The sequence below is a fragment of the Heterodontus francisci genome, chromosome 1, assembly GCF_036365525.1.
Source record: "Heterodontus francisci isolate sHetFra1 chromosome 1, sHetFra1.hap1, whole genome shotgun sequence".
In the NCBI taxonomy this organism is placed as follows: domain Eukaryota; kingdom Metazoa; phylum Chordata; class Chondrichthyes; order Heterodontiformes; family Heterodontidae; genus Heterodontus; species Heterodontus francisci.
The window spans coordinates 151,963,797-152,252,154 of NC_090371.1; the positions used below are offsets into that span (position 1 = coordinate 151,963,797).

General features: G+C 43.5%; 3 protein-coding genes across 6 annotated transcripts; 2 read left to right on the forward strand and 1 right to left on the reverse strand.

Moving 5' to 3' along the window:
• Window positions 1-15,401: 15,401 nt before the first annotated feature.
• On the forward strand, window positions 15,402-33,583 carry LOC137346444 (suppressor of tumorigenicity 14 protein homolog). Of its 2 annotated transcripts, none has more exons than XM_068009927.1 (6): window positions 15,402-15,621; window positions 16,870-16,935; window positions 17,541-17,709; window positions 29,834-30,096; window positions 31,548-31,684; window positions 32,869-33,583. In XM_068009927.1, exons 1-6 carry the CDS (start codon window positions 15,480-15,482, stop codon window positions 33,031-33,033), a joined length of 942 nt encoding a protein of 313 aa, XP_067866028.1. In that variant the 5' UTR covers window positions 15,402-15,479; the 3' UTR covers window positions 33,034-33,583. The 2 variants fall into 2 exon arrangements, with proteins under 2 accessions (XP_067866028.1, XP_067866105.1); XM_068010004.1 differs by having other exon boundaries at window positions 31,551-31,684.
• Window positions 33,584-44,860: 11,277 nt separating this feature from the next.
• On the reverse strand, window positions 44,861-94,959 carry pi4k2b (phosphatidylinositol 4-kinase type 2 beta). 2 transcript variants are annotated; one of them, XM_068037292.1, is made up of 9 exons: window positions 94,434-94,957; window positions 72,276-72,476; window positions 70,603-70,734; window positions 69,554-69,707; window positions 64,212-64,279; window positions 61,109-61,208; window positions 57,619-57,752; window positions 46,043-46,102; window positions 44,861-45,557 (listed from the first exon to the last, which is right to left on the reverse strand). In XM_068037292.1, the coding sequence occupies exons 1-9, from the start codon at window positions 94,887-94,889 to the stop codon at window positions 45,384-45,386; spliced, it is 1,479 nt and encodes a 492-aa protein (XP_067893393.1). In that variant the 5' UTR covers window positions 94,890-94,957; the 3' UTR covers window positions 44,861-45,383. The 2 variants fall into 2 exon arrangements, 1 of the variants encoding a protein (XP_067893393.1); XR_010975521.1 differs by having other exon boundaries at window positions 45,540-45,557; window positions 57,645-57,752; window positions 94,434-94,959.
• A 14,218-nt stretch (window positions 94,960-109,177) lies between these two features.
• On the forward strand, window positions 109,178-241,740 carry sepsecs (Sep (O-phosphoserine) tRNA:Sec (selenocysteine) tRNA synthase). 2 transcript variants are annotated; one of them, XM_068037315.1, is made up of 12 exons: window positions 109,178-109,279; window positions 130,996-131,114; window positions 146,566-146,720; window positions 151,242-151,360; window positions 173,583-173,741; window positions 178,539-178,692; window positions 194,227-194,329; window positions 202,295-202,424; window positions 204,998-205,089; window positions 226,223-226,316; window positions 240,492-240,582; window positions 240,922-241,740. In XM_068037315.1, the coding sequence occupies exons 2-12, from the start codon at window positions 131,001-131,003 to the stop codon at window positions 241,238-241,240; spliced, it is 1,530 nt and encodes a 509-aa protein (XP_067893416.1). In that variant the 5' UTR covers window positions 109,178-109,279; window positions 130,996-131,000; the 3' UTR covers window positions 241,241-241,740. The 2 variants fall into 2 exon arrangements, with proteins under 2 accessions (XP_067893416.1, XP_067893410.1); XM_068037309.1 differs by lacking the exon at window positions 109,178-109,279 and adding an exon at window positions 109,286-109,693.
• The last annotated feature ends 46,618 nt before the right edge of the window (window positions 241,741-288,358 follow it).

Genomic DNA, 288,358 nt, shown 5'->3' on the forward strand with positions numbered 1-288,358 from the left:
AGATGTTATATACATGGACTTCAGTGAGGCGTTTGATAAGGTTCCCCATGGTAGGCTGGTGGAGAAAGTGAAGTCGCATGGGGTCCAGGGTGTACTAGCTAGATGGATAAAGAACTGGCTGGGCAACAGGAGACAGAGAGTAGCAGTGGAAGGGAGTTTCTCAAAATGGAGACGGGGATCCGTGCTGGGACCACTGTTGTTTGTGATATACATAAATGATTTGGAGGAAAGTATAGGTGGTCTGATTAGCAAGTTTGCAGACGACACTAAGATTGGTGGAGTAGCAGATAGTGAAGGGGACTGTCAGAGAATACAGCAGAATATAGATAGATTGGAGAGTTGGGCAGAGAAATGGCAGATGGAGTTCAATCAGGGCAAATGCGAGGTGATGCATTTTGGAAGATCCAATTCAAGAGTGAACTATACAGTAAATGGAAAAGTCCTGGGGAAAATTGATGTACAGAGAGATTTGGGTGTTCAGGTCCATTGTTCCCTGAAGGTGGCAACGCAGGTCAATAGAGTGGTCAAGAAGGCATACGGCATGCTTTCCTTCATCGGACGGGGTATTGAGTACAAGGGTTGGCAGGTCATGTTACAGTTGTATAAGGCTTTGGCTCGGCCACATTTGGAATACTGCGTGCAGTTCTGGTCGCCACATTACCAAAAGGATGTAGATGCTTTGGAGAGGGTGCAGAGGAGGTTCACCAGGATGTTGCCTGGTATGGAGGGCGCTAGCTATGACGAGAGGTTGAGTAGATTAGGATTATTTTCATTAGAAAGACGGAGGTTGAGGGGGGACCTGATTGAGGTGTACAAAATCATGAGAGGTATAGATAGGGTGGATAGCAAGAAGCTTTTTCCCAGAGTGGGGGATTCAATTACTAGGGGTCACGAGTTCAAAGTGAGAGGGGAAAAGTTTAGGGGGGATATGCGTGGAAAGTTCTTTACGCAGAGGGTGGTGGGTGCCTGGAATGCGTTGCCAGCGGAGGCTGTAGACGCGGGCACGATAGAGTCTTTTAAGATGTATCTAGACAGATACATGAATGGGCAGGAAGCAAAGAGATACAGACCCTTAGAAAATAGGCGACATGTTTACATAGAGGATCTGGATCGGCGCAGGCTTGGAGGGCCGAAGGGCCTGTTCCTGTGCTGTAATTTTCTTTGTTCTTTGTTCTATATTGCCATTAGTTCACTGTCGTTAGGTCAAAATTCTGGAACTCCCTTCCTAACAGCACTGTGGGTGTACTTACCTCACATGGACTGCAGCAGTTCAAGAAGGCAGTGCACCACCACCTTCACGAGAGCAATAAGGGATGGGCAATAAATGATGGCCTTGAAAGTGACGACCACATTCTGTGAAAGAATAACAAAAAGAGCTGGTGCTGTTTGTCCCTGGGGTAGACACCACCTCTTACAAAAGGTAGTGCAGGGAATTTAGGGCTAGAGTGACTAGTTTCGATTGGCTGGATGGGTGGGAGAGATTTTTTCCCCCCTAAATTGGTCTGGGTTTTATCTGGGTTTTTTTGCCTCAGGAGATCACATGGTTTTGGGTGGGGCACAGAATTTATAGATCGTGATACACAAAATATCACAAATATGTGGGACAGCTGGATGGACCAGAGGGCCTTTACCTCTTTGTCATTGTTCATAAATATTCTATCCTGTGGCCTCTGCTGAAAGTGAACGTTTGTGGCCAGGATGGGGCTCAGCTGTAATTTTCCCCATGCTTAAATAACCTCCTGATACTCACCGCCAAAGCTTACACAAAGTAATGGCCACTTACTTGAAGCTATGGATGCCTGGCACCCATGAACTCTTACCTAGCAAGGGGTCAAAATCTTCTGAGGGATGGGGTTAAAAATAAGTTAATTTAAAAATTACTGCCATTATCAGAGAGCTGACAGTCCTATCAGGCCCTTGATAACATTAAAAATGTTAGCAATGCTCCCATAATGGCTCCAAGGATAAAGACGTTGGGCTGGGTGTGGGCCTGGCACCGCCATGCTGCCACGATCTAGCACACGGCAGCTCATTATAACATGCAGGATGGCTGCTCCCCACCCCCGCCCCCATCACGTGGTGGGGGCGGCCTCGACGACACTGTCTACGGCGTCAGCTGTTTCTGCGCAGGCGCTGCACCATATGTAAAGGGCTGCCAGGCCCTGCATTGACAGATGAAGGTTGAACACCCCTGCACCTGCAACAAAAAATAAAGTTTGACCCATCCTGCCCAACTACACCAGAAAAGCCCTGATTATGCCTTTTCCATCCCAAGTGCAGATTTGACCCCTTTCACCAGCAACCCCCCCTCGCCCAGTTCACTACAAATGCTGAGTTCCTCCCTTCCCCACCTCGGTGGCACCAGCTTTGCCCGGACAGGAAATTGAATTCGCGGGAGTGCTGCACGTCGCTCGGAAGATCCGGAACTGCCGATAAGATTGTTCCAGCTTCCATTTAAATGTATTTAAATAGGTGATTTTAATATTCAAATCCAGGTCCCCCCGCAGAATGGCGGATGTGCTGCCATGGAGCTTCCCTGCCGCTTGGAAGATCGGGCCTGGCATTCCCGACATCATGCTCCATGGCAGGCCGCAGCCGCTCCAATTTTCTGCCCCTTCCACCACCACGGAAACTCAACAAAATCCAGCCTTTTATCTTAAATGGTCCTAAGCAGATAGAGCAGGGGGTCCCTTGTTCAATTCCCTTTCTGCAATGAGTTAACTGATTTCAGCTGGAGCAGCGGTTCTGGCGCTACAATCAGCCTCTGTGATCTGGGCTGGGGAGCAGAAAAATTGGGCAAGGTTCCCATTTCTTTTTTTTCCAAAAATGTACGTTATTCATATCATTTATAAAAAATACATTACATAAAAATTCAAAGTGGACATGACATAAAATGAAATAGAGAGCAGTTTCTTTCAATAGAGTACATGAGGTGCCTCACTACACTTGCCATTTCAGGTTATATTTACAAAGTACATTTGCATTACATACCAAAAGCATTCCGTGGTGCAAATAGCCTGAGGGGTTTTACACGGTTTCCAGCCCCTCGATATACTATGGTGGGAGGGCCTTACACAGTGGCCTTTTGCCATTGAGCCTTTGTGGCAGCTGCCCCCAGGTTTTAGTACATTCCTCAGCAGGTAGTCCTGGACCTTGGAAAGTGCCAGTCCATAACACTTGGTCGTGGACAGCTGTTTTTACTGGAAGGCCAGCAAGTTTTGTGTGGACCAAAGTGCATCTTTCACCGAATTCACCAGCAACAGTTGATGTTTATCTCCCTGTGCGTCCCTGGGAACAGCCCGTAGAAGATTGAGTCCTGCGTTATGGAGCTGCTTCGGATGAACCTTGACAAAAAGCACTGCATCTCTTTCCAAAGTTCCCATTTCTTTTTTCCCCCCCAAAATATACTTTATTCATAAAAATCTGCAAAAGATACATTACAAAACAGTTCAAATCAGCACCAAGTTGACATTCCAAAAAGTGCAAATGAAATCAGTTTTCTTCAATATAGGAGTGAGTTTCCTCACAACCCTTCCATTCCATTTTACATTCCATGTACATTTTACAGCTAAACCATATTTGATGTATACAGCCCGAGGGGTTAACCATGGATCCAGCCCCTCAGTTCACTATGGCGGGAGGACCTTACACAGTGGTCTTTCCCCATTGGGCCTTTGCTGCGGCTGCCCCAAGCTTTAGTGCGTCCCTCAGCACGTAGTCCTGGACCTTGGAATGTGCCAGTCTGCAACACTCGGTGGTGGACAACTCTTTGCGCTGGAAGACCAGCAAGTTTCAGGCAGACCAAAGGGCATCTTTCACCGAATTGATAGTCCTCCAGCAGCAGTTGATGTTTATCTCGGTATGCGTCCCTGGGAACAGCCCGTAGAGCACAGACTCCTGTGTTACAGAGCTGCTTGGGATGAACCTCGACAAAAACCACTGCATCTCTTTCCACACTTGTTTTGCAAAGACACATTCCAGAAAGAGGTGGGCAACTGTCTCTTCTCCACTGCAGCCACCTCGAGGGCATTGAGTGGAGGGGGTGAGACTCCAGGCGTGCAGGAGCACAACTTTTTTTTTATTTCCAAAATATACTTTATTCATAAAAATCTGTAAAAAATACAAAGAACAAAGAACAGTACAGCACAGGAACAGGCCATTCGGCCCTCCAAGCCTGCGCTGATCTTGTTGCCTGTCGAAACTGAAACCTTCTGCACTTCCGGGGACCGCATCGCTCTATTCCCATCCTATTCATGTATTTGTCAAGATGCCTCTTAAACGTCGCTATCGTACCTGCTTCCACCACCTCTCCCGGCAGCAAGTTCCAGGCACTCACCACCCTCTGTGTAAAGAACTTGCCTCACGCATCCCCTCTAAACTTTGCCCCTCGCACCTTAAACCTATGTCCCCTAGTAACTGACTCTTCCATCCTGGGAAAAAGCTTCTGACTATCCACTCTGTCCATGCCACTCATAACTTTGTAAACCTCGATCATGTTGCCCCTCCACCTCCGTCGTTCCAGTGAAAACAATCAGAGTTTATCCAACCTCTCCTCATAGCTAATGCCCTCCAGACCAGGCAACATCCTGGTAAACCTCTTCTGTACCCTCTCCAAAGCCTCCACGTCCTGCTGGTAGTGTGGCAACCAGAATTGCACGCAATATTCTAAGTGTGGCCTAACTAAGGTTCTGTACAGCTGCAGCATGACTTGCCAATTTTTATACTCTATGCCCCGACCGATGAAGGCAAGCATGCCGTATGCCTTCTTGACTACCTTATCCACCTGCGTTGCCACTTTCAGTGACCTGTGGACCTGTACGCCCAGTTCTCTCTGCCTGTCAATACTCCTAAGGGTTCTGCCATTTACTGTATACTTCCCACCTGTATTAGATCTTCCAAAATGCATTACCTCACATTTGTCCGGATTAAACTCCATCTGCCATTTCTCCGCCCAAGTCTCCAACCGATCTATATCCTGCTGTATCCTCTGACAATCCTCATCACTATCCGCAACTCCACCAACCTTTGTGTCGTCCGCAAACTTACTAATCAGACCAGCTACATTTTCCTCCAAATCATTTATATATATCACAAACAGCAAAGGTCCCAGCACTGATCCCTGCGGAACACCACTAGTCATAGCCCTCCATTCAGAAAAGCACCCTTCCACTGCTACCCTCTGGCTTCTATGACCGAGCCGGTTCTGTATCCATCTTGCTAGCTCACCTCTGATCCCATGTGACTTCACCTTTTGTACCAGTCTGCCATGACGGACCTTGCCAAAGGCTTTACTGAAGTCCATATAGAAAACATCCACTGCCCTTCCTTCATCAATCATCTTCGTCACTTCCTCAAAAAACTCAATCAAGTTAGTGAGACACGACCTCCCCTTCACAAAACCATGCTGCCTCTCGCTAATAAGTTCATTTGTTTTCAAATGGGAGTAAATCCTGTCCCAAAGAATCCCCTCAAATAATTTCCCTACCACTGACGTAAGGCTCACCGGCCTATAATTTCCTGGATTATCCTTGCTCCCCTTCTTAAACAAAGGAACAACATTGGCTATTCTCCAGTCCTCTGGGATCTCACCTGTAGCCAATGAGGATACAAAGATTTCTGTCAAGGCCCCAGCAATTTCTTTCCTTGCCTCCCTCAGTATTCTGGGGTAGATCCCATCAGGCCCTGGGGACTTATCTACCTTAATGCTTTGCAAGACGTCGAACACCTCCTTCTTTTTGATAACAACATGACCCAGACTATCTACACTCCCTTCCCTGGACTCATCATCCGCCAAGTCCTTCTCTTTGGTGAATACTGTTGCAAAGTACTCATTTAGTACCTCGTCCATTTCCTCTGGCTCCACACATAGATTCCCTCCTCTCTCCTTGAGTGGGCCAACCCTTTCCCTGGTTACCCTCTTGCTCTTTATATACGAATAAAAAGCCTTAAGGCATAAAATACATACATTAATAATATACTTTACAAAACAGTTCCAAACAGCACCAAGTCAAAAAATACAAACAGTGCAAAGGAGGTCAGTTTCCTTCAATACAAGAGTGAGTTGCCTCACAACCCTTCCATTTCATTTTTCATGCCATATACATTTTACAGCACACGAAAATTTTCCAAATACAGTTCGAGGGGTTTCCCATGGATCCAGCCCCTCAGTTCAGCTTAGTGGGGGGACCTTACACAGTGGTCTTTCCCCATTGAGCCTTTGCTGCGGCTGCCCCAAGCTTTAGTGCGTCCCTCAGCACATAGTCCTGGACCTTGGAATGTGCCAGTCTGCAACATTCGGTCGTGGACAACTCTTTGCGCTGGAAGACCAGCACGTTTCGGGCAGACCAAAGGGCGTCTTTCACCGAATTGATAGTCCTCCAGCAGCAGTTGATGTTTATCTCGGTATGCGTCCCTGGGAACAGCCCATCGAGCACAGACTCCTGTGTTACAGAGCTGCTTGGGATGAACCTCGACAAAAACCACTGCATCTCTTTCCACACCTGCTTTGCAAAGGCACATTCCAGAAGGAGGTGGGCAACCGTCTCTTCTCCACCACAGCCACCTCGAGGGCAGCATGCGGAGGGGGTGAGACTCCGGGCATGCAGGAAGGATCTGACAGGGAGGGCCGTTCTCACCACCAGCCAAGCTACGTCTTGATGCTTGTTTGAAAGTTCTGGTGATGAGGCATTCTGCCAAATGACTTAGGCAGTCTGCTCGGGGAACCATCCGACAGGATCCACCATCTCCTTTTCCCGTAGGGCCTTGAGGGCATTCCGTGCAGATCGCTGCCTGATGGATTGGTGGTCAAAGGTGTTTTTCCGCAGAAACTGTTCTATGAAGAATAGGTGGTACGGCACAGTCCAACTGGATGGAGCGTTCCGCGGCAATGTGACCAGGCCCATCCTTCGCAACAACAGGGACAGATAGAACCTCAGCACATAGTGATATTTGGAGTTTGCGTACTGGAGGTCTACACACAGCTTGATGCGGCAGCACATGAAGGTAGTCATCAGGATGAGGGCGATGTTGGGTACATTTTTGCCGCCATTATCCAGAGGTTTGAACATCGTGTCCTTCCGGACCCGGTCCATTTTGGATCCCCAGATGAAGCGGAAAATGGCTCGGGTGACTGTCACAGCGCAGGAGTGGGGTAGGAGCCAGACCTGCGCCACGTACAGCAACAACGTGAGCACCTTGTACCTGATGACCAGGTTCTTACCCACAATGGAGAGAGATCGCTGCTCCCACACGCTCAGCTTGTGTTGTACCCTGGCTACTCGCTCCTCCCAAGTTTTGGTGCACACCCCGGCCCTTCCGAACCATATCCCCAGCACCTTCAGGTAGTCTGACCTGACGGTGAAGGGGACAAAGGATCGGTCAGCCCAGTTCCCAAAGAACATGGCCTCACTCTTGCTGTCGTTAACTTTGGCTCCCAAGGCCAGTTCGAACTGGTCGCAGATGCTCATCAGTCTGAGCACAGACAGCGGGTCTGAGCAGAAGACAGCGACGTCATCCATGTACAGGGAGGCTTTAACCTGAGTGCATCCACTGCCTGGGATTGTCACCCCTCTTATGTTCGCATCCTTCCTAATAGACGCAACAAAGGGTTCAATACAGCAAACAAACAAGACAGGGGAGAGAGGACAGCCCTGTCTGACTCCAGATTGGATCGGGAAACTTTCTGATTCCCACCCATTGATTGAGACTGCGCTACTGACTGCCCCATTTTTTTTTTATTTCCAAAATGTACTTTATTCATAACAATTTGCAAAATATACATGACAAAACAGTTCCAAACAACACCAAGTCAAAAAATACGCAGTGCAAAGGAGGTGAGTTTCCTTCAATACAGGAGTGAGTTGCCTCACAACCCTTCCATTTCATTTTTCATGCCATATACATTTTACAACAAACGAAAATTTCCCAATACAGTTCAAGGGGTTTTCCATGGATCCAGCCCCTCCGTTCAGCTTGGTGGGTGGACCTTACACAGTGGTCTTTCCCCATTGAGCCTTTGCTGCGGCTGTCCCAAGCTTTAGTGTGTCTCTCAGCACGTAGTCCTGGACTGACTGACTTTTCTTTTATTTCCAAAATATACTTTATTCATAAAAATCTGTAAAAATTACATTGCCAAACAGTTTCCAAACAGCACCAAAAATACAAACATTGCAAGGGAGATCAGTTTCTTTCAATACTGTCATGAGTTTCTTCCCAACCCTTCCGTTTCACAATTGTCATGTCAATTACAGTTTTACATTTACAGCAATTCAGAATATTAATGATACAGTTCGAGGGGTTTCCCATGGATCCAGCCCCTCAGTCTAGCTTGGTGGGGGAACCTTACACTGTGGTCTTTCCCCATTGAGCCTTTGCTGCGGCTGCCCCAAGCTTTAGTGCGTCCCTCAGCACGTAGTCCTGGACCTTGGAATGTGCCAGTCTGCAACATTCGTTGGTGGACAACTCTTTGCGCTGGAAGACCAGCAGGTTTCGGGCAGACCAAAGGGCGTCTTTCACCGAACTGATAGTCCTCCAGCAGCAGTTGATGTTTGTCTCGGTGTGCGTCCCTGGGAACAGCCCGTAGAGCACAGACTCCTGTGTTACAGAGCTGCTTGGGATGAACCTTGACAAAAACCACTGCATCTCTTTCCACACCTGCTTTGCAAAGGCACATTCCAGGAGGAGGTGTGCGACCGTCTCTTCCCCACCACAGCCAACGCGGGGGCACTGTGCGGAGGGGGCGAGACTTCGGGTGTGCATGAAGGATCTGACGGGAAGGGCCCTTCTCACCACCAGCCAAGCTACGTCTTGGTGCTTGTTTGAAAGTTCTAGTGATGAGGCATTCCGCCAAATGACTTTGACGGTCTGCTCGGGGAACCATCCGACAGGATCCACCGTTTCCTTTTCCCATAGGGCCTTGAGGACATTCCGTGCAGACCACTGTCTGATGGACCGGTGGTCGAAGGTGTTTTCCCGCAGAAACTGCTCCACGAGGGATAGGTGGTACGGCACGGCCCAACTGCATGGAGCGTTCCACGGCAATGTGACCAGGCCCATCCTTCGCAACACCGGGGACAGATAGAACCTCAGCACGTAGTGACACTTGGAGTTTGCGTACTGGGGATCTACACACAGCTTGATGCAGCCGCACACGAAGGTGGTCATCAGGATGAGGGCCACATTGGGTACATTTTTCCCGCCCTTGTCCAGAGATTTGAACATCGTATCCCTCCGGACCCGGTCCATTTTAGATCCCCAGACGAAGCGGAAAATGGCTCGGGTGACTGCCACGGCGCAGGAGTGGGGTATGGGCCAGACCTGCGCCACGTAGAGCAACAACGTGAGCGCCTCGCACCTGATGACCAGGTTCTTACCCACAATGGAGAGAGATCGCTGCCCCCACATGCCCAACTTTTGTCGTACCTTGGCTACTCGCTCCTCCCATGTTTTGGTGCACGCCCCGGCACTTCCGAACCATATCCCCAGCACCTTCAGGTAATCTGACCTGACGGTGAAGGGGACAAAGGATCGGTCAGCCCAGTTCCCAAAGAACATGGCCTCGCTCTTGCCGTGGTTAACTTTGGCTCCCGAGGCCAGTTCGAACTGGTCGCAGATGCTCATCAGTCTGCGCACGGACAGCGGATCCGAGCAGAAAACGGCGACGTCATCCATGTACAGGGAGGTTTTGACCTGAGTGCCTCCGCTGCCTGGGATTGTCACCCCTCTTATGCTCGCATCCTTCCTAATAGACTCAGCAAAGGGTTCAATACAGCAAACAAACAAGACCGGGGAGAGAGGACAGCCCTGTCTGACTCCAGATTTGATCGGGAAACTTTCAGAATCCCACCCGTTGATTGAGACTGCGCTACTGATGTTTGTGTAGAGCAGTTGGATCCAATTGCAGATTCCCTCCCCAAACCCCATTTTGGAAAGCACGTCCATCATGTAGGTGTGCGATATCCTGTCAAAAGCCTTCTCCTGGTCCAGGCTGATGAGGCAGGTGTCCACCCTTCTGTCCCGTACGTAGGCGATCGTATCCCTGAGTAGCGCGAGACTATCAGAGATCTTCCTGCCGGGTACAGTACAGGTCTGATCGGGGTGAATCACCAACTCCAGAGCAGACTTGACTCGTTTGGCTATGACTTTGGACAGAATCTTGTAATCAACATTAAGCAGTGAGATGGGCCGCCAATTTCTGATTTCTGCCCTCTCCCCCTTCTGCTTGTAAATGAGGGTGATGATGCCTTTTCTCATGGATTCTGACATGCTGCCGGCCAGGAGCATACTCTCGTATACTGACTGACTGACTGACTGACTGCCCCATCTCTGATCCCTACTGGAAATGCACTTGTGGTGACTGGGTGACAACAGACTGGGATTCCTCTTAATGCACTCCACAGTTAAACTGCTTGCTGCTACTCACTATCTAGGGTCTGTCATGCAGAGCCCCACCTGCCAAGAATGAGGCACATTCATTTTGCCACACAAACATTGATTTTAAAAACTGTTACTGGAGTAAAGAAAGAACTTGTTTTTTCAAAAAAACCAGACCCTTGACTGGAAAGATATTTGCATAGTAACAGATAGTACTTGGAAAGGACAAAAGGGCCACTCCCTGCTCCAATTTAATCCACAATGGGCTTTTGATTACCAGATGTTAAAGGTGGAGAAGCTTGACTGCTAAGATGCTCTCGATACAGAAGAGACCTGGTCAAACCAGTCAGTCACGTGACCACCTGCTGACCAACTAGGGGAGTTTTAAATTCGAGAAACAGTGTTTGAAGACAGAAAGCTATTAGCTCCTGGGCTCAGAAGACCTCTCTTCTGCCTGCTCCAATCTCTTTCTCATGGAACTGAAAACCACAGAAGACATATGAGCCCAAAGAGAGAAAAGTCTCCTACAGTGAACAAGGGTTTAAGAAGAATACTAGGCCCCAACGAAAACCAAGACTGCCTATAATCAAGGACTCTACAACGAGCTCGAAGCACAGTAACAATGCCCCTTCAGAGATTGCTTCAAACTTTTTCACTTTATTTTTCTTCTGTTCTTTTTTGCCCCTATTTGCATGTGTGTATTGCGTGTGCATGCTAGCGTGGGCACGTCGTGTATACATAGGCATTAACCGAATTTGAGTTTAAGTTTAATAACATTTCACTTTTCTTCTTTAATCCTGAGAAAACCTGGTGTGCTGGTTTCTTTGCCTTATAATTGGAAAGCAGTGATTCACCAAGGGGGAGCTAAAAACACAGTGTATTTAAAATTAAATCCTTTGTAGTAAGACCAAGTATAGAAAGGGACCCGTAGACACCTTTCTCATCTGGTCCTAACAGGTCACATTGTATTATTTAGGAATATCTAAAATATCCTATAAGTATAAGCTGGCCCACCTCAATAACTTCTGAGCTCGGCACAATGCCGAGCTCTTCTTCCGTCGCCTTCGCTCAGTACCCCTTCTTTGGCCAGGAGTCCTCCCGCACACAGTGAACCCTTTTACCCATCTCCAGTATTGCGCTTCCACCTAGATCTCTCCTTCTGGCCTCTTACTTTCTCTTTATCTTTTCATTAAGAACTACCAGTGTGACATAGGCTGTCTCAATTTCTCTGCTCCTTTCACTCACTCTAACCTGTCTCCCTCTGAAAATGCAGCACGCTGTTCCCTCAGTTCCAGCCCTAACATTACCATCGTACCTGCTGATTTCTTCCTATCACAACTCTATTTTTCCTCCCCTTGTCCAGTCTCTTCCCACCTACATCCACGACTCTCCTGATGACCTCCATCACTTTAACAGTTTTCAATTTCTCTGCCCTAACCATCTCCACTTCACCATGGACATCCTATCTCTCTACACCTCCAAAACCCACCATGACAGTCTAAGAGCTCTCCACTTCTTCCTTGAATGCAGGCCCATCCAGTCTCCATCCACCAACACCTACATCCACCTGGCTGAACTAGTTCTTGCATAAAACAACTTCTCCTTTAACACAACTCATTTCCTCCAATTAAAAGTTGTTGTTATGGGCACCTGTGTGGATCCTGGCTATGCGAGCCTTTTTGTGGGATATGTGGAACATTCCTTGTTTCAGTCCTACTCATGCCCCTCCCTCAACTTTTTTTCCGGTGCACTGATGACTGTATTGGTGCCATTTCCTGCTCTTGCCCTGAACTGGTAAATGTCATCAACTTTGTTTCCAATTTCCACCCTTCTCTCAGCTTCGCATGACCCATCTCCGACTCCCCCCTTCCTCAACTTCTGTCTCCATTTCTGGGGTTAAGCTATCAACCAATATTCATTGTAAGCCCACTGACTCCCACAGCTCCCTCAGCTACACTTCCTCACATCCGTTTCCATTCCATTCTCCAATTTCTCCGTCTCCGTCGCATCTGTTCTGATGATGCAATCTTCCAGCACTTCTGATATGTCTTCCTTTTTCCTCAACCGAGGATTCCCCCACTGTGGTTGACTGGGCCCTTGACCGTATCCATCCCATTCCCACACTTCTGCGCTCACCCCTTCCCCTCCCCTCCAGAACCACAATAGGGTTCCCCTTGTCCTCACCTTCCATCCCATTCGCCGCTGTCTTCAACAGATCATCCTCTGCAATTTCCACCACCTTCAGTGTAATGTCACCACCAAACACATCTTCCCCTCCCCTCCCACCATTCCGAAGGGACTATTCCCTCCGCAATACTCTGGTCCACTCTTCAGTCACTCCCAACATCCTGTCCCCTTCCCACAGCACATTACCATGCATGTGCAGGAGATGCAGCACCTGAAATGTTAACTCTGTATCTCTCTTCACAGATGCTGCCTGATCTGCTGAGTATTTCCAGAAAAATTATAGCTGTTGGATTTTTATAAAAACCCAGTAATTCACCAATGTCAAGGAAAGCAAGCCACTCAATTATTTGAATCAACTGGGATTTGGAAATAAATGCAGACTTGCCAGTGTGGCCACCTCCTGAGAACCAGCAAAGTTGAGAGGATGTGAAACGGCAGAAAAATACAGCCCTGCCACCAATTGCCTTTCAGGAAAGGAGCGTCAGCAGGTCAGAAAGAGAACCAGAAAAGTAAATGAGAGAGAAGCAAAACAGAAAGAGAGAAACAATATGAAGACAGAAACTTTTACTTCCCAAATGCAATGCCACAGGAAATCCGATAGTTCATATATTCATCAGAGGGATCCAGTTATGAATAATCCCTTGGATGGGATATAGGTGATCAGCATGTTAGAATAGATACAGTGCTCTTATGAAAGGGATAGTTTATCTTCAGTTTTATTCTGAAACAAGTTCTGCACACAAGCAGGACCACTGGGAGAAGTACAAAACTTTTGCTTGCACTTGGATCAGGCATAATTGAGCCCTACCCATTAGTAATTTTGTCATTGTATGGTCCTCTCTTTAGTTAAGGCACATGAAGCCAGCCCTTACTCCAGAAGTTGAACACTACTGCTTTCAGGTATTTTTGGAGGACCTTGTTTATACCATATATATTAAATTATATGCTGCAAATGAGGTCTGACTTAACTGCCTTCTTTTTACATTGTAGAACTTGGTCTTGTCTAATATTTCCTTATAGCTCATCTCCAGGATGCTCAAGATCAATCTTGTCTGCAGCCTGTTTAACATATGTAAATGGGCTTTATGGCATATTGACTAGAACCCCAAGGTTGATCTGTCAGTGCACCCTAATGCTTTCACATAACTCCTGTAGACTTGTGCTCTTCAGTTTATGTTATATATCCCAAAATTCTGAGCTTTTTAAAATTGTTTAACCCCATTGCCAAGATATTCAAAGTGATGAATCTACCACCATTCACACTCTCCTCAATAAATTCAATTCCAGGTGACATATTTCCAATCAAAATGCAAAAGTTGAAATTAATCAGTATTACATTTAATTTGCCAGTTCAATTCCATAGAACAAAGAACAAAGAAAATTACAGCACAGGAACAGGCCCTTCGGCCCTCCAAGCCTGCGCCGATCCAGATCCTCTATCTAAACATGTCGCCTATTTTCTTAGGGTCTGTATCTCTTTGCTTCCTGCCCATTCATGTATCTGTCTAGATACATCTTAAAAGACGCTATCGTGCCCGCGTCTACCACCTCCACTGGCAACGCGTTCCAGGCACCCACCACCCTCTGCGTAAAGAACTTTCCACGCATATCCCCCCTAAACTTTTCCCCTCTCACTTTGAACTCGTGACCTCTAGTAATTGAATCTCCCACTCTGGGAAAACGTTTCTTGCTATCCACCCTGTCTATACCTCTCATGATTTTGTACACCTCAATCAGGTCCCCCCTCAACCTCCGTCTTTCTAATGAAAATAATCCTAATCTACTCAACCTCTCTTCATAGCTAGCGCCCTCCATACCAGGCAACATCCTGGTGAACCTCCTCTGTACCCTCTCCAAAGCATCTACATCCTTTTGGTAATGTGGCGACCAGAACTGCACGCAGTATTCCAAATGTGGCCGAGCCAAAGTCTTATACAATTGGAACATGACCTGCCAACCCTTGTACTCAATACCCCGTCCGATGAAGGAAAGCATGCCGTATGCCTTCTTGACCACTCTATTGACCTGCGTTGCCACCTTCAGGGAACAATGGACTTGAACACCCAAATCTCTCTGTACATCAATTTTCCCCAGGACTTTTCCATTTACTGTATAGTTCACTCTTGAATTGGATCTTCCAAAATGCATCACCTCGCATTTGCCCTGATTGAACTCCATCTGCCATTTCTCTGTCCAACTCTCCAATCTATCTATATTCTGCTGTATTCTCTGACAGTCCCCTTCACTATCTGCTACTCCACCAATCTTAGTGTCCTCTGCAAACTTGCTAATCAGACCACCTATACTTTCCTCCAAATCATTTATGTATAGCACAAACAACAGTGGTCCCAGCACGGATCCCTGTGGAACACCACTGGTCACATGTCTCCAAGCTAATACAAATTCTATTAATTTTTTTACTAAAATCCTCTTCACTGATCTCCAAAAATGGATTTGTTTTTCATATCCAGTTCTTTAATGTCGAATAACAAATCCAGTGCAACTTTTCATTTTCGTATTATGCACTTATATAATGTCGTTTTAAAGTATTATTACCTTGCAAAATACTGGCTCTACGAGTTCTTGTGCAGATACTTTAAAAAAAAGTCATCCAACTTGTTCTACCTGCCTTTATTTCTTTCTATAAAACCTGTTAATGCCACAATGCTCAGGTCGAAAGTTAATGCAATAATACAAGTCCGCACCGGAAACCAGGCTCAACACGTGGAAATTTACAAAGTGAGCCTATAACCAGAGGCAAACTATATTACACACGCGTTTTTTTAAAATAAGGTGTACTCAGTCTTCAGCTGGACCGTTTCCAGTTGAGAGTAGTGTGATAAAGCGGAAGATCAGATCAAGCAGGGCCACATACTTAAATTTGTACTAGGTTTCGGTCAGACTTTGTTCCCACAGTTAAAATGATCATTACGAATATAGAAGCGCCACGGGTTGAGGAAGTCAATACCTTGATACCAAGTACTAGAGCTTTAAAGATATTTGCAATAATTTCAGTCTTGCTGTTTGTTATCATAGCGACGGCACTGATTGCTACTGTATTGAGTGAGTATGATTTTATCTGTATGTGGGATTATATTTAGTGGTGTAATAGATTAAAGTTTTATTGAAAGAATTGTTAATTCAAATGTCTAGATAAATGCTATAGTTTTCACAACCCTCCATTTGGTCTTTTCAGGAAGACTAAATTGAGAATGCACTGAATTAGTTATCCCTGTGCAGCAAAAGTTAAATAATCAAACTTAAGACTTTCTTAAACTGGATTTAAAAAGTGGGAACTGTGAATGTTGGAAATATAGTTTGTAAATGAAACAAAAACAGAAAATGCTGGATATACTCAACAGGTCGGGCAGCGTCTGTGGAGAGAAAAAGTTAATGATTCAGGTCTGTGACCTTTCATCAAAACTTTTTTTTGAGATGTTGAATGCAAGGAAATTGGAAACTGTTGAGGTGATGGAGGGCATTGGAAGAGTCACAGATGTAGGTGGGAAGAGACTGGACAAGGTGAAATGTTAACTTTTTTTCTCTCCACAGATGCTACCTGAGTATTCCAAGCATTTTCTGTTTTCAGATTTCCTAAAGGCCATTGTTAAAATATTTGCAAACTGTGCTTGACTCCATTTGAATGTTCAGTAATGTTGAAGGTAACTCTTGTTTGTTTTATCTGTGGTGATTTCAAATTAGTGAAAATATACTATTCTTAAACTCATTTTGCCAAATATCACTTTATGAAGATAGTGGACTAACTTTTGACTGCAGCTGAATGTTCATTATAACTTTTTCCCCTTCTTGGGATGTACATAAGATAGCTTTTATTGTCTATCCTGAATTAACCCGAGAAGGCGGTGAACCTTTTCTCTGACATGCTGCAGCCCTGTGGGGTGGGAACTTTTCCAAAAGTTCATCTGCTAATCTCAATCTTCTGATTTTGTGCTTTTGAAGGAATTTTATAAATGGTTTAATGTGTGAATAACAATAGTTTGGATTGCAGGGGAAGGAGGAAACAAAACCAGCTTCTCCTGTGTCTGGGATAATCCAACATATTGCTAATTGGATTAGAACAATTCAAGTGTCAATATCTAATTCTTGTCATCCATCTTTGATTTTTGCTGTATACTCAGAAATCCAAAACCCTGTAAAGAAATAGATTCAGTTGTGTCCTGATCGAAATTGGTTCTCCGAATACATCAGTGTGGTTTACTGGAGGATTTGCATGAAGGAGTGTGTTTAAAACTAATCGGCGTATGGACCTGTAGCCTGCCTTCTAATACAAATGTTAATTTTGCTTTGCAGTCCTTTACTTCCAAGTTCAGTGTATGGATAACGATGCGTGCAAAAGATCTAATCATGCAGTCTGTGGTAAGTGACAACTGTATTTCTATTTAAGTTAATATATTAAAAGGAACATTTTAAATTGTGTTTTTATCTACAATACAAGGCAGTGAATTTGAGCTTGTAGAAGCTGTTAGTTGGACTGAAACTCCAGGCGCTTTCATTAAAGGAAGGATATTAGAGTTCTGGAATGGGTGCAGTGAAGATTTACCAAAATGAAATCTGAAATAGGAGGTTATAGATAACATCAAAAGTTAATGTTTTTTGGAAGATTTCTAAAATATGAAAGGGTAAAGAAACACCATTTCCACTATTTGGTTAATTGGTCACTAGGGGGTGCAAACTCCAAATTCCGAGGTAAGTAATTGGAGGTGCATTTGGAATATTTGTCCCAAGTGTTTGTGCTTTACCACTGGTTTTGAGTCAGCACCTGTAACATGGCTTCAGTGAGTTTGCACTAGTGTGATGGTCTGAATGGACTGCCTTTTAATGCTTTATTTTCTGATTCTATAGATACAGAGACATCAAAATTCTAATATTTTCTCATATTCTTGACCACTGAAAATCACAAGAAGCGTATTCTTTGTGTGGCACATTAACACATTCTAATAAAATTGATTCTTTTGTTAAAGGTTGTGGACGCCAAAAAACAGTAACTGGCAGGATTATAGGTGGATCGGGTACAAGGGATGGCGACTGGCCTTTTCAAGTGAGTTTGCAGATTAATGGAAATCACATTTGTGGAGCAACCCTTGTGGCCTGTAGATGGATTCTGTCTGCTGCACATTGCTTCAGGAGCAGGTACATGTTAAATGCCCACTGTTTAAAAATTCAGGTCTGTCATAGATACAATCTTGGTTCAGTGGTGTCTTGTCACATCCTTAAGAAGTGATCTGAACATTTTGCTATTAAAGATCGCATAACCCAGATTTGTAATCATAGTATCCCCTGGTGCTTTGAATTGGATACCTATTTTACATGTATACTTTGATCTCTCGAAAGGCAAACCAAAATAAATGCTTAAATGCAAATAAATGAGATGAGGCTTGATAATCATCTGCTTTAATTTACAGTAAGATAACAGAGAATTGTAGAACATAGAACAATGCAGCGCAGTACAGGCCCTTCAGCCCTCGATGTTGCGCCGACCTGTGAAACCATCTGACCTACACTATTCCATTTTCATCCATATGTCTATCCAATGACCACTTAAATGCCCTTAAAGTTGGCGAGTCTACTACTGTTGCAGGCAGGACGTTCCACGCCCCTACTACTCTCTGTGTAAAGAAACTACCTCTGACATCTGTCCTATCTCTCTCACCCCTCAACTTAAAGCTATGTCCCCTCGTGTTTGCCATCACCATCCGAGGAAAAAGGCTCTCACTATCCACCCTGTCCAACCCTCTGATTATCTTATATGTCTCTATTAAGTCACCTCTTCTCCTTCTCTCCAACGAAAACAACCTCAAGTCCCTCAGCCTTTCCTCGTAAGACCTTCCCTCCATACCAGGCAACATCCTAGTAAATCTCCTCTGCACCTTTTCCAAAGCTTCCACATCCTTCCTATAATGCGGTGACCAGAACTGCACGCAATACTCCAGATGCGGCCGCACCAGAGTTCTGTACAGCTGCAGCATGACCTCGTGGCTCCTAAACTCGATCCCCCTACTAATAAAAGCTAACACACCATATGCCTTCTTAACAGCCCTATTAACCTGGGTGGCAACTTTCAGGGATTTATGTACCTGGACACCAAGATCTCTCTGCTCATCTACACTACCAAGAATCTTCCCATTAGCCCAGTATTCTGCAATCCTGTTACTCCTTCCGAAGTGAATCACCTCACACTTTTCCGCATTAAACTCCATTTGCCATCTCTCAGCCCAGCTCTGCAGCCTATCTATGTCCCTCTGTAACCTACAACATCCTTCGGCACTATCCACAACTCCACCGACCTTAGTGTCATCCGCCAATTTACTAACACACCCTTCTACACCCTCATCCAGGTCACTTATAAAAATGACAAACAGCAGTGGCCCCAAAACAGGTCCTTGCGGTCCACCACTAGAAACTATACTCCAGGATGAACATTTACCATCAACCACCACCCTCTGTCTTCTTTCAGCTAGCTAATTTCTGATCCAAAGCACTAATTCACCTTCAATCCCATACTTCTGTATTTTCTGCAATAGCTTACCGTGGGGAACTTTATCAAACGCCTTACTGAAATCCATGTAGACCACATCCACGGCTTTACCCTCATCCACCTGTTTGGTCACCTTGTCAAAAAACTCAATAAGGTTTGTGAGGCACGACCTACCCTTCACAAAATCGTGCTGACTATCTCTAATGAACTTATTCTTTTCAAGATGATTATAAATCCTATCTCTTATAACCTTTTCCAACATTTTACCCACAACCGAAGTAAGGCTCACAGGTCTATAATTACCAGGGCTGTCTCTACTCCCCTTCTTGAACAAGGGGACAACATTTGCTATCCCCCAGTCTTCCGGCACTATTCCTGTCGACAATGACGACATAAAAATCAAGGACAAAGGCTCTGCAATCTCCTCCCTGGCTTCCCAGAGAATCCTAGGATAAATCCCATCTGGCCCAGGGGACTTATCTATTTTCACACTTTCCAAAATTGCTAACACCTCCTCCTTGTGAACCTCAATCCCATCTAGCCTAGTAGTCTGTATCTCAGTATTCTCCTCGACAACATTTTCTTTCTCCACTGTAAATACGGACGCAAAATATTCATTTAACACTTCCCCTATCTCCTCCGATTCCACACACAACTTCCCACTACTATCCTTGATTGGCCCTAATCTAACTCTAGTCATTCTTTTATTCCTGATATACCTGTAGAAAGCCTTAGGGTTTTCTTTGATCCTATCCGCCAATGACTTCTCGTGTCCTCTCCTTGCTCTTCTTATCTCTCCCTTTAGATCCTTCCTGGCTAGCTTGTAACTCTCAAGCGCCCTAACTGAGCCTTCACGTCTCATCCTAACATAAGCCGCCTTCTTCCTCTTGACAAGCTCTCCAACTTCTTTAGTAAACCACGGCTCCCTCGCTCGACAACTTCCTCCCTGCCTGACAGGTACATACTTATCAAGGACACGCAGTAGCTGCTCCTTGAATAAGCTCCACATTTCGATTGTGCCCATCCCCTGCAGTTTCCTTCCCCATCCTACGCATCCTAAATCTTGCCTAATCGTATCATAATTTCCTTTCCCCCAGCTATAATTCTTGCCCTGCTGTATATGCCTGTCCCTGCCCATCGCTAAGGTAAACCTAACCGAATTGTGATCACTATCACCAAAGTGCTCACCAACTTCGAAATCTAACACCTGGCCGGGTTCATTACCCAGTACCAAATCCAATGTGGCATCGCCCCTGGTTGGCCTGTCTACATACTGTGTCAGAAAACCCTCCTGCACACACTGGACAAAAGCTGACCCATCTAAAGTACTCGAACTATAGTATTTCCAGTCAATATTTGGAAAGTTAAAGTCCCCCATAACCACTACCCTGTTACTCTTGCTCCTGTCAAGAATCATCTTTGCTATCCTTTCCTCTACATCTCTGGAACTATTTGGAGGTCTATAGAAAACTCCCAACAGGGTGACCTCTCCTCTCCTGTTTCTAACCTCGGCCCAGACTACCTCAGTAGATGAGTCCTCAAACGTCCTTTCTGCCGCTGTAATACTTTCCTTGATTAACAATGCCACACCCCCCCCTCTTTTACCATCTTCTCTGTTCTTAGTGAAACATCTAAATCCCGGAACCCGCAACATCCATTCCTGTCCCTGCTCTACCCATGTCTCTGAAATGGCCACAACATCGAGATCCCAGGTACCAACCCATGCTGCAAGCTCACCTACCTTATTCCGGATGCTCCTGGTGTTGAAGTAGACACATTTTAAACCAAGCTCTTGCTTGCCAGTGCCCTCTTGTGTCCTTATAACCTTATCCCTGACCTCACTACTCTCAACATCCTGCACACTGGAACTACAATTTAGGTTCCCATCCCCCTGCTGAATTAGTTTAAACCCCCCCGAAGAGCACTAGCAAATCTCCCCCCCAGGATATTGGTACCCCTCTGGTTCAGGTGAAGACCATCCTGTTTGTAGAGGTCCCACCTACCCCAGAAAGAGCCCCAATTATCCAGGAAACCAAAACCCTCCCTCCTACACCATCCCTGCAGCCACGTGTTCAACTCCTCTCTCTCCCTATTCCTCACTTCGCTAGCACGTGGCACGGGCAACAACCCAGAGATAACAACTCTGTTTGTTCTCGCTCTAAGCTTCCACCCTAGCTCCCTGAATTTCTGCCTTAAATCCCCATCTGTCTTCCTACCTATGTCGTTGGTGCCTATGTGGACCACGACTTGGGGCTGCTCCCCCTCCCCCTTGAGGATCCCAAAAACACGATCCGAGACATCACGTACCCTGGCACCTGGGAGGCAACACACCGACCGTGAGTCTCTCTCGTTCCCACAAAACCTCCTATCTGTTCCCCTAACTATGGAGTCCCCAATGACTAATGCTCTGCTCCTCTTACCCCTTCCCTTCTGAGCAATAGGGACAGATTCTGCGCCAGAGACCTGTATTCCATTGCCTACCCCTGGTAAGTCGTCTCCCCCAACAGTATCCAAAACGGTATACCTGTTGTTGAGGGAAACGGCCACGGGATCCCTGCACTGCCTGCTGGTTCCCTCTCCTTCCCCTGACGGTAACCCATCTACCTTCTTCTTTTACCTGAGGTGTGACTGCCTCCCGATAACTCCTCTCAATAATCCCCTCCGCCTCCCGAATGATCCGAAGTTCCTCCAGCTCCAGCTCCAGTTCCCTAACGCGGTCCTCTAGGAGCTGGAGCTGGGTGCACTTCCCGCAGATGCAGTCAGCAGGGACACCCTTGGCGACCCTTACCTCCCACATTCTGCAGGAGGAACATTCAACTGCCTTAACCTCCATTCCCACTATTCTAAATTCCCAAGTTTTTAACCAATCACACGATAAAACAAGAGAAATAGAAAAAGCCTTACCTTACCTACACACAACCGAGTCCTTTTTTTTGGTAAGAGGAGGAGGGGGGCGGGTGGGAGACACTACAAGAGTAGTGTCTCGGGTTCAGAAACAGCCCAAATATATAGGTTTCTACTTACCCAGCAGTCCCTGCTCCACCGAAACTCCCGATGAAATTGACTTCCCAGCTGTTCACTCCTCGCTCGCAATGCCTGTGCTCCTGGAAAAGCTGCACAACGAATTGTAGTTTTGATTGGACTTTAATTCAGTAGTGCAACTTCCCTTCAAATTTGAAAAAAAAACATGCTTTCCTCACATCAATGGGTTTAATTATTCTCCCATATTCCAACCTTCTCATGACATTTCTTGTCTGACTATGTTCTTGAGTTGTTGGGACATATTTTATATATAGTATATATATTTTTTTACATGCACTGCCTGAAAGGGTGGTGAAAATGAATTTAATAGTAACTTACGAAGATACAAATTAGAAGCAGGAGTAGGCCACTTGGCCCTTTGAGCCTGCTCTGCCATTCATTAAGTTCATGGCTGAACTGATTACTCCACATTTCCACCTACCCCCAATAACCTTCCACCCCCTTCCTTATCAAGAATCTATCTACCTCTGCCTTATAGATATTTGAAGACTCTGCTTCCACTGCCTTTTGAGGAGGAGAGTTCCAAAGACACACAACCCTGAGAGAAAAAATTTCTCCTCAACTCTGTCTTAAATGGGCGACCCCTTATTTTTAAAGTGACCCTGAGTTCTAGATTCTCCCACAAGAGGAAACATTTGTTCCACATCCACGCTGTCAAGACCCCTCAGGATTTTGTATGTTTCAATCAAGTCACCTCTTGCTCTTCTAAACTCCAGCAGATACAAGCCTAGCCTGTCCAACCTTTCCTCATAAGACAACCTACCCATTCTGGGTATTCGTCTAGTAAACCTACTTGGAACTGCTTCCAATGCATTTATATCCTTCCTTAAATAAGGAGACCAGTACTGTACACAGTATCCCATATGTGGTCTCACCAATGCCCTGTATAGCTGAAGCATAACATCTCTACTCTGGTATTGAATTCCCCTCGTGATAAACGATAACATTCTGTTAGCTTTCCTATTTTGCGATTCATGCACTAGGACACCAGATCCCTCTGCATCTCTGAGCTCTGCAATCTCTCTCCATTTAGATAATATGCTTTTTTTTATTTTTCCTGCCAAAGTGGACAATTTCCCACTTTCCCACATTATATTCCATTTCCCAGGTCTTTGCCCACTCACTTAACCTATCTATATCCTATTGTAGCCTCCTTATGTCCTTTTCACAAGTTACTTTTCTACCTATCTGTGTGTCATCAGCAAATTTAGCAACCATACCTTCAGTCCCTTCATTTAAGTCATTTACATAAGTTGTTAAAAAGTTGAGGCCCCAGCACAGATAACTGTGGCACACCACTCGTTGCATCTTGCCAACCAGAAAATGACCCACTTATGCCTACTGTTGTTTCCTGTTGGCTAACCAATTTTCTATCCATGCCAATCTGTTATCCCCTACACTACGAGCTTTTATTTTCTGCAATAAACTTTGATGTGGCACCTTATCAAATACCTTCTGGAAATCTAAGTACAGGACATCCATTGATCTCCCCTTTATCTACAGCACATGTAACTCCCTCAAAGAACTCCAATAAATTGGTTAACCTTGAATTTTTCTAAATGTGCTGCTATCAAAATTTTTAATAATGGCTTGTAACATTTTCCCTAAGACAGATGTTAAGCTAACTGGCCTGTAGTTTCATGCTTTCTGTCTAACTCCTTTTTTGAATAAAGGAATTACATTCGCCATTTTCCAATCTAATGGAACCATCCCAGAATCTAGGGAATTTTGGAAAATTAAAATTAACGATCTCACTAGCCATGCCTTCATCCCTAGGATGAAGTCCATCGGGACCTGGGGACTTGCCAGCCTGCTGCTCCAACAATTTGTTCAGTATAACTTCCCTGGTGATTGTAATTTTCTTGTGTTCCTCCCTCCCTTCCATTTCCTGACTTCCAGCTAATACTGGGATGCTACTTGTATCCTCAATAGTGAAGACTGATGCAAAATATCTGTTCAATTCATCTGCCATCTCCTTGTTATCCATTATTAATTCCCCAGACTCACTTTTTATAGGACCAACGCTCACTTTGTTGACTTTTTTAAAAAAACTATAGAAACTCTTACTATCTGTCTTTATATTTCTAGCTAGCTTTCTCTCTTACTCTAATTTAACCTTCCTTATAAATCTTTTAGTCATTCTTTTCTGTTTTCTATATGCTGTCCAGTCTTCTGACCTGCCTCCCATCTTTGTGCAATTTATAGGCATTTTTCTTTAAGTTTGATACTATCTTTAATTATTTTAGTTAACCACGGATGGAGGGTCCCAGCCTTGGAATTTTTCTTTCTTGTTGAAATGTATCTATTTTGTGTATTCTGAAATATCCCCTCAAATGTCTGCCACTGCATCTCTATTGACCTATCCCTTAACCTGATTTGCCAGTTCACTTTAGCTCGCTCTGCTTTCATGCCCTCATAATTGCCCTTATTTAAGTTTAAAATACTAGTCTTGGAACCACTCTTTCCCTCAAACTGTATGTAAAATTTTCCCATTATTGCTGCTACCTAGGGGTGCCTTAACTGAGGTCATGAATTACTCCTATCTCTTTGCACAATACCAGGTCTAGTGTAGCCTGTTCTCTGGTTGGCTGCAGAATGTATTGTTCCAAGAAATTATCCCAAAAACATTCTATATACTCCTCATCTAGGCTACCTCTGTCCATCTAATTTTTCCAGTCAATATGTAGGTTAAAATCCCCCATAATTATCGCTGTACCTTTCTGACAAGCTGCCATTATTTCTCTTTTTTTTTTATACCCCATCCTACAGTGTGGTTAATGTTAAGTGGCCTGTACACCACTCCCACAAGTGACTTCTTGCCTTTTATTTCTCATCTCTACCCAAACTGCTTCTACATCCTGGTCTCCTGAACGCAGGTCATCACTCTCTATTGTGCTAATACCATCATTAATTAACAGAGCTACCCCTCCACCTTGTCCTAGCTTCCTGTCCTTCCTAAATGCCATGTACCTTCAATATTCAGGTCCCAATCTGTTGTCCTGCAGCCATGTCTCTAATGGCTATCAAATCGTACTTATTTATTTCTATTTGTGCTCTCAGTTCATCTGTTTTGTTTCGAATGCTACGCGCATTCAGATACGGAGCCTTTAGTTGTGTCCTTTTTTAAATTTTTGTAACCTCTAGCTTTATCTTTTGATTTACTCTTACTCTTAGATTTGTACCCTCTGTCCCTTCCTGTCAGTCTGTTTATCATTTCCCATATTAATACCTTTATCTTCATATTAAGATATTAATATCTTCCCAAATTTGATCCCTTGCCCCCACTATTCAGTTTAAAACCATCTCTATTTCCCTCATTATGCAGCTTGCTAGTACACCGGCCCCAGCACGTTTCAGGTGGAGACCAAACCAACGGTACAGCCACCACTTTCCCCAGTACTGGTGCCAGTGCCCCACGAACTGGAACCCACTTCTGCCACACATTAATTTCTCTGATCTTATTTGCCCTATGCCAATTTGCACATGGCTTGGGTCATAATTCAGAGATTATTATCTTTGAGGTTCTGCTTCTTAATTTGGTGCCTAGTTCCTCATACTGATGCAAAACCTCCTTCCTTGTCCTGCCTATGTCGTTGGTACCTACATTGACCATGACGACTGGATCCTGCCCCTCCCAATGTAAGTTCCTCTCCAGTCCTAATCAGATGTCCTGAACCCTGGCACCAGCCAGGCAACACAGCCATCTGGAATATCTTCTCTTAGCTGCAGAGAACAGTGTCAATCCACCTAACTATACTGTCCCCTACTAACACTACATTCCTTTTTTTTCTCCTCCATTTGAATGGCTTCCTGTACCATGGTCAGGTTGCTCATCCATCCTGCACCCCCCACTCTCATCCAAACAAACTGAAAGAACCTCAAACCTGTTGGACAATCGCAAAGGCTGAGGCACCTGCCCTCTGGGTCCCCTTACCTGCCTTTGCTGCAGCCACACTCCTGTCCCTGACCACTGACCAAATCAGAAGAGCTAAGAAGAGCAAGGAGAGGACACGAGAAGTCATTGGCGGATAGGATCAGGGAAAACCCTAAGGCTTTCTATAGGTATATCAGGAATAAAAGAATGACTAGAGTTAGATTAGGGCCAATCAAGGATAGTAGTGGGAAGTTGTGTGTGGAATCAGAGGAGATAGGGGAAGCGTTAAATGAATATTTTGCGTCAGTATTTACAGTAGAGAAAGAAAATGTTGTCGAGGAGAATACTGAGATTCAGGCTACTAGGCTAGATGAGATTGAGGTTCACAAGGAGGAGGTGTTATCAATTTTGGAAATTGTGAAAATAGATAAGTCCCCTGGGCCAGATGGGATTTATCCTAGGATTCTCTGGGAAGCTAGGGAGGAGATTGCAGAGCCTTTGTCCTTGATCTTTATGTCGTCATTGTCGACAGGAATAGTGCCGGAAGACTGGAGGATAGCAAATGTTGTCCCCTTGTTCAAGAAGGGGAGTAGAGACAGCCCTGGTAATTATAGACCTGTGAGCCTTACTTCGGTTGTGGGTAAAATGTTGGAAAAGGTTATAAGAGACAGGATGTATAATCATCTTGAAAAGAATAAGTTCATTAGCGATAGTCAGCACGGTTTTGTGATGGGTAGGTCGTGCCTGACAAACCTTACTGAGTTTTTCGAGAAGGTGACCAAACAGGTGGATGAGGGTAAAGCAGTGGATGTGGTGTATATGGATTTCAGTAAGGCGTTTGATAAGGTTCCCCATGGTAGGCTATTGCATAAAATACGGAAGTATGGGGTTGAAGGTGATTTAGAGCTTTGGATCAGAAATTGGCTAGCTGAAAGAAGACAGAGGGTGGTGGTTGATGGCAAATGTTCATCCTGGAGTTTAGTTACTAGTGGTGTACCGCAAGGATCTGTTTTGGGGCCACTGCTGTTTGTCATTTTTATAAATGACCTGGAAGGGGGTGTAGAAGGGAGGGTTAGTAAATTTGCGGATGACACTAAGGTCGGTGGAGTTGTGGATAGTGCCGAAGGATGTTGTAGGGTACAGAGGGACATTGATAGGCTGCAGAGCTGGGCTGAGAGATGGCAAATGGAGTTTAATGCGGAAAAGTGCGAGATGATTCACTTTGGAAGGAGTAACAGGAATGCAGAGTACTGGGCTAATGGGAAGATTCTTGGTAGTGTAGATGAACAGAGAGATCTTGGTGTCCAGGTGCATAAATCCCTGAAGGTTGCTTCCCAGGTTAATAGGGCTGTTAAGAAGGCATATGGTGTGTTAGCTTTTATTAGTAGGGGGATCGAGTTTCGGAGCCACGATGCCATGCTGCAGCTGTACAAAACTCTGGTGAGACCGCACCTGGAGTATTGCGTGCAGTTCTGGTCACCGCATTATAGGAAGGATGTGGAAGCTATGGAAAGGGTGCAGAGGAGATTTACTAGGATGTTGCCTGGTATGGAGGGAAGGTCTTACGAGGAAAGGCTGAGGGATTTGAGGTTGTTTTCATTGGAGAGAAGGAGGAGGAGAGGTGACTTAATAGAGACATATAAGATAATCAGAGGGTTAGATAGGGTGGATAGTGAGAGTCTTTTTCCTCTGATGGTGATGGCAAACACGAGGGGACATAGCTTTAAGTTGAGGGGTGATAGATATAGGACAGATGTCAGAGGTAGTTTCTTTACACTGAGAGTAGTAGGGGCGTGGAACGCCCTGCCTGCAACAGTAGTAGACTCGCCAACTTTAAGGGCATTTAAGTGGTCATTGGATAGACATATGGATGAAAATGGAATAGTGTAGGTCAGATGGTTTCACAGGTCGGCGCAACATTTAGGGCCGAAGGACCTGTACTGCGCTGTAATGTTCTAATTCTAATTCTAAAAAAGACCCTATCCTAAGGAGTGTGACCACCTCCTGGTACAAAATATCCAGGTAACCTTCCCCCTCCCTGATGTGCCACAGTGTCTGCAGCTTGGACTCTGGTTCATTGACTGAGCCAAAGCTCTTTGAGCCACAAATGCTTACTGCAGACGTGTTTGCCCTGGATCACACTGGCATCCAGGAGCTCCCACATGCTGCAGCCGTGACGACCTGTCCTGCCATCCTTAATGTTTTAATTAACTAAATTATTTTCAATTATTTTATTTTTATTTTTTTAGTATATTAAGCTTACCATTAGTTCCTTTACTATTTTAAACATTAGGATTAGAATGGACCTTAATCACTTACCAGATACTCTCCAAACCGGTAGTTTCTTCCCTGCTCTCCCTGTTGATTGTGACATTGGTCTGTTGTCTTTTGGCGTGCTTTTTAAACCTCCGCTCCCGCCATGCTCCTCTCGCTATCTGACTCCGGTCTCCTAACTTTAAAGGGGAATTTGATATACCAGAAAAGATAAAATTTGCAGGGCTGTGAAGAAAAAACAGGGTAATGTAACTAATTTAGATAACTTTCAAAGAGCTGGTACAGACCTTCATTGCCTCCTCCTGCGATGAGTATGAGATGTTTCTCGGTAGCCTTTTTTTTAGCCTGGAACTATGGACCTTTATTCAAAGCATTTTAGCATCGCCAATGTTTTTTAAACTTGTGTGAATACACTACTTTTTAAAATTGTAACATTCATTGGATAACTTTTTAAAAAAAGTTATCCAAAGGTCCAAAAATGACATCTGCCATTTAGCTTAACTGTGGTAATTTGTCTCAATAAAACATTAAATTATATTTTTAAAGAAACAGCTTGAACATTAGTGGCAATAAACTAGACTATTGAGATGATTTGACATAACTCCAACACTAACTTTATCTGACTAATTAACAAGTTATTGAATAACACTGTTTTTCCTGAAGAAGCCATGTCTTTCATAATAAGTGCTTGACTCTTGCTAACTTATTTCACTAGATCACAAGATAAGGACAGATGAAGAAGGCTTTTTAAGCCAGTCTTTTAATTAGCAAGAAAGACCTTTTTTTGTTTCTTCGTGCGCACCCCCCCCCCCCCCCGCCACCCAACCAACTACATGATCCAGTTGCCCCTTCAGTTATTTTGGGGTTTCCATATCTGCTACTGTAACTGGAATGGCCACTGCACATCCTGATATAATTGTTCAAGTAACATGGCATTTGACTTTCATTCTTCCACTGTATCTGGATAGGGAGTGATGTAAAATTCTACATTTAAATTAAAATGGAAAGAACTTGCATGAATACTGTTTGGGTTGGGGTGAGACTCTGAGTGGATCTGGTGACTGCCACAATAAATAAGTAGTTACCAGAAGATGTGTGGGGGAGGAGGACATAGTTGTGTGTTTGTCTGCTTTCCTTTTCATCTGTGACAAGGCTGTTCTTTTGCCTGTTTATCCTTAACTTTGTCTTCAGATGCATTAATGGAAAAATGTTTGTCCAACCCTTTGTTTAAATGGGTTAATAGCCCACAGTTAATTACCTTTTTTGTTACTTTATTCTGTACACTAATTACTGACTGAAGTGGGGAGAAGGTTCTGGATGCAGCTTGGTTTCGTCAGAACAAGGACAAAAGTGGTAAACTTTAAACAACATTAATGTACCTGTTTTACAGTTTTTTTTGGATATGGACCATGCCTCAACTTCCCCCACCTCATGTGCTGCTGCTGCCACAACCCCCCACCCCCCCCCCCCCCGCCCCCCCCACCAAAGAATCAGTCCCATTGAGTTCTTAACTGACTAATAAACTAGTTTTAATTTCCTATTTTCATTAAGAGAACTCTTGACAATTTCCCCTCTGTTTTGGATTATAGGACTGGAGAGAACTGGACTGCTGTTTTTGGCCTGCGTTTCCTCGATCAGCCAAACAACAGAGAAGTCCAGCATCGAGCAATCAAGAAGATAATTATTCATCCTCGAACATTTTCCTTTGACTATGATGTTGCCTTATTGGAGTTGGAACATCCAGTTCAATATACAGATTTTGTCCAACCAGCTTGTCTACCTGCAGCCACAGCATCATTCACTTCTGGCAGAAGATGTATAATTATTGGATGGGGAACAACAGAAGAAAATGGTACATATCTAATCCATTTGTCAAAGTTTTGTTAGTTGAAGCATAAGTTTGAATTGCAGTTCTAACTGTTTGCACACAACCTTCTCTTGGGAAGGTCATCAAGATAAATTGCCTTAGGACTTCAATGTTCCCCAAACACTCAGCAGGTCCTCCCAAATCCATCCTGTGTTTAGGAAAATGGGAAACCAAGCTGGAAGCTCAACTTGTGGATTTTTTTTTTTAGAATCTAGCTGGAAATAGTAACACAGAAGGCATGCAGAAATTTGTTTATGGCCTTACTATTGACACAACGTGTTCTGGGATTTGATAACCACTTACACCAAAATATGCATGTGGATTCTTAACCATTAAACTAACTGGGGTGTTGTGATATGAAGGCAAGGAGGTAATTAGGAAACAATACAGTCACCAAGGGTGGTAATTACCACTTTCTGAGCACGACCAGTGTTGCACAAAAACATTCAAAGTGTTAATTAAAAATCCTGTCTGAAATAGAATTTAACTTGGCCATTGGTCTTTAATACTTTGCAGCTAAATTTTGTCCTGCATAAATTTGGTAGTTATATTCAAAGGTAAGCCATATTTTCATGCAAATTTGTATAGCTGTAACAGACAGGAAGGAACTGTTTTTCTCCATGCATGGTATATTTCATCCCTGTAGATACTGAGCGGTAACCACAAATACAGCATGAAGTAAGCAACAGTAGGTTCTGGTTTTTAACTCCAACCAGGTGCATGGCAAGTGAGTTTTGAGAAACTCTCGCTACTGCAGAAATCAGATTCAGCTATTTTAACTCCAGGGTCTAATGTACCACTTGTTGCAGTGAGCAGGAAATGGCTGCTGATTAAAATGAATCTAATGGCCCATGGCCTGCCACCAACACAAGTTAGGTGATGAATTCTAGGGGTTTGTCCTCTTTCAGCCTCTTCTGGGGCTGATCATCTGTCCTGGGTTGGCCTGGCAGGAAAGCCTTGTAGCTTCGCTGCTCAGGCCCAAGTTGAAATTGCAGTTGGGTACCAATGTTGGTACCTGACTAGCACAAGTAACTAAGGATCTTGCCACTTTTGGTTGGGTATCCTTGCCTGGTCAGAACAGAAGGTTAAAATTGTGGATGGTATGATGCTAGTGGCTTTGTGCATTTTAACTGCATATCTGCTTAGTTATTGCTTGCTGTTACACAAATGACATTTTTTCTATAGGGAAAAGGTAAACTTGTATAATATCTAGTTGTATGATATATACTTTGTAATGGCTGGATAGACAGTATTAGACTAAGTTGTCTTAACTGTTCCCTTTTGCCAGCTAATGGCATGTGATAGTTTGGGACTTAGCAGGGAAAAAAAATGACGAGATGTCAATCCTACTGGATTGAAACCAGGATTCAAGAGTCAATTCTCTTAAATATTAATACCTATTTTGGCACTTAAACTTGCTTTTTTTCACTTGCCAGAAGGATCACCTAGTAATGAGCTTTTGCAGACTGAAGTGAAGGTTTTCAACAATAGCCAGTGCCAAATGGTCATGCCAAAAATAACTAAACAGATGATTTGTGCAGGGTTCCTAGAAGGTGGAAGAGATGCATGCCAGGTACTGTATTTTTTCTTCCCCTATCTTTGAATTATCATATTAAATGTATTTTCTATCAGGCACCCTGTAATATAAATGCTTTCACACCACATGTAACTAGCTGAAAAAGTATAACACTTTTACTCAACAACTTGCATTTATATTGCTCCTTTTAGCATGGAAAAACATCCCAGAGCACTTCAGAGTGAATAAAAGGATACTGGTCAGGGTAACCAAAAGCCTGATCAGAGATGGATTGTAAGGAGGTCTTGAAAGTGGAGAAGTTTGGAAAGGGAATGCCAGAGAATGGGGCCTAGATGGCTGAAGGCCTGGCTGCTGATGGTTTTGAGGGGTGTGGAGAGAGGAGAGAATGTCCAAAGTACCAGAGTTGATGTACTTTAGTTGCAACACCAGAAGATCATATCTTATTGTACTGCCCACCCTTGTGCTGGTCTTGAGTAAATGTGCAAACTTGCACATGTTTTGATATAGGATGCTGTGTTGAAACTGCCTTGTTTTTGTCTTTCCATTAATGTTGACACAGCATCTTCATCCTATCAATATCACTAGATTTAGACTCTTCCAGGAATGAAAGGTTAATGTGTCCCAATGTGCTGGTTTCCCAAGATTACCTTTTGTATAAATGGAAGCTGATGGTCATTAGGTACAGCTGAAATTGGAATCCTAGGTGATATAATGTGCTCAATTCCAGCAACTAAATGCATAAGCATTTTGTCTCTTAAGCATTCTCTTCTAAATGAGAAGAAAATGTATTGTAAAGTGATATTTATGTGGAATTTCCCCAAGATTGACCCACAATCATTTTGTATGGATCAAATTTGAGGAGGGTGGATGGTGAGGTGGGCAAAAGAAATTGTCAAAGTTTAAACCCCAGTGTGATATTCTGCACACAAAACTAACACTTGATTGCTGAGCTAAACTTTCAGAATGAGATTTCATAGGAACAATGCAGCTTTTTCCCCCTTGAGATGGGGTATTGTTGGCATGTAGAATGTTGCCTTGAGGATATTGATTCAACTCTGATGCGGGACTGGAGGTGTAAGTAGGCACAACTAAGTAGTGGTGGCAGGTTTCCTTCCTTGAATATTGATAAACCAGTTACTTCTTTGTGCAACAATACATGTTTTTTCCTGCCAGCCTATAAATTACCAGACGTGAACCTTTGTTTTCTGACTTTGTTCTAGGGAGATTCTGGAGGACCCTTGCTATGCCAAGATGAGAGTTCTTCGGCATGGATGGTAGCGGGAATTGTTTCCTTCGGAGCAGGCTGTGGAAGGCCTAATCAACTAGGGGTATATGCAAGGACAACAGCCTTCCGGGAATGGATAGGAGAAAAAATAAATGGGTGAAGCAATGCTGCCAATCTTTGAGTCTCGTCATCTGTTACTGCTACTAATTATAGTAATTTGCACATTTATTAAAACAATAATGGTAAATGGTTTACTCGAAGCCATTTAATATTTACTTCCTGCTATATTGAAGTGTGACTGAGCATAGAATGCATTGAAAAAGCTTTCAGCCCTTGCTGAGACTAGATTTGTTTCTTACTTGAAACATATATGGTTTCTTAAAACATCCACCTTTTTTTTTATTGTATTCCACTACTAGCTTTAAGTTAATGTAATTATTTAACATGGTACTGCACTGCTTTGCCTGCGAGGCAAATGGCAATGCCTTCTGCTTTGTTCCTGTGTTTGCAATATGATCTTCTTTGTAGCTTGTATAGTATTTGTCTCGTCTATTAAATTAAGCTCCATTGGAACTCCTGAAATTGTAGTTTTAAAAAAAAAATTGGGCCTGTTGAGCCTGAATAGTTTACCCTCTAACTTGGCACCATCTCTGAGCCAATTAACCATCAGGAATGATGGAATTTTGTATATTGACTGAATATTTCAGTATGAAAGACAAAGTATATTCTGTACTCATTGTAATGAAAATGAGATAAACTAAGTTTGCAATAAAATTTGAACTTTTAAAAAAATTCCTGTTGAGGTTTTTGTCTTCAATGTAAAGTTTTCACTGTTGCTAAGGGTACAGTACAGAGTGCTTTCCTGCAGTAACTCTGGTATATAATTACCCACAATCAGTAAAAACTGATTTAAAAATACAAACATTAAGTTTAAGGGGAAAAACACAACCTTAAATTCATCAAAACATGAAAGTTTGACTTTGGTCATTGATAATGTGGAAATGGCAGACATGTTGAAAAATTACTTTGCCTCAGTACCTACAGTTGAAAAGGAGCATAACTTGCTGGAAGTCCTGAAAAAATTAATAGCTATAGGGGACAGGGACTTAATACAATTAACATGAAGTAAAACATAAGTAACAAGGAAATTAATGGAACTAAAGAGTGAGAAATCCCCAGGACCTGATTGTTTCCATCCGAATGTGTTAAAGAAAGTCGGGGAGCACATTGTAGATGCCCTAACTATAGTCTTTGAGTATCCTAGATTCAGGAGTGGTCCCTCTGGATTGGAAAGTTGCAAATGTCACTCCACTTTTCAAGAAGGGTGAAAGGGGAAACCAAGGAAATTACAGACATCTGTGGTGGGCAAGTTGCTGGAGTCTATAATCAAGGATAGGGTGACTGAACACCTAGAAACATTTCAGTTAATCAGGAACAGCCAGCATAGATTCATGACGGGAAGGTCATGCCTGACAAATCTCATTGAATGTTTTGAAGAGGTGACTAAGGTAGTGGACAGGGGAATGTCTATGGATGTTATTTATATGGACTTCCAGAGGGCATTTGATAAAATCCCACATAAGAGACTGTTAACTAAGGTAGAAGCCCATGGAGTTGAGGGCAAATTATTGACACGGTTAGGAAGTTGGTTGAGTGGCAGGTGACCGAGTGGGGATAATGGGTAAGTGCTCTGGCAGGATGTGACTAGTGGTGTCCTGCAGGGATCTGTGTTGGGGCCTCGCTTATTCACATTATTCATTAATGACTTGGATGATGGCATAGTAAGTCATATATCCAAATTTGCTGATACAAAGTTAGGCGGTATTGTAGACAGTCTAGATGATAGCATAAAATTGCAAGGAGATATTGACTGACTAAGTGAATGGGCAAAACTGTGGCAGATGGATTTCAATGTGGACAAGTATGAGGTTATCTATTTTGGACCAAAAAAGGGTAGAGCAGGGTACTTTCTAAATGGGAAGAGGTTAAGTACAGTGGATGTCCAAAGAGATTTGTGGGGGTTCAGGTGCATAGATCTTTAAAGTGCCATGAGCAAGTGCAGAAAATAATCAAAAAGGCTAATGGAATGCTAGCCTTTATATCTAGAGGATTGGAGTATAAAGACAGAGGTTATGCTGCAGTGGTATAAAACCCTGGTTAGACCCCACTTGGAGCACTGTACTTAATCTCTTCCCATTTAGAAAGTACACTGCTCTATCTTTTTTCTGGTCCAAAATGGATAACCTCATACTTGTGAACCTACGTTGCACTCCCTCCAAGGATTATATTGGCCTTGGAGGGAGTGCAACGTAGGTTCACAAGAATGATACCTGGACTACAGGGGTTAAGTTATGAGGAGAGATTACACAAATTAGGCCTGTTTTTGCCAGAATTTAGAAGGTTAAGGGGTGATCTGATCGAAGTCTTCAAGATATTAACAGGAAAAGACAGGCTAGATAAAAAAAAAACTATTTCCACTGGTTGGAGATTCTAAAACTTAGGGGCCATAGTCTAAAAATTAGGGCCAGACCATTCAGGAGAGATATTAGGAAGCAGGTCTTCACGCAAAGGGTGGTAGAGGTTTGGAACTTTCTCCCACAAACAGCAGTTGAAGCTAGAACAGTTGTTAATTTAAAATCTGAGATTTTTGTTTAGCAAAGATATAAAGGGATATTAGGCCGTGGATCAGCCATGATCTCATTGAATGGCAGGACAGGCTTGAGTGGCTGAATGGCCTACTCCTGTTCCGATCTTCCTATGTCCTATGTTCCTATTAATAGATGTTGCCTCTGACACTGCAGTACTCCCTTAATACTGTACTGAAGTGTCAGCTTATGTTGTGTGCTCAAGTCTCGAGTGGACCTTGGACTCGTGACTTTCAGGCTCTGGCAAAAGTGTGATCACTGAACCAAGGCTGATAACTTAATTCTTTTCACAGGATGTGGGTGTCGCTGGCTAGGAGAACATTTATTTGCCATCCCTAATTGCCTTGAGAAGATGGTTGCAAGCTGCCTTCTTGAACTGCTGCAGTCCAGGTGATGTAGATATACCAACAGGGCTGTTGAGGAGTTTCAGGATTTTGACCCAGTGGCAGTGAAGGAATGGTGATATAGTTCCATGTTGGGATGGTGTGTTGCTTGGAGGGGAACTTGCAGGTGGTGGTGTTCCCATGCATCTGCTGTCCTTGTCCTTCTGGGTGGTCGAGGTCACCAGTTTGGAAGGTGCTGTCGCAGGAGCCTTGGTGAGTTGCTGCAGTGCATCTTGTGAATGTTGAAGGTGGTGGATGGGGTGCCAATCAAGTGGGCTGCTTTGTCCTGGATGGTGTCGAGGTCAAGCTTCTTGAGTGTTGTAGCTACACTCATCCAGACAAGTGGAGACAGCACTCCTGACGTATGCCTTGTAGATGGTGGACAGGATTTGGGGAGTCAGGAGATGGGTTACTCACTACAGAATTCCCAGTCTCTGACCTGCTCTTGTAGCGTCAGTACTTTTGGCTGGTCCAGTTTAGTTGCTGGATGTTAGTGGGGGATTCAGCGATGGTAATGCCATTGACTGTTGAGGGGAGATGGTTGGATTCTCTTGTTGCAGATGGTCATTGCCTGGCACTTGTGTGGTGAGTATTACTTGCCAGTTATCATACCAAGCCTGGAAGAAGCTTTTTCATAGCTTGTTTATTTTGCTATATCATGCAGAATTCTGAGTATTATAAGGTTCTGCATGTTCCTTGTCTCTATTACCACGATGAACGAAAATGGCTAATGCTTATGCCTTTGGAAATGAATTATTGTAGATGGATGGCTATTACCCTGCCACATATTTTATCTCATGGCATTTCATGATTAAGCAATATTTGAAGGGCTATGAAGACTGCAAGAGTGGCTTTTGGGAGCTAAGGATATGCAGTGGCCATGAGGCTTCCCTTTATCCTTGGATTTTGCTGTGATGCAAGTCCTGAGCAAGCCGAAACCCTTTGGCTTAGCAACTCCAGGAACTATCTAACTGGCATCTAGCCAATAGGTTGTATCTCCTGCAATTCCACTTGCACCTCCTCCACTTAACTAAGTGTTCCCTCCTGCCACTCATTCTCTCCCCAGAGTGAAGATATGCCAGATTTTTCTCCATCAAAAATGGTGACTTCAGCAATTAATCTGCCTTCATTTACCTTGGAGTGCAAGAAAGGGTAATAAAAAAAGATATTTCCAATGACTCCTACCCCACTTGATATTTCCAGTCAGTCTTTTCCAGTTTTAGACTTGCTGTTAGTAGAAACTAAAGTCTGTTTTAATTGTTAGTTTGTAGTTAAGCTAATTGTCTATTTAATGGCCTTGCCTTTTTCTGCCTTTAACCTACCCTTGTATACTTGTGAGCATGTTACGAAGTTAATCCCTTCCCGCATTTGAGCGTGTGCATTAATAAACCCTACTAATTTCTTTTAACTTAACTGTGTTGTTGAAGTCCTTTACCAGTCAGGGTTCAAGGGAGGTAGAAGTTCAATCATAATCTGTTTATTTCCCACAACCTGTCTGTGGACAAGTTTTTTTTTTAACAACTGGTGAAATGGTTTTGAAACTGACCTTCCTACAGGCACTAGAGGAAAATTTAAAAAAAAATCCTGTTTCCAACAGTAAAGAAAAAACTTGCCTCAAGTTGTAGAAAACAGAGCACAGAACGACAGGCTGCAAGTAAATCAGGTGAGTCATTGTGCCAACGGTCGAGGGATATTAAAAAAAGCTTCAAAGTGCTTCGAAAGTTGCTTTTTTTTTTGTTGCAAAGGCTCCATTAAAAAAAAAACAGGGAAAACTTGACTCTTACCCCAGGCTGAGAGAGGTCAGTGCCATTACAGGAGGCATCCAATTGCAAAAAGCGTGGGAAAACCAGGATCACTGCAGAGCCTCCTTTACGCAGCCAAAGTTTTAAAAACTCATTAAATCACTGGAGTATGAAGAGCTTTCATTCACACAGCCACAACAAATGCCATTAAACCACTTGAGCACGAACAAACAAACCCGAGCAAAAAAAGCAATTGAACAGCTGTGTAAACAGACTAGTTTAAATGCTACAAGCAAGATAAACACACACCACTGTCAAACACCTGCTCCTCTCAATCCAAGCAGCTAGTCTAAATAACAGGGTTTCTTAAAGGGGAAACAGTGCAGAGTCATAGGACAAGTCTTAAAGCAATTTTTAAACAAAAGAACAGCAGAAAGATAGATACCAAATTCCCCAGCATGGACTGGACGTTCATGGATATCCTATCTGAGTTCCAACTTTTCAAACAGAGAATGCAGTTATGCTTCACAGATCAAGTGATTGCAGACCAGAAAAACAGGTTGTAGGAATACTAATAGCAGTTGGAAATGAAGGATTACGCAGAATCAATACCTCTGGCTTATCTGAAGTTTAGTTTAGAGATCCAGCACTGAAACAGGCCCTTCGGCCCACCGAGTCTGTGCCGACCATCAGCCACCCATATATACTAATCCTACACAAATCCCATATTCCTACCACATCCCCACCTGTCCCTGTACTTCCCTACCACCTACCTATACTAGGGGCAATTTATAATGGCCAATTTACCTACCAACCTGCAAGTCTTTTGGCTTGTGGGAGGAAACTGGAGCACCCGGAGAAAACCCACGCAGACACAGGGAGAACTTGCAAACTCCACACAGGCAGTACCCAGAATTGAACCCGGGTTGCTGGAGCTGTGAGGCTGCGGTGCTAACCACTGCACCACTGTGCCGCCCTATGTGGACCAGTAAGACACAGCAGAGATATGTAAAGTGCCAGATAACCAGCTCTGATTAAGAGTGAATTTTAGAATTCACCACCTGGAATTGATATCCTACAGGCAACAGCTACAGGAATCATTAGACCAGTTCAGCAGTAGATGTCATAGTAAGGGCAACCAATGCAATTTCTCAGAAACTAAGATGTCAGAATGACTCATGGAGCTGGTGATTGTCTTGACACCCATTGAAGCATTTCATAAAGAACTCTTGGGGAAAAAGAAAGGACATTGCATTCATGCGCTGCTAGAAGATGGCAGGCTATATGAAGCCACTGTAGCTGGACAACAGCACCTGCAAGCAACAAGTGCAACCAACAGTATTGGCTTGATAACCAAGTCAAAAAGAGCAAGCAATCTGTGTGGTAAGTGTGGTTGGTCCCACTCATTGCAAAGCTGTCCTGCATTTCAAGAGCTGTACAAGGTGTGCAGGCAAAAGGATACTAGGCCTGCCTATGCAAGAAATCTGGCTCCAAAGATGCAGCCAGAAGTTATAGCAGGACACCAGCAAACAGGGACAGGTGCAGCAACAGGGCAACAGCAGCAAGGAGAGCTCCAGAGACCTGCACCAATGCAAGCCAATACACTAAGTCCACAGCGAGACAGGACTGAGAGAGAAGCAATTTTCAGTCAGAAGACAAACAAGCGTTTCACATTGTGAACCTGACACATCATGTTGATGAAGTCAAACGACTGGAAACTTTTGCTACTATTATCACATGCACAAAGAAAGCTGGCAAGTATTCACTCAGGGTTAATATTGACACAAGCACCAGTGCAAATATCCTACCAGTCCAAATCCTGAAGGATATGTACCAGAGTCACAAGAAATCAATGATGTAACCAACAAATGCAAATTATCTGTATGCAATGGGTCACCTGTCCCTTGCAGTGGCATACTACAATGCATTGCAGCTATGGCAAGTCAGCATGGAAACTGCAAATGTTTTACTTGGTAACCACGGGCGGACCAGTGGTGGCAGGACTACCAGTGTGTAAAGACTTAAACATCAAAACTATCCATGCAATCACCAAGGCACCCATTACAGCAGAAGAGACCAAGGGTACCCACATTGAGTCACAGTTCTTCCAGGATCTCCGAGGTTCTGGTTTGGAGAGTATCAGCCCATTCTCAAAGATGCCACACCAAGAGAACGAAAATCCAAATGCGTTAACTGGAACCACTTAAATACTATGGCTGTAGATTTAATTTCATTGTTACACTTAATTGTTACTGAACCATTTTAATCCTATTTGTGATATGCCCTGGGTAAGAGTGGCTGAGAGGTGACTTAATGGGGAATTGTGGCTTGGACCTTCATTGACCAAATGGTAAAAAGGTAAACTTCAGCAGAATATGCAAACAGACAGGCTTCGGCTGAAGAACTAAAAGATAAACACTTTAGCAGAATTCCAGATGCCCAGAGGGTAGAGAAAATAATAATGCATAGAGCCCAGACACAATAGCTGAGTACCAAGGCCACTATCTTTTTCTTGCTTTAGTCAAGCTTGGTATTGGAATGTTTACTAGCTAATAGGATTCTGAGCATGGGAAGTCAGAAATCTTGACTTGCACCTGGCTTGCACAAACAGATGGTTCAATTACATATTTTTGAATTGAGCCAAATGTTAGCGAGGTAACGATTGTGTTAAATTGGTCTCCATAGGCTTTGCTGTGTAAAGAAAGTATGACAGGAGATTCCCCGAGCACACAAATTACGTCACGTTGACTGACTTGACTATACCCAAGGCACCACCAGGGAGTCGTTTAGGTGGAGACTGAGCTTCTACACAGTGTAATGGTAATGCAGTTGATACTTCATTAGTACATGTACATTAGTACATGTCAAAGCTTATTTATACTGAATAAAACATAACCACCGTCTCCAATAAGGATTATTTTATTTCTAATTGTTAGAATTCAACAGTTTATAAAAGTACAGAGCCAAGAAGTTTGGTGGGGGTGGTGTTACACAGGGCAGGGGAATTGGCAGTATTAGGCAGGGGTGATTAAAATGATAAAAGGGATGATGCAACATAAAGGTGGGTGAATATGCGACAATCAAGCAACAATCAAGATGAGTCTAGGTGGTGTGAGTGGTATAGCAGAGCCATTACCAGCACCTGCTACCCGAGAAAAGAAGAGCAGCGGTTATGAATTTAAGTTGAACTCATTACAACAGAGGCTACATTTCAAAAGTGCTTCATTGACTGTAAAACGCTCCGAGACGTCCGGTGGTTGTGAAAAATGCTATATAAAATGTTAATGTGTTGCTCCCGCCACGGTTGTGTCAATTCAGGCCCATCACTCTGCAAGTCGCAGCATATTAAAAGCTGGAAAACAGTCAAATCAAACACTCTAGTAACCCTCAGAATCAAACAGACCAGGTATCTTTAGACAACAAACTATTTATTAGAAACTAAATCTTAAAACACAAGATAAACTTATGTCTAAAGACCTCAACTTATTTTTAATCTAAATCCCCCATTCACACACTCAAAAAATAACAGTTAACCAGTCTTAAAAAGTGGCATTTTTAAAAATTAGTTGCTTAAGAATAAATAAATCAGTAAGGCTTTGTGGGTTACGTTCCTGATGGATGAGGTATTCTAATGTGGAAATAGTCAAAGACCACTCGATTCATGTGGAATTTATGCAGGAGTCTAAATAGGCATTCAACTATTCAGCTGCAGTAGGCATCAACAGTTCCTTCAGCAATACAAAAGGTTTCTTGAAAAAATACTTTTCTTCTTTAGTCAATTAACTTGGCCCGTAGCTCCCTGCAGAATTTTTGCTGAGAAATAATGACAACTTTCTTCTCTTCAGTGGCATGCCTCGTTGGAGAGTCTTAAAAACTAACTGGTTTAGACCAGTTTTTTGCTAGTTTTACTCAAATTGAAGCATTGAACCATGTGATCTCACAGTTGCCTAGGTAACAAAAATGCAGCTGGCACACTGTTCCTCAGAAATTCCAGAACTTTCTCTCCCTTAAAGTGCACTGCTTTAAACAGAGCCTAAAGGTGCACACTTTTAATCAGAGGAGAAAAATTACAAGCTGTGAAAAAATGCAAGTTTTTCTTTTCCATTGTTGAGTTCAGAAAGCTGTAAAATGCCTAATCAAAAGATAAGGTATTTTCCTTAAGCGTCAATAGTGCAGAGAACTGAGGTAAGGGTGGTAGTGAGAGAGAATTAATTAAAAAAAAAAATTTCACAGGATGTGGGCGTCACTGGCAAGGCCAGCATTTGTTGCCCATCCCTATTTGCCCTTGACAACTGAGTAGCTTGCTAAGCCATTTCACATAGAAAATAGGAGTAGGCCATTCGGCCCCGCTGAGCAGGCCTGCTCCGCCATTCAAAAAGACCATGGATGATCATCTAATTCAGTACCCTGTTCCCACTTTCTCCCCATATCCCTTGATCTCTTTGGCATTAGGAAATATATCTATCTCCTTCAATATATTTAATGACTTGGCCTCCACTCGCTTCTGTGGTAGAGAATTCCACAGGTTCACCACCCTCAGTTAAGAAATTTCTCATCTCGGTTCTAAATGGCATACCCCGCATCCTGAGACTGTGACCCCTGGTTCTGGACTCCCCAGCCATCGGGAATATCCTCCCTGCATCTATCCTGTTAGTCCTGTTAGAATTTTATAGTTTTCTATGAGATCCCCTCTCATTCTTCTAAACTCTAGAATATAGGCCTAGTCAACCCAATCTCTCCTCATACGTCAATCCTGCCATCCCAGGAATCAGCCTAGTAAATCTTCTTTGCACTCCCTCCATGGCAAGAACATCCTTCCTCAGATAAGGAGGCCAAAACTGCACACAATACTCCAGATGTGGTCACACCAAGACCTTGTTTAACAGCAGTAAGACATCCTTGCTCCGATACTCAAGTCCTCTTGCATACTGTTCCCCTTCCTAACTGCTTGCTGTACCCGAATGCTTGCTGTCAGCAACTTTCAGAGGACAGTTAAGAGTCAACTACATTGCTGTGTGTCTGGAGTCACATATAGGCCAGACCAGGTAAGAATAGCAGATTTTCTTCCCTGTAGGACAAGTGGCAACTGACTGAAAGCTCAGCCATGCGTGGATTGAATGGAGGTGCTCAGCAAAGCAATCACCCAATCTGCATTTAGTCTTCCCAATGTAATAGAGACTGCATTCTGAGCAGCAAATACAACATTCCAACTTAGAATTACAAACGGGCAGTCTGAAATTTCTGACTAAGAATGTTACCAGCAGGGCTTCAGATAATCGTGGCTACTTCACTGTTGATACTGGTTTCACCCAACATCTACTCATATGCAGTTTCCAGCAGAGGTTAGACGTTAGCAGCCGCCTAAGCCATAACTTGATATTAACTGTAACATCACACTGCCAATCTAAGTAAGATCAACTCAGTGCAGAATGAGCATGGAATCTATGACCCTGCTGTTTGCATAGCTTAGTACAACTACATCATTGGGGAGTGGTTACCAAAAGGTTCCAAAATGATATGGATGTAAGATTTTAAAAATCCCAATTAAAAAATGCTCTGGACCCAAGAGAGAATTTCAAAAAGTACAGAAACTCAAAGTAAAACAAAATCTAATACTAGGCTGATTCACTCGCATATGGTTCTAAATGAAATGATCTACTATAATTTTGGTTTGATTTATCAGCTAATAACATTTACTATTTTAAATTTGTAATTAATTGACTATTACAATTTCTTGAGCATTGCAACTGACTCATCCTTTTGAATAATGTCTGAAGACAAATATTTGTTCTGTTATTGACATTCATCTGTTATTTCAAAACAATACCCATCCGAACCACACCTGTCAAATCTATAACCACTTGAATATTGAACACTTTCAGCTCAAAATTAAATTCTAGCACATACAGAAACTATCAGAATGTGCACAATACTTACATTCCTGAATATTTATTTTAACTGCACGAAGTCAATACATTGTTTTCAATTTTACAAAATTAAGACTTCAGGGTTCAAACACAGGGGACCCAATCTCAACTCTAAGTGGAGGGTTTTTAATGAGTTAAAATCTCACCCAGTATTTGTAGCACCAATCAACATTACACATTTCACATGGCTCAAATGAGGCCCGACTAGGTTTCAATCTAGTATAGAAGTATTTTCCATTTAGCATACTTATTACTGATAGCAGAATCTAACCAATATAAACTTGCTTTATTGTACTGTGGTGTAAGTAGTACACATAGACCAGAAATAGAAGTTTGAACTTGAGTATTTGATTGAGCTTGTGGGGAAAATTAAACACAGCCATAGTGCTGACTCTCCCAAAAAGAGGATAAAAGACTTGCAAGTTTGGTCTCCTTGCTGTTAAAACCTTTTTCCACCTACCATCCTGCCTGCTCTTTGAGAACGTTCTTACCTATAGAACGCAGAAGCAGCAATTACACTTGTATGTAAGTGGACATGGGAACCTAGAGGATTAGCCATTGGAACTGGGTGGGCAAACAGGGCTCTGTTTACACAACCAGGCTCCCCAAAACTTTGGCTATCAGCAAACAATGACAGTATTGTATATGATGCTGTCTCCCTTTCTGTGGTGATGTGACACTTTAACAGATGGGGATAACAATAATTGTATAAATGTTATGGTAAAGAAGGAACTTCTATTTATGAAGCACACTTCAGGATGTCCCAATCAGTTCAGAGTCAAAGTACAGTACTTTTGAAGTGCAGCCACTATTGCAATGTAGAAAATGCAGCATGCAATTTACTTACAGCAGGCTCCCACAAATAGCAATGTGATAATGGGCAGACAATCTGTTTTAGTTTTGTTTAATAGTGGGCAGACCAGTGGCAACCTCCCTACTCTTTTTCATATGGGATCTTTTATGTCCACCGGAGGACAGACGGGACCTTAGTTTAACATCTTAACTGTATGTGTAAAACACGTAAAATTGGATATTTAGGTGGAACGATGAAAATTAGCAAACTCTTGTATTTCATTTGAAACAGCACACTAAGCTACAGTTTGAGATGGAGATTCAGGAAGAAAATTTACTGTAGCATTAGAAGACCTAGAGAAAAGAGCATCAAAAGTGAACTCTGTTTACCAGTAACAGTTTTCTATTTCGAATACATTTCAGTAATCTTAATGAGGCAAACTGATGCCATTTAGTATAGTCTTATTAAATGCAGTGTACTGCAATTAACTAACTGAACATTTTCAACTTTGGCTTCAATATTGTTTTAATTTCTTTCAATGAAAAAGAGATACAGTGATCAATGCCATTTACAAAAAAAACATTTTTGCATCCTCTGTATGAAATTAAAAGTTTTTGGTCTGAACAAACACAAAAATCTTTATTCAAGAAATTCCCTTTAAGACAACCTTACCCAGGTATTTAACACATTCCTGTTTGAAAAAGTTTAATGCATATATTGTATAAAAATACATTAAGACAGTAGTTCATATGTTCCCTGACAGATTTGTTCAAAATATTTAAGCAAAAAAACTGTAAACTTTACTTTTTAGCATTTAACATTTGATGAATTATACCAAAGCAACTATTTTTGGCAGTTAAGATACAGTAGATAACTTTCACCTCATTTATGCTTCCACAAGAGACATCCAGTGCAATTCAAGCTGTCCCTTTTCATTTTCACCTTATTGCTCATTTACAGTGGTATAAAACAGATTGCTAGAAATCATCCAAAAGGCAGATTAGTTTCTTTATACTTTCACTACCAAGATGAAAAGAAGGGTTTTCTGCAATGAAATGTCTGGGTGAAGGCATTGCTCAGGTGGACTATCCTGCCTTGGCTTCCAGAACCACTTCTTTCCACAACCACACGAGGCATCTGGACCAGTTGAATGGGACTTTTTCCATCTTTAAGTGCCTGAGTAAGGTTCAAAATCTAAACACAAACAAAGGGAAGGAGTACAGTATAATTTTAACGTATCAGCTCCTTTCACAGTTATAAAAAAACTGATCTGTTCCACAAGTTACTGTAATACACTGGTTGAATATCAGCCATTGTACTAAGTTACTGCTCCTAAAGTATTTTACTCATCTGGAAGATTTAATTTATTCATGACAGTTCTTCATAAAAAGTGATGAACTGCACATTATATTTACATGTTTTTAAGAAGTCTGAATTGTAAAGGTGATAAAGGAGCTTTTATAATCAGTTCACTCTGCATACACACAATCCTAACAGAAAAATTCTAGATTCATTCAAGGCCATTTAGATGAACTAAACTTTAGTATTCAGGATTTGCATACTTTAGTCAGCAGATAGAGAGGGGTTAAAAGATGAACAATGTCCAAATTATTACAAGTTTTGCTCATCCTGTTTTCATAGAAGCTCACTGTATGAAGCATCAAATAATGAAGAATTACCTGCCCTCTCATCACTGACATCTGCAATTCAAAAGCAGCTTTGTCAAACCCTCTGTCAGTCTGAAAAATAAAATGATTTACATGCATTTACGACAAAATTATACTATAAAAATTACTCAATTATCTGTAGCCATATGATCTTGAGTAGAAAACTGTAGCCATCATTGGTTTTAAAAATATTAAATTACCAATATTGTTATCTTCATCACTTGAATGTAAACAGATGCCTACATCGATGTAGCTTGTTATTTTGTCAAAACTCTCTGCAATATTAACTACTTTTTGAAGTGAGACTTACTTCACAACTTGCACACAGATGACAAAGCATACAAATGGAGAAGGTTAAAGAGAGGGACAAGAGAAAACAGACCAGAATGAAAAAACACAAACTTTACATGCCCAAAGTCAACATACAAGTCCTTCAGTTTCTTCGCATAAAAACTGATGAGAACCCTGTGACGAGGGGGAAGGAAGTATTACTTATTTTAAAAAAAAATCTCCAGTAGCTCCAGAGTTATTTCCTTTTGTCTCTAAGCTATGTAAGTGTAACCTATTACTTTACCAAATTAGTGGCTCATTAACTATCAGCTAAATAAGGTGAGATAGATATGGCAGGGCAGAGAGAGCAAGCCTGAAGGAAAACAGTAGCAGAGACCAACAGATAAAAGCATGACAGGGAGTCAACAGAATTCAGAGATCAAGCCTGAGAGAGTTGGGGGAGTCAGAGAGCACAATGAGAACAAACAAAAACAAGTAGTGATGTCACAGGACAGCAAGTAGGTGATTGGTTGTTCAGAGTTGTCAAGAGCACATAGCAAAGGAGTTCAGGGACAAAGCAGCAGAGCTGAGGGAGCAACTTTAAAAAAAAAGTATAGTCAGCATGAACGGTGCAAGAACAACAGTAAGTGAATGAATAATGAGTATTAGCACAGAGCAAGTCTAAAGGCATTAATTAAAATTAACGATTTAAACAAGGTATGAACCAGATTCTCAAAGGGAGAGTAGAGATTTTTAGATCATGGATGGACAGCTGAGACCTGTTGCTTGCAATTCCTGTGCTATGTGTGAACTTCAGGACACTTCATGCGTCTTGTGTGTGGGTGGGGGGGGGGGGGGGGGATCATATGTTCTAGGAAGTGGTCACCTTACAGGCAGTACGAGTTCAGGACAATAGATGGGTGGTCATCCGGAAAGTAGGAAGTGCAGGAATCTTGGGGTGTGCCACTCGAATCAGTACTCAGTATTGGAGACTGTTGGAAGTGATGACACCTTGCAGGAGTGCAGTCCAGACCACAGCACCAACAGGCAAGGGATTGCACAGGAGGGAACAGCAAAGAGTAGAAATTCAGACCATAGGAGATTCCACAGTTAGGGGGACAGATAGGCATTTCTGTAATCGCCATCGTGAGTCCCACATGGTGTGTTGCCTCCCTGGTGCTAGGGCAAAAGACATCAAAGAGTGTGCACAGAATATTCTGCAGGGGGTAGGGAGTGAGCCTGAAGTTGTGGTACATGTCAGTATCAATGACAGAGAGGCAGGTAGTGAGCTCCTATGGTCGGATTTTCAGAAGCTAGGGAGGAAGTTAAAAAGTAGGATCTCAAAAAGGTGATCATCTCTGGATTACTCCCAATGCTGTGCACGAGCAAGAGAAGAAATAAGATAGAGAGGATCAATGCATGGTTTGAGACATGGAGGAGAAGGGAGGTTTTCAGATTCTTGGGGCATTGGGACCAGTTCTGGAGCAGGAGGCACTTATTCTAAAGGGATGGTTTGTACTTCATAAGACTGGGATCAATGTCCTCGCAGTGAGGTTCACAAGTTTGGTTGGGAGAACATATAGAAATAGGAGAGAGGAATAAGGAGCATAAAGGAGTGAGTGTTGGATAGTATTAAAGGAGGGAGTAGTACCATATTAGATAGAAGCAGACGAAGACGGACTACAAGGAATACAAAATGACAGGTTTAGCATACACGTACGTACGTAAACACAAAGTGTAGTGAATAAAGTTGGTGAGCTACAAGCACAAATAGCAGTATGGGAATATAATTGGTAGCAATAACGGAAAAGTGGTTTAAAATTCGTGAGGACTGGTACTTAATATTCAAGGATACAAAGTGTAAAGAAAAGATAAGGAAGGAGAAAGAGAGGTGAGGTGGAAGTATTGATTAGGGAAGACATGGTAGTGTTGGAAAGAGAGGATGTCCTTGGAGTGGGGTGGGGGAGAGGTCAAGGACAGAATTTGTTTGGTTAGGGCTGAGAAGCAAAAAAGGTAATGATCACACTCCTTGGGGTATTCTATGGCCTCAAAATAGTGAGATAGAAGAGCAAACCTGCAGGGAAATCACAGATGTGCAAGAGCAGTAAAGTGGTGATAGTGGGAAACTTTAATTACTCAAATATTGATTGGAATGTTAGATTAAAAGGAAAAGAGGGGGAGGAATTTGGGAAATGTTCAGGAGAACTTCCTTGACCTGTATGTTCTCAGTCCAACTAGGAAGGAGGCATTGCTGGGTCTGCTGGGGAATGAGGTGGGCCATGTGTCCAAGTGTCTGCAGGGGAACGCATGGGTAAGAGCGATCATTGTATCAAGGTTTGGATTAGCAATGGAGAAAAGCAAGGAACAATCTAAAGTAGAACTTCAAAATTGTAAGAGGGCTTACGTCAGTGGGATGAAAGGGGATCTAGCTAGGGCAAAAGGAGCCATAAATTAACAGGAAAAACAGCAATGGAACACTGGGAGATCTTTAAGGAGACTTTTCAGGTACAGGCTAGGTACATTCCAACAAGAGCATAAAGGTAAGGGAACGAAAGCCAGGACTCCTTGGCTAACAAGGAAGATAAAGAATATGAAGAAATAAAAAAAAGATGTATGATGCAGGTCAGGTGAATTCTTAGAGCTCGAAGCAGGCTAAATATAAGAAGTTGAGAGGGCAAGTGAAAGGGAAAATAAAACTGGCAAAACAGGAATTAAAATAGAATGGCAGTTAATATAACAAGGAACCCAAAAATCTTTTACTGACATGTAAATAGCAAGCGGGTAGTAAGAGGCAGGGCAAATCCTGTTAGGGACAGAGAGGGTGATATATGCTTAGATGTGTAGGGCAAGGCTAGAAAACTGAATGAGTACTTTGTTTCCATGTTTAGTAAGGAACACAGGATGCTGACAAAATATCAGTAGAAGCAGAGATGGTAGAGGTAATGGATGGGGTGAAAGGTGATGGGCAGGATGTACTGGAAAGACCGGCTATGCTTACAATGGATAAGTCACCTGGTCAGGATGGCTTGCATCCCAGGCTGCTAAAGTGGAGGTGGAGACAGAGGAAGAACTTGCCATATTCTTCCATAGATATTGGTAGGGGGTGGGGGAGGAAATGCCAGAGGATTGGACAGTGGCAAACATAACACCTTTATTCAAGAAGGGGTGTAAGGTCATTCCCAGAAACTACAGGCTGGCCAGTTTATCAGTGGTGAGTAATATTTTAGCAACAATAAGCGGTGGGGGGGGGGGGGGGGGGGGGGGGGGCGGGGGGCATAGGTTTGTAAAAGGCAGATAGTGCTTGATTAACCTAATTGAATTTTTTGATGAAGTAACAGGAGGTCGAAGAAGGGACTTCAATGGATGTTGTCTATATGGATTTTAAGGAAGTGTCTGACAAAGTACCACATAAAAGGGTGGTTAACAAAACTGAGGCTCATGGAATAGGAGGGTCAGTATCAGCTTGGATAAAAAAAATTGGCTTAAGGACAGAAAACAGTAAGTCATGGTAAATAAAAACAGGAATTGCTGGAAATACACAGCAGGTCTGGCAGCATCTATGGATAAAGAAGCAGAGTTAACGTTTCAGGTCTGAGATCTTTCATCACAGACCTGAAATGTTAACTCTGCTTCTCTCTCCAGAGATGCTGCCAGACCTGCTCAGTATTTCCAGCACTTCCTGTTTTTATTTCAGATTTCCAACATCTGCAGTATTTTAGTTTTATACAGGTAAATGGTTGTTCTTCAGACTGCAGGATGATAGAAAATGGTGTTCCCCAAGGTTCAGTGTTATGCCTACTGCTTTTTCAATATATAGAAATGACTTGGATATTGGAATAGAGTAGAGTTTCAAAATTTACCAATGAAAGCAAACTTGGAGGTGTGGCAAAAAGTGAGGATACCACCAACTGACTGCAACAATACAATAGGCTAGCAGAATGGGAAATAGCAGATGGAATTTAATACAGACAAGTGTGAGGTGATGCATTTTGTCAGAAAGAATTGGGTGAGGCAATACAGATTACACTCTTTAGAACTGTGCCATTTAAAGAAACAGAGGGACCTGGGGGTTCATGTACATAGATCTGAACTTGGCAGGACATATTGAGAGAGTAGTTAGCAAAGCATATAGGATCTTGTGCTTCATAAATAAAAAAGTTCTTGACAAAAGCAGGAAAGTTATGCTGAACCTTTATAAAGGTCTGATTAGGCCACAACTAGAGTTCTGGTCAGCACACTTTAGGAAGAATGTTAGGGTTCTTGAGAAGGTGCAGTGGAGGAGTTTTACCAGAACGGTTCCAGCGATAAGGGATTTTAGCTACCAGATTAGGTTGGAGAAGCTGGGGTTGTTCTCCTTGGAGCAAAGGAGATTGAGGGGAGATTTGATACGTGTTCACAATTATGACAGGTTTAGATAAGGCAGACAAAAAGCTGTTCCCATTACCTGATTGTACAAGGACACAGATGTAATATTTTGAGCAGAAGATGTGGTGGGGCGAGGGAAGAGGGAATGTGAACATTTTTTTTTTAAATGGAGTGAGTGGTAATGACCTGGAACTAGCTGCCTATGAAGGTGGTGGAAGCAGAGATGATCAATGATGTCAAAAGGAAATTGGACAGGCACTTGAGGGAAATAGACTTGCAAGGCTATGGGGATAGACTAGGGGAAATGGGACCTGAATGTATTAGTGTATCAAGAGCCAGCATGGACTCGATGGACCTAATGGGCTCCCTCTGTGCTGTTATGACGTTAGGTTGTGTGCCACAACTATAGCATGAGAGAGTTTGTAGGGAGCATTGCAATCCCAGACAATCATACCCGAGTTAAGTTCCTTGAGCTGCAGATACTTTAGCTCAGAGTTGTTAAACTGGAGAACAAGCTGCAGTCATTGCAGGGCAGAGGGGAAGAGTTACATGGACACACTGCTCCAGGAGGCAATCACACCCTTTAGATTAAGTAGAACTTTAGAGTTGGCCAATGGAAATGAGGCAGAAAACTCTCCCAAAGAACATATTGCCAGACTGGGCTTGCGGCAGGTGGTGAGGAAACCAAGAGGGAAAAAACCTACTAGGCCTTGTCCTCACCAATCTACCTGTCAGAGAAACATCTGTCCATGACAGTATAGGTAGGAGTGACCACCGCACAATCCTTGTGAAGACCAAGTCCCGTCTTCACACTGAGCACACCTTCCATTGCTCATAGATACAGAACTAATCTAGCAGCTCAAAACTAGGCATCCATGAGGCACTTTGGGGCATCAGCAGTAGCACAGAATTGTATTCAACCATAATCTGTAACCTCAGAGTGAGGTATATCCAGGCTATTACTATCAAGCTAGACAACCAAACCTGCTTCAATGAGGAGTGTACAAGAGCCAGGAGCAGCACCAGGCTTACCAAAATACAAAATGAGGTACCAACCTGGAGAAGCTACAATACAGGACTACATGCATAAACAGCGGAAGCAGCATGTAATAGACAGAGCCAAGCAATCCCACAGACAACAGACAGATCGAAGCTCTGCAGTTCTTCCACATCCAGTCATAAATAATGATGCACAATTAAACAATGAATGGGGGAGGTGGCTCCACAAACATCCCCTTCCTCAATAATGGGGGAGTGCAGCAAGTCAGTGCAAAAGACAAGGCTGAAGCATTTACAACCATCTTCAGCGAGAAGTGCTGAGTTGATGATCCATCTCTGCCTCTTCCCGAGCTCTCCAGCAACACAGCTGCCAGTCTTCAGCCAATCCACGTGATATCAAGAAACAGCTGAAGGCGCTGCGTACTGCAACGGACCCTAACAACATCCCGGCAATAGTATTGAAGAATTGTTCTCCAAAATTACCCATGACCCTAGCTATGCTGTTCCAGTACAACGACAATACTGGCATCTACCCAACAATGTGAAAAATTGCCAAAGGAGGTCCTATCCACAAAAAGCAGGAAAAATCCAATCCAGCCAATTACCACCCCATTAGCCTCCTCTCAATCATCAGGAGTGATCAAAGTGTCACCGACAGTGATATCAAGCAGCACTTGCTCAGCAATAATCTGCTCGCTGATGCTCAGTTTGGGTTCCGCTAGGGTCACTCGGCTCCTGACCTAATTACAGCTTTGGTCCAAACATAGACAAAAGAGCTGAACTCAAGAGGTGAGGTGAGTGACTGCCCTCAATAACAAGGCAACATTTGACCGAGTGTGGCATCAAGGAGCCCTGGCAAAACTGAAGTCAATGAGAATCAGGGGGAAAACATTCCATTGGTTGCAGACATACCTACAAAAAGGAAGATGGTTGTGGTTGTTGAAGGCCAATTATCCCTGTCCCAGGATATTGCTGGAGTTCCTCAGGGTCGTGTCCTAGGCCCAACCATCTTAAACTGCTTCTTCAAATTACATTCCCTCCATCATAAGGTCAGAAGTAGGGATGTTCGCTGATGATTGCACAATGTTCAGCACCATTCCCAACTCCTCAGATACTGAAGCAGCCCATGTCCAGATGCAGCAACACCTGGACAACATTCAGGCTTGGGCTGGTAAGTGGCAAGTAATACTGACGCCACGAAAGTGCCGGGCAATGACTATTTGTAAAAGAGAATTTAACCATCTCCTTGATATTTGCCGAGTTCCCCCACTATCAACATCCTGGGGGTTACTGTTGACAAGAATCTGAACTGGACCAGTCATGCAAATACTGTGACCACAAGAGCAGGCCAGAGACTAGGAATTCTACAGCAAGTAACTCACCTCCTGACTTCCCAAAGTATGTTCACCATTGACAAGGCACAAGTCAGGAGCGTGATGGAATACTCTCCACTTGCCTAAATGAGTGCAACTCCAACAATCAAGAATCTCAACACCATCCAGAACAAAGCAGCCTGCTTCATTGGCACCCCATCCACCACCATTAACATTCATTCTTCACCAACGCACAGTGGCAACAATGTGTACCATCTATAAGATGCAATGCAGCAACTCACCAAGGCTCCTTTGACAACACCTTCCAAAAGTAGATTTTAGATTTTTTTTAGATTTAGAGATACAGCACTGAAACAGGCCCTTCGGCCCACCGAGTCTGTGCTGACCATTAACCACCCATTTATACTAATCCTACACTAATCCCATATTCCTACCACATCCTCACATGTTCCTGTATTCCCTCACGACCTACCTATACTAGGGTCAATTTATAATGGCCAATTTACCTATCAACCTGCAAGTCTTTGGCTTGTGGGAAGAAACCGGAGCACCCGGAGGAAACCCACGCGGTCACAGGGAGAACTTGCAAACTCCACACAGGCAGTACCCAGAATTGAACCTGGGTCGCTGGAGCTGTGAGGCTGCGGTGCTAACCACTGCACCACTGTGCCGCCCCTCTACCAAGAAGGACAAGGGCAGTGAATGCATGGGAATACCACAACCTGCAAGCTCCCCTCCAAGCTACACACTATCCTGACTTGGAACTATATCACCATTCCTTCACTGTTGCTGGCTCAAAATCCTGGAACTCCCTTCCCAACAGCACTGTGGGAGTATGTGCACCAGATGGACTGCAGAGGTTCAAGAAGGTGGCTCTCCACAATCTTCAAGGACAATTCGGGATGGGAAACAAATTCTAGCCTTGCCAGCGATGCCCACATCTCATGAAAGAAAAATAAAATGGTCAGGGATAGGCAGGTGTGACTGCAAGTCATGCATATGTGGGGGAGTTTCATCCCTTGACTTAGACCAAGTTTTGAGGTATTTGCTACCTGTATGGATGAGAATAGGGAGATGGAGGCATAGTGGTAATGTCACTGGACTAGTAATTGAGAGCCCCAGACTAATACCCAGGGACACTGGGTCAAATCCCACCATGGCAGCTGGTGGAATCTAAATACAATAAATTAATTTTTAAAATCTGGAACTGAAAGCTAGTCTCAGTAATGGTGCCATGAAAGGATCATCAATTGTCAAAGACCCATCTGGCTCACTAAGAAAATCTGCTGTCCTTCCCTGGTCTGGCCCACATGTCATTCCAGACCCACAGAAATGTAACTGACCCTTAACTGCCCTCTGAAATGGCCTAGCAAGCCACTCAATTCAAGGGCAAGTGGAGACTGGCAACAAATGCTGGCCTGCCAGTGATACCCACACCCCATGAAAAATTAAAAAGGTTCTGTAGGGTGGATGGGCAAACAGACCATAGCACCATAGTGCAGGAGACTGAAAAAGAATTGGGTAGTGATTGGGGATAGTATTGTTTGAAGAATAGTTTTCTACAGCCACGACCAGGAAGTCTGAAGGTTGCATTGCCTGCCTGGAACTAGAGTTAGAAACATCTCCTCGTGGTTGAAGAACTTGTAGCAGGAGGGACAGAATCCCATTATCTTGGCCCTCATAAGAACCAGTGACATAGGTAGAACTAGTAATGATGTTCTTCTGAGAGTTTCAGGAGTTCGGGTCCAAACTGTAAAGTAGAACTTCAAAAGTAATAATCACTGGATTGTTACCTGAGTCAAATGCCAACTAGCAGAGGGATAAACAAAAGATTAAATGCATGGCAAAGGAGTGATGTGGGAGGCAAGGGCTTCACTTCATGGGCCACTGGCACCAATACTAGGGGGGGGGGGGGGAAGAGAGAGAGAGAGAGAGAGAGAGAGAGAGAGAGAGAGAGAGAGAGTGAGTGTAGAAAACTGAGTGGGTCAAGAAAGCACAAGTGAATGTAACAAAGGCAATAGTGACTAAGGTGATTTAGGGAGAATAAGCAAAAAGTCAAAGCTAAAGGAATGATATCTGCATGTGGGAATTAAATGAATTAACAGCACCGATTAAAATGAATAGGTTTGATCTGATAACCATTATGGAGATGCGGTTGCAGAGTGACTAAGGTTGGTAACTAAATATTCTAGGACAACTTTCAGAAGATATAGGCAAAATGGAAAAGGGGGAGGGGGACTTTATCTTCATATAGAATGGGAAAATCTAATTTGCAGTAATACCGTGCAGGACGAGTTAATGGAATGTATACAAGACAGTTTTCTAGTTCAGTATGTCGAGGAATCAACAGAAAATGCTGGAAATACTCAGGTCGGGCAGCATCTGTAGAGAAACAAACAGTTAACGTTTCAGGTCAATGACTTTTCATCAGATCATTCTGATATAGGTCATCAAACAAATACTTTGTATCTGTCTTGAAGGCAGAAATACATGAAAAGCATTCTGGAAATAATGGGGAACTAGGAGTCTAGCGAGAAATAGCATTAGAGAAATTAATGGGATTAAGTGCGACAAATCACCTGAATCTGACAATTTGCATCCTAGGGGTTTTTTTTTTTAAAAGGGGTAGCTACAGATAGTGGATTCATTGATTTTGATCTTCCAAGATTCCTTAGATTCTAAAACAGTTCCCAAGGATTGAGGGACAGCTAACATAACCCCACTATTTCAAGAAAGGAGGGAGAGAGAAAACGGGGAACTATAGACCATCGATAGTAGACAAAATGCTAAAATCCATTAGGGATGTGCTAACAGGGCACTTAGAAAATTATATGATTAAACACAGATTTAAGGAAGGGAAAGAGTGTTTGATAACTCAGGTTTTTTTTTTGCGGATTAGCTAGCAAAATGGATAAGGGGGAAACCAGTGCATGTAGTACATTTGGATTTTCAAAAAAACAGTTGATAAGGTGCCACATAAGATGTTATTACACAAAATTAGGACTCATGGGATTGGGAATAATGTATTACCATGGATTGAGGACTGGTTAATTGACAGAAGAGAGCAGAAATAAATGGGGCATTTTCAAGCTCGCAGGCTATAACTTGCAAGGTACTGCAAGGATCAGTACTTGGGCCTCAGCTACTTACAATCCATATTAATTATTTAGGTAAGGGGACTGAATACAACGTATTCAAGTTTGCTGACGATACAAATTAAGGTAGGAAAGTAAGCTGTGAGGAGGCGCAAAGAGGCTGCAGAAGGATATAGACAGTTGGGTGATGGGCAAGAACATGGCAGACTGAAAACAATGAGGTAAAATGTGAGGTTATCCACTTTGGTAGGAAAAATAAACAGAATATAGTGTGAATGGTGAGAGACGGAAATGTTTGCATTCAGGGGGACGTGGGTGTCCTGGTACATGAATCACAAAGTTAATATGCAGGTACAGCAAGCAATTAGGAAGGAAAATGGTATGTTTGCATTTGTTACGAAGGCATTGGAATACAAGAGTAAAGAAGTCTTCGTACAATTATACAGGATATTGGTGAGGAGACACCTGAAGTACTATGTGGATCTTTGCTCTCCTTACCTAAGCAAGGACATACTTGTCCTAGAGAGATTGCAACAAAGGTTCACTATACTGGTTCCTGGGATGAGTGAACTGTCCCATGAAGAGAGATTTGAGTAGATTAGTTTAGGAGAATGAGGGGTGATCAAATTGAAACATAAAATTCTTAAGAGGCTTGACAGGGTAGATGCTGTGAAAATTTTTCCACTGGCTGGGGAATCTAGAATATGGAGTCGGCCATTTAGGACTGAGATGAGGAGAAATTTCTTCACTCAGTGTTGTGAATCTTTGCAATTCTGTACCCCAGAGAGCCGTGGATGCTCAGTCATTGAGCATTTCCAACACAAAGGTTGACAGATTCACCTAGCGCCACTCCCCTGCATTCTCCCCGTAACCCTGCACATTCTTTCTTTTCAAGATAATAGTCTAATTGCCCTTTGAATGCTGCAATTGAACCTGCTTACACCACACACTCAGGCAGTGCATTCCAGACCTTAACCACTCGCTGCATGAAAGTTTTCTCATGTCGCTTTTGCTTCAAAGCTGCGATCTCGCGTTCTTAATCCTTTCACAAGTAGGACCAGTCAGATTTTAAATACCTTTATCAAATCTCCTCTCAGCCTTCTCTTCTCCAAGGAACAGTCCTAACTTCTCCAATCTATCCTCATAACTTAAAGTCCTCATCCCTGGAACCATTTCCATGAATCTTTTCTGCACTCTCTCCAATGCTTTCGCATCTTTCCTAAAGCGCGGCACCCAGAACTGGACGCAATACTCCAGCTGAGGCTGAACTAGTGTCTTATGCAAGTTCAACATAACTTCCTTAGTCTTGTACTCCATGCCCCAATTAATAAAGCCAAGGATACTGTACTAAGAAATAAAACTTAGCTATTAACTAAATATACACAGTACGCAGTATAAAGTTTTAGCTGTATTACACTGCCTATAAATTAAGACCCATTTTCAATGAAATAAGCTCACAAATTCCTGTACTTTTCCTACTCAACCTCCTATATATAATGACTTGTAAGTCCATTAGAAAAGCAACCTTAAAGAGCTCATAGAGATCCTCACAGAGATCCTGAACAAAATTCATATCTGAAATGCGGGGAAGAACCAAGTCTCTTGTCTCTTGCGAAAAAGGTATTTTAGCTTGATGGAGCCAGGCCCAATGAAATGGATCTATTAAAAGACAAAGCAAAAATTAAGTTTTCCATAGATATAATAGCACATCATAATGGGCATATGTTTAAAACTAGTTATCAAATGACAGGCTAGCACAATTGCCCTGAAAATGCAATCATATCAAAATCTCTTTACAAAGAAAACGTCACTGAGGCAGGAAACGGTAAAACATGCAAACTTCCATCCATTATAACAAGTCTTTAAGGAAGAAATAGCAAAGTGTAGCAGATGCATACTTGTATAGTGTGGGAAAACAAAAACTACAGAGTACTGATATGATCCAAATGGAAAAAGTGTAATTCGATGCACTAAAATACAACCCTAATACAGGTTTAAAAAAGTAACGAGAAACCAAGGCAACAGATGCAAGCCAGAGTGCAGCGCAGCACCAAAGTTTAAAAGAGCAAACATGAGGGTAAAACCTTTCAAAACTGCAAACACACAAGATTCAAACAGTACAAACCATGGAGTAAGAAATATAAAAACAAAAGGAACTGCGCTGCCTAGGCTCCATAGGTCATATTACCAGGACTCGGAGGCTGCAGTGGAAGTCATCTTCTACCTCACCAAGTTTTATTCCAGTGATGTAGCAATGGAAAAATGACAAAATTGTAGCAAATACTCAAAAGTATGAAGCATGTTAGTGCACACAATGCAAGTGTCAATGGCTTAAAAAAATCAATCCCGTAATCTTGCAATTAAAGATTTTTATTGCAGTTAATCTTGGTTTTCATTGCATATTTCATTGTTACTGTTACTGCTCAGAATTGATGTGCCTGCTTTACTATTATTGTTTCTGGCTGCCATGTTGGTTATAGTGGTGGTGGTTTTGACCCATGAGCCAATGTGTAAGCCTTTTCCATATTGTTAGCATGGGGTGATGTGTCTGCAGGACAAAGATTGAGAAATAAACTAGATATATTAATACAAGAAGCATTGGTGGTTATACATGTTAGAATTAACAGCATAACAGAGGCAGTCAGGACGCTCTTACTGAAAGCTTGAGGAAAAGTAAATAGAAATTACTGTCCAAGTCATTTCCAGCCTATGGCAAATGAATCAGGTTTTCCCATTTCTGTCCTTGCCTGCGCCCTCCTTTCAGCTTTCCCTCCCAGGATCTCATTCCCAGCCTGGCTCAGCTCCCTCCTCTCAGGTTTTCCTTCCCTGGATTCTGTTCTTGCCCATATGCCTCTTCTCTGTATAACTTGTGATTAGAAAGTTAAAAAATGAATTACCAAGAAAACACATTAATCACAGAGATTAACTATTATTAATTGCCAGCCCTAAATACAAGTAATAATTCAGCACCACCTCCATGAAACTAATGCACCTTGTATTTTTGTAGAAGTCATGCATTTTCTCTATATACAACAGTGTAAGTATTTCCAGGGCACTGAGCTAGCAATTGGAAAAATGACTCAGCAAGTCAGACAAGACAGCAAAGCAGAGGAAGAATTGTTTTAGCTGAAAGGGGTGTACATCATATTCTTTTTATCCAAGCTATAGAAAACATGAAACTTATGACTGCAAGTAGTTGCATCATGAACTGAAAACTAGCTGTTAGGTATGTCCTGTAATTCTGAAAAATCAATATCATTGTTATGTTAAGTGAAAATTAGCAGAAGCTATAATTCTAAATTGAGTTGTTATTGCAATTCTGAAAATAAGTTATTGTTCTATCTCCAATGGTTATGCTGAAAATTGTCTTGCCTGTGTGGATGTAGTGAAAAGCATTGCTTGCAATGCCACATTGTGGAGCACCAAAACAGTGCTCCACGACATGATGCTGGGACAGTGATGCCCTATAACAGGAGAATTATACATTACTCTCTCACTAATGTGAAACAGTGATTAAGCTGATCTCTCAAACTACAAAACTTTAATTTCTGTAAATAAGCACAAGTTTGAGGCCAATTAGAGTTTAGAATTGTTCATGAAGGAACTCTGGATATTGCTAGGTGCTTGTAAATTTACATCTCCGAATCAATCTACAAACTTCCTACCCAAAAAATATAATCTGCAATAGAACTCAGCAAGAAATTGTGCTTAAAAAATATACTCTACTCTGAAGTACAAACACTTTCAAAACGTGCACACATGTGTTAAAAGTAGTGGAAATACACATCTAATTATTCCAACATTTTACCATGTCTAAACTATACCTGTCTACATCTGCCATATATATATATGGTTAGAGTTCTCCCAACTCTATTTGCATATCTAATGTAGACCAGAGATTTGCTGAAATTCAAACCACTTTCTATCTTGCTGGGCTCCTTTCCTTCGCCAGACCACTCCTACTACTATCCCCACTATTAAGCTGTATTCCCATCAAAACGATTTTCACCTGATGCTTTAAAAAGCACTTATTCAATTTACATCTGTTTTCCAGGTCAGAGTGGGAATGTGGCTTTTCTTAGAGAAATTCAAGAAAGGATTTCCCACACTAATATGGAAGGTCTTCATTTGTGCAACCTCTCAGCTTAACAAGGGGAAGCACTTTTTTTAAAAAAAAAACCTCCTACGGAAGGATTCTCTCCCATAATGACTTGAAGAAACTAGTTATTAATTATTCTAAATAATAAATTTACTCAGATCAGTGCTGGGGAAACCAAAGTAGCCCCCAACCCAAACGATTGGGCCCTGAACTCCAACTTTGAAGCAGGCTCAGGTCCAGTATGACAGTCTTGAATGGGAACATGGTTGGCAGGGATGACATAAAAAGGGGTTTCTTGTTACTATATATTCTAATAAAAATACAAATTGTTTTATTAAAATCAGTGATCCTGCTTACCCAATCCTGGTAGATTAAAGTAAGCCAAGGCATTTGAGTGACACCAAGAGTGACACATTTGAGTTAAAAATGTTAACGAAAGTACTCACACAAAATAACTTTGCAACTTGGTTTAATTTTGTCATCAAATGCATAATTTTGTATGTTTTTATGGTAGGAATTTATTTTGAATCCTGAATATTTAAGTTGAGAAGAAATTTTTGAAAATTACTGGTTTGACAGATAGTAAGCAAAATCTACCAAAAAACCAAAAATTAAGAACTTTGATTTGCATTCCACAATAGCAAAGAATTATCAGGTGAAACTGTCAAAAGTTGACATATGGTAAACTGTGGAAGCTGCTTAGAATGCACAACATTCTCAGTACTGATTTAGTACAATGGCAGTGTATCAAAAACATGTCACAAGTGAAAAAAATGATACATACAAGTCAATGTGTAGAATACAATAGAGTAAGATTAAAATTGTAAAACAGGATACAAGACTACAGAAAATGTTTTAATCTAAACGGAGAACCATGTAAATGAACAAAATAGGTCTTACAGCTAAACATACTTACAGGCTCTCCACTCATCAGGATGCTTGAATGGAAAAGCTAATCCATTGTCGATAGCTGCAATTTTGATGACTGGCTCTTTGCTATGTGCCCATCCAGAGTCCTATTAAAGAGAGTAATTTTTAAAACTTTTTTTTTACATGAAGAATATACATCAATAAACAGTATAGCTAGATAAAAGGTTCAAGAAATCCACTTCACTGGTAATTATGTCAATTCCACTTGAGTCAATACCTAATAAGTAAAAGGAAACAAAATGTCTGGTTGTCAACTTCTCGCAGCCTAATTTTCTCCTCAGCTGTGGGCATTATTTCTTACTGCACCAGCTACCTAGGTACTGACAGCCTTTTGGTACCTCCTTAGAGGGTGTTGTGTTTGTATAAACCTACAAAGAACCTACAAGCCATTCAACTGTGGATGACATCACAGCCAAGCCGGATTCTGGCTGCACTAAATGTTCACCCACATGTTACACCCAGCAGTACCAGATAGCCACCAGGAGCAGGAATCCAGATAGATTTCCTACATATTCCCCTCCCTCACTCCACTCTAAGCCCATTTAAGCCCAAGAACAACTGCACTGCCATCCCAAAAGCAGTCAGCAAACTCAGCAGATTGGGGATCTTTCCTGGTCCTCACATTTCAGAGCCTCAATGGCTCATGACATTTACCCACATTAGGGAAGCAGCAATCAATGAGGTTTGCATAGATCTATAAACTAATATTGGTCAACCTTCAGCAGAATGCAGTAAAAGAAAAAACATGAGGAAAATTCAAACTAAACCAATTTATAGTTTTTAAACAAATTAATGTAGCCAAGTTTTTGATTTTATGTCGGGTGCTGGGAAAAACTGTAAACTTCTGAAGATTGAGCCTGATACTCTGAATGGTGTTAGTCATCTATGCTTAGATCTTTACAGATTTGCAAATTGTTAATGATCAGGTCAAACAGTAAATTTTAATGGACTTATTCTAAAAACTAATACAACTCACTCATCCTATTGAATAATACAGAATCATATACTACAGTAGGAAACAGTCTAAAATACATTTAGAACATCTTGTATTTATGTAGCACCTTTAATGTAATAAAACAAACCATAGGCGCCTCACAGGAGCATTATAAAACAAAATATGACACCGAGCCACAAAAGGAGACATTAGGTCAATGACCAAAAGCTTGCTCAGAGGTCGGTTTTACGGAGCGTCTTAAAAGGAGGAAAATGAGGTCGAGACAGAGAGGTGTACGGAGGGAATTCCAGAGCTTAGGGCCTAGGCAACTGAAGGCACAGCCACCAATGGTTGAGATATTAAAATCAGGGATGCTCAAGAGGCCAAAATTAGATAACTTGGAGGGTTGTGGGGATGGAGGAGATTACACAAATAGGGAGGGGAGAGATTATGGAGGGATTTAAAAACAAGGATGAGAAATCTACCAAATTAGTCAGCTGAATATTTTGTGCATGTAATACTGACTTACAAAGTATACATTTTATATAAGTCAATATCTACCTTAACTCTAACATGAGCGAATGCCATTGCTCGTTTTTAATTTCATCAAATTAAAGAGGTCCAATCATAATTTTTACTGCACCAAGACTTCTTGGGTTTGGATCTTAGGTAGGAATTATTTTCCATTTTGTCTAATTAATATCAAAGCTTGGTAGTCACATTTTAGGTATTTCAAGGATCTCTCCTTTCTGTACCTGTTTATAATTTTTTTTGGGGGGTGCAGGGGAGAGGAAAGATAGATAGATGATGGAAGTATTGTCTGAGACTGAACCAGATTGTTTGCCATGACAGCAGCTTCTGTGTAAACACCAAGACTGTCCATTCCACCTCTGCCCCTGCCTCAGCTTATTTGCTGCTGAAACCCTCATCCATGCCCGTTAATTCTAGACTTGGCTATTCATTGCACTCCTGGCTGACCCCTTCACATTCTACCCTCCATAAACTTGAGGCCATCCAAATCTCAGCTGCCCAGGTCCTAACACACCTGAAGCCCTGTTCACCAATCACCCTGTGCTTACTAACCTACACCAACTCCTGGTTAACCAATGCCTTGATTTTAAAATCCCATCCTTATTTCCAAATCCCCCCCATTGCTTTGCCCCTCCTGATCTCTGTAATCTCCAACCCTGAGAAATCGGTGCTCTTCCAATTCTGGCCTCTTGAGCATCCCAATTTCAATTATTCCATCAGTGGCCATCCCTTCAGCTGCCAAGGCCCAAAAGCTCTGGAATTCTAACCCCAAACCAATCTATCTTCTTTAAAATGCTCCTTAAAACCTTCCTCTTTGACCAAACATGTGCTCATCTGTCCTAATATCTCATGTGGCTTGGTGTCAAATTTTGTTTGGTAATGCTCCAGTGTAGGAGCTTAAGATGTTTTACTACATTAAAGGCACTTTATAAATACAAGTTGTTGTTACAGTGTATCCTGGCATCATTGATAGCTTGTTTATATTTGAGCCAACAAAGCATGATTAACTTCAGGTAGTCATTATTTGAATTTATGTGACAGACTGTGTAACATTGTAAGTGCAATGGAAAGTCATCCGACTCTATAGATGTGAGCAAATGGCACGTTTTTAAAGTATACAGAATCGCAGACCGGGAACAGAGATGACAGCATTTGCTAGGTAAACACCCAGTTAGGTGAAATGACTGAAGATGACCCATTAAGAACCAACCAGCTATGCTTTATGAAGGAGCTTTTTAAGAGAATTCATTGAAAAAAGTAACAGTGCTATAAGAGTGAGAAAAGGTTTAGTGTGCAGCTATCAGAGTTATGTAGGTAGCCATGATTTCCAAACACTCGACAATACAAACCAGACATGAAGATAAAAATTAGAAATAACGCATTTTTAAAATAAGCCAGGTGTTCTGTTACGGCGTACAAAACATTTCACAAGCCTCTTTCCTCAAGGATTTTGGAAAACTGACTAGAACGAATGCAGACCATTTTTTCATAACTACATTCTGTAGTCAAAATGTTTCATTTTGACAAGTATTACCATTAAATTGTAATAGACAATGCAGGGTACATAGTTGCAAACTCTACTCAGTTGAGTTGTTACACTTTACAGAAAGATCTCTGCACCTACCTTATCAGTAAGCTCGGTTCTGTCTTCTGGCTTTTCATATTTCATTAACCAGTTATCATTTCCTCTATCTGTGGGGGAAAAAGAAGTCAACTCCTCTGACACTTAACTCTCGTGTTTATGAATCTCCAAAAAATACTAGCCACATAACTTCCCTGCTTCCATAATAATCCATAAGGAGGTAATTTCCAGATTACTACCTGAACCACGAGCAAATTGGCACAGGGTCAATAAGATTAAAGAGGTAAACGCGTGACTCAAAGATTGGAGTGGGAAAAATGGGTTCGAATTTGTGGGACATTGGCACCAGTACTGGAAAGAGGGAACTGTTCCGATGGGATGGGCTCCACCTAAATCACGCTGGGACCAGAGTCCTGGCGAATCACATTACTAGAGCTTAAAACTAAATAGTGGGGGGGGGGGGGGGAAAAAGAGGGTTCAGTTGTATGGAAAATTAGGAAGTCACGGCTAAAGGAGAAGGTAGGAGTGTAGGTTAGTGATGAGGCTGATTGTTACCAGAAAATAAAAGGAAGGGACAGGACATGTGAACGCCATACTGCACCAAGGAATCGTACAAGAGTAGGGAAATTTGGTAATAGAACAAACTTAAAGGCTTTGTATTTGAATGCACGAAGCAGTTGGAATAAAATTAAATAAGTTAACAGCACAAATAGAGACGCATGGGTATGATTTAATGGCGATTACTGAGAAGTGGTGGCAGGGAAACCAGGTTTGGGAATTGAATATCCAAGGGTACTCAGTATTTTGGAAGGATAGGCAGGAAGGAAAAGGAGGTAGTGTAGCTTTGTTAGTAAAGGAAGAGATCAGTGCTATAATGAGAAACGATATAAGCACGGGAAATCAAGACGTAGAATCAGTCTGGGTAGAATTAAGAAATAGCAAGGGAAAGTAGTCCCTGGTGGGAGTAATCTATAGGTCCCCAAACAGTAGCTCCACAGTAGGGCACAGTATAAACCAGGAAATACTGGGGGCTTGCAAGAAATGTACGGCTATAATCACCTGTGATTTTAATACGCATATAGACTGGATTAATCAAAGCCTCAAGGAAAAGTTCACTAAATGTATCAGAGATTGTTTTTTGGAACAATATGTTGTGGAACCAACCAGGGAGCAGGCTATTCTAGATTTGGAATTGTGTAATGAGGTGGGATTAATGAATGATGGATCCTCGAGGGAAGAGTGATCATAGCATGCTACAATTTCAAATTCAGTTTGAGGGCGAGAAACTGGAATCCCACACTAGCGTTCTGGAGTTAAACAAAGGCATGAGGACAGATTTGGCCCTAGTGGACTGGGCAGGAAGACTAAAAGGTAGGACAGTTGATGAGCAATGGCAGATGTTTGAGATATTCAATTCCTCCCAACTAAAATATATTCCACAGAGGAAGAAAGATCCTAAGAGGGGGGAAAAAATATCCATGGTTAAGCAAGGAAGTTAAAGATAACAAAGACAAAAACTAAGGTGTACCATATTGCAAAGGCCAGTGGCAGGCTAGAAGATTGGGAAACTTTTAAAGATCAACAAAAGTGTTACTAAAAAAAGTAATAAAAAGAGCAAAGGTAAATTAAGAAAACTAGTGCAAAATATAAAAACAGATAGCAAAAGCTTGTATAAGTATATAAAAAGTGTAGCTAAAGTGAATGTTGGTCCCTTGGAGGATGAGACTGGGGAGTTAATAGTGGGAAACACAGAAATGGCGGAGACACTAAATCAGTATTTTGCCTCAATTTTCACAGTGGAGGACAATAGTACCATCCCAATAGTAACAGGTAATGCAGAGGTTATTTAGAAAGGGAGGAACTTGGAACAATCACTAGGGAAAAAGTACTGAGCAAACTAGGGCACACAGTGGCGCAGTGGTTAGCACTGCAGCCTCACAGCTCCAGGGACCCAGGTTCGATTCTGGGTACTGCCTGTGCGGAGTTTGCAAGTTCTCCCTGTGTCTGCGTGGGTTTCTGCCGGGTGCTCCGGTTTCCTCTCACAGCCAAAGACTTGCAGGTTGATAGGTAAATTGGCCATTGTAAATTGCCCCTAGTGTAGGTAGGTGATAGGGAATATGGGATTACTGCAGGGTTAGTATAAATGGTTGGTTGTTGGTCGGCACTGACTCGGTGGGCCGAAGGGCCTGTTTCAGTGCTGTATCTCTAAATAAATAAATTGGGATTGAAGGCAGACAAGTCCCCCAGGGCCTGATGGCCTACATTCTAGGGTTTTAAAGGAAGTGGCAGCGGACATAGTGGATCCATTGGTTATAATATTCCAAAATTCCCTGGATGCGGGAAAGGTTCCAGTGGATTGGAAAAAAGCTAATATAACAGCTTTATTCAAAAAGGGAAGGAGGCAGAAAGTAGGAACTTAGAATCCATTATTAAGGAAGTAATAACAGGACATTTAGAAAGTCAAATCGCAATCCAGAGTCAGCATGGTTTTATAAAGGGTAAATTGTGTTTGACTAATTTTCTAGAGTTCTTCGAAGCTATAACTAGCAAAGTGGATAATGGGGATCCTGTAGATGTAGTATACCTGGACTTCCAGAAGGCATTTGATAAGGTGCCGCACAAAAGGTTAATACACAAGGTAAGATCACACGGGGGTTAGGGGCAATTTATTAGCTTGGATAGAGATTTGGCTAACCAACAGAAAAGAGAGTCAGAATAAATGGGCCCTTTTCCAGTTGGCAAGGTGTAACTAGTGGGGGGCCACAGGGTTCGGTCCTCGGGCCCCAACTATTTACAATCTATATTAATGACTTGGATGCAGGGATAGAGGGTACTATAGACAAATTTGCAGATGACATTAAAATAGGTGGGCTAGTAAGTTGCAATAAATAAATAAGAAATTTACAAATGGATATGGATAGGTTAGGTGAATGGGCCAAAATTTGACAGATGGAGTTTAACGTGGATAAGTGTGTCGGAAGAATAGAAAGGCAGATTATCTAAAGGGAGAGAAACTTCAGAATGCTTTAGTGCAGAGAGATCTGGGTGTACTTGTGCATGAATTGCAGAAAACTAGTAATGCAGGTGCAGCAGGTAATAAGGAAGGCAAATGGAATTTTGGCATTTATTGCTAAAGGAATAGAATATAAAAGTAGGGAAGTGTTGCTGCAACTGTACAAGGCATTAGTAAGACCAGACCTGGAGTATTGCGTACAGTTTTGGTCCCCTTGAGGAGGGATGTAGTTGCAATGGAGGCAGTTCAGAGGAGGTTCACTAGATTGATTCCAGAGATGAGGGGTTTGTCTTATGGAGAGAGATTGAGCAGTTTAGGCCTTTACTCTCTAGAGTTTAGAAGAATGAGAGGAAATCTAATTGAGGTATATATGATGATTAAGGGGATTGACAAAGTAGACGTAGATAAGATGTATCTAGAACGAGACGTCATAGTTTTAGGATAAGGGGTAGCAGATTTAAAACAGAGATGAGGAGAAATTTCTTCTCTCAAAGGGTCGTGAGTCTGTGGAATTCACTACCACAGAGTGCAGTGGATGCCGGGACACTGAGTAAATTTGAGGAGACAGACAGATTTTTAATTAGTAATGGGTTGAAGGGTTATGGAGAATGGGCAGGAAAGTGGAGTTGAGGCCCAGATGAGATCAGCCATGGTCGTATTGAATAGCGGAGCAGGCTCAAGGGGCTGAATTGCCTACTCCTGCTCCTAGTTCTTATGTTCTTATATGCATTGCTTTCAGGATTCTGAGTGTTCCACCTGACTATGGCGGCTTATAGACATTTTCCTGAGTTTTATGTTGACCTCTATGGGTTTTACCCATTCAGCTTTGCCAATTTAACCTTTCTCTTGGCTGTATCATTGCCAACCTGGTATTTATTATGTCCTCAAATTTCGATCCATTGTAAACAGCCCGTTAAACAGAGAATCAGAAATTGACTGCATCTACTACCTCATAACTGCTCTCCAGGTGTAGGTAACTATATGCAACTCAAGAACATATGACCTATTCTTGTTCCTTCAGCCCCTCAACTCTGTTCCACCATTCAATTAAATAATGGCTGATCTGTACTTCAACTGAATCTCCCCCGCCTTGGGTCCACATCCCTTAATAAAAAATCTCTCAGTTTTGAAATTGTCAACTGACCAAGCCTCAACAGATTTCTGAGGGAAGTGTTTCAGATTTTCACTACTGTGTGAAGTGGTTCCTGACATTGCTCAACAGCCTAATTCTAATTTTAAGGTTATGCCCCCTTGTTCTGGACTCCCTTACCAGGAACAAAAGATTACCTCTGTCAACCATATCAAAACCTTTGATTGTCTTAAACATCTCAATTAGATTATCCCCAAACAAATCTTGAACAAATTCATATTCTTATTATATTTCAATGTCTTCATTTGTTAGTTATATCCAATTTCACTAATTCAGCTACAGCTGACACATATGTACCAATACCCCAATAGATTTTATGACTGTTTCAAAGCACTTGGCCTCCTGTGGGGAAAGACGACATGACAAGAGTGCTCTTTGCATTATGTTAGTTTCTTCTACAGTGTGGTTCTCCATTAAGCTTACTTCCTAGATATCTTCCAGAAAGCAAGTATTAGTACGGACAAACTAGGTATGGGAGTGTTTATTGTACTGGACTCGCAACCTAAAAGATAACATTTCAAATACTGAAATTGCAAGATGTGGAATTTAATTCAATAGATGTGATAATTTTCAGGTCAGCACCAGCAAAACAACAACTATCAGAAAACCAAACTGGTTCACTCATGCCCTTCAGGTAAGAGTCCAGTCACCAATACCTAGTTTGTCTTATACGTGACTCCAGGCCTACTACATGTGGTTGGCGTTGAATACTGGCCGACCTAGCCAATTGCTAATGCAACCAGAGATGGGCAGCAAAATGCAGAAGTTATATTTTGTACATTACGTGCTTGCAATAACACCTTAAATATCACTGTGCATTCACTATGATATACATTGAAAGTTCCAGGTTTTGTCCCTTGGTTCTCCAACTGATGTTTTTCATACTGCTAGATTCATTGGTACAATTTCCAGCTCACTAGATTTATAAAGCAGGCTTGGCACATCTAATGTATTGTCAAAGCTATTTAATTAATATGATTGAATTGTTGGGGGGGCAGAGGAAATTGAGAGGAGCGAGAGAAACCTTTTTCTAAAAAGCTTTAATTCTCTACCTCTAAAGTAGGTGCATTCAAAATTAGAGGACAAAAAGTCAAATGTAAAACTTTTATTCAAACTTAACTTCAACGGCAAAAAACATTTCCCAGAGCTAATAGGTTTCCCTGAACAATATTAAAGAGCGAAGTTTACAATCCTAACTTTAAAAGGAGATTTGACATTTACCTGTATTCCTAATGATGTAATCTAAGATCACCAATCTCTCAAACTGAGACTGAAGCTGCTTGCGAGTGTTTTCTGGCAATGGGTCGGTTTCAAACTTTCGAAGCCAGTAGTCTGCTTCCTTGTAACTTTCTACAAACAGTTGAAAGGAACCAACCTATAGAAGTAGGATACAGGCTGAGGTCTGTATAGACTATTTAAATTTAATTTTTTTTTTGCGTTTATGTCTCCTAGTCTGGGTTCACAACAGAAACAGCTATAGCAGAGAGCCAATTACATTGTTGCACATAGGATAATAAAGAATCATCTGGTAGCAGATTGCTGCAATGGCTTAGTCCTAAATTAATGGGCCTCATGCATTAATAATCAGCATCAACAGTCCCAAGCATTCAAAACCATATTAAACAAATATCTACTAAATCTGACTTATGTGTTCAATTTTCCAAAGCATTACTTATCAGATCAATTTATTTTTAAATTATGCATCCATATTTTTCAAGGACAGTCATTTAAAGTCAATTTTAATAGATTAATGAAATCTACCCTCAGGTCTGCTGACTATTTACTCTGTGCTCCTGGCAATTATGGATAGCTGTGTGACTATGATCTCATCTATTCTTGTACTTTTCTATATTTTAAAAGCTCTGTCACACTACACACACATGGGAACATTCTGCTGTCATAGTAACCTACTGAAATAAGTCATGGGATCTCAAAATTTCAGAAAAAAAAGTTAATGATTTAACAATAGCATCACACAAATTTTGGACACAACTATATTTGCTCCTTCTAAATTTGGTATTACCATATTGACAGTTGTATACATCAAAAGATAAAATAGGTAGGAACCATCAAAATGAAACCAAACTGTGACCTACATAACTCTGGAACAAACATTCCACACATTGAAAGCAACATCGCATACTTTCAAATTAGACTCCTTTATTTCTAAATAATTTACTGTATTTGTATACTCGAGCAAATCCCACAAATCAAAATGACCACAGAACCTCAGACTGCTATTACCTAAAAAGGATTTTGAAGATTAATACCTTTGGAGGCAGCCCAATCCTATGGAACCTGCGACCAACTTTCGGCACTTTTTCGAGAGCATATTTTTTCCCTCTGGATTTTGCACGATCTATTGCACTATAGTTGAATGTTTCACTTGCAAGCCAAACTACCTATGTTTAAAAAAACAGCTTATATAAAATGGACTTATTACTGAAGTACATTTTGGGAATAAAGCAGCATTCGGAATTCACTTCTTGGAATGGATACCTTGCAAAATCATTGAAAAAGCTTAACATTTTATACTAATAACAGGATCTTACAGATCTCTTTACAACTTGATACTTTAAAAAAACACTTGCACCTGGCAATAGAATGGTATGACATCAAAATGTTTGTATTACAGAGCTCAACACTGGAGCCATCTGCTGGCAATAATGAACAACTTAGATTTATATAGTGTCTTAACATTGAAATGGGCATAGAACTAAAGAGAAATAGATCAGGAATGGGGCGAATCAAAGCCCTATTCGAAAGCATGGGCTTTGAGAAGATTTAAGTTAAGAAATGGAACGAGGATTGGAGGGCTTTTAGAAGGTGGGACTAATTTATTTAAAAACTGCCACAATTTGGCATGAATCTGCATTAAAACTGAGAGTCCGAGATTATTCAGACAGCACAAAAGGGCGCTTCTTTTAATGTGGCCATTCTGAGACTTGCCGTCCTCATGATCAAAAATGTGAAAATTTGCACCACCTCAATGAGCACTTCACCAGCAAAATTAAGCTAGACAAACAGGTGATATCATTGTCTTACTGTAACAGAGTTCAGAAATAAGTTATATAGTGGATACACAATCGAGAAGTTTAATTAGTCTACAACATAGACTAACTTGGATCTACAAAAATACATTGCATCATTGCACTGATTTAGAATATTTTACCAAGTATTAAAATTAATCTGTTCATTTTGTAAAGTATTGCATTTGAATAATGGCATTTGTTTAAACTTCACTTAAAGGCACTATCATGCAGTATGATTTTAACTGAGGCAATTTGCAAGCACAATGGAATTCCAATATACTATAAATAGATGGCAGCCTTTAGGATTATATGCTTTTCACTTCTGGCAATGGAAGTGGTTGGGGGCGGTGGGGGGCGGGAAGTCCTCTTTACTTTGGGGATGAAGGGAAATAAGCAATGAGAAAAAAAGTCACTCAGGGTAAGTTGCACATCATTCCCTTGGCAATTATTTTCCAAAATCAAATTTTTTTTTTAATACTCAAATGCAAGGAAAATCTGTGCCTGGGGGAGTGGGGGGGAGGGGTCAATATTACCTTAGAACAATACTTCCTTAAACGGAAACGTCTGCAAAATCCTGGAGTGCCCATATAACCAAGGAAGAATTATAAGAGTGAGCCCCTTTACAGGTCAATCACACCATTAACAATGCCATGCTCATACATTTATAGAAAACCCTGCACCCAAGTTTATCAATTTTTTTTTCTCAAGCGTAACTAAACTTGCAACAAAAAGCAAGATATCAGAAAGAGGAGATCCAAAAGGGCATAAATAATTATATACAAAACTGGTCCGACTTACAAAAAAAAATCAGCGTGCGTTGACAAGCAGGAGAGTTTCTAAAGAATGAAGCAGCCTCTAGAAGATACAATTTTTTTATTTCAGTGATCGCCAAAAAACATACAGTATCATACCTTAGTTTTCGGTACAACTCCCAGTCCCAGTTTTTCATCTACAAGGTAAGCACCAGCTTCTGACAAGTAACCTTGATTAGGTATGAGACAACCACGGCCAAAGCAGCACGGACAGCAGATCTTGTGGAAAAATTTGGTCCATTTTGGATTTAACTGCCCATAGGGCTCTTCTGTTTTTGGTTTGAACACTCCAATTATTTTCTGGGGAAAAATAATTAATACATCTTTATTTCAAATATAACCCCTCATATGGCAAGCTGAAATTATGCATTCAGTATTTAAAAATAAAAGCATGAGCAACAATTACAAGATATATCAAAAACAGAAGGGCATGGAGTGCTGTAAATTTGCAGACGGCAAATTGCATTTTTTTAAACAAATATTTCCTGGTGAAAATCCCATGAAGGTCCAAAGCGAAGCTGAATATTTACAAATGGAGTGAAAATTGTTCTTGAATGCTCCCATTCGCAAAGAACTCAAAGGATATCAGAAAATAATTATTTAACTGCAACAAGATCCAGAAAGAGGTGACTAAAATGATCCAATCTTAGAGTTCTAAAATAAAAGCAATACACTGCGGATGTTGGAAATCTGAAATCAAAACAAAATGCTGGAAATACTCAGCAGGTCTGGCAGCATCAGTGGAGGAAGAAGCAGAGTTAACGTTTCAGGTCTGTTACCTTTCATCAGAACTGCCAGTTGTGTCACCAAAATCCATTATAAGTGCAAAGATTTTTGCAGCAAATGGCAGTAGAGACCGCAATTAAAATTAGCTAGCTCCCAGTGACCTACCTGCTAGGATGAAGATTTTCAACTAGATTTCTTTGAACCTCATTATTTCTGAAAACTTGTGGCTTCACTCAGTTCAATGGATTTTGTAGGGTCCCAGCATCCATCTGATTCAACCAGCACTACACTGGGTTTGGTGAGTTTGTTCTGATTAGGCTGACTTAGCTATCGTATCACTGTTACACATAGCCAGAAGTGTTTACTGGGTCACTGTTACATTTGAAAATGGAATAAAATGGCTGTGCCCACGGAATACACTGGAAGGAATGTATGACAAAGCTAGAGAACCATCGAGTTCATACATTGAAAGAATGGGCATGTTCTTTAGAGCTAATAATATATTAGAACTCGAAGGTGAAAGTGAAGAGGCCCAGACTCAATAAGGTGCTGAGTGCAAGAAGGCAATTTTGCTAATAGAATTTTTGGTAACATATGGCACACTAACTAATCTTCTTGGTCCCAACAAGGCAAAAGATGTGCTATTCAAAATTATCACTACGTTAGATGAACATTTTAATCCTAAACCACCAGAGATTGCAGAGAGCTACAAATTTAGAACCAGAAACCAGAGAAGTAGCAAAACAGTTGGCAAGTACACTGTAGCACTTAAGAATTTATCACTACATTACAACTTTGGTACATTCATAGACTGTGCATTACAACACAGATTCATGTGTGGACTGGTGGATGAAAGAATCCAGTCAAAGTTAATAAACACAAAATCTTACATTTGAGTTAGTGTGTAAGATTGCTTCTACCATGGAGATGGCATCAAAAAATGCTGAGGAATTTCGTCCTATGCCAGTGACCAGTACAGCTGCTGTCCACTATTAGATGGCTTAAGCCAATCCTGAAGTGGAACGATCTAGTCAGAAGAGTGCTAGTGATAGCAGTTTAGTATCTTATCGCTGTAAGGGCAACAACACGTGAAAAGCATGTCAGCGCAGAAATGCGAAATGCTTTAATTACAAAAAGATTGGCCGTATTGCAATCACTTGCTGAGCGAAGGCCAAAACAGAAAAGGGAACTCATTGCAGTGGTACTGGAAAGCAGTGGTGCAAAGGTGGAGTTCACAATCTAAAAGTGAATCCAGAGTGCCTAAGGGAAGAGGAACTAGGACTGTACAGCATTTATACTGCTAGCAATCACTCAAATGACGAGACTTTTGTACAACAGTGCTGGTAAACCAACAGTACATCAAAATGCGCATCAATACAGCTGCAGATTGCTCCATTATGAGTAGAGACATGTATGAGAGCAAATTCAGTGACATACCTCAGTACAGTTCAGCTGAAAACCTACTCTAGTGGTGTTAAAAACAGGAGGACAAATGGAGTACAATATCCAATACAAGGGCATGTCCAAGTTACCCACTGTCAACAAACCAACGTTAATGAGCAAAAACTAGCTTCATAAGTAGAAGTTAGACTGGAAGAACATTTTACAAATTGAGATGAACAAGAAGCTTGATCCAATATTTAACAGTTACAGGAACATTTTTGAGGATAGCTATGAAGGTATAATTTGTGTGAAGGCGCACATCCGAATTAGGTCTGAAGCAAAACTAATATATTGCAAGGCTAGGCCAGTTCCTTAAGCTCTCAAAACCCAGATTCAAGAGGAACTGAAAGAACTAGAGAGGAAGAGTGAGCTAGTGAAAACTGACCAGTGATTGGGCAACCCCAAATGTAGTAGTGCCCAAGTTAAACAAAACCATAAATCTAAGAGGGACTATAAAGTCACAATCACCCAGGCATTGAATGATGAGCAGTATCCACTACTGGGCTCAGCATTTGTATGTGGAGTTAGCAGGATCCAAGTTATTCATGAAGTTGGATTTTTCCTTTGCTTATGCACAGCTCAACGCGGATCGAGTCAATAGTATCGTTCGATAAAGACAAGTGGGGTTATGCTCCTACAAGAGGCTGCCCTACAGTGTGACGTCTTATCCATTGTAGCTTCGAAGATTTTGCAAGGAGTACCACATTGCTTGTATAATCAGGATGATGTGTGGATCGTGACTGCGACAAAGGAAGAGAATCTTCAAGTTTGAATGAAGTGTTAAAAAGGCTCAATGATCACAATGTGAATTTGAAAAAAGTGCCATGTATTTGTGCCATCTGAGGTAGCGTACCTTGGCTTGAAAATGAAAAAGGACGACAGCCAGCGAAAGAGAAGGTAAAGACAATAGTCAAAGCCCCAAACCCAAAAAATGTGTCTGAACTTGGATCTTTTCTAGCCACAGTCCAAATACTACTTGCAATTTCTGCCTGAGCTTGCACGGTCTTAGCTCCACTACACAAGTTGTTGAAGCAAGATGTGAAATGGGAACAATCTAAAGCTCATTATGCATGTAAGAGAAGCTTGACCAGTCATGCACTACTCGTTCATTACAACACAAATCACGACCTGAAGCTAGCAGGTCACTTCAAACTAAGGAGTTGGAGTCGTGATCAGTCGTGGATGATGGTCAAGAGAAGCCCATAGCATTTGTGTCACACACCCTGACAAAGAGTGAATGAAACTACGAGCAGGTAGAAAATGAAGCGCTTGGAATCATCTTAATCAAAAAGTTGCCAGTTTTTGATGGGTAGAAACCTTACGCTACTGATCATAAACCCCTAGTAGCTATTCTAGGTCCAAAGTCTGCAATACCGACAAATGTAGCGTCAAGGATGCAGCAGTGGTCTGCACTACTTTCACAGTATGACTACAACATTGAATACTATGGGTCACATGATGAAGTGCATTTGATGAAGTGCCACACAACAGACTTCTGAGCAAAGTTATAGCTCATAGAACAAAAAGGGGCAGTAGCTACATGGATACAAAATTGACTGAGTGGCAGGAAACAGTAATGATTAACAGATGTTTTCCGGACTGGAGAAAGGTTCGTACTGGAGTTCCCCAAGGGTTGGTGTTATGACCCTTGCTGTTCCCGATCCCACGAACGAATAATAAAAAAAAAAACTTGGTGTACAGAGCACAATTTGAAAGTTTGCGGGTGATACGAAACTTGGAAATATAGCATCTGTGAGGAGGACAGTGATAAGCTTCAAAAGGACATAGAAATGCTGGAGTGGGTGGACAAGTGGCAGATGAATTTTAGTACAGGAAAGTATGAAGTGATTCATTTTTGTAGAGAGAATGTGGAGACACAATTTAAAATAAAGGGTGCAATTCTAAAGGCTGTCCAGGAGCAGAGGGACGTGGGTGTAATATCTGCATAAATCATTGAAGGTGGCAGGCCAAGTTGAGAGAGTGGTCAATAAAGCATACAACATCCTAGGCTTCATTAATTGGGGCATAGATTACAAAAGCAAGCAATTTATGTTAAACTTGTACAGAACACTGGTTCAGCCTCAACTGGAGTATTGTGTCCAGTTCTGGGCACCACACTTTAGCAAAGACGTGAAGGCATTGGACAGAGTGCAGGAAAGTGTCACGAGAATGGTTCCAGGGATGAGGAATTTCAGTTGCGTGGATAGATTAGAGAAGTTGGGACTGTTTTCCTTGAAGAGAAGGTTGGGAGGAGATTTGATAGAGGTGTTCGAAATCAAGAGGGGTCTGGACAGATATGGAAAAACTGTTGCCAATGGTGGAAAGCTCGAGAACAAGAGGTAGCAGATTTAGGGTAATTGGCAAAAGAAGCAATGATGACATGAGGAAAAACCTTTCATGCGAGTCGTTAGGATCTGGAGTGCCTGACAGTGTGGTGGAGGCAGGTTCAATCGAGGCATTCAAGAGACAATTGGATCGTTATCTGAAAAGGAAGAATGTGCAGGGCTATGGGGAGAAGGCAGGGGAGTGGCATTAGTTAAACTGCTCTTTCAGAGAGCCAGCACAGACATAATGGGCTGAATGGCCTCCTGGGCTGTAACAAAACTGTGATTCAAAGGGGTATGTTGTAGCTGACGCTGTTGCTACAGGAAGACTTGGCAGCAAGATTCTGGCAGAATTTCATAATGAACACACGGGTACAGTTAGCACAAAATCCATAGCCAGAAGTTTTGTTTATTGGCCTGACGAGACAGTGATCTGGAATCATTGCTGTGAAATGTAATGTTAAAACTGGAGTCAACAAAAACTCCTTTATAACCATGGTCATGGGTGACTCGCCCATTTCAAAGAGTCTCTGCAGATCATGTGACCCCAGCAAGGGATGATTCAAAACTTGTGCATGCCCTACTTAACGGGCTTTTGCCAGAGTGTGAACCAGTTCAGACTTTGGTGTCTGAAATACCAGTTCAGAAAAAGAAATGATCTTCTGTAAGTCCTAAATTGAAACCAGACAGTCCAAACCTGACTCTCCACCAAAACCTAAGAGATCAGGCAGACTTTGTAAATCAGTTGTTAGACTCAATTTATAGTTATTGTTTTAAAAAGTTGCTATATTGCCAAGTGTGCATATTCTCAAAGGTTTTTGTTTTTGAAGTTATATAGTGTACCTGCACATTGTTTATCAATTGTTTTTTTTAAAAAGGGGAAAGCAGTGTAAGGTATTCCTTTGTTCAGAGCATGCCCAGTGCATGATGACATTTAACAGGTGATCTGGCCTTCTTGATGAGTCTTTCTTTACAAGTTCCTCCCAATATACAATATCGAGCTTCAGTATTTCTTCGTTATCAAGAGGCGCTTAAAATAGCCAGTCAATAAATTATGTACTAATTCACACTATTTTCCTTCCAAACTAAATTAATTAGGTATCGGCAGAAATGATGTGATACCAGCTAGCATCAGAGAACTAAACTAAATTAATTAATTTAGTTCTCTGATGCTAGCTGGTATCACATCATTTCTGCCGATACCCATCTGCTTTCCACTTAAGTACTTAAAGGCCATTCCACTTCTCTCTCATGCATTTTCCCCCCTTCCCTTTGTTCCATTTTAAATGATGTTCAGCATTAATTTCTGTGCTCTGGTTCACACTAAATTAATAAAGATGAAATTAATGGCTCAAACGGAAGAACAGAGGACTTAGGAGCAGGAGTAGGCCATTCAGCCCATGAGCCTGCTCCGCCACTCAATAAGATCATGGCTGATCTGATTGTGGTCTCAACTCCACTTTCCTGTCAGTCCCCTACAACCCTCGACTCCCTTGTCTATCAAAAATCTAACTCACTCAGCCTTGAATAAGTTCAATGACTCGGCCTCCACTGCTTTCTGGGGAAGAGAATTCCACAGATTAACGACCCTTTGAGAAAAACATTCTATTAGCCTTCCTAATCACTTGCTGTACCTGCATACAAACTTTTTGTGATTCATGTACCAGGACACCCAGATCCCTCTGTACCACTGAGTTCTGCATCCCCTCTCCATTTAGATCGTATACACCATGTTCCAAAGCAATTTGCCAGTTAGCTCCCTAACTCCCAATTACAGAAACCACCCCATCAATATTACTGGTTAGTTTATTCATAGCCAGATCAACTTTTTTGTTCACATATGAATTTTTAAATCTGTCTGTAACCTTTATTCAGGCCACTACCATTTCCAGCAGTTGGGGTCAATCCATAAAGGGAAGTTGTAGTAAAATTGGCTTGGACATCAGTAGTCCCAAATGGTCTGATGCCTTCCAGGTACCACAGCAGAAGTGATAACAGACCAGATAAAGAAAATTCTGAGAAGTAAAGGTGAGCATACTGAAGTCACGATTCATGCTGGAATCAATGCCATAGTGAAGAGCAGGATAGAGGTCTTGCCGAGTTACAGTCAGGTGTTAAATTAAAAGGACAGTATCTCAAAGATAGCAATCCCAAGATTACTCTACTGCTCTCCATTAAGCCAGGTAGTGAGAAGCAGTTTGTTCAAAAAGGTACAAGTGAGGGAAATTTAACATTTGAGCATAGGAACCAAGTTTGGGCAACAGAAAGTGATAGACTGTCTAGACTTTATCTACACCTGTTTTGATTTAATATCCTTTCAGAAGGGTAAACCTCACCGTCTTGCATTCCCTCCCTAAACTCAGCCTCTCTCCTTCAAAACCCTTAAAAATCTGTGGCCAATTTTTGGTCACTCATAATATTTGCCTCTGATTGAACAATTTTTTGATCACACTTACATGTAGTGCCTTGGGATGCTAAAGGCACTATCTAAAAATTAAAGCGTGTAGGGAGAAATAACATTAAAATAAATGTAAGACAGCAATAGTGGTGATAATTTAAATAAACTGGGGAGGAAGTTAATAATAAAGATGTCGTGTTAATATCTGAAAGGGTTCTGACACATCAACATGAACTTTGTTGACGCTTGGGATTTTAAAGTTCAAGGTTTAATTGGGGGAAAAAGTCCATTAAATAAAAAGCTGTTGACAAATCAATTAGTGCGAAAAGGGAGAAGCAACAATGAATCAGGTTTGCACCCTCTTTTTGCCACAGGAACAGTTATAGCATGTGAGAGGCTATAGTGCTGCAAGATCAGTGAGGCAGGTCGGCTGACCAGCAGGCAAGAGTAAAACCAGCTAAAAGGCCAACAGCTAATGGCAGAATGGACCAAATTACAGGGGTAGCCACTTAAAACAAGGGAAAAGCACAGCAATGCTATTAAAACAGAAGTAGTTGGCAAGTCTGCTGAAATTTCTTTTGCTTTTGAGAGGCTATTGTCCACTTCCTTATCTACGGTGGCAAACGAGATGACACTCCCCAAATAAGTAAATTGCTCGACGGCATTCAGCTTGGTTCCCTTGATGACAATACTTGGTGGTCTATATTCTTCTTGGGTTGCAGGCTGGTGCAGGACTTCAGTTTTCTTTAAACTGATTTTAGTCCTAAGAGTTGTGCCGCCTCGTAAAAATGTTCTTTTATACGTTGCAGGTCTGACTGACTGTGGACCAGAAGAGCACAGTCATTGGCAAAAAGTTGTTCACATATGAGTTTTTCTCATGTCTGTCAGCCTGAAGACGCCCGAGGTTGAAAGGGCCTCCATCAGTCCGGAAGCGTACGTAAACTCCCTCCATAAGGTTTTCTGTTGCCTGCTACAGCATCATGCTGAAAAAGAATAGGGTTGGGACCAGCGCACATCGCTGCTTCACGCCATTGGAGATACAGAAGGGACTCGAGAGGGCGCTGTTTTGCTTGACTTGTCCATACTGATTCGGCAGACTGTAAAAACGCATGTGGAGCAACCACAGCCTCAGAGCACAGACCAAACTCAGTGCACAAAGCCACACTCCTCACCATCCTTCTGTATGGCGCCAAGTCATGGGTCCTATACCGCCTTCATGTATGCCTTCTAGAGCACTTTCATCAGTGCTGCCTCCGCATCATCCTCAAGATCCGCTGGCAGGACTGCATCACAAACAGTGAAGTCCTGGAAATAATCAACATCACCATCATCATCATCAAGGCCATCCCCCTGCAAAGCCAACTGCATTGGGTGGGCCACGTTGCCCGGATGGACGACAGTTGCCTGCCTAAGGTCATGTTGTATGGTGAGCTGACCATAGGTAAAAGGAACAGAGGGGTCGCATGCAAACATTTCAAGGACTCCCTGAAGAAGTCCCCCTCTATGTGCCACAACGACCATCACCGTGGGAAGTACAAACCATCGATCGTGATGCCTGGAGATGCTACATCAGGAAGGCTACAGACACCTTTGAGACTGAGGGAAGAACCAGCATGAAAGAGAAAAGGAGGACAGATCCAATTGCCCCCAGCAGTGACTACACCTTCACTTGCACCCACTGTGGGAGAATCTGACGGTCACGGATAGGCCTGACTAGACACCAGCGGGCCTGCAACCAACGACTACAACTTTCCCAAAATATTCATCCGAAGAAGTGCCAAGAAGTTGGCATGTGGAGCTGAACCCATGTGACTTGGCAAAAATAGGTGGAGAGGTAGTACACAAAAATTTCCAAATTAATACAATGAATTTCCCTTTACTTACGTTTAGCAAGATGTCTGCCAGTCAGAGAAATATACTGCTACTGCACCATCCATTAATGTTGACTAAGGGTTTGATTAATGGTTTTGCAACATGTGATGGCATAACCGTATGCTCACAGCACCATGTTCAATAATATTAGACCATCGACACTCCCTTGCCACTTTTATTATATTGGTTGACAGATATATTAGAGATGAAGTGTACAGTCAAATTTGTTGGGGCAGATAGGCCTACGATTTGCAGTTGCTTTGACAGGCATTGCTGTGACCAGTAGCTACTGCTTGTATGCTCAAACTCGGTAGCACGCATTCTTCTAACGAGTCATTTTGGAGCCATCAGCAGTACAAGTCTGGACAGAGAACTCCGTGACAGCAAGTCCTCACACAGGAAGTAAATGTTGCATTTCAAGGATCAGCTTGATACTGAGTATTAGTACAGGAAATGCATGTTTTTGACATTTCAAATGGATTAGTAAAAGTTTGCAATTCCTATATATCTAACTATTGTATAGAGTACTCTTTTTATCCAATTTATATTCAGAAATTTGTCTACTGATGTACAGACATCTGCTCTCAATATATGTTCATCTAATGAAGTGAAGGAGCTTGTGAGATAGCATACGACTCATCCAGTGGAATTATCAGTTTGACCTAGAGGTTTACATCCATATTGGACTGTCTCATAGGGAACTCTTTGAGCATTTACTCACTAACAAGATACTTGCCATACAGAACCTTAATGTGAATGATTATAGTAACCTAACAGCTTTGACAAAAATCTGGCTCATGGATGGTGATTCAGACTCTGCTATCCTCTCACCCCTTACTGGAGACCAAAACTAAATCGGAGTTATTTTCTGCTCTACCATCCTTAAACCCCTCTCTCTTCCTCTTACAGTGGGTAAAATGTTATGGAAACATTTATTAAAAATAAGAGGTAGGGAGGGAGGACACTTGCATTTATATAGTGTCTTTCACAATCCCAGGATGCCCCAAAGCGCTTTACAGCCAGTGAAGTACTTTTGAAGTGTAGTCACTGTTGGAATATAGGAAACATGGCAGTCAATTTGCATACAGCAAGCTCCCACAAACAGCAATGTGATAATGACCAGATAATTGTCTTTTTGATGTTGTTTATGGGATAAATATTGGCCAGGACACCAGGGATAACTCCCCTGCTTTTATTCAAAATAGTGCTGCGGAATCTTTTACAGGGCCTCGGTTTAAAGTCTCCTCTGAAAGATAGCATCTGAGCGCAGAACTACCCAAGTACTGCACTGGAATGTCAGCCTTGACTTTTGCACTTAAGTCCCGGAATGAGACTTGAACCCATAACCTTCTGATGCAGAGGGGAGAGTGCTATCAACTGAGCCATAGCTGATATCTATCTGGATAAAAGCTAAAATCATAAAAGCTAAAATAAACTGAAAATGCTGGAAATACTCAGCAGGTCTGGCAGCATCTGTGAACAGAGAAACAGAGTTAATGTTTCAAATCTGTAACCTTTTGTCAGAATTGGAAAAAGTTACAGATTTTACAGGTTTTAAGAAGGGGTGCACAAGGAAGAGACTTCACCCTCTTGAGATATAGTCAGAGTGTGAAGGTGGGAATTTAGATCACGTGGGAATTGGGTGCACAGGGGGAAAAAAGGTGCTCGTTTTTCAGCCTCCAGAAGCTGGAGATGACACAAGTTGCTTCCCAGCTTGAAGAGCTAAGGTGGTGAGTCTGCGGGTTCAGAGCATTCCAAAGAAAATTGACCTGTGATGTTACAGCAAAGAAGTTAATGACTGGTTGGTGAACCTTTTTGTATCTAAACTAAGGAATTTTAATTGGGGTTAGTACAACATTAATTGAAATAAGAAGTCTTCTGAAACTCAGGTAATTAGTAAGGTTTTATTTGTGGTAGTGAAGTTTACTAGGGATCAGTCTGTTGAACCTTTGTTGCACTCCCTTTATGGCAAGTATATCCTTCCTTAAGTGACACCAAAAATGTACATAATAGTCCAGGTGCGGTCTCACCAAGGCTCTGTACAATTGCAGCAGGACTACTTTACTCCTGTACTCAAATCCTCTTGCAATAAAGGCCAACAAACCATTTGCTTTCCTAATTGCTTGCTGCACCTTCATGTTAGCTTTCAGTGACTTATGAACAAGGACACGCAGGTCCCTTCGGACATCAACATTTCCAAATCTCTCACCATTTAAGAAATATTGTGCATTTCTGTTTTTCCTACCAAAATGTTTTAAGAAGGCAGCTCAACACCACTTTCAAGGGCAGTTAGGGCTGGGCAACAAATACTGACCTTGCCAACAACACTTATTACATGAACAAATAAAAACAATTATTTCAATGCTCTTCTGGCTGGCCTCCCAGTCAGTGTTCTGCAATTTTCAGCCTTACTGAGCTACATGGGGGACCAGTCCCCAAACACCTTATCCTTGTATTAAAATATCTTCACTGCTCCCCTATCGCCTGCTTTTTTCAGGCCTACAACCCACTAGGACTTTGGCAATAAGTAAGGAGATGTAGATGGTTAATGAAGATGAAGTGGTAGAGAATTTCATTGATTGCATCAGATGCAACAAGACCATATAAAATGATAAGTTCGACATAGTGATTTGAACAATGAAATTTTTGTGAAGGGAGAATCTGAATGAGCACAGAAGTCAGACAGGAAATTTAGGTGTAGGCTTAAATCACAAAGTACAAGGAGTAAACTCCATGCAGAGACTCATGGAGGAGATCTCAGTGAAGAAGTTACAAGGCTTGGTAGGGCTCTCGATAACAAGGATGCGAAATGTGGTGGAAGAGGGGTATAGAGAGGCAGGCCAAGGTGGTATTTGGTATTGCGGGGCATGTTGCCCCAACTGACGTGGGTACACGATGGAATGGGTTAAACAGCTTCAACAAGTGCGAGCAAGTTGCCAATCATGAATCAAGTATGCATCAAGATCAATCTGCATATACCAGAAAAATAGCAATTTGACACAAGGTACCACTTAAAAAAAATAGCATTCTATAGATTTGAGGGGGCAACATAAACTTTTTTAAAAATCTCAATATACACATTATGCAGCTCAATAACCAAATACCCAGGTTAAAGTCTAGTTACTGAATGTATAGTATTAGCATGAATTGAAAAGTACAATATATTGTAAGAGATATGCTTTGCAGAACTGCCAAAATGTTAACTTAATTTTCTATGTAAAGGGGAAACTAAAGGCAGCTGATGATATGACCACCCTTAAAACAGAATACTTTCAAGTTCATCCTTTCTTTACTGAAGTCTAATTTCCCCCTCTTGGCTTAGTAAGTGAAGGTGCACACAATAGATGTTTCACTTTTTTAAAAACACTAACGTCTGTAACTTATGGAAGCAATAAATGGGCTCACTAGGACATTTCTTCAAATGAAAATGTCAGCCATTTTTTAAAGTAATCACTTGCTATTACGTTTTTTTTTAAGAAAGGACATTTTGTAATATCTGTCAGCGAGTCTAAGAAAAAAATATACTTAGTACAAACCATGTTATAATATAGGTCATAATAGAATTTACTTGAAATGCCCAAAGTGGAAAGTTGCCCAGCTAAGTCGTGTCTACAAAAACCAGGACATATCCAATCCAGCCAATTATCACCTTATCAATCTACTCTTTGATTATAAGAGTGATGGAAGGGTTCGTCGACAGTGCTATCAAAAGCGGCACTTGCCAATAATCTGTGCACCTATGCTCATTTTGGGTTCTGCCAGGCCAGGGTTCCAGACTTCATTACACCTTAGTCAAACCATGGACAAAAAGAGCAGCAAGGCTAGATTGACTGCCCTTGACATCAAGGCAGCATTTGACAGAGTGTGGCAACAAAGAGCCCCAGCAAACTGGAGTCAATGGGAATCCAGGGAAAACTCTCCTGTGGTTGAAGTCACATCTAGCACAAAGTGGTTATTGAGGTCAATCATCACAGCCCCGAGACATCACTGCAGAAGATCTTCAGGGCAGTGTCCCTAGGCCCAAGCATCTTCATCTGCTTCATCAATGACCTTCCTTCCATTATATGGTCAGAAATGGGGATGTCGACTGATGATTCCATTCACAACTCCTCAATGAAGCAGGCCATACCTATATGCAGCAAGACTTGGACAATAGTCAGGTCAAGCAGGAAAATGGCAAGTAACATTAATGTCAAGTGCTAGTCAATGACCATCTTCAACGAGAGTGAAGTAACCATCTCCCCATGACATTCAATGGCATTACCATCGCGGAGTCCACCCACCAACATCCTGAGAGTCACCATTGACCAGCCACAAATACTCTGGCTACAAGAGCATGACAGAGGCTGGGTATTTTGCAGGGAGTTACTCATCTCCTGACTCTCCAAACCTTTTCACCAACTACAAGGCACAAGTCAGGAGTGTGATGGAATACTCTCCACTTTCCTGGATGAGATGAGTTCCAAGAACACTCAAGAAGCTCAATATTATCCAGGACAAAGCACTTTGCTTCCTCAGCACCCATCTCCCACCTTAAACATTCATTCCCTCCACCATATACAAGATGCACTGCAGCACAAGTTAAACAGAATTCTTTCCTTGACCCATACAACCATAGTCATTCCCAAAACAAGGAAAGATACTTTTGTTGGAAGAATCTGGTATCCTACTCTAACAATGACCATTGTATTAAAGAGCTTAACTGTATGTTACCAAGTTAAATACTTAAACCAAATGAAGTGAAATCAAATATAATTTGCAGTTACTCACAGGGTCAACCTAACTAAATAGTCTCCAAATCAACATTTGCACAAACCTTGGCAGTTAATTTTAAAAACCCAGAGAATTTGTACTAATTGCAATTTCTCCTACCGTTTCAATTTTGTATCCTGTATCATTGGTCTCAGCCCTTTCCAGAGGTTTTGCAGTTTCGAATACCTATTATATACCATTGCTAGTAAAATCTCAATTAGTACACATTTCAAAAGCCTAAAATCTCAGGAAAGGAAGTTACATAACAAGACTTAATATTCACATTTATTCCTACATTAAATTCAGAAAAAAAAATGACCCGCTCGAGATCAAATACAATCCAAGAGAAGCACTTTGGCCTTCATTAGTCTTGCTACACATGTTCTACTAAATGCAAGCTAAAATGGACCAAACAAGGTTCTGCAGATTTCACATTTTTAAGGTTGTCCTTTGGAAGTATTTTTCTAAATACAAAGTACCTATTACTCACACAAGAGTAGTTACTTAACCTAGTAAAAGGCAAAAAGAAATTGTACCTAGTGATTGCAAGAGAAAGTCAGGCATTTGTCTTTTTTTTTAAAATTGGGATAACTTGGCCTCTCTTCAGACAGAAGCCAGGGATTTATAAGCAACTACCAATTTATAAAATAAACTCCTCAGCAATTCACCTCAATATGACGAGATGATTTTCCTGCTGATAAAACTTGAGCAATGTTGTTGCAAGGACAGAACAAGTTAAATACAGATCATGACATCCGTTCACCAGACCACCCATGAAGAATTGGCTAGCAACTAGTTGGAATTTGTCTGTTCCTACATAACCTAGAAAGTTTTGAAGAGATTACAAAAATACAACCCACAGGGAGTGTTATGGAAAGAGGCAAAGTGGAAAGAAAATCTTTGCCCACTTATTGAGACATCTTTTCATATCCACAAATGAAGTCAATTGAAGAATGCCCACTGATCAAGTAACTGGCCTTGTATGAGAAAGTTAAAATATTTTGATTACCAATACAGATTAACTTTGAGCAAACATTTTGAATCTGATATTACAGGATAAAGCTTAGTATTTCTTAAATAGGTGTATTACATCTGAGGTTACTTGTTTAGTTTTGTATATCAGGCAGCAATAGAATATTGCAGCAATAGGGACAGCGTCTTGCATTTTGACCCTTGTAATTGCAGACTTCGCAAAAACATGTAATTATAGCAGAATGCCAATTGGATCTACTTTCAATTAATAACCCCAGCAAGATGAGTAATAGTTCCAACAAGTCACATTAGCAACCTTTGTATCTGTAGCTTGATGACAGAACTAAAACTATACACAAGACAAAATTAAGTATTTGCATTTTAGTACAAAGAAAAAAATACTGTGCCACATTTCACTACTTAGAAAGCTAACTAATGAAATACATCCTGTAAACTGTATGGGGGGGGGGGGGGGGGTGGAGAAGAGGAGAAAGAGAACTAGAAAGAAGTGTGAAAGCATGCATTCCCCCTTATGATTCACAGCAATTGTCTAAAAAGGTAAACCTATAAAAAATATTCTGGTCGGTGAACAGTAACCCAATGTTTCATATTTAGAAAAATGTGCTCATTGAGTGTATACTTTCCTAATTCTCAGTCGCAGAATCCTAATGTAGCACAACTTCCAGGTCTAATAATTGCTGTACAGTTGACATTCAGTGGCAGGTTGAGAACATCTGATAGCATTTGGAAAAACAAGTACATCACCAGTTTCATGCTACATATTAAAATTAAGTCACGTATGTATAATAGAGTACTCCCTGATCATGAACTGCTTTTAAATATCACCCATTTGTCAACTATTCACCAAACCTAGCCAACAAAAAAAAACAGTTCACACTGCCTTATTAACTATACACCTTCATAAAATATTGGCCTACAATACACAAGATCTCTATAGAATCATTACATTTAAAGTTTAGGTTTAGCTCAAAGTGGTTTCATGTTCAAACACCCTAAAGGATGAGAGTTTAGATTGTCGTACATATAATTAATGCACAATGATACAATGGTATTTAAAGCACTGACAATCTGAACAAATTCCTCATCCACACATTACATTAATATTCTCAAAACACTGAAAAATGACACATAGGAATTGCAAATTTTGAGGACCATTTCTTCCAAAAGATTTAAATCACTATTACATCCTCTGTGGCATTGCTCATGAGTCAAAGGATCCACCGCTTTTCCACAATAGGAAGCTTTTATGACATGTACAGAATATCACGGCCACTGATTCAGACTGAACAACTCAAATTCTATTAAATGGAATTCTGGGATTTTTACTCCTGTGTAGGGAAGTGAATTCGATCAGTCTACTTTAGGAAAACCGAAGGAGTTATCTATGTATTATGTTACTTCACCTAAACATTAATTTTTATGCTTTACCAGTTTAAAAAAAAAACATAGCAAGACGTACCAGTTGGAGTTAAAAACATTTAAGTACAGCAGAAAGTGAGGTTTAGCTGCAAGGAAGATGGTTCTGCCTATTGGCACCACTAAGCAATAGTGCTGGAGTTTGGTAGCACTGAGGTTGGGCGCTGTGAAGTTGGGAGGGTGTTAGAGTTTAGAACATTCAGATAGGACTCCTTTAATTAGTTACCACTGTAGAAGGGCAACTTGAGGTTTTCAGAGGTCAAGATGGAATACAGGGTATCTCCTTGGATTCATTATTCCAGTCAGAGGTTGGGAAGGAGTCAACGTCACTTCCCCACCCCCCACTGTCAAGGCTGCTCATGCATTCGGCCTATACCACGGGTTAGATAAATTATTCAAATTAGTTACAGAAAACAGAAGCATTTTGCTCCCGTGCTAACACTGAGAAACTTGATTCAGTACTGTCTTATGACAATTTCCACAGTACAAAATTCAGAATATAGTATAAGCAGCTCTTAAAACGAATTTGAAATAGCTTGTACATGCAAAGGAAAAATATTTTGATTTACATTTGTGGATCATTGTAAAAAAATATTCCAAACTAACACTGCATAAATATTTCAAACACTAAAGCCATTCTATGGCAGCATTATTCCACAAAGTAGTTAGATGACTTAACCAGATGAATCGATTTTCAGTTATACAGGTGAACCACATCTCGAACACTGAGCGCAGTTTTGGTCTCCTTATTTAAGGAAGGATGTAAATGCGTTGGAGGTGGTTCAAAGGAGGTTTACTAGATTGATACTGGAATGAGTGGGTTGTCTTATGAGAAAAGGTTGGACAGACTTGGGCTTGTTTTCACTGGAGTTTACAATAGTGAGGGGAGACTTGATTGAAGTATACAAGATCCTGAACAGTCTTGACAAGGTACATATGGAAAGGATGTTTCCTCTTGTGGGCGAGTCCACAACTAGGGGGCACAGTTTTAAAATTAGGGATCGGAGGAGAAATTTTTTTCTGAGGGCCAGACGATTTTGGAACTCTGCCTCAGAAGGTGGTGGCGACGGGATCATTGAATATTTTTAAGGCGGAGGTAGACAGATTCTTGTTAAGCAAGGGAATCAAAGGTTATTGGGGGTAGATGGGAGTGTGGAATTCGAGACACAAGCAGATCAGCCATGATCTTATTGAATGGAGGAGCAGGCTGCAGCGATTGAATGGCCTACTTCTGCTAATTCTTATGTTCGATTTTCTTTTGTAATAGCCAAGGGAGAAATGTTAACATGACCAACATTGGGAATTCCTGCTTCTTAATGGTGCCATAGTCCATAAATGCCTACTTGAAGATTTTTTCATCCCATCCAAAGGTGGCATCTTCAACACTCCTTTTAATATTGCACTGGGCTCTTAATCCAGGCTGCAAAGGTCCTGATAGGCTTAATTCCACAACCATTTGAACCAAGGTTGCTCCTGAGCTTAGCTAACATATTAAAGAATCTAATGGTGCAAGTTTGTGTCTATATGATTGCATTGTAGGATGGACCTTTGTTTTCCAATTAATCCAACAACTAGATTACAGAAAAGGCTAGCTTATCAAGGTACCTTCATGGCTCTTTATGGATTCTCAATCAATTTTTGAAAATTACCTAGTCTTTCCAGACCATAATCAAAAGGAAGTGCGGCTATTGTGGACATCAACATATCACTCAATAGCACTAAACAAGAACCATTGCAAGCAAATAGGATGGAGTGGATATATAAACTTATAGTATTTTTTGTGTGAATAAATCATCCTGGGAACTTCATAGGCAAATGATAAACACTGAACAGGATGTTAAAGCCAGTGACTCAAGCAATGGTTAGTGAAGTAAACTTTTAGCTTTGAAAGAGGTAAGTGGTAGAAGCATGACGTATAGAAAGAGAATTTCTAAATTCAGGGCCAAGGTAGCTGAAGTCAGTACCAACAATGGAGGAAACTATCAAAGATGAGAAAAAGGAGATGGTGAAGTAAGGCCATATAAAAATTTAAAGGTAGAAGCAAACAAGCTGTGGAGGTGGGAGCCATAAGAGGTCGTCATGGATGGGTATAAACGAGCAGGATATGGGCTGTGCAGTTGTGGATGAATTGGAGAGTGTGCAGAACAGAACTGGAGGCCAGTAGAAGTACTGCAGAAATCAAACTAACATGGAAAGCATGGCTAAGGATATGACATGAAGGGAAGGTGGGAAAAGAATTACAGAATGAGGTAGCGGCCTAGGAGGAAGTAATTGTGTTAATGAATTAAATATTTGAAGCTCAATTGAGGATTTTACAGTGACAAATATTGTCGTGGGAGTTAATGTTGCTAGAAATAAAAAAACACCTTTGAATTGTTACTAGGAATCAAAAGTGAAAACATGTCAAAACCATCACCATGGTGTCAAAAGGTTACTCCATTACCAACTATAAAACACAACATTTTCTGAAGGGGAATAAACATTTAGCCAAACTTGATTTAATAGTATTAGTCAATATTAACCCAAGTACTGTAGACAACTTCACTGCCTCATGGCTGTCAGTGAGGACTGTATTTTACACAACACAACAATGTTTTTGTTAAGATGCAACCAAATCAGTTTCAAATTTATATTCCAGTAGGAACAGAGAACAAAAGAAAGGCAAGATAGACTTAAAGAGGGCTAGGAAGAGAGTGAAACTAGTTTTTCCCGTTTACTACCTTTCTATTGCCTGCTGGAGTTGAATACGGCCTAATGAAAAATCAGGAGTCACTTTTTGCACACAAAAAAAAATCAAATTATTCAGTGATGTGAATGAAACAATGTAGCAAAGTGACACTTTAATTGCCATATACTTTGTAAATAGACTGTACTTGCTGAATTAATCCTTCATGTGTTCTTGCTATAGAGGGAGTGCAGCGAAGGTTTACCAGACTGATACCTGGGATGGCAGGACTGATGTATGAGGAGAGATTGAGTCGGGTTAGGATTATATTCGCTGGCGTTCAGAAGAGCGAGGGGGGATCTCATAGAAACCTATAAAATTCTAACAGGACTTGACAGGGTAGATGCAGGAAGGATGTTCCCGATGGTGGGGGAGTCCAGAACCAGGGGTCATAGTCTAAGGATACGGGGTAAACCATTCAGGACTGAGATGAGGAGAAATTTCTTCACCCAGAATGGTAAGCCTGTGGAATTCGCTACCACAGAAAGCAGTTGAGGCCAAAACATTGTATGTTTTCAAAGAGGAGTTAGATATAGCTCTTGGGTCTAAATGGATCAAAGGGTATGGGGCTATTGAGTTAGATGATCAGCCATGATCAAAATGAATTGTGCAGCAGGCTCGAAGGGCCAAATGGCCTACTCCTGCTCCTATTTTCTATGTTTCTATGTGCCAAGCACTCTCCTGGATCTTTTCACAGCATGAGGGGGGCTAAGTGAACACCGCCATTCAAACAGGGTAAGCATCATAAACAAACAAAATACAGCACTCAACCAATGTCCATATAGTATATTTCTAACAGGGTTGATGGATAGTGACCAAGAATCTTAACTAATTTTCCCTCTTTAACTCAGGTGCTGATGCCAACTGTAGCACCCCTGCTGCAGTGCAAGTTGCGATCAACTAATTACACCCAAAATCTTCCTAGTTTGTGTGGCTCAGAAATTCAGTGGAAAAGCTTGCTTGCCAAGTCATTATAGGACACGATTACTATATTAGCCCAATTTATTATTTTATATTTGCTCTCAGACCACATTGACAGCTGCATTTATTCCAGTGGTGGGCTGTTTTCTTCAACCATTGCAGTCCCTCTGCTCATGCTGCTGATGTAAAAATAGTTACCCAGCAATGACAAAGGAACAACATACATTCAGTACTTCAACCTGGACTGGAACCTGGGGGTGATGGTATCATACAACCACTACTTCTATAATTCTTGGTGATAAGTCAGGGCAAGTCTTGGTAGTTACTGCAATGCATCCTGGAGATACTACAAAATACAGTCAGAGCACAATGGATACAGAGTCCACTAACATTGAACAAGTAAACTGCATTGCCCTGGATTAGATTAAGCTTCTTGCTGTTACAGGTGCATCCATCCAAGCAAGTGGCAAGCATTTCTTCATATTCTTCATTTGAGTCTTGCAGATTCTGGAAACCCTATGAGCAATCACGATTGTGCCAACTCAGTCACAATGATCCAGTGGTCTTCCTCGACTTCTCTGTCTCCATCTCTGGGGATAGGTTGTCTACCAATATCCATTATAAGCCCACTGACTCCCACAGCTACCTCGACTACACTTCTTCACACCCTACCTCCTGTAAGGACTCCATTCCATTCTCCCAGTTTCTCCGTCTCCGACGCATCTGCTCTGATGATGCTACCTTCCATGACGGTGCTTCTGATATGACCTCCTTTTTCCTCACCGAGGATTTCCCCCCACTGTGGTTGACAGGGCCCTCAACCGTGTCCGACCCATTCCCCGCACCTCTACCCTCACCCCTTCCCCTCCCTCCCAGAACCGTGACAGGGTTCCCCTTGTCCTCACTTTTCATCCCACCAGCCTCCATATCCAAAGGATCATCCTCCGCCATTTTCGCCACCTCCAGCGTGATGCCACTACCAGTCGCATCTTCCCCTCCCTTCCCCTGTCAGCATTCCGAAGGGATCGTTCCCTCCGCGACACCCTGGTCCACTCCTCCATTACCCCCACCACCTCTTCCCCGTCCCAGGGCACCTTCCCTTGCAATCGCAGGAGGTGTAATACCTGCCCATTTACCTCCTCTCTCCTCACTATCCCAGGCCCCAAACACTCCTTTCAGGTGAAGCAGCGATTTACATGTACTTCTTTCAATGTAGTATACTGTATTCGCTGCTCACAGTGTGGTCTCCTCTACATTGGGGAGACCAAGCGCAGACTGGGTGACCGCTTTGCGGAACATCTCCGCTCAGTCCGCAAGCAGGACCCTGAGCTTCCGGTTGCTTGCCATTTCAACACTCCCCCCTGCTCTCATGCTCATATCTCTGTCCTGGGATTGCTGCAGTGTTCCAGTGAACATCAACGCAAGCTCGAGGAACAGCATCTCATCTACCGATTAGGCACACTACAGCCTGCCGGACTGAACATTGAGTTCAATAATTTCAGAGCATGACAGCCCCCCACTTTACTTTCATTTTTAGTCATTTTTAGTTATTTTTTCTTCCTTTTTTTTGCATTCCTTTTTACATTTTTTACAATTTTTTTTGCATTTATTTCATTTCATCTTAGTTTGTTCAGTTTGCTTACCCACTGTTTTTTTCAGGTTGTTTTTCTTCAGGTTTGCACTTGCTGATGTTCAATATTCAGTATATTCACACCTAATCTGTACTAATGCTTTGTCTCTCAACACACCATTAACTTATTGTTTGCCTTTGCTCCGTGACCTTTTGGTCAGCTATGTGGCCTGGTCCAATCTGCACCTTCTCCTTTGTTATCTCTCGCCCAACCCCCACCTCACTTGTTTATAATCTGTGACTTTTCTAATATTTGTCAGTTCCGAAGAAGGGTCACTGACCCGAAACGTTAACTCTGCTTCTCTTTCCACAGATGCTGCCAGACCTGCTGAGTGAATCCAGCATTTCTTGTTTTTGTTTCAGATTTCCAGCATCCGCAGTATTTTGCTTTTATTATACAGTGGTCTAGTTCAGTTTCTGGTCAACTTGATCTCCAAGATGTGGAGCAACAGTGGTGACATTCTAGGGAGATGATCAGTCTTTTCTTTTTGGTAGTTTGTGCACAAGCTAACATTCAACAAAACCAGTAGTTTTAAGAGTTTCCCTTAAAACTGCCAACAGTCTTAAGGTTAAAGTGACAGTACTTACTGTTTCGATTTTGCAGATTTACAGATGAATAAAGTGAGCAAAAAACAAAAAAAACTTGCATTTATATAGTGCTTTCACGACCATCCGGCGCTTAAAAGCGCTTTACAGCCAATGAAGTACTTCTGAAGTGTAGGCATTCCTGCAGTGCAGGAAACAAGGCGTATTAGTGATGAGAGAAGCCAGACAGTGGTACCGTTATACCTGTGAAAGTGGTGCCACCACTGAGGGTGAACGTGCAAAAAAAACCTCTCTGCTTTTCACCGGCCAGTACTGAATAAACCAAAGTCAATCCCCGACCTACTCCCGAATGTCAAAAAAGCCTTCATGACACAAAATATGAGCGAGCCAGTTTAATTAACCTCGTAAACTTCTATTAGAGAACCTGAAACTCCCACAATAACCTGTGAGACCAGGTAGAGGACACAGCCCCACCCGCCAGAACCAGACCGCGGACCCGACCCAGACTCACCGCCTTGGGATCTTTGACGAAATAACTGCCGCTTGACCCCTGTGAGATCCGCTGCGGGTAGACGCCGCTCTCGATGGCCTGCTCGGCCCGGAGGACAATGTCGGTGAACTCGGCGTCCTCGGGGAAGTGGTTGAGATCGGGGCCTTGGCTGCCGGGGCTCTGCGGATGCTCACAGGAGCTGTCGAACGGGTTCGGGCAACTCAGGAGCGGCTCCTTCTCCGGATACAACAGCAGCAAAGAGGAGGAGGAGCCGCCCAGCTCTGACCCGCCGTCTCCCTCAGCCGCCCCCTGCTCGGCCCGGGGCAGGAAGCGCACGGCTCCCCCTGGATTATCCGCACGCCTACCGAAGTGGGCAACAGCGCCCACCCCCAAAGCGGGAGTGGAGGCCGCGTCCTCGCCGCCCGCCGACAGGCGCTCGAGCGCCAGCCGCTCGCCCTTCAGCGCGAGCTCGTCCATTCGACTCTGTGACACAGTAAGGGGGCGGAGCAGCACATCTCGCTTGTGTTCTCACACCTGCACTCGTGTTGTCGTCACGCAACGGCCCGCCTCTGCCATTCTGAGCTTGCGCGTCGCCTACTCTGAGTCCCGGCAGACTACTGCGCGTGCTTGTGTGGCAGAGGGAGGTGAATGGAATGTGAATGGGAGATCTGGAACTCTGATAGTGATGTTACAATGACTTTTTCACGAGTCTTTATTGATTGCTTTTTCGCTGAGTCACATTATAAATATTGTTCATTTAAAAGTAAACTTTTTAAAGCTTTGGTCCGTCTTAATGGCCCAGTGGTTAAATACATGGCATGGGGTACGGAAGCGAAATATAGACCAGAAAGGCGGTAAGTTGATTTTAGCCACAGTGACAATAAAGCTCCTCCTGACTGCTCTGCACTGGCCCTGATGGAACTTTCAAATGAAATTCCACCCGAAGTGTGAGGTGATGCATTTGGGGAGGTCAAACAAGGCAAGTGAATACGCGATTAATAGGAGAATAATGAGAAGTGTGAAGGCAGTGAACTCCACAATTGGAGTGAATATCCACAGATTCCTGACGGTAGCAGGACAGGTCGATAAGGTGGTTAAGAAGGCATATGGAATCTTTTCCTTTATTAGCTGAGGTATAGAATATAAAAGCAGGCAGGTTATGCTGGAACTGCATAAATCATTGGTTAGGCCTCAACTTTATGTGCAGCTCTGGTCACCTCATTACTGAAAGGATGTAATTGCACTAGAGAAGGTACCGAGGAGATTTACGAGGATGTTGCCAGGACTGGAAAATGCAGCTATGAGGAAAGATTGGATAGGCTGGGGTTGTTCTCCTTGGAACAGAGAAGGCTGAGGGGAGATCTAATTGAAATGTACAAAATGTGAGGGGCCTGGATACAGTGGCTGTGAAGGGCCTATTTACCCTAGCAGAGAGGTCAGTGACGAGGGGCATAGATTTAAAGTGGTTGATAGAAAGATTAGAGGGGAGATGAGGAAAAATCTTTTCATCCAGAGGGTGGTGTGGATCTGGAACTCACTGCCTGAAAGGGTTAGTAGAGGCAGAAACTGTCAACTCATTTAAAAGGTGTCTGGATATGTACCTCAAGTGCTGTAACCTGCAGAGTTACGGACCAAATGCTGGAAGGTGGGATTTGACTGGATGGCTCGTTTTTTTGGCTGGCATAGACACGATGGGCCAAGTGTCCTCTTTCTGTGCCATAAACTTTCTATGATTCTATGAACTTGCAAGCATGTTAATGCGAGCTGAAGATATGTGTTCAGTTGTGATTGTCTGTTCCATCCTCAATGGTTGAATAATCTTCAAACACTGCCATGTCTTCCAAACTCACTACGCAGATTCAAGCATAATGAATGGCCATTAGAATAGGTACAAGGGGGCTGATGCCACTATCAATAAAGGAGAGGAGAGAAGAAAAGAAAACTGGGTTAGTAATGTTATCATAGAATGGTTACAGCACAGAAGGAGGCCATTCAGCCCATTGTGTCTATACCAATTCTCTACAAGAGCAATTCAGTTAGTCCCACTCCCTCGCCTTTTCCCCATAGCTCTGCAAATTATTTTCTCCAGGTAATTATACAATTCCCTTTTGAAAGCCACAATTGAATCTGCCTCCACCACACTGTTGGGCAATGCATTCCAGATCCTAACCACTTGCAGTGTAAAAATGTTTTTTCTCGCGTTGCCTTTTGTTCTTTTGCCATTCATCTTAAATCACTGCCCTCTGGTTCTCGACCCTTCCACCAATGGGAAAAGTTTCTCCCTATCTCCTAGACCTCTCATGATTTTGAACACCTCTATCAATTTTTCTCTAAGGAGAACAGTCCCAGCTTCTCCAGTCTATCCACATAACTGATGTTCCTCATCCCTGAAACAATTCTCATAAATTGTTTCTGTACACCCATCTAATGCCTTCACATCCTTCCTAAAGTGTGGTACCTAGACTTGGACATAATACTCAATTTGAGGTTGAATCAGTGTTTAAAGGTTCACCATACCATCCTTGCTTTTGTACTCGATGCCTTTATTTTAAAATGCCCAGGATCCCATTTAATTTATTTTGCCTCTCCTCATTCTTCCTACCAAAATGTATGACTTTTTGCTTCTCTGCATTAAATTTCATCTGCCATATGTCTGCCCATTCCACCAGCCTGTCTAGGTCTTCTTGAAGTCCCTTACTATCCTCCTCATAATTCACTATACTTCCAAGTTTTGTGTCATCCACAAGTTTTGAAATTGTGCCCTGTACACCCAAGTCTAGGTCATTAATATAAATCAAGAAAAGCAGTGATTCCGATACTGACCCCTGGGGAACCCCACTATATACTTTCCTCCAGGTCTGAAAAACAACCATTCACCATCCTTGCTGGGAGGTTTGCTAGTGCTGTTGGGGGGGCTAAACTAATCTGGCAGGGGGATGGGATACAGAGTGGAGGTATAGTAGGGGGTGATGCACCGTCAAATATAGAAGAGAAACTGAGTCAGACTGGAAGGCAGAGCAAATATAGACCTGTTAAGGCACGTGAATAATGCAAGGCTGGATTGCATCTATTTTAACGCAAGGAGTCTTACGAGTAAGACAGATGATTGAGGGCATTGATGAGCACATGGGAATATGATATTATTGCTATCACAGTCAGTGCAAAAGGCTTAAAGGGGGCGGAATTCTTAAAATGCATACAGTAGAGCTTTTTGAGCCAGCACTCAAAGAAAGTCCTCCAAGAGAAGGGGCGATACTGGACCTAATCCTAGGGAATGAAGCCAGACAACTGGTAGAAGTGTCAGTGGGGTGCATTTTGGGGATAACTCTATAAGATTTAAGGTAGTTACGGAAAGGGACAAAGATGGACCGGAAATAAAAGTACTGAATTGGGGGAAGGCCAATTTCAATATGATAAAACAGGATCTGGCCAGAGTGGACTGGGAGCAGCTACTTGTAGGAAAGTCTACATCAGACCAGTGGGAGTCATTAAAAGAGGAAATAGTGAGAGTTCAAGCCCAACATGTTCCCATTAAGGTGAAGGGTAGGACCAACAAGTCCAGGGAACCCTGGATATCAAGGGATATAGAGGATTTGATACGGGAAAAAAAAAGGAGGCTTATGGCAGATTCAGAACACTGAAAACAGTGGAGGCACTAGAGGAGTATAGACAGTGTAGGGGGGGTACTTAAAAAAGTAATTAGGAGAGCAAAGAGGGAACATGAGAAAACACAGGCGGGCAAGATAAAGGAACATCCCAAGGTGTTTAATAAGTATATTAAGGGCAAGAGAATAACCAGGGAAAGAGTAGGGTCCATTAGGGACTAAAGCAGTAATGTGTGTGTGGAGCCGGAGGACATAGGTCAGGTTTTAAATTATTACTTTTCATCTGTGTTCACTATGGAGAAGGACGATGTAGGTGTAGAGATCAGGGAGGGGGATTGTGATATACTTGAACATATTAGCATTGAAAGGGAGTAAGTATTAGCTGTTTTAGCGGGCTTAAAAGTGGATAAATCCCCAGGCCCAGATGAGATGTATTCCAGGTTGTTATGTGAGGAAATAGCAGGGGCTCTGACACAAATTTTCAAATCCTCTCTGGCCACAGGAGAGGTGCCAGAGGACTGGAGGACAGCGAATGTGGTACCATTATTCAAGAAGGGTGGCAGGGATAAACCAGGTAATTACAGGCTAGTGAGTCTAACATCAGTGGTAGGGAAACTATTGGAAAAAAGTCTGAGGGCCAGGATTAATCTCCATTTGGAGAGGCAGGGATTAATCAGGGATAGTCAGCATAGCTTTGTCAGGGGGAGATCGTGTCTAACTAACTTGATTGAATTTTTCGAGGCAGTGACTAGATGTGCAGATGAGGGTAAAGCAGTTGATGTAGTCTACATGGACTTCAGTAAGGCTTTTGATAAGGTCCCGCATGGTAGATTGGTTAAGAAGGTAAGAGCCCATGGGATCCAGGGCAATTTGGCAAAGTGGATCCAAAATTGGCTTAGTGGCAGAAGGCAGAGGGTGATGGTCGAGGGTTGTTTTTGCGAGTGGAAGCCTGTGACCAGTGGTATACCACAGGGATCGGTGCTGGGACCTTTGCTGTTTGTAGTGTACATTAATGATTTAGATGTGAATATAGGAGGTATGATCAGTAAGTTTGCAGATAACACAAAAATTGGTTGTCGTAAATAGCGAGGAGGAAAGCCTTAGATTACAGGACGATGTAGATGGGCTGGTAAGATGGGCAGAGCAGTGGCAAATGGAATTTAATCCTGAGAAGTGTGAGGTAATGCATTTTGGGAGGATTAACAAGGTAAGGGAATATACAATGGATGGTAGGACCCTAGGAGGTACAGTAGGTTCGAGGGATCTTGGTGTACTTGTCCAAAGATCACTGAAGGCAGCAGCACAGGTAGATAAGGTGGTCAGGAAGGCATAAGGGCTACTTGCCTTTATCAGCCGAGGCATAACATATAAGAGCAGGGAGGTTATGATGGAACTGTATAAAATGCTAGATAGGCCATAGCTGGAGTACTGTGTACAGTTCTGGGCACCACACTATAGGAAGAATGTGATTGCACTGGAGAGGGTGCAGAGGAGATTCATCAGGATGTTGCCTGGGCTGGAGCATTTCAGCTATGAAGAGAGGCTGAAAAGGCTGGGGTTGTTTTTCTTAGAGCAGAGAAGGCTGAGGGGGGACATGATTGAGGTATACAAAATTATGAGGGGCATTAATAGGTTAAATAGGAAGAAACTTTTTTCCTTAGCGGAGGGGTCAATAACCAGGAGGCATAGATTTAAGGTTAGGGGCAGGAGGTTTAGAGGGGATTTGAGGAAAAGTTTTTTTCACCCAGAGAGTGGTTGGAATCTGAAACACACTGTCTGAAGGTAGAGGCAGGAACCCTCAAAACATTTAAGAAGCATTTAGATGAGCACTTGAAACGCCATGGCATACAAGGCTACGGGCCAAGTGCTGGAAAATGGGATTAGAATAGTTAGGTGCTTGATGGCCAGCACGGACACGATGGGCCGAAGGGCCTGTTACTGTGCTGTATAACTCTATGACCATTACTGTTCTTTTCCAGTCACTCAGCCAACTTTGTATCCATGTTGCCACTGTCCATTTTATTCCATGGGCTTCAACTTTGCTGACAAGCCTGTTATGCGACACTTTAAAAACATTTTTTCGAAGTCCATGTACACCACATTACCTGCATTACCCTCATCAACTCTCTTTATTACCACATGAAAAAACGTAATCAAATTGGCTAAACACGATTTGCTTTTAGCAAATCCATGCTGGCTTTCCTTAATTAATCCATATTTGTCCAAGTGACTGTTAATGTTGTCCCAGATTATTGTTTCTAAAAGCTTTCCCATCAGTAAGGTAAAACTAACTGGTCTTTATTGCTGGGCCTTACGCCCTTTTTTGAACAAGGGTGTAATATTTGAAATTATGTAGTCTTCTGGCACCACCCCTGTGTCTAAGGAGGATTGGAAAATAATGGCCAATGCCTCCTCAATTTCTACCCTTACTTCCTGGATGCATCTGATCCAGTGCTGGTGACTTATCAACTGTAAATACAGCCAGCCTTTCTAATACCTCCTCTTTATTAATTTTTAGCCCATCCAGTGTCTCAACTACCTCTTTCTCTACAATTTTGGCAGCATCTTCCTCCTCAGTCAAGACAGATGCAAAGTACTCATTTAATACCTCAGCTATGCTCTCTGCTTCCATGTGTAAATCCCTTTTTTTGTCCCCACTCCTCCATTCACCACTCTTTTGCTATTTATATGCCTATAGAAGACTCTTGATTTTCTTTTATGTTGGCTGCCGTCTCTTCTCATGCTCTGTCTTTGCTTCTCATTTCTATTTTCACTTCCCCTCTGAACTTTCTGTATTCAACCTGGTTCTCAATTGTATTATCAATCTGACATCTGTCATACACACCCTTTCTCACCTTAATCTTGTTCCCTATATCTTTCGTCCTCCAGGGAGTTCTGGCTTTGATCGTCTTAGCTTTCCCCCTCGTGGGAATGTACCTCAACTGTACCTGATCTATCTCTGCTTTAAAGGCAGCCCATTGTTCCATTCCAGTTTTGCCTGCCAATCTTTGACTCCAATTTACCTGGACCAGATCTGTTCTCATCCCATTGAAATTGGCTGTCCCTGAATTAATTATTTTTTACTCGGGATTACTCTTTGTCTTTTTCCATAGCTAACCTGAATCTTATGATACTATGATCACTGTTCCCTAAATGTTTCCCTACTGACATTTGATTCACTTGAACCACCTCATTCCCCAGAACCAGATCCAGCAATGCCTCCTTCAGCATTAGGCCGGAAACATACTCATCAAGAAAATTCTCCTGAACACATTTCAAAAACTCTTTCCCCTCACTGCCCTTTACACTATTACTGTTCCAGTCTAGTTTAGAATAATTAAAGTCCCCCATTATAACTAATCTATAATTTTTGCACCATTCTTTAATTTCCTTGCAAATTTGTTTCTCTATATCCTTCCCACTACTTGGTAGCCTATAGAATACACCCAATAGTACAGTGGTACCTCTATTGTTTCTTAGCTCTAACCAAATAGATTCTGTCCTTGACCCCTCTAAGACATCCTCTTTCTCCAGCACTGTAATATTCTCCCTAATCAAAACTGCCATCCCTCCTCCTTCCTTCCCTATCTTTCCTGAACAGCTTGTTTCCAGGAATATTTAGTACCTAGTCCTGTTCCTTTTTGAGCCAGGTCTCTTTATCGCCACAACATTATATTCCCACTTGGCTACTGCGCCTGCAGCTCACTAACCTTATTTACCACACTCTGTACATTCACATATATGCTCAGAAAACCTAATTTAGGCCTTACTGCATTCTCTCTTACTCTGATGCTACCTAATACCTTACTATTTCTTACTCTGGTCTATCTCTCTCTCCCAATTCTTTGTGCACTTTGTTTTTCCACTGTAATGTTACCTTCTGGTTCCCATCCCCTGCCAAGTTAATTTCAACATTCCCCATCAGCACTAGCAAACTGCCCCGCAAGGACATTGATCCTGGCTCTATTGAGGGAAAACCCATACAGCCTGTACAATCCCATCTCCCCCAGAACCAATCCTAATGTTCCCGGAAGTTAAAGAAGTTAATGAGATAAATGGAGAGATTATTGCGTCTGGTAGGGGAATCCAGAACAAAGGGGCGTATCATTAAAATTAGAGCTAGGTTGTTCAGCAGTAGTATTGGCACGCTCAAGAGAAGTGCAGCAATGGAAAATACAGAAACAAGCTGAACAGTTATGAAAAATTCGAACAATTTTAAAAGACTGGTACATTTGCTGTGAACAGAAGGTGGGGGGGATGCAGTCACATGACACATACCATCTCCTGCACTAAAATACACATCCATGTCTACTGGAACCAAAACCAGTTAACCCTGTGTTCATGGAAATGAGAGAGCTTATCACACATGGATGTGAGGTATATAAAAAATGAGCAAAACAAAGGCATTCGCAGACTCCACGTCACCAGTTACCTTCACCATAATAGAGTGTGAACAACCCTCATAAAAATTGGGCCATCAAAAGCTATTGTACCAGCCCATCAAGAACTGAAATCTAAAGGGCGAAACTAACAACTTTTTTTATTCTTTCACACTGTGGGTATCGCTGGCTATGCCAGCATTTGTTGCCCATCCCTAATTTCCCTTGAGAAGGTTGTGGTGAACTGCCTTCTTGAACCGCTGCAGTCCATATGGGGTAGGCACACCCACAGTACTGTTAGGAAGGGAGCTCCAAGATTTTGACCCAGTGACTGAAGGAATAGTGATATAGTTCCAAGTCAGGATAATGTGTGGCATGGAGGGGAACTTGCAGGTGGTGGTGTTCCCATGCATCTGTTGCCCTTCTTCCAGGTGGTAGAGGTCACAGATTTGGAAGGTGTTGTTGAAGGAGCCTTGGTGTGTTGCTGCAGTGCATCTTGTATATAGTACACACTGCTGCCACTGTGTGTTGGTGGTGGAGGGAGTGAATGCTGAAAGTGGTGGATGAGGTGCCAATCAAGTGGGCTGCTTTGTCCTGGATGGGTGTTGTCCTTGAGTGTTTTTGGAGCTGCACTGATCTGGGCAAGTCGAGAGTATTCCATCACACTCCTGACTTGTGCTTGTAGATAATGGACAGACTTTGAGGAGTGAGGAGGTGAGTGACTCACTGCAGAATTCCCAGCCTTCAATCTGCTCTTGTAGCCACAGTAGTTATATGGCTGGTCCAGTTTAGTTTCTGATCATGGAAAGATGTTGATATTGGGGGATTCAGCGATGATAATGCCATTGAATGTTAATTGTTACAGCACAGAAGGAGGTCATTGAGCCCATCGTGTCTATACCAGCTCTCTGAATGAGCAATTGTCATGGTCCTGTAGTTTTTTTTCCGGGTATATGTGGTTTGCATTTAAGGCTTGCAAAGGATCAGTATTGCTTTCAGAACCAGCAAGCCTCAGGAGTTATAGGAAGGTGCATTTTCGCTGCCTTAGAAACAGCCATTTGGAGACTGTGATTCAAAGGGTGCATTCTTGTCACCATAGATACAGCAACTGGGAGTGATTTTTAAGCAATACATTTGTTACAATTCAATTTTGAACTGGCTTTTTAGTTGAACACAGTTTGTTCTAACAGAACACAGACAAAGATGACACACAGACAGAATGCTGTGGTGTTTCGCACCTGAAAAAAGAGCTCTCAATCATTTAAACTGAAGGAATAGGATTTTAGTCTGTTTAATTATTATCTCTCAAAATTCTACAAAATGTCATGCCAACGCACAGATCTCTGGTAATTTAAACTGAAGGAAGGGAAGTTAGACTGTGACAATCTTTTATCCCTCAAAAACTCTAAAGTCAGATAGATTCTATTGAAAGTGTTTGCAAGTCGTTAATTGTTGAAATTCTCTGGAGAAGGAAAGCATCACCTACTGCTGGAGTTAGATTATGGATTGTTCTACTGTGGAAGAACCTTTTTTTCTCGCATCGGACGGCTGTGAGGACTTCAAGCAACATTCTGTGAGGACTTCAAGCAACATTGGACTGTAAATTTGCAAGGATTCTAAGTTTTTCTATTTTAAATATTTATATCTTCATAGTGTTTAAGAATTTAGTTCTTCGAATTAAAGAGTTTATTTGTTGATTTAAAGACACATGGTTTGGTTAGCCTCATTCGAGGATTAATAGATAGTATAATTTGGCTGGGTCTTTCTTTAATTTGGAAAGTTTTAAATGATATGTTAGGCGATCTATTAAGTGACGGCATTGAATTAACAGTGCGTTTCTCCCACCACAATCAGAATCGTATATTTTGATTGGGGGGGACTTTGACTGGAGCGTTCAGTCGTAACACAATTCATAAACTGCCACTCCCCCACCTTCTCCCCGTAACCCTACACATTCTTCCTTTTGTTTGCTGACAACGCAGCCACTGGGTGGCGCTGCACTGGCACATGTGCAAATGCAGCCTGTTCAACTAAAACGTCACAGTCAGCGATGTACAGGCAGCTGCCAGGACTAAAGATGGTGCTGCTCAAATAATCACACAAAGGCAACGTAAACACATGGCAGCACACAATGGCCGGAGAGACCCGCTGCCTGGGGAATGGCTGGAGAGAGCGGGCGGGGGGGGGGGGTGGTGAATGGCCAGAGAGAGTGGGCGGGGGGGGGAATGGCCGGAGAGAGCGGCTGGGGTTGGGGGTGAGATGGCCGGAGAGAGCGGCCGAGGTGGGGGGGGGCGGCAATGGCCAGAGAGAGCGGGGTGGGGGGGAATGGCCGGAGAGAGCAGGCAGGAGGGGGAATGGCTGGAGAGAGCGGCTGGGGTGGGGGGGAATGGCCGGAGAGCGGCCGGGGTGGGGGGGAATGGCCGGAGAGCGCGGGCGGGAGGGGGAATGGCCGGAGAGAGCTGGCGGAGGGGGGCGAATGGCGGGGGATGCAGGAAGAGAGCGCACCCGCCGCCACCAAGGTCTTCAGCCGCTTCCCCCCCTCTCTCTCCCCGCTTCCCCCCGCACACCCCGCTCTCTCCCCGCTTCTCTGCTTGCTCTCTCTCCCGTGTCATGCGATGACATCATCTGGGCATGCATGTACCAGTCCTGGCAATTTATGTTATCACGTCATCCGCACATGCGTCGACCGGTCCTGGCAATGCGGAACGCAGCGCACACGCAGAGAGCAGGAGCCCATGTGTGCAAGTTGGCGCAGTCAGATGACGTATCCGCCGGCTGCATTGTCAAGAATCACTTTGTTTCAGATAAGTCTGATTTCCTTTTGAATACCTTGATTGAACCTGCCTTCACCACACTCTCAGATCCTAACCACTCACTGTGTGAAGTTTTTCCTCATGTCACTTTTGCTTCTTTTGCCAATCACATTAAATCTGTGCCCACTTGTTCTCGATCCTTTCACGAGTGGGAACGATTTTTCCCTACCCATTCTGCCAAGACCCCTCATGATTTTGAACACCTCTACCAAATTTCCTCTCAGCCTTCTCTTCTCCAAGGAAGACAGTCCCAAATTCTCCAATCTATCTTCATACCTGAAGTTCCTCATCCCTGGAACCATTCTTGTGACTCTTTTCTGTACTCTCTCCAATGCCTCCACATCTTTCCTAAAGTGCGATGCCCAGAACGGGGGCTGAACTAGTATCTTATACAAGTTCAAAATGCTCTTCTACTCTATGCTCCTATTAATAAAGCGTAGGCTACTGTATGCTTTATTAACTGCTATCAACCTGTCTTGCCAACTTCAATGACTTATGCACACATACACTCATGTCCCTCTGCTCTTGTACCCCCTTTAAAGTTGTATTCTTTGTTATATAGGGCGGCACAGTGGCGCAGTGGTTAGCACCGCAGCCTCACAGCTCCAGGGACCCGGGTTCGATTCTGGGTACTGCCTGTGCGGAGTTTGCAAGTTCTCCCTGTGTCTGCGTGGGTTTCCTCTGGGTGCTCCGGTTTCCTCCCACATGCCAAAGACTTGCAGGTTGATAGGTTAATTGGCCATTATAAATTGCCCCTAGTATAGGTAGGTGGTAGGGAAATATATAGGGACAGGTGGGGATGTGACAGGAATATGGGATTAGTGTAGGATCAGTATAAATGGGTGGTTAATGGTCGGCATAGACTTGGTGGGCCGAAGGGCCTGTTTCAGTGCTGTATCTCTAAACTAAACTAAACTATATTGTCTCTCCATGTCCTTCCTACCAAAATGAATCACTTCACATTTCTCCGCGTTGAACTTCATCGGCCACTTGTCCACCCATTCTACCAACTTGTCTATGTCCTTTTGAAGTTCTACTCTATCCTCACAGTTCACAACTGTTCCAAGTTTCCCATTTTCTGCAAATTTTGAAATTAGGCCCTGTACACCAAGGTCTAGGTCATTAATATATCAGGAAGAGCAAGAGTCCCAACACTGACTCCTGGAGATCTCCACTACAAACCTTCCTCCAGCCCCAAGAACATCCATTAACTCTGTTTCCTGTCACTCAGCCAATTCCATATCTATGTTGCTACTGTCCCTTTTATTCTATGAACCATAATTTTGCTCACAAGTCTATTGTCTGGCACTGTATCAAAAGCCTTTTGAAAGTCCATGTACACCACCTCAATAGTATTACCCTCATCAACCCTCTCTATTACCTCTTCAAAAAACTCCAACAAATTAGTTAAACATGATTTTCTGTTAACAAATCCATGCTGGTTTTCTTTAATTAACCTGCATTTGTCCATATGACTATTAATTTCGTCCTGGATTATTGTTTCTAGCAGTTTCCTCTCAACCAAAGTTAAGCTGACTGGCCTGTAGTTGCTGGGTTTGTCTTTACATCCTTTTTTGAACAAGTGTTTAACATTTAGGAAGTAAACAATGGAAACCAGCCACACTATCACCCACCTGACCATAACAGTGTCGAGGAGTACTTCACACGGGGTAGTGGAAATCTGGAACTCTCTTCCCTTAAAAAAGGTGTTGAGGCTAGGTCAATTGAAAATTTCAAACCCAATTGATAGGTTTTTGTCAGGCACGGAACCAAGGCAGGTAGATGGAGTGAAGATACAGATCTAATTAAATGACAGAGCAGGTTCAAGGGGTGAATGGCCTTCCCTTGTTCCCATGTTCCTTTTCTCTAAAATGGAACTTTACATCTCTTCAATTGTCAAAGCTTAGAATAAGGAGGTTATTTGCCTCCTTTCTGAAAACAATTACTTTCCTTGCAACAGCTCTTTTTAATTCTCTATAAAGTGCACATTCATCTCCATATTTGGGAGACTTCTACAAACTCGCAAATTGCTGAACAGGATATAGGAAAGAAACTTGCAACTTCTGGCCTTGAAGTTCTCTCTTCATTACAAGGGTTCTGGTCTGTTCGACAGTCAAGTTCTTTTAAACTTTCCCCTTTTGTTCCTTTCAGCTCCAAATATTGCAATCAATTCACTTTTCTCCACACAATTTTGAAATCAAAGACTCATTATGCAATGTTCTATTCGAATGCACTCTTTTCCAAAAGTACAAAACTGTGAAATTCCTTATCTTCCTCACTGTTTCTTTTTTCCTTTCAATATCTAAGCATTTATAACCCAACTCAAATGACTTCACTTCCCGATATACTTTTGTTTCCTCAATTCAATCTTTTTGGGTGGTTGTTCTGCGCTATGGCTTGGAATCCTTTCACTAATATATACAAATTGTTACAAAAACATCCGAACAAAAATGACAAGCAATAGATCCAGCTTTATCCCGGACAATATCCATTTTCCTTCTTTAGCCTCCTTATCTCGAGAGACAATGGGTAAGCGCCTGGAGGTGGTCAGTGGTGTGTGGTGCAGCGCCTGGAGTGGCTATAAAGGCCAATTCTAGAGTGACAGGCTCTTCCACAGGTGCTGCAGAAAAATGTGTTTGTCGGGGCTGTTACACAGTTGGCTCTCCCCTTGCGCTTTTGTCTTTTTTCCTGCCAACTGCTAAGTCTCTTCGACTCGCCACACTTTAGCCCCGCCTTTATGGCTGTCCGCCAGCTCTGGCAAACGCTGGCAACTGACTCCCACGACTTGTGATCAATGTCACAGGATTTCATGTCGCGTTTACAGACGTCTTTAAAGCAGAGACATGAACGGCCGGTGGGTCTGATACCAGTGGCGAGCTCGCTGTACAATGTGTCTTTGGGGATCCTGCCATCTTCCATGTGGCTCACATGGCCAAGCCATCGCAAGCACCGCTGACTCAGTAGTGTGTATAAGCTGGGGATGTTGGCCGCCTCGAGGACTTCTGTGTTGGAGATACGGTCCTGCCACCTGATGCTAAGTATTCTCCGGAGGCAGCGAAGATGGAATGAATTGAGACGTCGCTCTTGGCTGACATACGTTGTCCAGGCCTCGCTGCCATAGAGCAAGATACTGAGGACACAGGCTTGATACACTTGGACTTTTGTGTTCCGTGTCAGTGCGCCATTTTCCCACACTCTCTTGGCCAGTCTGGACATAGCAGAGGAAGCCTTTCCCATGCGCTTGTTGATTTCTGCATCTAGAGACAGGTTACTGGTGATAGTTGAGCCTAGGTAGGTGAACTCTTGAACCACTTCCAGAGCGTGGTCGCCAATATTGATGGATGGAGCATTTCTGACGTCCTGCCCCATGATGTTTGTTTTCTTGAGGCTGATGGTTAGGCCAAATTCATTGCAGGCAGCCGCAAACCTGTCGATGAGACTCTGCAGACACTCGTCAGTGTGAGATGTTAAAGCAGCATCGTCAGCAAAGAGGAGTTCCCTGATGAGGACTTTCCGTACTTTGGACTTCGCTCTTAGAGGGGCAAGGTTGAACAACCTGCCCCCTGATCTTGTGTGGAGGAAAATTCCTTCTTCAGAGGACTTGAACGCATGAGAAAGCAGCAGGGAGAAGAAAATCCCAAAAGGTGTGGGTGCGAGAACACAGCCATTTAGGGATAGGAAATCGATTAACTGTCTCCTGGCACTTTATTCAATATGTGTATAACAGTGATTTCCAGTGGGGAAGGTTGTTGGCCGTGAGTGGGCAGCAAGTCGAGCAGCTCCGAACATCCCACAGATTTACAGCGTAGAGGAAGATGTTAAAGTGTCAAATAGTTACCAAGTACTGTTACCGATATCTGATTGGGAGGAAATACTCTTCAGGTTGTTCAATAAATGTCACTTTGTCCTGTTCATTTCAGCTGATTTGGGGGTTCTGCATTTCTCCATTGGGAATGATGCTGAGACTGACATTTCCGGAGGGATCCGAGCGGAGGAGCCGCATTGAAACCTCCCGCAGAAAGTGGGGAGGACCGAGAAGCTGACTGCTCGCTTGAGCTGTCACAGGACAGGTCAGGTCAGGGTTGGGCTGGGTGCTGTCAGTGTTGTTGAGAAATCCTCCATGAAGTCTGTGTGTTTGTCGACTGCGGGTGGAGTTTGCATATTTATCCGGATTTACACTCGGTAGCCGGAGCCCGTTCAGGACAGGAGTTGAACTCCCTCACCGCGTGTCAGAAACCGATTTGTTATTTGTTATTAGATGTAGATACCCTTCAATAGGGAAAGGCCGCAAGTTTCATTCTCGCGAATGAGCTTATGTGTGAGTGCGTCGGAAGACGGGCTGAGAAATTACGCGACCTCCGAGGTTTCAGTCGGGGCCTGCGAGTTGGAGAGTGGTCACTGCCTGGAGTGGGTCACTGTGGACTGTGTGCCCAGCACTGTAATTGCAGGGACATTGTTAGACTGAACATTGCCTCAAACCCCAGGTAAATGTTCTATTTATTCAGAATATATTAGTAAGTAATCGCTCAACATTTAACTGCCTCCTTCCATTAAATCCAGAGTATTTATTAAAGTTTATCATTAGAAAAGGTGACAGTGAATGAGACTTGGTTTCCCACCCCTGTTACAGCACCTAAACCTCCCTAAACACAACTTGTATTTATATGGCACCTTTGCCACAATAAAATATCCCAAGTTGTTTCCTCCGGGTGCTCCGGTTTCCTCCCACATGCCAAAGACTTGCAGGTTGATAGGTAAATTGGCCATTTAGCAATTGCCCCTAGTATAGGTAGGTGGTAGGGAAATATAAGGACAGGTGGGGGTGTGGTAGGAATATGGAATTAGTGTAGGATTAGTATAAACGGGTGGTTGATGGTTGGCACAGACTCGGTGGGCCGGGGCCTGTTTCAGTGCTGTATCTCTAAACTAAAAAAAAAGGAATGTTGTAAAGCAAAATTAACCACAATCCACATAAGACAACATTGGGGCAGATGACTAAAAGTCAGTATCTTAAAGGAGGAAAGAGAGGTGGAGAGGTTTAGGGTGAGAATTCCAGAGCTTAGGGCCTCGCAGCTGATTCCAAGACCACCAGTGGCGCAGCACTTAAAATCAGGGATGTTTAAGAGGCCATAATTAGAGGAGTGCAGATATCTTTTAATTTTATTCTTTCATGGGATATGAGCGTTGCTGGCAAGGACAGCATTTATTTCCCATCTCTAATTGCTGTTGAGAAGGTGGTGGTGAGCTGCATTCTTGAACCACTGCAGTCCATGTGGTGTAGGTACACCCACAGTGTTGTTAGGGAGGGAATTCCAGGGTTTTGAGTTAGCGACAATGAAGGAATTTCGATCTAGTTCCAAGTCAGGATGGTACGTGGCATGTAGGGGAACTTGCAGGTGGTGGTGTTCCCCGTGCATCTGCTGCCCTGGACATTCTAGGTGGTAGAGGTCGCAGGTTTGGAAGGTGCTGTTGAAAGAGGCTTGGCAAGTTGCTGCAGTGCACCTTGTATATGGCACACAATGTTGCCCTGTGGTGGAGGGAGTGAATGTTGAAGGTGGTAAATGGAGTGCCGATCAAGTGGGCTGTTTTGTCCTGGATGATGTTGACCACCTTGAGTCTTGTTGGAGCTGCAGTCATCCAGGCAAGTAGAGAGTATTTCATCACAGTCCTGACTTGTGCCTTGTAGATGGTGGACAGGGTTTTGGGAGTCAAGAGGTGGGTTACTTGCTGCAGAATTCTCAGCCTCTGACCTGCTGTTGTAGCCACAGTATTTGTATGGCTCTTCCAGTTCAGTTTCTGGTCAATGGTAACCCCCAGGATGTTGATAGTGGGGAATTCAGTGATGGTAATGTCATTGAATGTCAAGGTGATATGTTTAGATTCTCTCTTGTTGGAGTTGGTCATTTCCTGGCACTTGTGTGGCGCGAATGTTACTTGCCACTTATCAGCCCAAGCCTGAATGATGTCCAGGTCTTACTGCGTGTGGACACGGACTGCTTCAGTATCTGAGGAGTTGCGAGTGGTACTGAACACTGTAATCATCAGCGATCATCTCTACTTCTGACCTTATGCTGGAGAGAAGGTCAGTGATGAAGCAGCTGATGATGGTTGGGCCTATCACACTACCCTGAGGAATTCCTGCAGCGATGTCCCGGGGCTGAGATGATTGACCTTCAACAACCACAACCATCTTCCTTTGTGGAGGTATAATTGCAACCAGTAGAATGTTTTCCACCTGATTCCCATTGACTTCAGATTTGCTAGGACTCCTTGATGCCACACTTGGTCAAATGCTGCCTTGATGTTAATGGCAGTCACTCTCACCTCGGCTCTTGAATTTAGCTTTTTCGTCCACGTTTGAACCATGGCTGTAATGAGGTCAGGAGTTGAGTGGCCCTGGCGTGACCCAAACTGAGCATCGGTGAGCAGGTTATTGCTCTCTAAGTGCAGCTTGGTAGCACTGTTGACGACACCTTCCATCACTTTGCTGATGATCGAGAGTAGACTGATGGGGCTGTTCTGATGAAAGGTCACAGACCTGAAACATTAACTCTGCTTCTCTCTCCACAGATGCTGCCTGACCTGCTGAATACTTCCAACACTTTCTGTTTTTATTTCAGATATCCAGCATCTGCAGTATTTTGCTTTTATTATATTGATGGTGTGCTAATTGGTCGGATTGGATTATTCCTGCTTTTTGTGGACTGGACATAGATGCTAGTGTTGTGTCACAGAATCGTTACAGTGCAGAAGGATCCCATTTGGCCCATCATGTCGGCATTGACCCTCCGAAAGAGCAATTCCCTCAGTTCCATTCCCCTGCCTCCTCCCCATAACCCTGCGCATTCTTCCTTTTCATATAACTGTCTAATTCCCTATTGAATGATTCAATTGAACCTGCCTCCACCAGTTTCTCAGGCAGCACATTCCAGACCTTAACCACACGCTGCGTGAAAAAGTTTTTTGTCATGTCACTTCTGCTTCTCTTACCAATTACTTTAAATCTGTGCCCTCTTGTTCTCGATCCTTTCACAAGTGGGTACAGTTTCTCTCTATCTACTCTGTCCAGACCCCTCATGATTTTGAATAACTCTATCAAATCACCTCTCCGCCTTCTCTTCTCCAAGGAAAACAGTCCTAACTTCTCCAATCTATCTTCATAACTGAAATTCCTCATCCCTGGAACCATTCTAGTGAATCGTTTCTATACTCTGTCCAATGCCCTCATGTCTTTCCTAAAGTGCGGTGCCCAGAACTGGGCGCAATACTCCAGTTGAGGCCTAACTTGTACAAGTTCAACATAACTTCCTTGCTCTTGTACTCTATGCCCATATTAATAAAGCCCAGGATACGGTATGCTTTATTAACTGCTCTCTCAATCTGTCCTGCCACTTTCAATGACTTATGCACATATACACCTAGATCCTTCTGCTCCTGCACCCCCTTTAGAATTGTACCCTTTATTTTGTATTGTCTCTCCATGTTCTTCCTACCAAAATGAATCACTTCACATTTCTTTGCATTGAACTTCATCTGCCACCTGGCTGTCCTTTCCACCAACTTGTCTATGTCCTTTTGAAGTTCTACACTATCCTCCTCACAGTTCACAATTGTTCCAAGTTTCGTATTATCTGCAAACTTTGAAATTGTTCCCTGTACGCCAATATCTAGGTCATTAATATATATCAGGAAAAGCAAGGGTCCCAACACTGATCCCTGGGGAACTCCACTACATACTCAGCCCGAAAAGCATCCATTAACCACTACTGTTTGTTTCTGTGCCACCCAACCAATTTCATATCCATGTTGCTACCGTCCATTTTATTCCATGAGTACAAGTTTGCTCACAAGTCTGTTCTGTGGCATTGTATCAAACACCTTTTGAAAGTCCATGTACATCATATCAACAGCATTGCCCTCATCAACCTCTCTGTTTCCTCCTCAAAAAACTCCAGCAAGTTAGTTAAACATGATTTTCCCTTAAGAAATCCATGCTGGCTTTCCTTAATTAACTCACATTTGTCCGTGTGACTATTGATTTTGTCCCGAATTATTTTGTCTAGAAGTTTTCCCACCACCGAGGTTAAGCTGACTGGCCTGTAGTTGCTGGGCTTACCTTTACACCCTTTTTTGAACAAGGGTGTAATGTTTGCAGGTCCCCAATCCTCTGGCACCACCCCAGAGTCTAAGGAAGACTGTAAATTCGTGCCTCTGTGATTTCCATCCTCACTTCCCTCCGTATCCTTGGATGTATTTCATCTGGTGCTGGTGTTTTATCCACTTTAACGCAGATAGCCTATCTAATACTTTATCGTTATCAATTATAAAGCCCTATAGTGTCTGACCTACCTCCTCCTCCAACATTGCCTGGGTTGCATATTCTTCTTTGGTAAAGACAGATGCAAAGTATTCATTTAATACCTCAGTTATGCCCTCCGACTCCATGTGTAAATCCCCTTTCTGGTCCCTAATCAGCTCCACTCCTCCTTTTACCACTCTTTTACTATTTATATGCCGATAGAAAACTTTGGGATTTCCCTTGATGCTCACTGCCAGCCTCTTTTCATGCTCTCTCTTTGCTTCCCTTATTTGCTTTTTCACTTCCCCTCTTTTTTTTTCTTTGGCCTCCTTATCTCGAGAGACAATGGGTAAGCGCCTGGAGGTGGTCAGTAGTGTGTGGAGCAGCGCCTGGAGTGGCTATAAAGGCCAATTCTAGAGTGACCGGCTCTTCCACAGGTGCTGCAGAAAAATGTGTTTGTTGGGGCTGTTACACAGTTGGCTCTCCCCTTGCGCTTCTGTCTTTTTTCCTGCCAACTGCTAAGTCTCTTCGACTCGCCACACTTTAGCCCCACCTTTATGGCTGCCTGCCAGTTCTGGCGATCACTGGCAACTGACTCCCACGACTTGTGATCAATGTCACAGGACTTCATGTCGCGTTGTCAAACGTCTTTAAAGCGGAGCCATGGGCTGATACCAGTGGCGAGCTCGCAGTACAATGTGTCTTTGGGGATCCTGCCATCTTCCATGCAGCTCACATGGCCAAGCCATCTCAAGCGCCGCTGACTCAGTAGTGTGTATAAGCTGGGGATGTTGGCCGCCTCGAGGACTTCTGTGTTCCCCTCTGGACCTTCTATATTCAGCCTGGTTCTCAATAGTATTTTCTACCTGGCATCTGTCATAACCACGCTTTTTCTTCTTTATCTTAATCTCTACTTTTTTTGTCATCCAGGGAGCACTGGATTTGTTTGCCCTACTTTTCCCTTTCAAGGGAACATACCTTGACTGTGCCCGAAGTATCTCTTCTTTGACAGTAGCCCATTGTTCATCTACCGGGTTTCCTGCCAGCTTTTGACTCCAATTTATTCGCCCAGCTCCATTCTTATCCCATTGAAGTTGACTTTCCCCAGTTAATTATTCTTACCCTGGATTGCTCTTTGTCCTTTTTCATAGTCAGCCTAAACCTTATGATACAATGATCACTGTCCCCTAAATGCTCTTCTACTGATACTTGATCCACTTGGCCCACCTCATTTCCAAGAACCAGGTCTAGCAGTGCCTCCTTTCTCGCTGGACTAGCAAAAAACTGTTGTAGAAAATTTTCCTGAACACACTCTAGGAACTCTTGCCCTTCACTGCCGTTTCTTTCTTTGGCCTACTTGTCTCGAGAGACAGTGGGTAAGCGCCTGGAGGTGGTCAGTGGTTTGTGCAGCAGCGCCTGGAGTGGCTATAAAGGCCAATTCTAAAGTGACCGACTCTTCCACAGGTGCTGCAGATAAAATTGGTTGTCGGGACTGTTGCACAGTTGGCTCTCACCTTGCGCCTCTGTCTTTTTTCCTGCCAACTGCTAAGTCTCTTCGACTCGCTACGCTTTAGCCCCGCCTTTATGGTTGCCCGCCAGCTCTGGCGATCGCTGGCAACTAACTCCCACGACTTGTGATCAATGTCACAGGACTTCATGTCGCGTTTGCAGACGTCTTTAAAGCGGAGCCATGGACGGCCGGTGGGTCTGGTACCAGTGACGAGCTCGCAGTACAATGTGTCCTTGGGGATCCTGCCATCTTCCACGCGGCTCACATGGCCAAGCCATCTCAGGCACCGCTGGCTTAGTAGGGTGTATATGCTGGGGATGTTGGCCGCCTCGAGGACTTCTGTGTTGGTAGTACGGTCCTGCCACCTGTGCCAAGGATTCTCCGGAGGCAGCGAAGATGGAATGAATTGAGACATCGCTCTTGGCTGACATACATTGTCCAGGCCTCGCTGCCGTAGAGCAAGATACTGAGGACACAGGCTTGATACACTTGGACTTTTGTGTTCTGTGTCAGTGCGCCATTTTCCCACACTCTCTTGGCCAGTCTGGACATAGCAGAGGAAGCCTTTCCCATGTGCTTGTTTAATTCTGCATCGAGAGACAGGTTACTGGTGATAGTTGAGCCTAGGTAGGTGAACTCTTGTATCACTTCGAGAGTGTGGTCGCCGATATTAATAGATGGGGCATTTCTGACGTCCTGCCCCATGATGTTTGTTTTCTTGAGGCTGATGGTTAGGCCAAATTCATTGCAGGCAGCCGCAAACCTGTCGATGAGACTCTGCAGACGCTCTTCAGTGTGAGATGTTAATGCAGCATCGTCAGCAAAGAGGAGTTCCCTGATGAGGACTTTCCGTACTTTGGTCTTCGCTTTTAGACAGGTAAGGTTGAACAACCTGCCACCTGATCTTGTGTGGAGGAAAATTCCTTCTTCTGAGGACTTGAACGCATGTGAGAGCAGCAAGGAGAAGAAGATCCCAAACAGTGTAGGTGCAAGAACACAGCCCTGTTTCACGCCGCTCAGGATTGGAAAGGGGTCTGATGAGGCGCTGCTATGCTGAATTGTGCCTTTCATATTGTCATGGAATGAGGTGATGATACTTGGTAGCTTTGGTGGACATCCAATCTTTTCTAGTAGTCTGAAGAGACCACTTTTGCTGACGAGGTCAAAGACTTTGGTGAGATCAGTGAAGGCAACATAGAGGGGCATCTGTTGTTCACGGCATTTCTCCTGTAGCTGGTGAAGGGAGAACGGTATGTCAATGGTGGATCTCTCTGCTCGAAAGCCACACTGTGCCTCAGGATAGACCCGCTCAGCCAGCTTCTGGAGCCTGTTTAAAGCGACTCGAGCGAAGACTTTCCCCACTATGCTGAGCAGGGAGATTCCACGGTAGTTGTTGCAGTCACCGCGGTCACCCTTGTTCTTATAGAGGGTGATAATATTGGCATCGCACATGTCCTATGGTGAACTGCTCCCACATCCCAGCACAGGCAAAGCAGTTTGTGCAGAGCTGAAAGTATAGCAGGCTTGGCACTCTTGATGATTTCAGGGGTAATGCTGTCCCTCCCAGGGGTTTTTCTGCTGGCTAGAGAATCAATGGCTTCACTGAGTTCCGATTTTGTTGGCTGTACGTCCAGCTCATTCATGACTGGCAGAGACAGGGTTGCATTGAGGGCGGTCTCCGTGACAACATTTTCTCTGGAGTACAGTTCTAGGTAGTGCTCCACTCAGCGGTCCATTTGCTTGCGTTGGTCAGTGATTGTGTCCCCTGATTTAGATTTGAGGGGGGCAATCTTCTTGACAGTTGGCCCAAAAGCTCTCTTAATGCCATCATACATCCCTCTGATATTTCCTGTGTCAGAGGCCAGCTGAATATGACTGCATAGGCGTTGTCAGTAGTCATTTGCGCAGTGCCTGGCTGTTCTTTGTGCAGCGCTTCTGGCTGCTTTAAGTGCTACGGATGTTAACTTGCTGGGGGCTTGTAGTTCAGCAGTGCAATGCGCTTAGCGGCTATGACAGGTTCCAGCTCTTCAAAGTGAGATTGAAACCAGTCTGCATTCCGCTTCACACAATTTCCATCGGTGGTCATTGCTGAGTCATAGATGGCGTCTCTAATGTGGGCCCACTTGGTCTCTGCATCCCCTGTGGGAGTGTTTTGGAGGGCTTTTTCAAGTGAATTTAGAAACTTGCGTGACACCTGTGGATGAGAAATTCTGCTAGCATTGATTTGCGGGCGGCCCTTCTGCTTGGAGTGATGCAACTTCTTTGGTTTGAGGCTAACCTTGCTGCACACCAGGGAGTGGTCGGTGTCGCAGTCCGAACTGTGGAAGCTGCATGTGATTTGAACATTGTTTAAAGAGGCTCGCCTTGTGACGATGAGGTCCAGCTGGTGCCAACGACGTGATCTTGGGTGCCTCCAAGAAACCTGGTGACAGGGTTTAGTGTGAAAGAATGAGTTGGTAATGCAGAGGTTATGATAGGTACACAACTCAAGCAGACTCTGTCCGTTCTCATTTATCTGTCCAATGCCATAGCGTCCAAGGCAGGAGGGCCATGAGTCATGGTCGTCCCAACCCTGGCGTTAAAGTCCCCAGCAGGAACAGGTGTTTGGTGTTGGGGATGCTACTCATGATATTATGGAGTTCCTCATAGAACTGGTCTTTAGCTTCAGGTGGGGAGCAGAGCGTTGGAGCATAGATGCTGAGTAGGTGTACTAGACCAGAGGCAGTGAACAGTCGGATGGACAGTATGCGTTCCGAGCCATTTGAGGGTGGCCCTATCATGCTGAGCAAAGAGTTTCTGATGACGCTACTATTATCCCAGCCTATGTTTGGATAATTCAAGTCCCCCATTATAACTACCCTATAATTTTTGCACATCTCTATAATTTTCGTGCAAATTTGTTCCTCCATGTCCTTCCCATGAGCTGGTGGCCTATAGACAATACCGAGCAATGTAACTGCAACTTTTTAGTTTCTAAGCTCTAGCCAATTTGATTCTGTCCTCGACCCCTCTGGAACATCCTTTTTCTCCAGCTTTGCAAAGCTTTCCTTAATCAATACTGCGACCCCTCCCCCCTTTTTCCCTTTCCTATCTTTCCTGAACATCTTGTATCCAGGAATATTTAACACCCAGTCCTGCCCTTCTTTGCGCCAGGCCTCTCTCATAGCCACAACATCATATTTCCACATGGCAATCTGCGCCTGTACCTCACTAATCTTATTAACAACACTCCGTGTATTCACATACATACACGTTAACCCTGATTCAAACATTTTTTTACGTTCTCCCTTACTTTGATCCCACCTAATAACTTATTATTCCCTACTCTCATGCTATCTATCTCCCACCAGTATTCTGTGCACCTCGGTATTCCTCTCTGATACTTGCTCCTGGTTTCCACACCCCTGACAGGTTACCAGTTTTGCTTCCCTTCAATCTGAGCTCCCTCTCAGGTTCCCACCGCCCTGACAATTTAGTTTAAACCCTCCCCAACAGCATTAGCAAATCTCCCTCCGAGGATATTCCTCCCAGTCCTGCTAAGATGCAACCCGTCCATCTTGTACAGGTCCCACCTGCCTCAGAGCTGGTCCCAATGCCTCATAAATCTGATGCCCTCCTTCCTGCACCAGCTCTCCAGCCACGTGTTCAATCGCTCAATTCTCGTATTCCTATCTATACTTGCATGTGGGACTGGGGGTAATCCTGAGATTACTGCTTTTGAGGTCCTGCTTTTTAATCTTCCTAGCTCCCTAAAATCATCTTTCACGACCTCATCCCCCTTCTTACCTATGTCATTGGTACCAATGTGGACCATGACCTCTGGCTGTTCACCCTTCCCCAGAAGAATGTTCTGCAGTCGCTCCGTGACATCCTTGACCCCGGCACCAGGGAGGCAACACATCATCCTGGAGTCATGTTTACTGCTGCAGGAACGCCCGTCTGTTCCCCTCACTAACAAATCCCTTATCGCTACTGCTCTTCCACTCGTCTTCCTCCCCTACTTTGCAGCTGAGCCACCTGTGGTGCCACAAACTTGGCTCTGACTGCACTCCTCTGAGGAACCCTCACCCTCACCAGTATCTAAAATGGAAAACCGATTAGTGAGTGAGATAATGTCAGGGCTCTGATGCACTACCTCCCTGGTTCTCTTAGACTGCCTGGCGGTCACCCATTCCCTCTCTGCCTGCATGCTCCTAACATGTGGTGTGACCCCCTCCCTAAACGTGCTATCCACATAGTCCTCTGCCTCGCGGATGCACAACAATGTCTCCAGCGGCTGCTCGAGTTCCGAAACCCGGAGCTCAAGCTTCTGCAGCCGGTGACACTTCCTGAAGATGTGTTTGTCCAGGACACATGGTGCATCCATGATTTCCCACATGCCGCAGGCTGTACATTCCACTCGACCGAGTTGCTCTGCCATACCTTAACTTTACAGACTATTTATTATAAATAGAATAGTTTACCAGGTACTCACCAAACAGCTCCTTCCACTGTACCGAAGCAGGAACCAAATACTGGAGGGAGAAAAAAGTAGAAAAATGGAGGACCTCCTCACCACTCACCAAACCCGAATCTCCACACACAGCTTTCAGTCTGCACTCAGTATTTGAAGAGCTTGGCTCAGGGTGCAGCTAGTTTTGCAGCACAAGTCTTCAGTACTACAGCCGTGATCTTGTCAGGGCTCGTAGCTGTTGCTGTTTCCACTGCCCTCAGCTGTTCCTTGATATTACGTGGGGTGAATCGTTTTGGCTAAAGACTGGCATCTGTAATGCTGGAGACCTCAGGAGCAGGCCAAGATGGATCATCTACATGGCACTTCTGGCTGAAGATGGTTGCAAATGCTTCAGCCTTGTCTTTGGATTGATGTGCTGGCTCTCCCATCATTGAGGATGGGGATGTTTGTGGAGCCTCCTCCTCCTGTTAGTTGTTTAATTGTCCACCACCATTCACAATTGGATGTGACAGGACTGTCGAACTTTGATCTGATCTGTTGGTTGTGGTATCACTTAGCTGTGTCTATTGCATGCTGTTCTGCATGTATGTACTCCCGTGTTGCAGCTTCCCCAGGCTGGCACTTTATTTTTAGGTATGCCTGGTGATGCTCCTGGCATGCTATCCTGGACTCCTCATTGAGCCTGGCTTGATGGTAATGGTAGAGTGAGGTATATGAGGGCCATGACGTTACAGATTGTGGTTGAGTACAATTCTGCTGCTGCTGATGGCCCACAGTCCCTTATGGATGCCCAGTTTTGATCTGCTAGATCTGTTTTGAATCTATCCCATTTAGCACGGTGGTAGTGCCACACAACATGATGGACGGTATCCTCAGTGTATAGATGGGGCTTTGTCGCCACAAGGACGGTGTGGTGGTTACTCCTACTAATAGTGACATGGACAGTTGCATCTGTGACAGGTAGATTGGTGCTGGTGGGGTCAAGCAGGTTTTACCCTCTTGGTATTCCCTCATCACCTGCCGCAGGCCCAGTCTGGCAGATATGTCCTTCAGGACTTGGCCAGCTCAGTCAGTGGTGGTGCTACTGAGCCACTCTTGGTGATGGACTTTGAAATCCCCCACCCAGAGTACATTTTGTGCCCTATCTTCTAGGGTTGTAGTGCTGGTGGAGTTTACAGGCATCGGGAGGGGTGAGGCCATGGAAGGATTTGAAAACAATGATGAGAATTTTTAAATCAAGGTGTTGCTTGACCAGGAACCAATGTAGGTCAGCGAGCACATGGTGATGGGTGAATGGGACATGGTGCGAGTAAGAACATGGGCAGCAGAGTTTTGGATGACCTCAAGTTTACAAAGGGTAGAATGTGCATGGCTGTGCAGGAGTCTGTTGGAATAGTCAAGTCTAGCGGTAATGGAGGCATGGATGAGTGTTTCAACATGAGGTGGGGTGGAGTTGGGCAATGTTATGGAGATGGAAACAGGCAGTTTTAGTGATGTGTGAATATGTGTTTGGAAACTCATCTCGGGTTCAAATATGACACCAAGGTTGCAAACAGTCTGGTTCAGCCTCAGACAGTTTCCGGGGGAGAGGCATGGAGTCAATAGCTAGGGAATGGAGTTTTTGGCGGGGTCTGAAAACAATGACTTCGGTCTTCCCAATATTTAATTGGAGGAAATTTCTGCTCATTCAGTACTGGATGTTGGTTAAGCAGTCTGATAATGTAGCAACAGTGGAAGAGTCAAGAGAGGTTGGTGTCTTCAGCGTACATGCCAAAACTAATACTGTGTGTTTGGATGATGTCGCTGACGGGCAGTATTTAGATGAAAAATGGGAGGGGGCCAAGGATTGATCCTTGGAGGCAACGGAGGTAATGGAGCGGGAAGGGAAGCCAATGCAAGTTATACCCTGGCTATGATCAGATATATAAGAATGGAACCAGGTGAGAGCAGTGCTAACCATCTTGACAGTGGAGAGGCATTGGAGGAGGATGGTGTGGTCAACCATGTCAAAGGTTGCAGACAGGCCGAGAAAGATGAAGAGGGATAGTCTGCCTTTGTCACAGGCACATAAGATGGGTTTGTAATGGTGTGCTAACTTCAGAATTAATGCTAACCACCGTCACTGGCTCTGAAAAGTGAATTTTATATTTGTGGAATATGTTATGACTGAGGCGGGAGTAATGCACTGTCAATTCAGTCCTATTACTCCACAGGTCAGATTAAAGTTTCTCACCTACCGGAAATTTGCCAAATTAAACACTTTATTAACTGCCCAGAATAAAACGCACCAAACTGGGTATCTTTAAACAACAACAAAGTAACTATTTATTAATAAACTAAATCTTAAACAATATTGAGATAAATTTATGTCTATAAAGACTTTATAACTTATTCCTCCTAACCCTCATGCACATACACATACAGTCAAAAGCCAACAGTTAACCGGTTTTAAAAATGATGTTGTAAGTTAGAGCTGTTTCTTAGGAATAATAAATAGCTGAGTTGTAAGTCCTGGTGGATTACTTTCCCGGCTGAGTGAGGTGTCCCAGAGTCGAATAGTCAGATGCCACTCTAAGTGTCTAGGCAAGCTGATGTACTGTCTGTAATGGATAGGTGTTCATGGCACTTCGGCTGCAGCAGGCATCACACAGGTCTTTCAACAAGGAGTATAACAACAAGTCTATTTGGATTTTGAATGAGCAGTCTATCAGTAGAAACTTTACTGAGTTTCCACAACTCCCAGAAATACAAAAGACAACAGAAAGTCACTCTTCAGGTAGAGATTTCTTAGAGACGGGAGTAAAAAGGAATTTGCTACCTCCAACAATGCAAAGATTCCTTTCCAGGGGTCTTTTTCTCTTTAGGCAAAACACAGCCTGTAGGCCAATGCAGTTTTTTTTGCTGAGAGAAGGCAAATCCTTCCTTCCGTCATAGAGAGCACGCTTCTCTGGTCTGCCAGATCAAACTGGTTCTAGCCAGTCTCTACACACAGTCAAACTGATACAATACGGCATGTGATGGTATCTCTCTTGCTGTTGCTTAGGAACAGGCTTGTAGCTCGCACACACTGTTCCCAGAGAATATAAAAACTGCTCTCAATCTTAAAGGCACACAGACCCCCTTTAGTTTTTAAAGAGCAAAAAAAACACTTCCATGACAAATGTCAGATTTCTCATGTCAAATTCCACATATTTGCAAAATAATTTAATATTCTTAGAAGTTTATCTTTATTTTAGCTTCTATCTTAATCCAAATCATAACAATTTGTTTTGCTATCTGAAAATTTCAAATAAAAGTGAAGGGTAAAGTGCTTTCAACACCCTAGTTTGATGTTTGTGAGAATATTTGATGTGATTGCCTGCTTGCTGATGTCTCTGCTGCTGCACAGCAAGAGATCCCCTTGACTTAATGCCAGATTTAAACTGCTGTCTGGAAAGAGGTAGTGCACGCCATAGAGATCACAAGATCTTTGTGGGTTTCTTTCTTTGAGATTAGCGGTGAGCACCGTTACCTCGCCGCTGATTACAAAATGCGGTCCATTATCCTTGCTTGTACATCTTAATCTCTCTGCAGTCTTTAATGTGGGCAGTCATACTCCTCTAATGCCTCTCTTCGATTGTAGATTTCAGGGGGACTGACTTTCCTTGGTTACATTCTTAATAATCTAATCTCCTTCCCTCTCTTAACTCCTCAACTGTTTCTGTGTTGTCAGACTGCTTTTTTGACATTCAGTCTTGAATAATCTGTATATTTCTCTTGCTAAACAATTGGGAAGACTGAAGCTATTGTCTTCAGCCTCCAGTGCAATCTCTGCACCTTTGCCATTGATTCTCTTCTCCACCCTAACCACTCTCAGACCGAATCTGACTGTTTGCAACCACCATGTCCTATTTGATCCGAAAAGGGGTTTTCAACCTCGTATGCTCTCCATCTTTTGTAATATAGCTGGCCATAGCCCATCGGCTGCTGAAACCCTCATTTATGTCTTTGCCACCTTCAGACTATTATTCCAATGATGTTGTGGCTGACCTCATATTTTACACCCTTCATAAACATCAGCTTATATAAAACTGTGCTGCTCAGCTCTTCAACCTTACCAAACCTCACGTTCCATCATCCCTGTGTTTGGCAGGAAAAAATTCAGATTTCGTGTGACAAATGGCAAGTAACCTTCAAGCCGCATAACTGCCAGTTAATGACCATCTTGAACAGTAGAAAGTTCATCCATCTTCTCTTTACCTTTAGTGGCACCACCATCATTGAGCTGCCCACCATCGCCATCTTGCGGGTGGTGATGGTGGGAGTGTTGGGGGGGTGGGTGGTGGTGGGTGGTGCATGGTGGTGGGGGCGCGGGGTGGGGGGGGGGGGGGAGGGGTGTTGCATGGTGGTGGTGGGGCGGGGGTTATCACTGACCAGGAGCTGAATTGAACCAGCTTTATCAAATTCTTGACTACAAAAGCAGAAAAGAGGCTGGGTATTGTAGAACAAGTGGCTTACCTTCTGACTAAAAGCCTCTGCCCATCTACAAGGCTCAAATCTAGAGTGTAATGGAATATTTGCTACCTTTCTGGTTTGCAAACACAGCAACACTGAAGAAGTTTGACAGCATCCAGGTTACACCCCTGTGCTTACTTACACTGGAATCAGTATTCACCACTGGTGCACTGTGACTGCATTGTGTATGATCTACAGGATGCACTACAGCAACTTACCAAGGTTATTTTGACAGCAGCACTCTCCCCTGTAATCTCTACCATGAACAACGACAAGAGAAGAAATAACTCCTATTAGTATGCCTTGTAGCATTGGAAATCTTATTTTTCAGTGATTGTGCTTGACTAATTTGAATTTGTATTTTAATAGCTTTATAGGTGAAACTTCATATAATGTGAATAGTGTTGAGCATTTCTCAGAAGCTGACTCTCAATAAATTAATTTTGGGGTTCAGCTGAAGAACCAGTCAAATTTAAGTCACTATATGTGGCAACATCAGAGTCCTTGATTATATTGTTGTCTTGAAAGCCACTATCTTACAGTCCACTACCAGATGTCCACTACTGTCAGTACTTGCAGCATTATGTAGCAAGTATCAGATCTGACATTTGGATTTTGTGGCTGGCAGAAGAACTGATTTAGTCCCCATACTGGAGAAATTTAAGAAAAAAATTTAATACATCTGCCAGCAGCATGTGAAATGAGCCCAGAAATGAACTGTTTCAGCAGGATAGTTAGATAGTAGAGAGCAAGGTACGATGACTTTAAGATTTAATGGGCAAGCTGGTTTGTGAGCTGTGATGGCAATCAATATGCAATGGACATTTTGCTGTGTCATCTTGAAATTGTTTTAAAAAAAAACACTTGAATGAACTTTCTGCCTTCAATAATTTTAATTTTTAAGTGTTAGTAAAGATTTGATAGGTTGTGAAAACAACTCTGGGAGTAAGTGAAGTGAAATTAAACAGTAGAGGAATATTGGCTCATGAGCACCAATGCCCTCCAGATCCTTCTTTCCCTTCACTTTTCTTTGACCCCATCCCTTCTGCTAGTCTGACCCCTTGCTGTGTATTCACAGTACCTCTGACCACCTCATCTCTGCTGAATGATCTGTACTTAACGAAGGACTTAGTTTTATCCCCTTACGCCCCCACCTCAATGAATTTCACGCTGGGCATGACACGCTCTTCTTCCATCGTCTTTGCCTCTGGGCTCAATTCTTTGACCGGGGGTCTTCCCTCCAACCAGCGAACCCTTTCACCCACCTCCAGTATTCTCCTTCTACCTGGACCCCTCCCTCTGACCTGTTACCCACTCTTGATCTTTTCATTGAGAACGGTCGACATGACATCGGCCGTCTCAATCTCTCCACTCCCCTCGCTCACTCTAACTTGTCTCCCTCCGAACTTGCTGCACTCCGTTCTCTCCGGTCTAACCCCGACATTATGATCAAACCTGCTGACAAGGCTGGTGCTGTTGTTGTCTGGTGTACGGACCCCTACCTTGCAGAGGTTGAGTGCCAACTCTCAGACACTTCTTCCTACCTCCCCCTGGACCATGACCCCACCACCAAACAACAAGCCACTGTCTCCAGGACTGTCACTGACCTCATCTCCTACGGAGACCTTCCCTCTACAGCTTCCAACCTCATAGTCCCGCAACCCCAGACAGCTCACTTCCACCTCCTTCCCAAAATACACAAACAAGACTGTCCTGGTAGACCCATTGTTTCAGCCTATTCCTGCCCTACTGAACTTATTTCTTCCCATCTTGACTCTATCTTTTCTCCCTTGGTCCTGTCTGTTTCCACCTACATTTCTCACACTGTCCCTCAACCAACACCACTTTAAAAAACAGATTAACTGCTCACTTACTTCATTGCTGTTTATGGAACCTTGCTTCATTGGCTGTTGTACTTGCATACAAAACTACAGTGATTACAATTTAAAATTGATTTGGTCTCTGTGAAGCACTTTGGGATGTCCTGAGGATCTGAAAGGCAAGTTTGTTCTTAAAGTCTTTGGGTCATAATTTAGTGTAGCAAGGCATCTAAAGACATTAGAGTCATAGAGAGATACAGCACCGAAACAGGTCCTTCGGCCCACCGAGTCCGCACCGCCCATCAACCACCCATTTATACCAATCCTACATTAATCCCATTTTCCCTCTCACATCCCCACCTTCCCTCAATTCTCCTAACACCTGCCTACATTAGGGGCAATTTTTTCAATGGCCAATTTACCTATCGACCCGCAAGTCTTTTGTTTGTAAGTTTAAGTTTTAAAAACTTTTGCGTGGCAAGTTGTTGAAAGTGCAAGCAGATAATGTCTCAGTGAGGAAGTAGGGCATCTGGGACCTGAGTGAACAGGGCAAGCAACTGTGTATCTCCTTAACCAATCAGATTGGAAGATTGAGAAATTATCAGCACAAAGACTGAGAAGAAAGTGTAAATTAAAGTGATGAATTCAATGCCACATAAGGTACAAAAAGAGAAATAGAAAGGGAAAGAAAGATTGTGTTAAAAGAGATAAGAAGATAATGGAAAATTTAAAAAAAATCAACATTTATTTTTTTTATTTTATTATTTAGAGATACAGCAGTGCAACAGGCCCTTTGGCCCACCGAGTCTGTGCCGACCAGCAACCACCCATTATACTAATCCTACATTAATCCCATATTCCTACCCCATCCCCACCTTCCCTCAATTCCCCTACCACCTACCTGTACTATGGGCAATTTATAATGGCCAATTTACCTATCAACCTGCAAGTCTTTGGCTGTGGGAGGAAACCGGAGCACCCGGCGAAAACCCACGCGGTCACAGGGAGAACTTGCAAACTCCGCCACAGGCAGTACCCAGAATTGAACCCGGGTCGCTGGAGCTGTGAGGCTGCGGTGCTAATCACTGCGCCACTGTGCTATTTTTAAAATCTCCAACAATAATTAAACCCTGAAGAAGTGAGACTCCACGCATGTAATAGTTAATTTTCAGTGCTAGAGAGTTGACTGGCAATAATTAACACATCACATTGTTAAAAGGGTACTTAGACTGAAATGGACAAGACTTAACTTTCTGTGGTGAATTTAGTTCAGATCTACCATGCAAATACAGCAACTTCAGGCCAGACAGCGAGATACCGTTTTCACAAACCTAATAGCGGAATGGTGCAACTCAGACAGCAATGTCTGGATTTTTGGGTTTAACCAGGCATCTGGCCCTTGCCTGATGTTGCTGTAGCATTTATGCATAAATAACAGTGAGCACCATGAACCTCGCTGTTATTTTGATAGCAAATTCTGGGCCTCTATTTGAAAGATCAGGCAGCTACAGAAAGGATTGGACTTTTGACAGGCAGGTGCTGTCTTATCTTCCTACAGCAATGAGAATTCTGTAATGAGAGATTATCCATTATGTTAATCCACCTGGCAAGTGGAGAGTATTCCATCACACTCCTGACTTGTGCCTTGTAGATGGTGGACAGGGGGATTGAGGGGGATTCCTAGCCTCTGACCTGCTCTTGTAGCCACAGTACTTATATAGCTACTCCAGTTCAGTTCTGGTCAATGGTAACCCCCAGGATGTTGATAGTGGGGATTCAGCGATCGTAATACCATTGCATGTCAAGGGGAGATGGTTAGATTCTCTCCTCTTGGAGATGGTCGTTGCCTGGCACTTCACTTATCAGCCCGAGGCTGGATATTGTCCAGATCTTGCTGCATTTCTACACTGACTGCTTCAGTATTTGAAGAGTCGTGAATGGTGCGGAACATTGTGCAATCATCAGCGAGCATCCCCACTTCTGACCTTATGATTGAAGGAAGGTCAAGCAGCTGAAGATGGTTGGGCATAGGACACTACCCTGAGGAACTCCTGTTGTGATGTTCTGGAGCTGAGCTGATTGACCTCCAATAACCACAACCATCTTCCTTTGCTGCAGGTACGACTGCAACCGGTGGAGAGTTTTCCACCTGATTCCCATTGACTCCAGTTTTGCTCGGGTTCCTTGATGCCATACATGGTCCAATGCTGCCTTGATGTCAAGGGCAGTCACTCTCACCTCACCTCTTGAGTTCAGCTCTTTTGTCCATGTTTGGACAAAGGCTGTAATGACGTCAGGAGCTGAGTGACCCTGGTGAAACCCAAACTGAGCATCACTGAGCAGGTTGTTGCTAAGCAAGTATCGCTTGATAGCACTGTCGAGGAAACCTTCCATCATTTACTGATGATTGAGAGTAGACTGTTGGGGTAGTAATTGGCTGGTAGGATTTGTCCTGCTTTTTGTTTACAGGACACACCTGGGCAATTTTGCACATTGCCGGATTGATGCCAGTGTTGTAGCTGTACTGGAACAGCTTGGATAGGGGTGCGGCAAATTCTGGGAGCACAGGTCCTCCGTACTATTGCCGGAATGTTGTCAGGGCCCATAACCTTTGCAATATCCAGTGCCTTTAGTCGTTTCTTGATATCACACAGCGTAAATCGAATTGGCTGAAGACTGGTATCTGTGATGCTGGGAACCTGAGGAGGAAGCGGAGATGGATCATCCCCTCAGCACTTCTGGCTAAAGGTTGTTGCAAATGCTTCAGCCTTATCTTTTGCACTGATGTGCTGGGCTCCCCCATAATTGAGGCTGGGGATATTTGTGGAGCCACCTCCACCAGTTAGTGTTTTAATTGTCCACCACCATTCACGGCTGGATGTGGCAGGACTGCAAAGCTTAGATCTGATCCTTTGTTTATGGGATCACATGCTGCTTATGCTGTTTGGCACATAAGTGGTCCTGTGTTGTAGCTTCATCAGGTTGACACCTCATTTTGAGATATGCCTGTTGCTGCTCCTGGCATTCCCTCCTGCACTTTTCATTGAACCAGGGTTGGTCCTCTGGCTTAATGGTAATGGTAGAGTGGGGAATATGCTGGGCCATGAGGTTACAGATTGTGGTTGAGTACAATTCTGCTGCTGCTGATGGCCCATAGCGTCTCTTGGATGCCCAGTTTTGCATTGCTAGATCTGTTCTAAATCTGTCCCATTTAGCACAGTGGTAGTGCCACACAACATGATGGTGGGTATCCTCAATGTGAAGTGGAGACTTTGTTTCCATAAGGACTGTGGTCGCTTCTACCAATACTGACATGGACAGATGCATCTGCAGCAGGCAGATTTGTGAGAACGAGGTCAAGTATATTTTTCCCTCTTGTTGGTTCCTTCGCCACCTACCCAGACTAGCAGCTGTCTCCTTTAGGGCTCGGTCAGTAGTGGTGCTACCGAGCCACTCTTGGTGATGGACGTTGAATTCCCCACCCAGAGTATATTCTGTGCCCTTGCCACCCTCAGTGCTTCCTCCAAGTGCTGTTCAACATGGAGGAGTACTGATTCATCAGCTGAGGGGGGTGGTGGTAGATGGTAATCAGCAGGGGGTTTCCTTGCCCCATGTTTGACCTGATGCCATGAGGCTTCAAGAGGTCTGGAGTAGGTATTGAGGACTCCCAGGGCAACTTCCTCCTTCCTGACTGACTTGTCACCATCAACAGATTCACTGTTGGTCAAAGTTATCTGCTTAGTAATTGAATATTATACTTCTGTTTGGCAGGCTGCAAGAAAAAAAAATTCTCTAACAAAGTTGTCCAAACTGTGGCCCATGAGCCACGTGCAGGTCCTGAGGCCTGGAAATGTGGCTCTCGACGCCAAGATAATTCAGTTCTCTTTATGCTTGTTCTTATTTCCTGGTCTGTCCTGTTCGAATTTCATGGGTTTAGAGATGTGACAGACACGTGGATTTTAATTTTAGATGTTCACGTAAGCTTCATGCATCTATTCAGTCACAATTAAAAAGTTTGGTTATTCCTGTTGTATCACATTGGAAAGTTGTGACAAGTCTGTAAGTCCTTTGCAAGTTACAGGAGAACCAGAAGAAATTCTGGTGCTTAAGACAGACCTTTATGTTACAAAGGTACAACCACATATAAAGAGTTGTGTGTGGGGGTGTGGTAGTATGAGATAGGGGGAAGTCACAAGAATAAATATATTCAGTAAATGAAATGTATTCAATCATGATACATTGTGACATCTGTTCCATACTCAGCCATCATGATTGCAAATCTAGAGTTTGTGCTGATCGGGAAATGTTTGAAAATGTCCTTTAGACATATGCCCTATTTAAGTACAATGGTACGTGCAAAAAATGGGTGTGTTTCTGTCCACCGCAGGGGAGATGTGGGTGGGGGGGAGGGGAAGAGAAAGCATTTATAAAAAGTGAATAAAACTTACTGCTCCTTGCTTCCCTGATGGCTCAGCATGGTTGTGGCGTGGTAACTGAACAACACAGACCATAAAGTTCAGTCATTGCTTCAGATGGTACTACAATTAGGATCAATGTCCGTGTTAGGAAGGGAATGGATTGGGAAGATATCTAATTGCCATCAAGAGATTTGTGTTGGATGCATGCCTATATGGATGTTGAGTGAGGGTAGGATTAGGTGTGGTTGCCGTCCAACCTCCCAACCTTCGCCCAGTTTGATTGGGTTCACACTTGAATAATGGCTAATTTGGTGAAGTACTGTGGGTCAACCTTTTCCAAGGAATCAGCACTTTCAGGCCAGAGGTGAAGAAAGAAATTGGTGGAGAAAAGGAAAGCTGCTGCCTGTCATTTATTAAATAGCAAGTTATGGGACAAATTTTGATACTTACTGATTAATTAGGTTGTATTTTGGTTAATTCCCTTTTATGGTAATTTCAACGTGGTGATCTTGTCGAGAGAGGCAACTCACCAAGATTGTTATGAGTATTAAAGCACTGCATTTACAATAGCCTTATTAAGATGAATATTAAAAGAAAATTAAGCATGTTTGAGACAAATGAATAACTGAAACAACACATATATGGTGTCTGCAAATCACTGACTATGGTATGCAATGTTTTGATGATTAATTCACCTTCATATGCAACTACTGGATGATGTAGAATGTGAAATCTGCCTGTTTCAATTCTAGCACTGTTGCATTAAATTAAGTTTCATCTTTGTCTCAACAGTTGGAATGAATACTGAAAACTTCTCTTTAAGTGAACAGATTGTCTCCCCTTCGTACATTCGGCAAGGTTTCCAGGCCCGTCGCACACATGAGCACTTAATTCGGTTACTAATAGAAAAGGTAATGAAAATAAGTTGGTGTAACAACTAGTATTGACATTCCCTGTGTAATTTGGTTTGTGGAAACACTTAAATGGTATATTTTATTCTCGGGCAATTAGAGATGGACAATAAATGCTGTCCTAGCCAGCGCCGTCCAAATCCCATGAATTAATAAAAAAACATTTTCCTTATGCCGAAGTAGGAGCAAAAATGTTTGCTCATAAACCTATTCTCAGACTTCCGAGCCTATCAATTCCTCTACTCCACACTCCTTTCTCTGTCTCTTACCTGTTAAAGGCTCATTTAAGAGAATGCTCACAAAAAATTGTGTTCATGACATTTCCTCATGTATTGACATCTACTGCATTTAATTTCAATTTGCTTTTCTCAGAGTATTTCATAGCTCGATACTACCAAGGCTATCCCAAGATATGGGATGGGGAAAAAAAGACTTGCATTAATACAGTACTTTTCACGACCACCAGACATATCAAAGCACTTTACAGCCAGTTAAGTACTTTTGAAGTGTAGTCATTGTTGTAATGTAGGAAATGCAGCAACTAATATGCCTAAAGCAAGCTCCCACAAACAGCAATGTGATGATGACTGGATAATCTTTTTTTGAGATGCTGATTGAGGGATTAGCCAGGACACCGGGACAATTCTTCTGCTCTTCAAATAGTGCTACTGGATCTTTAACGTCCACCTGAGAGGGAAGATATGGGGTCTTGCCGAAACGTCTCATCCAAAAAATGCATTGACACTGCAGCACTCACTCAGTCCTGCACTGGAGTGACAGCCTTGATTTTGTGCTCAAGTCCTATTGCGGATGCTGGAAATCTGAAATAAAAACAAAGTGCTGGAAATACTCAGCAGGTCTGACAGTACCTGTGGAGAGAGAAACAGAGTTAAAGTTTCAGGTCTGTGACCTTTCATGAGAACTGGCAAAAGTTAGAAATGCAATGGGCATTGAGCAAGTGAAAGTGCGGAATGGGGGAAGAACAAAAGGGAAGGTGTGTGATAGGGCAGAGAGCAGGAGCGATTAATGACAGAGATGTCATGGAATAAAAGGCAAAATAAGTGCTAGCCATTGCAGTGAAAGACAAAGCATGAGCCCAGTGAGAGTGTTAATGGCAGGATAATGAACAGAGTTGTTACAGCGCAGAAGGAGGCCATTCGGCCATTGTGTCTGCACTATCTTTCCGAAAGCAGCTCTGTCTGAAAGCAAAAATATGAAAAACAAGTTTAAGACAGGTACATTCTTAAAAAAAAAGAAAATGTTAAAAAATTAAAATGGCAGTCTTGCTCTAAAATTGTTGAACTCAATGTTGAGTCCAGAAGGCTGTAGAGCCTCTAATTGGAAGATGAGGTGCTGTTCCTCAAGCTTATGTTGAGCTTCATTGGAACACTGTAGCAGGCCAAGGACAGAAATGCAGGCATGAGAGCTGGGTAGTGAATTAAAATGACAGGCGACCAGACTGTATCGGTGTCATTTCCTGCTCTCGCCTGGAACTGGAAAACTTCACCAACTTTGCTTTCAATTTCCATCCTTCTCTCTCCTTCACATGGTCCATCTCAAACATTTCCCTTCCCTTCCTTGACTTCTCTGTATCCATCTCTGGGGATAGGCTGTCCACTAATATTCATTATAAGCCAACTGACTCCCACAGTTATCTCGATTACACTTCCTCACACCCTCCTGTAAGGACTCCATTCCATTCTCCCAGTTTCTCCAACGCATCTGTTGTGATGATGCAAACTTCCACAATAGAGCTTCTGATATGTCTTTTTCCTCAACCTAGGATTCTCCCCCCCCCTCCAACAGTGCCCTGGCACTCGACCGTGTCCGACCCATTTCCTGCACATCTGCCCTCGCCTCTTCCCCTCCCTCCCAGAGCCGTGACAGTGCTTCCCTTGTCTTTGCTTTCCAACCCACATCCAAAGGTTCACCCTCTGCCATTTCCACCACCTCCAGTATGATGCCACCACCAAACACATCTTCCTCTTTCCTCCTCTGTCAGCATTCTGAAGGGACTGTTCCCTCGGTGACATCCTGGTCCACTCCACCATCACTCCCCGACACCTTGTCCCCTTCCCATGCAATCACAGGAGGTGTAACACCTGCCATTTTACCTCTTCTCTCCTCACCGTCCAAGGCCCCAAACACTCCTTCCAGGTGAAGCAGCGATTTACTTGTACTGCTTTCAATTTAGGATACTGAATTTGCTGCTCACAATGTGGTAACCTCTACATTGGAGAGACCAAACGCAGATTGGATGACCGCTTTGCTGAACACCTCTGCTCAGTCCGCAAGCAGGACCCTGAGCTTCCGGTTGCTTGCCATTTTAATTCACCACCCTGCTCCCATGCCCACATTTCTGTCCTTGGCCTGCTGCAGTGTTTAATGAAAGTCAACGTAAGCTTGAGGAACAGCACCTCATCTTCCGATTAGGCACTCTACAGCCTTCTGGACTCGAGATTGAGTTCAACAATTTCAGAACATGACTGCCATTTTAATTTTTACAAACATTTATATTTTATTTTTTAACCATGTACTGTCTTAAATTTGTTTTTCATGTTTTTGCTTTCAGACAGTGCTGTTCATTATTCTGCCATTAACACTCTTTCTGGACTCGTGCTTTGTTTTTCACTACAATAGTTAGCACTCCCTTTGCCTTTTATTCTGTGACATCTCTGTCATTAATCTCTCCTGCTGTCTGCCCTATCACACACCTTCCCTTTTGTTCTTCCCCCCCCACCCCCCTCCGCCATTCCCCACTTTCACTTGCTCAAAGCCTATTACATTTCTAACTTTTGCCAGTTCTCATGAAAGGCCACAGATCTGAATTATTAACTCTCTGTTTCTCTCTCCACAGATGCTGCCAGACCTGCTGAGTATTTCCAGCACTTTCTGCCATTATCTGATTCTTCGGAATCCTGTAGCCTATTTAAACGCAAGAACATGTATTTGATTTCAAAGCTGGCTTTGCTGTTGATTAGATATTAGATCACACAAATGTTCATAATTATTTTAAATATATATTATAATTGACAGCACACAAGGAAAGCCTAAGAAATATGATCTGTTCATCCTTCCCGAAGGTATTCCTTTGTCAACCAGCACAGTCCACAGATTCTGGTTCTAAAGCAAGCAAATGGATAAGCAGGAGGATAAACTTTTATGAGTATTCATCAGCAAAGCTCTGCATTATGTTGTGAAATCAATACATCATATTCTAAACTGAATATAATATAACCCTGAATAGTAGCAGAGTAAAGCTCTCTGCTGCCTTGCCCAAGTAACCATTCTTTGGCTGAGCCTGGACAGTGACTTTTGGCAGCCGACTCAACCTCAGCTGGTATCACTGCTAAGTGTAATAGAGTCCTTACCAATACTCAGTAGCGCACTTTCCATCAGGTGTCATTGGCTAGTGGTCAAGAATAGGAACTCTGGCTGATTTTTCTCTCTTTGGTCTAGGGTTCTGAGGCCATTTGTAGCATCCCCAGCTGCTGCCCTGACTGAGAGCAACTAACTCAACCTAAGCTGGCATCTGATCCTGGTAGCACCTTGGATCTATATAATGTGAAAAGGGACAGTTCAGACAAGTAAAATCCTGCTTCAGTTCCCTTTTGATCACTGGTCTGTGTGGGATTAGCTGATCTAGACTAAGATGATACAAAGGGTCTGGCATAGGTGGAGAGAAATCATCCAGGGTTTCAGCTCCTGATTGCCATCTGGTTACCCCAACTAAAAAGTGACCATGTGTGGATGTTGGCTGTGGGTTGGATGGAGTTATGATGGCATAGTCACATGGCCTGTGAAAGTTTCTGTTGGGGAGCACACATAAGAATAGCCAATTGGGCAGAGTACCTGAGAATGCCGGCACTTCTGTAACCAAAGCTCATCAAGAAAGAGGGTCAAAATTGGGGACAAGAATTGAAAATTTAAAAACACAGATTTAGATACTGGGTGTTATATGATCGCTTCAAGAGTGATGTCCCTTTAAGAACTCAGTGTGCTAATAAGCTAAGCACCAGGACCTAGTCATGTTACTAGAAGCCATAGTCTCTCTGTAACTGTAACACCATAGACAAAGGTTCTGTACATAGTTTGCTCTGTATTATATATACTAGTTTAGCTGTTAATAAACCTGTTCGAAATCTTCAAAGAAACTGGAATCCATGTACCTCATTGTGTTGTGTAAGACAACACAAAGAACACATGGCATGGTGGCAGCTGTGGTGAAAAGACCAGCTACAACCTTGAAGACCATGGACAAAACAGCAAACCATTGAAAAAAAACTTTAAAACAAGTACCTGAAAAGAGTGAAAGAAATACTGGCCCAAACAGTGGAAAGAAGAAAAAACTTACGTCCAGCTGTGAGAGAAGAGCATTGAACGATAGGCTGCAAATAGATTCCTGGTGGTCGAGTGCTGACGGTCGAGGAATCCTGGTTTAGAGGAAAGGCTTTGAAGTGTTTGCAAAAAGTATACATTCCTTTTAAGGCACAAAAACACCTACAGAAAATGTGGCTAACAAGAGGCGTTAAAGATAATAATCGATCAAAGGAAGAGGTTTATAATCTTGTCAAAAAGAATAGTAGGCCTGAAGATTGAGAGGATTTTGGAATTCATCAAAGGAGGATCAAGAATTTGATGAGGAAAGAGAAATGAGAATATTAAAGTAGACAAACAAGAGGCATAAAAACGGATTGTAAATGTTTCCATAGGTATATAAATAAACTATTAGTGAAGGTAAATGTAGACCATTAGAGGCAGTGACAGGTGAAATTACAATGGGAAATAAGGAAATGGCAGAGGTATTAAACAAGTACTTAGTATCTGTCTTTCCAGCAGAAAACACAAAAAATTCTGGAAATAATGGAGAATCAAGGGTCTAGCAAGAATGAGCAATTTCAGGAAATCAGTATAAGAAATAATACTGGAGAAATTTGGGCAGCACAGTGGCGTAGTGGTTAGCACCGCAGCCTCACAGCTCCAGCGACCCGGGTTCGGTTCTGGGTACTGCCTGTGTGGAGTTTGCAAGTTCTCCCTGTGACCGTGTGGGTTTCTGCCTGGTGCTCTGGTTTCCTCTCTCAGCCAAAGACTTGCAGGTTGAAAGGTAAATTGGCCATTGTAAATTGCCCCTAGTGTAGGTAGGTGGTAGGAGAATGGTGGGAATGTGGTAGGGGATATGGGGTTACTGTAGGATTAGTATAAATGGGTGGTTGTTGGTTGGCATGGACTCGATAGGCCGAAGGGCCTGTTTCGGTGCTGTATCTCTATGATTCTGTGCTTGGAAAATTGATTTGTTTTAAAGCCTCCATGGGAGAGAGAAAAAAAATGGGGCAAGCCCAATTCCCCTCTCAGGCTGATCGAGGCCAGCGCCATTATAGGAGGCATCCGAGAAAAAAGCGTGGGAAACCCCGAGCACTGCAGCATATCCATTGAAGCAGTCAAGCTGCAAAAATCATTAGACCGGTCAATCGTGATGAAGATAAATAAACTCTTAAAATAAAAGCAAAGGGGAAAACCCTGAACTGCCTATGGAACAGCTGTGTCAACATACAGGCTGAAGTGCCGAAAGTAAAATAAACAGAGAACGCTGTCAAGCATCTTAGTCTCGATCAAAACAGCTAGTCTTTAAAAAAAAAAATAACGTCTTACAGGTGGAACAGCGCAGAGTTGATAGAACAAGTTTTAAAACCAGTTTCAAACCATAAATAGAAAAGTCATAAGTACAGTGCTGCAGGCGCACACACAGCTGTACAAAGTTAAATAGAAAGCAAAAGAACAGTAGAAAGATGGATATGAAATTTCCCAGCATGAACTGGAAGGCTATTGATATCCTATCTGAGTTCAAACTTTTTAAACAAAGAATGCAGTTATGCTTCATAGACCAAGTTGCTGTAGAACCAGAGAAGCAGGCAGTGAAAATACTGATAGTAGTTGGAAATAAGGGGTGAGTCAGAATCAATACCTCTGGCTTACCTGAAGAGGACCAGAAAGATCCCACAAAGATATGGAAAGTGCTAGAAGATCAGCTTTGGGTAAGAGTGCATTTTAGAATTCATCATCTGGAATTGATGTCCTACAGGCAACAGCCACAGGAATCAATAGATCAATTCATCAGTAGATGCCGTAGTAAGGGCAACGAATGTGATTTTTTTGGAAACTCAACTGTGGAGTGAATAATGGAGCTGGTGATTGTCTCAATGCCTATTGATGTGTTTCAAAAAGACCTTTTTGGGGAGAAAGAAAGGACATGGCATTGATGCGCTGCTAGAAGATGGCAGGAAATACGAAGCCATTGTAGCTGGACAGTAGCACTAGGTGCAGCCGACAGTATTGGCACGATAACCAGATTGCAAAAAGCAAGCAAGCTGTGTGGTAAGTGTGGTTTGTCCCACTCACCATGAAGTTGACCTGCATTTCAAGACCTGTGCAAGGTGTGTGGTGCAAAAGGACACTGGGTCCGCCTATGCAAGAAATCTGCCTCCAAAGGCGCAGCCGGAACTCACAATAGGACACAGCCAGAAGACAGGTGCAGCAACAGGGCAATAGCAGCAAGGAGAGTGCCAGAGACTTGCGTAAACACAAGCTGATACACAAAGTCCACAGCAAAATAGACAAGGCTCAGAGTGGAGCGATTCTCAGCCAGAAGACGATCAGGTGTTTCACATTGTAATACCTGACATATTGTGTTGAAGTCAAACAACTGGAAGCTTTTGCTACTATCAATATCACGTGCCTAAAGAAAGTTGGCAAGCACACACTCAGGGCTAAGGTTGACACGGGAGCTAGTGCAAACATCCTACCAATCCGAATCCTGAAGGATATATACCGGCGTCGTTGGAAATTAATGATACAACTGACAACTGCAAAGCTAACTGCATACAATGGGTCACCCATCTCTTGCAGTGGTACACGAACAATGCAATGCAGCTATGCCAAGTTGGCATGGAAACCACAAATATTTTACCTGGTAGACTTGAGCGGACCAGCAGTGGCAGGACTACCAGTGTGTAAGGACCTCAACATTGTGACTATCCACGAGGTCACCAAGGCACCCATTACAGCAGAAGAGACCAAGGGTACCCACATTGAGTCAGTCCAGGACTCCCAACAAATATATCCAGGTAGGTTCGACACCATAGAAGATTTTAAAGGCAATGTCATACTGCACCTCCGAGAGGATGCACTCCCTGTGTCCAGCCTCCTGATGTCTTAGATTGAGTCACAGTTCTTCCAGGATCTCAGTGGTTCTGGTTTGGAGAGTATCAGCCCCTTCTCAGAGATGCAACACCAAGAGAATGAAGATCCAAATTCAGATGGTGAAAGTTCTTTGTCAACAGGCAGTGTTTCTCTGTGCTTCAGTGACTCAGAAGAAGAGATTGACATTGTAACCATTGAGAAGCAAAGGCTGGCAGCGGGAGCATTACCGAGGGGAAATTTCCAAAGGCTGGAACCCTCTTGCAGACAGTGGTCAGCATCAGACAGTGCTGCGCCCGCACCTCTGCTCTTTTGAGAACCACTAGCACCAACACGAGCCAGAACAGACAGGTACCTCCATGAGGCCAGGTTCTCCTCCCCCCCCAACCCCAGACTCGAGCCCCAGGATGTCAGATGCAGAGGATGAAGAGAGACGAAGGACACACAATGTCCTGAAGAGGCAGAGGAGGAATGAGTTGAAGTATTGTCTGTTGACTCTTCGAGATGAGGTGCTGGAACTTTCCAAGAATGATAGGGCCTCAGAAGTGGTCATCCTGAGAAAAGTAACAGAGTATGTTAGCAGGCTGAAGGCAGAACAACAGAAACTGAATGCAGAGAGGGAGAAACTTCAGAAAAAAACAGGTAGCAGTTGAGATGCAAATTCTCCGAGCAAGAGTTGTCAAACCACTGAAACGATATATGGGCTCTTAAGCTTCTGCACTCGTAAATTGCGCAATCCCCATCCTCATATTTGTAAATTTTATAATTTCTATCTCTAGAACTAATTTTGATATCCAATTTTATTTGTTTTTACTTATCGTGTACTTATGGCGCGCATCAACTAGGCTTAGGATGCAGAATGTCAAGAAGACAATGTTAAGGGCACTCTACCTGAATGCGTGCAGCATTTGCAACAAGGTAGATGACTTAAAGGCCCAAATATAGGTAAATGGGTCTGATCTAATTGCCATAACAGAGAAACGGGGCTACAGGGTGACAAAGACTGGGAACTGAATATTCAAGGATATTCAACATTTAGGAAGGATAGACAAAAAGGAAAATGAGATGGTGTTGCGCTGATAATAAGGGATGAGATCAGTACATTGGTAAGGGAGGATCTCAGATCGGAAGAACAAAATGTGGAATCTTTTTGGGTGGAACTAAGAAACAGCAAGGGGCAGCAAACATTGATGGGAGTTGTTTATAGGCCACCAAATAGTAGTGGTAGTGTGGGGCATGGCATTATTCAGGAGATTAGAGAAGCATGTAGCATGGGTAATACAGTAATGATGGGTGACTTCAATCTGTATATAGACTGGGTCAACCTAATAAGCACTAATGCTGAGGGGGACAAGTTTCTGGAATGTGTTAGGGATGGTTTTCTAGAGCAATATGTTGAGGAACCGACTAGAGGACAGGCTATTTTAGATCTAATATTATGTAATGAGAAATGTCTAATTAATTTTGTTGTAAAAGAACCTTTAGGGATGAGTGACCATAATATGATAGAATTTACATTATGTTTGAAAGTGAGGTAGTTCAATCTGAAGCCAGGTAGTTAAATTTGAACAAAGGAAATTATGAAGGTATGAGAGGCAAATTGCCTGTGGTGGATTGGGAAAATACATAAAAGATATGACAGTACATGGATAGTCTTTAAAGAAATATCACATAGTTTACAGCAGCTATACATTCCTTCAAGGCACAAAAACCCAGAAAGTAAAGTCAGTCAACCATGGATAACGAAGTTAAGGATTGTATAAGATTAAAAGTAAAGGCCTACAAAGTTGCCAGAAATAGTAGTAAACCTGAGGATTGGGAGGATTTTAGAATACAACAAAGGTGGACCAAAAAACTGATAAAGAAAGGGAGATTAGAATATGAATGTAAGCTAGCAAAAAATATTAAAACGGACTGTAAAAGCTTCTACAGGTACATAAAAAGGAAACGTTTGGCTAAGACAAACGTGGGTCCATTACAGGCAGAGCCAGGAGAATTAATAATGGGGAATAGAGAAATGGCAGAGAAGCTAAATGATTGCTTTGTGTCTGTCTTCACTGACTAAGATATAAGAAATCTCTCAGAATTAGAGATCCAAGGGATTAGGGGGAATGAGGAATTGAAGGAAATTAGTATTAGTAAGAAGGTTGTATTGGAGAAATTAATGGGGCTGAAGGTTGATAAGTCCCCAGGACCTGATACTGTACATCCTAGAGTGTTGAAAGAGGTAACTATGGAGATAGCGGGTGCATTGGTGATCACCTTCCAAAATTCTATAGATTCTGGAACGGTTCCTGCAGATTGGAAGGTCGCTAATGTCACCCCACTATTGAAGAAGGTAGGGAGAGAGAAAACAGGGAATTACAGACCTGTTAGCCTTACATCAGTCATTGGGAAAATGTTAGAATCTATTCTAAAGGATGCGATAAATGGACACTTGGATAATAATGATCTGATTGGGCATAGTCAACATGGATTTATGAATGGGAAATCACATTTGACAAACTTGGAATTTTGAGGATGTTACTAACAGAATTGATAAAGGGGAGTCGGTGGACGTGGAATACTTGGATTTTCAAAAGGCCTTTGATAAAGCCTCCCACAGGAGGTTGGTTAGCAAAATTGAAGCACATGGTATAGGAGGGAATATCTTCTTTGGCCTCCTTATCTCGAGAGACAGTGGGTAAGCGCCTGGAGGAGGGAATATACTGGCATGGATTAAGGATTGATTAACAGGCAGAAAACAGAGTGTAGGAATAAATGGGTCATTCTTGTGTTGGCAGGCTGTGGCTAGCGGGGTACTGCAGGTATCCGTGCTTGGGCCCCCACTGTTCACAATATATATCAATAGTTTGGATTTGGGGGCCACATGTAGTATTTCCAACTTTGCGGATGACACAAAACTAGGTGGGAATGTGTGTTGTGAGGAAGATGCAAAGCAGCCTCAAGGGGATTTGGAAAGACTTAGTGAATGGGCAAGAACGTGGCAGATGGAATATAATGTGAGGTCCTCCACTTTGGGAGGAGGAACAGATGTGCAGAGTATTTCTTAAATGGTAAGAGATTAGAAAATGTAGATGTACAAAGGGACCTGGGTGTCCTTGTCAATGGCAGTTGGCAGTTTTGGTCCCCTTACTTTAGGAAGGATATTATTGGCATCGGAGGAGTGCAACAAAGGTTCACCAGACTTGTTCCCGGGATGGCCAGACTGTCCTATGAAGAGAGATTGGGGAAACTGGGCCTGTATTCTCTAGCGTTTCGAAGAATGAGAGGTGATCTCATTGAAACCTACAAAATACTTAAAGGGGTAGACAGGGTAGATAGAGGTAAGATGTTACCCCTGGTTGGGGAGTCTATAACCAGGGGACACAATTTCAAAATAAAGGGGAAGCCACTTAGGACAGAGATGAGGAGAAATTTCTTTACTCAGAGGGTTGTGAATCTTTGGAATTCTCCACCCCAGAGGGCTGTGCAAGATCATTGTTGAGTATGTTTAGAGCAGAGATTGACAAATTTCTAAATGCAAATGACATAAGGGGATATGAGGATAGTGTGGGAAAAAGGCATTGGATTGGATGGTCAACCATGATCATATTGAATGGCGGAACAGGCTCGATGGGCTGAATGGCCTACTCCTGCTCCTATGTATGAGACTTATCTTTGGAAATAAAGGGGATGTTGCATGATTGCTTTAAGAGTGATGTCCCTTTAAGGACTCAGTATACTAATGAGCTAAGAACCAGGACGTGGTCATGTGACTACAAGCCATAGTCACTCTGCAGCTGTAACATCCTAGGCAAAGGTTCTGTATATAGTTTGCTCTGTATTGTGTATACTAGTTTATCTGTGAATAAACCTGTTCGATCTTCAAAGAGACTGGTATCCACGTACCTCATTGTGTTGCTTAAGACAACACAAAGAGCACATGACACTGGGACAAGGAGATTCAAGGATTTACAAGTATAAAAATGAAATCTATTTGAGTATTTGCATACTTTCCATTTTTTAGTTTCTATTGGATTTGTGTTGGCAACTTCTATATCTAATTTCTCTGCTTCGGAGCTATGATCTCAAGAATGACTAATCTCAAGATACTGTATAAGTGGAATCTCATTGTATGGTGTGATGTATGTGTTCATTACATACGGAGATGCATACCTTGTGTGCTTCTTTATATAGTGAATGCATTTCATTATGCTAGTTGAATTTTTGAGGAGGTCACCAGCATGATACATTCGGGCATGTCAGGGAATGTTGTCTATATGGACTTACAGAAGACATTTGATAAGGTTCCACACAAGAGATTATAAGCGACTATGAGAGCACATAGATTTGGAGGTAACTTCTGAGACATGGGTTGGTAATTGGATGGGAGGTAGGATACAGAGATAGGGATAACGGGAGTGTTCTTTGGCTGAATATGACAAATGGTGTTCCACAGGGGTTTGTCCTGTGGCCTCAACTTTTCACCATATATATTCATGACTTGGATGAAGGAAGAGAAAGTTGTAAGTGCAGGTTTGCAGTTAACACCAAGTTGGGAGATACAGTAGGTTGTGTAGATGAAGCAGGAACTTACAAAGGGACATAGACAGGCTAAGTGCACAAAATTATGGCAGATGGAGTTCAGTGTTGGGAAGTGTGAGGTCATACGCTCTGGATCTGAGAAGGGTAAATCGGAATATTTTCTTACGGACATGAAAATAAGAACTATGGAGAAGTAAAGGGATTTGGGTCATCGTGTACACAAATCATTAAAAGCTAGTGCATAATAAATAAAAGCCTAATGGAATGTTGGCCTTTATCTCAAGGGGATTAGAATACATAAGTGAGGAAGTTAAGCTTTGGTTGTATAGAGCCCTGGTCAAACCCCATCTGGAATATTGTGTTCAGTCTTGGGCACTGCACATCAGGGAAGATATATTGGCCATGGTGCACTGCATATTCACCAGAATGATACCAGGGCTTACAAGGTTAAATTATGAGGAAAGGTTGTATACAATTGGCTCAAATTCCCTTGAATTTAGAAAGTTGAGGGGTGATCTAATCAAGGTGTTATGGACAGGTGGGAAATGCTGTGGGTGACTTCCACTTTTCACCTCTCAACTGAGCATGGATAGTTTTTTTAAAAAAAAGTGTCTTAGTCTCTGTTTTAAGGGTCAAATAAACAGATAAATGGCAGGTTCTCTTGTAGGCTTAAAAAAAAAAGATAACTATTTCTTAAAACAATACCCAACAATGTTTGCAATCTGACCCACTCACACAGGCACACACAAGAAAATATAGAGATTAGAGGATAGCATGCATTAAGTCAAATTGTTGAGGATAGGAGCCGGTTTAGTATTTTAATGTGCCTTCTCCAGAACTAGTCCAGACGTAATTGATGATGGGCTTTAGTCTCCACAGTCATGATGTACATTTGCAGTACCGGAGGGGTCACTTGACCTCTTACTCCATCTTGTCTGCAGCAAAATGTGTCCAATTTTTTGGAGTTTAATTCACCATTTCATTTTTACAGTTCATAATTGCAGTTCACATTAGTTCATAACTGTTCCTTTTGTGGGTATGACAACAGCCTTTAAAATAATAAAGGGATTTGATGGATAGGTACAGAGAAACTATTACCTCTGGTGGGGAAATCTACAACAAAAGGGAATAATAAAATGAGTGCCAGGACACTTAGGAGTGAAATTAGGAAGCACATTTCATGCAAAAAAGGCTCCCGCAAAAGGCTGTGCATTCTGGGTCAGTCACAATTATAGATTTTTGTTTGGTACGGTTATCAAGGGCTATGGAAAAAATGTGGGTAAAATGGAGTTAAACGCCTATTTCTATGTAGTATATCTGTGGATAGACTTTAAACTATTTCCCTTTTGGCCTCCACATGATAGTAGCCCAAAACTTATTTAGTTCAATTTTTCTCAATTTTGTTTTCTATTCTCTTATTCTTTAAATTCCTATCCTTCACAGTGGAAAAAAAATCAAAAGTAGGATCTGGAGTATCGTGTACAGTTCTGGCCACTGCACCTTAGAAGGGATAGAGTGTGATAGGAAGGAGTGCAGTGCAAATTCACTGGAATGTTACCAGGACTCTAAGCATTAGATTATGAGAAGAGATTGTGTACAATAGGTTTGTATTCTCTGCAATATGGAAGGTTAAGGGGTGATTTTATTGAGGTTTTCAGGATTTTGAAAGTAATTGATAGGGTAGATAGAAACTTTTTCCACTGATGGGGGAATCTAGAACAAGGCGACATAACTTGAAAATCAGAGCCAAGCCATTCAGAAGTTAGGAAAAACGTCTTCGTGCAATTAGTGGTAGAATTATGAAACTCTCTTCCACAAAAAGCTGTAGAACCTTGCTCAATTGATAATTTTAAATCTGAGGTTGATAGATTTGTGCTAGCCAAGAGCATTAGAGGATTATGGAGCTAAAGGAGGTTGATGGAGTTTGGTCACAGATCAGCCATGATCTTATTAAATGCCAGAACAAACTTGAGGGACTGAATGGCTTATTCCTCATATTATATGCAACTGAGGATTTCAATTAAAAAAATATAGTAACAGTGAAGGTTTGGAAATATAGGGAGAAAAATTTGTTCATGTGTTGCTACGCAGACTTATGTCAATTTACCAAGGCAGGTAGCACAGCGGGCTGCTTCCTGCGCAACTCACACAGCATTCTTCAATGATATTAATGAATGAATAAAAAGGCATGCACCGTGCCCATAGCGGCCTGCAATGCTACCTGCCCCCAGGGAGTCGTCATAAGTCTGGGTAGCATGTTGCGAATGCATTTCTCCACCACCTCCACCTCCCCCCCCCCCACCGGCCCCCAACGTTTACCTGAGTATTTAAGACTTTCTCTGAGTTTTGTGCTGTATTTCCTGCCTTGTATGTTCCTGAAGCTGATTTAGGACTCTTTGGATTTTTCTGGGTTAAGCCTGGTAAAGCAAAAAAAAATTTAAGTACAGACAAGAAGCTAGAATGTTGCATCCTTCAAGTAGTTATAAATCCCACTTATTGTTGTGACTAACATCGTTGTAGTAATTGTTACCAGTCCCCTCATAGATACTTTACATTCAATGTGAAATATTAAAATCTCCATTAGCATGGATAGAGGATTGGTTGACTAAGAGGATTGGTTGACTAACAGGAGGCAGAGAGTGGGGATAAATGAGTGCTATTCTGGTTGGCAATCAGTCACTAGTGGTGTGCCTCAGGGATCGGTGTTGGGACCGCAATTATTTACAATTTATATAGATGATTTGGAGTTGGGGACCACGTGTAGGGTGTCCAAGTTTGCAGATGACACTAAGGTGAGTGGCAGAGCAAAGTGTGCAGATGACTGTGGAACTTTGCAGAGGAACATAGATACATTGAGTGAGTGGGCAAAGGTCTGGCAGATGGAATACAATGTTAATAAATGTGAAGTCATTCATTTCGGTAGGAGTAACAGTAAAAAGGATTATTACTTGAATGGGGTAAAAAGTTGCAGCATGCTGCTATGCAGAGGGACCTGGGTGTCCTTATGCATGAATCGCAGAAGGTTGGTCTGCAGGTACAGCAAGTAATTAGGGAAGGCAAATGGAATTTTGTCCTTCATTGCTAAAGGGATTGAGTTTAAAAGCAGAGAGGTTATGTTGCAGCTGTATAAGGTACTGGTGAGGTCGCACCTGGAGTGCTGTGTGCAGTTTTGGTCTCCTTACTTGAGAAAGGATATACTGGCACTGCAGAGGAGGTTCACTAGGTTGATTCCGGAGTTGAGGGGGTTGGCTTATGAGGAGAGACTGAGTAGATTGGGATTATATTCATTGGAATTTAGAAGAATGAGGGGGGATCTTATAGAAACATAAAAAATTATGAAGGGAATAGATAAGATACAAGTAGAGAGGATGTTTCCACTGGCAGGTGAAGCTAGGACAAGAGGGCATAGCCTCAAGATTAGAGGGAGCAGATTTAGGACTGAATTGAGAAGGAACTTCTTCACCCAGAGGGTTGTTAATCTGTAGAATTCCTTGCCCAGTGAAGTGGTTGACACTTCTTCAGTAAACGTCTTTAAAGCTAAGGTAGATATCTTTTTGAACAATGAAGGAATTAAGGGATACGGTGGGAGCGCGGGTAAGTGGATCTGAGTCCACGAAAAGATCAGCCATGATCTTATTGAATGGCGGAGCAGGCTCGAGGGGCCTGACTGCCTACTCCTGCTCCTAGTTCTTATGATCTTATGACTTCTGACTGTTCGATCATTCCTTAGGGAAAGTGCCCAGAAGATGGATGGGATGAGAATACCATTGAGCTTTTTCTGCATGAACTGGCCATTATGGATAGTAACAACTTTCTTGGTAACTGCGGAGTAGGCGAGAGGGAAGGAAGAGTGGCCTCGAACCTAGTTGCTAGAAGACATTACAGGTATAGTTTATATATATAACATATAATACTTTGTACTTTGTTGAATGCAATCTTTTATCAACTCTGTTTTGTGAAGTAAAAGTAATCAGATTTATGCTTGCAGGGTCACTGTGAGAACATGAGGCTGTATTTGCACAAATAATGTTTCTCAGACAAAAATATTCAGTCAGTTTTATTATTCTTCAGTTCATCCAGATGTTATTTATGTATGACTGATACAGTGTACCTATACCACTACATGTACACTATTTCCAAATGTCTACTTTTCTGAATGTTATGCTTGGAAGAAGCTGTGATGAAATAAACAATGTACTATAGGAATTATAAAATAAAGGTCAGCTGTTGAAGTGAACCACAAGAAAATGGGCACATTTGTACCATAGACAAAATGGAGTAGAGATCAGGTGACCCCTCCTGAACTGTCAATAAATAAGCCTGTCTGCAAAGTTGAAACTCATTAATTGTGTCTGAATTAGCTTTGGGGAAAGCACATTGAAATGGAAAGAAGCCCATTTCATATTAATGACTCCTACCTACAGGAATGGGGCTAACAAAGGTTCTGTAGATAGACTGACTCCACAGCACAAACCAAGATAAATAGGTGTGAAGTAGCATCATTGTCACAGAATGGTTCCCATCCAGACGCCAACAGATAGCAATGGTTTCCATATCCTGGACCATTGAATGGTCACACCAGGGGAGAGGGCCTTCTGTTACCTGACAGAGATTCAAATGTGATGAGTTTTTTTGCCTTTAAAAGCCTGTCTCTGGAGAGAGAGGGGAAATCAAGAAAAGACCACAGAATGCCATTTCTAGCCAGAGGCTGTGAGATACGGTCCAGATAAGTAGAAGAACCCTGCTGAATAACAACTTGAACAACCACTGCAGCAGAGAAATTGCAAGGTGACTTTGAGACTCTCCATCTGTGAAAGTAAACCAGGATTTACAGCATCAAATTGGGCTGAATTTTAACCATAGAAAACTGCAACACATCAGCAACTCCAAGACCAGGAACATTCAGGCCTGCAAAACTGTTATTAAAAAAAACTCCTCCCGAAAGAAACTCTGAAGATTTTTTTTACGCAGCGGACTCTTGTACAGTAATTTGGACTTTAATTGCATCCTACCCTTTTTTCTCTTATCTATCTATTGTGGGTGCATGTGTGTGTGAATATGGGTGTCAGTGAGGTTATGACCATTTTGGGAATTGTTTAAAAATAGTCATCTTTTTTTAACCTACGAGCAAAACTGTTACTTGTCTGTTTATTCGACCCTAAAAACACTCCTGGAGTAACACACCATTTTTAACAAACCACTATTTGTGGGCAGTTGGGAGGTGAAAAGTGGAAGCCACTCACAACACTTACCACCTGTCCATAATATGAAGAATATGATTTTCTTTCACTTCCCTAGAAATAGCCTACAATTAGGTCTGAGTCTTATCCTAGGGTATCTCAGAAATATATTCCTCCCAGACTGTTGGCTGACCTTAAGGAGCTGGCAAAAGTGACCATCAGGAAAGAAGATGTCGAACTAATTATGAACGAGATGGAGATCTCTCGAAACGCAGCAGAGCGTGGTCTGCGAGAACATTTGGGAAATGTCGTCGAAGCCTTGATCGCTCTCACTGACTGAAGCCACAGAGTATTGCCTGGGACTCTTTCGGAGATCTTTCGGAACTCACAGTTGGGGGCTACACGTGGCCATAGCATCTGAGGCTACAGAAAGGAAAAGGCACCATGGCAGATTTTTCTGACTATTAATGATATGCCTCCCACTGAGCAGGATTGAGCCCGAAGACAACACCCAACCCCATTGAAGAGCATGATGACCATGTGTGGAACCCCAATGCTTCCCACCCACTCCCCAACTGAGCATCAAATTGACCCTGCAAACTCTCCGCGCTGCCTTTTATGGTTTCTTTTTACCCTTTTTCCTGTTCCCTCTCTGTCCTTCCCACCTCTTCGGCTTCTCTCCCTCTTCTCTCTCCCTGCCACAATTTCTCCGTCTGTCCTTTCCTCTCTCTCCCCTTTCCACACACCCTTCTTGGCATCCCCCCTTCTTGCCTTTTGTCCCTGCACCCGAGCACCATTTCGGATTTTGGTACTGGCGTTCAGGCCATGCACCACCCCCCCCACCCCAATCCTTTCAGGTCTTGGTTGCCCAGCACTGACCATCGTCTCGGTTTCCCCTCTCTGCCAACCCCCACCCCCTCAACAACACCGTTCCTCCAACTGAATAGTATTTTGAATCTAGACAGAGTCATTCTGGCTACTGAGTCCTTTCCACCCTCTTCCCATTGAGGCGATTTCAAGCCAGAAGATCACACCCCAACAAAGCAGCATATTGACTCTGCAAACCCCACACTCCCGCTCCACTAAAATAATTAATCAACATAATTCAAAATGTTACTCCCTAATGATTGGCCTTTTAATTGGAGAGCAATTTGCATGGTATCTGGAGCTTGTGAGCGCTTAGATATGATGTTTTGGCACCTAGCCTAGCATCTTTCAGTATCCCAGCTGCTTCTTATGTTCAGTGGTGTCTGTCAACTGTGTTTAAAAGAGTTGACTAGATTCTAGTAGAACTGCATAGCTCATTGCACAGTACTTGTTCAAGCAGCTACTTACAACACTCTTTTTACAGGTTGCCTCTGCAACTTGCAAGTGAGATGTCCTGCACCAAGCCAATCAAATGTAATTTGCAACTGTCAGTGGTTATGATCTTGAGAGGAGATAATTCAAAGTTAAGCCACTTTGTGTGATTTTTGTTTGAATTTGGGAGATCAAATATAAAAAATTTCAGGAAATCCAACCAACTCTTCTCTGAGATATAAATACAGACAGTTTTGTTTTATATGGGGTCAGTTAAGAAACCGTGTGGAACTTAAAAGAAGCAATCAGTCAATACCGGTCCGTTTGATATTCCTCAATGAAAAGAGAAAACACTGTATTTTACATAAAGTTTATAGCACAGACAGGCCATTTGGCCCACCTGGTCTATGTCGGTGTTTGATTCACACAGGGCTCCTCCCAGCCCTCTTCATCTAACCCTAACAGCCTGTACTTCTATTCCTTTTCCTCTCATGTGCTTATCTAGCTTCCCTTAAATGCATCTCTTTTACGCTGCTATTTTCCTCGATTAATCCTTTGAGTAATGCGGTTTTGCCTGAATATCCTATTAGATTTTTTGGTGATTTATCTTATGTATTTGGCCCCTAGTTTTGGCCTCCCTCACCAGTTGGAGCATCTTCTCAATGCTTACCCTATCAAACCCTTTCGTAATTGTCAAGACCGCTATTAAATCAAAGAATAGAGCTCCAGCCTGTTCAGCCTTTCCTGATAAGTATATCCTTTCAGTTTGGGTATAATTCTTGTGAATCTTCTTTGCACTTTCTCCAGTGCCTCTATATCCTTTTTATAATTTGAAGACCAGAACTATGCACAGTACTCCAAGTCTGTTTAACCAAGGCTTGATACAAGTTTAATATAATGTCTCTGCTTTTCTGTTCTATCCCTCTAGAAATTAACCCCAGTGCTTGCTTTGTATTTTTAATGACCTTATCACATGCCACTACTTTTAGTGATTTGTGGATCTGTACCCCACTGTACCCCATTGTACCCTTTTGCTCCTCTGGCTCATTTTGACACTTGTAATCCAAGAACTATGTGGCATCCTTAATCTACCAACAAAATGCAACATTAAAAATGTTTACAAATGATTAGCTTGTGTTGTAGGTTTGCAATCTTATTATTTTGTCTATTTGAGGAATTAGATAGATGTTCTAATGTAAATATATAACAATATTTTGTGACTTTTTAATATGCTTGTAAATTTACTTTACCAAAGGTGATCAAGCATATTTTAATTTAAAGTGAAATCTATTGTATTGCTCTATTGCTTTCGAAGGAGTCAGATCTTGTGAAAGCATAAGTTACATCCAGTAGCCCAAAACAATTACCAGACAGGTGCTGGCTGTTGATTTCCTGGAAAGCTTCTCAGATCTTGCAGACAAGTTTGGACCCTCTGAAATATGTGGGGAATTGATATTTGCTTATAAGAGTGATCTAAGAAATGAGAGCCAAAATAACTTAGGTTAAGAAAGCTAGAAAAAATCCACAAGTATAACTGTTTCAATCCCAGAATCTGATCAAGAGGCAAGAATGTTATCAACAACAACATAAGCAACAACAACTTGCATTTATATAGCACCTATAACATAAGTGAAGCACCCCAACATGCTTCACAGAAGCGTTGTCTCACACAGTTTGACACCAAGCCACATAAGGAAATATCAGGGCAGATGACCAAAAGCTTGGTTGAAGAGGTAGGTTTTAAGGAGTATCTTAAAGGAGAAAAGATAGAGAGCCAATAATGTTAACCTTGCTACTGTCGTTGACATTGAAATGCATTTGTTTCCCAGTGTGAACAGTGAGTATTGTTACCAGTTCATGTGACTAACTTTCAGTAATATCTGACAATTGTTTTAAGTTTTGAATTTGACTTCCTTTCTTTATTCAGGTTTATGCATGGGATTGGAAGATCAGGTGACATTGCAGCTATTCAGCCCAAAGCAGCAGGATCCAGTCTCCTGAACAAAATTACAAACTCTTTAGTGCTGGACATTCTTCGAACTGCAGGTTTGACAAAATTTGTACTGTATTGCAGACTCTTTTATTCAGCAGAAATAAGGTGTGACACGTTCTACGGTCTTGTCACTTGTGTATAAATAAATACATACGAATAATTTGTATTCTTTATAAGTTCAAAGTGACTACCCAGCTCCAGTTTATCTGGCTTTTAGAAAGTTGTCTTCGCTCCTGACTGCTAGATTGTTTCAATGTGTTAATTAAGCCAGGAAAACATTGACCAGATTCCAGTGCAAAATAAATGTCACGAAGAGAACGTGGTCCTGAAGAAGTCAGCCTGTGGCTAACTGAAAATTGGGCTTCAGGCCTCTTCTTCTTAAGATCGCTGAGCTGCAAATGGATGTCGGATTTCCCAATACAGATTGCTGGTCAGGCTGCAGGGAAATCAGATGGCTTTGATGGGAGGGAGTAGGTGAATGGGAGTGGGTGGTCCTGAGCTAACAGCAGTCGACGGTGCCGCTGTGGAACTAAAACTGTAAGTTTAAAAAGAAATATAACTTATATTTTATTTGTCAGCTTCCAGGAAAACTGAGTAGTGTACAGTGCAAATTTTATAACTTATTTAAGAGTGGGGTCTTAAAACAGGTGTTAAGGCCTTGATTTGCATATTGATATTTCAGACACTTCCTTCATTCTTTGGTGATCTTGAGTTTATGTCCCCTAGTTCTGACTCACTAACAAGTGAAAATGGTTTGTCAGATTTACTTCATCAAGAACCCTCATTTTGAACGCCTCTATTAGATCTCTTAACCTTCTTTGTTTTAATGAAATGGGCCGCAGTTTCTTCAGTCTCTCCTCGTAACTGAAACCTCTCATTCCATGTATCATTGTAATGAATATTTATTTCGCTCTCTCCACAGCTTTTATATCCTTCCTAAAGTAAGGTGCCTGAAAGTGGACACAATATTCTAATTCTGACCTAGAATCATAGAATGGTTACAGCACAGAAGAAGACCATTTTCCCCATTGAGCCCGTGCCACTGTCTGGTAGTTCCACTCCCCCACCCTTTCCCTGTAGTCCTGCATTTTTTTTTTCCTTCAGGTGCTTATCCAATTCCCTTTTAAAAGCCGCGATTGAATCTGCCTTGGCCATCCTTTCAGGCAGTGCATTCCAGATCGTAAACATTTGCTGCATTAATTTTTTTTTCCTCATGTCACCTCTGGTTCTTTTCCCAGTCACTTTGAATCTGTATCCTCTAGTTCTCAACCCTTTGCCAATGGGAACAGTTTCTCCTTATCTACTCTCTCTAGATCCCTCATGATTTTGAAGACCTCTATCAAATCTCCTCTCAACATTTTCTTCTCAATCCATTTAACTGAAGTCTGTCATCCCCAGAACCATTCTTGTAAATATTTTGAGCATCCTCCCTAAAACCTTTCTAATGATTTGTTTAGGTTGAGACTATAATATCACAATATAGTGTTTTATTATGGTGTTTTATATCTACCTGGGATTCAGTGAACTCCAAGAAAGTCAAAGACAAATGGGGTATTTAAGTCTCTGGAGTGTGGTACTTAGCATTGAGAGAGTTTGGAGAACCAAGAGTTGTCCTGGGAGAAGTGTAACTGAAAGCTTGTGCTAGAAGGAGTTGCAGGCTGGTAGTAGAGATTCCTTACACTCATTGCTGTTTGAGCAGAATGTAGTGTTAGAAAGATCAGGTTGGGTACTGCTGCCACCATACCAAAACTTGGGCTGTTTAGATTCATAAGCCAAGCTTCAAATGGTGCAGTGATATCGTCTTTTAGAGTGGTTTGGAGAGAATTGAAGGTCAGAAAGCAAGTTGTATGAAACGGTCTGAAATTTCTGCCGGAGCAGAAAATCAAGAAGAGGCTAAAGATTCTGGTTCATTGGGAATGTGATGTTTGCTAATGGGAAGGACAGCGAGACCGTTAAAACATGCAGTGGCTCATTAAAGAGATCCTAAACTTTCATCACATCATCAAGTTGTGCCAGATATATGTTCTGTCATTGAATGGCTGAAGAGTTGTGAACTGCGTAACTGAAGCAGAGGTCTACTCAGTTTAATGCATAAATATCAGAGATTTCCATCTGTTTACGCTTCAACCATATATTATCAACCTGTTTAAACATTCTTTAAATACATTGCAATGTTCAGTCTGGTAACAGAAATCCAATTTTAGGATCAATTCATGACAGTTGCTAGCACTTGTTAGGCTTCAGTTGGAGTAAGTTGAACAGTAAACTAAATATACCAGTAAGTGAAAGGTTATGAAATTAATTCATCAAAAGGCTTTGGGCCCTGTTGAAATATCAGAGGTCTGAATACAAGGCACCACAGATCTGGATTTGAATTTTCCCACCTGTGAGCTAAAACATGGCTCAAATTTTTAAGGGTTTCTGTAAACCTCCCCCCCCCCCCCCCCCCCCCCGCCAGAACACTTGCCAAATCTTAATTCACAAAGCCTCCCTTGCAATTTCAGCATTAGAACTTTGCTCCTGAAAATACTATATTTCCTGCTGCAACTGTTTGTGCTTTGAATATTAAAATCATAAAGCCATTTTAACATGCTCTATAAAATGCTTTTCTGACCAATCAGAGGAAGAACCCACCAAGAGTTGTGGAAGGTATGAGGGACTGTTCTGGAATTTGGAGCAGGAAAGACGGGGGACTTAACCTATGTAGAAAAATATCCATGAGGGGCAGAGAGGGCACATCACCTCCTCATACTCCCTCTCCCTGTAATTGTGGGTATGTGACAGCTATGCATAAATAAAATAATGCATGCTTGCTAATTATCCTGTGTTAACAGCTAGATTTATGACGTTGTGCTGTTTTTAAATTTGTGTACCTGTGATATTTGAATTATGTTTCAGTCTTGTCAAGTTAAATATTGTTCATAAGACTTGCTGATTTCTATGGAAGCTTTAACCTATTACAGATCTGTTAGCTTCAGCAAATGGTCATCTGTCTCACTGATTCTTTTTATTGTATTCTGGAAAAAATCTTTCTTCCCTGTCACGAACTCCCATAATTTGAATGAAAGCGAATCTTGCTTGTTTCTGTGGGTGGCCTGAACTCAAATTAACTGTCCAGTATTATAAGCACATTACAGAGTAAACGGCCAAGCAACTAAAGTTTAGTTCTTAAAAACAAAAAGTAGAATATTTTTTGATGAAATGTTCTCATCAAGTTCGAAGGGTGTCAGCAATCGGAAGATTGAGTACTTTTGACATCTAAGGGCTCTTTTTATGAATGTGTGCTACCGATAGGGAGTCTCGCCTGCCAGCCGTGCATATCAGGAGATTGTGGTCACACTGCAGATGATTTTAAGTAGCATATGTACGTTAACTCGGCTCTCTAACTTCTTCTGTTACTTCCAGACTTCATTATTCCAAAGCTCTTGAGGCCAGACTCCCATCTTACACCCTCCGTAAACTTGAACTGATCCAAAACTCTGCTGCTCCTATCCTAACTCACCAAGTCCTATTCACCCATCATTCGTGTGCTTGCTCCTGATCCACCAACGCCTCAATTTTAAAATTCTCATCCTCATGTTCAAGCCTCACTAGGACCTCACCACTCCCCATCTCTATAACCTGCTCCAGCCCAATAACTGTTCAAGAACTCTGCATTCCTCCAACACTGGCCTCTTGTACATCCACCATTCCCTTCAACCCAGTATTGCTGGCTGAGCCTTGAACCATCTGGGCTATAAACTCTGCAGTTCCCTTCCTAGACCTCGATGCTGCCCACCCCTCTCTTCACCTTTTAAGGTGGTCTTTGAAAGCTATCTTTTTGTCACCTTCCTTATTGTCCCCTTCTTTGGTTCATTGTCAATTTTCCTCTGATGACGGTCTTCCGTAGTGGCTTGAGATGTTTTATTATGTTAACGGCACTATATGAATGCAAGTAGTTAGTGTTGTAATAACTGATTAAAACACTTCTGGGTGTAGAATAATAATGTCAGATGCAGAAGAAAGCTTCTACCATTCTGCCCCAACAATGCACCTAAACTGCAGTCTTGGAAAAGTGCTCCCCTGCTGTGCCATTCCACTTCTTGTACCTGTCATTTCTTCTGACCTTAATAAGGGAGACCATCAATAAACTGTCAGTTTGTGCTGAATTGTGGTAGTTTTGCAGTATGAGTCCATGTACACTGGGTGCTTGTTTTTTTTTTGCTGTGGTCCTTTGCAGCCGAACACTAGGATGATGTATCCTAACTGTGCTGAATGTGTCTCCAGGTCCCTGAAGTGAGAGGACAATGCGCTACCCAGTGCCAATGTTTATTCTCCAGTTTTTTAAATGCCAGCGTATGTGTAAATCTGCTTAATCTTATGGAAAGTTGAGAATGCAGCACCCCAGTCAAGGCATTCTTGTAAGACCACTGTAGGAGATGATACTCTCACTTATGAGTATCCTATCCCATCAGCACATAGTTTCCGCACATACTGATTTATTAAAGCATAGGCTTTAGTCATTCATATCATTCTCTTTGTCCAAGGCAGAAATTTCTGTTGCAACACCAATTTCGTGGGAATTTAGAAGTTGTTTTTGTTTTCATCTCTCTAAAGCTCTTGAGCCATGCTTCAGTTTCTTAAAGCAACCCTGAGCAACAATATTTTCCTGACAGACTTGCAGCAATTCACAAACTATGCACATGAGCTAAAAGATCAAGGTCTGATGTTTTCAAGAAATATGGTCTTACTTGAAGCGTTTGGGTCTTTATCTCTTCGGCTAACTCTCAACATCTAATGAACATGGACTGGGAACCAAGATGTATCAGAGTGCATATTGCAGTTACTGCAATCTTCTATGTTCACTTTAGCAGCACGGTTTCCTTTCCTATTTCATCGAAAGGTTGTAACAATCTGTTTTTAAAATATTTGTTCTTGAATGTGAGTCACACTGGTAATGCTGCAAATTTTGCCCATTCTCAGTTGCTCACAGAATGTGGTGATGGACATTCTCTTTGAACCATTGCAGCCTTTGCAAGCAGCATCCAGATCCAGCCCATATATTTAGATGATACTGCAGACACAGTTAGTTAGTTTTCCAAGCATCCAGGATACATCTCTCAAGCCGCCTCTTCTCCCTCATTTCCCCACTTCCCCACCCCCATTTCCCTTCTGCCATTCACTCCCCTTCAACCTACTCCCATTTCTGCCCTACCCGTTTCTGCATCCTCCACCCCAGTTCCCCCTTCTCTTTCCCCCCCCCCCCCGCTGCCCCCTCTTACCTGCCCAGCTGCCCCTTCTTTTACCCCTCCCCTTTCTGGCCCCTCTCCCTTCCCCTTTCTGGCCCCCCCTTCCCCTTTCTGGCCCCCCCTTCCCCTTTCTGGCCCCCCCTTCCCCCTTCTCGCCCCCCCTTCCCCCTTCTCGCCCCCCCTTCCCCCTTCCCCTTCCCCCCCTTCCCCCTTCCCCTTCCCCCTTCTCGCCCCCCCTTCCCCCTTCTCGACCCCCTTCCCCCTTCTCGACCCCCTTCCCCCTTCTCGCCCCCCCTTCCCCCTTCTCGCCCCCCCTTCCCCCTTCTCGCCCCCCCTTCCCCCTTCTCGCCCCCCCTTCCCCCTTCTCGCCCCCCCTTCCCCCTTCTCGCCCCCCCTTCCCCCTTCTCGCCCCCCCTTCCCCCTTCTCGCCCCCCCTTCCCCCTTCTCGCCCCCCCTTCCCCCTTCTCGCCCCCCCTTCCCCCTTCTCGCCCCCCCTTCCCCCTTCTCGCCCCCCCTTCCCCCTTCTCGCCCCCCCTTCCCCCTTCTCGCCCCCCCTTCCCCCTTCTCGCCCCCCCTTCCCCCTTCTCGCCCCCCCTTCCCCCTTCTCGCCCCCCCTTCCCCCTTCTCGCCCCCCCTTCCCCCTTCTCGCCCCCCCTTCCCCCTTCTCGCCCCCCCTTCCCCCTTCTCGCCCCCCCTTCCCCCTTCTCGCCCCCCCTTCCCCCTTCTCGCCCCCCCTTCCCCCTTCTCGCCCCCCCTTCCCCCTTCTCGCCCCCCCTTCCCCCTTCTCGCCCCCCCTTCCCCCTTCTCGCCCCCCCTTCCCCCTTCTCGCCCCCCCTTCCCCCTTCTCGCCCCCCCTTCCCCCTTCTCGCCCCCCCTTCCCCCTTCTCGCCCCCCCTTCCCCCTTCTCGCCCCCCCTTCCCCCTTCTCGCCCCCCCTTCCCCCTTCTCGCCCCCCCTTCCCCCTTCTCGCCCCCCCTTCCCCCTTCTCGCCCCCCCTTCCCCCTTCTCGCCCCCCCTTCCCCCTTCTCGCCCCCCCTTCCCCCTTCTCGCCCCCCCTTCCCCCTTCTCGCCCCCCCTTCCCCCTTCTCGCCCCCCCTTCCCCCTTCTCGCCCCCCCTTCCCCCTTCTCGCCCCCCCTTCCCCCTTCTCGCCCCCCCTTCCCCCTTCTCGCCCCCCCTTCCCCCTTCTCGCCCCCCCTTCCCCCTTCTCGCCCCCCCTTCCCCCTTCTCGCCCCCCCTTCCCCCTTCTCGCCCCCCCTTCCCCCTTCTCGCCCCCCCTTCCCCCTTCTCGCCCCCCCTTCCCCCTTCTCGCCCCCCCTTCCCCCTTCTCGCCCCCCCTTCCCCCTTCTCGCCCCCCCTTCCCCCTTCTCGCCCCCCCTTCCCCCTTCTCGCCCCCCCTTCCCCCTTCTCGCCCCCCCTTCCCCCTTCTCGCCCCCCCTTCCCCCTTCTCGCCCCCCCTTCCCCCTTCTCGCCCCCCCTTCCCCCTTCTCGCCCCCCCTTCCCCCTTCTCGCCCCCCCTTCCCCCTTCTCGCCCCCCCTTCCCCCTTCTCGCCCCCCCTTCCCCCTTCTCGCCCCCCCTTCCCCCTTCTCGCCCCCCCTTCCCCCTTCTCGCCCCCCCTTCCCCCTTCTCGCCCCCCCTTCCCCCTTCTCGCCCCCCCTTCCCCCTTCTCGCCCCCCCTTCCCCCTTCTCGCCCCCCCTTCCCCCTTCTCGCCCCCCCTTCCCCCTTCTCGCCCCCCCTTCCCCCTTCTCGCCCCCCCTTCCCCCTTCTCGCCCCCCCTTCCCCCTTCTCGCCCCCCCTTCCCCCTTCTCGCCCCCCCTTCCCCCTTCTCGCCCCCCCTTCCCCCTTCTCGCCCCCCCTTCCCCCTTCTCGCCCCCCCTTCCCCCTTCTCGCCCCCCCTTCCCCCTTCTCGCCCCCCCTTCCCCCTTCTCGCCCCCCCTTCCCCCTTCTCGCCCCCCCTTCCCCCTTCTCGCCCCCCCTTCCCCCTTCTCGCCCCCCCTTCCCCCTTCTCGCCCCCCCTTCCCCCTTCTCGCCCCCCCTTCCCCCTTCTCGCCCCCCCTTCCCCCTTCTCGCCCCCCCTTCCCCCTTCTCGCCCCCCCTTCCCCCTTCTCGCCCCCCCTTCCCCCTTCTCGCCCCCCCTTCCCCCTTCTCGCCCCCCCTTCCCCCTTCTCGCCCCCCCCTTCCCCCTTCTCGCCCCCCCTTCCCCCTTCTCGCCCCCCCTTCCCCCTTCTCGCCCCCCCTTCCCCCTTCTCGCCCCCCCTTCCCCCTTCTCGCCCCCCCTTCCCCCTTCTCGCCCCCCCTTCCCCCTTCTCGCCCCCCCTTCCCCCTTCTCGCCCCCCCTTCCCCCTTCTCGCCCCCCCTTCCCCCTTCTCGCCCCCCCTTCCCCCTTCTCGCCCCCCCTTCCCCCTTCTCGCCCCCCCTTCCCCCTTCTCGCCCCCCCTTCCCCCTTCTCGCCCCCCCTTCCCCCTTCTCGCCCCCCCTTCCCCCTTCTCGCCCCCCCTTCCCCCTTCGCGCCCCCCCTTCCCCCTTCGCGCCCCCCCTTCCCCCTTCGCGCCCCCCCTTCCCCCTTCGCGCCCCCCCTTCCCCCTTCGCGCCCCCCCTTCCCCCTTCGCGCCCCCCCTTCCCCCTTCGCGCCCCCCCTTCCCCCTTCGCGCCCCCCCTTCCCCCTTCGCGCCCCCCCTTCCCCCTTCGCGCCCCCCCTTCCCCCTTCGCGCCCCCCCTTCCCCCTTCGCGCCCCCCCTTCCCCCTTCGCGCCCCCCCTTCCCCCTTCGCGCCCCCCCTTCCCCCTTCGCGCCCCCCCTTCCCCCTTCGCGCCCCCCCTTCCCCCTTCGCGCCCCCCCTTCCCCCTTCGCGCCCCCCCTTCCCCCTTCGCGCCCCCCCTTCCCCCTTCGCGCCCCCCCTTCCCCCTTCGCGCCCCCCCTTCCCCCTTCGCGCCCCCCTTCCCCCTTCTCGCCCCCCCTTCCCCCTTCGCGCCCCCCCTTCCCCCTTCTCGCCCCCCCTTCCCCCTTCTCGCCCCCCCTTCCCCCTTCTCGCCCCCCCTTCCCCCTTCTCGCCCCCCCTTCCCCCTTCTCGCCCCCCCTTCCCCCTTCTCGCCCCCCCTTCCCCCTTCTCGCCCCCCCTTCCCCCTTCTCGCCCCCCCTTCCCCCTTCTCGCCCCCCCTTCCCCCTTCTCGCCCCCCCTTCCCCCTTCTCGCCCCCCCTTCCCCCTTCTCGCCCCCCCTTCCCCCTTCTCGCCCCCCCTTCCCCCTTCTCGCCCCCCCTTCCCCCTTCTCGCCCCCCCTTCCCCCTTCTCGCCCCCCCTTCCCCCTTCTCGCCCCCCCTTCCCCCTTCTCGCCCCCCCTTCCCCCTTCTCGCCCCCCCTTCCCCCTTCTCGCCCCCCCTTCCCCCTTCTCGCCCCCCCTTCCCCCTTCTCGCCCCCCCCTTCCCCCTTCTCGCCCCCCCTTCCCCCTTCTCGCCCCCCCTTCCCCCTTCTCGCCCCCCCTTCCCCCTTCTCGCCCCCCCTTCCCCCTTCTCGCCCCCCCTTCCCCCTTCTCGCCCCCCCTTCCCCCTTCTCGCCCCCCCTTCCCCCTTCTCGCCCCCCCTTCCCCCTTCTCGCCCCCCCTTCCCCCTTCTCGCCCCCCCTTCCCCCTTCTCGCCCCCCCTTCCCCCTTCTCGCCCCCCCTTCCCCCTTCTCGCCCCCCCTTCCCCCTTCTCGCCCCCCCTTCCCCCTTCTCGCCCCCCCTTCCCCCTTCTCGCCCCCCCTTCCCCCTTCTCGCCCCCCCTTCCCCCTTCTCGCCCCCCCTTCCCCCTTCTCGCCCCCCCTTCCCCCTTCTCGCCCCCCCTTCCCCCTTCTCGCCCCCCCTTCCCCCTTCTCGCCCCCCTTCCCCCTTCTCGCCCCCCCTTCCCCCTTCTCGCCCCCCCTTCCCCCTTCTCGCCCCCCCTTCCCCCTTCTCGCCCCCCCTTCCCCCTTCTCGCCCCCCCTTCCCCCTTCTCGCCCCCCCTTCCCCCTTCTCGCCCCCCCTTCCCCCTTCTCGCCCCCCCTTCCCCCTTCTCGCCCCCCCTTCCCCCTTCTCGCCCCCCCTTCCCCCTTCTCGCCCCCCCTTCCCCCTTCTCGCCCCCCCTTCCCCCTTCTCGCCCCCCCTTCCCCCTTCTCGCCCCCCCTTCCCCCTTCTCGCCCCCCCTTCCCCCTTCCCCCTTCCCCCTTCCCCCTTCCCCCTTCCCCCTTCCCCCTTCCCCCTTCCCCCTTCCCCCTTCCCCCTTCTCGCCCCCGTTCCCCCCTTCTCGCCCCCCCTTCCCCCTTCTCGCCCCCGTTCCCCCCTTCTCGCCCCCCCCTCCCGCAGCTTCCCTGCTCGCTCCGCCCCCAGCCTCCTCCCTTCCCATCTCCCCGTTTTCCCCCCCCCCCCCCGTTCCCCCCTCCACCAGCTTCCAAGCTCTCCCCCTCCACCAGATCTCTTTCTAACCCCCACCCCACCCCACCCCTTCCCAGCTCTTTAATATTCTATACCACTTGTCAAGAAACCTAATGTTCCATCTACTCTTTTTAATGGCCTCATCCATTTAGGTGCTGTTTTTAAAGTCTTATGAACCCAAACCCCTAAATCCTTCCATTCTTCCATATCACCCAGTCAACCCCCAAAGTATGATTTTTTTTTTACACTGAAATGTGGCACCTCACATTTGCTAACATTGAATTCCAATTGCTACCTTTTACCCATTTCACCATCTTATTGCAGCTTTCTTTGGTCCTCAGAATAATTTACTATTCCTCCTATTTTAGTACTGTCTGCAAATCTGAACACCACTCACTCTAACCCTATATCTAAGTCATTGATGGATTTTATCTATTCACTGTGTACAAGAACAGAATCCTGAAGGAGACCACCACCCACTCTGAGAAACTGCCCTTAGCTCCTACTCTGTGGCTCCTCCCTTCTAACCATTTTCTAATCCAATTTGCTACCCTTCCCCTAGTTCATTATCCCTTAATCTTTTCCAGTATTCTTTTGTGTAGTACCTTGTGAAGGCTTTCTGAAAGTCCATGTACAATACATTTACTGCATTTTCTCCATCCGCCATGTCTGTTACCTTGTCACAGTGCTGCTGCTGTTTATGTCTCTGTTTTCTCCTGCCATGCCCTGTATTCCAAGACCTTCCTTTCGTGTCTGAGTGACAGAGTTTTTGCTCAGTTGCCTTCTTTTAGGTGAACTGCCTTCCTAACCATGTGCTAATAGATTGCACTTATTTTTTTGAAGTCCTACTCCAAAATCATCCTCCTTGGGACTGCTAATTTAGAAGTGGTCTCCCGGTGAAAGAACATCAGAGGCACTCCACAGCATTCGACTGCTGGTTCTAAGTTTCCACACTAAGTCCAAGCTTTGTTGTTTCTTCCACAGCTTCTTCCAAAACTTCCAAGATCCCCCAGCGCCTCTAAGCAGCCACAGACTGAGGTCTGCGGCAGCTCTTTGATCTCCCTGTGATGCTACCCAAGGGGAGGGAGGCCTCAGCACCCGCTGATGATGGCAAATCAGTGTGCAGAGAAGGGATAGATTAGATTAGATTAGAGATACAGCACTGAAACAGGCCCTTCGGCCCACCGAGTCTGTGCCGAACATCAACCACCCATTTATACTAATCCTACACTAATCGCATATTCCTACCAAACATCCCCACCTGTCCCTACATTTCCCTACCACCTACCTATACTAGTGACAATTTATAATGGCCAATTTACCTATCAACCTGCAAGTCTTTTGGCTTGTGGGAGGAAACCGGAGCACCCGGAGAAAACCCACGCAGACACAGGGAGAACTTGCAAACTCCACACAGGCAGTACCCGGAATCGAACCCGGGTCCCTGGAGCTGTGAGGCTGCGGTGCTAACCACTGTGCCACTATGCCAGGCTTAGCGCTGTTCCAGTGTGCTGCCTGCGTATTGGACTCATTTCTGTGGGCCCTTGGAAAATTGGCCTTGAAGCATTTTGATTTTGTCACACTGATGTGCTTTGCCAGGAAGTGTTCGGATTTGCATTTGTCTCCTGCAACAGTGTTCCATGCAATGAATTTCTGAGCTCTGCCTTGGTGATTTGTGGAAAACAGGACATAGGACAGGATAAAGGAGTGCTAATCACGTACACTTTTCTGTGGTATTGGCAGAGGACTATAAATAGACTGTATCTGCCAGTTGTAATTGTTGTGACTGTTTGATATTGAGGACTTAAATGGAAAGCAGTAAAATGATTTGAAGAGTGGGAGGAATAATAATCCAACAAGTTGAATTGTTCAAACTCAGTCTCCATCAATTTTCAAGTAATGATGTAGGAAAATTTTATAAACACCGAGGGTGGTTGTTTCCTTTGTGGCTATCCTCATAACATTACCTGAACGAATTTCAAAGCCAGTCTCTCAGAAGGAAATGTACATTGAGGAAGTTGTGTAAATTGGTATTGTGTCATGTGAAGGATGATCCAGTTATCATTGTAACAAGAACAGTTTTCACACACATTAACATATTTCTCATATTTTACAAATCAAAAAGCAGTTCTGTTCGAAAATATGTAACAGGTTAACCTTTCAGTTTTTAATTTTGTTTTATTTGCTCCAGGATTTGGGTGGCTTTGGTGAGGCTGCATTTGTTGCTCATCTCGATTTATTGCTGATCCTGAGAAGGTGGTAGAGAGCCTTCTGTTTGAACCGCCGCAGCCCTTGTGATGGTGCTCCCACGCTGGTGCTAAGTAGGGGGTTCCAGGATACTTAACCAGTCATGATGAAACATCAGTCTGGCTGGTGCGTGACTTCAAAGGGGTGGTGTTCCCACAACATTGCTGGTCTTGTCCTTCTCAGTGGTAGAGGCTGTGGATAGGAAGGTGCTGTTGAAGTAACTTTGGTGACTTGTTGAAGTGTGCTCCGGAAATAGTATATGTTGCAGTAATAGTGCACCACTCATAGAGTTGGGTGGATATTGAGTCCAGGCACAGCCATCAAATGAGCCCTTCTGTATGTTACTTGCCAAATTTGAAACTTTCAGCAGTAAGAATTTTCTGGGGTTGTGAAAATCTGAGATATTATAATCCACTGAAATGAACAGCTTTTGCAGTGCGATAGTTTGCTGTGTTTTAGTTATTAATAGCTATTATATATATATAAAAACTGATGTATGTACAGAAACAGTGAGTTTTTTCACGGCAATTAGTCAGTCTCACTGAACAGATGAAACTTGGAAGATCTGCAATCTTATTAAATTATCACAAGTACACAGCACTCAACCACTAATCGGATGGTAATGTTCCTAATATGGCTCCTAAGTCAGTAATTTACCTTAGCAACTGAAAGAGCGTGAGGCTTATTGTTCAGAAAGTAACATAAAACTTGGAATGAGAAATGATAATTTGGCCCATCAATTCTGTGCCTTCCATTGACCACGTACAGTTTGCTTTATGAAATCCACCACACATAATTAATCATCTGAAGGAAAGTCATTCAAAGTTTCTCCTTTATTCCCAAAGATAGTTGATTCGGCACATGCACGATGGGTCAGATGGCCTCCTGTGCTGTATCATTCTCTGATTCTATGATTAGAATCAGTGTTTCTGCTAAGCTGCGCGGCCACACGACAGCGTGGCAACCTGAAAGTTCCCGCGAAGGCCGCACACAAGTTGGCCCCTTTAAGTTACTGCACATGTGTGACTGCACAAAAAAAATTTAAAGGGCCCACGCACTGCAAAAAAAAAAATTAGAGGGTACATTGATTGGAACTTAATAATATTAGCATTTTATATTGTAAAACAAGGATTTTTCACCCATTGGGCCTATGCGGGCATTCTGAATGAGCTGTTCCCATTGTCCTACTTCCCACCCCCCCCCCCCCACCCCATTCTTTCCCCATATCCTTTTCAGTTCTTTGTTTTCAGATATTTATACACCTCACATTTAAAAGCCTTTATAGATTCTGCTTCCGCCAGTGTTCTTGTAGGGCATTTCACATCTTAACAATCTTCCAACTGTAAAAGAAAATTAAAAATCTGCAAAACTTTCGATTCATTCTTTCTTTCAATTATGATCTTAAATTGATGCCCTCTGAACACTCACTAAGTAGTGGCAATAATTTTTCCCTATTTAGTTTATCAAAATCCGTCATAATTCTGAAGATCTCAACCAGATTTTCTCTGATTTAATGACAAATGTCTCAACTTCTGCAGTCGCCTCTCTTAACAAAAGCTTCTCATCTCTGGTATCATTTCAGTAAATCTTGTCTACACCCTGTCTGTGACTTTGATATTCTTCTTAAAGTAGCGTGCCCAAAACTGCACGCAGTATTCTAACTGTGGCCTAACCAATGATTTGTATAGATTTAACATCATTTCTTGGTTTTTGTATTCTCTGCTACTGTTTACTAAGGATCCCATATGCTTTTATTTTTACAACTTTATTAATTTGCCTGCCCAATTTTTCAAGGTTTATTTTTCTGAACCCCTAAGACTTTCTACTCCTATAAACCTTTTAAAGTTTTACCATTTAGTTTATATTCCCTCACATTTTTCTTCCCAAAATACCTCACCACCCAAAGTTCAAGTGCTATTTCTGGCTGCATAACAATACCATGGACCACTACTGACTGAGCTCACCTCCTCTCAGGACCAACCTGTGACCCAGCTTGGTGTTGGAGCTGACCAATTTTCCTACAGCCCTGACTGGGATCTGCATCAAGACAGCCGCTTGGTGTCCACAGCGCAGTGGTTTTATGCAGATGAGGACCGAGGCCCAGTTACCAGCAAGCCTTACGTAAGAACATAAGAAATAGGAGTAGGGATAGACCATATGCTACTTGAACCTGCTTCACCATTCAATAATTTCATGGCTGATTTGATCTTGACCTCAGCTCCACTTTCCTGCCTGTTCCCCATAATCCATCTATCTCAGCCTTGTATATATTCAATGACTCACCCTCCACTGCTCTCTGGGGTAGAGAGTTCCAAAGATTCACCACCCTCTGAGAGAAGAAACTTCCTCATCTCCATCTTAAATGGGCGACCCCTTATTCTGAAACTATGCCCCCTAGTTCTGGATTCCCCCACAAGTGGAAACATCCTTTCAGCATCAATCCTGTCAATACACCTCAGAATCTTATGTGTTTCATTCTTCTAAACTCCATTGAGTATAGGCCCAACTCACGCAAACTTTCCTCATAATGCAACCCCTTTATCCTGGAATCAACCTTGTGAACCTGCGCCTGTTGCTTCTGATGCAGACATCACGCAAACTTTGTGCTGTTTGCTAATTTGCATGATTGCTGTGTATAGCCAACACTAAACTGTCAATGTGGTTCACTCTTACATGCCCTCTGAAATGGCCGAGCAAGCCATTCAGTTGTATCTAACCACTACGAAGTCGATAAAAAAGAATGCAACTGGATGTACCACCCAGCCTCGACCGAGGCACTGGAAGCGACAGTGGCAAACCCAGCCCCGTCGACCCTGTAAAGTCCTCCTTACTAACATCTGGGAGCTTGTGCAAAAGTTGAGAGAGCTGTCCCACAGACTAGTCAAGTAGCAGCCTGACATAGTCATACTCATGGAATCATATCTTATAATGTCCCAGACACCAGCGATCACCATACCCGGGTATGTCCAGTCCCACCAGCAGGACAGACCCAGCAGAGGTGGCGGCACAGTGGTATACATTCGGGAGGGAGTTGCCCTGGGAGTCCTCAACATCGACTCCGGACCCCATGACGTCTCATGGCATTAGGTCAAACATGGGCAAGAAACGTCCTGCTGATTACCACCTACCGCCCTCCCTCAGCTGATGAGTCAATACTCCTCCATGTTGAACACCACTTGGAGGAAGTACTGAGGGTGGCAAGGGTGCGGAATGTACTCTGGGTGGGGGACTTCAATGTCCATCACCAAGAGTGGCTTGGTAGCACCACTGCTGACCGAGCTAGCTGAGTACTAAAGGACATAGCTGCTAGTCTAGGTATGCTGCTTGTGGTGAGGGAATCAACAAGAGGGAAAAACATACTTGACCTCGTCCTCACCAATCTGCTTGCCGCACATGCATCTGTCCATGACAATATTGATAGGGGTGACCACTGCACAGTCTTTGTGGAGACGAAGTCCCGCCTTCACATTTAGGAGACCCTCCAACGTGTTGTGTGGCACTACCACTGCGTTTATTGGGATAGATTTCGAACAGATGTAGCAATGCAAAACTGGGCATCCATAAGGTGCTATGGGCCATCAGCAGCAACGGAATTGTACTCAACCACAATCTGTAACCTCATGGCCCAGCATATCCCCCACTCTACGATTGCCATTAAGCCAGGAGAGCAACCCTGGTTCAAGGAAGAGTGCAGGAGGGAATGCCAGGAGCAGCAACAGGCATATCTCAAAATGAGGTGTCAACCTGATGAAGCAACAACACAGGACTACTTGCATGCCAAACTACGTAAGCAGCATGCGATAGACAGAGCTAAGTGATCCCATAACCAACGGATCAGATCTAAGTTCTGCAGTCCTGCCACATCCAGCCGTGAATGGTGGTGGACAATTAAACAACTAACTGGAGGAGGTGGCTCCACAAATATCCCCATCCTCAATGGTGGGGGAGCCCAGCACATCAGTGCAAATGATGAGGCTGAAGCATTTGCAACAATCTTCAGCCAGAAGTGTCGAGTTGATGGTCCATCTCAGCCTCCTCCTGAAGCCCCCAGCATCACAAATGACAGACTTCAGCCAATTCAATTCACTGCACATGATATCAAGAAACGACTGAAGGTACTGGATACTGCAAAGGCTATGGGCCCTGACAATATTCCGGCAATAGTACTGAAGACCTGTGCTCCAAAACTTGCTGCGCCCCTAACCAAGCTGTTCCAGTAAGCTACAACCCTGGCATCTACCCGGCAATGTGCAAAATTGGCCAGATATGTTCTGTATACGAAAAGCAGGACAAGTCCAACGTGGCCAATTACCGCCCCATCAGTCTACTCTCAATCATCAGTAATGTGATGGAAGGTGTCATCAACAGTGCCATCACATGCTTGGCAATGACCTGCTCAGTGACGCTCAGTTTGGGTTCCGCCAGGGCCACTTGGCTCTTGACCTTATTACAGCCTTGGTTCAAACATGGACAAAAGAGCTGAACTCAAGAGGTGAGGTGAGAGTGACTGCCCTTGACATCAAGGCAGCATTTGACCGAGTATAGCATCAAGGAGCCCTAGCAAAACTGAAGTCATTGAGAATCGGGGGGAAACTCTCTGCTGGTTGGAGTCACATCTAACGCAAAGGAAGATGGTTGTGGTTGTTGGAGGTCAGTCACCTGAGCTCCAGGACATCACTGCAGGAGTTCCTCAGGGTAGCGTCCTCGGCCCAACCTTCATCTGCTTCATTAATGACTTTCCTTCAATCAAGATCAGAAGTGGGGATGCTCGCTGATGATTGTACAATGTTCAGCACCATTCGCAACTCCTCAGATACTGAAGCAGTCCGTGTAGAAATGCACCAAGACCAGGACAATATCCAGGCTTGGGCTAATATGTGGCAAGTAACATACGTGCCATACAAGTGCCAGGCAATGACTATCTCCAACAAGAGAGAATCTAACCATCTCCCCTTGACATTCAACAGCATTATCATCGCTGAATCCCCTATCAACATCCTAGGGGCTACCATTGACCAGAAACTGAACTGGAGTAGCCATATAAATAATATAAAATAAAAACAAGAAACGCTGGAAATACTCAGCAGGTCTGGCAGCATCTGTGGAGAGAGAAGCAGAGTTAACGTTTCAGGTCAGTGACCCTTCTTCAGAACTGTAGCCTTATAAATACCGTGCTACAAGTGCAAGTCAGAGGCTAGGAATCCTGCGGTGAGTAACTCACCTCCTGACTCCCCAGTGATTGCCCACCATCTACAAGGCACAAGTCAGGAGTGTGATGGAATACTCTCCACTTGCCTGGATGGGTGCAGCTCCAACAACACTCAAGCTCGACACCAACCTGGACAAAGCAGCCTGCTTGATTGGCACACCATCCACAAACATTCACTCCCTTCACCACCAATGCACAGTGGCAGCAGTGTGTACCATCTACAAGATACACTGCAGCAACGCACCAAGGATCCTTAGACAGCACCTTCCAAATCCGCAACCTCTACCGCCTGGAAGGACAAGGGCAGCAGATGCATTGGAATACCACCACCTGCAAGTTACCCTCCAAGTCACACACCATCCTGACTTGGAACTATATCGCTGTTCCTTCACTGTCACTGGGTCAAAATCCTGGAACTCCCTTCCTACCAGCACTGTGGGTGTGCCTACCTCACGTGGGCTGCAACGATTCAAGAAGGCAGCTCACCACCACCTTCTCGAGGGCAATTAGGGATGGGCAATAAATGCTGGCCTGGCCAGTGAAGCCCACGTCCCATGAATGAATTAAAAAAAAAAGACTGTTAAGTGGCTGTTACCTTGGCAGTGACCCAAGTTTGTGTGAGGTGAAAATCACTTAAAGCCAGATTGTACTGCTTAAAGATGGCCTACACCTCTTAAAGGGAATTATGGCGCAAGGGAAGAGAGCACGCTCCAAGTTTCTCGATGACTGAACTGGTCGCCTTGGTGGAGGATGTGGAAAGGAGGCGAGGCAAACTTTGCAAAACGTGGTCGGACCAGATAGTCGTGACAGTCAATGCCAGGAGTCAAGCCCCAAAGACCTGGATGCAGTGTCACAAAAAGTTCAACAACCTTACACAAGTTGTCAAGGACAGTGAATGCATCTTCAAATGCCATATCCAACCAACTGCACCACGAGCCTCAGCCACTGCTCAGTACACCTCATCCCACAGCTGGAGTACTGTGTACAGTTCTGGTCGCCACAATATAGGAAGGATGTGATTGCACTGGAGAGGGTGCACAGGAGATTCATCAGGGTGTTGCCTGGGCTGGAGCATTTCAGCTATGAGAAGAGACTGGATAGGCTTGTGTTGTTTTCCTTAGAGCAGAGGAGGCTGAGGAGGGACCTGATTGAGGTATACAAAATTATAAGGGGCATAGATTGGATAGATGGGAAGAAACATTTTCCCTTAGCGGAGGAGTCAGTAACCAGATTGTATCGATTTAAGGTAAGGGGCAGGAGGTTTAGAGGGGATTTGAGGAAAAATGTTTTCGCTCAGAGGGTGGTTGGAGTCTGGAACACACTGCCTGAAGGGGTGGTAGAGGCAGGAACCCTCACAACATTTAAGAAGTATTTAGATGAACACTTGAAACACCGTAGCATATAAGGCTATGGGCCAAGTGCTGGAAAATGGGATTAGAATAGTTAGATGCTTGATGGCTGGCACAGACACGATGGGCCGAAGGGCCTGTTTCTCTGCTGTATAACTCTATGACTCTTTTTTTTCCACATGATGGCTCACGGCTGAATGTAATCAGCTTCTCCCATGGTGTCCGTATGTGGGCTTTCAAGAGGTAGTTCAGTGGTTATCAGGAGAGATAAATGATGTCAGAATAAATTCAGTGATCTAGTAGTCTCAGTATGGAGTTTCTCTTGACTGGAGCATGTGATGGAGACAGTGTGTACAACATTCAAGCCAGCACTGAATTTCTGAAACATGCTTCCACTGAGCAGAGTTCTGTGCTGGGAATCTAAAACACAGGGGCACAGTCTCAGGATAAGGGGATGATCATTTAAGACTGAGATGAGGAGAAATCACTTGATTCAAAGAGTTGTAAATCTTTGGAATTCAGTACCCAAGAGGGATGCTCCATCATTGAATACATTTAAGGCTGGGATATACAGATTTTTGGTGTCTCAGGAAATCGAGGGATATGGTAAGTGGAATTGAATCCGAAGATCAGCAATGATCGTATTGAATGGCAGAGCAGGCTCAATGGGCCATATGGTCTACTGCTGCTGCTGTTTCTTGTGTTAATTTGTGCAAGGGTGACAAGGGTAAGTGGGTTAATCTACATAAAAAGGATAAGTTTTTTTGGCCTAGGTTTGTTTGGTCTAATGGATTTTTCTTTTCCTAAAAATCTTTGCTTATTGTACCTAAATATTGTTAGGGCAGCACTAATTGTTTATGGATTATGCCTAGAGCATTAAATTAGGTTTCAGATACAGATTATCAATTTGGCTAAAAGAAAAATGAAAGACTCGCATTTATTTAGTGCTTTTCACGACCACTAGACATCTCAAAGTGCTTTAGAGCCAGTTAAGTACTTTTGAAGTGTAGTCATTGTAGTAATGCAGGCTAGAGTAGGTTAACAAAGCAATAATTAGCCATATGGTATCCTGGCTTTATAAAGAGAGGCAAAGAGCTCAAAAGCCAGGAAGATATGCTAAACCAAAGAACGTTTCACATATCCTATGAAAAGATGGGCATTGACTGACAATCATGCAGATTCCCATAGTGACACCTTTTATTTGGAGGAAATGGAGTCAAAGGAGAAGTTGTTCAATGTAAGAACAGTTTCAGCCAGGCAGAGTAGGGGACTGGAGACTGGTTTTGCCTCTGTTCAAGGAAAAAGTGGAAAGCCCTCAGGCCGTCCTACTGGGGATGGAGGTGCAGAGAGATTGAACATCCATGGTGAGAGGAGACCATTAAGGCCAGGAAACTGGAAGCTGTTAAAGTGGAAGAGGGCATCAGAAGAGTTGTGGATGTAGGTGGGAAGAAACTGGGCAAGGAGAGGAAAAGTAGAATTGAGATAGGAAGAGATTAGTTTATTGGGGCAGGAACAGGCTGAAATGATGGGTCTACCAGGACAGTCCTGTTTGTGGATCTTGGGAAGGAGGTAGAAGAGGGCTCGGCGGGTTTGGGGGCCTATGAGGTTGGAGGCTATGGAGGGAAGATCTCCAGAGCAGATGAGGTCAGTGACAATGCTAAAAATAATGGCTTGATGATTACTGATGGGTCATGGTCCAGGGGGAGGTAGGAGGAGGTGACAGAGTTGGGGTTCAGCCTCTGCTGGTGTGGAGTTCGGTTTGCCAATTAACAGCAATGCCACTATTGTCAGTAGGTTTAATGACCATGTTTGGTTGGACCTGAGAGAATGGAGAGCTGCAGGTTTGGAGGGAGGTAGGTTAGAGTGAGTGAGAGGAGCAGAGAAATTGAGATGATTGATGACTCGTGGGTGCTTTTTGTTGAAAAGATCTCGAGAGGGTAAGCGGCCAGAGTGAGGGGTTCAAGTGGAATGAGAATTCTGAAGACAGGAGAAAGAGTTCATAGTGTGGGAGGAAGTCTCCTGGATAAGGAAGTGTATGTAGCGATGAAGCCAGTAGAAGAAGAGCCCAGTTTCACACCTAATTTTAAATTCAACTCTAGTCCCTTCCCTCACCTCTCTTTCCAGTACATTGATGACTGGGATCAGTGCCATTTCCTGCTCTCAATTCAAGGGGATGAAACTGTGGCCTTTGCTGAGGACTGATGGTTTGGGATCAGTGAGGGGAAGGTCAGAGCGGATTGTGAAAACATGGCAAGGGGTGAGACTGGAAGAAGGGTGGGGTCACAGGAAAGTGAAAGGGATGAAGGATCTGGAGAGGTGTTGGCATCTAACAGTTATTGAAGCTTGCGATCTTTCACACCTGAAAGGAAGAAAAATAAGTTTTTTGTTAAAAGCAGAGGATGAAATGGAACTGTGGCCCAGGACAGCTTTGAGATAGAAGTGAGTCCGTGCTACTGACAAGAGACGTCGAGACTGTTCATGTGGCAGTACATGGTATTGAACTTGGATCTCAGGATGCAGCAAAAGCAATGGTTTGATGAATGCTAGTATCTTGGAGACACTTGTAATCATGGGTGGATCTGAAACTTTAAGGATGAAATTTCAGTTGGAATAAGTCTGAGCCAGAGTCTGTTGCTGAGGAAAGAGATGTGGCTGTGAAAGCAAGTTTTTTTTTAGATACTTGATCCAAAATAAAAATCAAGTGTTTCCAATGGCTGAAGAGGGCACAGATTTAAGATGATTAGCAAAAGAACCAGAGATGATGTGAGGCAAATCTTTTTTATGCAACGAGTGGTTAGGATTTGGAATGCACTGCTTGATGGGGTGGATACAGATTCGTTAGCAGCCTTCAAAGCAAATTGGATAAATCCCTGAAGGAAAAAATATTACAGGGGATTGGGGAGTGGGACTAACTGGATTGCTCTTCGAAAGAGCTGGCGCGTACACGATGGGCCAAATTACCTCCTCCTGTACCGTACTATTCTATGATTCTGTGTTGTGAAGCAGTAACACATATCTGACGATCATGTTCTAATCGCATTATAATAACAAGAGACAGCTTCTACATCCAGTATATCCATTTTCTAAATTCCAAAATATGTCCATCCTTAATATATGCTCCAACCCATTCTTTATAATATGTGGACCTGGAGAAGGACTGACTCGTTGTACTTTTTTTGCTGACAGCGCATCTCGTGGACGATTGTAATTAAATAGCATGATCTGAAGTGAAGTGGTATTGTACATGAGTTTTGTTTCACAGCATGATAGAGAGGAGTCTATCTGTTGCTGAGATGCTGAATTACTCAACCGAAGCAGTGTGTAGGTATTTGGAAACAAGATGGGGAGTAAGTATGGATGCTTGGGCGAGAGGTCAGGTAATTGGTGATCTAAAAAGACATTCTGTGAATATAATGAATTGATTAATTCAGAAGTCCAGGGATTCCTTTATTGCTCATTAGATTAACATAAAAATGTTAGACAGGTAACTCATCTGCTTATCTGCCCTATCTATACCTTTCCTTTTTCCAGGTGATGTATATTTGGCTTCAATATTAATTACTCAGAATAGGGCTCTTCAGCTTAATCCTTACTGGTGCAGATTCTCGCTATTTACTTTCCCTCTTGTGATTCTGCAGTTTGGGCACTTCCTTTTCTTTAATAGATTAGTCTTTTGCACACTGTCCACATTTCAATACTGGGCACAATTGTAACTGGCATTCTTGGACAAAATAGCAATGTAATTAAATTAGATTATTATATCATATCCTTCATGGCCATCAAATATGTGGATATTGTTTGACTTTGTTGACAATCTGCACTCCAGCAAATGCTGACAGTGAGCCTGTTGTATTACCAGGTGTTAGAACTGTTTCTAGCTGCTTTGTGGTTCCAATGGCAACAGGAATGAGCCTGACCCTTTGCTTTCTTGCACTGCGACACAGGAGACCTAAAGCAAAGTTTATCATATGGCCAAGGATTGATCAAAAATCATGCTTCAAATCCATGATCACAGCAGGTACAAAATTATAATATTATGGTATTGTGGTTACAGAACATAAACTTCAGCCCCTCCTGTCATGGATTTCCTGTTTTGACTGTTCTATTCTCTAGTTCTCTGATAATTTATAGTCTGGTACTATTTTACTTCTCACTTCTTACTTACTACTGCTAGACTGGGTATACGGCAAGTGGTGAGGGAACCAACAAGAGGGAAAAACATACTTGATCTCGCCCTCACCAATCTTCCTGCCGCCAATGCATCTGTCCATGACAGTATTGGTAGGAGTGACCACCGCACAGTCCTTGTGGAGACGAAGGCCCACCTTCAAATTGAGGATACCCTCCATTGTGTCGTGTGGCACAATCACCGTGCTAAATGGGATAGTTTTCGAACAGATATAGCAATGCAAAACTGGGCATCCATAAGGCGCTGTGGGCTATCAGCAGCAGCAGAATTGTACTCAACCACAATGTGTAACCTCATGGCCCGGCATATCCCCCACTCTATCATTACCATCAAGCCAGGGGACCAACCCTGGTTCAATGAAGAGTGCAGGAGGGCATGCCAGGAACAGTACCAGGCATACCTAAAAATGAGATGTCAACCTGGTGAAGCTACAACACAGGTTTATCTGCGTGCCAAACTGAGTTAGCAGCATGCGATAGACAGAGCTAAGCGATCCCGTAACCAACGGATCAGATCTAAGCTCTGCAGTCCTGCCACAACCAGCCGTGAATGGTGGTGGACAATTAAACAACTAACTGGAGGAGGTGGCTCCACAAATATCCCCATCCTCAATGATGGGGGAGCCCAGCACATCAGTGCGAAAGATAAGGCAGAAGCATTTGCAACAATCTTCAGCCAGAAGTACCGAGTTGATGATCCATCTCAGCCTCTTCCTGAAGTTCCCAGCATCACAGATGCCAGACTTCAGCCAATTCAATTCACCCTGCGTGATATCACCAAATGATTGAAGGCACTGGATACTGCAAAGGCTATGGGCCCTGACAATATTCCAGCAATAGTACTGAAGACCTGTGCTCCAGAACTTGCTGCATCCCGAGCCAAGCTGTTCCAGTAAAGCTACAACACTGGCATCTACCCGGCAATGTGGAAAATTGCCCGGGTATGTCCTGTAAACAAAAAGCAGGACAAGTCCAACCTGGCCAATTACCGCCCCATCAGTCGACTCTCAATCATCAGTAAAGTGATGGAAGGTGTCATCAACAGTGCCATCAAGCAGCACTTGCTTAGCAATAACCTGCTCAGTGATACTCAGTTTGGGTTCCGCCAGAGCCACTCAGCTCCTGACCTCAACACAGCCTTGGTTCAAACATGGACAAAAGAGCTGAACTCCAGAGGTGAGGTGAGAGTGACTGCCCTTGACATCAAGGCAGCATTTGACCGAGTATGGCATCAAGGAGCCCTAGCAAAACTGTAGTCAATGGGAAGCAGGGGGAAAACCCTCTGCTGGCTGGAGTCATACCTAACGGAAAGGAAGATAGTTGTGGTTGTTGGAGGTCAATCATCTGAGCTTCAGGACATCACAGCAGGAGTTCCTCAGGGTAGTGTCCTAGACCCAACCATCTTCAGCTGCTTCATCAATGACCTTCCTTCAATCATAAGGTCAGAAGTGGGAATGTTCGCTGATGATTGCACAATGTTCAACATCATTCGCGACCCCTCAGATACTGAAGCAGTCCGTGTAGAAATGCAGCAAGACTTGGACAATATCCAAGCTTGGGCTGATAAGTGGCAAGTAACATTCGTGCCACACAAGTGCCAGGTACAGTGGCGTAGTGGTTAGCACTGCAGCCACACAGCTCCAGCGACCCAGGTTCGGTTCTGGGTACTGTCTGTGTGGAGTTTGCAAGTTCTCCCTGTGATCGCGTGGGTTTCCTCCGGGTGCTGCGGTTTCCTCCCACATGCCAAAGACTTGCGGGTTAATAGGTAAATTGGCCATTGTAAAAATTGCCCCTATTTGTAGGTAGGTGGTAGGAGAATTGAGGGAAGGTGGGGATGTGAGTGGGAAATGGGATTAATGTAGGATTAGTATAAATGGGTGGTTGATGGTTGGCGCGGACTCAGTGGGCCAAAGGGCCTGTTTCCGTGCTGTATCTCTCTATGACTCTGAGAGAATCTAACCATCTCCCCTTGACATTCAATGGCATTACCATCGCTGAATCCCCCACTATCAACATCCGAGGGGCTACCCTTGACCAGAAACTGAACTGGAGTAGCCATATAAATACCATGGCTGCAAGAGCAGGTCAGAGGCTAGGAATCCTGCAGCGAGTAACTCATCTCCTGACTCCCCAAAGCCTGTCCACCATCTACAAGGCACAAGTCAGGAGTGTGATGGCATACTCTTCCCTTGCCTGGATGGGTGCAGCTCCAACAACACTCAAGAAGCTCAACACCATCCAGGACAAAGCAGCCTGCTTGATTGGTACCCCATCCACAAACATTCATTCCCTCCACCACCAACACACAGTGGCAGCAGTGTGTACCATCTACAAGATGCACTGTAGCGAAGCACCAAGGCTCCTTAGACTGCACCTTCCAAACCTGCACCCTCTACCAACGAGAAGGACAAGGGCAGCAAAAGCATGGGAACACCACCACCTGCAAGTTCCCCTTCAGGTCACACACCATCCTAACAGCACTGTGGGTGTACCTACCCCACATGGACTGGAGCGGTTCAAGAAGGCAGCTCGCCACCACCACCTCCAGGGCAATTAGGGATAGGCAATAAATGCTGGCATAGCCAGCGAAGCCCACATCCCATGAATGAATAAAAAAAAAACTTTGTTGAGGTTGCTTACCCACCCATAGGGGCATACCTTGTACTTTCTCCTCTCCTAGATTTTTTTTCTCGAAAAACGCTCCTATTTCTCAATGTTCCCAGGATGTCATTATTATAGCTTTAAGCTTTCTACAGCAGTGCATTAGAGTGGCCTAGTAGAGGCTCTTCATCTGGTTTTTTTTTATATCCACTTTACATAGGGACACTTGGTCTCTTCCTGTACTACAACTGAATTCAGGAGTTCACCAGATGTGGGGGAGACTGAATCTATAGCATGGTATTCATGCTTCAACATGGTGAAATCATCCAAAAATATGATGGCATATATATATGGACGCTGATAACATCCAGCTGTATCTCATCACCACCTTTCTCGATCCCTCCACTCTCTCTGATCTATCACACTGTCCAACCTCCAGTACTGGAGGAACAGAAATTTTCTCCAGCTTAATATCGGGAAAATCAAAGCCATATTCTTTGGTTCCCCCTCAGAAACTCAGTTCCCTAACCACTGACTTCATCGCTGTCCCTGGCAACTGTCTGAGGCTGAACCAAGTTGTTAGCAACCTTGATGTCATATTTGAACCCGAGTTGTGCTTCTGGCCACATATCTGCTCCATTGACAGCGATGGCTGGGTAAGGGCCTGATGATCCAGGGCTAGTTAATTCCTAGAAGGACAGGGACAGCAGGTGCATGGGAACACCATCATCTGCAAGTTCCCCTCCAAATCACAGGGCATCCAGACTTGGAAGTATATTGTCCTTCCTTCATCGTCACTGGATCAAAATCTTGGAACTCCCTACCTGTCAGCACTGTGGGTGTACCTACACCGCACGAACTGCAGCGGTTCAAGAAGGCAGCTCACCACCACCTTCTCGAGGGCAGTTAGGGATGGACAATAAATGCCGGCCTTGCCAGCAACGCTCACATCCCTTGAAAGAATATCTACTCCATCACCAAGACTGCCCAACTCTGCCCCTGCCTCAGCTCATCTCATCTCACATGGCATATTTGTTTAAAATGACCCCACATGTGTTTCTAGTGGAACAATACTTACGCACATATTTTACCCAACATCCAAACACTTGTATTTTCCAGCAACATCATTGTATAGAAATCTGGTCCATACTTCCAATATGCTGAGACCAGTTGCAGTTTTACTGAGTATCTAACTCAGCACAACTAAAAATCAAACCTGGGACTTTCTGGTTTGTAGGGCTTAGAATCACATCCTGTGCTGCATTCACCTATGTCGAGGGAGGAACCAGCTATTAAATTTAACGGATATATATTGTTGAACCTGCTGCCAGAACGGAGCCTGGAGGGTGGATCAGAGAATCAAGCGCAAAGGTCTGCTGGCCCAATTCACAATGCTCCCAGTCTTATCGAGAAAACCAAGACAGCTACAAACTGGCTGCATAGATCTCTGAGCCCCAATCTGCAATCCATATTCTTATCAAGCAGGACTCTGCACTTGGAGCAGAGACTCCAAAAATTTACTCTTTAACATGCAAAGCTTTCACCATTAAAATACAATCTCTTATCAACTGATGTTGTTAGTGCATAAGTTCTGTTAATGTAAACAGAGGTTAAATATGGTGTCAATATATAGTCCAAGCATGATTAGATATTTGCACATTGTACAGGATATCCAAACCCTCAACAGCAGTGCAAAATGTACAGTGATAAAATGAACCACCTCTAAAGTAGTAAACCTGTTCTGTAACATAGCACTAAAATGGAGAGGTATGATTGATATTCTCCCCTAGGCTGACATTTCAGTTTATAATGGAATTTGTATGTCTGTGGTTTTTTTTCTGTAATAGTGTGACAAAATGATTTTCACTGCTTCTTATCAATACATAGACATTTTTTCATTTATAATTTGCAAACTGGAAAACTGAATTTTTGTGAGATCATCATGTCAACATGAGATGTAAAATGTTCCTTAGTGTTTTATAATTGAACTGATTCATTTCCACACTTGCATTTATTTTTGGGTCAGGTTTTGAACCTGTAGTGATTGAGAATCTGCTTGAGGGGGATGAATTACGCACAGATCTGCAGACTATTGAGAGCAAGATCCAACAGCTTGGGGCAGAAAATGTCCTTTGTGTTCATTCCACGACCTCCTGCTTTGCCCCAAGGGCTCCCGACAGGTAAATTATCTCCCTGCTTGCTTCTGATTTGTTAACTGCACCATATGTTTCTTGCAACTTAACCCATGCTGCTAGATGAAAGGAGCTAACCTGTTTACGACTACTGGCATGGTGGTGTTTGTAATTTAAAAAAAAAAATTGATTTGTAGAATACAATCTGCATACACACCCTCATAAAACATTGCGCATGTGGTGTGAAAGATGGATGGGGAGTGACATTGATTTATTTTCCTTTGGGCTGAATTTTATTTCGGCCACAGTAGTCCCGACGATGGGCCGGAAAGCAGGGGGTGACCCTACCTCGTACATTGGTCAATCCCCGGCCAAATTCAGCAGCGGGCACACAATTAACTGCCTACTGTCGGGGATGCCGTCTCCTTTAATGGACGAGATCTTGCCCCAAGAACTGCTGGCAAGTTAATATAATAAAGTGATGTCAGCAAAGGAAAAGCAGCTGATTGGTGAGTAGCTGGTGAGTCTTTATTTATTTAAGCCGTAAATTTAATAGTCTAATAAATAGAGGCATGGCAGAGCAGCTCATACAGGTGGAGTGCGCATCTGGCTCCATGTAGAAATTCCAGGATGTCGTGTCCTGACCTACCACAGCTTAATGGTATGCAGGCAGAGAGGGAATTGGTGACCGCCAGGCAGTCAAGAAGGACCAGGCAGGTAGTGCTGGAGTCCTCTGAGTACATCTCGCTCAACAACCAGTATTCCGTTTTGAATACTGGTGAGCGTGATGGTTCTTCTGCGGTGTGCAGCCAGAGTTGAGTCCACGGCACCATGGCTGGCTCAGCTAAACAGGGGGGCAGCAGGAAGATTAGAAAAACAATATTGAAATGGGATTCTAATAGTTGGGGGAACAGCCAGGCGTTTCTCTGGCCACAGACATGATCCAGGCTGGTATATTGCCTCCCTCATGCCAGGGTCAAGGAGCACTCTGAAGGGGGAGGGGGAAAACATCAGTCGTGGTCCATATCGATACCAACGACATAGGTAGTAAAAGGGAAGAGGTCCTGCAGGCAGAGTTTAGGGAACTAGGAAATAAACTAGCAAGCAGCAGCTTAAAGGTAGTAATCTCCAGATTACTCCCAGTGCCACATGCAAGTGAGTATAGAAATAGGAGGATAAAGTAGATGAATGCATGGATGGAAAGATGGTGCAGGAGGGATGGCTTCAGATTCCTTGGACATTTGCATCGGTTCTGGGGAAATGTGACCTGTACAGGCTGGATGGGTTGTACCTCAACAGAACTGGAACAAATGTTCTTATGGGGCGATTTGCTAATGCTATTGGGGAAGGTTTGGCAGGGGTGTGAGAACCAGGAGGTAATATTAGAAAGAAAAACCAAGGTGCACAGAGAATTGGGAGAAACAGTTAGCCTCGAGTAGGAAATAGTAAGGCAATAGGTGGGGTCAGTGTAAGAAGGAGTGCAATAATGGTTAAATGAGGTTTACTGTGCATGCATGAATGCGCCGAGTGTGGTAAATAAGGTTGGTGAGCTGCAAGTGCAGATCGCCACGTGGAAATCTGATGATGTAGTGATAACGGAGACCTGGCTCCAAAAAGGGCTGGACTGGATACTAAATATTGCTGGATACAAGGGGCTGAATTTTACCGGCCCTTGGACTCTGCAGGCCGCGGCGCGGGGGCCGGTAAAATGCTGCAGGGAGAGACCCACCTTGACCTGCAACGTCGAGAAGCGCCCGCCGCATATTACCGGCTGTGGCGGGACCCTGGTGCAGCCCCCCTGCCACATGGCAGCGGCACCACAATTAACATATGGTAAAGAGTACTTACCGTTGCTGATTATGCAGCCCACCACCTCTCCACTCACACTTCCGGATTTTTCAAGTCACGTGCTGTCCCGTTCACGAGCTGAAAAGCTGGTGGGTCCTCAGAGGCAGAAGTTGTCGCCAGCGAAGGTAAGTTTGTTATTTAGGGGTCTCACCCTGCATTACGGAAGGGAGGGGGGGATACACATGGGTCTAACTTTGTATTCTAGGAGGGATGGGGGGATATTCGGCGTCTAACTCTGCATTCTGGAAGGGAGGAGGGAGGGGGGATATGCAGGGGTCTAACTCTGTATTCCTAAAGGGAGGAGGGAGGGGGAATATTCAGGGGTCTCACTCTGCATTCTGAAAGGGAGGGGGTCTGGGATCACTGGAGGGAAAGCTCTGCTGGCATGAAGGGAGGTACCATCTACCAACCCTCCGTTAACACTGTACGCTCTGTGTTTGTGAGGGGGCAATGGCACACTAGGCACCCTGTGTGTGGGGAGGGTGCCAGAAAGGGCAGGAGCATTAAGGTCATATGGATAGTGGGGGCAATTGATTCAGATGGTAGGATCTTGATGTGGTCATGTTGTGCCACTCTGAGTGTTGACCAAGACGGGCAATGCCATGGCACGCCACATAGTTGATCCAGGAAAGCAGCTGATGTACCCGTCAACTCCAATCCATGCCCTGTTATGAACCTCCGAATACACGCAGGGTTCAACTTTATTTATCACATGGAAATAGGTATGGCTCATCCTACACTGTGTGATCCTCTGCACGTGAGGATCCGTATGCACCAGAGGCAATACCAACAGGTGAGTGTGATCCACGTTGAGGTCCCCGGTCGTGAGCAGCAGTCCCCAAGGGGAGCTCGCCATTACGTTTGCCGTGCATCTACAGGCCCTATGTGATATGCCATCAGTTGTCAGAGGAGATTGCACATATAGAGAGGGTGGTGACACATCTCTGTGCCTTGCTCAAGGATGACCTGCAGCCCATGGGCTCCGGTGGACATCCCATGCTTTTGTTCCTCATAGTGGCAGCGGTTCTCAAGCCTGACGCCTCTGCAGCCTGTTAGGGGGCCACCAGAGACCTTTGTAGGGTCACACAGTCAGCACTGTACCGCTGCATCAGGGAGGTCACCAATGCCCTGCACCAGAGGACCAGTGAGGATGTCCGCTTCAGGACAGACTCTCACAGCTGGGATCAGAGGGCCAGTGGTTCTGGCACCATTGCCGGAGAACCATAGGTTGTAATGTTCATAGACTGCACTCGTGGCCATCAGGCCTACTGCCAGGCTACCACCTGCAGACGTCACCATTAAAGGAGCCCTCTCAATCTAGGTGAAGCTGGTATGTGATCACCGCAGATGCTTGCAGCGAATGTGTGACTGCTTCTCAGGCAGCTGCCGTGACACCTGGGTCTTGCGCCAGTCCCGGCTGCCACCGCTGTTCACTGAACTGGCTCAGATGGAGGGGTGGCTTCTTGTAGATAAGGGATATCCTTTGCAGACATGGCTCCCGACCCCAGTGAGAGACTTCAGCACTGCTGCAGAGGAGAGATACAACGCCAGCTACTGAGCTACATGAGCCACAATTGAGCAGGAGATCTGCATGCTGAAAGAGCACCTCCAATGCCTGTATGGATGGGGTGATGCCCTGTACTATGGGCCGAAAAGGCCAGCTCCTTTCTTTGCTGCTCTGCACAACTACACACCGAATAGGGGCCGGGCTTGGCATGATGAGGAGAGACGTCAACAGGATTTCTCCTCCGACTATGAGGACGCTGAGGACCTACAACGTGAAAGACGCACGGGAGGGCAGATGGCACCCAGACTCTGCATGCAGGGCTAGCAGTGAGCTACGGATGTACGGCAGTGGCTTATCAGACAAAGGCTCTCTGCTCCATAGGAACCGACATGAGCTCTGCAAGCCACACATCACCCTCGCTGACCTGCTGTGGACCAGTCCACATCTGCAACATCCCTGTGTAAACCATTAGAGGCAGCAGCTGACTGAGCCAATGTCCATGTCACTGAATCCGTGGAGACGCTCATGAGTAATGGTGACATGGCAATGATATTGCATACATTGGCTCTCCTGAAAGGCCAACGGTGCAAAGGGATGTGACATTGGTGCTACATGCTGGCACATATCAGTCACACAGAGAGAAGGACACACATGTTGGTGAGGAACGTTTAGTGAAAGACATATTTACATTGCTGTGACACCCATGCATTCCCATTTGTGTCAGTGTGTTCTCTGTAAACCTCTAATACCTGTTATGGTCTATTTAAGTCTCATGTCCTGGAATGTGTAAAATTAAGATTATTCACCCAGATGCGGCACGCCTACAAGAAGGAGTGTTACACTTGAGTAGGAGAAGAGGATCGCAACTTCATGGGACACTGGGACACAGCAGGGTAATTATGTGGCAGCAAAGCAGAAAATGCTGGGGTAACTCAGCAGGTCAGGCAGCATTTGTGGAGAGAGAAGCAGAGTTAGCTTTCAGGTCTGTGAACTTGGACAAGTTAACTCTGCTTCTCTCTTCACAGATGCTTCCTGACCTGCTGGATTTCTGCAGCACTTTCTGTTTTGCTGCCAGATTGACAGCAGCCCCACTCGCCAGTAGTCAGGTAAGTATTTCGTTGACAGTTGTCAGGAAACAGGTGCTGGGGCGCTTAAAATAGGGCCCCAGCACCTGCTGCACAACTGTCAAAAACTCTCTCACTGTGCCAACTGTCTTACCTCTCCCCACGTAATATGAGGAGGGTGGTTCGGCGCCATGATTCTAATGAGCCCCCGCGCGTAATATCGTGGGGGCTCTGCGGCGGCCGCTAAATGCGGGCACTGCGCTGAGTTGAAAGGGCACCGCTGTGGAGTGTGGCGCCCGAATAAAGTTCAGCCCCAGGTGTTCAGGAAAGATAGGGAAGGATGGAAAGGAGGAGGGGTAGCTGTATTGACCAGGGAGAACATTACAGTGCTGGAGAGAAAGTATGTCCTAGAGGGGTCAAGGACAGAATTTATTTGGTTAGAGCTAAGAAACAATAGAGGTGCCATTACACTGCTTGGGGTATTCTATAGGCCACCAACTAGTGGGAAGGATATAGAGGAACACGTTTGCAAGGAAATTACAAAGAGGTGCAAGAATTATAGAGTATTTATAGTAGGGGGAACTTTAATTATCTTAAGACTGGGATAATAGTGTAAACGGCAGAGAGAGGCAAGAGTTTCTAGAGTGTGTCAGGAGAATTTCTACATCAGTATGTTTCCAGTCCGATGAGGAAGGAAGCATTGCTGGATCTGGTTCTGGGAAATTAAGTGTCAGTCGGGGAACATTTAGGGGTCAGTGACCATATCATTATAAGGTTTAGGTTAGCTTGGAAAAGGACAAGGAGCAATCCAGAGTAACAATAATTAATTAGTGAAGGGCCAACTTCAATGGCATGAGAACGGATCTGGTCCAAGTAAATTGGAATCAAAGATTGGCAGGCAAAACTGTAACTCAACAATGGGCTGCCTTTAAAGAGGGTATCGTTTGGGTACAGTCAAGGTGTGCATTTCTGAGAGGAAAAGATAGGACAAACAGATCCAAAGCTCCCTGGGTGACGCAAGAGACAGAGAGTATGATGAAGCAGAAAAGGGATGCAGATGTCAGTGGATAATACAATTGAGAGCCAGGCTTAGTATAGAATGTTCTGAGGGGAACTGAAAAAACAAATAATGGAAGCAAAGAGAGACAGTGTGAGAAGAGGCTCACAGCTAACATAAAAGGGAGTTTAAAAGTCTTTAATAGGACTACACATAGTAAATGGGTGGTAAAAGGAGGATTGGGGCCTATTGGGGATCTAAAAGGGGATTTATGCATGGAGTCAGAGGGCATAGCTGAGGTACTAAATGAGTACTTTGCATCTGTCTTTACCAAGGAAGAAGATGCTGTGCAGGACATAGTGAAATAAGAGGTAGTTGAGACATTGGATGGGTTAAAAATTGAGAAAGAGCAGGTATTATATATGGCTGGCTGTACTTAAAAGTGATAAGTCACCAGGACTGGATGAAATGCATCCAAGGATACTTCGGGAAATAAGAGTGGAAATTGTGGACGCACTGGCCATAATTTTCCAAACCTCCTTAGATACAGGGGTGGTGCCAGAGGACTGGAGAATTTCAACCCTTGTTCAAAAATGTGTGTAAGGATAAGCCCAGCAACTACAGGCCAGTCAGTTTAACCTCAGTGGTGGTAAAGCTTTTAAAATTGATAATTTGGGACAAAATTAACAGTCACTTGCAGAAAGGTAGATTAGTTGAGGAAAGCCAGCATGGATTTATTAAGGGAAAATCATGTTTAACTAACTTGCTTGAGTTTTGTGATGAGGTAACAGAGAGGGTTGATGAAGGTAATGCGGTTGTACATGGACTTCCAAAAGGCATTTGATAAAGTGCCACATAACAGGCTTGTCATGTTAGAACCCATGGAATAAAAGAGACTGTAGCAGCATGAATATGAAATTGTTTGAGTGACAGGAAACCGAGAATAATTGTGAATGGTTGTTTTTCGGACTGAAGGAAGGTACATAGTGGGGTTCCCCAGGGCTCAGTGTTGGGACCACTGCTTTTCTTGACATATATTAATGACCAAGACTTGGGTGTGTCGGGCACAATTTCAAAATTTGCAGATGACACAAAACTTGGAAGTATTGTGAACTGTGAGGAGGATAGTGATAAATGTCAAGAGGACATGGACAGGCTGGTAGAATGGGTGGACAGGTGACAGCTGAAATCTAATGCAGAAAAGTGTCAAATGATTCATTTTGGTAGGAAGAATGAGAAGAGGCAATATCAATTCAAAGGTATAATTCTAAAGTGGGTGCAGGAATAGAGAGACCTTGGTGTATATGTGCACAGATCATTGACGGTGGCAGGGCAGGTTGAGAAAGCGGTTAAGAAAGCATAATGGATCCTGGACTTTATAAATAGGGGCAGAGTACAAGAAGAAAGAAGTTATGAAATCTATAAAACGCTGGGTGGGCCTCAACAGGAGTATTGTGTCCAGTTCTGGGAACCACACTTTAGGAAGGATGTTAAGACATTAGAGAGGATGCAGAAAGGATTCACGAGAATAGTTCCAGGGATGACAGTTACGTGGATAGATTGGAGAAGCCTGGGCTGTCTCCTTGGAGAAGCAAAGATTGAGGAGATTTGATCAAGGTGTTCAAAATCATGAGGGATCTGGACAGAGTAGCTGGGGAGAAACTGTTCCCATTGGCAGAACGATCCAGAACCAGAGGACACCAATTTAAGGTGATTGTCAAAAGAAGCACCAGTGACATGAGGAAAAGCTTTTTTACGCAGTGAGTGGTTAGGATCTGGAATGTACTGCCTGAGTGTGCGGTGGAAGCGGGTTCAATCGAGGCCTTCAAAAGGAAACAAGATAATTATCTGAAGAGAAAAAATTTGCAGGGCTACGGGGAAACGGTGGGGAGTAGGACTGGGTGAGTTGCTTTTGTAGAGAGCTGCCACAGACACGATGGACCGAATGGCCTCCTTCTGTGGTGTAACTCTTCTATGATTCTCAGTCAGAGGGCTGGCAGCTCAGCAGGCCCAGCAGTGCCACCAGGAGCGATGGTCACTGCTGGGATTGCACCAGGCCCAGAGCAGCATCATCGACACCACCCTGGGACCAAGGTAAGTCAGCTCAGGGTTGCTGGGACCAGTCATACAGGCCTTGGGGGGAAGGGTGGGGGGGCTGATTGTTGAGAGCGGGGGAGATCTTGATGTGCAGGTGGCGATCCCACTGGGGGACCCCTCCGTGGGCTATGGATTGCCCCTAAAGAAGGGAACACGCTAGCAGGCTGCCAGGTCTTGCCTGGAGGTGTTTCCACATGGTGGCAGCCCACTCTGATAGTTAAATGGGAGCAGAGGTAGGAAACTGCCCTTAATTGGCCACTTAAGGCGCTCAGGCAGGAAGTGAGAGTGACCGCCCTTGACATCAAGGCAGCATTTGACCGAGTATGGCATCAAGGAGCCCGAGCAAAGCTGGAGTCAGTGGGAATCAGGAGGAAAACTCACTGCTGGTTGGAGTCATACCTAGCGCAAAGGAAGATGGTTGTACTTGTTGCAGGTCAGTCATCTCAGCTACAGGACATCACTGCAGGAGTTCCTCAGGGTAGTGTCCTAGACCCAACCATCTTCAGCTGCTTCATCAATGACCTTCCTACAATCATAAGGTCAGAAGTGGAGATGTTCACAGATGATTGCACAATGTTCAGCTCCATTTGCGACTCCTCAGATACTGAAGCAGTCCATGTAGAAATGCAGCAAGACTTGGACAATATCCAGGCTGGGGCTGATAAGTTGCAAGTAATATTCGCAACACACAAGTGCCAGGCAATGACCATCTCCAACAACAGAGAATCTAACCATTTCCCTTTGACATTCACTGGCATTACGATCACTGAATCCCCCACCATCAACATCCTAGGGGTTACCATTGACCAGAATCTGAACTGGAGTAGCCATATAAATAGCGTGACTACAAGAGCAGGTCAGATGCTAGGAATCCTGCAGCGAGTAACTCACCTCCTAACTCCCCAAAGCCTGTCCACCATCTACAAGGCACAAGTCAGGAGTGTGATGGAATACTCTCCACTTGCTTGGATGAGTGCAACTCCAACAACACTCAAGAAGCTCAACACCATCCAGGACAAAGCAGCCCACTTGATTGGCACCCATCTACAAGCATTCACTCCGTCCACCACCAGCGCACAGTGGTAGCAGTCTGTACCATCTACAAGATGCACCAAGGCTCCAAACCCGTGACCTCGACCACCTAGAAGGACAAGGGCAGCAGATGCATGGGAACACCACCACCTGCAAGTTCCCCTTCAAGTCACACACCATCCTGACTTGGAACTATATCGCCGTTCCTTCACTGTCGCTGGGTCAAAATCCTGGACCTCCCTTCCTAACAGCACTGTGGGTGTACCTATCTCACATGGACTGCAGCAGTTCAAGAAGGTAGCTCACCACCACCTTCTCAAGGGCAATTAGGGATGGGCAATAAATGCTGGCCTAGCCAGTGACGCCTACATCCCATGAATGAATAATTTTTTAAAAAGGGCCATCCTCCAGCTTCCCCACCACGGTCAAAATGGCATAGTGGCAAGAGAACATCAGGCATGCCAACTGACGCTTCCCCATTCAGTCCGCGAGTGTGACCCCGAGCTTCTGGTCACCTCCCATTTTAATTTTCCACCTTGCTGTCACATTGATCTCTTTGTGCTCAGCCTCCTGCAGTGTTGCAATAAAGCTCAATGTAAGCTCAAGGAACCGCACCTCAACTTTCGATTAGGCACTTTGCAGCCTTCCAGACTCAAAATTGAATTCAGCTTCAGCTTCAGACCTGTTGAGTATTTCCAGCATCTTTTGATTTTATTTCAGATTTCCAGCATCTTCAGTATGTTGCTTGTGTATTCGGTGTCAGGAAGTATAAGATCATCTGTGTGTGTCTGCATCTCTCTGCGGGTGGTTAGAATAGCAAGGCTCATGCAATGTTATGTTTGCATTGCAGTATCATGCTGCATTTTGAATGTCTCTGATGTTTCTGTCTCTTCCTGGCATCTTATTTTTCTGGATTCATTTGAAGTAATATTCCGGTTATGCCTCATCTGTTATACTTTATATGCTTTGGCGAGGCCTCTCTTTACTCACTGTACAGTTTGAGTTTGAGTTCTCTAATCTTTTCTTTTGCCTCATTGCCATTACATTTAATTTTATTCTCTTCTAATATTTTTCAAAGTTTCGCTACTTATGTGAAAACTCTGGATTTAGAAAAGATTGGAATAAAGCGTATTTTTAAAAGGGTTTTGAGTCTTTCGTCTTTATCGGTATCTCAAATAGGTTTCTGCTTATTTTAATTTTTGCTGTATAGAAATATCTATTCTACAGACATATAAATGAAAAAGGGAAGTTGGGATAGAAATAGGATCATTAAGGCATTGTCAGGATAAAATCAAAGGCAGCAAAAGCGAAATGGTAGAAATATTAGACAATTATTTTGCTTCAGCATTTACCAGGAGACTGATCAAGTGGACATGGCATCGGAAAATGTGATTAGAAATAATAACATTGCATTCAAAATAAAAAAGGAAGTTATGAATAAACTAATCAAACTCAAAGAGGATAGAAACCATGGTCTGGCCAGATTGCATTCATGCATTGTAAAAAATCTAGGAAAGAGATGCCAGGGCACTATTACTATACCTTTTTCTAATGAATTATTCAGTATGTGTATCGGAGAACTGGCAAGTAGCTAATATATCTATATTTAAGGAGGGAGATAGGACATGCCCAGGGAACTGCAGACAAGTCAGCTTAGTGTGGGTAATTGGAAAAATAATGGAATCCCTACTAAAGGAGAAAGTAGAAAAACTATCTACAAGCCAAAAATATTATAATGAATAGTGAGCATGGATTTCAAAAGGGAATTTCTTGCTGGATCAACCTCTTGAATTCTTTTGAAGAGATAACAGAGAGAATAGAGTAGGGTAATGAGGTAGATGTAATATACCTGGCTTTCCAAAAAGGCCTTTGATAATAGACTAATGAATAAGGTCAGAGCATGCAGAGTCAGCAGACAAGTAGCAGAATGAATAGCTAGCAGGCTGCAAGACAGACAGCAGTTAGTAAAAATAAAAGGTAGCTATTCAGAATGGCAGAAATTGGGAAGTAGGGTCCCACAAGTATCTGTGCTGGGATCACCGTTGTTCACAGTGTATAGTAACAGTTTAGAACTTTGGAATCAAAAACACAATTTCTAAATTTGTGAACAAATTAGAAGGAATAGTAAACATGGCAACAAATTACAAGAAGACATTAATAAACCTGAAGAATGAGCATATAATTGACAAATGAATTTCAATATAGATAACAAAAACAAGAAATGCTGGAATCACTCAGCAGGTCTGGCAGCATCTGTGGAAAGAGAAGCAGAGTTAACGTTTCGGGTCAGTGACCCTTCTTCGGAACTCAACGTTCCGAAGAGGGTCACTGACCCGAAACGTTAACTCTGCTTCTCTTTCCACAGATGCTGCCAGACCTGCTGAGTGATTCCAGCATTTCTTGTTTTTGTTTCAGATTTCCAGCATCCGCAGTATTTTGCTTTTATTCAATATAGATAAGCCTGGTATTACATTTTGAGTAAAATGGTAAAAAAAAATCACATGCTATTTAGAAAATAAGAATCTAAATTGGGTAGGGCGGCACTGTGGCGCAGTGGTTAGCACCGCAGCCTCACAGCTCCAGCGACCCAGGTTCAATTCTGGGTACTGCCTGTGTGGAGTTTGCAAGTTCTCCCTGTGTCTGCGTGGGTTTCCTCCGGGTGCTCCGGTTTCCTCCCACATGCCAAAGACTTGCAGGTTGATAGGTAAATTGGCCATTAGCAATTGCCCCTAGTATAGGTAGGTGGTAGGGAAATATAGGGACTGGTGGGGATGTGGTAGGAATATGGAATTAGTGTAGGATTAGTATAAATGGGTGGTTGATGGTCGGCACAGACTCGGTGGGCCGAAGGGCCTGTTTCAGTGCTGTATCTCTAAACTAAACTAAACAAAGCGCTCTGGGAGCACGAATGCACAAATCACTAAAAGTTGCAATGCAGGTCAGTAAGGCCATAACAAAAGCAAACTAAGCACTAGGGTTTATTTCTAGAGGGATAGAATTATAAATTGGAGAAGTTATGCTAAACTTGTATCAAACCTTAGTTAGGCCACATTTGGAGTTCTTTGTGCAATTCTGGTTGCCATATTATGAAAAAGGCAATAGAAGCATCGGAGAGAGTGCAAAAAAGATTTACAAGGGTGATACCAGAAATAAGGATGAACATGCTGGGTCTCTTTTCTCTAGAAAAGAAAAGGATGAGGAGTGACTGAATAGAGGTCTTTAAAATTTGATAGAATAGACACAGAGTTAATATAAGCCCAGCAACTACAGGCCAGTCAGCTTAACTGCGGTGGTGGGGAAACTTCTAGAAATAATAATTTGGGACAAAATTAATAGTCACATAAACAAATGTGGGTTGATTAAGGAAAGCCAGCACAAATTAATTAAAGGAAAATCATGTTTAACTAACTGGCTGGAGTTTTTTGAAGTGGTAACAAAAAGGGTTGAAGAAGGCAATTGCTGTTGATGTCGTGTACATGGACTTCCAAAAGACATTTGATACAGTGCCGCACAACAGACTTGTGAGCAAAATTATAGCTCATGGAATAAAAGGGACAATAGCAACATGGATATGAAATTGGCTGAGTGACAGGAAACAGAGTTGTGGTTAATGGATGTTCTTGGGGCCGGAGGAAGGTTTGTAGTGGAGTTCCCCAGGGGTCAGTGTTGGGACCCTTGCTTTTCCCAATCTATATTAATGACCTAGACTTTGGTGTACAGGGCACAATTTCAAAGTTTGCGGATGATACGAAACTTGGAACAATTGTGAACTGTGAGGAGGATAGTGTAGAACTTCAAAAAGGCATGGACAATTTGGTGGAATGGGCAGACAGATGGCAGATGCAGTTCAATGTGGAGAAAGGTGAAGTGATTCATTTTGGTAGGAAGAACATGGAGAGACAATATAACATAAAGAGTACAATTCTAAAGAGAGTGCAGGAGCAGAGGGACCGGGGGTATATGTGCATAAGTTACTAAAGGTGCCCGGACAGATTGAGCGAGCGGTTAATAAAGCAAACAGTGTCCTATTATTAATAGGGGCATAGAACACAAGAGTGAGGAGGTTATGTTAAACTTATGTAATTTGCTAGTTTGGTCTCAGCTGGAGTACTGTGTCCAGTTCTGGGTGGACTTTAGGAAAGATGTGAGGGCATTGAAGAAAGTGCAAAAAAGATTCATGACAATGGTTCCAGGGATGAGGAACTTCAGTTATGAAGACAGATTGGAGAAGTTGGGACTGTTTTCCTTGGAGAAGAGAAGGCTGAGAGGAGATTTGATGGAGGTATTCAAACTCATGAGGGGTCAGGACACAGTGGACTGTGAAGAACTGTTCCCATTGATGAAAGGATCAAGAACGAGAGGGCACAGATTTAAAGTAATGGGTAAGAGAAGCAAATATGACATGAGGAAAAACCTCTTCATGCAGCGAGTGGTTAGGATCTGGAATGCACTGCCTGAGAATGTGGTGAAGGCGGGTTCAATCTAGATATTCAAAAGGGAATTAGACTGTTTATCGGAACTGGAAGAATGCGCAGGGTTATGGGGAGGAGGTGGGGGAATGGCATTAGGTGCATTGCTCATTCGGAGAGCTAGTGCAGAAACGACGGGCGGAATGGCTTCCTTCTGCACTACAACAGTTCTCTGATTAGAAATAGGAGAAGGAATAGGCCTTACGGCCTGTTGAGTCTGCTGCGTCATTCAGTACGATCATGACTGATCTTGAGCTTCAACTCCACTTTATTGCCTGCTCCCCATATCCTTTGATTCCCTGAGAGACCAAAAATCTATCTCAGCCTTAAATGTATTCAACGATGGAGTATCCACAACCCTGTGGGATAGAGAATTCCAAAGATTTGCAACCCTTTGAGTGAAGAAATTTCTTCTCAGCTCAGCCTTATCCTGAGACTGCCTCTTTGTTCTAGATTCCGCTGCCAGGGGAAACAGCGTCTCAGTATCTACCCTACCAGGCCCCTTCATAATCTTGAATGTTTTAATAGGATCACAAGAGAACTGCAGAGAACATAGACTCAATTTAATCAACCTCATCATAGGATAACCCTCTCATCCCAGGGATCAATCTAGTGATCCTTCGCTGTACCACCTCCAGTGCAAGCATATCCTGGGTGTGGTCTCACCAAAGCCCCTTACAATTGTAGTAAGACTTCTTTATTCTTGTCCTCCAATCCCCTTGCAATAAAGGCCAATATGCCACTTGCTTTCCTAATTGCTTGCTGTACCTGTAACTTTTTGTGTTCCTTGTATGAGTAGAGCCAAGTCTCTCTCAACATCATCATTTACATGTTTCATGCCTTTTAAAAAAAAAAATTCTGCTTTTCTATTCTCACGACCAAAGTGAATAACCAGCCACTTCCTCACATTGTACTCCATCTGCTTCTTGTTGCCCACTCAGTTAACCTGTCTATATTTCTTTGCAGCCTCTTTGTGTCCTTCCCACAGCTTGCATTCCCATCTAGCTTTGTATCGTCAGCAAACTTAGATACATTACTCTCTGTCTCTTTGCCTAATTTATTAATATAGAATGTAAATAGCTGAGGCCCCAGCACTGATCCTTGCCTCACTCCACTAGTCACAGCCTGCCAACTTGAAAATGCCCCATTTATCCCTACTCTCTGCTTCCTGTCTGTTAGCCAATCCTCTATCTATACTAATATATTACCCCCAACTCCGTGCGTCCTTATCTTGTGCGGCACTTTATCAAATATCTTTTGGAAATCCAAGTACACTACAGCTACTGGCTCCCCGTTAATTACCCTACTAGTTACATCCTCCAAAAACTCTAATGAATTTGTTATTTGTGGGGAAGAGCAAAACTAAAGGCTATCAATAAATGATAGTCACCAAGAAATCAAATAGGGAATTCAGAAAAAACGTCTTTATCCAGAGAGTGGTGAGAATGTAGAACTCGCTACCACAGGAAATAGACTGAGGTGCACAGTATAGATGTATTTAAGGGGAAGCTAGAAAAGCATAAGAGAGAGAAGAGTTATGCTGATAGAGTGAATCATAGAACGGTTACAGCACAAAAGGAGGCCGTTCGGCCGGTTGTGTCTATGCTGGCTCTCTGCAAGAGCAACTCACCTAGTCCCACTCCCCTGCCTTTTCCCCGTAGCCCTGCAATTTTTTTCCCTTCAGATAATTATCCAGTTCTCTTTTGAATGCCACAATTGAATCTGCCTCCACCACATGCTCAGACAGTGCATTCCAGATCCTAACCACTTGCTGCATAAAAATTTTGTTTTTATTTTTTCATGAGATGTTGGCGTCACTGGCAAGGCTTGCAATTGTTGCCCATTCCTAATTACCCTTGACAACTGAGTGGCTTGCTAGACCATTTCAGAGGACAATTAAGAGTCAACCACATTGCTGTGGGTCTGGAGCCACATGTAGGCCCGACCAGGTAAGGACAGCAGATTTAAGCAGAAGGACCTGAGTGAACCAGATGGGTTTTTACAACAATCGATGACAGTTTTATGGCACCATTACTTTCAATTCCAGATTTTTTTATTAATTAATTTTAATATAAATTCCACCATCTGCTTTGGTGGGATTTGAATCCGTGTCCCCAGAGCATTAGGCTGGGCCTCTGGGTTACTAGTCCAGTGACATTACCACTAGTCCACTGTCTTCCCATGTTGCTTTTGCCAATCACCTTAAATCGGTGTTCTCTGGTTCTGGATTCTTCTGCCAATGGGAACAGTGGTTCTGATGAATGGTTACAGACCTGAAACGTTAACTCTGTTTCTGTCTCCACAGACACTGTACACCCAAGTCTAGGCCATAAATATATGTCTAGAAAAGCAGGGGTCCCAACATCAACTCCAGGAATCCCACTATATACTTTCCTCCAGTCGAAATGAGGAGGAATGGGAGGAGGCTCAAGTGGAGCATGGACTGGTTGAGCCAAATGACTTCCTTCTGTGCTGTATATTCTATGTTATTCCATGTAATATTTTGCAACAAGTATTGTATTGATTTTTGTTGACTTCGGTCTTATGCTGTGCTTGTATTTTTTGCAGACTGGAAGAACTGGCTCAGATTTGTTCTAAGTATGATATCCCTCACATAGTCAACAATGCTTATGGAGTGCAGTTGTCCAAGTGTATGCATCTCATTCAACAGGTATGAAGCAAGACCATTGCTGTAGAGCTATTCGAGCTAACAAAATATTCAGTGGAAATAAATTGCTGTTAACTTGACCTGCGTATTTTAAATACTTTGGGGTGCATTTTATGTTCGTTAATGTAAAAGTTGACACAGTTATAACATGTATTTCTCTACTTTATACTTAGAAACATAGAAAATAGGAGCAGGAGTAGGCCATTCGGCCCTTCAGGCCTGCTCCGCCATTCAAAAAAGATCATGGCTCATCGTCTAATTCAATACCCTGTTCCTGCTTTCTCCCCATATCCCTTGATCCCTTTGGCATTAAGAAATATATCTATCTCCTTCTTCAATATATTTAATGACTTGGCTTCCACTGCCTTCTCCTCATCTCGGTTCTAAATGGCATACCCCGTATCCTGAGACTGTGATCCCTGGTTCTGAACTCCCCAGCTATCGGGAACATCCTCCCTGCATCTGGCCTGTCTAGTCCTGTTAGAATTTTAGAGGTTTCTGTGAGACCCCCTCTCATTCTTCAAAACGCTAGTGAATATAGGCCTAGTCGACCAAATCTCTCCTCATACGTCAATCCTGCCATCCCAGGAATCAGCTTAGTAAATCTTCTTTGCACTCCCTCCATGGCAAGAACATCCTTCCTCAGATAAGGAGATCAAAACTGCACACAATACTCCAGATGTGGTCACACCAAGGCCTTGTTTAACTGCAGTAAGTTAATAAAATTGACGAGTGGCAAAAACCTACTCTTTATTTCTTATTATACATTAAAAAAGCTTCCTTCCATGAGGAAAATTGCATTCTTACGACAAATATGTCTGTTTTCTCTTCCTTCAATTGCATTAAAATAACTGATGTCACTGTAAGGGTGAAGTGTTGACTAGGGTTGTAGGACAGATAGGAATGCTGAGTTTTGTAATCTCAACTGAAAGTCTAGTATTGCCCACTAGAGTAAATTAAATTAGCAAATGTTATATCTGTAGCAGGTTGAAGTTTTTACACAGTCTGTAATTCTTATTCTTGCATGGCAAGAGCACTGTGTGCTCTTTGTTTACATCTAGTAAAGTGTTTGGCATTATTAGCAACTCTGTGAAATAAGCTTATAAACCATGTTTATTAAACAGTCAACTTGATGGCATGAGATTGTGACCCATTACCTACCCACAATAAACGTTACATCTCAGTTGTGCTTTTAAGAATGACCAGCAGAAATTCTGGGCTTCTCCACTTGTGCAGGTAGGAAAAAAACTTGCATTTATATAGCGCCTTTCATGACCACCTGATGGCCCAAAGTGTTTTACAGTGATCAAAGTACTTTTGAAGTGTAGTCACTGGCAATGTGGGGAATGCGGCAGTCAATTTGCACGCAGCAAGCTCCCACAATCATCAATGTGATAAAGACCAGATAATCTTTTTTTATCATGTTGATTGAGGGGTAAATGTTGGCCAGGACCCTGTAGGCTGCAGGAAGATATTGATGGTTTGGTCAGATGGGCAAAAAAGTGGCAAGTGGAATTCAACTTGGAGAAATGTGAGGTGATGCGTTTGGGGAGGTCAAACAAGGCAAAGGAATACATGATTAATGGGAAAATACTGAGAAGTGTAGAGGAAGTAAGAGACCTTGGAGTGAATGTCCACAGATCCTAAAGGTAGCAGGACAGGTCGATAAGGTGGTTAAGAAGGCATATGGAATCCTTTCCTTTATTAGCCAAGGTATGGAATATAAGAGCAGGGCAGTTATACTGGAACTGTATAACTCATTGGTTAGGCCACAACTTGAGTACTGTGTGCAGTTCTGGTCACCTCATTACAGAAAGGATGTAATTGCACTAGAGAGGGTACAGAGGAGATTTACTAGGATGTTGCCAGGACTGGAAAAATGCAGCTATGAGGAAAGATTGGATAGGCTGGGGTTGTTCTCCTTGGAACAGAGAAGGCTGAGGGGAGATCTGATTGAAATGTACAAAATTTTGAGGGGCCTGGATATAGTGGAGGTGAAGGGTCTATTCATCTTAGCAGAGAGGTCAGTGATGAGGGGGCATAGATTTAAAGTGATTGGTAGAAAAATTAGGGGGGAGGTGAGGAAATACTTTTTCACCCAATGGGTTGTGATGGTCTGGAACTCACTGAAAGGGTAGTAGAGGCAGAGACCCTCAACTCATTCAAAAGGAGTCTGGATATGCACTTCAAGTGCCGTAATCTGCAGGGCTACGGACCAAATGCTGGAAGGTGAAATTAGAATGGGTGGATCATTTTTCGGCCAGCACAGACACAATGAGCCAAGTGGCCTCTTTCTGTGCCTTAAACTTTCTATGATTCTGTAACTCCCCGGCTCTTTGAAATAGTGTCATCGGATCTTTCTCATACAAAAGATGGCACTTTCGACGGGTCAGTCTCCCTCAGCATTGCACTAGAGTGTCAGCCTAGATTTTTGTGTTCAAGTCCTGGAGTGGGACTTGAACCCACAACCTTCTGACTTGAGAGGTAAGAGTGCTACCACTGAACCGGGGCTGACAATCCTAACACAGTATTTATCCTGATCAGTCTTAGTTATTTTTGTACAATTCCTAGTATGAAATTAATTCTAAAATTAGGGAACTTCATGAGCTATTATTTGCAGAAGCATTTGTGCAGGATCCATTCTAGGACTTCACATAAACTAGGCTGGCACTGCCATTGGCAGTATTAAGGGAGTCCGGCATTTTTGTAAGCGTTATCTTTTGAATGCAAGTTAAACTGAGTCTGCCTATTGAAGTGGATGAGAAAGATCCCCTGATGCTATATGAAAACAGCAGGGAGGTTAACCTGGTCCCATGGTAAGAATCTCTGCCTCAGACAACAGCGTCAAATCAGGTTTAATTTGTCATTCAGCATGTTTGTTGTCTGAGACATCTTGCTGCTTGTAAATTAGCTCCTTTGTTCACACAACAATAGTGACTACAGTTTCATTGTAATAATTTATGGTTGTGAAGTGTTTGGAATGTCCTGTGGATATGTGATAAGGAACTCTAAATACAAGTTCTTTTTATAGTGAAGGTCATCTTGATGAGCATCAGTTGTTTTTTTTAAAGTCAGATACAGTGTGAAATTTTGCTATTGCCTAGTAACTAACTAGTTTAAATATGCTCAGAGAATGGATAAATGAGCTGAGTTGTGATTGGATATAATTAGAAAGTCTGAGCAGGGTTTTTGTTTTAAATTATGAGAATAGCACATTTTAATGGACTGTATTGGCCCTCCATCTGACCTCATGCAAGGAGGTTAATGTGGCTGGTCTAAGTTAACTATGCATTTGGGAGTCCAAATTGGGACCTAACCTTGGGTGAGCACCCGCATTATCTCGGCATGATTTTTTTTCCACACAAGCCATCCTTGAGCATTCCATCAGTGTGATTGTAAATTTTTGACAAATTGTGGGCAGATTTATTGTTGAGGAATTGGATTGAGATTGTCTCAGTTTATTTCACATAGCTTCTTTACAGATAATCGAAGGGGAACTTCACCCCCACTGCACTGGTATGCATTTCAATCCAACTCCCTGAAGAATGGGCTAACCTTACTATGCCACCAAGTTCCCCTAAGCAGTGCTTTATATTTTGGTGTAGTATTACAAATGAAACCTTCAGAGAACTAAAGTAATAATACAAAAACAACTAGGAACATAGATCTAGTTATCTTTAGAATGCTGATGTACGGATTAAAGATATAGTTAGCCAAAAAAAGTCAGCTGATTAATGAACCATCTAGATGTAAGTTTTTTTATTAGCGTCTACAGGTTTTGTATTGTGATCATCACAGACATGTTTCAAAAGAAAAATCAACCACCTATCCCAAATGGAGGTGACATTTCCGATAAACACATATCCGATGCCATAAGTTTGCAGTCCAAGTAATCTCCCCAATTGCATTTTCATTGCCAAGCATGCTCAATATTTATTTAGAGATACAGCACTGAAACAGGCCCTTCAGCCCACCGAGTCTGTGCCGACCAACAACCACCCATTTATACTAATCCTACATTAATCCCATATTCCCTTTCACCTCCCTACACTGGGGTAATTTACAATGGCCAATTTACCTATCACCTGCAAGTCTTTGGCTGTGGGAGGAAACCGGAGCACCCAGCGAAAACCTACGCGATCACAGGGAGAACTTGCAAACTCCGCACAGGCAGTACCCAGAATCGAACCCGGGTCCCTGGAGCTGTGAGGCTGCAGTGCTAACCACTGCGCCACTGTGCCGCCCTGTTAGCCCAGTGCATCCATCTTGTCAATAACAAATGAATAATTTGTGGAAGATCATAGGCACAAAATAATGTGCTATTTATAATACAACCAAGAACCAGGCGACAATAGAAGTGGAAGTGAAAAAAGCAAAGGTAGAGTGTGAAAAGACAATGACAGCTATATAAAAGGGAATCCAAAAGTCTTATAGGCATATTAATAGTAAAAGGAAGGGTGGGCCAGTTAGGGACCAAAAAGGGGATTTACACGTGGTGACAGGGGGCATGGTTGAGCTATTAAATGAATACTTTGCATCTGTCTTTACCAAAGAAGAAGATGCTGCACAGGTCATGGTAAAAAAAAAAAAGAGGTATTTCAGACACTAGAAGGGTTTAAAATTGATAAGTAGGAGGTATTGGATAGACTGGATGTACTAAAAGTTGACAAAGCACCAGGACCAGATGACATGCATCCAAGGATACTGAGAGAAGTGAGAGTGGAAATCGCAGAGGCACTATCCATAATTTTTCAGTATTTCTTAGACTCGGGTGGTGTCAGAGGACTGGAGAATTGCAAACTTTACTTTTTGTTCAAAAAAGGGTGTAAAGGTAAGCCCAGCAACTACAGGCCAGTCAGTTTAACCTCAGTGATGGGGAAGCTTCTAGAAACGATAATTTGGGACAAAATTAATAGTCACTTGAAGAAATGCAGGTTAATTAAGGAAAGCCAGCATGGATTTTTTAAGGGCAAATCATGTTTAACTAACTTGCTGGAGTTTCTTGACGAGGTAACAGAGAAGGTAGATCAGGGTAATGCTGTTGACGTGGTGTACAAGGACTTCTAAAAAAGCATTTGATAAAGTGCTGCACAACAGACTTGTGAGCAAAGTTACAGCTCATGGGAGCAAAAGGGACAGTAACAATATGGATACGAAATTGGCTGAGTGACAGGAAACAGAGAGTAGTGGTTAATGGACTGGAGGAAGGTTTGTGGTGGAGTTCCCCAAGGGTCGGTGTTAGGACCCATGCTCTTCCTGATATATATTAATGACCTAGACCTTGGTGTACAGGGCACAATTTCAAAATTTGCGGATGATACGAAACTTGGAAACATTGTGAACTGAAGAGGACAGTGATAAACTTCAAAAGGACATGGACAGTTTGGTGGAATAATTGGACAAGTGGCAGATGACTTTTAATGCAGAGAAGTGTGAAGTGATTCATTTTGGTAGGGAGAATGCGGAGAGACAATATAAAATAAAGGGTGCAATTCTGAAGGGGGTGCAGGAGAAGCGGGACCTGGGGGTATATGGGCACAAATCATTGAAGGTGGCAGGCCAGGTTGAGAGAGTGGTTAATAGAGGATACAGCACCATAGGCTTCATTAATAGGGGCATAGAGTACAAGAGCAAGGAAGTTGTGTTAAACTTGTACTGGTTCGGCCTCAACTGGAGTATTGTGTCCATTTCTGGACTCACACTTCAGGAAAGATATGAAGACATTAGAGAGAGTGCAGAAAAGATTCACAAGAGTGGTTCCGGGGATGAGGAACTTCAATTACATGGATAGTTTCGAGAAGTTGGGACTGTTTTCCTTGAAGAGAAGGTTAAGAGGAGATTTGATAGAGATGTTCAAAATCAAGAGGGATCTAGACAGAGTAGATAGGGGAAAGATTGTTCCCATTGGTGGAAGAATCGAGAACAAGAGGGCACAGATTTAAGGTAATTGGCAAAGGAAGCAATGGCGGCATGAGGAAAAGCTTGTTCACATAGCAAGCGGTTAGGATCTCGAATGCAATGCCTGTGAGTGTGGGGAGGCAGGTTCAATCGAGGCATTCAAAAGGAAATTGGATTGTTATCTGAAACGGGAGAAGGTGGGGGAGTGGCACTAGGTAAATTGCTCTTTCGGAGAGCCAGCGCAGACCCAGTGGGCCAAATGGCCGCCTCCTGTGCTATAACAATTCTGTGATTCTATTTCGGAACCAGGCAACAAGGTGGCCAACTTAATGGAAGTTCGGCTTTAAAGAAATGTGGCTTGTCTATTAACCCTTTATGATTTTTATAGTAATGACTGTTACTCCTTCCTTTCAAACAATGTTTTAGTTGTGCCAGCTTTACCAAGCAGATTCTTAGTGCAAATTGTTTTAACAATAATCTAACAATATTTTTACTCATGCAAATATCCCATATTTATTCTAAAATCCGCTGACCCTTTTTAAAGTACCATTAAATAAACTTAAGCATATACACAGCCTTGCTGCTTCTAAAGTACTTGCATTAAAGTTTCCATCATTGTGTACAGTTCTTTTGATGAGAAACAGTTATGGGTATACTTCAGTGAAAATGTGACAACATAACAAGAATGTTTGAGTAGGTTAAAACGCTGTGAAAATCATAAGGTGAAGGAAAATTATAGAGCATGTCTGATTACAGTGGTCTTCTCAGCACAGCAGTAAAAAGGGAGACTTATTATGACCATACAAATGTAAATATAGGAATTTCACGACTAAAATAAGTGATGAGAAATTTACAGAGCAAAGACGCATTGGTGCTCTTCCAGATGCTGCCTAGCAGGACTTCTGGCAAATCAGATATCAGAAAAAGACCTTTCTCGAAGACGAGAGTGCAGTAAACGACATCACAATGATAAAGGTCAGCTGCACTTTTGAACAGTAGCATTCAGTTCCAACAAGCTTAATTTTTTATGAGGATTCACCAGTGCTGGCGGGAATTCTTACTGCTTTTGTTGAAATGTCTAGGAGTTAGGTCAGAAATACTTCAATAAGTTTTGGCTATAGATCAGATACTCCACTGGATGGGGATAAGGAATTATCAGCTTTTAAATGAGTTGTCCTGAACCTCAGTTCAAATCCAGCCCGACATAGTGGGGTGAAAATTTCCTCAGTCTGCATGGCTTCAATTCTCAGTGCAGTCTCGGTACAGTTCCTAGTGGCCGTGGAGGGACTCCGCAACAAATAAACTACTTCAAATTTGCCAGGCTTAGGGGTAGTTGGAGTGCAAGTGAAAAAGATGGCTCACTGGTGCAAAATAAGCATTCCACTGAGATTAAGGCTGATGCTCATTGCTGGGGAGTGTAGAGTGATCTTTACCATATGACTGCCATGCTATATCTGACCTGGGAACATTTGGTGCTAATATTCGGTGCCTGAATTGGAGAGTGTTCATTCCCCTGCACTGCACATCCTTCACCTTAATGAGCACAGAATTCCATCAGTATCCATTTTTATAAATTACATGATTTAAAAATATCCAATTCTGAGCACCCCACTTTAAATTTTTCTTTCTGGCTCTTTCTGTTCATTGTTTCTTTAGATGGTGCAACACGCCTCTTCCCCAACCACCACCCCCCCTCTCCCCCCCCCCCCCCCCAACCCCCATTTGGGGAAACTGGTTTGGAGGAGATTGCTGAACATTAATGTGTATGAGAGCTGAATTAACATGATTGAATAGTCATGCTTCTCTATTTAACTGCATCAGATTTTTGGGGTCAGTACTTTCTCTGTGGTCCTCTCTTTGATGATGCTGTCAATTTATGTGCAAGTTAAAACATTCCCCGAACAAAAACTGTTAAAAGTCAATATTTTTGTATTTTTAAATAAATACAAGTGAAGAGATCTCACAGTCTTAATAGATACACTTGAGCTTGATATTTTATATCTTTTTAAAAAAATAAGTAGCCTTAATATCTTTTTGTTATTGCCTTAACTGTTTTCACATTTTAATTAGGGAGCTCGTGTCGGCCGAATCGATGCTTTTGTGCAGAGCTTGGACAAGAACTTCATGGTTCCAGTAGGTGGTGCTATAGTAGCTGGTTTTGATGAAGTCTTCATACAGGAAATTAGTAAAATGTACCCAGGTAATTCATTATCAGACACTCTTGAGTTAAGAAAGTAAATCTCAGTTGTCGTAGAGAGACTTGCTGCAAGTTAAGCTTTCATTTATGTCTAGATTGGCTGCTAGAAAATCTTGATATAAAATTCTGGTTAAGGCTGCTTAGCCTGGATTAGATTGAGGGCCCCTGTGCGCATAGGCTAAGGAAGTTATGTAGTTTACATTTAGAACCTGATTAAGATCAGAGAGCTTTGATAAAACAATCATTTCATTGTTGTCAATATTTATGAAATGAACAACAATCAACTTAAAACTGTTCAAATGATTTTTTTCATTTAATTGGATATCAGTCTGTAAATAGAAGTGCTGTACCTAGTTATATTGCACTTGATAAGATTTTTAAAAATATAATATGATGAACCATAAAAAATCAATCTGCTCGAAATAACAATTCTTTCTTTCCATCCTGTTTCCTGTAAAAAGCCTTTTAATTGCCACATTGGAAATTGTTCGATGCAAGGACATTTTTAAAAAAGGGCTGTCTAGACATCCTGGGGTGAAATTTCCTCAGTCTTCTCCTGATCTCTCCTGGACAATTGGCGGAAACTCTGAAGAAACGACCCTTTGTGCAGCTTCTCTGGTTTCCCACTAAAGTTATAGAGGGAGATTAGGAGACACCCTGCCTCCACCCCTCCCCATGAGCTAATCATAGCTAAAATGCGGTATAGAAATATATAGTTATGTCGCTTAAAAAATTAAGGGTGCAATATTCAGTGCAATTTTTTTTAAGCTGCAATTGTATGTATTTGAAAACAGTTCAGTCAACTTTGATGTTTGGGCCATTTTTGGCAAGATAGCCACCAGATGTAGAGTATTAAAGCAACATCCTCAGTAATCAATTCTGTGACTAAATGCTCTGAACTGTATTGTAAATAAGTTCAATTACAACAATGACTTGGATTTTGCAGTGAGTGCCCAGGAACGGCTTATGCCATTCCCCTTGCATACAGTTACCCGTAGATTTTTCATGAGCTTATCAACAGAGATTTCTAGCAATCTGGTGTCTGTTTGGATTTGGTGCCCTCTACAGTGGATCTATGGCATCTGTGAACTGATCAAGTAGTAGAGAGGCTTTTCAACCAATCAGATTGAAGAATCCTTACTGAGACACGCAGACTGAAAACTAGGAAGTAAAAAAGCAGGAAATATAAATTACAAATGCATCATTGTACAGAAAGTGAAATAAAGATTGGGACATACACATGGGATTAAAGGAAATACATAAAAGAGAACAACAGAAAAATTATTTTTATAACAATTTTTTTGTAAAAAAACTGCAACATTAGTTTTCTTCTGAAGGAATAAGACTCCACACTTGTTAAATTAATTTTTCAGGGCAAGAGGGGTTGATTAGCTGTAATTATCACATATTACGCCATTTTAAAAACTCCATTACTCCTGATTGAATGTACCCTAACTTTTTCAGCTGTTTTCAGAGAGAGAATAGTGATTAATTAACCTCCAATGGATTTCATCAGCAAAGACTGCAAAAGCACAGCCTGTTGAGGAGCAGGGTATCTCTGACAGCAACTTCCAGATTTCTGCATTTAACTGCACATGTGCGGATGCTAGAAGTTGCTGTGAGTTCTACCCATAATTAACAGCGAGCGCAGACAGCCTCGCCATTATTAGTACAGAAAAATCTGGGTCAAGAGAAGGCTGCGTTTTTTTTCTCCTGCTGTGTATTCTTGATTCATTGACATTATTGTGCCCTATTTATCCTCTGTGGCTTTACTGTGCATCACATCTTTAGTTGCCCACAAAATAAATACCTGTTTCAGCTAAAATTCTGTATTTTTTTTGTAACATTTTCTGTAAAGTCACAGAGCCTGGCCAGCCACATTAGTAGCTTACAACAGTGAAACCTTCAGTGCTCAGCATTCTCATTCCAGAAGGTTGTTTTAAGTGTAGTCACTGTACATGCAATAAGTCAGAAATATCTTTGCTTTTTAAAAGAATTAGTTTGTTTTCACCCTCATGATTTCCTCTGATTTTTATATTGAATATAACTCTGTGAAGTGCCTGCACTCATTGTTAAAGGCATATTTTAAATTCTCCCTCCCCGCTCCTATTCTGAAGGTAGGGAGTCATGAGGAACAAAACTAAGTAGGCCTGGTAACCATGTTGCCCACACCCAACCTCCAGCAACCTCTCCCTTCCCACTCCTTAAATCTTGCCCAGGTGTCTATCTCTCATGTGTGAGGCTCGTGAGTAAATCGATGAGGTTAATTGGCTGTGGGGGGACATCACAGTCAAGCTCAATCCTGTCACCATTTAGCTGCATCCATTGCGCAGTGATCATAACTGGGCTATCCCCTCTTTAATCTCCAGCTCAGCAATGTTGCAGCCAGCTATGACATCACCATTTGCTGCCCTGACTTATGTTAGCTAACACTTCCTAGTGCAGGAATTAAATTTGAAATCTTTCTGGTCAGTATGGTTTAGTACCACTGCTGAAACGTTGGCCAGACCTCTACTTTCTTTTGTATAACTTAGAAATAGTTAAGTATGAAAGATCTTTCCCATTGATATTTCTAGGCCGAGCTTCAGCATCGCCCTCAACTGATGTTCTTATTACGTTGCTATCACTCGGTGTGAATGGCTATAAGCGCCTCTTAAAAGAAAGAAAGGTGAGTTCATAATGTCCCAGGCCTGGAGTTCGTATATACACTCTATTACTCTATAATTTTCTGTTTGCATTTCATTACTGTGCAAATAGCCGTCATGTTGCAAATTCAATTACATTTAATTATTAATGGCTTTTTAATTTGCTCTTCATAGGTATGCTTGCATCTGCTTTTCTGTTAGTTTGTGCTTTTCTTATGTCTTGTTTAAAGATTTTGTGCAAAGGACAACCAATTACATTTTGTACATTTCCTTCATTCTGACTTTAACAATGTAACATAACCAAGAGTTCCAGTGTAATTCTTTTATGCTACTGTGCTTTTATGCATCTGAGCCTAGTTTTCCTCCAAGGGTGTCCAGTGTAAGATGAGTACAACACCTCTCAGGTGCACAGACACCTCTCAGGTGCACTGTGCCTGTCAGAGGAGGCACCTGAGAGACCTGCAACTGTGCTCCTGTTGACTGGCATTGTGATCAGTGGCTGCTGTTGAAGAGCAGTAGCCAGAAGGCAGCGAGGATTGAAGATCACCCTCAGGAGGGAAGGGGATAGCTTTCCATCTGCTGTGGTGGCTCCCCTTTCATCTTTGCTAGAGCTATTCTTGCCAAGCTGCACCCAACACTGTCTCTTTGGCATCTGCTAGTGGACCAACAACCATCGCCCCTCTCCAGCTTCCCCTTCAGAATGTCTGTTCACTCTTAGGTTGAGTCTCTTGTCATCCATGATTATTACATGGATAATTGCATTGGCATGATTGACTGAAACTTGACCTGTATGTGACAAGACCTTGTCCTGCCTAGCTATACTCTTCACCTCCTGCCCCATCCAAAGCACTGTGGTGGAGGTATGGCCCTTTTTACCTAATCACAGCTTGTTTGCTTGCTGCACTGTTCTGTTACCTTCATCTCTTTCAAGGACCTAATCTTGTTATACCCCTCTTGTCTCTCCTTTAAAATCCTCCCCCAAGTTCCACCATGAGTTTCATCCCAAGATATCCTCCCTCTTTTCCTCCTTCAGTCTCTGTGCTGAGCAACTTTTTGTGCTCTATGATGTTAATCTCCATCAGCACTCCCTTTACCTTCACTTTTCTTAATTCACTGCCCTCCTGTCCTCCCTAAAGCTCTCCCTCCACGTAAACTCTTCAACCCATAATCACCACTCCCCCGAACCTTGCCTTGTCACATGGCCTGTCAACTCCTGTGGTCTGGTACAGGAATAAGGCATTTTCGATTACTTCCTCCCCAACCTCAAGCCCCACTTCCTGTTGTTTCTGTATCTGTGTTGTCAAATTGCTTGTCTGACACGCGCCTTGGACGAATTGAACATTCTTCCAGTTGAGCATTAGGAAGACGGACGCCATCATCTTCAGCTCTCGCTGCAATTTCCGCACCCCTCCCTGGCCAATGTCTCAAGTTGAACCAGGCACTGTGAAACATCGACTTCCTATTGAACCTTGACCTGAGCTTCCAATCCATTCCATCACAAAGATCGCCGCCTTCCACCCCGTAAAATCGTCCGGTTCTGCCACCTGCTCAGTTCATCTGCTCCTGAAACCCTATCCATTCTTTTATTATCTCCAGACTCAACCATTCCAAAGCTCCCCTGGCTGGCCTCCCACAATCATTGCTCCTTAAACAGCTCATCCAAACCTCTGCTTCCCGCATCCTGTCTCACACTCAATTCTGCTCACCCTTCACCCGGTACTTTCTGACCTCCATCGACTTCTGCTCACCTCCTGTTTAAAATTTTTATCCTTGTGCTTGAATACATTCATGGATTTTCCCCTCCCATCTTTGTAACCCCAGTTATACAACCCCTCCCCACCCCCCCAAGAATCTTTTGTACCTCCATCTCTGATCCTTGACCCCTTCCCTCATTCCACCATTAGCGCTGTGCCTTCAGCTGCGTAGGCCCCACACTCTGGATTTCCTCCTTAAAACATCTACATAAAATCTTAAGAAATAGGAGTGAGGTAGGCCATATAGCCACTCGAGTCCACTCCACCATTCGATAGGATCATGGCTGATGTGACCTCAACCCCACTTTCCCGCCTGATCCCTATATCCGTTGATTCACCTTGAGTCCAAAAAATCTATCTATCTCAGCTTTGACTATACTCAATGGCTGAGCATCCACAGCCCTCTTGGGTAGAGAATTCCAAAGATTCATAACACTCTGAGTGAAGAAATTCCTCTTCATCTCAGTCTTAAATGATCGACCCTTTAGCCTGAGACTCTGGCCCCTAATTCTAGATTCCCAGCCGGGGGAAGCAACCTCTCAGTATCTATCCTGCCAAGCCCCCTCTGCCTCTTCAACTCCTCCTCGTCCTTTGAGACATCATCCAACTCAACTTAAGGGCTCAGAATTGGCACATTCCTGATCCATACAACTAAGTTCACAATCACACAGTGCATCCGTTCACTGAGCTATCAGGCAGTCTATAGGGAGAGTTTAAATGTAATTCTAGCTTTCAGATTTGATATAGCAGGATTGATACTGAGGGCTTGTAAAATAATAATTTCTCACAACAACATTTTTATAGTAATAAAAACAAGAAATGCTGGAAATACTCAACAGGTCTAGCAGCATCTGTGGAGAGAGAAGCAGAGTTAACGTTTCGGATCAGTGACCCTTCTTCGAAACTGGCAAATATTCGAATTACCAAAGGTTATAAGCAAGTAAAGCGGGGATGAGGCAAGAGATAACAAAGCAGAAGGTGTAGATTGGACAAGGACACAGAATAGCTGACCAGAAGGTCATGGAGCAAAGGCAAACAATATGTTAAGGGTGTGTTGAAAGACAAAGCATTAGTACAGATAGTGTGTTAACGGACTGAAAATTGAACAGCAGCAAGTACAAACATGAAAAAAAACAGTGGGTAAGCAAACTGAACAAACTAAAATGAAATAAAATAAACATACAAAAAAAATTTTTAAAAATGTAAAAAAGAAAAAATAACTAAAAATGAAAGTAAAATGGGGGGCCATTCATGCTCTGAAATTATTGAACTCAATGTTCAGTCCGACAGGCTGTAATGTGCCTAATCGGTAAACATTTTTATAGCATCCTTACCATTGTACAATGTCCCAAGGGGTTTCACAAGAGCAGAATCAAACAAAATTAGACATCCAGCTACATAAGGAGATATTAGGGCTGATGACCAAAGCCTTGGTCAAGATGTAAGTTTTAAGGAATGTCTTAAAGGAGCAGAGAGAGGAAGAGAGGTGTAGAAACCAAAAAGGATACATTCTTTTTGGAAGCAGAGGGCATGGCTAAGTTACTAATTGAGTACTTTGCATATGTCTACATTAGGTAAGAGGATGCTGCCAATTTAGCAGTAAAGGAGGAGGCAGTTATTGGATATTGGATAGGTTAAAAATCGAGGAGGTACTTAAAAATTTGGCAGTCCTCAAAGTAGAAACGTTTCCCGGTCTGGATGGGGTGCATCCTAGGTTACTGAAGGAATTAAAGCTGGAAATTGCAGAGCCTCTGGCAATAATTTTCTAATCCTCCTTGGATATAAGGGTGGTCCCAGAGGACTGAAGGACTGTAAATGTTACACCCTTGTTTAAAAAAAGGGGCAAGGGATAAATCTGGCAACCACAAGCTAGTCAACCTAATGTCGGTGGTGGGGAAACTTTTAGAGACAATAATTGGGACAAAATTCATTGAAATTTGGAAAAGTATGGGCTAATAAATGAAAGCCAGCACAGCTTTGCTAAAGACAAATTGTGTTTGAGTAAGTAGATTGAGTGCTTTGATGAAGTAATGGAAAGGGTTGAAGAGGGTAGCACGGTTAATGTTGCATATATGGATTTTCAAAAGGCATGTGATAAAGTACCATACAAGATATGTGACATGCCATTAAAGAGACAGTGGCAGCATGGATGGAAAATTGGCTACGGGACAGAAAACAGAGAGTAGTGATGAATGGTTATTTCACAGACTGGAGGGAGGTATATACAGTGGTATTCCCCGGGGTCAGTATTGGGACAACTTTTTTTATATCTATTAACGAACTGGACTTGGCTATAACAGGGCATAATTTCAAAGTTTACAGATGATGATAAAAGTCAGAAATGTAGTGAATGATGAAGAGTATAGTAACAGACTACAGGAGGACGCAGACTGGTCATAGGATCATAGGAGATAGGAGCAAGAGTAGGCCATTCGGCCCATCAAGCCTGCTCCGCAATTCAAACAGATGAAATAGGCAGATGCAATTTAATGGAGAGAAATATGGAGTGATACATTTTTGTGCGAAGAATGAGGAGAGGAAATATGAACTAAATGATGCAATTTTAAAGGTGGTGCAAGAACCGAGAGACACGGGGATGTATGTACACAAATATCTGAAGGTGGCAGAACAAGTTGAGAAGGCTGTTAAAGCATATGAATCCTTGGCTTTATTAATATAGGAATAAAGGCGTTTGATAAGGTTCCCCATGGTAGGCTGATGGAGAAAGTGAAGTCGCATGGGGTCCAGGGTGTACTAGCTAGATGGATAAAGAAGTGGCTGGGCAACAGGAGACAGAGAGTAGCAGTGGAAGGGAGTTTCTCAAAATGGAGACGTGTGACCAGTGGTGTTCCACAGGGATCTGTGCTGGGACCACTGTTGTTTGTGATATACATAAATGATTTGGAGGAAAGTATAGGTGGTCTGATTAGCAAGTTTGCAGACGACACTAAGATTGGTAGAGTAGCAGATAGTGAAGGGGACTGTCAGAGAATACAGCAGAATATAGATAGATTGGAGAGTTGGGCAGAGAAGTGGCAGATGGAGTTCAATCAGGGCAAATGCGAGGTGATGCATTTTGGAAGATCCAATTCAAGAGTGAACTATACAGTAAATGGAAAAGTCCTGTGGAAAATTGATATACAGAGAGATTTGGGTGTTCAGGTCCATTGTTCCCTGAAGGTGGCAACGCAGGTCAATAGAGTGGTCAAGAAGGCATACGGCATGCTTTCCTTCATCGGACGGGGTATTGAGTACAAGAGTTGGCAGGTCATGTTACAGTTGTATAGGACTTTGGTTCGGCCACATTTGGAATACTGCGTGCAGTTCTGGTCGCCACATTACCAAAAGGATGTAGATGCTTTGGAGAGGGTGCAGAGGAGGTTCACCAGGATGTTGCCTGGTATGGAGGGCACTAGCTATGAAGAAAGGTTGAGTAGATTAGGATTATTTTCATTAGAAAGACGGAGGTTGAGGGGGGACCTGATTGAGGTGTACAAAATCATGAGAGGTATAGACAGGGTGGATAGCAAGAAGTTTTTTTCCCAGAGTGGGGGATTCAATTACTAGGGGTCACGAGTTCAAAGTGAGAGGGGAAAAGTTTAGGGAGGTATGCGTGGAAAGTTCTTTACGCAGAGGGTGGTGGGTGCCTGGAACGCGTTGCCAGCGGAGGTGGTAGACGCGGGCACAGTAGCATCTTTTAAGATGTATCTAGACAGATACATGAATGGGCAGGAAGCAAAGAGATACAGACCCTTAGAAAATAGGCGACATGTTTAGATAGAGGATCTGGATCGGCGCAGGCTTGGAGGGCCGAAGGGCCTGTTCCTGTGCTGTAATTTTCTTTGTTCTTTGTAAAGCACAAAAGCGAGGGAGTTATGCTAAACATTTAGAAACACTGGTTAGCCCTCAGCTGGAGTATTGTGTTCTATTCTGGGCACCACACTCTAGGAAGGAGAGGATGCAGAAGCAATTTACTAGAATGGGAACAGGAATGAGGGACCTGCGTTATGTGCAGAGCCTTGCGAAGCTGGAGTTAATCTCTTTAAAGCGGGGAAGGTTAAGAGGAGATTTGATAGAGGTGTTCAAAATTTTGAATGGTTTTAATAGAGTAGATATGAGAAATTGTTTCCAGTGGCAGAAAAGTCAGTAACCAGACAATACAGATTTAAGGTGATTGTTGGAAGAATCAGAGGTGATGGGAGGAAAGTTTCTTTACACATTGAGTTGTTGTGATCTGGAAAGTACTGCCTGAAAGTGTGGTGCAGCAGGTTCAGTAGTAACATTCAAAAGAGATTTGGATAAATACATGAAGGGGAAATAATTTACAGGACTATGGGGAATGAGCAGGGCAGCGGGATTAATTGGATAGCTGTACCAAAGAGCCGCACAGGCATGTTGGGCTGAATGTCCTCCTTCTGTGCTGTACCATTTTATAATTTACCAAACCCAAGTATCATACATTGTATGGCATTGTGATAATGGTATTTTGGTATCGAGATGGATTTCTCCTTTTGCATAGTTAATATCAATTTATGGATGGTGTTTGTTGTGTTTTTTTGATCATTTAGGACTGTTGAGACTGATCCGACCAGTTTCTGATCATTCATAACTGCTCGTACAGTTTAGAGATTAAAATTTTAAGAGATTAAATTATAGGACAACACTCTGAGCTGAGCTAGTGTGAAATGGATGTGAAAGGTCCATATGTGCCTTGATACCCACACCACTGTTGTGATCTTCTGGTTGGTTCACATATGGATGTTGAATAAGGAGTATTTTTTTTTATTCATTCATGGGATTTATTGCCCATCCCTAATTGCCCTTGAGAAGGTGGTAGTGAGCTGCCTTCTTGAACCACTGCAGTCCATGTGATGTAGGGACACCCACAGTGCTGTTAGGAAGGGAGTGCCAGGATTTTGACCCAGCGACAGTGAAGGAACGGCGATATAGTTCCAAGTCAGGATGGTGTGTGACTTGGATGGGAACTTGCAGGTGGTGATGTTCCCATACATCTGCTGCTCTTGTCCTTCGAGGTGGTAGAGGTCGCGGGTTTGGAAGGGGCTATCTGAAGGAGCCTTGGTGTGTTGCTGCAGTGCATCTTGTAGATGGTACACACTGCTGCCACTGTGCATCGGTGGTGGAGGGAGTGAATGTTTGTGCATGGTGTGCCAATCAAGCAGGCTGCTTTGTTCTGGATGGTGTCGAGCTTCTTGAGTGTTGTTGGAGCTGCACCCATCCAGGCAAGTGGAGAGTATTCCATCACACTCCTGACTTGTGCCTTGTAGATGGTGGACAGGCTTTGGGGAGTCAGGAGGTGAGTTACTCGCCCCAGGATTTCTAGCCTCTGACCTGCTCTTGTAGCCATATAAATACCGTGGCTACTCCAGTTCAGTTTCTGGTCAATGGTAGCCCCTAGGATGTTGACGGTAGGGGATTCAGCAATGGTAATACCATTGAATGTCAAGGGGAGATGGTTTGATTCTCTTTTGTTGGAAATGGTCATTGCCTGGCACTTGTGTGCTGCAAATGTTACTTGCCACTTATCAGCCCAAGCCTGGATATTGTCCAGGTCTTGCTGCATTTCTGCACTGACTGCTTCAGTATTTGAGGAGTCGCGAATGGTGCTGAACATTGTGCAATCATCAACGAACATCCCCACCTGACCTTATGATTGAAGGAAGGTCATTGATGAAATTGCTGAAGATGGTTGGGCCTAGGACACTAGAAGCTCAGATGATTGACCTCCAACAACCACAGCTATCCTTCTTTGTGCTAGGTATGACTCCAACCAGCAGAGCATTTTCCCCCTGCTTCCCATTGACTACAGTTTTGCTAGGGCTCCTTGATGCCATACTCGGTCAAATGCTGCCTTGATGTCAAGGGCAGTCACTCTCACCTCACCTCTTGAGTTCAGCTCTTTTGTCCATGTTTGAACTAAGGCTGTAATGAGGTCAGGAGCTGAGTGGCCCTGGCGGAACCCAAACTGAGCATCACTGAGCAGGTTATTGCTAAGCAAGTGCTGCTTGATGGCACTGTTGATGACACCTTCCATCACTTTACTGATGATTGACAGGAGACTGATAATTGGTGGTAATTGGCCTGGTTGGACTTGTCCTGCTCTTTGTGTACAGGACACACCTGGGCAATTTTCCACATTGCCGGATAGATGCCAGTTTTGTAGCTATACTGGAACAGCTTGGCTAGCAGTGCTGCAAGTTCTGGAGCACAGGTCTTCAGTACTATTGCTGGAATATTGTCAGGACCCATATCCTTTGCAGTATCCAGTGCCTTCAGTCGTTTCTTGATATCACGCGGAGTGAATCGAATTAGCTGAAGACTGGCATCTGTAATTTTTATTTATTTTATTTTTTTTTAGAGATACAGCACTGAAACAGGCCCTTTGGCCCACCAAGTCTGTGCCAACCAACAGCCACCCATTTATACGAATCCTACATTAACCCCATATTCTCTACCACATCCCCACCATTCTCCTACCACCTACCTGTACTAGGGGCAATTTACAATGGCCAATTTACCTATCAACCTGCAAGTCTTTGGCTGTGGGAGGAAACCGGAGCACCCGGCAGAAACCCACGCAGACACAGGGAGAACTTGCAAACTCCGCACAGGCAGTACCCAGAACTGAACCCGGGTCACTGGAGCTGTGAGGCTGCGGTGCTAACCACTGCGCCACTGGGCCACCCTAATGCTGGGGACTTCAGGAGGGGGCCGAGATGGATCATCAACTCGGAACTTCTGGCTGAAGATTGTTGCAAATGCTTTAGCCTTGTCTTTTGCATGATATGCTGGGCTCCCCCATCATTCAGGATGGGGATATTTGTGGAGCCACCTCCTCCAGTTAGTTGTTTAATTGTCCACCACCATTCACGGCTGGATGTGGCAGGACTGCAGAGCTTAGATCTGATCTGTTGGTTATGCGATCGCTTAGCTCTGTCCGTTGCAGGCTGCTTATGCAATTTGGCATGCAAGTAGTCCTGGGTTGTAGCTTCATCAAGTTGACACCTCATTTTTAGGTGTGCCTGGTGCTGCTCCTGGCATGCCCTCCTGCACTCTTCATTGAACCAGGGTTGGTCTCCTGGCTTGATGGTAATGGTAGAATGGGGGATATGCCGCGCCATGAGTTTGTGGTTGCGTACGATTCTGCTGCTGCTGATGGCCCACAGCACCTCATGGATGCCCAGTTTTGCATTGCTAGATCTGTTCGAAATCTATCCCATTTAGCACGGTGACAGTGCCACACAACACGATGGACGGTATCCTCAATGTGAAGGCAGGATTTTGTCTCCACAAGGACTGTGCGGTGGTCACTCCTACCAATACAGTCATGGACAGAAGCATCTGTGGCAGGCAGATTGGTGAGGACAAGGTCAAGTATGTTTTTCCCTCGTGTTGGTTCCTCCACCACCTGCCGCAGACCCAGTCTAGCTGCTATGTCCTTTAGGACTTGGCCAGCTCGTCAGTAGTGGTGCTACCGAGCCACTCTTGGTGATGGACATTGAAGTTCCCCACCCAGAGTACATTTTGTGCCCTTGCCACCCTCAGTGTTTCCTCCAAGTGGTGTTCAACATGGAGGAATACTGACTCATCAGCCGAGGGAGGGCAGTAGGTGGTAATCAGTAGGATGTTACCTTGCCCATGTTTGACCTGATGCCATGAGACTTCATGGGGTCCGGAGTCGATGTTGAGGACTCCCAGGGCAACTCGCTCCCTACTGTAGACCACTGTGCCGCCACCTCTGGTGGGTCTGTCCTGCCGGTGGGATAGGACGTACCCAGGATTGCAGTGTCGGGGACATTGTCTGTAAGGTATGATTCCGTGAGTATGACTATGTCAGGCTGTTGCTTGACTAGTCTGTGAGACAGCTCTCCCAACCTTTGCACAAGCCCCCAGATGTTAGTAAGGAGGACTTTGCAGGGTCAACAGGGCTGGGTTTGCCGTTGTTGTTTCCGGTGCCTAGGTCGATGCCTGGTGGTCCGTCCGGTTTTATTTTTATTGACTTCGTAGTGGTTAGGTACAACTGAGTGGATTGCTCGGCCATTTTAGAGGGCATGTAAGAGTTCACCACATTGCTGTGGGTCTGGAGTCACATGTAGGCCCTACCAGGTAAGGACAGCAGATTTCCTTCCCTGAAGGGCATTAGTGAACCAGATGGTTTTTTACAACAATCGACAATGGTTTCATGGCCATCATTAGACTCATTTTAGTTCCAGATTTATTAATTAAATTCAAATTCCACCTTCTGCTGTGGATTCGAACCCATGTCTCCAGATCAACACCCTTGGTCTCTGGGTTACTAGTCCAGTGATAATACCACTATGCCACTGCCTACCCGTATGAGGAAATGGAACATTTTCCAAAATGAACAACTGTGATGCTTCTTTTCTTGGACATTCATTCTGGAAAGTCAGTGCACCAAACAAAGCCAGGGCAAAATTCTTGTGAATCTCCCATTTGTTGTCTATTTTCCTGATGTAAGTTCATGAATGCATCTTCAATACTTAAGACAAAAAGATTACTTTTGTCTTGCATGTTAAACAACAATGGACTATGAATGTCTTATCTGTTTCAGTGCAGTGTTGGCAGCTAAAAAAATTTAATTATAAAACCAACTATATCAACAGTGTTGTGGGGAAGGAAATCTTATTAATCTGAATTTTATGAATTGGTGACTTTTTAAATGTTTGGCTGCTTTGTATGAAAAAGTCTGTAGAAATTAATTTGTCGGGTTTATTCTTATTCCCTGTTGGGAGCATAATCTAGGTACAAAGTATAAAAAAATTTTCTGTAACGGTATTGCACATCATATCAGACTTCAGTTCCAACAGGCAAATTTACATCAGATGCAGAGTTTTTACTGCATTGAAATACCGGGTCAGATTAGTCATCCCATAAAACCTTTTAAATTTTGTGGTAGTATTTGTGAACTGTTGCAGGAAAAATATGAGCAAGAATATTCAGTGGTATTCAGAAATTATTTTGATATATTAATCGAGACAGGTGCCTACAGAAACACGATGGCTCTGTCATATCAGTGTTCTTTATCGGGGGAAAAAATTGTCCTTGACAGCTGTTTTAAATTAATAGACAGAGCAAAATGTTCAACTGATGAGCAATGCTTGCTTTCTGTTGAGCATCAAACATTAACTTCCTCTGATGGCTCAGCTGAGCTGCACAGAAGAGGAAGGTCGTCAGTTCTATCCTGTTGGCTGATCTTTGTCAGAGTGGCAGAAGGAGACCTACAACTGGCATCAGTGCTCCTAGGTTAATGAGGAAAACAAAATGTTCAGACTTCCTGCCTTTTTATAGCTCCCCACTAACCTCTGCTGGCATGAGTTGGTCTTGGACAAGGACAGGGTCAGGCTCAGTTGCAATGCCACTGTATGTCATGCTGTTGATTATCCTGCTGACACACACTGTCCAGGATCTCACATGCAGAATGGCCACTTGGGTGTGATCCTGGGAGTACCTGGGACTCAGTGAACCAAGAGACTCAGGGAAACATGGAGATAGTGCCTCCATAAGAAGAGGAATAGGGAAGGGAATAAAATTGGCAGAGACACGAGGTGAAAGTTACAAAGTTATTGCAGTTCCAGTAAAATTGTATTGGGGATTTCATAGCCAATTCCAAAATTGTGAGATTCTGATGGTACAAATTCAAATGTTAATTATGTTCATAAGACCAATTTGGCAGCCATCTTGGATTTAGCCAGCATCATAACCATTTTCCCCTGAAGGTGCTGATTTACTTCCCCAATCTCGTAACCGGCTGGGTCTCAGTTTCTTTTTTTACAGTGCTGTTACATTCAGTGAAAACATATAACTTCCTTTGAAACTTGGATGTAGGTATATTTTGATAGTATCCCGATATCGAAAATGTAGTTTGGGGGAAATATTATGGCATACCATTGGTTTTGCCTAAGAAAGAGAAAAACTGGCTCTTTCTAACTCCTGACTCTTATCCAGCTGGAAGTCTCCATTCAGTAAGGGACAGATTGGGCTTTGATGTGAGCCTCCCCACTTCACAGTCAAATGGCCTTTTGTCTCTCACTAACCAAGCTTACATGTGACGGATGGCCACTTGGACCAGTATCTTGATTACTGCATGAGCTACTGCCTTCAGGATCAGAACGAATCCAATTCAAAGGAAAATGAGAAGGAGAAATAAATGGGCATCTTGGCCTGAAGAGAAGAATTTTCAGAAGGAGCATAAGGAGATTTGAATAGTCTTTATTTCTGGTAAACTGTTTAAATGATCCTTTTAAAAAAAAAAAATGCATAATAGCATGTGTGATGTGGATAAGCTTCTATTCCACAAGATAAAAAATGACTGTCACAACTGAAAAAGATTAATGCACCGTAAAGTTTGCTGATTTATGGCAGCTGTCACAGCACTTCACCGCATTCACAGCAGTCCTAGCTATGTACTGGTGCCTGACTAGTTGCAGGTCCAAATGCTGAAAACAGCACAAAAAATATTGCACAGGTGCAAATCAGACAAATATGGTCTGTCAGAGATACAGGAAAGCTTAGAGCAACATCTAAGTAACGTGTGACTATGCAAGGCAAGAAGCCAACTAATTAACACATGCACCAGGATAATCTATATTTTTCCATGTTGGACGATTATATGCATCTGTGAGATCATACACCCTGAATTCATTTAAACAATAAATCTAACCATTGAAGATAAATGAGAGTTAGTTTTCATTCTTTTTGATTTATGAATTCTAATTGACGATTACATTTTTTTATTAGGTTGTTGAATTTTGCAGCTGTTGTTTCATATCAGTGTCATATTTTCAAGCTTAACAGTGCCAAAAGCATGTTTGCTGCTTTGGTCCATTAAACCTACCTGGGTGTCTGTCACTTTTGTTGCACTTTGATGCTTCAAAAGCACTCATTGCGGGCAGGATGGGAGTAGACCTTCTGTGTGGAATGATTCAGACTTTGACATCATGACGTTCCATTTGAGTGATGTCATAAATGAGGAATATTTCCGCAATCCACTGCTTCTCATTTATGATGCCATTGGGGAAGTTGGGTGCTGACTGTCTGCTCTCGGGTGTGTTCAGCTATAAGACACAATAAGGGATCGGGGACACTGCGCTGCCACCAAGTGTACAAATATCATCCTTCATAACATTTTTGGATATTGTGGCTATTTGATAGAATTCCCTCCTTAATTAATGGTGAAACTGGAATATGTCAAACATTTCACAACATCTGACATTTTATATAACATCTTTGTTATGTTGAATATAATTGGCAGATTGGATCAAAGATTGAATAGGATTCGGAAGTGACAATATTTAACATCTTGTCATGCTAGGCCCCCACCTGCCAAGAATGAGGCACATCAATTTTGTCATGAACATTGATTTTTAACTGTTACTGGAGTGAAGAAAGGACTTGTTAAACAGATCAGCCGTGGCTGGAAAGACACTTGCATATTAACAGACAGTGTTTGGAAGGACAAAGCAGCCATTCCCTGACACTTTCAACGAACAATGGACTTTTGATCACCAGACTTTGAAGTGGGGGAGCTTGCATTCCAGGTTGACTGCTAAGATGGCCGAATATACAAACGGACGTGGTCAAACCAGCTGGTGACATGACTAACCTGCTGGGCAACCTGAGTTGTTTTGAATTTGTACAGACAGTTTGGGCAAGAAAGCAGAATGCTCCTGGACTGGGAAGATCTCTCCTGGCTGGCTCATCACAGCCTCTCCTGTCTGCCTGCTCCCATCTCTTTCTCACAAGCCTCTGAATCCACTGAAGACACATGAACCCCAAGGGAGAAAAGTCTCTTACAGCGAACAAGGTTTAAGAAGAATACTGGGCCCCAACAAAAAGCAAGATCTACCTTCAATCAAGGACTCTACAGTGAGCTCGAAGAACCATAACAAAAGCTCTTCCGATATTGCCTCAAACTTTTCCAGTTTATTTTTCTTCTCTTTTCTGTCTCTGTTTGCAGGCATGTATTGCCTATGCATGCTAGCGTGGGCGCGCGTGTATCCATAGGCGTTAACTGAATTAGAGTTTAAGTTTAATAAATTTCAACTTTTCTTCTTTAAACTTAAGAAAGCCTGTTTGTGCTGGTTTCTTTGCCTTATAATTGGAAAAGTGGTGAACAAAGATTCACCAAGGGGGAGCTAAAAACACGGTGTGTTCAAAATTAAACCCTATTACGGTAAGAGCAGGTGAAGGCTGAAAGGGAACCCCTAGACCTCTTTCTCACGTGGTTGTAACAGAAATTTGGGTGCTAGTGTCCGGCGTTGACCCACAGACAAACAAGTGAAATTGGAAGTGGGAAGTGAAATTGTTCCCAATCAAAAATAAAATCAAGATTTCAATACAGGGTTCCTTGTGGTTGTGTGTGCTTGAATATTAATATGTCTGCGAACTTGGAATGAGTTAAAAGCATTGTCTATGGAGGAGTTGAGGAAAATGGCTGATCGGTGTGGGATCATTGTACGTGGCAAGGCTAGGAAATCTGAACTCCTAAGGCTAGTGGCCAACCATTTTTCCCTTGAATCTGAAGAAGCAGAAACAGGGTTAGAAGCAGATTGGAACAGGGGAAACTTGAATTTGAGGAAAGAGAGAGGGAGAAAGAGAAAGCCTACCAGAAGGAACGTGAAGAGAAAGAAAGAGAGGGAGAAAGATAGGAGAAGGAACGAGAGAGAGAGAAAGAATAATCCAGAAAGAATGCGAAGAAAGAGACCTGAAGCGGCTTGAGTTAATTAGAGGGCGTCAGAGTAACCCCAGTGAAAGCATGGCCAATATGGAGGAGTGTAATTCAGGGCTGGGTACAAAATTGTTAAAACTTGTTCAATTAATTCCAAAATTCAATGAGGAAGATGTAGAAACATTTTTTGTGTCTTTTGAGAAACTGGCAAGGCAACTAAAATGGCCAGCTGAGACCTGGTCTCTTTTACTCCAAAGCAAGCTAACTGGAAAAGCCCATGATGTTTATTCCCTGTTGCCAGATGAGAGTTCATCAAATTATGAACTGACAAAAAGTGCTATCCTTGGGGCATATGAATTAGTACCCGAAGCCTATTGCCAAAAGTTTAGAACTCTCAAGACGTAAGCTAATCAAACTTATCTGGAGTTTGTAAGAAGTAAGCAGCTGGCTTTTGACCAGTGGCTGAGGGCTCTTAAAGCATATGAGAATCTCAGCTATGAGAATCTCAGAGAAGTAATTCTGTTAGAGGAATTTAAACACTTTCTCCCACTCTCCATAAAGACCCATGTAGAGGAGCAGTGGGTTCAGAGAGCCCGGCAAGCGGGGAGGAAATGCAGTTGCCATTATAATCGGTGCTATGGAGCAGATGCACTGCAAAGGGATTCATTTATCCTGTGTCATCCCATTATATCAACTTCACTCAATGTATGAAATGTAGAAAGGGAAAAGCTATTGGTGTGGTAGAGGAAAGTATCATCTCATTCTTTTTGCAGGTCCTGATGCTAAAAACATTTATTTTTTGTTTTCCCCAACTTGATAGTGATTTACCACCAACCCTTTGAATTCTTTTCGGAAATCTGGACACGCGAATACTTTGGGCCATGAATAAGCAAACTTGCAAAACTTAAAGACCTAGAACTGCTGCTGGCCTGAAATTACCAACCATAGTAAAGGACTTTTCAGCATTAGATGAGCTGGAAATTACCTTTAGGTGGGCTTATGACTTCAGTAAGCTGAAGACTTCATTAGGTTTTAACTTGGACCAAGTGATCCGCATGCAGTAATGGAGGAGCCTCAGCCCTTGACTTCGACCAACAGGAACGAGTTGCTTGCTACCTGTGTGGAAGAGAACAAGGACTGCAGGGTGGACAAACTGACCTTAGTACCATGGTGTAGAATGCCATTCAAGTGGGGGAGTGAAAAGGAATATGGTAGTGATGGGGACAGTATAGTCAGGAGGATTGATACTGTTCGCTGCAGCGCGGTGCCAGGGTTAAAGAAATCTCGTAGCTGGAAACGAATTTGGAATGACAGCGGGAGGATCCAGTTGTCGTGGTCCAGATAGGAACCAACGACATAAGTAGAACTAGGAATGATGTTCTGAGAGAGTTTGAGGAGTTAGGGTCCATATTAAACGCAGAACCTCAAAGGTAATTTCTGGATTGTTACCTGAACCATCCGCCAATTGGCAGAGGGTCAAGCAAATTAGAAGATCAGCCATGATCGTATTGAATGGTGGAGCAGGCTCAGGGGTGGGGTTGGAGCCTTATGGTCTACTCCTGCTCCTATTTGTCATGTTCTTATCCCCTTGCATCAGAAACTGGCTGGGAAGATTTCTACTGCTTCTGTTTATAGTTATGTTATATGCACATTTACAATTTCTCTATAGAGAACAGCAGAAATTCTTCCCCAGAATTCCTTTGAAAAGTTAACTCTGGAAACCTTATCTTGCATGAGATGCTGGAGTTGACAATTCTAAATGACAGTTAATGAGTAGGACAGAACATGCTCTAAAATACAGCAGGCAGTACATAACACCAGATATATATTTGTAAGATAAATCCAGTGACATTTGCATGTGTATGTAATTTTTTCTCATCCTGTTTTGCTTCTTTTCTGCATTCTTATTGAACAGTGGGAGTTTTTTTTTGTTGGCCTTGCATTTTAGATTAATTTGTATTCAGGGAAGACTGTGTCCGTAATAAACAATCTTCTTTGTCCCATTTAAACTAGATCAATTCAGTTTGGCTTGTGGAGGGATCCTATTAAGATAAAATGGCACAATTAGATTAATTTGCTAAGACTCATTAAATGTTCATTAACGACGTCATTTACACAGATGTCCTGTAGTCAGACAGTCACCATTCCTTATTTAGAATTCATGGAGATTTAATAGTGTAGAAACGATAAACTGTTGCAATGAAATGCATATTTATTAAAAAAAAAAGAATTACTGGTTACAGAGTTAGAGTGAGGAACATGCACGACTGAAAATATACTGCAGAAGATTTATGAATCTAAAAGTGATTGGTTAAGATATGTTTTTTATGGGCTTGGGAGTAAATCTATTCATAGAAATGATTACTGCTAGAGAAAAAGAACATTCAGTGTACAGATGGTACCTTAGTTGAGATTTTTAACATATTGTTAATTTGGGAATGTGACATGGACAGTGGCATGACTAATCTTGGTATGAAAGTTGCTAGAACAATGTATACGTTGTTTTTTTATAGTGCATGTAAGAGAGTAGAGGGTGGGTTTGATACTCTCTAGATTTGAACAAAATGGAGTTTAGTTTGTTAGTCAACTAGTGTAAATTACTAAACTACTTAGTGTAAACTAGTATAATATGCCCTTACTTTGGACAAACAGAGAAAAATATACTCTTTGTGCACAATATTTGCAAGCATGCACACTTGGCTTTGGAACTGCTAAATAAAAGTATTTGGTGGTGTGCCTCTTCAATAGCTGCAGTGTGGTAGAGAAGCCTAGGCAAGTAGTATTTCTACAAATAATAATTGTAATTATAGTCGAGATTGCACCCCGAAATGTGTAGTACAATAGTCGTTAAGGCATTTTCTCCAGTTGAGTGAAACTAATGTCTGACTTTGGGAAGGTTCCACATTCTGCAAAAAAGAATGACTGAGTGCAGACAGTCAGCAATTTTTCCGGGATTGGAAATTATTTTTCATTTTAGTGTCTGACTAGAATATGCATCCTGTACTTGGACTGTATTTGAGAGGAAGTGCCTATTATACACTGAAAGATTCTTTTGTGGTACCCTATAGTTTGGAATATGGTATCAGGGAAGCCTGACGTAAGGCCATTGTGTCTTTGAAATTGCTTTGTCACCAATATCCACAGATATAAAATAAGCAAGTAGGAGTAATATGAATTTCCAAGTGAAAAGGCATTTTAAGATAATGAGCATCTCTGAACAAGTTAATGATGTGTGAATCCTACTTTGTTATAAAATCATGGAATGTTACGGCATAGAAACAGGGCACTTGGCCCATCAAGTGTGATGGTAGATGAAGAAAAAGGTGATGAAAACATCTGGGAAAAGGGTAAATGCTAATGGAGATTGGCTGGGCCAAACAGCATGTTTTCTTGTAACTTCTATATATTTGTATGACATTGTTATAAGCGATATATTCAGATTTACAAGAAAGCCCCCAGCGATTTAACATCCGCAGCACTTAAAGCAGCCAGAAGTACTGCACAAAGAACAGCTAGGCGTTGCGCAAACGACTACTGGCAACACCTATGCAGCCATATTCAGCTGGCCTCAGACACCGGAAACATCAGAGGAATGTATGATGGCATGAAGAGAGCTCTTGGGCCAACCATCAAGAAGATCACCCCCCTCAAATCTAAATCGGGGGACATAATCACTGACCAACGCAAACAGATGGACCGCTGGGTTGAGCACTACCTAGAACTGTACTCCAGGGAGAATGCTGTCACTGAGACTGCCCTCAATGCAGCCCAGCCTCTACCAGTCATGGATGAGCTGGACATACAGCCAACCAAATCGGAACTCAGTGATGCCATTGATTCCCTAGCCAGCGGAAAAGCCCCTGGGAAGGACAGCATTACCCCTGAAATAATCAAGAGTGCCAAGCCTGCTATACTCTCAGCACTACATGAACTGCTATGCCTGTGCTGGGACGAGGGAGCAGTACCCCAGGACATGCGCGATGCCAACATCATCACCCTCTATAAAAACAAAGGTGACCGCGGTGACTGCAACAACTACCGTGGAATCTCCCTGCTCAGCATAGTGGGGAAAGTCTTTGCTCGAGTCGCTCTGAACAGGCTCCAGAAGCTGGCCGAGCGCGTCTACCCTGAGGCACAGTGTGGCTTTCGTGCAGAGAGATCGACTATTGACATGCTGTTCTCCCTTCGTCAGATACAGGAGAAATGCCGTGAACAACAGATGCCCCTCTACATTGCTTTCATTGATCTCACCAAAGCCTTTGACCTCGTCAGCAGACGTGGTCTCTTCAGACTACTAGAAAAGATCGGATGTCCACCAAAGCTACTAAGTATCATCACCTCATTCCATGACAATATGAAAGGCACAATTCAACATGGTGGCTCCTCATCAGAGCCCTTTCCTATCCTGAGTGGTGTGAAACAGGGCTGTGTTCTCGCACCCACACTTTTTGGGATTTTCTTCTCCCTGCTGCTTTCACATGCGTTCAAATCCTCTGAAGAAGGAATTTTCCTCCACACAAGATCAACCTTGCCCGTCTAAGAGCGAAGTCCAAAGTACGGAAAGTCCTCATCAGAGAACTCCTCTTTGCTGACGATGCTGCTTTAACATCTCACACTGAAGAATGCCTGCAGAGTCTCATCGACAGGTTTGCGTCTGCTTGCAATGAATTTGGCCTAACCATCAGCCTCAAGAAAACGAACATCATGGGGCAGGATGTCAGAAATGCTCCATCCATCAATATTGGCGACCACGCTCTGGAAGTGGTTCAAGAGTTCACCTACCTAGGCTCAACTATCACCAGTAACCTGTCTCTAGATGCAGAAATCAACAAGCGCATGGGTAAGGCTTCCACTGCTATGTTCAGACTGGCCAAGAGAGTGTGGGAAAATGGCGCACTGACACGGAACACAAAAGTCCGAGTGTATCAGGCCTGTGTCCTCAGTACCTTGCTCTACGGCAGCGAGGCCTGGACAACGTATGCCAGCCAAGAGCGACGTCTCAATTCATTCCATCTTCGCTGCCTTCGGAGAATACTTGGCATCAGGTGGCAGGACTATATCTCCAACACAGAAGTCCTTGAAGCGGCCAACATCCCCAGCTTATACACACTACTGAGTCAGCGGCGCTTGAGATGGCTTGTCCATGTGAGCCGCATGGAAGATGGCAGGATCCCCAAAGACACATTGTACAGCGAGCTCGCCACTGGTATCAGACCCACCGGCCGTCCATGTCTCTGTTATAAAGACGTCTGCAAACGCGACATGAAATCGTGTGACATTGATCACAAGTCGTGGGAGTCAGTTGCCAGCATTCGCCAGAGCTGGCGGGCAGCCATAAAGACAGGGCTAAATTGTGGCGAGTCGAAGAGACTTAGTAGTTGGCAGGAAAAAAGACAGAGGCGCAAGGGGAGAGCCAACTGTGCAACAGCCCCAACAAACAAATTTCTCTGCAGCACCTGTGGAAGAGCCTGTCACTCCAGAATTGGCCTTTATAGCCACTCCAGGCGCTGCTTCACAAACCACTGACCACCTCCAGGCGCGTATCCATTGTCTCTCGAGATAAGGAGGCCCAAAAGAAAGAATTCAGATTTATAAAGGAGACATACTACTTTGTCTAGAAATTAAAAGATTCAGTAAGCAATAGGTAGAGTATCTGAGGACTGGTTTCAATCTTATTTCTAATGATGTTTTTAGATGTGTATATTGATGCATCAGGTTAGACAGGCAACTCCTAAGTTTTCATTGTATTGCAATAAATGTCAGTGTGGACAAGTTGGGAAGATCAATAAGGATATATGTTTTACAACTAAATTTTGTTCAGTTTCTTCTACTACATGGTAAGCTTACTAATATAGTTGCTATGTATACAATCCAGTATGTAAACAGCAACGTGACTAACTGATGAAAGGTACTTTGTTCATACGTTTCCAGGTTTCATGATATTTGACCAGTTCTTCTCTGTATACTGTTTCCTAGTTTTGCAAATATACTATTTTTCCTAAGAATGATGGAGAAGTGATGTTATGAGTAACTCTCAACGATTATAAGAAATCCTACCCTCTATTTGTGCTCCAGGTTAATAGGCGTCATCTCATTAGGAACAAAGCTGTAGTATTTGGCAACTGGGTGTGATGATCTAATTTACCCAAAGGTCCTGGCAATAGGTGAATGTGGAGTGCTTTGACCAATGAAAATTGAAACCACTTAAAGAACATTAAAGGGCGAGGAAAGAAAAGAGCAAAGAACTTGGACCTATACAGTGGCTTAGGACCAAATTGCATTATAGCCAAAGAATTATTTTTGAGTTGTAGTCGTTGTTGTAATGTCGGGAAATGTAGCATCAATTTGCACATAGCAAGATCCCATAAACAGTGATGAGATAAATAACTAGCTAATTTGTTTTGGTGGTGTTGATTGAAGGATAAATGTTGGCCTGTACACCAGGGAGAGACTTCCCTGCTTTTCTTTGAAATAGTGCCATAGCATTTTTTAAATCTACCTAAGAGGTCACAATGAGCACATTGGATTACTCATTTCATTATAAGCAGGGACAATTAAAACAATACTAAGTGGAAAAAGAAGTTGTACACAATATATATGAGTGACTGAATAGAAGCTAATGTCGAAGTGAAATGTTCAACAGTCATTACTGCTAATCATTTTGTTTACTCATCAGTGTAATTCATGTTATTGCAGGAAATGTTCACTTACCTCTCTACTGAAGTAAAGAGGTTGGCCGAAGCTCATGGTGAAAGACTGTTGGAGACCTCACATAACCCTGTATCTTTAGGTAGATTAATTTTTTTCCTTTGTTTAAAAAAAGAAAAGGTAATATGTGTGTGCGTTCACAGAACTCTGTCAATTCAAGGTTTTTAAAAACGTTTTTAAAAAACAAAATCATTAAGTTAGATTAAACAAATTTAATATAACAGCTCAAGGAAGCTTTTTTGTATGATTTCAATTCTAATTAACATAATTTAAGTTGAGCAGCTTTGAGTTAAGAGGAACAAACTCTTGTGAAGCCAAGCTAGTCGTACAGACAAATCACATGGCAGAAGGTGGTGTGACAGTTACATTTCTGAATTACTATGGGTGCAATATACAAATCATTACCTTTTTTGGTCAGGAGTTATCCAATATAACTATTATTATTGAAGGAGTGACTAGCAGCATGCTAAGAAAAGCTTTAGCACAGAATCACAGAATTGTTATAGCACAGAAGGCAGCCATTTGGCCCATCATGTCTGTACCTGCGCTCCGAGTGAGCAGTTTACTTAGTGCCATTCCCCTGCCTTCTTCCCATAACCCTGACCTTTTTCAGATAACTATCTAATTCCCTTTTGAATGCCTCAATTGAACCTACCTCCACTGCACTCTATGGTAGTGCATTCAAGACACTAACCACTCGCTACATGAAAAAGTTCTTCCTCATGTCACCATTGCTTCTTTTGCCAATTATCTTAAATCTGTGTCCTCTCGTTCTTGATCCTTTCACAAATGGGAACAGTTTCTCCCTATCTGCTCTGTCCAGATCCCTCATGATCTTGAATACCTCTATCAAACCTCCTTTCAGCCTTCTCTTCTCCAAGGAAAACAGTCCCATTTCTCCAATCTATCTTCATAAATGAAGTACCTTATCCCTGGAACCATTCTTGTGAATCTTTTCTGCACTCTCTCCAATGCCTTCACATCTTTCCTTAAATGTGGCATCCATAACTGGACGCAATACTTTAGCTGAGGCCAAATCAGTATCTTACCCAAGTTCAACATAACCTCCTTGCTCGTGTACTCTATGCCCCTATTAATAAAGCCTAGAATAGTGTATGCTTTATTGACTGCTCTCTCAACCTGTCCTGCCACCTTCAATAAAAGCAAAATACTGCGGATGCTGGAAATCTGAAACAAAAACAAGAAATGCTGGAATCACTGAGCAGGTCTGGCAGCATCTGTGGAAAGAGAAGCAGAGTTAACGTTTCGGGTCAGTGACCCTTCTTCGGAACTGCCACCTTCAATACTGATGCAAATATACACCCAGGTCCCTCTGCTCCTGCACCCCCTTTAGAGTTGTACCCTTTATTCTATATTGTCTCCATGTTCTTCCTACCAAAATGAATCACTTCACATTTCTCTGCATTGAACCTCATCTGCCACTTGTCCACCCATTCCACCAACTTGTCTATGTTCTTTTGAAGTTTTGCACTATCCTCCTCACTGTTCACAATGCTTCTAAATCTCATATCATCTGCAAATTTTGAAATTGTGCCCTGTACACCAAGCTCTAAGTCATTAATATAAATCAGGAAGAGCCAGGGTCCCAACACTGATCCCTGGGGAACTCCAGTACAAAGCTTCCTCCAGCCTGAAAAACAGCCATTAACCACTACTTTCTGTTTCCTGTCACTCAGCCAATTTCTTATCCATGTTGCTGCCATCCCTTTTATTCCATGAGCTATAACTTTGCTCACATGTCTGATGTGTGGCACTGTATCAAATGCCTTTTGGAAGTCCATGTACACCACATCAACAGCGTTGCCCTCATCAATCCTCTCTGTTACCTCTTCAAAAAACTGGGACAAATTAGTTAAACATGATTTTCATGTGACTATTAATTTTGTCCCAAATTATTATTTCTAGAGATTTCCCCACCACCAAAGTTAAACTAACTGGCCTGTAGTTGCTGGGCTTATCTTTACATCCTTTTTGAACAAGGGTATAACATTTGCAACTCTCCAATCCTCTGGCACTATTCCTGAGTCTAAGGAAGACTGGAAAATTATGGCCAATGTCTCCACAATTTCCCTCCATATCCTTGGATGCATCTCATCTGATCCTGGTGCTCTATCAACTTTAAGTATAGACAGGCTATCTAATACCTCCTCCTTATCAATTTTAAATCCTTCTAGTGTATTAGTTACCACCTCTTTCACCCTGGCCTGGGTAGCATCATCTTCCTTGGTAAAGACAGATGCAAAGTATTCATTTAATACCTCAGCTATTTCCCCTGCCTCCATGTGTAAATCTCCCTTTTGGTCCCTAATCAGCCCTACTCCACTTTTACCACCCTTATACCATTTATATGCCTATAGAGGACTTTGGGATTCCCTTTTATGTTAGTTGCCACTCTCTTTTCATACTCTATTTTTGCTTCTCATACTTGCTTTTTCACTTCTCCTCAGCCTGGCTCTCCATCATATTATCTACCTGGCATCTGTCATAAGCACACTTCTTCTTCTTCATCTCTATCTCTTTTGTCATTCAGGGAGCTCTGTATTTGTTCGCCCTACCTTTCCCCTTTGAGGGAACCTACTTTGAGCGTGCCTGAACTATCTCTTCTTTGAAGGTAGCCCATTGTTCAGATTTTTCCTGCCAACTTTTGGTTCCAATTTATTTGGCCCAGATCCATTCTTACCCCATTGACTTTGGCTTTGTCCCAGTTAAATATTCTTACTCTAGATTGTTCTTTGTCCTTTCCCATAGCCAACCTAAACCTTGTGATACAATGTTCACTGTCTCCTAAATGTTCTCCTACTGATGTTTGATCAACTTGGCCCACCTCAGTCCCAAGAACCAGGTCCAGCAGTGCATCCCCTCCTGGTGGACTGGAAATATACTGCTGTAGAAAATTTTGCTGAACACACAGTAGGAACTCTTGCCCCTCTATACCCTTTAAACTACTACTAATCTATAGTAGTATATATTCGTATAATTCAAGTCCCCAATTATAACTGCTTTATTAATCTTGCACCACTCTGTAATTTCCTTGCAAATTTGTTCCTGTACATCCTTTCCACTAGGCCTATAGACAACACCGAGCAATGTAATTGCACTTTTTTTGTTTCTTAGCTCTAGCCAAATAGATTCCGTCCTTGACCCCTCAGGGATATCCTTTCTCTCAAGCACTGCAATGCTCTCCGAAATCAATATCACCACTCCTCCCCCTTTTCTTCCTTTCCCATCTTTCCTGAACACCTTGTATCCAGGAATATTTAACACCCAGTCCTGCCCTTCTTTGAACCAGGTCTCTGTTATAGCCACAACTTCATATTTCCACATGGCAATCTGCGCCTGTAACTCACCAATCTTATTAACGACACTCAGTGCATTCACATACATGCACATTAACCCTGATTAAGACTTTATTGCTTCCTCCCTTACTCTGCCCCCACCTAATAACTTACTATTCCCTAGTCTAGTGCTATCTATCTCTCCCAGTATTCTGTGCACCTTGGTAGTCCTGTCTAACACTCTCACCTTATACACCTTATTTCTCTTTTCTACTTCTGTATGCTGGTGCCCAGCACCAGAACAAAAGCAAAATATTGTGAATACTGGGAATGTGAAATAAAAGCAGAAAATGCTGGTGAACAATCAGCAGGTCAGGCAGCATCGGTGGAGAGATGAACAGAATTAACATTTCAGTTTGCTGTTTTTTTCAGCAGAACCAGTCTGATCTGCTGAATGTTTTCTAGCATTTCTGTTTTTCCATTAGCACTAGAGGTCACTGTAACACAGCCATTAGCATTTTCCTAGTTTTCTTGCTACCTTGATGATAGAGGTACAGTCTATGAATATATATGAGCAAGGCTCGTGTTTCCTATGAGATCTCACAATGCAGTTTTCCTGTGTATCCTGCTTTCTGACATCACATGCTAATTCAAGATTTAACAGTAATAGTGGAAATGCAGTTTTACCAATTACGTTGAGGAATCTGTTTTTCTTGTTGTGAAATATGTAGTGCGTGTGACATTGTAAGGGCAGGATTTTCCTGGCAGGCTTCCGAACGCCATCTTCAGTCTCAAATTGGGGTCAGAAGCTCACACTGCACCCAGGCAGGCAGGTAGGGCCTCTAAGTCTGACTGGAACATCGGCCCCCTGGTCTGCTGCCTCCAGGCACCTGTACGGACCCCCGACGTTGACGGGGGCCTGCAGGCTGAATGGAAAACCCCAGTTGGCCTCCTTCAGTTGTCCTGAAGTGGCCCTTAATTAGTTTAATAGGCTACTCATCGCATGTGGGCAAGTTGCCCTGCTGCCCACCCATCCCACCTCCAAGAAAATGACCCAGTAGCAGGTTGGAACCAGGGAACTGGCACACAGGCCAGCGGTGCTATTTTTAGCACTGCCCCACCCCCCCCCCCCCCCGTCTCCTGCCTCTGTTTCCAGCCCCGGTGGAGTCTAAAAATCCAACCCCAAGAGTCTGGCTCAGAACATGCCATTGGCCTTCATTCATTGTGATTCTTACAAGAAAACTACAAGCTTGCAATCCAGTTGAAGGATTTAGCTAATAGTTATGATATTTGCCTGAACCCCAAGACTGCATCAGCGCTTTAAATCAGTTAGGCATTATCAGGGATAAATTTAAAACTAGTGAATTTTTTTTGAACCTGGTATTCTTACTGTTGTGATGCAGCCCCGTTATTCAACACAAAAACTGAAATTCCTGATTTTGAAGGTTAAAGTAGTTTAACATAACGCAGAAAAGCGCTGTTACTGAGCTAAAGGTATGTTGGATCACGTGACAGGATTTGCAGGTTATTTTTAACAACATGTTGTTTAAAATCCATTTTTTGAACCTATTTCCCCTTGATCATTTTACCAAAAAAGTGAGAATAACACCACAGAGAGCAGGTTTTTCAGCTGGCTCCTGCCCTTTTTTAAAAAAACACTTTCAGTTCCAGATTTCTCAGTTCTAAAAATTGATCATTAAACTTGTTGCAACAATTTGAAGAGTTGTGATGCCATCATCTCAGTAAAATGTGTCCATGTTTGGTGAAGATGTTGATGGAGCTGGGAGTAGAAAATATTGTCAATTTTTGAACATTATCTAAGTTGTAGTATAATCAAACTTAACATGAAGAACAATGTGATTGTGGTCTATTCTCTACTCATGATGCTGACTATAACTCACTTGTGGCTTCTTTAGTTCTAGTATATAATTTGCATCCTCACAAAATATTCTTGTATCTCAATCTGCTGCCAGGAATATTGTCGGTGAAATGGATGATGCTGGTCTAATGTTCCTTCTTACAATAGTGACACTTGAAATGCTTTGCAGCTGCTAGTCCTTCATTGACTTTTATCAATTCAAGTACTCATATCTGGAAAGTGATTTAATTTAATTTTTTCCAAACGCAGCAGTAATAGAGTAAAAGCTCCATCTCTGCTGTTTTTGCTTTAGATTGTGTAAATGTTATCACAAAGCAATTATAATTTTATGACATCTAGATACCAACTTAATTGCCATATAAACATTAATTGTAGCATGATATTACAGTATATAACTTTAATATTTATAATTTAACCATGATTAGTTTTCTCAATTTAATTTAATGGCTAATTGATTAACCCCCTTGAATACTGAGTGGCATTTGTTATTCTTAACTGGTGTGCTTGCAGTGTGCCTACCAGTTTTAGATTGGAAAAATTATGAGAGGTACGTGCTAATAGCACTATTACTTGACTATCTCCAAACCTCTTGCAGATGTGGGGAAGGTAGAACTCTGCACGCACATGAGAGAGACATATTTAATTTTGGTTAAGAGGTGACTTCAAAGGTGTTTGCCTACAAAACAACAGTTACTGCACTTTACTAAATGAATCATTGTGAAAAGCACTTTCAATGAAATAAAGTACCATATAAACACAAATGTTACTGTGAAGGGCTTTAAAATAAAAGTTTAAAAGGAAGACTTCACACTGTAGTTAAGCACAGCTGTTGTGAGACTACCTTTTCAAAGTTGTATTACACCTGGCTCCTCCTGGCACATTCCTGGGCTGTTGTGTGAGCAGACTCCAGGGATCCCTTTACGGATCGTTGTTTAGGCCATTTTAGGTCTAGTATGAATGGATGGCACATGCTACAGAAAAGAGTAGAATTGCAGTTCTGATAGGAGATTCGATAGTTAGGGGAACAGACAGGCATTTCTGTAACAGTCATCGTGAGTCCCGAATGTTGTGTTGCCTCCCTGGTGCTAGGGTAAAGGACATCATGGAGATGGTACAGAATATTCTGCAGGGGGAATGAGTGAGCCAGAAGTTGTGGTACTTGTCAGTACCAACAACGTAGAAAGGGCAGGTGTTGCGGTGATACGGTCTGATTTTCAGGAGCTAGCAAGAAGTTAGAAAGTAGGACCTCGTAGGTAGTAATCTCTGGATTAGTCCCAGTCTCACATGCTAGCTGGGAAGATAGGGGAGGCGGTGGCGTAGTGGTAATGTCACTGGACTAGTAACCCAGATGTCTAGGCTAATGCTTTGGGGACGTGGGTTCAAATCCCACCATGGCAGATGGAGAAATTTGAATTCAATTAATAAATGTCAATTTTTGTAAAAATATCCATCTGGTTCAGTAATGTCCTTGTGGGAAGGAAATCTGCTGTCCTTACCTGGTCTGGCCTACAGGTGACTCCAGACCCACAGCAATGTGGTTGACTCTTAAATGGCCTGGCAAGCCACTCAGTTGTATTCAACCGCGACAAAGTGTAAGAAAAAGAATGAAACCGGATGGACCACCCGGCATCGACCTGGGCACTGGAAAAGACCACGGCAAACCCAGCCCTGTCGACCCTGAAAAGTCCTCCTTACTAATATCTGGGGCCTTGTGCCAAAATCGGAAGAGCTGTCCCACAGACTGGTCAAGCAACAGCCTGACATAGTCATACTCACCTAATCATACCTTACAATGTCCCTGATACCAGCGTCACCATCCCTGGGTATGTCCTGCCCCAATAGAGGTGGCAGCACAGTGGTATAAAGTTGGGAGGGAGTTGCCCTGGGAGTCCTCAATATTGGCTTATGACCCCATGAAGTCTCATGGCATCAGGTCAAACATGGGCAAGGAAACCTCCTGCTGATTGCCACCTACCACCCCCTCCTCGGCCGATCAATCAGTGCTTCTCCATGTTGAACACCAAGTGGAAGAAGCACTAAGGGTAGCAAGGGCACAGAATGTACTCTGTCTGAGGGACTTCAATGTCCATCACCAAGAGTGGCTCGGTAGCATCACTACTGACCGAGTTGGCTGAGTCCTAAAGGACATATCTGCTAGACTGGGTCTGCAGCAGGTGGGAGGGAACCAATAAGAGGGGAAAACCTACTTGACCTCGTCCTCGCCAATCTCCCTGTCACAGTTGCATCTGTCCATGACAGTATTGGTAGGAGTGACCACCGCACAGTTGTTGTGGAGAAGAAGTCCCATCTTCACATTGAGGATACCCACCATCGTGTTGTGTGGCACTACCACCATGCTAAATGGGATAGATTTCGAACAGATCTAGCAACTCAAAACTGGGCATCCATAAGGCGCTGTGGGTCATTACAGAAGCAGCAGAGTTGTATTCAACCACAATCTGTAACCTTATGGCCCGGCATATCCCCCACGCTACCATTACCAACAAGCCAGGAGACCAACCCTGGTTCAATGAAGAGTGCAGGAGGACATGCCAGGAGCAGCGCCAGGCATGCCTAAAAATGAGGTGTCAACCTTGTGAAGCTACAACACAGGACTACTTGCATGCCAAACAGCAAAAGCAGCATGTGATAGACAGGGCTAAATGATCCCACAACCAACAGATCTGATCTAAGTTCTGCAGTCCTGCCACATCCAGTTGTGAATGGTGGTGGACAGTTAAACAACTAACTGGAGGAGGTGGCTCCACAAATATCCATATCCTCAATGATGGGGGAGTCCAGCACATCAGTGCACAAGACAAGGCTGAAGCATTTGCAACAATCTTCAGCCAGAAGTGCCGAGTGGATGTTCCATCTCGGCCTCCTCCTGAGGTCCTCAGCATCACAGATGTTAGTCTTCAGCCAATCCGATTCACTCCATGTGATATCAAGAAATGGCAGAAGACACAGGATACTGCCAAGGCAATGGGCCCTGACAACAAATAGTACTGAAGACTTGTGCTCCAGAACTAGCCGCACCTCTAGTCAAGCTGTTCCAGCACAGCTACAACACTGGCATCTACCCGACAATGTGGAAAATTGCACAAGTATATCCTGTACACAAAAAACAGGACAAATCCAACCCGGCCAATTATCGGCCTATCAGTCTACTCTCGATTATCAGAAAAGTGATGGAAGAGGTCGTCGACAGTGCTATCAAGCGGCACTTGCTCAGCAATAACCTGCTCTGTGACGCTAAGTTTGGGTTCTGCCAGAGCCACTCCACTCCTAACCTCATTACAGCCTTGGTCCAAACGTGGACAAAAGAGCTAAGCTCCAGAGATGAGGCAAGAGTGACTGCCCTTGACAGCAAGGCAGTTTTTGACTGAGTATGGTATCAAGAAGCCCTAGCAAAACTGGAGTCAATGGGAATCGGGGAAAGCTCCCCGCTGGTTGGAGTCAAAGCACAAAGGAAGATGGTTGTGATTGTTGGAGGTCAATCATCTCAGTCTGAGGACATCACTGCAGGAGTTCCTCCAGGTAGTGTCCTAGGTCCAACCATCTTCAGCTGCTTCATCACCTTCCCTCAATTATAAGGTCAGAAGTGGGGCTGTTCGCTGATGATTGCACAATGTTTAGCACCATTCGCGACTCCTCAGATAATGAAACAGCCTATGTCCAGATGCAGCAAGACCTGGAGAACATCCAGGCTTGGGCTAATAAGTGGCAAGTAACATTCGCACCTCACAAGTGCCAGTCAATGACCATCTCAAGCAAGAGAGAATCCAGCCTTCTCCTCTTGATGTTCAATGGCATTACCATCACTGAATCTCCCACTATCAACATTCTGGGGGTTACTATTGATCAGAAACGGAAATGGATCAGCCACACAAATACTGTGGCTACAAGAGCAGGTCAAAGGCTGGGAATTCTGTGGCAAGTAATTCATCTCCTGACTCCCCAATGCCTGTCCACAAGGCACAAGTCGAGAATGTGATGGAATACTCTCACTTGCCTGGATGGGTGCAGCTCCAACAACACTCAAGAAGCTCTTCACCATCGAGGACAAAGCAGCTGCTTGATTGGCACCCCATCCACTACCTTCAACATTCACTGCCTTTACCTCCGACACAGAGTGGCAGCAGATGCACTGCAGCAACCCACCAAGGCTCCTTTGACAGCACCTTCCAAACCCACGACCTCTACCATCTAGAAGGACAAGGGCAGCAGATGCATGGGAACACCACCACCTGCAAGTTCCCCTCCAAGCCGCACATGATCCTGACTTGGAACTATATCGACATTCCTTCATTGCTGCTGGGTCAAAATCCTGGAACTTCCTTCTTAACACCACTGATGGTGTACCTACACCCCAAGGACTGTGGTGGTTCAAGAAGGTTCACCTCCACCTTCTCAAGGGCAGTTAGGGATGGGCAATAAATGCTGGCCTAGCATATGAAGCCTGTATCCCATGAACAAATAAAAGAAATAGGGAGGATCAATGCATGCCTTGAGGCATCTATTCAAAAGGGACGGGTTGCACCTCAACAGGACTGGGACCAGTGTCCTCAGGAAGGTTCATTAGTGTGGTTCAGGAGAACTAAATTGGCAGAGGGTGGGCACCAGCATATAGAAGCAGAAAAGAGGAATAAAGTGCATAAAGAAGAACATCCAATAAAGGAGTGTTGGATAGTACCACAGAAGGAAATAGTACCAAATCAGATAGGAGAAGACTAAGAAGGACCGGTTTGCAATGCATGTATGTAAACACACCAAGTGTGGTGTATAGGGTTGGTGAGCTACAAACACAAATAGCTGTGTGGGAATATGATGCAGTGGCAATAACGGAAATGTGGCTTAAAAGTTGTGAGGACTGGGCGCTTAATATACCAGGATGCAACTGTTCAGAAAATATAGAGAAATGAAAAATAGAGCTAATCGTACTGATTAGGGAAGACGTTGTAGTGTTGGAAAGGGAGGGTACCCTTGAGGGGACAAGGACAGAATCCATTTGGTTCGAGTTGAGAAGCAAAAACGATTATGTCGTGTTACTGGGGATATTCTATAGGCCTTTAAATAGTAGGAGAGAGATAGAGGAGCAGATCTGCAGCAAAATCATGGAGATGTGCAAGAGCTATGGAATGATGATAATAGGTGTTTTAATTACCCAAATATCATTGGGATAATGTTAGATTAAAGGGTAAGGAGGGGGAGGAATTTCTGGAATGTGTTCAGGAGAACCTCCTTGACCAGTGTGTTCTCAGTCCAACTAGGAAAGAGGCATTGCCGGATCTGATGCTGGGGAATGAGGTGAACCAAGTGTCTGTGGGGCAGCACTTGGGTAAGAGTGATCATCTTATCATAAGATTTAGATTAGCAATGGAGAAGAGCAAGGAACAAAATAATGTAGAACTTCTAAATTGGAAGAGGACTAACTTCAAGGGGCTGAGAAGGGATCCAGCCAGCGTAAAATGGAGCCAAAGAATGACAGGAAAAACTGTAAGAACAAAGGGTGATCTTTAACGCAGAGATGTTTCAGGTACAGGCTAGGCACATTCCAACAAGAGCGAAAAGTAAGGGAACCAAAGCCAGGGCTCCTTGGATGATAAGGGAGAAGAGGGTATATAATGCATGCCAGGTGAATTCTTCAGGTGAGCACCAGGTCAAATACAATAAGTTGAGAGGGGAATTGAAGAGGAAAATAAGACTGGCAAAGCGAGAATTGGGAATAGAATGGCCGTTAACATAAAAGGGAACCCAAAAGTCGTCATCTGTCATGTAAATAGTAAGCCAATAGTAAGAGGCGGGGTCGGGCCTTTTAGGGACAGAGAGAGTGATATATGTTTAGAGCTGCAGGGCAATGCTAGAATACTTAGTAAACACCAATTCAAATTGTTCTAAGGAAAAGGGTGTTAAACAGGCAGATATCCATTCACCAAAATGAGGAAGCCAATGACCGTCTCTGATGCACAACTGTTTTATTGTTAATTCATAGTTCAGTCCCAATATCAGTTCCCACTTTTCCCTTCTAGACTAACTTTCTGTCCAGAGGCAACCCCCCCCCCCCCCCCCCCCAGCTCTTAAATGCAAAACTATAATGAGCATCACCTGCTCTCTATTAACACTGAAATGAGTCCTGTTTAATTAAAGGGACCAACATTTTCAATATTGTCAAAGGATACTGACAAAATATCAGTAGAAGTGGATATGGTAGAGGTAATGGATGGGGTGAAAATTGCAGGATGTACTGGAAAGGCTGGCTATGCTTAGAGTGGATAAGTCGCCACGTCCGGATGGCTTGCATCCCAGGTTGCTAAGGGAAATGGGAGTGGAGATAGCAGTAGGGCTTGCCATAATCTCCCAATCTTCCATAGATATGGGGAGGTGCCAGAGAATTGGAGAGTGGCAAATCCAGAAAGGGCATAAGGACAGTCATAGTAACTACAGACCAGTCAGTTTAACATCAGTGGTGGGTAATGTTTTAGAAACAATAATCAGGGAAAAAAATCAACAGGCACTTGGAGTGGATTGAGTTAATTAAGGAAAGCCAGCACAGATTTGTAAAAGGCAAATCGTGCTTGATTAATCTAATTGAATTTTTCAATGAAATGACAGAAAGGTTGAAGAAAAAACAATGGATATTGTCAATATGGATTTAAAGAAAGCATTTGACAAAGTACCTGGTTAACAAAATTGAGGCTCATGGAATAGGAGAGTCAATTTAACAAAAAAATTGGCTTTAGAACAGAGAACAGCGAGTCATAGTATATAGTTGTTTTTCAGACAGGAGGATGGTAAACAGTGGTGTTCTTCAAGGGTCAGTGCTAGGACCACTGTGTTTGTTGATATATGTAAATGACTTGGATATTGGAGTACAGAGTAAAATTTCAAAATTTGCTGGTATCAACTTGGAGGTGTGGAACTGCAGCAGGACACAGATAGGCCAGCAGAAAGGGCAGACATGTGGGAGATGGAATTTAATACAGAGAAGTGTGAGGTGATGCATTTTGGCAGAAGAGATAGGGTGAGGCAGTATAGACAAATTGGCACACCTGGGGGTTCGTGTGCATCGATCTTTGAAGGTGGCGGGACATATTGAGAGAGTGGTTAGCAAAGCATATGGAATCTTGCACTTCATAAATAGAGGCATTGAGTACAAAAGCTGAGAGGTTATGCTGAACTTATTTTTTTTAAAACTCTGGTTAGGTGACAACTAGAGTATTGCACCAGTTCTGGTCACCACACTTTAGGAAGGATGGGAGGGTTCAGAGGAGATTTACCAGAATGATTCCAGGGATGGGGGATTTTAGTTGCAAAGTTAGTTTGGAAAAGCTGGTTTTTTTCTCCTTACAGCAAAGGAGATTGAGGGGAGATTTGAAAGGGGTGTACAAGATTGTGACAGGTTTATATAAGGTAGACAAAAAAAGCTGTACCCATTAGCTGATGGTACAAGGACTAGGGGGCACAGATTGCTGGTTTTGGGCAAGAGATGCATGGGGGATGTGAGGAAGAACTTTTTTATGCAGCGAGTGGTAATGACCTCGAACTTGCTGCCTCCGAGGGTGGTGGAAGCAGAGATGATGAATGATTTCGACAGGAAATTTGCTGGGCATTTGAGGGAAATAAACTTGCAGAGCTAGGGATGTGGAGCAGGGAATGGGACTGATTCCATTGTGTCATGGAGAGCAGGCATAGACTTGATGGGGCAAATGGCCGCCTTCTCTAAGGCCAGAGTTTCTCACTCCCCTGGGAGTGGGCTGGAGGTGGGTTGGGGGCGTAAAATTGAGTGGGAAGCAAGGGGTACTGTTCCTGTCACCTGCGCCTACACTGCTATTTTACCAGTGGCGGGGGAGTGGAAAACGGTCTAGACCAATTGAGGCCATCAAGTGACCAATTAATTGCCACTTAAAGATCTCCTCCCGTGGTCTTCTGGCAGGCTTGGTGTGGGGGTGGCCTCTTGGGCACCCTGTGCCCCACAGAGGGCCCCTCAGTGGCACTAGCCACCCCCACTGGACCACATCCCCTGCTCTCATGATTGACCGCCCCCCCCACCCCGCATCCTTGCCAATGCCCAACCAATTATCCTCAGCAAGGCCCAAACCCCACTCACCAATTCTGAGAGTGGTGTGCATGATGCTGCTCTGGGCTGTATGCAGTCACAGCAGTGGCCATCGCTCCCAGTGGTGCTGCTGGGACCGAGGAGCCGCCAGCACGCTGATTGGCCAGCAGTTCTTGGAGGCGGAGCGCTGCCTCAAAGGGGCGGAAGTCCCGACCAAGGCTAACTAAGGGCCTGGTCCACGTAAATTTACTGCATGGCTTCCAGGCCTGGTGGAGGCGGGCTCACCGCTGACCTTTCAGCCAGTGGGCGGGGCCAATGCCACAACATTAAATTCCTGCCTAGGACTATATTTCTACCTGAAAATTGCTGTTCAGGTCATAGAACTGATTTGGATGGAATTTGCATATTTAATTACCCTCCTGTCTATTTCATGTCTAAAAGCTGCTCACCCATTTTCTGGCCTGCTTGAAAATTGCATCAGGTGGGCATCAATGGGGCAGCCGAGGTGCCCTCTTGCACCCCCATTTTCAATCACTTATTTTTCAGGTGGGAAGTGGGCAACCAGCCACTGAAAAGCATTGGCGCACATATTGTCAGGCCATTGTTTCCCATTTCTTCAATTAATTCAGAAGATTTCCTTATCTTTTTACCAGGCAAATTCCTTGGCAGCCTAGGGATTGCTTCTTGTGGCAATGTCACCAGCAGGTCCATGGGACTGCTTTTTGATGATGCTGTTTCTCACTTATTATTTGATTTTGCCAGTCATCTGGAGAAAATTGCATTACTTTCATTTGGTGCCTCCCAGAGGCTGTGATTAAAAGTTTAACATGTGCAGAACATTGATTCTCAGGTTAAGCCTGGACTGCCCACTCCCTGTGCTTTTGTTGCCATCGCCCTTATTGTTGCAGTTTTTTTTTACTGGTATGCTTTATATTGAAACACAAATTGTCTGGGGCATGCTTTATGTGAAGCTGATACTATGCAGTCACCTCATATTGTTCCTTGCTTTTCCATTTATTTCAGCAATGTCCTTGAAAAGATTCCATGAGCACAATGATAAGGCTGTCACTCAGCTTGGATCTATGCTTTTCACAAGACTGGTATCTGGAGCCAGGTGAGTTGCCTAGTAATTCACACCCTTAATGCACTTATTGATTGACTTGTGTTTGTTTTCCTTTTCATATGAGGATCATGAATGTCTGCATTGGGTATGTGAGCTGCATATACTGAGACTTATCATTTTAAAATTCCTCCTCCCCGTGTCTATGTGCAGAAGGAATGTTTTAAATTCATACTACAGTGTGTTTTTCTGTACTTTGTTGCTATATTATTCACATTTTGAATTTAATTACTTATGCTTTTAGAGTCAGTCTGCATTACAGTTTTTCTGGGTCAAACGTGTATGTAAATGCTGCTTGGGCCAGATCCACATCATTTCTTTCTCTTGCCTCAGAGTTGTTCCTGTCGGCTCAGAACAAATTATAAATGGATATACTTTCCAAGGATTTATGTCGCACACAAATCACTATCCCTGTCCTTATCTGAATGCTGCATCAGCTATTGGAATAAAAAAACAAGATGTTGACCTTTTTATTAAAAAACTGGACAAGTGTCTCAAGACCTTACTGAAAGAAAAAGGAATTCCAGGAACTGAATTGGAAATTGGAACAGAAATGCTGGGAAAATCTGAAGCTGTTGATACAGCAGAATTGTCAGAAAGTGTCCGAAATGACCTAAAGGTTGGGACAGATGTGATAAATCACCCTGTCTGATGCCCCTTAAATTGGGTAAAGCTCGAGTTGCTCAATTCAGAGGTGAACTTGCGTGACACAAAAATATGTTGAAATTTTCATTATTCTTAATGTTTTCTTTTTGTTTTCCTCTTCTTTGGCAAAGATGATTGTTTGACAGGGAATTATATTATGATTCTGAGACATATCAGAGGAGCTAATGCTTACATGATTGTTTGCTGAGAATGATGAAAGTGCTAATTTGACTGATCTATAGTTAAGAATCAGTTGCAAATGGAGTAAGTTAGCCTACAACCTACATTTCTTCTATAGTTAAGATTTAGATTGGGTTTATTGGAAACAAAAATAAAAATGTGGCTTAGGAAAATAATTGAAAATGTTTTGAATTGGTTTTGCACTGCAAGATTGTCCTATTACTGTTCTGTCCTGAGCATTTTTTGATGGTGTGTGTATTCCATTTGACATTGTACTGTTTCCTTTGTTAATTACAAACTGTAAGAATAAATGTATGCAAAAATGAAGCCTGTAAATATGAATAACGTTTTGTAAATAAGGGGGTGTGGGAATTAACTGTTTCTCCTCTTAAGGGTGAGGATTGGAAGTGATGTCTGATGCTTTGCCTGATATCTGAGGGATTACCTGGTAGCCCAGCATTACCTTCAGAAACCATTTTTCTCCTTTGCACTATGCAGTACAGGGCCTCTGCTCTTCAGATGCTTGTCAAATCAAATCCACTTTAGACTATGTGGGAACAAATATTCAGATATCATTTTACTTGAGACCCTTAACAGGTAATACCGACAGAGTTAACACCCTCAAAGTAAGGTATCGTTCTCCAACTGGGTTATAGACCAGAAACTTGAGCTTATTTGGGGCTCAACTGCACAGAGGCTAAGTTGCTGATTTTTAGCCTGCAATACAAATGTCTTTTGTAGTCAAAATTTGGGTTCAAAGGAAAAATAAAGGCATGGCTTAAAGATATTTTTTATTTTGATTGCATTGCAGAAATCCAGTTAGTTTGTAAAGCTCAATACTGTTTTGGCAAAAAGAAAATATGATGGGACCAGTTGAATAGGTGGTTACCCAATATGTTGCATACATCTTGTAAGCTGCAAAAGAAAAATAACAAGTTAACTAACAATGTACCTGAGTGAGAAATTAGATTTTAAAGCTTTCGTTGTAATTGAAGCTTTGCAAAGGCATATCACTGTTTTTCACAGGACCATTTGAAATGTATGTACATATGAAGAAGATATACATTGTTATCTGAAAAGGGATAGCCATGAGGTCTGGAGTCAAATGTTATGACTAATAGGTTGCTGCTAATCATCATCAGTGCCACAACCCATGTTGTAAACCATCTGGAGTCTTTCTGCCCTACATCGTTCGTGGCAGTGTTGAATTACTTTGTTGCTATGGAAGAATCTGGGCAAGCAAACTGCCACTAGTAGAGAATGGAAGCCATCAGTGATGTTTGTTGTTTCACTTTATTGATTCGAAATTCCACCTCCTTGCTTGTAGCGCAAATGATTCATTAACTTCCCTTGTCCTTTACTTAATCTTTTGAAGTAAAAGATCTTCCCTCAGTAGTTGCACTGAGATTGGCACTTTGTCCATGCTCAACTATTCCAGTGCTCTTCTGGCCAGCCTCTTGCCTTCCACCCTCCGTGCACTTGAGCACATCTAAAACTCCGCTGCCTGTGTCCCAGCTCAGACCAAATCCTGTTTACCCATCAACCCTGTACTCAGGGACTTACATTTGTTCCCGATTCATTAAAGCCTTTCATCCTCATGTTCAAATCCCTGCACAGCCTCACCCCTCCCTATCTCTTGAACCTCTTCCAGTCCTATTTCCCTCCGAGAACATTGCATTCCTCCATCTCTAGCCTCTTGTGCATCCCCCATTTCCTTCACTCCACCATTAGTGGCTGTGCCTTCAGTTGTCCAGGCCCAAAGTTCTGAAATGCCCCCCAAATCTTATGCTCTCCACTTCTCTCTCTCCTTCTTTAAAGCATTGGTTAAAAGTTGTTTTGTCTGACCAAGCCTTTGGTCACCTGTTGTAATGTTTGGTTTCTTTGTCTCGGTGTCAATTCTTGTCTGATTATTTTCCTGTGAAGCACTTTGGAACATTTTACTATGTTAAAGGTGCTTTATCAATGCAAGTTGCTGTTATCACAAGAGCACTAGCAAGCAGAATGACATGTCTGTTTGCCTTATTGCAGCCTGTTAGAAAAATAAGGCAGAAATACAAACACATATGAAGAGTTGGGGGCAGCAGGGGCAATCCTGGGTTTTGGAGTAGAGAAGAAAGAGCTATATCCTGTGCACTTAATTTTTTTGGTGGGGGTTTACTTATCATTGCCTCAGAAATGTAGATCAAGATCAGCACTGCCAATGCAGCCATTTGTTAGTGTGGCTCCGTACTGGCATTCATTCAGACAAAAGAATTAAAACTTTCAAATCCCTGATCCTGATAACTTTGTTACCTTTCTTTGCTTGCTGCCCTATTCCCCCCCTCCTACCAAAGTACAGTAAAGTTTGTATTTAAGTAAAGCTTTAGGTATTTTACTTAGTTGGTCCATCTCACCATTGCAGTAATAATATGAGGCCATTTGTATAAAACTACATTTTAACATCTATATGATTTTAGTGTCAAAAAGTTCCATGGTTAACCCAATTTACTACCACTAAACAGAATTGGCTTTGAAATTACATAATGGGATACTAGCATATGAATGTTTAATATATTCTTCTGAAACATCTTTCTGCTACATTAAATGTCAAGTTTATATTAGTAATGTCTGCCTGAGGCTTGCCCTGTTTACATTTTCAGAGTATATTTCACAACATCAAAAGCAACACAAAAACAAATGCCATGTACAACACAGTGGCGCAGTGGTTAGCACCGCAGCCTCACAGCTCCAGGGACCCGGGTTCGATTCCGGGTACTGCCTGTGTGGAGTTTGCAAGTTCTCCCTGTGTCTGCGTGGGTTTTCTCCGGGTGCTCCGGATTCCTCCCACAAGCCAAAAGACTTGCATGTTGATAGGTAAATTGGCCATTATAAATTGTCACTAGTGTAGGTAGGTGGTAGGGAAATATAGGGACAGGTGGGGATGTTTGGTAGGAATATGGGATTAGTGTAGGATTAGTATAAATGGGTGGTTGATGGTTGGCACAGACTCGGTGGGCCGAAGGGCCTGTTTCAGTGCTGTATCTCTAATCTAATCTAAACTGTTTGAAAGTCACATCTTCAGTTTTCATTCTGGCCATGGACTATCCCTAAATGGCTAGGGAAGGTTTCTTGCAGGCCAAATGGCCACCAAGTGAAAAGACATTGCTAACCTGTCGGGCTGGGCTGACTATTCATCTGCGGTCATATAAATTACCAGACCAAACTGCTAGCAGCACCAGCTTAGGTTACTGTTCCAGTTCTGCAGCTTGAAGTGGTTCTTCATTGCTCTGGAGGGAGCACCACCACTTCATTTAGCTTAAAGCTAACTTGTCCCAAATTTTGAATTGCTGCCAGTGATGGTGCTCCAGCATAAATGGAACATCCTTGCAACATCCTTTTTCTCAATATTAGTTCAACAGAGAATGGGAGCCCCTTTTTGTAAGCAAGCCTTTAGTAAAAGCTCCTCAGCTTATAAATTGATGTTCTGAGTTCATTGTAACACACTAAAATCATATTTTTCTGCTATGTGTTGTGTAAAACATGCAAGGGTATATCTTGCACTTACTGGTTAGCTTTGTAATGAACTATTTTCCCTTACTCTTCAGCTCAAAAAGTTTACGCGGTGAAAATTGCTGGAAGTGTAAGCTGATAGTGGAGAGGTCAATGGGTCATCTGGAGCCTTGGTAAATGACGGGACCAGCAATCTATCTCCTTAACCAACTAGATTTAAGGATAGAGATACAGAGGAACAATGGCGAAGGAAATAGGATGAATTATAATCAATTTAGATTAGGAGAGAGAGAGAGAAAAAGAGACAAAGGAAAAGCGAGAATTTTTTTAATAAGTTACATTTTATCTCTAGCAGCAATTGACTACCTGGAAGAATGCGATGCCACAGTTTCAGTTGTTCCCTTTTGGGAAGGAGGGGTTCAGTAATAGTTCAGGAACCTAAATTTTGTCACCAAAAGCTTCCTTAAGCTGTTAAGTACCAGTCCTAACTTGCTGTGGTGCAATTAATTGATATTTAACATGCAAATGCAGCAATTTCTCAAAACACACGCTAAGGTTGACAGCAAGGTCCCGTTTTCGCTAGGCTAATGACAAGTTGTTGAGCAATTTGTGGTGAATTGCAACTCCCATCATATCTCATCTCCACCACAAATTGCTTTGTTATTTACACACTAATAACGGTGTGTGCCTTTAACTCTTTTACTATCCCAGAAAATTCTGGGCCAACTTTATTCCCAACATAATCACTAAAATTGTTTTACTTTTTGAAATGAGAAATGGTCCAATCAGTTACAGAGTCAAAGAATTAAAAAATACGGAGGCAGAATAGTTTTGATTATACATGGGTGACCAGTGAAGCGCCCAAGCAGGAGATGGAATGTCTGACACTGTAAAAATTTTCACTGATGGATGACCGGTATTTACGATTATGTTGTAAAGTGTTGATTTAGGGATTTCAATCTTCATGGTAACCATGGTGATGCAGCTTAATTACCTTTGTCAGAAAAATCATCCTGTAAAAGGCGAAAAGAATATTGGCAGTTCAAGTGGAACGAACTGTAAGATGGAATGGATCCTGAAGCTGGAATGGAGTTAGAGGACTGGCTGGTGCTTTGCGTTGTTATATTTTGTCTTCTCACCTTTGGGAAATTGATTCAAACTGATGGGAAGAGTGCCTCATTTATTAGAAACATACATGAAATTAGCTGTGGAGTCTCAGCTTGATTCTTAGTGGGCTTGGGGAAATGGCCCAACATTTATTCAACTTACTACTGAATTGACAATTTCACCTAGAAGGGTATTAAGAATAGTTGATATAAGCGTCAAAATGATACAAAGATGTTTTTTTACTGAGGGTTATGTTACTCGAGAACTGCTGTATCTAACTTTAGGGTGTTTGATGGTGACACAGGCTGCAAAATTGATTTGTTTGATTTCTTAGCATTGGAACCTCTCCTGGTCAACGAGGACACCACCCACCTGGAAATTATATTTTAAAAAGCAAAAAGAAATTGCTCTGAAAATTTGGCTGCACAGAATGATTTACATCTGCAGTTTGATTATGTCAACAAAGTATTCACGTCATTATATGGTTCAAGTTTAAAGTTTGCTGTTCATCTGATTGAAATCGAGCTGGTCCCTTTTTATGAAGTAGATAATTCACATCGGATAGAGACAATGATGTAATAAAAACTAATACTGATTATTCTACTAATATTCATTATAAGCCCACTGACATTCTCAACTACTCTTCCTCACACCCAGCCTCCTGTAAGGGCTACATTCCATTCTCCCAGTTTCTCTCCGTCGCATCTGTTCTGATGATACAACCTTCCACAACAACGTTTCTGATATGTCTTCCTTTTCCCTCAACCAAGGATTCCCCCCACTGTGGTGGACAGGACCCTCGACTGTGTCCGACCCATTTCCTGCACTTCTGCCCTCACCCCTTTCCCTCCCTCCCAGAACCGTGACACATTTCTCCTTGTCTTCACTTTCCACCCCACCAGCTTCCACATCCAAAGAATCATCCTCCGCCACTTCCGGCACCTCCAGCATGATGCCACCTTCAATCACATCTTCCTCTGTCAGCCTTCCAAAGGGACCATTCCCTCTGCGACACCCTGATCCCTCCATCACCCCGACACCTTGTCCCCTTCCCAAGGCACCTTCTCTTGCAATAGCAGGAGGTGTAATACCTGCCCTTTTACTTTCACTCTCCTCACTATCCAAGGCCCCAAGCACTCCTTACAGGTGAAGCAGCGATTTACTTGTAATTCTTTCAATTTAGTATACTGTATCTGCTGCTCACAATGTAGTGGTCTCTATACTGGGGAGACCAAATGCAGATTGGGTGACCATTTTTTGAAACACCTCCACTCAGTCTGTAAGCATGACTCCAACCTTCTGGTTGCTTGACATTTTAATTCACCACCCTGCTCTCATGGCGACATTTTTATCCTTGGCCTACTGCAGTGTTCCGGTGAAGTTCAACACAAGCTCGAGGGACAGCACCTCATCTTCTGATTAACACTCTACAGTCTTCTGGGCTCAACATTGAGTTCAACAAGTTCAGACCAAGACTGCCATTTTTATTGTTTTTACCATGTGCCAGTCTTAAACTTGTTTTTCATGATTTTGTTTTCAGCCAGAACTGTTCATTATTCTGCCATTAACACTCTGGATAAATGCTTTGTCTTTTACTACGGCTATAACTACTCCCTTTACCTTTTGTTCCATGACATCTTTGTCATTTAATCTCACCCGCCCTCTGCTCCATCATCGAAACATAGATAATAGGAGCAGGCCATTCGGGCCTGCTTCACCATTCAAAAAAGATCATGGCTGATCGTCTAATTCAGTACCCTGTTCCCGCATTCTCCCCATATCCCTTGATCCCTTTGGCATTAAGAAATATATCTATCTCCTTATTGAATATATTTAATGACTTGGCCTCCATTGCCTTCTGCGGTAGAGAATTGCACAGGTTCACCACCCTCTAAGTGAAGAAATCTTTCCTTATTTCGGTTCTAAATTGCATACCCCATATCCTGAGACTGTGATCCCTGGTTCGGGACTCCCCAGCCATAGGAAACATCCTCCCTGCATTTGGCCTGTCTAGTCCTGATAGAATTTTATAGGTTTCTATGGGATCCCCTCTCATTCATCTAAACTCTAGTGAATATAGGCCTCGTCGACCCAATCTCTCCTCATATGTCAATCCTGCCATCCTAGTAAATCTTCTTTGCACTCCCTTCATGGCAAGAACATCCTTCCTCAGATAAAGAGACCAGAACTGTACATAATACTCCAGAAGTGGTCTCAGCAAGGCCCTGTATAACTGCAGTAAGACATTCTTGCTCCTGTACTCAAATCCTCTTGCAATGATGGCCAACATACCATTCGCCTTCCTAACTACTTGCTGCACCTGAACGCTTGCTTTCAGGGACTGGTGTACAAGGACACCGAGGTCTCGTTGCACCTCCCCCTTTCCCAATCTATCACCATTCAGATAATCTGCCTTTCTGTTTTTACAACCAAAGTGGATAACCTCACATTTATCCACTTTAAACTGCAGCTGCCATGTATTTGCCCACTCACTCAACTTGTCCAAATCACATTGGAGCCTCTTTGTATCCTCCTCACAGCTCACATTCTGTTTCTCCCCCTCCCCCGCCAGCTTTGTGTCATCTGCAAACTTGGAAATGTTACATTTAGTTCCCTCACCCAAGTCATTAATATATATTGTGAATAGCTGGGGCCCAAGTACTGATCCTTGCGGTACCCCACTAGTCACTGCCTGTCACGTGGAAAAAGACCCGTTTATTCCTACTCTGTTTGCTGTCTGTCAACCAATTCTCAATCCATGCCAGTATATTACCCCCAATCCCATGTGCTTTAATTTTGCACACTGACCTCTTATGTGGGACCTTATCAAAAGCCTTCTGAAAATCCAAATCTCCCTTATCTATTCTACTAGATACATCCTCAAAAAGCTCCAGTAAATTTGTTGAGCATGATTTCCCTTTCGTATATCCATGCTGACTTTGCCCAATTCCGTTTAAGCTTTCCAGTTGTTCTGTTATCACATCCTTTATAATAGACTCTAACATTTTCCCCACTACTGATGTAAGGCTAACTGGTCTGTAGTTCCCTGTTTTTTCTCTCCCTCTTTTTTTTAAATAGTGGGGTTACATTTGCCACCCTCCAATCTGTAGGAACTGCTCCAGAGTCTACAGAATTTTGGAAGATGACCACAAATGCATCCACTATTTCAAGGGCCACTTCCTTAAGTACTCTGGGATGCAGACCATCAGGCCCTGGGGATTTGTCAGCCTTTAACCCCATTAATTTCCCCAGCACTTTTTTTTTTACTTACTGATCATACCTCCTATATTCACATCTAAATCATTAATGTACACTACAAACAGCAAGGGTCCCAGCACCGATCCCTGCAGTACACCACTGGTCACAGGCTTCCACTCGCAAAAAACAACCTTTGACCATCAACTTCCGCCTCCTACCACTAAGCCAATTTTGGATCCAATTTGCCAAATTGCCCTGGATCCCATGGCCTCTTACCTTCTTAACCAACCTCCCATGCGGGACCTTATCAAAATCCTTACTGAAGTCTATTAGACTACATCAACTGCTTTACCTTCATCTACACATCTAGTCACCTCCTCGAAAAATTCAACCAAGTTAGTTTGACACAATCTCCCCCTGTCAAAGCCATGCCGACTATCCCTGATTAATCCCTGCCTCTCCAAATGGAGATTAATCCTGTCCCTCAGAATTTTTTACAATATTTTCCCATCTGCTGATGTTAGACTTACTGGCCTGTAATTGCCTGGTTTATCCCTGCTACCCTTCTTGAATAATGGCACCACATTCACTGTCCTCCAGTCCTCTTGACACCTCTCCTGTGGCCAGAGAGGATTTGAAAATTTGTGTCAGAGCCCCTGCTTCTCCTCGCTTGCCTTACGTAGCAGCCTGGGATACATCTGATCTGGGCCTGGGGATGTATCCACTTTTAAGCCTGCTAAAACATCTAATACTTCCTCCCTTTCAGTGCTAATATGTTCAAGTATATCACAATTCCCCTCCCTGATCTCTACACCTACATCGTCTTTATCCATAGTGAACACAGATGCAAAGTAATCATTTAAAACCTCACCTCTGTCCTCTGGCTCCACACACAGATTGCCATTTTGGTCCATAATGGGCCCCACTCTTTCCCTGGTTATCCTCTTGCCCTTAATATACTTATAAAATGCCTTAGGATTTTCCTTTATCTTGCTCGCCAGTGTTTTTTCATGTCCCCTCTTCACTCTCCTAATTACTTTTTTTAGTACCCCCCTATGCTTTCTATACTCCTCTAGTGCCTCTGCTGTTTTCAGCACTCTGAATCTGCCATAAGCCTCCTTTTATTCCCTGATCCAATCCTCTATATTAGATTAGATTAGAGATACAGCACTGAAACAGGCCCTTCGGCCCACCGAGTCTGTGCCGACCATCAACCACCCATTTATGCTAATCCTACACTAATCCCATATTCCTACCAAACATCCCCACCTGCCCCTGTATTTCCCTACCACCTACCTATTCTAGTGACAATTTATAATGGCCAATTTACCTATCAACCTGCAAGTCTTTTGGCTTGTGGGAGGAAACCGCAGCACCCGGAGAAAACCCACGCAGACACAGGGAGAACTTGCAAACTCCACACAGGCAGTACCCAGAATCGAACCCGGGTCCTTGGAGCTGTGAGGCTGCGGTGCTAACCACTGCGCCACTGTGCTGCCCCCTTGACATCCAAGGTTCCGTGGACTTGTTGGTGCTACCCTTCACCTTAACGGGTACATGTTGCCTCTGAACCCTCACTATTTCCTCTTTAAATGACTCCCACTGGCTTGATGTAGTTTTCCTACAAGTAGCTGCTCCCAGTCCACTCTGGCCAGATCCAGTTTTGTTATATTGAAATCGGCCTTCCCCCAATTCAGTACCTTTATTTCCAGCCCGTCTTTGTCCTTTTCCATAATTACCTCAAATCTTAGAGTTATGGTCACTATCCCCGAAATGATCCCCCACTGACACTTCTACCACTTGTCCAGCTTCATTCCCTTGGATTAGGTCCAGTACTGCCCCTTCTCTTGTAGGATTTTCTACGTACGGGCTCAAAATGCTCCCCTGTATGCATTTTAAGAATTCCGCCCCCTTTAGGACTTTTACACCAAGACTATCCCAGTTGATATTAGGTAAGTTGAAATCCCTTACTATTATTACCCTGTTATTTTTGCACCTCTCTCAGATTTGCCTACATATCTGCTCCTCTATCTCTCCCTGACTTTGGAGGGCAGTAGTGCACCCCCAGCCAAATGATTGCCCCCTTTTTGTTTTTTAAGTTCTACACCTATGGCCTCATTTGAAGAACCTTCTAAGATATTATCCCTCCTTACTGCAGTAATTGACTGCTTGATCAATAGTGCAATGCCACCTCCTCTTTTATCCCCATCCCCTGTCGCACGTGAAGATTCTATACCCCGGGATATTGAGCTGCCAGTCCTGCCCCTCCCTCAACCGTGTCTCTGTGATAGCAACAATATCATAATCCCATGTGCTAATCAACGGCCTCAATTCATCTGTCTTACTAGTAAGACTCCTTGCATTAAAAAAGATGCAATCCAGCTTTGCATTTTTCCCTTGTGCCTTAAGGGAGTCTATATTTGCTCTGCCTTCCAGACTGACTCAGTTTCTCTTCCATATTTGACTGAGCATCACCCCTACTGTACCTCCACTCTGTATCTCATTCCACTGCCAAATTAGTTTAAACCCCCCCCGCCCCCACCACAAGAAAAAACACTAGCAAACCTTCCAGCAAGGATGTTGGTCAGGTGCAACCTGTCCTACTTATACAGGTCCCACCTTTGCCAGAAACAGACCCAATGGTCCAGGAAACTAAGGCCCTCCCTCCTGCACCATCTCTTCAGCCACGCATTCATTATCTCTATTCTCCTATTCCTATACTCACTAGCACGTGGCACCGGGAGTAACCCAGAGATTACAACCTTTGAGATCCTGCTTTTTAATCTGCTACCTAGCTCCCTAAATTCTTGTTTCAGGATCTCATCCCTCTTTTAACTATGTCGTTGATACCAATGTGTATCACGACCTCTGACTGTTCACCCTCCCCCTTCAGAATGTCCTGCAGCCGTTCCGTGACATTCTTGACCCTAGCACCAGGGAGGCAACATACCATCCTGGAGTCATGTTTGCAGCCACAGAAATGCCTATCTGTACCCCTTACGATAGAATCCCCTATCACTATAGCTCTTCCACCCCTTTTCCTTCCCTGCTGTGCAGCAGAGCCATCCGTAGTGCCACGAACTTAGCTGTTGCTGCTTTCCCCTGGGAGGCCATCCCCCCAACAGTATCCAAAGTGGTATATCTGTTTGAGAGGGAGATGGCCACAGGGGACTCCTGCACTACCTCACTGCGGCTACTCCTCCATCTGGTGGTCACCCATCCCTTTTCAGCCTGTGCAGTCATTACCTGCGGTGTGACCACCTCGCTAAACGTGCTATCCACGACGTCCTCAGCATCACGGATGCTCCACAGTGAATCCACCCACAGCTCCAGCTCCGTAATGCGGGTAGCCAGTAGCTGCAGCTGAACACGCGTCCTGTACACATGGTTATCAGGGACACTGGAAGCGTCCCTGATTTCCCACATAACGCAGGAGGAGCATGTCATGGGTGCGAGCTCTCCTGACATGACTTACCTTTAGATTAATTAGTTACTCCCTTTAAAAAAAATACCAATTACACGAGGGGCCTTCTTCTACTCCAAACACTACCCACTACAATCTAAATTACACTAATTAAAAAAAAACACTAGTTGTACTCACTTTATCACTTGAGGTCTTTTTTCCAAAAATCAACTTTCCCCTTATTTTTTTTAAGCTATTTAAATAGACTAACAGATGTTACTTACCCAACCAATCACCTTGCAGATTTCCCGTGATGTCACTAAGTTTTTTTCCTCTTTCGAGTCTCAGCGCACGCTGAGAGACATAGGGAGCCTGCCGCTACTCTAGATCAGCTTCCTCGCAGGTCCGCCAGTCACTGCTCCGCTCTAAGGTATGTAAGGACCTCGAGCCCCACTCTTTATTTATAGCCGCTGCTCCAGATCAGCTTCCTTGCAGGTCCGCCAGTCCATCTTAATGAAGAATTCTATCGTATTATGGTTGCTCCTCCCTAAGGGACCCCGCACAACAAGATTGTTAATTAATCCTTTCTAATTGCACAATACCCAGTCTAGGATAGCCTGTTCTCGAGTTGGTTCCTCAATGTATTGATCTAAAACACCATCACTTATGCACTCCAGGCAATCCTCCTCCACAGTATTATTGCTGATTTGGTTTGACCAATCTATATGTAAATTAAAATCACCCATGATTACAGTTGTATCCTTATTGCATGCGTCTCTTAATTTCCTGTTTATTGCCATCCCTTACATCTCCACTACTGTTTGGGGGCCTATAGACAACCCCCACCAATGTTTTCTGCCCCTTGGAGTTTCTTAGCTCCACCCATACAGATTCTACTTCCAAGCCAATATCCTTCCTCGCTATTGCGTTGATTTCCTCCTTTACTCACAACACTACCCCTCCTCCTTTCCCTTTTTGCCTGTCCTTCCTAAATATTGAATACCCCTGGATGTTCAGTTCCCATCCTTGGTCACTTTGCAGCCATGTCTCTGTAATCGCTACTATATCAAAATTGTTTATATCTATTTGCGCTGTTAATTCATCTACCTTATTACGAATGCTCCACGCATTAAGACACAATGCCTTTAGACTTATCTTTTTAACATTGTTAGTCATCTTAGCTTTATTTTGCACTACGGCCCCATTTGTTTCTCACCCTTGTTTTCTCTGCCTTCCACTTTTGCTTCTTACCTTTCTGTCTTTCATTTTGATCCTTGTTTCCCTCTCCTCTGTCTCCCTGCTCAGATTTCCATTCCCCTGCCATTCTAATTTAAACCCTCCCTGACACCACTAGCAAACACCCCCCGAGAAAATTGGTCCCAGTCCTGCCTAGATGCAACCCGTCCAGCATGTACTGGTCCCACCTTCCCCAGAAACAGTCCCAATGTCCCAGGAATCTGAATCCCTCCCCACTACACCATTCCTCCAGCCACATATTCATCTGATATATCCCGCTATTTCTGCTCTCGCTAGCACGTGGTACTGGTAGTAATCCTGAGATTACTACTTTTGAGGTCCTACTTTATAATTTAAGCCGAACACCCTATATTCAGTTTGTAGGACCTCATCTCTATTTTTACCTATGTCGTTGGCAACGGCAACTGGCTGCTCGCCCTCCCCCCTCAGAATGCCCTGCAGCCGCTCAGACATCCTTGACCCTAGCACCAGGGAGGCAACATCTTGGAGTCTCTTTTGTGGCTGCAGAAACGCCTGTCTGTTCCCCTTACGATCGAACCCCCTATCACTATAGCCCTGCCACTTTTCTTCCACCCCTCCTGTGCAGCAGAGTCACCCATGGTGCCATGAACTTGGCTCTTGCTAGTTTCCTCTGAACCATCTCCCTCAACAATATCCAAAGTGGTATATCTGTTAGAGAGGGGATGGCCACTGAGGACTCCTGCACTACCTGCCTTCCTCTACTCTGCCTGGTGGTCACCCATTCCCTTTCTGCCTTTGCAGCATTTGCCTGCGATGTGCCCACCTTGCTAAACATGCTATCCATGACGATCTCAGCATCGCAGATGCTCCACAGTGAATCCACCCGCAGCTCCAGTCACGTAATGCGGGTAGCCAGTAGCTGCAGAGGGATACACTTCCCGCACACATGGTCGTCAGGACCACTGGAAACGCCCCTGATTTCCCAAATAGAGCAGGAGGAACATTTCACGGGTGCGAGCACTCCTGCCATGATTTACCTTTAGATTACTTAGTTACTCCCTTTAATTAAAAAATACTAATTACATTGCCTTGTTCTATTGCAAACACTACCCACTGCAATCTAAAGTCCTTAATAAATTTACACTAATTCAAAAAAAACCATACTTTAGTAGTACTAACTTATCACTTATAAGGTAGGCTTTTTTTATAAAAAGGAATTTCCCCTTTTTTAAGCTATTTACAGGCACCAACAGCTGTTACTTACCCAACCAATCACCTTACAGATATCCTGTGATGTCACGAAGTCTTTTTTCCTCTTTTGAACCTCACCGCCCACCCCACCGCAACCCTTTCACTTGCTCAAAGCCTATTACATTTCTAACCTTTGCCAGTTCTGATGAAAAGTCACAAACCTGAAATATTGGGCTGGATTTTACTGTAAGCAGACAGGACTTCGCCACCACATTTTACGGGTCCCCGGGCTTTAATTTTCCAGAGGTGGGACTTCCACCCGCTTGAGGGAGGAGGTCCCACTTCAGTGAGCTGCCAGCCAATCAGTGGGCCGGCAGCTCTTAGTCCCAGCAGTGCCACCAGAAGTGGTGGCCACTGCTGGGACTGCAGCCCAGCCAATTGAAGAGGCTGCCATGGAGCCAGCACTGAAGGTATGTTGGGGTTGCCTCACTGGGGGGGATCGGTCATGCCGGAGAGGCAAGGTTAGTCATTTGGGGGGACGGGGGGGGGGGGGGGTGTCTTGGGTCCCGGGGGTTGGAGGCGGGTGTGGCTCTCAATCGGGCACCCTGTGCCCGACTGCCATGGCACCCCCGGCACGCGGAAAGGCCGGCAGCTATCGCTGGGCGGCCTTTCATGTCGCCAGCGCACCTGCTTACCACGGGTAAAATACCAGTGGAGGCGGGCGAGGGCCCTCGTGGCTGTTAAGTGGCGACTTTAGAACCTTGATTGGCCTCGGGCGGGCGGGCAGGCTGTTTCCCTCCCTCCCCCGCCCCGTCTGACCGCCATAAAGTTGGCCGGAGGTGAGAGCGGGATGGGTAGGCCTCCCAGAGCCTCCCGCTCACTTTTATGCCGCCCCCAAGCTATCATCCGACCCGCTGGGGCGGCGTAAGATTCAGCCCAGTAACTCTGTTTCTCTCTCCACAGATGCTGCCAGACATGCTGTGTATTTCCAGTACTTTGTTTTTATTTCAGATTTCCAGCATTCGTTGTATTTTGTTTTATTATATTAGAGACAATGATGTGTTACTTTTACTGAAATGGATCCAACTATATGGTTTCATTAATGCTTTCTTAATGCAGGCAAGAAGAAGTATTATTACCTTTCTTAGCTTGCAGGCATAAACCTCATTGTATAGTGTGAGTTAAGTAACTTAATATTCAGGTACTGATGTGACGATAATTCATGTGGCACAAAATACTTAAATCATCAGTAACAGTGGATTTTTTCTTTGAGAGTTTGGAAGCCCTTGTTTTGTTCCCTAGATGTACATATTCTGTGATCCAGGATCATATGTGATCATTTTGCAGGACCCAATAGTAGTCAAAGACGTACAGAAGTTATTTGGGATAGATGCTGTCTCTCTCACAAACACAGCCGTACTATCCTCACCCATAGAAAGACGGATGGAATCAGCAACTCAGCAGCATGGAAATGTCAACTGTGCTGCAGGATAATGCTCTATTGTACTCTTTTACTTTGCTACCCACTACAGTGGCCATTTTTAAAGATACACAGACATCTTTTTGTGGCATTCAGCTTGGCTTGTTAAAACAAGTTTTCTCCTTACTCCATTTTATGACTATTTATGTTTGCTCTGTAACTGCACTTTCAAAAATTACATTATGGAGGTCCATTCTGTTAATTTTTCCTCAGCCTATTGCGGTTTGTAATTATTTTTGTAGTCAGCGGTATCTTGTGATGTAACCACATGAATTATCCTTTATCAGATTATGATGCCAGCCACAGAGTTATGCTGCATGTTTTTGTCTGTCCTTTATTTCCTGAAGTCGATAAGCAGTTTTGTTAACTTCTTTTATAGAATCATAGAAAGGCTTCCTCTGTGCTATAATCATTCAGCCTGTCGTGTCCATGCCAGCTCTCTACAAAAGCAACTCACCTCGTCCCACTCCTGCATGAAGGAATGTTGGTAGCTGTGCTGGTTTGTGAGAGCTTGCTTAATTTCAGTTTTTGAATTCTGTCATCTGTATTTGATCCATCAGTCATTGAACCAAATTGTTCACCCAAGAACTGAACTGCTGATGAGGGTATGCAAAAACAGACAGCAACAAAATAATAGATTTCAGATAATCTGACTTCAGGGCAAGAGGAAATGAGTGAAGAAGGTTCCTTTTCTTCAACAGGGGTACAGTAGCATGGTGGTTATGGCCTGGATGAATGATCCACCATGGCAGCTGGGGAATTTAAATTGAGTTAACTAAATAAATTTGAAATGAAATGTGCATATTAGTAATGGCGACCATGAAACCTACCGGAATATCCTTTAGGGGAAGAAAGTCTGCTGTCCTTACCCAGTCTGGCCTATATATTACTCCGGACCCACAGCATTGTGGTTGATTCTTAACTGGCCTGTGAAATGGCCTTACAAGCCACTCAATTGTATAGGGATGGGAAATAAATGCTGGAATCTGCGAAAGAATTTTTAAAAAAACACCCTGAATTAGGTCACTCTTTGCAGTAAAAGCCAAAATAGTGAGTGTATCATGCTGGCTCCAGGATGGTATGTTGTCTCCCTGGTGCTAGGGTCAAGAATGTCACGGAGCAGCTGCAGGACATTCTGAAGGGGGACAGTGAGCAGTCAGACGTCGTGGTACACATTGGTACCAACGACATAGGTGAAAGAGGGATGAGGTCCTGCAACAAGAATTTAGGGAGCTAGGTAGCAGATTAAAAAGCAGGACCTCAAAGGTTGTAATCTCTGGATTACTCCCGGTGCCACGTGCTAGTGAGTATAGGAATAAGAGGATAGAGCAGAGGAATGCGTGGCTGAGGAGGTAGTGCAGGAGGAAGGGCTTCAGTTTCCTGGACCACTGGGTCTGTTTCAGGCAGAGGTGGGACCTGTACAAGTTGAGCGGGTTGCACCTGAACCAAAATGGACTAACATCCTTGCTGGGAGGTTTGCTGGTGCTGTGGCGGGGTGGTGGGGAGGGGTGATGGTGTTAAACTAATTTGGCAGGTGAATGGGATACAGAGTGGAGGTACAGCAGGGGGTGATGCACAGTCAAATATAGAAGAGAAACTGAGTCAGTCTGGAAGGCAGAGCAAAGATAGACCTGTTAAGGCACAAGTGAAAAATGCAAGGCTGGATTGCCCTTATTTTAATGCAAGGAATCTTACTAATTAGGCAAACGAATTGAGGATATTGATTAGCATATGGCAATATGATATTATTGCTATCACAGAGACATGGTTGAGGGAGGGGCAGGACTGGCAGCTCAATATTCCAGCATATAGAATCTATCAGCGAGACAGGGGAGGGGGTAAAAGAGGAGGTGATGATGCACTGTTGATCAAGGAGTCAATTACTGCAGTAAGGAGGGTTGATATCTTGGAAGGTTCCTCAGATGAGGCCTTATGGGTAGAACTTAAAAACAAAAAGGGGGCAATCACTTGGCTGGGAGTGTACTACAGCCCTCCAAACAGTCAGGGATAGATAGAGGAGGAGATATGTGGGCAAATCTCAGAGAGGTGTAAAAATAATAGGGTAATAATAGGGGATTTCAACTTACCTAATATCAACTGGGATAGTCTTAGTGCAAAAAGCTTAAAGGGGGCGGAATTCTTAAAATGCATCCAGGAGAGCTTTTTGAGCCAGTACGTAGAAAGTCCTACAAGAGAAGGGGCAGTACTGGACTTAAACCTAGGGAATGAAGCTGGACAAGTGGTAGAAGTGTCAGTGGGGGAGCATTTTGGGGATAGTGACCATAACTCTATAAGATATAAGGTAGTAATGGAAAAGGACAAAGACGGGCCGGAAATAAAGGTGCTGAATTGAGGGAAGGCCGATTTCGATACGATAAAACAGGATCTGGCCAAAGTGGACTAGGAACAGCTACTTGTAGGAAAGTCTACATCAGACCAGTGGGAGTCATTCAAAGAGGAAATAGTGAGGGTTCAGAGGCAACATGTACCCATTAAGGTGAAGGGTAGGACCAACAAGACCAGGGAACCCTGGATGTCAAGGGATATTGAGGATTGGATCAGGAAAAAAAAAGGAGGCTTACGGCAGATTTGGAGCACTGAAAACAGCGGAGGCACTAGAGGAGTATAGAAAGTGTAGCGGGGTACTTAAAAAAGTAATTAGGAGAGCGAAGAGGGGACATGAAAAAACATTGGCGGGCAATGTGGTACAATGAATGTGGTACCATTATTCAAGAAGGGTAGCAGGGATAGACCAGGTAATTACAGGCCAGTGAGTCTAACATCAGTGGTTGGGAAACTATTGGAAAAAAGTCTGAGGGACAAGATTAATTTCCACTTGGAGAGTCAGGGATTAATCAGGTATAGTCAGCATGGCTTTGTCATGGGGAGATCGTGTCTAACTAACTTGATTAAATTTTTCGAGGAGGTGACTAGATGTGTAGATGAAGGTAAAGCAGTTGATGTAATCTACATGGACTTCAGTAAGGCTTTTGATGAGGTCCCATATCGGAGATTGGTTAAGAAGGGATCCAGGGCAATTTGGCAAACTGGATCCAAAATTGGCTCAGTGGCAGGAGGCGGAGGGTGATGGTCGAAGGTTGTTTTTGCGAGTGGAAGCCTGTGACCAGTCGTGTACTGCAGGGATCGGTGTTTGTAGTGTACATTAATGATTTAGACGTGAATATAGGAGGTATGATAAGTAAGTTTGCAGATGACACAAAAATTGGTGATGTTGTAAATAGTGAGGAGGAAAGCCTTAGATTACAGGACGATATAGATGGGCGGAGCAGTGGCAAATGGAATTTAATCCTGAGGAGTGTGAGGTGATGCATTTTTGGGATGACTAACAAGGCAAGGGAATATACAATGGATGGTAGGACTCTACGAAGTACAGAAGGTCAGAAGGACCTTGGTGTACTTGTCCATAGATCACTGGAGGCAGCAGCACAGGTAGATAAGGTGGTCAGGAAGGCATATGGGATACTTGCCTTTATTAGCCGAGGCATAGAATACAAGAGCAGGGAGGTTATGATGGAGCTGTATAAAACGCTAGTTAGGCCACAGCTGGAGTACTGTGTACAGTTCTGGGCACCACACTATAGGAAGGATGTGATTGCACTGGAGAGGGTGCAGAGGAGATTCACCAGGATGTTGCCTGGGCTGGAGCATTTCAGCTATGGAGAGAGACTGGATAGGCTAGGGTTGTTTTTCTTAGAGCAGTGAAAGCCGCGGGGGGGGACATAATTGAGGTATACAAAATTATGAGGGGCATTGATAGGTTAGAAAGGAAGAGACTTTTTCCCTTAGCAGCGGGGTCAATAACCAGGGGGCATAGATTTAAGGTAAGGTTTAGATGAATTTGAGGAAAAATGTTTGCACCCAGAGTGTGGTTGGAATCTGGAACATACTGCCTGAAGGGGTGGTAGAGGCAGGAGCCCTCACAACATTTAAGAAGTATTTAGATGAGCACTTGAAACGTCATAGCATACAAGGCTACAGACCAAGTGCTGGAAAATGGCCGGCACAGACACGATGGGCTGAAGGGACTGTTTCTGTGCTGTATAACTCTATGACTAATATAGTATTCCATCTTGCAGAGGGTTCAGCCTCGAAGGGCAGGTACGCACTGCTACAGCAGAGCCATAATGGCAAACCTGGCTGAGATTCAGAAACAGAAGAACACTTCCGAGTGTCCTGAAGGAATATGAGATACCGTTCCTGAAGTTTGTATTGAGCTTGAATGGACCAGTGTTGGAGAGCAAGTCTATAAATTCTGATGGAGGGAGTTTAGAAACGGACAGTACAGCAGTGTGGACAGATGAGAATGGAGGCTGTACAGAAAAGATTTCCAGTAGGAAAAGATCAGATTAGTGACAGTGGGATCAAGGGCATGGAAGAGCTAGGAGAAGGAATCAAACAATCATTATTTGGCTTCAGCCAAAAAGAGGTCATGACGTTGTACAAATGTACACCCTTGACAGCAGTGACAGTGTTGTGGTTGGAAGTTCAAAAGAAAGTAGATTAAATTGAGTAAAGGAATTCAGGAACTGATTGGGAATATCACAATGACTATTCTCAATGAGAAAAAAGAGGAAGTAAGATGGAGAGGTCGAATAAGACCGGGAAGGCTTGAATAAGAAAAGGAACTTGTACCACAAAGGGGAGCCTATTGGCTAAAGAAGAAAACAAGAAGGCGGAGGTAGCAACAGGAGAGCAATGCATCATGTAGGGCTGTGAAAATCATCTTCAGTGACAACATACTTGGAAGGGAAGAGAAGACACAATGAAACAAATAGTGCAGGTAAAAGAATAGTTGGGGGCGGGTGGGGGTGGGGGGTGGGTGGGGTGGAATATCACACACTGTGAAATCCAAAAAACATAATATGCTGGAAATACACAGCAGGTCCATCAGCAGTTGAAAAGGGAAAAGGCACATTTCAAGCAAGATCCTATATTATGACCGGAAAAAGGAAGGGAGAAAAGCAGGCAACAGGGAAGAGTTGGATATGCAGACTAGCAATAGAAAGTGATAACTGATAGGTTTATTTGTCTGAAATATATTTTTGAAGCTGGATAGTGATTAAAAATATTTTGGCATACAAACTTCACCTCAGTCAGCTGTCTGTTCCGTTTTTGATTGCTTTAGGCATCTTGGAAAGATGATGACTTAGTAAGGTTGAATGTTTTACATTTTTAATTACAGAATTTATTCTGCTGACAAACAACACAATGCTACAATGACGACCTTCAAGCAACAAAATGCTTTCACAGCAAAAGCAGGATTTGTGGGAGTAGCACAAAGCACTATTAGTGTTGTTGTCTCTGAAAAGTACTCAGAAACTGACTCGAATTTTACTTTTGAAATAGGTTTGATAGGAACTGGGTTAATGTTTGACTGTGTTATGATTTACATTTTTGTATTAAAATTTGGTATTCTATATATTTAAAAACTGAAAAGGATTTCAGTGTACAATGAGACATCTGAAGATAGCTGAACAATATGGATGCGTTTGGAAGGAAGGCAGGGTCAATGGGAGGTTCCTGGTTTTGATCAGTAAACAAATACTGGAAACCAGGTCATTTCAATGAAATCAGCAGGGGGTTTGACCTCAGAGCTACCCTTTGAGTGACAAGAGAGAATTTATGACTTGGCATGTGACTTGTTTCTGGAAGGTTTTGTTTTCATTTTTTAACTATTTAAAAGACAATGGGTTTGGACTAAAGCATGCAATTGGAATTTGATTTTGACCTGCCTGGAAATCAGAAGAAGAACCGGAAAAGTATTACCTCTCTGTAAAGAATCCTTGCTCTTGGAAAGCAAAAGCTTGTATTAAGTGGTACTGTTGCTTCCAGCATTTTCAAAGAAACTCTGAATTTGCAGAAATCTTGCATCTTTAAAAAAGGACTTTTGCATCGAATGTGAGAACTGACACCTGTTGCTACACCCCTGATGGAAGACCTATATGAAGCCTTCTACCATTTAAGTTCTTTGAACCCCTACCTAATACAGACTGTTCATCAACCTCACATGGAAAGACTTGGAGTGGCATCCAACTATTCGACTTTGGGACACCTCACAAAACCGAAGAACTCCCTTCCAGATCATGGCAGTCTAAGTTTTTTATTCATTTTATTCCTATGAAACAACTGTAAACCAAAATCCCTTTTTTTTCCCCAGTTAACCGTTTTTTGGATATATGCACGTGTATGAGGGCTAGAGAAAAATAAGGAGCTTTAATATCTCAATTCATATGTAGATTTACTTAATTATTGGTTAAGACTTTGTTTTATAATAAATGGTTAATTTTGTTGTTTAATTAAAGAAACCTGGTTGGGGGTGTGCTTTATTCTGGGAACAAATAAAGTATCTAATTGGCTGTTTCGGTAAGTGGGAAAATTTAATGATCTGTTGTGACCTGTGGAGAAGTGGGACTGAATTAACTCTTCCCGCCTTGGTCGTAACAAGTGAATTACACAAAATTCAATCTTGTTCAATATTATCTTCACAGTTTTATGTGAGTCACAACAATAGCTGATTTGGAAGATATATGCCAGTGCAGAATGGGGTCTTTTGTCAGGTTGGAGCAATTTTATTTTGCATCATCTAAACTGAGGTCGCAAAAGTTTTTTTCCAATGTTACATGGTAAATAATGACATATTCGTCATACTGAGTCCAAAAGCCATTCTTTAAAAATACTAATTTCCATTTGTGAGTAAAATGTTGTCCACTTAGCAGCTGAAAAAGAATCAATCTTTTCATAGATGTGGAAGAGCAGATGCTGGCAATAATTATGGTAACTGTGATTGACTGACTTCAGGGGCCTAGATTTGGAAGGAGCTTACTTTGTTTGAGTCACGGAGAAGCTGGATCATCTTTGTTATTTGCAGTTTCTGTCATTTATGTTCCACAGGAGAGGGGAAAACAATTCTCTCCCTCCTCACTCCTTGATTGCACTAATGCCAGAGGATGATGATAGCTTCCTTTGGCATAGATCCACAGTTCAGTCCTGTCTAGATTCTCATTCATCTCCTCGAAGATCCTCCTGCAGCCCATCTCTGAATTAGGAACTATATTTTGAAGGAAGAAGGAAATGCAAGTTATCACATTCAACTGAATATGAAAGGATTTATTACAAAGTTGCAGCTGGACGCATAAAAGAGCTAAGATCATCTGTGCCAGCTGATACAGCAGTGTTATTGTCTAACATATGGTTGTGTCAACTTTTAATGAATCAGCTGTAAAGCTACTGTGTTAATAAATTGATAAGCATGCAGTTTTACAATGCTGCAAATTATACAGGGATTATTAAAACTGGATTCTCAGCTTAACGATCAGTTTGACATTTGCGAAGTATTTTATTTTAGTATGCATCTTTATGAGCTCCATTCGCATGTGACTGAAGTAGGAGATTCATTTTTTTTGTTTATTCCTTTGTGGATTGGCATACTTCCCAATGAGTATTAGGTTAACACAACAGCAAATGTATGCATGCATTTTGAGAGGAATAGAGATATTGACTTACTGACTGTCCAAAATGGGCATATTTCCATATTCTAAAGTGGTGGCATGATATCATGGTTCAGTTGGACTCAGTTGTAACATAGAATCACAAAATCTTACAGCATTGCAGGAGGTCATTCGGCCCATCTTCCTTTCACTTGTTGGTTAAACATGGACAGGTTCCATTATATTTGAGCTAATGGTTGCTGGCAGAATAGAAAGACTTAGAGAAATTAGCTTAATATATTCTCTAGTCATACATTTGAGAACTTTAAAAGGCAGAAATTTACTAAATTCCATTACTACTAAACACCACTGCTCATATCTCAAATTATGGCAACTCAGCAGTTTTTATTCAGTCTGGATTTCTATTCTCTTTAATGGAACATCTTACTGAATCATAAAATGGTTACAGCACAGAAAGAGGTCATTTGGCCCATCATGTCCATGCAGGCTCTCTATATGAACAACTCACATGGTCTCACTTCCCTGCCTTTTCCCGTAGCCCTGCAAAATGGTTCTCTTCATATAATTATCCAAGTCTCTTTTGAAGGCCATGATTGAATATGCTTCCACCATACTTTCAGGCAGTGCCTTCCAGATCCTAAGCACTTGCTGCGTGAAAATGGTTTTCCTCCTGTTGCCGTTGATTTTTTTCCAATCACATTAAATTGGTGTCCTCTGGTTTTCGATCCTTCTACCAATGGAAACAGTTTCTCCCTATTTGTCCAGACCCCTCATGATTTTGAACACCTCAATCAAATCTCCTCTTAATCATCTCTTCTCCAAGGAGAACAGACCCAGCTTCATCTAGCCACGTAAGTGAAATTCCTCATCCCTGGAACCATTGTTGTGAATCTTTTCTGCATCCTCTCTAATGCCTTAACATCCTTCCTAAAGTGTGGGGCCCAGAACTGGACACAATACTCCAGTTGAAGCCGAGCAAGTATTTTATACAGGTTTATCATAACTTCCTTGCTTTTGTACTCTATGTCCTTATTTATAAAGCCCAGGATCCCGTATGCTTTATTAACCGCTTTCTCAACCTGCCCTTCCACCTTCAATGACTTGTGCGCATATACCCCCAGGTCCCTCTGCTCCTGCACCCACTTTAGAATTGTACCCTTTATTTTATATTGCCTCTCCTTGTTCCTCCTACCAAAATGAATCACCTCACACTTCTCTACATTAAATTTCACTGCCACTTGTCCCCCATTCCGCCTATATCTTCTTGAAGTTTATCACTATCCTCCTCACAGTTCACAATACTTCCAACTTATGTTTTATACACAAATTATGAAATTCTACCCTGTATACCCAAGTCTAGGTCATTAATATATATCAAGAAAAGCAGTGTCTCTAACACCTATCCCTGGGGAACTCCACTTCAATACCTTCCTGCAGTCTGAAAAACAACCATTCACTACTACTCGCTGTTTCCTGTCACTCAGCCAATTTCATATCCATGTAGCTACCGTCCTGTTTATTCCATGGGCTCTAACTTTGCCAACAAGCCTGTTATGTGGCACTTTATCAAATGCCTTTTGAAAGTCCATGATCACCACATCAACCGCATTACCCTCATCAACCCTCGCTGTTACCTCATCACAAAGCTCCAGCAAGTTAGTTAAACATGATTTTCTCTTAAGAAATCCATGCTGGCTTTCCTCAATTAATCCATATTTGTACAAGTGACTGTTAATTTTGTACCGAATTATTGTTTCTAAAAGCTTTCCCACCACTGAGGCTAAACTGACTGGCCTGTATTTGCTGGGCTTATCCTTACACTTGTTTTTGAACAAGGGTATGACTTTAAGAATAAACCAGCCTATCTCATGCCTCCTCTTCAACAATTTTTAGCCCATCCAGTGTCTCAACTATCTCCTCTTTCACTATGACTTAGGCAACATCTTTTTCCTTGGTAAAGACATGCAAGATACTCATTTAGTACCTCAGCCATGCCTCTGCCTCCATGTGTAAATCCCCTTTTAGGTCCCTAATAGGACCTCACACCTCCTTTTATTACCTTTTTGCTATTTATATGCCTATAGAAGACTTCTGGATTCCTTTTTATGTTAGCTGCCAGTCTCTTCTCATACTCTGTCTTTGCTTCTCTTATTTGCTTTTTCACATCTCCTCTGAGCCTTCTATATTAATCTTGGTTCTCTATTATGTTATCCATCTAACATCTGTTATGTGCACCCTTTTTATGCTTCATCTTACCTTCTATCTCTTTCCTCATCCAGGGAACTCTGGATTTATTTGCCGTACCTTTCTGTCCTGTGGGAATGAACCCGACTGTACTCGAACTATCTCCTCTTTAAAGGCAGCCCATTGCTCCATTAAAGTTTTGCCTGACAATCTTTGATTCCAATTTACCTGAGTTGGATCTGTTTTCACCCAATTGAAGTTGGCCCTCCCCCATCAATTATAAATTATTTTTACTCTGTATTGGCCATTGTCTTTTTCCATAGCAATGCATCTTTTAAAAGCTAGATTGGTCTTTTGCCACTCCAAAAGCCAGACACATGTCTTTGTGGTTTAAATACACAGTCTAATCTGTAATGAGAATCAAAGAAATGTGCAGTCTTTGAAACACTGGAGCATGAAACATCTGTGCATGTTCAAGGGGCACCTGTTAGCAAAGAAAAACCATTTAGTGTGATTATGAACAATTCCAGTTTCCAGTCAGTGTGAAGGCGTTATTGAAAATCAATGGCTAAACTGAATCTCAATGCCATTTGATTACAGTTTGAAGCAATCTACTCTAACCTTTCACAGTAGAAAATTTCATAATAATGTATGCATTTTTGGGTACCTCACCATCATTAAGGGTTGATGCATTGGGAGATTCAGAGCTGGATGACAAACGTCATTGTAGGGAATAGTCCTCTAAGTTTGATATATCCAGAAAGTAATTTGGTGCAGGATAGAACTGGAGCCAATTTTTACACACTTTTATAAGCAATTATTTAGAGTTACACATTGCAAGCATACACCTTCTAACCCAACAACCACAGGTTCAGTCTGTGTCTATTTATAGGGGCACAAGTGAATCCTCAGTTAATGCCCACTGTAGTATACGGTACATAAACTGTTGCTGGGTAGATTATGTATATCGACCTTAAGCATCATCACAGGATGTGATGTCATGTGTCTGTACCTCATGTTGCTCAGTGTTCATGTAGATACCCTAGTAAGAAGATCTCTGTAAATAAACTCCTGTTACTTTAACCCAGAGTCTACTTTCCTCATTCGATACTAATAGCACACTGGCAAGATAGTATATGGTGGCAGCAGTAAAAATGACTTTCCAGCATAAGAAAACAGAGGTGGTTGAAGACTTTGAAGAAACATGGAAAAATCAATACCATTGCCAGAAAGCTTCAAGCGAGTGGCGGGGCCCAACCAGGCCGAAGCATGGCCAAGATGGATTTGAAAATTCAACAGGTACTATTCCATGTCAGGTTGAACAGCGCAATCGGACAAAGAACAGGTCAGTGTTTTGCTTTACGCCATGGGAGACAGTGTGGGCGACATTCTGACTACCCTGGGTATCAACAAAAAAGAAATCCCATATGGCATAGTAATTAGAAAACTAGAATAATACTTTCAGATCAGGAAAAATGTAATCATGGAGTTCAACAGGTGCACCCAGAAATTCAGTAAAAGTATCCATTCGTTTATTAATGATCTGTATAAAGTAGTGGTGGATTGTGACTACGGGAGTCTGCGAGAGGAACTGGTTCAGGACAGAATAGTAGTCAGCGTTATGGACGAAGTGCTGTCAGACCAGCTTTCAGCTGAAAGAAGATTTGACTTTGAAAAAAGTCATTTTATTGAGCAGGCAGGCAGATGTGTAGAAGAGTAATCGACTACTAGCGAGGAAGTAGCAAGGATGTTGACAGAAGAGGATTTAGTTGAGCAGATACTAGGAAGAAAGCAATTTCAAGCTCTAGAAGCTTTACGCAGAACAGGCTTTGTTCGGCTGGCGCAGACACAATGGGCTGAATGGCCTACTTCATGGTTCTATGGTTCTGTGCTGCAATTTTTCTATGGTTCTATAGTTCTTTGGTACTAGTTCAGGAGGATAAGGGGAGTCCAGCCTCGAAAATTCTGGAATCAGGTCCATTCAGAAGGCAGAGAATAATGGCACCAGAAAGCCTGAGAGGTGGGAAAGACACTGCAGGAAAGGCAGTAACACTGAATTGCAGTAGGTGTGGCTGGGAGTGGCACCAGTAGGATAATTGCCCAGCTTGGGAAGCTGAATATTTCAGGTGCAAGAGAAAGGGGCACTTTCAGCAGGTCTGTTGCAGCAGAAAACAAATGCTGTAGACTGGGTAAAAGATTGAGGAAATAAAGGCGGGTCAAACAATTAATACTCCCTTCCTAGGAGAAGTACAGGGAAAAAACAAAGATTGCTGGGAAGCAAAAATTTTAGTGTAAGTAAATAAAACCACATTCAAATTAGATACTGGAGCAACGGTTTCTATCCTGTCTGATCAAACACCTTGGCTGAGAAAAGAAAGGCTTGGAAAAGCCAACAAAAAATTATACAGGCCAGGAGGGATTCAGTTTAAAGTTATGGGAGAAATACAGACAATCTTAGCACACAGAAACAACATGATCCCGGAAATCTTATATATGGTTAGGAGCCAAGCCTGTCCACTCCTTAGTAAAAATTGTGCCCAGCCTTAAAGCTGTTACGCAGGATGGAAGCTGATTGTCCTGGAAAACTCTTCATTGGTGGTCTGAATACCGAAACAAATGAAAAGGCACTTGAAGCAGTGTTTGGCAAATATGGAAGAATAGTAGAAGTCCTGCTGATGAAAGATCATTAGAAAATAAGGCAAGGAGTTTTGCTTTTGTTCCCTTCAAAAGTCCAGGAGATGTGAGGGAGAGAGCCTGGGATATGAATGGGAAGTCTTTGGATAGAAAACCCATTACAGTATAGCAAGCTATTAGACCAACATTTGAAAGTAGTAGACAATGTAGACCATCTCCACACCCAAGAAGCCGTGGTCCTCATAGGAGGATTCGAGGAGGAATTTTTAAAAAATATTCTTTCATGGGATGTGGGCGTCGCAGGTCAGGCCAGCATTTATTGCCCATCCCGAATTGCCCTTGAACTGAGTGGCTTGCTAGGCCATTTTGAGGGCATGTAAGAGTCAACCACATTGCTGTGGATCTGGAGTCACATGTAGGCCAGACCAGGTAAGGACAGCAGATTTCCTTCCCTAAAGGACATGAGTGAACCAGATGGGTTTTTACAACAATCGACAATGGTTTCATGGCCATCATTAGATTAGCTTTTAAATTCCAGATTTATTAATTGAATTCAAATTCCACCTTCTGCTGTGGTGGGAGTTGAACCCATGTCCCCAGAGCAATGCCTGGGTCTCTGGGTTACTAGTCCAGTGATAATACCAGTACGCCACCGCCTCCCCAGCGGGAATGCGAGGTTCCCCCCAAAAAGGTGGGCACGGTGAGTGGTTTCAGGAGAAGGGGCAGTGCTACCTTAAGAGTAAGGTATCACTATCTAAAAGGCCCCCTCCTTTGTGGGCAATGCGAAGTGGTGAAATGGGGGGAAGAGGAAGTGGCTCAAGAGGAATTCCTTCACGCGAAAGGGAAGGTTATGTTCGCCTCCATTTCACAAAGAGATGATACCATCTGAATAACAAATTGATGAAAGATCAAGTGAATCAGCTACCAGAGCTGATGAACCGGTGACACCAGACAACAGGGAAGACAGAGAATATGAGTCATCCGATAGTTCCACTCCTACACAGGAAAGTGAGGAAGGAGAACTGAAAGACTTAATACCGCAAACAAGTGAAAGAAGAACACATTATGGTAGTGTCTTGAGAACCCCACAGCATTACAGACCCGAGGAATGAAGCGAGAAACTTGGGGGGAGATGTAGCATAATGTACATAAGCTGTTGCTGGGTAGATTATGTATATAGACCTTAAGCATCATTACAGGATGTGACGTCACGTGACTGTTCCTCATGCTACTCAATGTTCACGTAGATACCCTAGTAAGAAGACCCCTGTAAATAAACTCCTGTTACTTTGACGCAGAGTCTACTTTCCTCATTTGATACTAATAGCACACTGACAAGATAGTACACCCACCCCCTGCAAACAATTTAGATTCAATTAACAAGTTATGAGAAAGCCTCAGAGCTGAAGTTAATTTTCTGCTGAGAAAAGGATGACGAGGGGAACTTGTTCCAAGTCTGTAAAATGCCAAAAGGTGTTGATACCTTGTATTTAATAGAGTCTTTAACATAGAAAAACATCACAAAGCACTTCACAGAAAAGCATAATGATACAAAAATTGACACCCAGCCAATTTGGGGAAGGGTAACCAAAGCTTGGTTAAAGAAATGGGTTTTAAAGAGGAGGGAAAGGCGGAGGGGCAGAGGGGTTTAGGGCGGAAATTCATGAGCATGGGATCAGGTTAGCTGACATATGGAGCGAAGGGAGTGGGAGATGCACATAAGGGCAGAGTTGGAGAAATGCAGAGTTCTCAAAGGGTTGTAGGGCTGGAGAAGGGAGACAGGGAGGGGTGAGACACTGAAAAGATTTTAACATGAGATGAGAATTTTGAATTGGGAGGTGTTGGGGGCCTGGAGCCAGCATGAGATCAAGCGAGGACAGGACCTGATGTGGAATAGGAAGAGAGCAGCAAAATTTTGGATGAGCTAAAATTTATTGAGAGTGGATAATGGGAGGATTGCCTGAGAGCATTGGGACAGTTCAGTCTGGAGGTGGCAAATGCAATGATGAGGGTTTCAGCAGCAGATAGTCTGAGGCAGGAGTGGAGACAGGTGATGTTACAGAGGTGTAATTATCTGGTCTTTGTGATGGAGAGGATCTGGGTTCTGAGGCTGAGCATGTACTAGTTTGCAAGGGTACTCAAGGGTGCATTTATTTGAAGAGAGGAGTGATGATTGTTTTGAAAGGGAGGAGGACAGTACCTGAGCAGAGAGAACCAGTTACACATTTGGTAGTAAGGGGCCTGGAAAGGATTGTCAGCATTTTAGTGGGAATTGGCTTAAGGGAGCAAGAAGTCAATTTCATAGACAAGGTGAGAGGCATGAGGAGAAATAGGGAAATTAGAGAAAGATGTTAGTTCAGGGCTTGGAATGAGGAAGGCTTGCTTGTTTGGCAAGGAGATGGGAGTGGGGAGGGGTTCCCACTGAGACAGCAAAATGAATGGATTTAATCTTTAGTGACAAAGAAGCCTGTGAACTCCCTGCACTTAGGAGGTGAGGGTGGAGGGACAGGTGAAACAGGATTAAGGAGGCAGTTGATATTGAAAAATTGTAATCAGTGATTATCTTTGCTTTCTAGGGTAATCCTTCAGTATTGGGCAGTTTTGGCAAAACAGAGAAAGGCCTTAGTACTTGATGTAGTCCAGCCTGATCTGATGATGGATTGCTAAATGCCAGGGATCGAACAGCTTGAGATAGAGTAAGGGTTTTACTGTGGACCAGAGCATAGTATTTGAGTAGATCAATAACTGCAGATATTTTATGGTGAATGGAGAGCCAAAGGCTGGGCAGCTGGGATTTTGAAAGCGCCTTCATAAATGGCTTGGGGGAGCATTTGCTGCAGGGTAGGATTGAGAAGGGGAAGATCTAAGCAAGAGGTTTGACTTGGAAATGAGCACAATCATCAATCTAAGCTATGAAGTAAGACTAACAGGACTGTAGATGAACACAATCTTCCCCCAAACACAACTTAGTGGACATATAGACCCAGCAAAAACAGTTTAGGCCATTTCCATGAATGCCTTCAACAAAGAACTGGATTCATTTTTGGTTGGGAATGGGATTAATGGTTACATGGGTAAGTATAGGCTGAGATCATCAAATAATCCACAGGCCTCATTGATTTCTATGTTGCTGGAGTTAGGGAGGGTGTTACGTCTGGAGGGTAGCCAGCTAGGGTGGAACACTATTGATGCAGAGTGGATAAATATTCTAGTTAGCTTGAGTGAAATTGGGAATCAGGAGTTTTGATGCAGAATCTTCCCTGGAGTAAAATAATGGGTGGGATCATGATGTGGTAAGGGGCAACTTGCATTTAGATATTGGCTTTCACAGCCCCAGGATGTCCCAAGTCTGCAGCCAGTTTACACACAGCAAGGTCCCACAACCAGCGTACAAGATAGATGAACAGCGAATCTGTTTTGTTACTGATTACATGATAAATGTTGGCCAGGACACTAGGAAAGCACACAGTTATTCTCAAACAATACCGTGGGATCTTTTACCTCCACCTCAACAAACAGTTGGAGCATTGGTTAATGCTTCAGACAAAAGACAGTGGCCCCAAAAGTCCATAGATTGTCCATCCCAACCCAAGTACCAGGATGCACCTGCTGGTGCCATCTAGGAGGTTACATCATAATAACAGCAGTGGTGGGCACCCATGCCATTAATGGTGCATCTCAACTACCCGACAATTGAGATGGATCAGGAATCTCAGTGTAGGATTTCCACTTGGATATGCCACTCTCCAGAAAGGGGTTGTAAATATTCCTAGGGGCCAAAGTTTTGCTAAAAGTTTTTAAAATCGTCACAGGTCCACAGCATGACCCAAAGTGGATTTGATTTCCACCAGCTCGCTACTTAAGAAAGACATAAGAGAGAAAACGGCGGACTATAGGCCAGTTAGCCTAACATCAGTAGTAGGTAAAATGCTAGAATCTATTATTAGGAATGTGATAAATTTAGGGATGGGCAATAAATGCTGGCCTAGCCAGCGATGCCCACATCCCATGAATGAATAAAAAAAAGCCAGCAGGCTTGCCTTTGCTTGGTGTACATAAGAACAAAAGAACGTAAGAAATAGGAGCAGAAGTAGGCCATGTGGCCCTTTGAGTCTGCTCTGCCATTCAACAAGATAATGGCTGATCTTCTACCCCAACTCCACCCTCCTGCACTATCCCCATAGCCCTTAATTCCCTTAGTACCAAAAGATCTATCCACATCTGTCTTCAATATACTCAACAACTGCACATCCACAGCTCTCTGGGCGGGAGAATTTCAAAGATGCACAACCCTTTGACTGAAGATATTTCCCCTCATCTGAGTCCTAAGTAGCCAACTCCTGATTCTGAGATTGTGACCCCATGTTCTAGTTACCCGGGCCAGAGAAATATTTTCTCAACATCTACTCTGTCAAGGCCCTTAAGAATTTTATGTTTCAATTAGATCACCTCTTGTTCTTCTAACTCATCAGGGCTCCTTCAACAGCACCTTCCAAACCCGTGACCTCTACCACCTAGAAGGACAAGGGCAGCAGGTGCATGGGAGCACCACCTGCAAGTTCCCCTCCAAGCCATCCATCATCCTGACTTGGAACTATATCGCCGTTCCTTCACTGTCGCTGGGTCAAAATCCTGGAAGTCCCTTCCTAACAGCACTGTGGCTGTACCTACACCCCAAGGACTGCAGCGGATCAAGAAGGCAGCTCAGCACCACCTTCTCAAGTGCAATTAGGGATGGGTAATAAATGCTGGCCTGGCCAGCGACGCCCACATCGAATAAATAAATTCCCAAGGATTGCTATGTGCAGGCGCCAGCGCCATTATTAAAGGGCTTACAGCCCTCAATGGATATTTAAAAATTGAAGGGCCAGGTAAGTTAAATTTTCACAAAACTGAATTAAGTGACATTTAAATGCATTTGCCACCCCCCCCCCCCCCACCACTATTGGCATTTACAGACATTTGTGCCCTTTCCCCACCTGGAATTCGAATATAGAAAATTTGACCTCTCCCCCACCCTCCCCAAAGGTCAGCAACTTTTCCCTTTACTCTTTCCCATCACCCCCACCGACCAATCTGCATCATTGTTACCTCACTCCCCACCTTCCACACAGAGAAAAAAATACTCCTCCCCCCCCTCCCCACAGGTGTCACGCCATGTTTCCCCAAACGGGGATTCGAAGGCACGACATTGTCAGCTGCCCGAATGGGCGACACAGTGGCGCAGTCGTTAGCACCGCAGCCTCACAGCTCCAGCGACCCGGGTTCAATTCTGGGTACTGCCTGTGTGGAGTTTGCAAGTTCTCCCTATGACTGCGTGGGTTTCCGCCGGGTGCTCTGGTTTCCTCCCACAGCCAAATCCTTGCAAGTTGATAGGTAAATTGGCCATTGTAAATTGCCCCTAGTGTAGGTAGGTGGTAGGAGAATGGTGGGGATGTAGTAGGAAATATGGGATTAATGTAGGGTTAGTATAAATGGGTGGTTGTTGGTCGGCACTGACTCGGTGGGCCGAAGGGCCTGTTTCAGTGCTGTATCTCTTAAAAAAAAAAGATCGGTGCAGCGATTAATGAGGTGACGGGACCCTCATCAAATCAGGTATGTAAATTAGTTTACATATTGAACTGGGGGTTCCGTTGCTGAGTGTCAGGGCGGCCACCACGAGGCTTCACCGCCACTGAAATCAGCATGGGGCCTGTCGCCGTTGGGGTCCGTGGTGGGCCTGCACCTCACCGATCTACATTGCTGTTTCTAATAGCGGAGGGGCTTTAAAAGCCAGCCCACTAAGGTCAATCATCTTTGAAGCAGCAGAAGCATCATTGAGTAAAGGGGGAACCTGCAACAAGGGCTGGTTTGAAACTTACTTAGCTGAGGTGATATCTGTCATTAATGCAAAAAGCAGAGCCTACATGACGCACAACATAAACCCAACAGCTAAGACACTGCACGACCTGAAAGTAGCCAAGCCATCCATGTAAAAGACAGGGAGAGACTACGTAAACAAACATTGGATCAATTTATGTCAAGAAATTCAAACTGCATGTGACAAAGAAAATTTACGAGCTATGTACAAAGGGATCAAGAGGGCACTTGGCCCTGCCATCACCAAAGTTGTTCTTCTGAAGTCGGCTATGGTGAAGTACTCACTGACAGTCGTTAACAGATATCCCACTGGGCTGAACGCTACTGTGAACTGTACTCCTGTGAGAAGGACATCTCCCAGTCCACGCATGATATTCTCCTGCAACTTTCTTTCATGGCTGAGGTAGATGAAGAACCCTGATCCCTGGATCTCGAGAAGGCCATAGACCACCTAGTGAATAAAAGGGCACCAAACAAGGATGGAATCCCAACCAAACTGCTCAAGCACAGAAAGTCCCATCTATTGCCACACCTTAATGACCTTATCCTTCTCTGCTGGAAATTAGGCTCTGTTCCACAGGAGATGCGTGATGCCAAAATCATCACACTGTAGAAAAACAAAGGCAACAGAGGACACTGCAAAACTAAAGGGGCATCTCACTCCTTAGCATCAGGGGAAGGCCTTTGCTAGGGTCGTACTTAGAAAACTCCATTTACTTGCAGACCAAGTGTACCCAGAAGCACAGTGTGGTTTCCGTGCCGGCAGATCTACTGTGGATTGGATCTTCTCCATACACCAGTTACAAGAGAAATATAGAGAACAGAGTATACCCCTTTACCTTACTTTTGTAGATCTCACTAAGACATTTGACACTGTTAGCAGAGCAGGGCTCTACAAGATTTTGGGAAAAGTTGGCTGTCCACCAAAGCTCCTCGGTCTCATCCGCTCCTTCCATGACAACATGCAATGCACTGCACATTTTGATGGCTTCACTTCTGACAGTTTCAGAGTGAAGAATAGAGTGAAACAGGGTTGTGTCCTAGTCCCCACTCTGTTTGGCATCTTCTTTTCCATGCTCCTGACCTTCCCCTTCCCTGCAGATATGGAAGGCGTCTACTTGCACACTTGGACAGACGGCAAGCTCTACAATCTATAAAGGCTGAAAGCGAAAACAAAAACACATCGCATCCTGATCAGAGAACTCCTCGATGCTAACGGTACTGTACTAGTCACTCATGCGGAAACATAGCTACAAAGATGCATGAACTGTCTCTCCCTTGCCTGTAACTTGTTCTCCTTGACTATAAGCATCTAGAAAACCATGGTCATGGGACCATGGCCCCGATCACACTAAATAACAGACCACTGGAAGTGGTTAGCAAATTCTGCTACCTTGGGTCCACGGTGACTGATAATATGTCCCTTGATGCAGCGCTTGATACACGCATAGGGAAAGCAGCGACCACATTTGGCCGACTTACGAAAAGCACATGGGATAACACCAAGCTGACCCTGAGCACCTTGCTGTATGGCTGTGAAACATGGGTGACTTACAGCTACCAGGAAAAGAAGCTCAATAATTTCCATCGTCGCTGTCTGTGGTGCATTACGGGTATATCCTGGCAGGACAAAATCACAAATGCGACATTCCTCTCAAAGGCAGAGCTCCCAAGTGTGTTGGCACTGATCAAACAGAGGCAGCTTCAGTGAATCAGACACGTTCAGCAGGATGGATGACAGTCGCACACCCAAGGACTTTCTGTATGGTGAAGTAGCCAGGGCCAAATGACCAGTGGGGCACTCAAAGCTCCGCTTCAAGTGTGACATGAAGGCTCTAAACATGGATTATCGTACCTGGGAGTCATTAGCTGGTGAAAGAGGGAAATGGTGACACATCCTGTAGACTGATGTGCACTACCACGACAACCAGTTTCGATAGCAGCTTGACAACAGGTGCCAATGTCAAAAACAACAATTCACAGCGTCACTTGACAGCTTCACCTGCAGCACTTGTGGCAGAACCTGTCTCTCGAAGATTGGCTTTCACAGCCATCAGCAGAGGTGCACCAAGAGAAGACACCTCACCTAAATGGATTGTTTGCTGCATGTCCATCATCTTTCCAAGATGGAAGAATGCCAACATACGCATTGATTTCTTTAAGCTCCTCATTCTCATTAGACCCTTGGTTCCCCATTATTTCCAGAATGTTTTTTATGTCTTCTACTGTAAAGCCAGATACAAAAGGCGGAATCTGCTCCACTTAAAAAAATTTCATCTGTCAGGACCATTTGTGTGTCCCGACCCTGCTCATGTCAGAGATGCGCCCTGCTGCACGATCTTACAAGAAGCAGTCAATTTCCATGACTCCTCTGCGTTTACCATTCAATTAAAGGTGGTAGACAAAACACAGATGCAGGAAGCCAAATGGGAGGGCCAGCAGCCCCACTGGGAGAGATGGGTGTTGCTGATACAGAGGGAAAGTACGAGGGTGCCTCAAAATGGAGGTACTGTTGAAAGGTTTCTGAGGGTTTATTAGAAATTAAGGCCCAGATCTTACCAGACCATCGGTGTGGAGGAGGAGCCCGTCCACAAGAATGCTTTTGGTCATGGCTGTGCCCGGTTCAGCCTTGCAGTTCTGTGATTACAGCACCGACAGCAGCCTCCGAGGTCCCTCTCACCTCCTGCCGTGAGGCCACCTCCAATGCCATGCTGGACTCCTGACACAGCTAATTGCCCTTTTACATACCTTGATGGGATACCTCCCGCAGACAGTTGGACAGCTGCTGCTTCAGAGAGCTCACCACCAGGAAGCGGGAGCATGTAAGGGAGCAGATCCAACGCACCTCAAACCGATTTTCCACATACTGCACCCTATCTCCACAGTCACCTCCACAGGGTGGGAAGATTCCACCCAAAGTATTTGTTTAATGTCTCTGCCATTATCTTATTCCCCATTATAATTTCACCTGCCCCTGACTCTAATGAGCTCATGTTTACTTTCACTAATCACTTCCTATTTACAAACCTATAGAAATATTTACAATCTGTTTTTACGGACTGAATTTTCCCGTTCTAACTTAAACGAATCTTTTAAAAAATGGTTTTGAATGTATGTGTGTGCAGGAGGGTAAGGAAGAATAAGAAGTCATAAAATCCGTTCATACATATACATTTATCTCATTATCATTTAAAATTAGTTTATTAATAAATAGTTGATTTGTTGCTGTTTAAAGAAACCTGGTTTGGCATGCTATATTCTGGGGAATAATTACGGTGTTTAATTTGGCTAATTTCCAGTAGGTGGGAAACTTTATTTGATATGCTCTGACCTGTGGAGTAGTGGGACTGAATTAACAGTGCATTACTTCCACCTTGGTCGTAACGTATTAATTGGGGGCTGAAATTTTCAACCAGGGGATGAAGTATTGGTATTGTTACTGTTACAGGGCGAACCATTCAAAGCACGGTTCAGTGGCCCATATAAAGTGGTCAAAAGAGTGGGTAAGGTAGATTACTTGATTGACACCCCTGATCACAGGAAAAAGAATTGGTTGCATCATATCAATATGTTAAAGCAATAATATCGCAAAGAGGAGGATAAACCAGTACAGGTATGTCAGGTAATGGGGACTGTTGAGAAGGAAAAGAATAGTGAAGATGAGGCAAAAGGAGGCCTAGACAATTCTCAGATTTATCCTCTTGCTATCCAGTTAGTGACTACAGAATGACTTGGAAAATTGGATAACATGCTTTTGTACTTAGATACAGGACAATGTGAAGACCTAACCAGGCTACTCACAACATTTCGAAGAGTCTGTAGGGATAAGCCAGGATGTACAACCTTCGCCACACCTGATGTGGATATAGGGGAATCCGTTCCTTTAAAACAGCATCCTTACCGCTTAAGTCCAGACAAACAGGCCCAAGTGAAAGCAGAAATTCAATACATGCTGGAAAACAACATAGTTGCACCTAGTCAAAGCAGCTGGAGTTCACCAATACTTTTAGTGCCTAAACTCGATGGGTCAACCCAACTTTACATAGAGTACAGAAAAGTCAATGCAGTTACAAAGGCAGACTCTGACCCAATTCCTCGTTTAGAAGACTGTATTGACAGAGTGGGCAGTGCTATGTTTCTTGCAAAGATAGATTAGTTAAAGGGATACTGGCAAGTTCCTTTGACACCTCAAGCTAAAGAAATATCAACTTTTGTCACACCAGACGGTCTTTCTCAGTGCCGAGTGTTGCCATTCGGGCTAGAAAATGCCCCAGTGACTTTTCAGAGGTTAATGAATCAGGTGGTAGCCAGTGTTCTCAAATGTGTAGTGTATCTTGATGATGTACTAATCTACAGTAACACTTGGAAAGAACACTTAAAACAGTTAGAAATTCTGTTTAAAAAGTTCCAAGCCACTGATTTAGTGGTAAATCTGGCAAAAAGCAAATTCGTAAAAGTAAGAGTAACCTACCTGAGACATATAGTGGGGCAAGGATAAGTGTTGCCAAGAACAGCAAGAGTACAAGCTTTAGTGGAGTTCCCTATCCATAAAACTAAACGTGAAACTATAAGGTTTTTGGGGATGTGTGGTTTCTGCAGAAAGATTGTACCGAACTTTGGTGTTGTAGCTGCTCCACTAACTGATTTGCTACAGAAAAAGAAAACCAAAGTAGTATGGTCAGGTGAATGCCAGGCAGCTTTTGAAAAGCTAAAGGCAATCTTAACTAATGAACCAGTTTTGGCAGTTCCAAATTTTGCTAAACCCTTCAAGGTAGCAATTGATGCTAGTGACCTGAGGGTTAGTGCAGTCTTATTGCAGGGCAGAGAAAAACCAGTAAGGTACTTTTCAAAAAAATTGAATTGCCACCAAAAAAAGTATTCCACTATGGAAAAAGAAACATTAGGAGTTTTGCTGGCTCTTAAACATTTCGAAGTATATGTCCGCCAAGACTACAAAGAAACACTAATATACACGGACCACAACCCATTAACATTCGTGGAAAGATTTCAAAATCAACATGCCAGAATATTCAGATGGAGTTTATTGTTACAGCCTTATCACTTGAAATTGTACACATTTCGGGAAAAGACAATGTTATCGCCGATGCTTTGTCACGAGTTTAACCTTGTTGAATTACATGAATAACAATGGTACAAAGCAAAATTGTGTTAATTACTACTAGAATGAATGGGGGCATGAATGCAAAAATATGTTAAAAAAAAATTACATTTTTAGTTTATAATGTAATGAAATGCATTCAGGAATGGTGTTTCATGTCACCAAGGGTGGAGGTGTTAAAAGTGCTTTGTTTTTTTTAAAAAAAGAAGTGTATGCCTTTAAGACTGAGAAAAGGATTTCTCTGAGAACAATGAATGCTGAACTGGGTGGGGCACAGACCGCAACGCAATCTGTTTTTCCAAGCCACTCAGCAGAAATAAGTTACTAACATGACTGGCTGCTGGGGAGTATTTAGTTTCTCTTTTGCAAGAAAAGACCAATTGGCTGGAACCTGTTCTGGAGAAGAGAACAAGAGAACTCTCTCTGAAAGAAATCAAAAGAACAGTTTGCTGCTAGAAAGGGTAGAAAGACAGCCCAGAAACTCATTCTCTTGAAAAATAATTCCTGTATCACGGGGAATTCTTATTTCTTCTTGAAGTTACAAGAAGTTTGAAGGCATGAAAGCTAAAACCCTTGTTGTTTATACCTGAAGAGAGCGAGAGAGGACCCAGGAAGAGGAGTTGTGGCACTCTGTGGAGAATCACTGCTTTAGAGAAAGGCTCCTTTGCTGATAAGAAGCCTGCTTTGCTGAAGGTAGTCTCTAGTCTCTGAAAAATCTCTACCTCAAATGTGAATCCTGTTGCATTGTTGTATTTTTTGGAAGCTCCTGAAATCTCAAGAAAGTTTCTACTGTTGGACTGCTAGGTAGAAATCCAAGTAGACCTGTCGCTACGCCTTTTTCTGGGAGAACTGTGTGATGCCTGCTGCAGATGAATTGCCTTGAATGCCAACCTACCACAGACTGTTCAGCAATTTCACCTGGAAGTTTTGAGTGGCATCTGACTATTCGACTCTGGGATACCTTACCGATCCAGAAATATTCTACCAGAAGTTACAATTCAGTTGTTTTATTATTCCTAAAAAATAGTTCTCACTTAAACCAATCTTTTAAAACAGGACAAACCGTTGGGTTTTGAATTTATGTGCATGCTTGAGGGTTAGGAAGAATAAGAAGTTATAAAATCTGTTCATACATATAGAGTTATCTCATTATCATTTAAAATTGGTTTATTAATAAATAGTTAATTTTTTGTTGTTTAAAGAAACCTGGTTTGGCATGCTTTATTCTGGGAAATAATTACAGTGTTTAATTTGGCTAATTTCCGGTAGGTGGGAAACTTTATAAGATATGCTCTGACCTGTGGAGTACTGGGACTGAATTAACAGTGCATTACTCCTGCCTTGATCATAACAAGGTACAGCAAGTAGTTAGCCAGGCTAATAGAATGTTATCATTTATTGCAAGGGGAATTGAATACAAATGTAGGGAGGTTATGCTTCAGTTATACAGAGCATTGGTGAGACCACATCTGGAATACTGTGTACCGTATTTGTCTTCTTATTTATGGAAGGGTGTAAATGCTGCGCACGCACAGAGAGCAGGTGCCCGTTTGCGCATCTTGGTGCAGTCTGATGGCATTAGCGGCTGGCTGCGTTGTCAGGAATCACTTTGTTCTTGATAAACAAGGGTTTGACAGGTTATTGGGGGTCGGCAGGAATCTGGAGTCAAGGTTACAATCAGATCAGCTATGAACTTGTTGAATGGCGGAGCAGGCTCAAGGGGTTGAGTGGCCTACTCCTGCCCCTAATTCATTTGTTTGTATGTAATTTGTCAGTATATAGCTGGTATCCTATTTTGTAATGGCTTAGCATGTTTGAATTTTGATGCAAGTGCCCACCCTAAAGTTCAAATCTCAGCTGCATCACTTTGGGGAAACCGTAAGCAGAGTCCATTTGCTTCTACACAGAGAAGAATGGACAACATGGACGAGTTGTCCATATGCTGAGTTATTCATCTTGACCAGCAGAGCAGCATACATAGAGTAGATCATTTGTCCAATTCCTGAGCCTAGATGGTAAGATGAGGTCCAAGAAGGAGAAGGTGCAAGCATATGAAATTGACAGGCAGGAAAAGAACAGCTGGTCTATTACGTCTACCCCACACCATGATGGCTGGAACATTATGACTGAGCACGTCCTCATGAATCCCCCCTCATCACTCCTTGCACCTCAAAACTATGTAAGCTTCTAACATATTCTATTATTGACTACAATGTTGTGGGCATATATATATATATATATATATATATATATATAGAACATAGAACATAGAACAGTACAGCACAGTACAGGCCCTTCGGCCCACGATGTTGTGCCGAACCTTTAACCTACTCTAAGATCAAACTAACTACCTACCCTTCATTCTACTATCATCCATGTACCTATCCAAGAGTCGCTTAAATGCCCCTAATGTATCTGCTTCTACTACCACCGCTGGCAGCGCATTCCACGCACCCACCACTCTCTGTGTAAAGAACCTACCTCTGACATCTCCCCGAAACCTTCCTCCAATCACCTTAAAATTATGCCCCCTGGTGATAGCCCTTTCCACCCTGGGAAAAAGTCTCTGGCTATCCACTCTATCTATGCCTCTCATCATCTTGTACCCCTCTATCAAGTCACCTCTCATCCTTCTTCACTCCAATGAGAAAAGCCCTAGCTGCCTCAATCTTTCTTCGTAGGACATGCCCTCCAGTCCAGGCAGCATCCTGGTAAATCTCCTCTGCACCCTCTCTAAAGCTTCCACATCCTTCCTATAATGAGGCGACCAGAACTGAACACAATATTCCAAGTGTGGTCTAACCAGGGCTTTATAGAGCTGCAGCATAACCTCACGGCTCTTAAACTCAATCCCCCTGTTAATGAAAGCCAACACACCATACGCCTTCTTAACAACCCTATCAACTTGGGTGGCAACTTTGAGCGATCTATGGACATGGACCCCAAGATCCCTCTGTTCCTCTACACAACCAAGAATCCTGTCTTTAAGCCTGTATTCCGCATTCAAATTCGACCTTCCAAAATGAATCACTTCACACTTTTCCAGGTTGAACTCCATCTGCCACTTCTGAGCCCAGCTCTGCATCCTGTCAATATCCCGTTGCAACCTACAACAGCCTTCCACACTATCCACAACTCCAGCAACCTTCGTGTCATCGGCAAACTTGCTAACCCAGCCTTCCACTTCCTCATCCAAGTCATTTATAAAAATCACAAAGAGCAGAGGTCCCAGAACAGGTTCTTGTGGAACACCACTGGTCACCGAGCTCCATGCTGAATACTTTCCATCTACTACCACCCTCTGACTTCTATTGGCCAGCCAATTTTGTATCCAGACAGCCAACTTTCCCTGAATCCCATGCCTCCTTACTTTCTGAATGGGCCTACCATGGGGAATCTTATCAAACGCCTTGCTAAAATCCATATACACCACATCCACTGCTCTTCCTTCATCAATGTGTTTTGTCACATCTTCAAAGAATTCAATAAGGCTTGTGAGGCATGACCTGCCCCTCACAAAGCCATGCTGACTATCTCTAATCAAACTATGCTTTTCCAAATAATCATAAATCCTGTCTCTCAGAATCCTCTCCAATAATTTGCCCACTACCGATGTAAGACTGACTGGTCTATAATTCTCAGGGTTATCTCTATTCCCTTTCTTGAACAAGGGAACAACACTTGCCACCCTCCAATCATCCGGTACTACTCCAGTGGACAGTGAAGACGCAAAGATCATCGCCAAGGGCGCAGCAATCTCTTCCCTCACTTCCCGTAATATCCTTGGGTATATCCTGTCTGGCCCCGGGGACTTATCTGTCCTCATATCATTCAAAATTTCCAGCACATCCTCCCTCTTAACCTCAACCTGTTCGAGCATATCAGCCTGTTCCACGCTGTCCTCACAAACGACCAGATCCCTCTCACTAGTGAATACTGAAGCAAAGTATTCATTTAGGACCTCCCCTACCTCCTCCGACTCCAGGCACAAGTTCCCTCCACTATCCCTGATCGGCCCTACCCTCACTCTGGCCATCCTCTTGTTCCTCACATAAGTGTAGAACGCCTTGGGATTTTCCTTAATCCTACCCGCCAAGACTTTTTCATGTCCCCTTCTAGCTCTCCTAAGTCCATTCTTCAGTTCCATCCTGGCTACCTGGTAACCCTCAAGAGTCCTGTCTGATCCTTGCTTCCTCAACCTGAAGTAAGCTTCCATCTTCCTCTTGACTAGCTGTTCCACATCTCTTGTCATCCAAGGTTCCTTCACCCTACCATCCCTTCCCTGCCTCATCAGGACAAACCTATCCAGCAGTCGCAGCAAGTGCTCCCTAAACAACCTCCACATTTCTGTCGTGCATTTCCCTGAGAACATCTGTTCCCAATTTATGCTCCCCAGTTCCTGCCTAATAGCATTGTAATTCCCCCTCCCCCAATTAAATATTTTCCCATCCCGTCTGCTCCTGTCCCTCTCCATGACTATAGTAAAGGTCAGGGAGTTGTGATCACTATCACCGAAATGCTCTCCCACCGATAGATCTGCCACCTGGCCTGGTTCGTTGCCAAGCACCAAGTCCAACATAGTCTCCCCTCTAGTCGGCCTATCTACATATTGAGTCAGGAAACCTTCCTGGACACACGTGACAAAAACTGCTCCATCCAAACTATTTGCACTAAGGAGGTTCCAATCAATATTAGGGAAGTTGAAGTCACCCATGACAACAATCCTGTTACTTCTGCACCTTTCCAAAATCTGCCTCCCAATCTGTTCCTCCATGTCTCTGTTGCTATTGGGGGGTCTATAGAAAACTCCCAACAAAGTGACTGCTCCTTTCCTGTTTCTGACTTCCACCCATAATGACTCAGTAGACAAACCCTCCTCGACGACCTCCCTTTCTGCAGCTGTGATACTATCCCTGATTAGCAATGCCACTCCCCCACCTCTTTTACCTCCCTCCCTATTCCTTTTGAAACATCTAAACCCCAGAACATCCAACATCCATTCCTGCCCCTGTGATATCCACGTCTCCGTAATGGCCACAACATCGTAGCTCCAAGTACTGATCCATGCTCTAAGTTCATCACCCTTATTCCTGACACTTCTGGCGTTAAAATAGACACACTTCAACCCATCATACTGGCAGCAACTTTGCCCTGTCAACTGTCTAACCTTCCTCACAGACTCTCTGCACTCGGTATCTGCTTATTCAACAGCTACCCCATCCACTGATCCATAGCTCCTGTTCCCATCCCCCTGCCAAACTAGTTTAAACCCTCCCGAAGAGCTCTAGCAAACCTCCCGCCCAGGATATTGGTGCCCCTCCAGTTCAGATGCAACCCGTCCTTCTTGTACAGGTCCCACCTTCCCCAGAAGGTATCCCAATGATCTACATATCTGAATCCCTCCCTCCTGCACCAGCTCTGTAGCCACGTGTTTAGCTGCACTCGCTCCTTGTTTCTAGGCTCACTAGCACGTGGCACCGGTAACAATCCTAAGAATACTACTCTGCTCGTCCTGCCTTTCAGCTTCCAACCTAACTCCCTATATTCACTTTTCAGGTCCTCATCCCTTTTCCTAGCTATGTCATTGGTACCGATATGTACCACGACCTCTGGCTGCTCCCCCTCCCTCTTAAGAATCCTGTAGACTCGATCCTAGACATCCCTGACCCTGGCACCCGGGAGACAACATACCATCCGGGAGTCTCGTTCGCGACCACAGAATCTCCTGTCTGTTCCTCTAACCACTGAATCTCCTATCACTATCGTTCTCCTATTCTCCCCCCTTCCCTTCTGAGCCACTGGGCCAGGCTCAGTGCCAGAGACCTGGCCAATGTGGCTTTCCCCTGGTAGGTCGTCCCCCTCAACTGTATCCAAAACAGTATACTTATTATTATTAAATAAGTGAACTTTTCTAGCATCGTGAACTTTAAATGGATTACTGCTCCTATTCCTGGATATTCATCATAATTATATTTTTAACAATCAGCTATTCATTTAGCACATGAAATATAAAGCTAACATAATGTTTTCTTTTTTTCATGATGAGTCTGATCTTGTGAAATAAAAATGGGACAGTGCTAGCAAATGTTCTCTATTGCTTAATGGATAATTGGATTTAATTATCAATCATTGGGCCCATTAGTTTATAAATGAAATGCTGTGGCATTTTGAAATGTCAAGATGTTATTATTCATCTGATTTTATCTACCATCTCGCTTAAATTCTTTGAGAAAACGTTTATGGTTTGAATAATTAAGATCTGTAGTATTATTTGTGTTAAGATTTCTTCAATAAGTCTAAAGCATGTTTATCCCTTAGTTGTCCTTCACATTTCACCAGTACAAAATGATTTGTACACTGTTTCATTCCAAATGTTATTCAAACTAATATGAAACCTGTCAGGAAGGTCATTTGAATGTAAAGTAGCTCATATTGTGAATAAATGGAATTTTTTGATTACAGAATTTATGGCCGGAGTTTTATGCCCCATTTGGGAGCAGGCTAGGAGGCGGGGTGCTCGTAAACTCCAGTGGCATGGCAGGGGTGTCATGCCTGTCACCTACCCGCCCCCATTGCTATTTCACCGGTGGCAGAGGAGGTGGCAGGTGGCCCGCCCTTAATGGCCACTTAAGCACCTCTTCTTGCCACTGCTGGTGTGTTACCACTGGCAGATGGACACCTCAGTACCTGAGGAGGCCACCTACTACTACCTGGCAGCCTCCTTGTGGGCTAATGGGGGTGTCCCTCCTGATTGGGCACCCTGTGCTCCAATGAGGGCCCCCCCAGCAGCACGGGCTGCCCCTGTTGAAACAACACCCACGCCCTACACTCCGAGCCCCCACCCACCTTGTCGGGCCCTATTTGATTGTCTCCGGTGAGGCCCGACCCCACTTACCTTTTCAGAGGCCGATGTCCATGTTCCACTTCTGGCTGGCTGCAGTCCCAGCAGTAGCCACCACTAATGATGGCACTGCTGGGACTGAAGAGCTGCTGGCTCTCTGGCTGGCAGCTCTTGTCGGCAGGACTTCCTGCTTCAGAGGACAGAAGCCCCAACTGCAGCCAATTAAGGGCCTGAGCCATGCAAAACAGTAGCATGACTTGCAGGCCAGTGGAGGCAGGCCACCCTGGCTTTTCAGCTGGTGAGTGGGGCCATGCCTCATCGTTACATTCCAGCCCATATTTTTGGCTCACTGAATGATGGAAAACTGCATGATTCCCTGGATAGATAATAGATAATATAAGTAATTTATATTTATTTAGCCACTTATCATGTTCTCAGGTTATCCCAAAGTACTTCACAGCTAATGAATTATTTTTGTCATTTAGTCAAACAAATCAACAATTTGCACATAGCAAGATCCCACAGACAGCAAATGAGTTGAATGACCCCACATAGATTGTTTTTGTCTGTGTTAGATGAGACAGAAATGTTAATGTAAACACTGGGAGAACTCCCTGCTCTGTTTGGAATAGTGCCATATGGTTATCATTTGTTACGTCTGGAGATGATGTATTGGGGGGCTCATCTGTGACTTGAATAACATATCAATTGGGGGCTCACTCAAGATTTGAATCACATATTAATTTGTTTTCTGGATTTGAATCATATCTTAATTGGGGTCTCGCTTGCAGTTGAATCATATTTAATTCGGTGGCTCGCATCTGGGATCAGAATCAGACTAATCGAGAGGGCTCATATTTGGAATTATAGTAATTACTCATCTCTGGGATAACATATTTAAATTGGGGTCTTGTATTCGGCATCATATTAATTGCTCTCGAGTCTGGGATCTTATCAATTGGAAACTAATTAATTAACCAATTACAAAAAAATTAAAAGAACTTGGTCTCTTGTATAATAATGTACAGTCTATACCATTGTTATGGCATTAGTGGTTGTAGCAGAGTGTTTGGGAAAGCAGAATGTTTCCCTGAGTGACTTGATAACATTAACTAAGAACAAATTAAAAGAATTGGCAGCAAAACTGGGGTTGGAATTGCAATCAGGTGCCAAAAAAGCAGAGATAATTGAAATAAAGCCGAACATCTGGAATTAGTAGAAGATGATGATGATACAGGTGAAGGGCAACAAGAAAGGGAATATGAGAGACATGAAGGTAGTAGGTCCGAGAGTGATGCAGTGGAATTGGCTAGGATTCAGTTAGAAATGAAAAGGCTGGAGCTTCAGCAGGAAAAATAATTAAGAAAACTTGAATTGGAAAAAGAGGAAAAGGAAAAGAAAAAAAAAGCAATAGCAATAAGAAAACTTGAACTTCAGAGAGAGAGTGAAAGAGAAAAAAGGGAATTTAGGCTAAAACAGCTGGAACTAAGACAAAGGGTTGCCTTAATCCAGGGAAAATTCAGGTCAGGAAGAATCTGAATTTAGATCAGGACCCAGCGAGAAGTTGTTTAAATTTATACAGGCTCTTCCTAAATTCGAGGAAAGGGACGTAGAGGCATTTTTCATATCTTTTGAAAAAATAGCCAAATGGATGAAATGGCCAAAAGAAAGCTGGACATTGCTCATACAGGGCAGGCTGGTAGGCAGAGCTCATGAAGCTTATGCCATGCTTTCTGAAGAGGCTTCTGCAGAT

Excerpts from the sequence above, each read along its gene's own strand:
- LOC137346444 (XM_068009927.1), top strand. The coding sequence starts at position 15,480 with ATGATCATTACGAATATAGAAGCGCCACGGGTTGAGGAAGTCAATACC. Across the intron at positions 15,622-16,869 it reads ACTGATTGCTACTGTATTGA|TCCTTTACTTCCAAGTTCAG; the intron begins GTGAGTATGATT and ends TTTGCTTTGCAG. Across the intron at positions 31,685-32,868 it reads GTGGAAGAGATGCATGCCAG|GGAGATTCTGGAGGACCCTT; the intron begins GTACTGTATTTT and ends ACTTTGTTCTAG.
- pi4k2b (XM_068037292.1), bottom strand. The coding sequence starts at position 94,889 with ATGGACGAGCTCGCGCTGAAGGGCGAGCGGCTGGCGCTCGAGCGCCTG. Across the intron at positions 72,477-94,433 it reads TCGTCAAAGATCCCAAGGCG|AAAATAATTGGAGTGTTCAA; the intron begins GTGAGTCTGGGT and ends ATTTTTCCCCAG. Across the intron at positions 69,708-70,602 it reads GGATTGGGCTGCCTCCAAAG|GTTGGTTCCTTTCAACTGTT; the intron begins GTATTAATCTTC and ends CTACTTCTATAG.
- sepsecs (XM_068037315.1), top strand. The coding sequence starts at position 131,001 with ATGAATACTGAAAACTTCTCTTTAAGTGAACAGATTGTCTCCCCTTCG. Across the intron at positions 131,115-146,565 it reads TTCGGTTACTAATAGAAAAG|GGAAAGTGCCCAGAAGATGG; the intron begins GTAATGAAAATA and ends ATCATTCCTTAG. Across the intron at positions 146,721-151,241 it reads GTTGCTAGAAGACATTACAG|GTTTATGCATGGGATTGGAA; the intron begins GTATAGTTTATA and ends TTCTTTATTCAG.